Genomic DNA, 288,358 nt, shown 5'->3' with positions numbered 1-288,358 from the left:
CTTCCTCAGCTGCAGACGCCTGATCCTTTATGTGCGTCAAACTTTGCATCAGCAGACGCATTAGGGGGATGCTCATGCTTATTATGGCGTTGTCTGCACTAACCAGCTGTGTACATTCCTCAAAACACTGAAGGACTTGACACATGTCTTGAATCTTCGACCACTGCACACCTGACAACTCCATGTCTGCCATCCTACTGCCTGCCCGTGTATGTGTATCCTCCCACAAAAACATAACAGCCCGCCTCTGTTCGCACAGTCTCTGAAGCATGTGCAGTGTTGAGTTCCACCTTGTTGCAACGTCTATGATTAGGCGATGCTGGGGAAGGTTCAAAGAACGCTGATAGGTCTGCATACGGCTGGAGTGTACGGGCGAACGGCGGATATGTGAGCAAAGTCCACGCACTTTGAGGAGCAGGTCGGATAACCCCAGATAACTTTTCAGGAAGCACTGCACCACCAGGTTTAAGGTGTGAGCCAGGCAAGGAATGTGTTTCAGTTGGGAAAGGGAGATGGCAGCCATGAAATTCCTTCCGTTATCACTCACTACCTTGCCTGCCTCAAGATCTATAGTGCCCAGCCACGACTGCGTTTCTTTCTGCAAGAACTCGGACAGAACTTCCGCGGTGTGTCTGTTGTCGCCCAAACACTTCATAGCCAATACAGCCTGCTGACGTTTGCCAGTAGCTGCCCCATAATGGGAGACCTGGTGTGCAACAGTGGCAGCTGCGGATGGAGTGGTTGTGCGACTGCGGTCTGTGGACGAGCTCTGGCTTCTGCAGGAGGACGAAGAGGAGGAGGAGGGGGTGCGAACGGCTACAGCCAACTGTTTCCTAGACCGTGGGCTAGGCAGAACTGTCCCAAACTTGCTGTCCCCTGTGGACCCTGCATCCACAACATTCACCCAGTGTGCCGTGATGGACACGTAACGTCCCTGGCCATGCCTACTGGTCCATGCATCTGTTGTCAGGTGCACCTTTGTGCTCACAGATTGCCTGAGTGCATGGACGATGCGCTCTTTAACATGCTGGTGGAGGGCTGGGATGGCTTTTCTGGAAAAAAAGTGTCGACTGGGTAGCTCGTAGCGTGGTACAGCGTAGTCCATCAGGGCTTTGAAAGCTTCGCTGTCAACTAACCGGTAGGGCATAATCTCTAACGAGATTAGTCTAGCTATGTGGGTGTTCAAACCCTGTGTACGCGGATGCGAGGCTAAGTACTTCCTTTTTCTAACCATAGTCTCATGTAGGGTGAGCTGGACTGGAGAGCTGGAGATCGTGGAACTAGCGGGGGTGCCGGTGGACATGGCAGACTGAGAGACGGTGGGAGATGGTATTGTTGCCGCCGGTGCCCTAGATGCAGTGTTTCCTACTACGAAACTGGCGATTCCCTGACCCTGACTGCTTTGACCTGGCAAAGAAACCTGCACAGATACTGCAGGTGGTGCGGAAAATGGTGGCCCTACACTGCCGGAAGGGATGTTGCGTTGCTGACTAGCTTCATTGGCCGAGGGTGCTACAACCTTAAGGGACGTTTGGTAGTTAGTCCAGGCTTGCAAATGCATGGTGGTTAAATGTCTATGCATGCAACTTGTATTGAGACTTTTCAGATTCTGCCCTCTGCTTAAGGTAGTTGAACATTTTTGACAGATGACTTTGCGCTGATCAATTGGATGTTGTTTAAAAAAATGCCAGACTGCACTCTTTCTAGCATTGGATACCTTTTCAGGCATTGCAGACTGAGCTTTAACCGGATGGCCACGCTGTCCTCCAACAGGTTTTGGCTTTGCCACGCGTTTTGGGCAAGATACGGGCCCGGCAGATGGAACCTGTTGCGATGTTGATGCCTGCTGCGGCCCCTCCTCCTCCGCTTCAGAACTGCTGCCGCCTGCACCCTGTTCCCCCAATGGCTGCCAATCGGGGTCAAGAACTGGGTCATCTATTACCTCTTCTTGTAGCTCATGTGCAACTTCGTCTGTGTCACCGTGTCGGTCGGTGGTATAGCGTTCGTGATGGGGCAACATAGTCTCATCAGGGTCTGATTCTTGATCATTACCCTGCGAGGGCAATGTTGTGGTCTGAGTCAAAGGACCAGCATAGTAGTCTGGCTGTGGCTGTGCATCAGTGCACTCCATGTCAGATTCAACTTGTAATGGGCATGGACTGTTAACTGCTTCACTTTCTAAGCCAGGGACGGTATGTGTAAAGAGCTCCATGGAGTAACCCGTTGTGTCGCCTGCTGCATTCTTCTCTGTTGTTGTTTTTGCTGAAGAGGACAAGGAAGCGACTTGTCCCTGACCGTGAACATCCACTAACGACGCGCTGCTTTGACATTTACCAGTTTCACGAGAGGAGGCAAAAGAGCTAGAGGCTGAGTCAGCAAGATAAGCCAAAACTTGCTCTTGCTGCTCCGGCTTTAAAAGCGGTTTTCCTACTCCCAGAAAAGGGAGCATTCGAGGCCTTGTGTAGCCAGACGACGAACCTGGCTCCACAGCTCCAGACTTAGGTGCAATATTTTTTTTCCCACGACCAGCTGATGCTCCACCACTACCACTACCCTCATTACCAGCTGACAATGAACGCCCCCGGCCACGACCTCTTCCACCAGACTTCCTCATTGTTTTAAAAACGTAAACAAACTAACGGTATTTGTTGCTGTCACACAACTTACACGGTGAGCTATAACTTCAGTATGATTTAGCTACCCCTTTACAGATGAGTGAGACCACAACGAAAATCAGGCACAATGTTACACACTCTGTTGTTGGTGGCAACAAATGAGAGAGATGCCACACACGCAGGACTGTCACTGAAGCACAAATGTAAATATTAATCTCCCACTGATTTGATTTTTTTTTTTTTCAGGGAGACTTTAGGAGAAAAAAAATAATAGAATAAAATGATTTTTTCAGGAAGAATTTAGAAACCAAATAAAATAAAATGATTTTTTCAGGGAGAATTTAGAAAACAAATAAAACAAAAAAAGGCTTTCTATGGCCCACTGAGTGAGAGATGACGCACACAGGAGTCAGGAGTGGCACACAAGCCCAGAGGCCAATATTTATCTCCCACTGATTGATGTAGTGATTTTTTCAGGTAGATTTTGGAACCCAAATCAAGCTAAAAAAATAATAGGCTTTCTATGGCCCACAATTGGAGAGAGAGAGACAGATGGCACACCCAGGAGTCAAGACTGGCACACAAGCAGAAAGGGCAATATTAATCTCCCACTGATTTGTTTTTTTTTGTTTTTTCAGGGAGACTTTAGGAAAAAAAAATAATAGAATAAAATGATTTTTTCAGGAAGAATTTAGAAACCAAATAAAATAAAATGATTTTTTCAGAGAGAATTTAGAAAACAAATAAAACAAAAAAAGGCTTTCTATGGCCCACTGAGTGAGAGATGACGCACACAGGAGTCAGGAGTGGCACACAAGCCCAGAGGCCAATATTTATCTCCCACTGATTGATGTAGTGATTTTTTCAGGTAGATTTTGGAACCCAAATCAAGCTAAAAAAATAATAGGCTTTCTATGGCCCACAATTGGAGAGAGAGAGAGAGATGGCACACCCAGGAGTCAAGACTGGCACACAAGCAGAAAGGGCAATATTAATCTCCCACTGATTTGTTTTTTTTGTTTTTTTCAGGGAGACTTTAGGAAAAAAAAAATAATAGAATAAAATGATTTTTTCAGGAAGAATTTAGAAACCAAATAAAATAAAATGATTTTTTCAGGGAGAATTTAGAAAACAAATAAAACAAAAAAAGGCTTTCTATGGCCCACTGAGTGAGAGATGACGCACACAGGAGTCAGGAGTGGCACACAAGCCCAGAGGCCAATATTTATCTCCCACTGATTGATTTATTGATTTTTTCAGGTAGAATTTAGAACCCAAATCAACCAAAAACATAAATAGGCTTTCTATGGCCCACTATTTGTGAGAGAGATGGCACGCTCAGGACTGGCACACAAGCCCAGAGGCCAATATTAATCTCCCACTGATTGATTTATTGATTTTTTCAGGTTGAATTTAGAACCCAAATAAAGCAAAAAAAAAAAAAATGGGCTTTCTATGGCCCACTGAGTGAGTGATGATGCACACAGGAGTCAGGAGTGGCACACAAGCCCTGAGGCCAATATTTTTCTCCCACTGATTGATGTAGTGATTTTTTCAGGTAGATTTTAGAACCCAAATCAAGCAAAAAAATAAATAGGCTTTCTATGGCCCACTGACTGAGAGATGGCACACACAGGAGTCAAGAGTGGCACACAAGCCCTGAGGCCAATATTTTTCTCCCACTGATTGATGTAGCGATTTTTTCAGGTAGATTTTATAACCCAAATCAAGCAAAAAAATAAATAGGCTTTCTATGGCCCACTGAGTGAGAGATGGCACACACAGGGATGGCACTCTAGCAGAAATGTCAATCTTAATCTCCCACAAAAAAAAAAAAAAAACAAAACAGGGAGTGTCCTACAATTACTATCTCCCTGCAGTAATCTCAGCCAGGTATGGCAGGCAGCAATAAGGAGTGGACTGATGCACAAATTAAATAAAAAGTGTGGACAAACAAAAAAGATAGCTGTGCAGAAAGGAAGGAACAAGAGGATTTGTGCTTTGAAAAAAGCAGTTGGTTTGCACAGCGGCGTACACACAGCAATGCAGCTATCAGGGAGCCTTCTAGGGCAGCCCAATGAGCTACAGCGCTGAGGGGAAAAAAAAAAAAATGTAGCTTCCACTGTCCCTGCACACCGAAGGTGGTGTTGGGCAGTGGAAATCGCTACAGCACAAGCGGTTTTGTGGTTAATGGACCCTGCCTAACGCTATCCCTGCTTCTGACGAAGCGGCAGCAACCTCTCCCTAAGCTCAGATCAGCAGCAGTAACATGGCGGTCGGCGGGAACGCCCCTTTATAGCCCCTGTGACGCCGCAGACAGCAAGCCAATCACTGCAATGCCCTTCTCTAAGATGGTGGGGACCAGGACCTATGTCATCACGCTGCCCACACTCTGCGTTTACCTTCATTGGCTGAGAAATGGCGCTTTTAGCGTCATTGAAACGCGACTTTGGCGCGAAAGTCGCGTACCGCATGGCCGACCCCGCACAGGGGTCGGATCGGGTTTCATGAAACCCGACTTTGCCAAAAGTCGGCGACTTTTGAAAATGAACGACCCGTTTCGCTCAACCCTACTGACTAGTGATCAGGAAGCTCCCCAACTCCATATACTGAGATAAACCATAACTTTCCTTTATTTTTATAGTTTATTAATTCACATCATTTCACATGCATTAATATCAAATGTGTAATTTTTCATTTTTTAGATTTAATTATTTACATTTGGGGTAAAAGATACGTTTTTAATTTTTATGTTTTTTTATATTTTTAAAATAATATTTTAAAACTTGTGATGAGTGAACGCTAAAGTGCTTGAGTGCTCATATCTCGAATCAAGCAGGTCGGATGCTCAGGTGGGTTCAAGTATAATGGAAATCTATAAGAAACTGTAGTGTTTATCCGGCAGACAATTCAAGGAGGTCTGCAGGAGCAGGAAAATTGACTAAATGGAAGGAAACAGTGCTCAAATGGCATGGGAACAGCATGGGGGAGACCCCCTGGCACATCTCTGACTTCCAGGGAACAATATTGTCAGAGTATTACTCCACTTTTACAGACTGACAAAAAAATATCCAAAGCTGAAGATAAAAAGGATTTTACAGGAAAAGAATGCCAGGAAACATTCTTTCCTGTATGATGACTTATATGTAGGGCTTGCTCTCAATTTCTGTTCTGTTTCTCCAACATAAAGGCCCCCAATAGGACATATAGTACTCATACACTCAGTCCAGATTATTAAGATGTTATTGAAATAACGGAAATAGGGCAAAGGTTTGATGGAGCAGGTGGCTAAAAAGTCATTTTCCAGTTTAGCCATGAAAAGGTTGGCATACAGGCGTGCCATTTTGCTGCCCGTAGCAGTTCCGCTGCCTTGTAGCTATAGCTCCTCACCGAATAAGAAAAAAAGTTGTGTGAGGATAAATCTGGTGAGTCTTAATACAGACTCAGGTTGGTTTCACATTTGTGTTTTTTGCCGCTGCGTTTTTGCGCAAAAAAACGCATGCGTTTTTTTAATCAATATTTAACATTAAAAACGCATGTGTTTTTTGCATGCGTTTTGCCGCGTTTTGACAACGCATGCGTCATTTCTATGCTTGCGTTTTGTTGCGGAAATGTAACCTGTAGTAATTTCTAGCGGCGTTGCGTTTGCATGCGTTTTTAAACGCATGCGTTTCAATAGAAAAACACAAGAATACACACTGATAAGGCACCCCCCAACCCTAACCCTAGGGATCCTAACCCTAACCCTAACCCTAGGTATCCTAACCCTAACCCTAGGGATCCTAACCCTAACCCTAACTCTAGGGATCCTAACCGTAACCCTAACCCTAAGGGTTAGGATCCTAATCCTAACCCTAAGGGTTAGGGATAGGGTTAGGATCCCTAGAGTTAGGGTTAGGGTTAGGATCCCTAGGGTTAGGGTTAGGATACCTAGGGTTAGGGTTAGGGTTAGGATCCCTAGTAACCCTAGGGATCCTAACCCTAACCCTAACCCTAGGGATCCTAACCCTAACCTAAGGGTTTATAGTGGGTTTTCTAGTTGATTTTGATGATTGGCAGCTGTCACACACTTCTCATCATGCGTTTCAAAAACGCAAACGCAGGAAAAAACGCATGTAAATGCTTCAAAATGCCGCGTTTTTTTACCACATGCAAAAACGCATGCGTCTAAAAAACGCAGCATTTACACGCGTTTACATGCGTTTTTTGCACCACCTGCGTTTGCGTTAAAAACGCTGCGTTTTTTAACGGAAATGTGAAACTAGCCTCAGAACGGATCCCATTAGCTTCAGGAAACATTTGTCAGGCGGATAGTCGATAGTCCATATTCATGTGGGATGTTTGAATATAGAGATTCCACATACATGGTGGCTAAGGCCTCTTTCACACTTCCGTCGCAATGCGTCGGCCGACATACCGACAGACGTTGTGAAAGTTTTGCACGACGTGGGCAGCGGATGCAGTTTTTCGACGCATCCGCTGCCCATTTTGCAGTCCGGGGAGGAGGGGGCATGAACTTTTTTTGTGACGACGGCCCGCCAAAACACGACGGACGCGACGTGTGGCCATCTGTCACGATCCGTCGCTAATACAAGTCTATGGGCAAGATCCATTTTTTTGCCCAAAAAAAATGGATTGCGACGGATGCCAAACGACGGAAGTGTGAAAGAGGCCTTGGATGACACTCTTAGGGAGAAGACGTAATGTAGATACCTAAGGAAGGGACCTAAGAAGTGTTGAAAGCTTGAGTTGTAACATTATTTATTTTATTTTTGTTAGTCATTAAAAGGTATCATAGCTATCAGATTATCTGATTATCTTGTTTTTGCCACTGAGAGCGTTTTTTTTTTCAACTAGCTTACCATGCCCCCTTTTTAAAAAAAAGATTGTGATGAGGCATGGTAAGGGTCCTAACTAGGGTTGAGCGAAACAGATCGTTCATTTTCAAAAGTCGCCGACTTTTGGCAAAGTCGGGTTTCATGAAACCCGACCCGATCCCTGTGTGGGGTCGGCCATGCGGTACGCGACTTTCGCGCCAAAGTCGCGTTTTGTATGACGCGCTTGGCGCCATTTTTTTCAGCCAATGAAGGGGCAAGGGCACTGTGTAACACCAGCTTTTCAGTTCAGGGACGGACGGAGGGGAGAGAGAGAGAGAGAGAGAGAGAGAGAGGGAGAGGGAGAGGGAGAGGGAGAGGGAGAGGGAGAGGGAGAGGGAGAGAGAGAGAGAGAGAGAGATTTGCATTGGGTTTCGACTTTTCGCCATAATCGGCTGATTTCACTCGACTCGACTTTTGAGATAGTCGGGTTTCGCGAAACCCGGCTCGACCCTAAAAAAGTCAAGGTCGCTCAACCCTAGTCCTAACTACTTGGAGCATGTTTCATTTTGCCATTTTTTGTGAATTGCTGCCTACAGATTACCTCAGCCTGAATTTGTCCAGAAGGGAAGCAGCTGTGATGTTGTGGACTGTGGACGAGATTTGTGTGACCAGAAGGTGCACTCATTTCCATCAGATCATACTGATCTGAGACAATGAAAGAGAGAACAAGATGATGAAAAAGCAAGAACTTGACTTGAATGAAACTAAAGCTGTTGATGAGCTGAGTGAAGACTATGTGGAAAGTAAATATCTTATCACCATTGCTGTATTAAAAAAAAGAAAAAGAAACAACACAAAACAATCATGGAATGAAGAAGGCCATATTCACTGTATCCGTTGAGGAGCAGCGGGTCAGAGCAGTTCAGTTGAAGAGAGTGACTGGCAACGCTTCAGTGGACCGGCCCCCAAAAGAGGAAGGAAGGAAGTGTGTGGTCAGTCACTTTTTCAGAGACTCATGTCCAGAAAAAGAATTTTAAAAACAGTCGGACTTCTACACTGCTAAAGCCTATGCATTTAGTGTAACGCCTAGCAAAAATTTAAAGGGATCCTGTCAACAGGTTCATCCAATATGAGAAACGGCCACCACCTTTCAGGGCTGATATACAGCATTCTATAATGCTGTCTATACACACCCAACCCGTAAGAGAATAAGGCCTGCGTCACACTAGCGAGTTTTACGGACGTATGAGCGCATAAAATGCGTCCGTAAAACACGCATTACACATGGCCCAATTATTCTCTATGCCCCAGCTCCTATCTGCCGTATTTTACTGATCCGTATTATACGGCTTTCTACGGCTGTAGAAAATCGCAACATGCTGCGTTTGTCACCGTATTGTGCAAAAAAATCGCCAATGAAAGTCTATGGAAGCCAGAAAAATACGGATTACACACGGACCAGCAGTGTGACTTGCGAGAAATACGTAGCACTGTTAGAGAGAAAAGCTGGCAATTCAGTGCGGTGTACAGTAAAATCACACTGACAGCTTACAATAGAATAGGTAGAATAAATGTGTACACATTGAATAGGTATATATTTATATATATATCTATAATATAACGCTGGGAGCGTCACTCTGTCCGGAGCCTTTATAGACTGCGCAAGCGCCGGCGCAGTCTGGGCCTCACAGAGTGACGCTCCCAGGAGATCGCGGTATGCGTTAACACTGAACGCACACCGCGATCTCCACCGGAGAGTCAGGGACCGCCAGGAGGGTAAGTATATTCACCTGTCCCCCGTTCCAGCGCTGCGTGCGGCTCCGTCTCCCGGGTCCTCTGCTGTGACGTTCCCAGTTCAGAGGGCGCGATGACGCGCTTAATGCGCGCCGGCGCCGCCCTCTGACTGACAGCGCTGGAACGGGACAGACAGGTGAGTATAGAAAATGCTGGGGGCCTGAGCTAGCGGTGACTCCGGCACCTGACCCCCACAGCGCGCCGGTGTCCCCGCCTGCTCAGGCCCCCAGCACTCGGCGCCCAGCGACGATAGGTGAGTATGGTATTTTTTTTTTTTTATATATATGGCAGCAGCATACGGGGCATATATAATGGATCATCTTATGGGGGGCATATAATACAATGGTGGCGCAGGATGGGAGCAGCACATGACAGAACGGGAGCGCAGGATGGCAGCAGCACATGACAGAACAGGGGCGCAGGATGGGAGCAGCACATGACAGAATGGGGGCGCAAGATGGGAGCAGCACATGACAGAACGGGGGCAAAGGATGGCAGCAGCACATGACAGAACGGGCGCAGGATGGGAGCAGCACATGACAGAATGGGGGCGCAGGATGGCAGCAGCACATGACAGAACGGGGGCGCAGGATGGGAGCAGCACATGACAGAACGGGGGTGCAGGATGGCAGCAGCACATGACAGAATGGGGGCGCAAGATGGGAGCAGCACATGACAGAACAGGGGCGCAGGATGGGAGCAGCACATGACAGAACGGGGGCGCAGGATGGCAGCAGCACATGACAGAACGGGGGCGCAGGATGGGAGCAGCACATGACAGAACGGGGGCGCAGGATGGCAGCAGCACATGACAGAATGGGGGCGCAAGATGGGAGCAGCACATGACAGAACAGGGGCGCAGGATGGGAGCAGCACATGACAGAATGGGGGCGCAAGATGGGAGCAGCACATGACAGAACGGGGGCACAGGATGGCAGCAGCACATGACAGAACGGGCGCAGGATGGGAGCAGCACATGACAGAATGGGGGCGCAAGATGGGAGCAGCACATGACAGAACGGGGGCAAAGGATGGCAGCAGCACATGACAGAACGGGCGCAGGATGGGAGCAGCACATGACAGAATGGGGGCGCAGGATGGGAGCAGCACATGACAGAACGGGGGCGCAGGATGGGAGCAGCACATGACAGAACAGGGGCGCAGGATGGGAGCAGCACATGACAGAATGGGGGCGCAAGATGGGAGCAGCACATGACAGAACGGGGGCAAAGGATGGCAGCAGCACATGACAGAACGGGCGCAGGATGGGAGCAGCACATGACAGAATGGGGGCGCAGGATGGCAGCAGCACATGACAGAACGGGGGCGCAGGATGGGAGCAGCACATGACAGAACGGGGGCGCAGGATGGCAGCAGCACATGACAGAATGGGGGCGCAAGATGGGAGCAGCACATGACAGAACAGGGGCGCAGGATGGGAGCAGCACATGACAGAACGGGGGCGCAGGATGGCAGCAGCACATGACAGAACGGGGGCGCAGGATGGGAGCAGCACATGACAGAACGGGGGCGCAGGATGGCAGCAGCACATGACAGAATGGGGGCGCAAGATGGGAGCAGCACATGACAGAACAGGGGCGCAGGATGGGAGCAGCACATGACAGAATGGGGGCGCAAGATGGGAGCAGCACATGACAGAACGGGGGCACAGGATGGCAGCAGCACATGACAGAACGGGCGCAGGATGGGAGCAGCACATGACAGAACGGGGGCGCAGGATGGCAGCAGCACATGACAGAACGGGGGCGCAGGATGGGAGCAGCACATGACAGAACGGGGGCGCAGGATGGCAGCAGCACATGACAGAACGGGCGCAGGATGGGAGCAGCACATGACAGAACAGGGGCGCAGGATGGGAGCAGCACATGACAGAATGGGGGCGCAAGATGGGAGCATCACATGACAGAACGGGGGCACAGGATGGCAGCAGCACATGACAGAATGGGGGCGCAAGATGGGAGCATCACATGACAGGATGGGAGCAGCAAATGACAGAATGGAGGCGCAGGATGGGTGCAGAACATGTCAGAATGGAGGCGCAGGATGTGTGCAGCACATGTCACAATGGGGGCGCAAGATGGGAGCAGCACATGAAAGACACCGCGTCCTGACCCGTCTCGCTTCCAGCCTGCAGCAGCGTCTGCAGCCGCGTCTCTGACCAGGGACTTATATTTTCTAAGGGATCTCCCTGGAGTCTATTACGCTCATTGAAGCATTCCTACATTTGTCCAGATACCACCTAGTACGTAACTGACGAAGGCCAGACCAGGCCGAAACTTTTTTCGTACTACGAAATAAAAATCACCAGTTTGACTTAAGTTGAGTGCCGGGTTCTTCTTATCTGCAGGATGGAGTAGCACATGTCAGAATGGGGGTGCAGGATGGGAGCAGCACATGTCAGAATGGGGGTGCAGGATGGGTGCAGCACATGTCAGGATGGGGACGCAGGATGGAGCAGCACATGACAGAATGGGGGTGCAGGATGGGAGCAGCACATGTCAGAATGGGGGTGCAGGATGGGTGCAGCACATGACAGGATGGGGACGCAGGATGGAGCAGCACATACCAGGATGGAGACCATATATCAATATAGATGCTAGCCACCCGGGCGTAGAACGGGTTCAATAGCTAGTGTATATATATATATATATATATATATATATATATATATATATATATATATATATCAGTGAGACACATATATGTATATATATTAATATTTCATCCAGCGCGAGATAGCAAAAGCCGGTAATTCAATTGCCGGCTTTTGCTATCTCCTTCCTAAACCCGACATGATATGAGACATGGTTTACATACAGCAAACCATCTCATATCACCATTTTTGTGCATATTCCACACTACTAATGTTAGTAGTGTGTATGTGCAAAATTTGGCCGTTCTAGCTATTAAATTAAAGGGTTAAATGGCGGAAAAAATTGGCGTGGGCTCCCGCCAATAAGATTCACATCACTTTTACATTCAAAACCACAAGACAGTACTCATATGGTGCGTATGTTCTCTTCAGAGGCTGGACTAGGGTAACACAGTCCACATCCCTACATTCGCACTCTTATGGTTAAAACAGTGATTTCCCATGCTTCCTGCAAAGTGGGACAGGATGTTAGATCTAGATGATGAGTGTGTTTGTTGTGTTCTTGCACGTCCACTTCCCCATTCCTTACTGCATGCCTTGCATATTTTAAATGAGGTATGCAGCTAAGAGCAGCATTAATAGGGGCTAGAATAGAATAGATGTAGGCCTGACAAGTACTTATAATAATCAATGCTTAGATGCCTCTAATACACTATCCCTTCTCCAGCAACTCTCCCTACACTAAATGCAGCTAAGAGCTATATTAATAGAGAATAGGTTTGACTTAGCTCTGAAAAGGTTTCTTGGTTTTATATTGCAGCAGCAAGGACTTTAAGGCAATTATCCCTGCCTCGATGCCTCTAATACAGTATCCCTTCTCCAACAGCTCTCCATATACTAAATGCAGCTTATAGCAGTATTACTCTAATATATAAAGAGGTGTGTGTGTGTGTGTGTGTGTGTGTGTGTGTGTGTGTCCGAGATTGGCATCTGCACCGTCGCAGCTACAGCCACAAAATTTTGTACAGTCACACGTTTGGACCCCGAGAGCATCATAGGCTATGTTGTGAGGCAAAATTTTAACCCTGCACGTTCCAATTCACCAAACAATTTTGCCCCTATCTACATAATGGGGAAAAAGTGAAAGGAAAAGTGTTGGAGGCAAATTGACAGCTACCAGATATGAACAAGGGGGACTTAAAGAATGAGAGCGATGGCGCCAAAGAGTATATACCGTACAGTTGCTAAGGTGGAGCCCCGACATGGGATACTCACCACACACGGGGATATGAACACACACACAAAATGTGCCACACACTACCATGTGCTTGAACACATATACCACCCTCAGCACACATTTCACCACACATACACCAACCTCGCCACATAAAAGTCGAAACACAAAAGTCGTCACTCAAAACTCGCCAAGCGCAAAATTCGCCACATGCAAAACTAGGCTCACGCAAAACTCGCCACACATGCAAAACTCACCTCATGGAAAACTCGCCATGCGCAAAACTTGCTGCACACAACTTGCTACACTAACCTGTCACATGCAACTCGACACACAAAAAGTTGCTACACGCATGTTGCCACACAAAACTCATCTGACAAAAGTCTCTACATGCATGTCGCCACACACAACTCAACACACACAACTTGACACATGAAACTCGCCCTAAAACACACACAAGTCTGGTATTATCCTTCAAAAATAAAAATCTGATTAATAAGCAGACAAACTACAAGAGCAACAAATGTACCATATAGGAAATACGGCAGCTCTCAGTCACATGACCTGTCTATTATGTGCATGTGTGAGCTAATATATACTGCCAGGGGGGAGGGCTTCCCATTGGCTGGGGATTTATCAGGATGCCAATTTAGCTTACAAATACTTAGGTAAAAATACTGAGAAAATAACGTGTGAACGAGGTCTAATACAGGAGGAGATGACACACACATATATACTATATACAGGAGGAGATGACATACAGGTACATACTACATACAGGGGAGATGACATACAGGTATATACTATATACAGGAGCAGATGACACACAGGTATATACTATTTCCAGGAGGAGATGACTTACAGGTATATACTATATATAAGAAGAGATGACATGCAGGTATATACTATATACAGGAGGAGATGACACACAGGTATATACTATATACAGAAGTAGATGACATACAGTTATATACTATATATAAGAGGAGATGACACACAGGTATATACTATATACAGGAGGAGATGACTTACAGGTATATACTATATACAGTGTTATGATCCGGTGACCTTGGAGCAGCATGAATAACTTTCACTGTAGTAGGTGGTAACTATACTGACCGTAGCCCTGATCTTAACACCGCAACTAGAAGTAGCCGTGGGGTGTGCCTAACCAACCCTAGACACCTCGTCACAGCCGGAGGACTAAATACCCCTATAGATGGAAATAGGAATACTATCTTGCCTCAGAGCAGAACCCCAAAGGATAGGCAGCCCCCCACAAATATTGACTGTGAGTAGTAGAGGAAAAGACACACGCAGGCAGGAAACAGAATTCAGCAAGTGAGGCACACACTAGCTAAATAGGAAAGGATAGGACAGGATACTAAGCGGTCAATATTAAAAATCCTTCCAAAAATATCCACAGCAGAAAATACAAAAACTCCACCATCTAACTAAAGATGTGGAGCGTATATCTGCAACTCCAGAGAATCCAACAAGACTGAGAAAACACTGACACAGTCTAAGGCTGGACAAGAGAAAAACAAATGAATAGCACAGAATATAAGCACACTGCAAGTGTGCCACAGAAACAAAAACCAGACACTTATCTTTGCTGAATTGGCAGCTAAGCAGGAGAAGCCAGAAAGTGATCCAACACTTCACAAGAAACATTGACAACTGGCCAGGACCAATGAATCCTGCACACCTAAATATCCCAGTCAGAACTGCAATCAGCAGATACACCTGGCCAGGACTGCGACTCAGAGACAACTGCATTCCCACCTACAACCACTGGAGGGAACCCAAGAGCAGAATTCACAACAATACAGGTGGAGATGACATACAGGTATATACTATATAAAAGAGGAGATGACACACAGGTATACACAGGAGGAGTTGACATACAGCAGGTACATACTATATACAGGGGAGATGACATACAGGCATATACTATATACAGGAGATGACATACAGGTGTATACTATATATAAGGGAGATGACAAACATGTATATACCGAGGGGAAAATGAGAGGTGTGAGGTGAAAATGAGAGGTGTGAGGTGAAAATGAGAGGTGTGAGTTGAAAATGAAAATGTGTGAGTGCAAAATGAGAGGAATGAGGGAAAATAGTGGAGTGATCGGAAAATGACAGATGTGAGGGCGAAATGATAAGTGTTAGAGGAGAATGAGAGGAGTGAGGGGGGAATGAGAGGAAGGGGAAAATAAGAGGAGTGGGGGGGAAAATGAGAGGTGTGAGGGAGAAAATGAGAGATATGTGGGGGAAAATGAGAGGCGTGATGGGAAAAGGAGAGAAGTGAGGTGCTAAATGAGAGGTGTGATGGGAAAATAAGAGAAGTGAGGTGCTATAACTAACTACAGATATTTACTATGCCCAGGCAACGCTGGGCTCTTCAGCTAGTATAGAATAAACTCAAAACAAACCATGCCAAAAGGAGAGCAGTTCAGAGCAATGATTTATAAAACAAACTTTAATTGCCATAAATAATACAAAAGCATATATCAAAATATTACATTATCTAATGACTAGAGCACAGGATGAATGTCCCAGGAATGCTGGAAAAGCGCCCATCCCCCCACTCCCCCAGATGTAAATACCCTTGTAATGGCATGCATAAGAAAAAGCACCTGCACTATCCAACCAAGATCACCCCAAAGCAGTGGGATTCTATAGTAATGCCATTAAGTATGGTGGTGGAAAAAGGGTGCTAGCACTTACCACTACACAGAGGTAGCGGGGGGCGGTCGGGCGATGGTCCCCAACGCACGTTTCGTGGATACCCCTGAGGAAGTGGCACTGGTGGCCACGAAACGTGCATTGGGGACCATCGCCCGACCGCCCCCCCCTACCTCTGTGTAGTGGTAAGTGCTAGCACCCTTTTTCCACCACCATACTTAATGGCATTACTATAGAATCCCACTGCTTTGGGGTGATCTTGGTTGGATAGTGCAGGTGCTTTTTCTTATGCATGCCATTACAAGGGTATTTACATCTGGGGGAGTGGGGGGATGGGCGCTTTTCCAGCATTCTTGGGACATTCATCCTGTGCTCTAGTCATTAGATAATGTAATATTTTGATATATGTTTTTGTATTATTTATGGCAATTAAAGTTTGTTTTATAAATCATTGCTCTGAATTGCTCTCCTTTTGGCATGGTTTGTTTTGAGCTGATTTGGTGAGGTCGGGGTCTTTTGGCGTATTTACTGCCAGACCTCGTGCGCTCACAATATGTATCTGGGAGTTTTGTATTTAGTATAGAATAAAATAGATTTGACTTAACTTTGAAAAAGACTCTTGATTTTATGTTGCAGCATCAAAGACTGAAAGGAAATTATCACTCTAATACATTATCCTTTGTGCAGCAGCTCTCCCTACACTATTTCCAGGTACAGTGTGCTGAACATGTCATCATAGACCTGATGACGCAAACCAGCCTGCCAACCACAGTAATGCCAGTAGGATCATGGTTATGGCATTACTGTGATTGGCAGGTGTGGAGAAACGGGGGTCAGTGGGTGCTTTCATCTGCTGGCCCAGCTGCCTTTAGCAAGACTGCATGGACTAGGGCTTATACCACTAAACACCCGCTCTATCTCCCCGAGGGCAATACACTACAGAGACAACACAGGGTTAGGGTAAAACAGTGTGGCAATACTTTATTGAACCACAACACCCAATAGCAAACAGAACAATCCCAAGCAATTACCCCCAAGATGGTGTACATTCCAGGGTTTCACCCTTCCACTGACTCGCCGGGATAATGGTAGCTGTTAAATCAGAGCTTCCAGGGTCGCTATTCCACCTGTGATACACACACAGAGAAGAGGTAACGACAAGCGTAGGGAGATGACAAAGAACAGTCCATAGAGTCCTTACAAGATCCAAAGCCAGTTGACACGAGAGTCACCACCTGGCTTATCCAACCATCTCCATGGAACATGTGATCAGTGGGTCCCAAAACCTGGCTTTCTCCAAACATATCCATGGTTCAGAGATGGTAACTGGATCAGATCTGTGTCCTTCCAACCGGAGCTGAAAACCTGTAGGTTGTTTCCTACAGAATCATACATCTGTGTCCCTCGTGATGGTGCCATGATGAATAGGCTGCAGTCCTGTCTCTCATTTGTTGGGTGTTTCGCAGAATGTCCAGCTGGTAGCTCTTTGTTACTTCAGTTCTAATGATGAGATCTCTGAGTCTTTTTAAACCCGAGGCATTTAAGCTATTGTTAGAATTACCCAGTGTCCTTCAGTCCAACATCAAGATAAGGTAAACAATTGTGATGAGATCAAGTAGCATTACTTAACCATTCAGTCTATTTGCACATTGTTTCCCTTTCTGCTTTCAAAGTCAACAAGCTGATTCCAGAATACAGTGCAGAATTAGGATATCAGCACACATCAATAAACAGAGATAAACACACACTATGTACAAGTCACTATTACAGACTTACACAGGATGTTAAATGGTATATCGGTTTGCAAGTCTGTCTTCTTGACCCACCAGACATAAACACTTCAATCCACAAGCCAATATACAGATAAAAAGTCAATTCTTCTTGGTTTGCAAAAACATGGTTGCCTTGGGAATTAAGATACAATCTGGTTTCTTCACAGCAGGCAATCCCCACATGTTTAGTGGTTTAAAAACAGCACCAAAATATGCAGGGTGAGGACTTGAGCATGGTCTCAAGCACTAAGAGATTCGGCTGAGTAATGAACGTGCTCAAGTGCACCAATGCTTGATTGACTATCAAGCAGTGCTGAGCACTCTCATTCTTCACTATTTAATTTTTTTTTAGATCCGTCACTTTAAAGGACTTGAACCCATGATCACTTGATCACTTATACAATACACTGCAATACAGGTCCTTCTCAAAAAATTAGCATATAGTGTTAAATTTCATTATTTACCATAATGTAATGATTACAATTAAACTTTCATATATTATAGATTCATTATCCACCAACTGAAATTTGTCAGGTCTTTTATTGTTTTAATACTGATGATTTTGGCATACAACTCCTGATAACCCAAAAAACCTGTCTCAATAAATTAGCATATTTCACCCATCCAATCAAATAAAAGTGTTTTTTAATAACAAACAAAAAAACCATCAAATAATAATGTTCAGTTATGCACTCAATACTTGGTCGGGAATCCTTTGGCAGAAATGACTGCTTCAATGCGGCGTGGCATGGAGGCAATCAGCCTGTGACACTGCTGAGATGTTATGGAGGCCCAGGATGCTTCAATAGCGGCCTTAAGCTCATCCAGAGTGTTGGGTCTTGCGTCTCTCAACTTTCTCTTCACAATATCCCACAGATTCTCTATGGGGTTCAGGTCAGGAGAGTTGGCAGGCCAATTGAGCACAGTAATACCATGGTCAGTAAACCATTTACCAGTGGTTTTGGCACTGTGAGCAGGTGCCAGGTCGTGCTGAAAAATGAAATCTTCATCTCCATAAAGCATTTCAGCCGATGGAAGCATGAAGTGCTCCAAAATCTCCTGATAGCTAGCTGCATTGACCCTGCCCTTGATGAAACACAGTGGACCAACACCAGCAGCTGACATGGCACCCCACACCATCACTGACTGTGGGTACTTGACACTGGACTTCAGGCATTTTGGCATTTCCTTCTCCCCAGTCTTCCTCCAGACTCTGGCACCTTGATTTCCGAATGACATGCAAAATTTGCTTTCATCAGAAAAAAGTACTTGGGACCACTTAGCAACAGTCCAGTGCTGCTTCTCTGTAGCCCAGGTCAGGCGCCTCTGCCGCTGTTTATGGTTCAAAAGTGGCTTTACCTGGGGAATGCGGCACCTGTAGCCCATTTCCTGCACACGCCTGTGCACGGTGGCTCTGGATGTTTCCACTTCTCCACAATCTTCCTCAGGGTGCGGTCTCCTCTTCTCGTTGTACAGCGTTTTCTGCCACATTGTTTCCTTCCAACAGACTTACCATTGAGGTGCCTTGATACAGCACTCTGGGAACAGCCTATTTGTTGAGAAACTTCTTTCTGGGTCTTACCCTCTTGCTTGAGGGTGTCAATGATGGCCTTCTTGACATCTGTCAGGTCGCTAGTCTTACCATGATGGGGGTTTTGAGTAATGAACCAGGCAGGGAGTTTATAAAAGCCTCAGGTATCTTTTGCATGTGTTTAGAGTTAATTAGTTGATTCAGAAGATTAGGGTAATAGGTCGTTTAGAGAACCTTTTCTTGATATGCTAATTTATTGAGACAGGTTTTTTGGGTTATCAGGAGTTGTATGCCAAAATCATCAGTATTAAAACAATAAAAGACCTGACAAATTTCAGTTGGTGGATAATGAATCTATAATATATGAAAGTTTAATTGTAATCATTACATTATGGTAAATAATGAAATTTAACACTATATGCTAATTTTTTGAGAAGGACCTGTACCTTTGAAGCCCAGCCACATTGCAGACTATGGGTCTTCAGTAGCCGCCCTGCTGCCAGGACAGTGCATTGGCAAAATGCAATCAGGGCACAGGAGGAAACAGAAATTTGAAATAACTACACCCCCAACACTTTCACATTTGTAAACTCTTTAATACTGTTGTTACGATTGACAGCAGCATCTAAAAGGTTAAAGGCACTGTGTCAGTCCTGCTGCTCGGTGCTTCATGGAGGGGCCAATCATTTAAGTGCATCTTTCCACCTGCTTTTTTTCCCTCAATTTCCACCCCTCCTCATCTTTGATTGACAGCTCTGGCTTCATAAAGCCAGGAAAGGATGGAGATAGATGGAAAAAAAGGGGGTGAGAAGGTGTATTTAAATCCATAAGCCAATATACAGATAAAAAGTAAATTCTTCTTGGTTTGCAAAAACATGGTTGTCTTGGGAATTAAGATACAATCTGGTTTCTTAACAGCAGGCAATCCCCACATGTTTAGTGGTTGAAAAGCACTACGGTCTCAAGCACTACGAGATTCGGCCGCGTAATGAACGTGCTCAAGTGCACCAATGCTCGATTGACTATCGAGCAGTGCTGAGCACGCTCGTTCTTCACTACTTAATTTTTTTTTTTTACATCTGTCACTTTAAAGGACTTGAACCCATGATCACTTGATCACCTATACTGCAATATTGTGCTCTCATTTCAAGCCCAGCCACATTGCAGACTATGGGTCTTCAGTAGCCACCCTGCTGCCAGGACAATGCATCGGCACAACGCAATCAGGTCAATGCATCGGCACAACGCAATCAGGTCACAGGAGGAAATGAAAATTTAAAATAACTACTCCCCCAACACTTTCACATTTGTAAACTTTTTAATACTGTTGTTACGATTGACAGCAGCATCAAAAAATGTTAACGGCACTGTGTCAGCACAGGATGACTGTTCAAACTAAGTCCCACTGCTCGGTGCTTCATGGAGGGGCCAATCATTTAAGTGCATCTTTCCACCTGCTTGTTTTCCCTCAATTTCCACCCCTCCTCATCATTGAATGACAGCTCTGGCTTCATAGAGCCAGAAAAGGATGGAGATAGATGGGAAAAAAAGGAGGCGAGAAGGTGTATTTAAATGATTGGCCCCGCTGTGAAGCATTGAGCATCTGTACTTGGTTTGAAAAGCCATTCTGTGCTGACAGAGTCCCTTTAACATTTTTGTGATCAGTGCAGTAACTCTTAGCTGCCGGCTGTGTAACACTGCATAGCGCTGACTTTGGCCAAGTATGTTTGGCGCGTTTTGCCAAAGGGTTAAATAATTTTAATAATAATAATAATTGTTTTATTTATATAGCGCCAACATATTCCGCAGCGCTTCACAGTTTGTACACATTATCATCGCTGTCCCTGATGGCATCACAATCTTAAATTCCCCATCAGTATGTCTTTGGAATGTGGGAGGAAACTGTAGAACCTGGAGGAAACCCACGCAAACACAGGGAGAACATACAAACTCCTTGCAGGATGTAGAGGCCCTTGGTGGTAGTTTGATTGCTTACTCAGATAATGATGAAATATAGGCCCATAAGGCAACACACTTTATGGTTACAGAGACTTACACACTTGATGGTTACAAGTTCTCATGTGCCGCATACTCCAGACTCCAGCGTTGCTTTGGTTGTAAGTTAACTTGTTGTTTCTGCCTTGTATTAATCATAGAGATAAGTGCAGTGATTAGAATAGATCATGCATCTGTAAGTATACAACCATAGAATTCTCTTTATGGTTGGGCAGAGCAATTCAGGAGAGCTCTGTCTATTCATTGACTCCCTTGAGGACGCAACCATGATAGCTGTAACCCCTTTTCCCATGTCACTGATTACTGCGGTTTCGCTTAGGCATCTTCTTGCTGCAAGATGATCGTATATCACAGGGAGGGAAAGGGTTAGGGATATACATTCATATTTTAGACGCACACGGTTCTTTGGAGTGAATAATTTGTATTTTTATGCTTTGGGTCAGCACCAAGTGGTATAAGGGTGCCAGAAATGTTCAATAATTAGATGTCTCTTTTAAACAACTGCAGTGTTTCACCCAGGATAATGTTGAGAAAAGTAAATCTTAATTTGGGATGCTGAACCAAACAAGATTTTCTGCTTCTGTCGATTCAGCATGCTGAGCTATCCAATATTAACAAGTCACTCAAGCAGTAAAGAAGCCAACAAACACCGTGCACATCAACACTACAATAAAAGCAAAACTGCTTATTCTACTCACCTGGGAGAAGGAATGACAGCATTTTAGCCCAATTCAAGAATCTAAAAATAAAAAAACTTTGGTTTTTAGAATCAACTATTAGATTCCAAATTGGCTTTAAAATTGCCTCATTAAATGGTTATTCCCATTTCGGCTTTTCATGGCTGAATCAGTAATAACTCCCTCCTGGCTCCGACCACTCGATGTAAACCTACAAATACAGTCAGGAGAAGCTGACTTATGCTGATTTTGTAACAAAGGGGTTATACTAAATGGCAGTAAAAGGGGATTAAAATGTCCCATGAACTCCCAGCCTTAGGGGAAATTTTACACACGGCATAACAGAACTATATAATTTATGTTTAATGGTAGGAAAGAAACTACGTGGAGCAGGGGAGGCAATATGGCTGCAGCAACCATAGCGGCTCTAGATCGGATGGATAATAATAATTCTATTTTTATAGCGCCAACATTTTCTGCAGCACTTTACTATTAAGTGTGGAGATGTACAAAGCATAAAGACATCAAAGTAACACACAGTCCACCAGTTACAGGAGGAGTGAGGTAACGGCTCGCAAGCTTACAAGGGGACAGAATAGGTAGAAAATGCTCTGTTCTGATATCTCCACTCATCACCTCAGGGACTAGCTTCAGTGCCTCCCACTCTAACATTTGTATTCATCACCTCTGGGCCTACCTGTAGTGCATCCCGCTCTGACATCTCTGCTCATCACTTCTGGGCCTACCTGTAGCGCCTCATGCTCTGCATGAACAGGTGTCGTCAGTGATGGTGTCATGGCCTGTGATGAGTGGAAAGAAGGATGTCAATGTGGGCAGCTCTGCAGATGGCCTGCGGCGGTGATAAGCAATGGGGCCCATTCAAAACTTTGTTATGAGGCCTTGGTGTTATGACCTGGTGGTTAAGAGGCCACACTGATATGACCTGGTGGCTAAAACGCAACATGGGACGAGCTCTGAGAAGGTGGTATCTCTACTGACCGCAGTCCCTAATCCTAACAACACAACTAGAAATAGCCGTGGGATGTTCCTGACACTCCCTAGACACCTCGTCACAGCCTAAGATATAATTACCCCTAAAGAAGGAAATAGAAAGCTATCTTGCCTCAGAGAAACCCCCAAAAGGAAAGATAGCCCCCCACAAATATTGACTGTGAAAGGAGAGGGAAATGACGAACACAGAAATGAAATTAGAATTCAGCAAAGGGGAGGCCAATACTAAACTAGATAGACAGAGAGCAAAGGATACTGTGCGGTCAGTATTAAAAACTACAAAATCCACTCAGAGTTTTTATGGAGGGGCAAATCTGCTTTCCCAGAGCTTCCAGCTAGCCTATAAAAGACATAGTGACAAGCTGGACAAAAGAGACAAAATGCAAAGCAATAGTGTCCAAACAAATGGACAAACAAACTAGCAAAACTTATCTTTTGCAGACAAGGACTGGCCATATGAGAAATCCAAGGGAAGAATCAAATCCAACCAAGAACATTGACAGCAGGCATGGACTAAAGCCCAGAGCAGGTTTAAATAACAAACCCAGGCAAGGCGATTAGTGAAGGCAGCTGCTACAGCTACCTAACGGAGCAGCAGTTCCACTCGAAACCACCAGGGGGAGCCCAAGGGCAGAACTCACAAACACACCATTAGCAACCACAGGAGGGAGCTCCAGAACGGAACTCACAACACCTTGAATCATGTAGCTACACCCCTGACATGGTGCCCAATGCTCTGGGGCTCAGTGGAGATCACAATGGTTGTCTTTCCACTAATCAATAAATTATTTGACCGTATTATGTCTTTTTGACCAATGTCATAGATATTGTAGTTAATTTATCAAAATTGCCTACTAGCAAAAGTGTCTATATTGATAATGGCAGCCAAATCACAATACAGCTTTCATTTTACCAAAACAGTTTTAGAAGTGAAGGCTGAGCTCTGATTGGTTGTTATATTCAATGAAGATTGAGATTCTTTTAAAAAGTCTTGATAAATAATACCCAAGGTTGAATCAGACCTTTGCTTAATCTTAAAAGTAGGCCCCAAAAAAGTCAAATAACTAACAGGTCAGCAAGTTTCCTTATGTTGCACCTTGAATAACAATCCCAATTGTATATATTGTCTAAATTGATTACAGCGGTCTTACCACAGCTGAGTGAAGAACAAAATCTCTGTAGTCATTACCATTTGACCCTTCTATTTTCCATTGCAGTTCATGGCAGTCTTGCTGGTAGAAGACCTCATAGGGTCAGAACTTACAGTGCTCTAGTCATGTCTTTATTCGTAACGTGAAGTAATAGAAAATTAAAGGAAAGCCTTACCAAGGCCAGCAACACACATCTGAGTTACATGGTCCATGTATGAACAGTGATTTCTGGAGTGGACATGGATTTTCTGACCCACGCTCGACAGGCAAATATGAGGTACCGTATTTTCTGGCGTATAAGACAACTGGGCGTATAGGACGACCCCCAACTTTTCCAGTTAAAATATAAAATCTTCTCAAAAGTCGGGGGTTGTCTTATATGCCGGGTGTCGTCTTATGGCAGGGGTCCCCAACCTGTAGCTCGGGAGCCACATGTGGCTCGCGGTCCCATGAATTGTGGCTCGCGACTGTCTGCCAGCTTGGTGCATTAGCTCCATGTCTAGCAAACTGGTATGAAGAGAACATCTCAAAATGGTGAATTTTGTGAGTTGCCCTGCACAGAAGTACAGATCTGGATGCACATTTACTGATCTTAGGGGTTTAGAGATGTTTTAGGTATGGTACACTAGAAGGTGGTACTACCTGTTAGAGGAGATGCTCAAAGCTGGATGTGACAGTGTGTTGGGAGTCCTTGATGTGAGAATACAGAATGGGGGTATTGTGGGAACCCATGGATCTCAGTTTACTGCTTTGGAGTGATGTATGTGCAAAGCTTTGGTTATTATAACTGCAATGGGGGCTTCGGTTGACACTATTTTGAAGAGGGTGGGAGCTGGATGTGGCTCGCGACTCTCTCTCAGTGCTGAATGTGGCTTGCGACCCTCTCTCTGAGCTGAATGTGGCTCTCAAGGTCAGAAAGGTTGGGGACCACTGTCTTATGGGGTGGGTGCGAAGCAATCTGCGGTCGACGTATATAGTGGGGGGAGTGGTCCCGATGACGAGGTGAGGGAGTGCCTCACCAGGAAGGTGTAAGTGAAGCAAACTTTCAGCGTCTGGGATGCCAGGGGTATGCAAAAAAGAAAGAGAGTGATGCTGTGCCTAGAAAAACACTCCTCTTTCACTCATCTGGCTCACACTTGTATCCTATTATCTTCTTCTCTGCCTCTGCTTCACTTACACCTTCCCGGTGAGGTGCCCCCTCACCTCGTCATTGGGACCGCTCCCCCCACAATATGTGGCGACCACAGATTACTCCGCATCTGCCCTATAAGACGACACCTGGCGTATAAGACAACACCCGACTTTTGAGAAGATTTTCAGGGGTTAAAAAGTAGTCTTATACGCCAGAAAATACAGTAATTAAATGTTCATTTTAATTAAAAGATCTGGCAACAAAAATAAGCTCCACAATTGAATGTGTTTAAAAAAGATGTAACCTGTGCTGAGATAATGTTATAAATGTGCACCTGATGTGTCTGTGTAGTGGTAGTGTCCGACCATGTAGAGCTGCTCCAGTTCATGGTCAGCACATACCACAGCTCTTGGCCAGGGAGGAAAGCATAGGTCTCTAATGATAAGTGAGTGTACGAATGAAACAGAAGTGGCTCGCAGCTGCTGTTTTCTGAGATAAAACATATCCCTTCACTTGTTTACCGCTTCCTTACAGAGGCTGACCACAATTGGGATAGAAAGATGACTAATTGACCATTCTGTCCCCATACAAATCATGTTATCGGCAGCACAACTCTTGTTTCCATTACTGACCTGTGGGCTTAATGTCTCCTGACAATACAAAGGTGACATCAACCCCACAAATATGAACCCCACTTGCCACTGCCACATGGGAAATAGGAATAGCAAAACAAAGCACCAGAATTCGCACCTCTAATAGATGTACCTTTTCTGGGGTGGCTGCAGGCTGCTGTTTTTAGACTGGGGGGGGGGGGCAATATCCATGGCCCCTTAGCAGGCTGAGAATGCCTTTTTTTTTTAAATTATTTATTTAAATAACTTTTTTTTTAATGGCTTGAGGACCCTTCTATTCTTGATAACCAGCCATGATAAAACTGACAGCTGAGGGTAGCAGCCCGCAGATGTCAGTTTTGCCATGCGGGTTATCAAAAATAGAGGGGAACCAACAGCATATTTTTGTAAATGTATCTATTTATGGAGTAGGCGTCAGCTGATGAATACGCCCATCAGCTGCCGCCTGCTCTCGTTGTCATCAGCATCAGCAGCTGTTCACTGATGGGAGTAGTAATCCCATCAGCTGACGCCTGAGACCGATGGTAAACTTTTTACCTCTGGTCACAGCTGCTGACTCCTCTGACAGCGTGGTAACCGCAACTCTCTAAACGACGGTTATAATCTTACTGCCGATCAGAGCCAGTGTTTGCCGAGCTGTCAAGCAGATGACAGCATGGCATACAATGGTTGTTTGGGCCCCTTATTCATCTGAATAGGTTCCTGGTTCAGGTTTGGGTACTGTTCTGGTACCCAAACCGAACTTTCTTACACTGTTCGGCCAACCTCGCCGGACCCAAACTTCCAGGTTTTCGCCCATCACTAGTAAATTCCAGTTCTGAAGATCATGTTAATAGATTACCGTGCAGGCATAGATAGTGACTTACAGATGACACACTCTCTCATACAGTCATTCACTTTTCTTGTCTTTTCTCGTGTAGAGTTCATAACAAAGACAATTGACTTCTTACACTTCTAAAACCATGTCCACCTATTCCCAGTCTGCACAAACTCCCCAACCCCCTGATTCTCCAATTCTCACCTGCTGCTGTATATGTTCCTGTTATTGCACTTGCTGCTCCACATAATAATACTCTCCACTGTGTCCTCTGCAAAGTTAAATCCCCCTTTGCCTTTGTGTCCTCATGATGGTAAAATTTATCCCTAGAAAATATTGAAACCCTCTGGGAGTGCCTTAGAAAGTAATATGTTCACATTTTTTCCTAGATAGTAATAATGCCTCCTGTGTGACCCTCTGACAGTTATAATATCCTGAGTGTCCCTATAATGTAATGATATCTCTTAAGTGCCCATTTAAAATGTAATATTCTCTGCTGAGTGGCCCTAAAAGTAATAAGGTCCACTAATTCCGCAACAGTTCCCCTATACATAGTATGATGGCCCCAGAGCTCCTTTATATACAGTGTGATCTCACCCACTGATCTCTGTTTACAGGATAATGGCCCCCAGCTCCCAATACATAATATGGGGGCACCACAGCTCCATATATACAGTATCATGATCCCACAGCTCTTTATATACAGTATGGGGCCTCCATACCTCTCTATATACACTGGCAAGCAAAAGGGTATCATCGTTTTGAACTTTTGATTTTTAGGCTCCATATCTCACCGTCCACTACTGAATCAAGCGTTAGACTAATATCATTTTATAGACAATCATCTTGAATGACTCATACATAAATCTGACTTGCAGCTATTTTGCATATGATTAGTGTGGAGAAATGGGGTCAGTGGGTGCTCTCGTCCGCTCCCACTGCTGCCACCAATTGTGGAGAAACAGGGTCAGTGGGTGCTCTTGTCTGCTGGTCCGACTGTCTTTTGCAAGAGTGCATGGACCAGGGCTCATACCACTGAACGCCCGCTCTATCTCCCTTGGGCAATACACTACACAGACAACACAGGGTTAAGGTAAAACAGTGTGGCAGTAATTTATTGAACCACAACACACAATAGCAAACAGAACAATTCCAGCAATTACCCCAAGATGGTGCACATTACAGGGCCTCACCCTTCCGCTGACTCGCCGAGATAATGGTAGATGTTATGTCAGAGCTCCCAGGGTCACTACTCCATCTGTGGTATGCACGCAGAGAGGAGGTAATGACAAGCATAGGGAGATATCCGAGAGCAGTCCTGTGTTCTTCAGCCGGGTCCGACAGACCCTCGGCTAAGATCCTGAAGAGTCCGCACAAGGTCAAAAACTAGTTGACATGACGTCAGAGCTCCCAGGGTCGCTATTCCACCTGTGATACACACACAGAGAAGAGGTAACGACAAGCGTAGGGAGATGACCAAGAACTGTCCATAGAGTCCATACAAGGTCCGAAGCCAGTTGACATGAGAGTCACCACCTGGCTTATCTGACCATCTCCATGGAACCAGGCGACCAGCAGGTCCCAAACCTGGCTTTCTCCAAACATATCCATGGTTCAGAGATGGTGACTGGATCAGATCTGTGTCCTTTCAACCAGAGCAGAAAACCTCTAGGTTGTTTCCTATAGAATCATAGATCAGTGTCCCTCGTAATGGTGTCATGATGAATTGGCTGCAGTCCTTTCTCTTGTCTGTTGGGTGGTATGCAGAATGTCCGGCTGGTGGCTCTGTGTTACTTCCGTCTGCCAGGATGTGATCTCTGAGTCTATTTATACCCAAAGCATGTAAGCTATTTTTAGAATTACCCAGGGTCCTTCAGTCCAACATCAAGATAAGGTAAACAATGGTGATGGGATCAAGGTAGCACTATTAGCATATCAGCCAACATCAATAAACAAAGCTTAACACACCCTATGTACAGTCACTATTAGGGTACCGTCACACTATACCATTTCGATCGCTATGATGGTACGATTCGTGACGTTCCAGCGATATCGTTACGATATCACTGTGTCTGACACGCAGCAGCGATCAGGGATCCTGCTGAGAATCGTACGTCGTAGCAGATCGTTTGGAACTTTCTTTCATCGCTGGATCTCCCGCTGTCATCGCTAGATTGGTGTGTGTGACACCGATCTAGCGATCTAGCGATGCGATCCAGCGATGCGTTCGCTTGTAACCAGGGTAAACATCGGGTAACTAAGCGCAGGGCCGCGCTTAGTAACCCGATGTTTACCCTGGTTACAAGCGTAAAACTGAAAAAAAACAGCAGATACTTACATTCTGGTGTCCGTCAGGTCCCTTGCCGTCTGCTTCCCACACTGTGACTGCCGGCTGTAAAGCGAAAGCAGAGCACAGCGGCTGTGCTTTCACTTTCACTTTACGGCCGGCAGTCAGTGAGTGCGGGAAGCAGATGGCAAGGGACCTGACGGACACCAGAATGTAAATGTGGCACCCCTAGGGGTATTTGCCACAAAAACAGTTACTGACACTGGATACAAATACTAAAATAGCAAGACTGCACTACCACCTCCGGCCAGAAGGGGGAGCTCCAGAGACTCCCCTTGATCTATTCTGGTCTGAGAGAAGAACTGGCAGTTGGGCTAAGGAGCTGAAAGTGAGAGGTCATACAGCTGAATTTCTAACAGCCCTATGACGGTTTCCAGGCCCAAATCACCGGCCTGAGGAGAAAAGGGACAGAGAAAAAGGACATTGTGAGAACCGGGTAGCATTAATCACTACCCAGAACAGGCGCAAAGACGGATACCGGATCCGTGGCTGTATTCATTATATATAATACAGCAACCGGAAAAACGTGAGGTGATATCAGCTTCACTAGGGCCGGACGCAGCAACAGACACAGAGTTCAGCGGTACTCCTGGAGGGGGTAAGCCGATAAAAGGACTCGGGTTGCCCGTCGAACCAGGACCCGGAGGGGACAGATTGGGCCGGCAGCCAGTTCACATACAGCAGCAGGGCCATACAGAAACTGCGTACAATAAGAGGCAAAGACCCCAGCAAGGTCAAAGTAACTCAGAGTTCCCATACAGACTCCGGTGACAGGACTGGTTGTAAATCCCTTTATGTTGAAGTAAATTGGTTAAATGTTTCAGTGCCTCAGTCTTTCATTTGGACAATAGCCATCTATCTAGGATCGGGATCATCACCGCTGGGAGAACCTGCTGCTGATCAAGTAAAGGCCCCTTCACATTAAGCGACGCTGCAGCGATACCGACAATGATCCGGATCGCTGCAGCGTCGCTGTTGGGTCGCTGGAGAGCTGTCACACAGACAGCTCTCCAGCGACCAACGATGCCGGTAACCAGGGTAAACATCGGGTAACTAAGCGCAGGACCGCGCTTAGTAACCCGATGTTTACCCTGGATACCATGCTAAAAGTAAAAAAAAACAAACACTAGATACTTACCTACCGCTGTCTGTCCTCCAGCGCTGCGCTCTGCTTCTCTGCTCTCCTCCTGTACTGGCTGTGAGCCGGAAAGCAGAGCGGTGACGTCACCGCTCTGCTTTCCGGCTCACAGACAGTACAGGAGGAGTGCAGAGCACAGCGCTGGAGGACAGACAGCGGTAGGTAAGTATCTAGTGTTTGTTTTTTTTTACTTTTAGCATGGTAACCAGGGTAAACATCGGGTTACTAAGCGCGGCCCTGCGCTTAGTTACCAGATGTTTACCCTGGTTACCAGTGAAGACATCGCTGGATCGGTGTCACACACGCCGATCCAGCGATGTCTCCAGGGAGTCCAGCGACGAAATAAAGTTCTGGACTTTGTTCAGCGACCAACGATCTCCCAGCAGGGGCCTGATCGTTGGTCGCTGTCACACAGAACGATTTCATTAACGATATCGTTGCTACGTCACAAATAGCAACGATATCGTTAACAATATCGTTATGTGTGAAGGTACCTTTAGTGTCTGTTCCCTCACGATACCCTTACACTGTGCATTGCCTGAGGCCACAGCACCGGGTCAAGCCACCCGTGACATACCCCTCAAGAGACAGACCCCATTGGTCCGGTGCTGGGTACCCCGGTCTCTTGGGCGTCACATAAGTATGTGCTGTTTGTTTTTTTTTTGTTTTACGCTTGTAACCAGGGTAAACATCGGGTTACTAAGCGCGGTCCTGCGCTTAGTTACCCGATGTTTACCCTGGTTACCCAGGGACCTCGGCATCGTTGGTCGCTGGAGAGCTGTCTGTGTGACAGCTCCCCAGCGACCACACTACGATTTACCTACGATCACGGCCAGGTCATATCGCTGGTCATGATCGTAGGTAAATCGTATAGTGTGACAGTACCCTTACAGACTTACACAGTATGTTAGATAGTATATCAGTTGGCAAGTCTGTCTTCTTGACCCACCAGACATAAACACTTAAACTACCATCGAAATCTTCAAAAAGAACCTGAAGACCTACAGTTAGGTCCATATATATTTGGACAGAGACAACATTTTTCTAATTTTGGTTATAGACATCACCACAATGAATTTTAAACAAAACAATTCAGATGCAGTTGAAGTTCAGACTTTCAGCTTTCATTTGAGGGTATCCACATTAAAATTGAATGAAGGGTTTAGGAGTTTCAGCTCCTTAACATGTGCCACCCTGTTTTTAAAGGGACCAAAAGTAATTGGACAGATTCAATAATTTTAAATAAAATGTTCATTTCTAGTACTTGGTTGAAAACCCTTTGTTGGCAATGACTTCCTGAAATCTTGAACACAAGGACATCACCAGACGCTGTGTTTCCTCATTTTTGACGCTCTGCCAGGCCTTCACTGCGGTGGTTTTCAGTTGCTGTTTGTTTGTGGGCCTTTCTGTCTGAAGTTTAGTCTTTAACAAGTGAAATGCTGCTCAATTGGGTTGAGATCAGGTGACTGACTTGGCCATTCAAGAATATTCCACTTCTTTGCTTTAATAAACTCCTGGGTTGCTTTGGCTTTATGTTTTGGGTCATTGTCCATCTGTAGTATGAAACGACGACCAATCAGTTTGGCTGCATTTGGCTGGATCTGAGCACACAGTATGGCTCTGAATACCTCAGAATTCATTCGGCTGCTTCTGTCCTGTGTCCCGTCATCAATAAACACTAGTGACCCAGTGCCACTGGCAGCCATGCATGCCCAAGCCATCACACTGCCTCCGCCGTGTTTTACAGATGATGTGGTATGCTTTGGATCATGAGCTGGACCACGCCTTCACCATACTTTTCTTGCACCGTGCAGTGAATCCTCTGTATTTACTTTCATGCAGTCTTCTCTTTATGGTAGATTTGGATATTGATAAGCCGACCCCCTGGAGAGTGTTGGTCACTTGGTTGGCTGTTGTGAAGGGATTTCTCTTCACCATGGAGATTATTCTGTGATCATCCACCACTGTTGTCTTCCGTGGGCGCCCAGGTCTTTTTGCATTGATGAGTTCCCCAGTGCTTTCTTTCTTTCTCAGTATGTATCAATCTGTAGATTTTGCCATTCCTAATATTGTAGCAAATTCTCGGATGGGTTTTTTCTGTTTTCGCAGCTTAAGGATGGCTTGTTTCACCTGCATGGAGAGCTCCTTTTACCTCATGTTTACTTCACAGCAAAACCTTCCAAATGCAAGCACCACATCTCAAATCAACTCCAAACCTTTTATCTGCTTAATTGAGAATGAAATAACGAAGGGATTGCCCACACGTGTCCATGAAATACCCTTGGAGTCAATTGTCCAATTACTTTTGGTCCCTTTAAAAACAGGATGGCACGTGTTAAGGAGCTGATACTCCTAAACCTTTCATCCAATTTTAATGTGGATACCCTCAAATGAAAGCTGAAAGTCTGAACTTCAACTGCATCTGAATTGTTTTGTTTAAAATTCATTGTGGTAATGTCTATAACCAAAATTAGAAAAATGTTGTCTCTGTCCAAATATATATGGACCTAACTGTACCTCTTCCGACAAGCCTACAACCTGCAGTAATCACCGATCGACCAAACCGCTGCACGACCAGCTCTACCCTCGCCTACTGTATTCTCACCCATCCCTTGAAGATTGTGAGCCCTCGCGGGCAGGGTCCTCTCTCCTCCTGTACCAGTTATGACTTGTATTGTTTAAGATTATTGTACTTGTTTTTATTATGTATACCCCTCCTCACATGTAAAGCGCCATGGAATAAATGGCGCTATAACAATAAATAATAATAATAATAATAAATTCACAAGCCAATATACAGATAAAAAGCCAGTTCTTTTGGTTTTGCAAAAATATGATTGTCTGGGAAATTAAGATACAATCTGGTTTCTTCACAATTAGTTATGCAGATTCTTATCATGTCGCTGCATTGCTACTGTCACTGCAAAATAATTAAATTCAGATTTTTAGAAGCAAAACCTGAATATAAGAACAGGTTGTAATTTGTAGTGTACAGGAACAAAAAAAATGTGTCCACCACCAAGAGCAAAACAGTAACAATGCAGTGACATGACAAGAGTCTGCATAACTATTCATATGCTAAATAGCTTCAAGTCAAATTTATGTATGAGATGGCCAAGATGAATTTCTATAAAATGATGGTAGTCTCATGTGAGATATGGAGCCTGAAAGTCAAAACTTCAAAACATTGTTACCCTTTTGCTCGTCAGTGTATATTGTGATGGCCACAGTGTTACCTAAATACAGAATGATGGCCCCCACAGCACCTATACACAGTATAATCATCCCCAAAGTTCCCTAAATAAAGTGTGGTGGCCGTACAACTACCCATATAGCGGCTGAAATAAGTATTGAACACGTGACATCACCAATTTTCTAAGTAAATATATTTCTCAAGGTGCTATTGACATGGAATTCTCAATAGATGTCAGTAACAACCCATCCAATCCACACAGGCAAAGACATCAAATTATAAATGTCCATAAATTAAGTTGTATGTAATAATGAGAAATAACACAGGGAAAAAGTAGGGGAAACACTTACTGAAATTTAATAAATACCTTGTACAAAAGCCTTTGTTAGTGATGACAGCTTCAATACACCTCCTGTATGGAGAAACTAGTCACTTGCATTGCTCAGTTGTGATATTGGCCTATTTCTTCCACACACTCTTCAAATCTTGACGATTCCGTGGGCTTCTTCTAAGAAACTCTGACCTCTGGTTCCTCCCATAAATTTTCTATTGAATTAAGGTCAGGTTATTGGCTGGGCCATTCTAGCAGCTTTATTTTCTTTTTCTGAAACCAAATGAGTTTATTTGGCTGTGTGTTTGTGATCATTGCCTTGATGAAATTGCCACCTTTTTATCTTTATCATCCTTGTAGATGGCAGCAGATTTGTATCAAGAATTTCTCAGTAAATTTGTCCATTCACCCTTCCTTCAATTATATGTTTTCCAGTGCCATATGCTGAAAAACAGCCCCACACCATGATGTTCCAAACTCCAAATTTACTGTTGGTATGGTGTTTTTGTGGTCATTTGAGGTGCATTTTGATGTTCAAATATGGTATGTATTATGGCATCCAAAGAGTTTAATTTTGGTCTCTTTTGACCAGACTTCATTCTCCCAGTATTTCACAGGCTTGTCTAAATGTTCTTGAACAAACTTTATATGTGCTTGAATATGCTTTTGTTCAGCAATGGAGTTATGCGTGGTTAGCGTGCATACTGACCATTGAGACTATGTGGTGAGCGTGCATACAAGCCAGGGAGTTTTCTTTGAAACAATTGTACCTGCTGATTTCTGGTCTTTTTGTACCTCTCCACAGGTGGTCCTTGGCTCTTTTTTACAACTCTACTACTAATTCTTTTCTCTCTTCTATCTCAAATCTTGCAGGGAGCACCTGGTTGTGGCTGGTGTAGGGTAAAATTATGTTCTTCCCTTTTCTGGATTATGGCCCCAACAGTGGAACCGTCAGTAGTTTAGAAATTTTTCTGTAACCAACGTCAACAATAAGGTTGCAAAGGTCTTAAGACAGCTCACTGGTTTTACCCATCATTAAATGTTTCTTGTGTGTCACTTTGATAATGAGACTCCTTTTAAAATGCCAACAGTTGAAGCAGTTAATATTATTTTTCATTATGGTCAGGATTGCCTTCTAATTACTGATAGATTTTAGCTGGTGTCATGACTTTCCGTGGCTTTTTGCAGCTCTCTGTCTTTATGTGTTCAATACTTTTTCATTGTGTCATTTCTCATTATTTCACATAACTTAATTTATGGACATCTATGGTTTGATTTATTTTCCTGTGTAGATTGTGACTGACATAGTGAGAATTTCATGTCAATATCACTGTAAAGGGGTTTTCACAGAAACAAAAGTTCATTTCAATCAATATATTTTGTAATAATAATAAGTTCCACAATTGGATGTGTTTAAACAAAATGTTCCTGTGCTGAGATAATCTTATAAATGTGCCCCTGCTATGTACTGTGTAATGGCCGTGTCTGACCGTACAGGAACATGGTCTGATCATACAACAGCTCCTGGGCAGGGGAGGAAGCAAAAGAGTATACAGACATTACAGCACAGGATCACAACTGATTCTTTTTGTGAGGTAAAACATTTCCCTGCCTGTTTGTAAACAATGTTTTACATCAAAGAAAGAATCATTTGGGATCCTGTGCTGTAATGTCTGTAGACTTTTTCTCTCCCTCCCCCCCCTCCCTGGCCAGGAGATGTGGTATCATCAGACCATGTTCCTGCACGGTTAGAATTAGTGCTCTGTACACATATTCACATGATCAGAAAAATATGAAACATATATTTACACATATACAGAAAATCAAAATATAAATCCCACAAAATGAAAAATTATGTATAGTACAAGATAGAAGCAATAGAATTCTAATCTCAGTCCCAAATAGGCTGGGCATAGTAAAAAAGCATTGATATGTATTGTTCAGGTTGGAGAACATAGTAAAACTTATGACAAATAACGGTGGTGGATAGTGCGAGCCTCAGGAGTACTGTATGTATAAATCAACAACTGACCTTGAATGTTTGTAGAAAAAAGTAGGTATGGTCCCTTTAAGGGCTGCAAATGGAAAGGTCCCTGTTAGGCTTCTTTCACATTTGCATCGGTACGACTCCGTCCCTAAGCGTCGGCACGACGTACCGATGCACGTTGTGAAAATGTGGCGCAATGTGGGCAGCGGATGCAGTTTTTCAACGCATCCGCTGCCCTTTCTAAAGTCCGCGGAGGAGGGAGCGGAGTTCCGGCCGCGCATGCGCGGTAGGAAATGGCTGACGCGACGTACAAAAAAAGGTCCCTTGAACCTTTTTTCGTGCCGACTGTCCGCCAAAACACGACGCATCCAGTGCACGACGGACACGACGTATGGCTATACGTCAGCATCCTTTGGCAATACAAGTCTATGGGAAAAAAACACATCCTGCGGGCACATTTGCAGGATCCGTTTTTTCCCAAAACAACGGATTGTGACGGATGTCACACGACGCAAGTGTGAAAGAGGCTTCAGAACATGAGAAAGTCATAGGATAGCGGTATGGTGCGTCATGTGTATCAATCCTGCGGTACTGACCTCCTCGTAGCACAGTGGTGTGATATCCTGCTTCTGGATGTATGTTTGCATTGGTGGCAGTGATTCTATTTATAGCGCTCAGCAGCACAGCGAGGCTGGTTTGTCAGAGCAGCGTTCGCGTTGTGATGGCAGCGCATGCGCCGTGTACCTACTCAGGATGAAGCTTGGATTCCTGCTGCGTCCCGGCTTCTGAACTGTATGACTGCACATGCGCGGTGCGCGCTAGGGAAGATATTGATGTGTCTCTGCAGTGATGTGTGTGTGTCCCCATGTTATCGGGTATTTATGCTAATGTAGAATGGAGGCAGGGCTGTGTTGGAATGAGCCAAGGAAGACGTAGTAGCTGCCAGACCAAAGGTTATATGTAATCAGGAAAAGGAAAAAGTGAAAATAATGAAAACGATATAGGTAAAGTAAAAATGTGTTAATGGGTGAATAAGCCACTAGGGTTTCATAGTGATAGATAGAGATAAAACCGTACTTAAAGCGTTCCAGGTCTATTGTTGGAAATGAAAGGAAATTAAAAGAAATAATGATAATGAAATGAAAAAAAAAATGAACAAAAATTGAAAAAAGTGAAAAAAAAAAATGAAAAATAGAAAAATAAAAAAAAAATAAAAAAGATTATTTAAAAAACTGAAAAGAAGAAATGGAAGAAAAAGTAAACAAAAAAATGAAAAAAAATAAAAATAATCAAAATACGAAATAATTATAGAATGAAGAAAATGAATACTGAAAATGAATAATTTTTAAATATATATTTCATATTTTTCTGATCATGTGAATATGTGTACAGAGCACTAATTTTAGTTTGTATTTATTTTCAGTGAAGTTTGAGAAAGACCCCAAGCAGGGTCAAAACATTACTTCATTAACATTATCCTGATATGTGTATATATTTCGACACGTGTGATTGAATAAATACATCACCATTTTTGCAAAGTATACCTTGACAGAGTGCGGCTGTTTTCTATTAATTTGATTACTTTGGGTTTTCCCAAGTACGGCCCGCACCACCTAGTTAGCTGAGTGCGCTCCCTTTTTTCTATTTGTACCTGCATAGTTAGACAGGGCCATTACACAGTACACAGCAGCGGTACATTTATAAGATTATCTCAGCACAGGAACATTATATGTTAAACACATCCAATTGTGGAAGTTATAATTATTCCAAGATCTATTGATTAAAATGAACTTATTGGAAAACCCCTTTAAGAAATATATTGACTTGGAAAATTGGTGATGTGTTCAATACTTATGTCACCCGCTGTATATAATGCCCTCACATTCCTCTACTTGTATAGACTTACATAATACAAGCATAAACACTATATACTCACCTCCAGATTCTACTGGAACAGCCAGTGTCTGAGCAATGGCAGAGTGACACAACGTGTGCCAGGATGCTGAAGTCCTATTATTATTATTATTATTATATTATTATAGCACCATTTATTCCATGGCGCTTTACATGTGAGGAGGGGTATACATAATAAAAACAAGTACAATAATGTTAAATAATATAAGTCACAACTGGTACAGGAAGAGAGAGGACCCTGCCCACGAAGGCTCACAATCTACAAGGGATGGGTGAGGATACAGTAGGTGAGGGCAGAGCTGGTCGTGCAGCTGTTTGTTCGATCGGTGATTACTGCAGGTTGTAGGCTTGTCGGAAGAGATGGGTCTTCAGGTCCTTTTTGAAGGTTTCAATGGTAGGCGAGAGTCTGATATGTTGGGGTAGAGAGTTCCAGAGTAGGGGTGATGCGCGAGAGAAATCTTGTATGCGATTGTGGGAAGAGGAGATAAGAGGGGAGGAGAGAAGAAGATCTTTTTAGGATCGGAGGTTGCGTGCAGGTTAGTACCGGGAGACGAGGTCACAGATGTATGGAGGAGACAGGTTGTGGATGGCTTTGTATGGATAGGGTTTTGTACTGGAGTCTCTGGGCAATGGGGAGCCAGTGAAGGGATTGACAGAGGGTAGAGGCTGGGGAATAGCGGGGGGACAGGTGGATTAGTCGGGCAGCAGAGTTTAGAATAGATTGGAGTGTTTGAGGTGAGGCCACAGAGCAGGAGGTTGCAGTAGTCGAGGTGGGAGATGATGAGGGCATGGACTAGGGTTTTTGCAGATTCTTGGTTTAGGAATGTACGGATCCGTGAAATATTTTTGAGTTGAAGGTGGCAGGAACTGTAAAGGGCTTGGATATGTGATTTGAAGGAGAGATCAGTGTCAAGGATTACCCCGAGGCAGCGAGCTTGTGGGACTGGGGAAAGTGAGCAGCCATTTACTGTAATGAATAGGTTCCTTGGGGGGGGTCACGTGAGATGGGGAAAGATGATGAATTCTGTTTTGTCCATGTTAAGTTTTAGAAATCTAGCAGAGAATAAGGATGAAATAGTGGATAGACATTGAGGGATTCTGGTTAGTAGGTTGGTGATATGTGGTCCAGACATGTAGATCTGTGTGTTGTCAGCATAAAGGTGATTCTATGAGCTGTCCCAGGCCAAAGGTGTAAATGGAGAAGAGCAGTGGCTCTAGGACTGAACCTTGTGGGACTCTGACAGATAGGGGGCGAGGTGAGGAGGTGGTGTGTGAGTGAGAGATGCTGAATGTCTGGTCTGTTAAGTATGACGAGATCCAGGATAATGCCAAGGGATGAGAGGGTCTGTAATAATAGGGAATGGTCCACTGTGTCAAAGGCAGAAGACAGGTCCACGAGGAGGAGGACAGAGTAGGGTCTCTTGTTCTTGGCGGTTAATAGGTAGTTGGTGACCTTAGTTAGGGCAGTTTCAGTGGAGTGGTGTGACCGGAAGTCAGATTGTAAGTGGTCGATGAAGGAGCAGGAAGAGAGATGGGAGGACAGTTCAAGATGGACATGTTATTCCAGTAGTTTTGAGGCATAGGAGAGAAGTGATATAGGGTGATAGCTAGTAACAGAGGATGGGTCTCCTGACGCTTTGTGGGCCGCCTTATGTCTGTGGTTTACAGAATGTAGAGCGGTAGGGAAGGGAGACCTTGTTTCTCTTCTCTAGCGCAGATAAACTGTGGCGGCATCCAGAGCACGTCAATGTTGTTATAAATGGCAGTCGCTTCGTGGGCCCAGGGCGGTCTGCTGGAGGCCCTCTTAGGAATGGTCACTAGCGACCAATGTTATTATGAGGACAGGTTATTACACTTAGGGTTATTTATTTTGGAAAAGTGATGTTTTAGGGACAAAATAATTACAATGTACAAATATAAGAGGGGACAGTACAGAAATCTTTCTAATGATATTTTCTACACCTAGACCTGCGATGATGACAAGGCGGCATCCTCTGCGTCTAGAGGAAAGAAGGTTTAATCATAATCACAAAAGCTGATTCTTAAGAGCAGTGAGATTATGGAACTCTCTGCCTCATGTTGATCATTCAGTATAAAATTTCAAGAAGGGACTGGATGCTTTTTCTGAAAAATAAAATAATACAGGTTATGGGCACTAGATTTTAAGATGGCCCAGGGAACTTGTCTGATTGCCGTAAAAACTAATGTGACACTTTTATTACCCTAGTCTTATCCCTAATCCAGGCCTAATACTAGCCCTTGGCTTAAACCTAAGCACAACTCAAAACAAACTAACTCAAAACTAAACCCCACCCCTTACCCTAGCCATTGATATGGATAGAAAGGTCTAAAATCATATAACCGACTGTTAATAAAGAATAAAGGCATTATTGAATCCATGTGCAATGCACATGACATGAACTGTCTTTATTCATTAACTGCTCAACTTCTGTCATCTCGTCAGTCGGGATGAGCGTGTCATCAGCCTCTGCGCTCCACACTGGCAGCGATCGAGATGACAAAGCTCCCATCATCATCTGCCCATGTAGAGTGCAGCAGCCAATGATAAACTCCTCTCTGCATAGGCAGCTCAGGACGGGCACTCACGGCGCTTCTTCAAGAAAAAGCGATGCCCGCAAGCAGAAATTGTGCTCCAATACAGTTTGGCACTTGGGGCAACTGTTCCCGTGACCACCATTGGTAGGACCCCTTCTCCTTATTTCCCTTGCGATATTGTTAGTCCACCCTAAAAAATATGACCGGACATTGACCATAAAATGATCTGTCACTTTACCTCATGTTTCTACCTCATGTTTCATCTGTCTCCCTTGTTTCATGGTTTCAGAAGCGAGACGGTTAATCCCGGGCAAGCTGTTCTTCTGCTTTGACAGCCCAGCAGCTAATTAGTCTTCAGATGTTACCTAATATCAACCAGACAGTCAAAAATAATTGCTAATAAGCCCTTGCAAAGAGAAAAGGAGGGAGATAAAAACACAGCATTCTCCTCTAGAACTTTATAAATCACTAAATGCCTCAGCATCCAGGGGATAATTTGTGTGAAATATGACAAAATGGGAGAAAAATACTTAACAGTCGAGCGCCTGAGTAGATTACGGAACATTTTTATTCTTTTACCAGAGCATATTTTGTTACATGAAAAAGAGTGAAAAATTGTAAAATAATAAAAAAAAAAAAAGACAGTGGATCGTGTACTTTAGCTTTGATTCAGAGAAGAGCTTTACTTCCAGCATGGATTGCTTTTTTCTTCTTCAGACACACCAGGCTCCAGTTTTTAGCCTTGCCTTTCTCACTTGTCTGCATTTGGAGCTGCAGGTTCTGAGCTCTGTGGGTTTTCCCTGTGCAGCTTCTCTCTCTCGTCTCCACTATCTCCATGCAACCAATGCGTAGGGTGCTGAAGGTGCAACTGCTGAAACTACGTGTTAAAATGCCCCCCCCTTGCATTGTAAATTGTATGCTGCATCATAATCACGGGAATTTTTCACCCAAACACATCCTTTTACATAATATATTTTTAAAGAGGCACTCGCATCAATTTTTTTTATCCTCCTAATACATTGCAATCATCATATTATATAGCACAATGTACTTACAATTGCTCATTTTGCCTTTCTACCCAGCTAATTCACCTCTTTTCTCTGCTCTGTGTAGAAACAGAAAGTCTCCTGTCACTGAATTTATCATTCCCCTCTTCAACTCCCGACCCAGCTGCTCCCTCCTGCGAGGGACTTTTGCAGTGACTCATGACTTATGCAGGGAAAATTGACCTCCTATCTACTATATAAAGCTGAATGTGTGTGTGTGTGTGTGTGTGTGTGTGTATGTGTGTGTGTGTGTATGTCCGGGATTGGCATCTGCACCGTCGCAGCTACAGCCACAAAATTTTGCACAGTCACACGTCTGGACCCCGAGAGCGTCATAGGCTATATTGTGAGGCGAAATTTTAACCCCGCGCGTTCCAATTCACCAAACAATTTTGCCCCTATCTACATAATGGGGAAAAAAGTGAAAGTGTGTATGTGTGAGCTAATATATACTGCCAGGGGGAGGGCTTCCTGTTGGCTGGGGATTTATCAGGCTGCCAATTTAGCTTACAAATACTGAGGTAAAAATACTGAGCAAATAACGTGTGAACGAGGTCTAATACAGGAGGAGATGACACACAGGTATATACTATATACAGGGGAGATGTCACACAGATATATACTATATACAGGAGAGATGACACACAGGTATATACTATATAGAGGAGGAGATGACATACAGGTATATACTATATACAGGAGGAGATGACATACAGGTATATGCTATATATAGAAGATGACATGCAGGTATATACTATATGCAGGAGGAGATGACACTCAGATATATACTATATACAGGGGAGATGACACACAGGTATATACTATATACAGGAGGAGATGACATACAGGTATATGCTATATATAGAAGATGACATGCAGGTATATACTATATGCAGGAGGAGATGACACTCAGATATATACTATATACAGGGGAGATGACACACAGGTATATACTATATACAGGAGGAGATGACATACAGGTATATACTATATATAGAAGGAGATGACATTCAGGTATATACTATATATAGGGGAGATGACACACAGCAGGTATATACTATATACAGGGGAGATGACATACAGGTATATACTATATACAGGAGATGACATACAGATGTATACTATATATAAGGGAGATGACAAACATGTATATACTGAGGTGATGAGGTGAAAATGAGAGGTGTGAGGTGTAAATGAAAAGGTGTGAGTGCAAAATGAGAGGAGTGAGGAAAAATAGTGGAGTGATCAGAAAATGACAGATGTGAGGTTGAAATGACAAGTGTTAGGGGGGAATGAGAGGAGTGAGGGAGAAAATGAGAGAAGTGAGGGGGAAAATGAAAGATGTGATTGGGAAAATGAGAGGCGTGATGGGAAAATAAGAGAAGTGAGGTGCTATAACTAACCACAGATATTTACTATGCCCAGGCAATGCCGGGCTCTTCAGCTAGTTTCTACATAAAGCTTAGAAAGATTCAGCTAGTCAGTTTTCAATCCCGTGATGTCATAAACCTAATAGAAAAGAGAAGAATTACCATAACTGGGTAGAAAGGCAAAATGCCATATAATGTGATGATTGCAATGTATTAATAGATAATAATTTTGCTGTCAGTGTTTCTTTAAGTAGAAAACGATGCATATTAATTACACACGGAGGTCCCGTGGATCTTATCACATCTCTCACCCAATAAAGTCTCAGTAATTAAAATATAGGTCAGAATTTTAACTACCTCCCTGAGCTTGAGGTTTGGATGCTGACCATGCCACAGTGCATGTGTAAGGCCATATTCACATATGCAGCAGTTATTTCCGTTTTTGGAATAATTTTGGGACTAAAATAAAATGGAAATAAAAGTACAGGACCAAAATGTCCTTTGATGTCTTCCATTTGACTGCAGTCCAGGGAGTTGATTTTTTTAGTTGTGTCAGGGATTTGTTTGTAATGTTATTTAAAGGGAACCTGTCACCTGAATTTGGCGGGACTGGTTTTGGGTCATATGGGCGGAGTTTACGGGTGTTTGATTCACCCTTTCCTTACCCGCTGGCTGCATGCTGGCTGCAATATTGGATTGAAGTTCATTCTCTGTCCTCCATAGTACACACCTGCGCAAAGTAATCTTGCCTTGCGCAGGCGTGTACTACGGAGGACAGAGAATGAACTTCAATCCAATATTGCAGCCAGCATGCAGCCAGCAGGTAAGGAAAGGGTGAATCAAACACCCGAAAGCTCCGCCCATATGACCCAAAACCAGTCCCGCCAAATTCAGGTGACAGAGTCCCTTTAATGTCATGTGTTTGTGACAAGAATGGGGAATACGTCTGAGACTGAAAGAACCCTGGCTGGTAGTATTCCCCTAGGACTTCATCAGAAGCCAAGTGCTCCACCTGCGTCCACCTGGAGATACAGTTCCGCCATCAGCAATTATTTGATCACAAAGGCTTTCCTTCCATCGCAGCTGTCAGCAGAGGAACCACAGTTCTGGTTCATGCAGTCCCTAGATAAGGGGTGTAGTATGGTATTAAAGGGGTTTGCAAAATTGTGTGATCCTCATGATGCCTAATGGCCTGAAGTAATTAAATCTAATTCTGGAAAATAACAAAACAAATAAAGTGTTCATGTGTGAACGCAAGGTGTGTCCACAACATGTGGCTCTCGGTGCCATCCTGTGTAGAGAAGCACTGTATAAATGGCAGGTGGCCATATCTGGGAACCCTATGTATTGGCAAAATGGAGGTCAATATGGAGGAATGCCAGTATGGAGGTGGACCGTTGGTCATGAATGTGTGAACCTGTAATTGTAGTTTTCCGAGAGTTAATAAATACTCAGCCATCACATGGGCCACAATGGAAATAGGTGCATGAATGGTGCCTTCTTTTCTAGAACAGGACAGGATGCGAGTCTCATCCTCACAACAGAAGAAAGTCCTGCAAGAGGTGCTGACTCCTGACGTACCTTTAGAGCTTCCATTATACCATATACGTTTCAGATAATAATACTCATTAAAGTTTTCCTGCTGGCGGCCTTTGGAATTTATATAATGTGACAGTGTGGCCCTCGGACCAGACAAGTTTGTGCTCTCCTGAAATCAAGAGTTTCCTGTTATTTTTGTAATCTGCTCCAGAAATGACATCAGACATTTTAAGGTCAAGTACAGCAGAATGGACCTTTCCTCTAGGACATCTAGATCATTGACTTTTAGTCTGGAGATACATGGTGACCTGTAAGTTATATTGACAGGTGAGTTGAAATAAATTAAAAGTCAATTTTTTTTTTGCAACTTGCTAAGGGTTGTCGTACCAACCCACCATCAACACAGAACAATCCTTGACCACGCGATGTGCATGGTGCAAAAAGTCCTTGTGCAGTCCCAGCCTTAATTTCATTATCCTTGTTGTCATTATTGATCATAGAGGGGATATATTTAATAAGATCTAATAGGTTATTTATAAATCCATAAAAAGTTGTCGTGAATGAATGGCTCCGAAGTCACAACCATTACGTGAGGTTGAACTCAGCTGGATTTGTTTGGGCTCATTGTTTCCAAGTTTGTATGCTCCATTTTTGCTCAGTTCCGACAAAGTGTGCGGAGCAGTGAAGGAATAGGACCTGGTGATCTCATTGCTTGTTGTGCCTCAAAACTTACTGCAGCCGGGCCAGGGACAAATGTAGGACTTGTGGCAAGGTGCCACACGCCAGGAACGCCCCTTCATGAATGAAGAGTGTCTAACTCCAGCACATCTCCATTAGCCATGAGCCTATCTTTTCAGACCATCAAAGAGACAAAGATGAAGAGATGTAGAGTTAATTTTTCTTAACTTCAACTCAAGCTACTTTATGAATATCTAATAACAAATTTACTGTAGTAAAATGATGACATCTCTAGATCAATTTTCTTTTATGAGTTCAGGCCTTAGATTAATAGAACTTGTCTAAATCCCTATGAATCTTTCATAGTTTTTTTAAGGTTGAAAGTAGACACAAGTCCATCAAGTTCCACCTATAGCCCAACATGTTGATAGAGAGGAAGGCAAAAACACCGTGACGGAGATGCTAATTGCCCCATATTAGGGGAAAGAGACCTTCCCAACTCCAAATACGGCAATCAGCCTAGTTCCCTGTATCAACGCCTCATCACTGAATCTAATGCCTATAATATATAATTATATATAACTTATATCCAAGCCCTCCTTCTACTTTTTTTTGTAAGTCAACGATTAGAGAGTTATAAAACTTAATAAAATGAACTACTTAACTAAAATTAACTAATCCAAATTAATAGCAGATATTTTTTTTTTTAAGTTGGAGTCAACAATAGAAATTGGTTTATTGGTTTCCATTAATAATAATAATAATAATTTTATTTATATAGCGCCAACATATTCCGCAGCGCTTTACAAATTATAGAGGGGACTTGTACAGACAATAGACATTACAGCATAACAGAAATACAGTTCAAAACAGATACCAGGAGGAGTGAGGGCCCTGCTCGCAAGCTTACAAACTATGGGGAAAAGGGGAGACACGAGAGGTGGATGGTGACAATTGCTTTAGTTATTCGGACCAGCTATAGTGTAAGGCTCAGGTGTTCATGTAAAGCTGCATGAACCAGTTACCTGCCTAAGTATGTAGCAGTACAGACACAGAGGGCTAATACTGCATAAAGTGTATGAGAACATGATGCGAGGAACCTTTTTTTTTTTTTTTCTTTTTTATTATAAATAGGCCACACAGGGATCGTTAGGTTAATGCATTGAGGCAGTAGGCCAGTCTGAACAAATGAGTTTTTAGGGCACGCTTAAAACTGTGGGGATTGGGGATTAATCGTATTAACCTAGGTAGTGCATTCCAAAGAATCGGCGCAGCACGTGTAAAGTCTTGGAGACGGGAGTGGGAGGTTCTGATTATTGAGGATGCTAACCTGAGGTCATTAGCGGAGCGGAGGGCACGGGTAGGGTGGTAGACTGATACCAGGGAGATGTAGGGTGGTGCTGAGCCATGGAGTGCTTTGTGGATGAGGGTAGTAGTTTTGTACTGGATTCTGGAGTGGATGGGTAGCCAGTGTAATGACTGGCACAGGGTAGAGGCATCGGTGTAACGGTTGGTGAGGAATATGATCCTGGCTGCAGCATTCAGGACAGATTGGAGCGGGGAGAGTTTTGCAAGAGGGAGACCGATTAGTAGAGAGTTACAATAGTCCAGACGAGAATGAATAAGTGAAACAGTCAGAGTTTTTGCAGAGTCGAAAGTAAGAAAAGGGCGAATTCTAGAAATGTTTTTGAGATGCAGGTAAGAAGAGCGAGCCAGTGATCGGATGTAGGGGGTGAATGAAAGGTCAGAATCAAGGATGACCCCAAGGCAGCGGGCATGTTGCTTTGGAGTAATGGTGGAACCGCACACGGAGATGGCAATGTCAGGCAAAGGTAGGTTAGTAGAGGGAGAGAACACGAGGAGTTCAGTTTTTGACAGGTTTAGTTTCAGATAGAGGGAGGACATGATGTTAGAGACAGCGGTAAGACAATCACTGGTGTTTTCTAAAAAGGTCAGTGTGATATCATTCTGCAACTCTAGGGATAAAGCATCCCCATGAAAATCACCAAGTGAAAAATATACATATATGCTAGCCACCTTAGGGAGAGACCCAAGTTGGGCTAAATGTAGCGGGACGAAAGAGACCGAAAAGCCCTCTACTTAAAGGAAATACATAGTGGATGCTTTCCTGAAACGGAAAGTACTTGCAAGCAGCATAATACAAAGAATAGCAGGTTTACCCAGAATCCTTTGCAGTAGGCGGAGCTATGCAAATCATCTCTTTCCACCCCTGTCTAATCCACAGCGCTTGGAACCGCCAAGCGTGCAATGCTGCGGATTAGTTTCTAAATTTACACAGCCAACCAATTCCTACCTGTGGACACGTGTTTCGGGCTTTAGGCCCTCATCAGCACAGGGCTGGAATTGGTTGGCTGTATGGAGTGGGGCTCGGTGAGCAAGGGATACATATATGCTAGCCACCTTAGGGAGAGACCCAAGTTGGGCTAAATGTAGCGGGACGAAAGAGACCGAAAAGCCCTCTACTTAAAGGAAATAGAGAGCCCTCTACTTAAAGGAAAAGCCCTTTAAGTAGAGGGCTTTTCGGTCTCTTTCGTCCCGCTACATTTAGCCCAACTTGGGTCTCTCCCTAAGGTGGCTAGCATATATGTATCCCTTGCTCACCCAGCCCCACTCCATACAGCCAACCAATTCCAGCCCTGTGCTGATGAGGGCCTAAAGCCCGAAACACGTGTCCACAGGTAGGAATTGGTTGGCTGTGTAAATTTAGAAACTAATCCGCAGCATTGCACGCTTGGCGGTTCCAAGCGCTGTGGATTAGACAGGGGTGGAAAGAGATGATTTGCATAGCTCCGCCTACTGCAAAGGATTCTGGGTAAACCTGCTATTCTTTGTATTATGCTGCTTGCAAGTACTTTCCGGTTCAAGTGAAAAATATGACATTTTCAGCAAAATATCAATCGTGGATATGTCACGCAACTGATTTATTTCTCCTTGCCTACAGCTACCCGCATTACATTGAGTGTCGTTAGTGTTTTTCACCATCACATTATGCTACAGTCACTGGTATACAGACAATATTTTCCAAAAATGCAAATTACTGGAACAATCACTGTGCGGACAAGGAAGAAGAAATACTTGGAGAGTTCAGCTCTGAATCCTGCAGGATTGTAAGGTCAATATCTAATCTAGATTTATTGTGCATTGCTCAGTGAAGGGCATAGGATTTAACATTTTGTACAAAAATAAAACTGATCAAAATTGAATGTCCCTAGATTTTTCAAAGGGGTATATGTATTTGAAATGTGGAGGTGGGTCTATCACCCTTAGGGTAGATCACACGATCGTATGCAAAAATCAGTTTCATCCAGAAAATTGAGACAATTTCTTTCTCACTTGTCGTCCGCGTACACCAGTTTTTTACAGTAGCAGCTATTCCTGCTTCTTGTTCACAACGTCGCTTAATGCAATGTTAAGAGGAGGCGCTCCCACGCCTAAGTCTAGCTCATCTTCGGGAGCGCCTCCTCTCCACATTACACCTGGCAACGTTGCAAATAAGACTCGGTAAGGGTTGAAACATTTATTACCGTGGTCACATTTCTCCATGCACCTTGATGTCTATTTTCACATCTACTTCAAGTATAAAAAAAAGTGTTTGCAAAGAGTGTGCCGTGTGAATTACTCCATATATGCTCCTGTATCCTACATACCGTCCACCAGCACTACAAACTGTGTGCACGTCAATCTTCCCTTTCTCCGTGTAGAATCCGATTTTTTTTTGTTTCACCCATAGACTTAAACGGATGAGTCTCATCCGATTTACATAAGAAACTCTTAAAACTTTTTTTCACACACAAATTCTATCAGTGACAAAAACGGTCATCAACTCTGCCCCACTGAATAACATTGGCCTGAGTGCTGTCTGTTTTTCTCATGGATATCACTAAGACCGAAAATACAGTCATGTGAACGAGCCGTCTTTGACGTTAAAGGGTTGACCCAAAAATTGCTCGGCTTTCCTACTAAGGGATATTGAGGTGTGCTGGTATGAAACAGTAATCAAACTTCTACTCCGATTTTTATATACATTTTAAAGGTAACCTGTCAGCAAAAAATAACTGAATCTACCTGCAGTCAGAGTGGTAATCTGCAGGTATATACTATTTTAAGCATATGTGTCAGTATAATTAGTAATGCCGCTGCAAAGGAAAATTAACAAGGTTCACTAGAAAACTGATACCATAAAACATTAAAGTTTATTTCCAACTACAATTAAAAACCAAACACAAAATAATGTAACACCAGGTCACTAAATACTTTTGACTCATTATTAGCAGAAAGGACCATAAGGCAGGCTAGGGTATGGGTATGCCTATTTAACCCTATTCACCCCTATCTTAACCCTACCTGCCTGTAGAGGTTGGCACCCTCTTGGACGCAATATGGCGCCCCCGCTCCTCGGCGGCTTGCTCTTCTCTCCCTAGAAATCCCTGGTTATAGAGTGGAGTTACCGGAAAATACCCCTACCAAAATACAACTGTACATAAAAACATTCAATTCTTAAACAGTGTAGCAAAAAACAAGGATTTCTAACCGCCATCACAAAAAATATTTCTGGTGCAAATAATCTTACTAATCTTGCACTTTAAGGGAAAATTTGGGGCAACAAAAATTCACCCTAATGAGTCCCTAGAATGCTCCCTACCTACCAGCGAAGGTTGGCACCCTCTTGGATGCAATATGTCGCCCCCGCTCCTCGGCGGCTGACCCTGGTAGTCCTACCTACTATTTCCCTAGTACAAACATATCTAGGATACCAGGGGGCTATACAATGCTATCATTCAGTAATGAATAGCTAATAGTGATGAGCAAATATACTCGTTACTTGAGACTTCCCGAGCATGCTCGTGGGTCCTCCGAGTATTTTTTAGTGCTCGGAGTTTTAGTTTTTCTTGCCGCAGCTGAATGATTTTGAAGTACATGTGGGGATTCCTTACCAACCAGGCAACCCCCACATGTACTTGTGCTGGCTATCAGATGAAAATCTCAGAATATTTTCCCAAGCTCGAGTTCATATGAGTTCATCCAGCAGAGGGCGCATCACCGCGACTCAAGGTAACTACAGTACATTCCCCTACATTCCATTCATTCACCAAGTTTTACAGTCAGGAGCACAGCTGCATTAGCAGAGCTCCTGGGTGTAAAATAATTTAACCCCTTCAGATGGATTTACAGCGTGGGACAATACTGTACTGACGGAAGGTATGGAATATTGTTGTTTGCTTTTTTAACTTTGCTTCAGGTGACAAGGGTCTTCATGTGGATAAAGAGTATAATAAAATATTAAAACCCCCTGTGTCTTTATTTCATTAAAATACTTTTTAATAATGTGTGTGTTTTATTAACCATTTCGTACTATTGGATTAATAATGGATAGGTGTCATAATTGACGCCTCTCCATTATTAACCTGGCTTAATGTCACCTTACAATAGCAAGGTGATGTTAACCCTTCATTACCCCATATCCCACCACTACAGGAGTGGGAAGAGAGGGGCCAAGTGCCAGAACAGGCGCATCTTCCAGATGTGCCTTTTCTGGGGTGGCTGGGGCAGATGTTTTTAGTCAGGGGGGGGTCCTATAACCATGGGCCCTCTCTAGGCTATTAATATCTGCCCTCAGTCACTGGCTCTCCCACAATGGCAGAGAAAATTGCGCGGGAGCCCACGCCAATTTATTCCGGGATTTAACCATTTAATTTCATAGCTAGAGACCCCAAATTTGACACAAAGACACTTCTTACATTACTAAAGAGGAATATGTAATAAAAGAAGGGATATGAGATGGTTTACTGTATGTAAACCATGTCTCATATCCTGTCGGGTTTGTGAAGGAGATAGGAAAAGCCGGCAATTGAATTACCGGCTTTTCTGCCATCTAGCGCTGAATTATATATGTGTCTCACTGATATATATATATACCTATACTATGTGTACACATTTATTCTACCTATTCTATTGTAAACTGTCAGTGTGATTTTACTGTACACCGCACTGAATTACCGGCTTTTCTATAGAACACCGCTGCGTATTTCTCGCAAGTCACACGCATGGTCCGTGTGTAATCCGTAATTTTCTCGCCCCCATAGACTTTCATTGGCGTATTTTTTGCACAATACAGTGACAAACGCAGCATGCTGCGATTTTCTACGCCCATAACATACCGTATATTACGGATGCGTAACATATGGCAGATAGGAGCTGCCCCATAGAGAATCATTGAGCCGTGTGCAATGCATATTTTCTGAATGTATTTTCTGCTAGTGTGACGTCGGCCTATGGGTTCAAGTGAGGCCTGGATCCCAGAGGTCCGGTCCTGCTCCAGACCAAATCGAGTATTGCCTATAATTATTAAATTTTTATATTTCAGGACATGATAAGTAAAGCATTGACTTTGCAAAGCTATTGAAAATGATCCATACTATGGACCGCATCAGGATGTCTAGCGCTGGAGGTCTCTAAATAATTCTAGTGCTTCACCTGGTCTTTAACTTTTTAAGTAGACACTTGTATTAATTCACACCACTTGTGATCCATCTGTCGAGTAGGTATTAATATTGAGTTGAGTAGCAGTAATCTAACACACATTTAACATCCATTCATTTTACCAGCCGCTAAGGACATTAATCCTTCAATTACTAGTCAATTACTGTGCAAATTATCGTACGCACTTTATCTACACCGATGACTGATGATTTAATGAGCAAAGTAGAAAAGGAGTTAAGAAAATCAAGGAATTTCTGAACTTTATAGATTGGTGATGAATGTTCCACATTTGCTTGAATGGACATAGAGGGCAGAAAGACGTTAAAGTTGGTCATTATTTGTTACTATAAAACCTTCAATCTCTTACACATATTTTCTGCCTTTTTCTCCATGGCAGGCATACATTTTGAATTAATTTTTTTTTATCAGGGTGCCAAGCATAAAGAAGAGGCTATGCATCCCTTTGAAGCATGGTTGACTGTGGCTACACAACAGGTTTACACCCTGGGAAAATGGGGCGCTTCCATGATTAAATTGGCTACGATAAGGCTACGTGGTTTCTCCTTCACTGTTTTGCATTGAGACATGAGGATCACAAGTCATACCGTAATTATGTATCTAATTCGGTTTAATTAAAGACAAATATTCAACAAATTCAACCGAAGTATAAGGCCGGCGTCATACTGGCGTTATAAACGGCCAAGTGCAATGCGAAAAAAAAAAAAAAAAAAAAAAAAATCGCATTGCACTCGGACCAATGTTACCATATGGGGCAGCTCCCAGCAGCCGACTTTTTGTCGGCCGTTTTCCTCGGTCCGAGACAATCGCAGCATGCTGCGATTGTCTCGGACAGAGGAAAACTCTCGGCTCACTCGCACCCGTATAAGCCTATGGGTGCGAGTGAGACAGCGCACAGCACTCGGATATCATCTGAGTGATGTGCATTATAAGCGGACCCCAGCAATGGAGGAGATGGAGAAATTAATTTCTCCGCCTCCTCCGCAGCTGTGCTCCGATCCTCCCTGTGCGAGAGAATCAGAGCACAGACGCATGACACTCGGCTCCTGCTCTGCTGCGAGCAGGAGCCGAGGGTCATTAGCATATCGCATCCGATGTTCTCGCATCGGATGCGATACGCCAGTGTGACGCTGGCCTTAGAAAAGAAAAAGGTACGTGTTCAACCATAATTCATGATCCTGGTCAACTCAAAACTCAATCTTTCCCTCCCGATCCCAATTGTCAATTTATTGCACTAAACATTCAGAAAAGAACTTTACACATTTACATAATTACCTACGTTATTTTCTTCTGAAAAAAAGCATCTATTTCTCTGTTCTAAGAGTTCAAACCTCTTTTAATACTTGACAATATCCTGCCACTGATTGACATTGCAAGATGTTATAGACAGTGTTCTACAAGTACACCCAGATCCTTCTCTACAAGTGACTCTCCTTGATCTTATGATGCCCACTTATCAGCACTCGTGTGCATCACTTTACATTTCTCCACATATGGTCATTCTCCATAGACTGCACGATAATACATAGCTAGCTGTTCTCTGCAAAAGCAAAATATTATTAATCCTGTCATTTATATAATTAATTAACAAACTGGATAATAATGAACTTAGCATTGAATGGTTGGATACTCCACTTATAACTGGAGGCCATTCAGACTAACAGTCATTCAGCAGAAGGGTAGGTGCACACGACCATTTTCTCTCCATCAAAAAAAAATGGTCCTGTATATAATACCTTACAAATTCCTCAAATATTTTTCCCAAAGTGGATGTTAAGCTTGCTGGTCTATAAATACACAGAAAAGACCTGCGGCTTTTTATTTTCTTTTTTTTTTCTTTTTATAAAATGGCCACAACATTAGCGGCAGTCGCTTGATACAGTGACAGTCACTAGAGAGTGTTTAAAAAAAATGATAATTTCTGAAATTTTGTGGGCACATTAAAAAAAATCTGACCCCTTTCTAACCTACCTCTTTTTTTTCTGTCATGTCCTCTCCCCTTGTCTAGACCTCCTTCCAAATGAAGTCATCCCAGTGCTCTAGAAACTGAAATTCTTCTCCACATGGCACAGGCAAAATTCCCGAGAAGACCACCGTGGAATTTATTACATTCAGCTTGCAGCCTATATGTTTAAAACTGTTCTTAAGCATCCTCCACATACCAATTATTCTGACTTGGTTCCCATGTAAGCTGGTCCATCACGAGTTCCCAGCAATTATTTATCAACCCATTCCATAACTTCTCGAACCTTGGCACCAAGGAGACCGCAAATGATTTGGTTGACGAGGTAATGCCAACAAATGATTTTATTATTTTTATACAAGCCTTTTTAACCACCATCTGTATAATCCTCCCTACATTATCACCACCCCAGCTACCAACTGAACGGTTTTCGCAGTTGTTAGGGAGAATAGTGTCCACCAAGGTTGCCATATCTGGGACAAACCCCATTGCATCATCACCCAACTTGGAAATCTTGCTTTGATGTACAGAAAGAGGAGCGTCTTTCCTTTTCTTTGGGCCCTTTCTATTTCCCCTTACTTCATTGACCCAACTACTTGTCTGCTTGTCTTGGCTCACTTCTCCACCCTCCATGTCTTTTCCACTAATTGCTTCTTCAGTAAGAAGCACTCTCCTCTCAAAATTGTCAACCGCCCTCAGTGTTACATTTTGCTCCACCAGATCTCTAATATGAGCTTTCAGGTGGGTAAGATGCTCACATCGGCCACATTATTCACCATGGAACTGCTGCTCCAGTTTTGCATACTGTGTGCTGAAGAGAAACTCCAAACCTTGTATCCATTATCTAAACAAACAGCAAAGAATAATAAAAAGGTTGAGAAAAATAACGTACTTACAGACGTTTAAGTCCATTTTTTCAACTCCTGCTTTTTTAACTCAACTTCAAGCCACTTATTTGACCAAACCTCAGAATGAGCAAATGCGAAGTTCACAATTTTGCTGAACTCTGGTTATAATCTTTCGTTCTTCTAATTACGGTAGCTTCCTTTCCTTTTGTATTTTATGTGTCTTACAGTATACTTTCCTCATAGTGCTAAACAGACATAAATTCCCAGACAGACTGTAAAAATACTAGATTTTTTCTAGTGTTGGTAAAATTACATTTCATCAGGGTGGATTTTTTTTTTTTTGAAGATGGAGCATTTTGTACAGATCACTGTAATTTAACTTATCGTTTTATAGATATGAACATAGCAGTTCATGATGCTTGCAGAAACATTGAGTTAACCCGTATCAAATGGAAGTAATGTGTTCAGACTCTAATAACAGTTCGTGATGTTTATCGCAAATGATGGGATGACTAGAAGCAGATGCAAATGATGGAAATCCCATGAAGCTGATAAGATTATGGAAACAGGATTGTGGTAATCTCCAAACAGCAATTGAACGTATTACAGAGTCAAAACAAGAATATGTCAAATTAAGTCCAGCTCAGCTGAAACAAGCGGTTTACACTGATTTCCTATGATAGAAGATTGCTTTCCTTCAATTTTAGTTGCATAGAGTGGGTTACTGGTGTGTTTCAGGTCTCAGTATAAGGGAAGAGTCAGACGGTCGTATAACTCAGAAGATGTTCACAACACAATGCTTGGGACTGGCCGTTGGCTCTCCTCACCCGAGCATGACAGCACATATTATGCAGCTGGGTCAGGAGACCCAACGGGCAGTCTGAGCATTGCGTTGTGATCCTGTCCCGAGTTTTACAGCTGTTTGACGGTTTCCTAATGTATACTAAGTAATCCCCAGTTGACAGCATCTCTATGACATACACGTAATTCATATTAACATTCATATTTGTTCACTAAGCAACCCTTCCAAACAAGTCATAATTGTGCAGTCCCTTTCTAATTGTACTTTCATCAACATGAACGTTTAACCTGATATGCCTTTAGAGTCTAAGTGGTAGCTCTTGGGATTTTTACAATTTCTCTGAGCATTGAACAATCTGACCTTGGGGTGAATATGCCGGTATGTCCACTCCTGTGAAAACTGTCAACTGTCTTGAATGTTTCAGAATAAAGAAATGGAGCGCACTCACTGGTCATCCGGTGCAGGTAACTTTATTCAAACACTGAAAAACATCTTCAACCGGACTAAACTGAAAACTAAAAGTGAAACGTTTTCCTGTTGGTGTTTTCGTTTTCCCCTCTCTAGTATTAGACCAACAGGAAAACGTTTCACTTTTAGTTTTCAGTTTAGTCCGGTTGATGGTTTCATACGGAGTGCTATAAGGAAAAACCGGCATATTCTCGAAAAGGATAGAGATCTTACAGGAATAGTCAAAAGAGGTCCTTTAATATCTAACAAACGCAGCACAAATTTAAGGGACGTTCTAGTGCGCAATAGATTACCCAGCGAAAGAAATAGTTGGTTGAATTCCTGTGCACCAAAGGGGAATCATCGTTGTGGACATTGTGCACATTGTAAATACCACTTAACGGGACGGTTTTTGAATATTGGTCCTATTAGACATGAAGTCAGTACATTTATATCTTGCAAAACAAAATACGTGGTATACGTGATATATTGTCCATGTGGACGTTTTTACATCGGAAAAACAATACGATGTTTATATATGCGTTTCCGTGAACACTGCAACACAATCACTACGGGCAAAGGAGTACCACGATTAATAGATCATGTTCGTGAGGTACATGGTGGAGATTCAAGTGTTTTGACATTTGCAGGCATAGAAAAAGTTACCCTACCCAAAAGATGGGGTGACTTACATAATATGCTATTAAGGAAAGAGGCAAGATGGATCATGCAAACGAATGCGATGGGCCCGCTAGGCTTTAACGACAGGGTCGACATGTCTATCTTCTTATAGTTGCTTTATATGAGGCATAACGCACTCGGATATTTGATAATAATTGTTAGTTTATAACATGTTGCCAGTGAGATGGGTAAGACGGTGTTATCTTTCTCTTAATATTTGTTATCTTCTGCTGTTAATTTGGTGTATTTTACTATGTTTTTAAGTATGTTTTAAGTGACTCGTCATGCAGTGAGGTGTGCTCAGCTCACAATGGGAGGAAGTTGGGGGGGAGGAGCAGGCGCTTCACCTTTCCCTATTTCTCCTGGCGTTTCTGACAACATTCTCACTGACCCGTTGAAGCGCCAGCCAGGTGCGAAACGGCCGTCGTCTAGCTTTGCCGCACTCTTTGTACAGCACCCCCGGTCGTGAAGATGTTTTTCACAGTGTTTGAATACAGTTACCTGCACCGGATGACCAGCGAGTGTGCTCCATTTCTTTATTCTGAGACTTTCACGTGGTTTTATCCAGAGGAGCACTGCACCCAGGATCTGACATCTTGGCCGATGAGACACAGGTGAGCGGTTCCCACTATATTCTTTTAGGCTGTAGTGTCGTCCGGCTGTATCCTTTACGTTTGCGTGTCTTGAATGTTTGTTTGCAAAAAAAAACTTTTCATTGTAACTTGAGGAAGATTGAACTCTAAATTGTTTGGAATTATGTCCCTTCGTTGAGTGATTGATGGGTAGCACCTAGTGATGAGTGAGTGTGCTTGGATATAGCATTATCTAAGTATGCTCAGGTCTTTTCCAGGTATTGCAGGGGCTCGAGTAATATGCTAGAGTCCCCACGGCTGCATGATTCACATCTGTTAGAAAGACACTGTTAGTCACATGCTGGGATTGCCTGCTTTTTTAGGCAATACCCTCATGTGTTGCAGCTGTTTAACAGCCTCGAATCATACAACCGTGGGGACTCAAGCTCACACATTATTCGGATAACATCAGAGCATGCTCGGATAATGCTATATATGCATGATTGATCATCACTAGTAGCAACAATTTCTTCTGTAAAACCAAGATGTCTTCCTCTTTGACAATGTGTTAACACATGCTGGAATGCTCTAGACCACAAGCTTATATAGAAGTGATCATACTTGCTGTTGAACAATTAAGGACATTCGATTAGCAGTTCCAGTCTGTTGCTTACTCTTTTAGATTCTATGGAAACAGTAAGGGTGTACTTAATTTTTTATACACAAATTTTTTACATCTCAAGAACAGGACCCGTGCTACTGACAACAGTCATGAGCCCTGTTCTTAAGGTATCATTTGTGGGTCTCGCATATTCTACACAATTTCTTTTGCACTTGTATTTTTTTGGTGGTCTACAAGGATAAAAATCAGGATTCATCATATGCCTGGTGCATCAAGGCATGGAATCTACAAAACCTATGGAGGTGTTGTGAAGCTATGGGGTGCAGCCTCTATGAATTGGACTTTTCCAACATGTCCCACAGGTGAGGAATTTGGAAGCAAAAACTACACCTTGTTGGGTTGCTCAAACTTTTGGAAACAATTTTTGCAGTGTGGCATGAACATTACCTGTTGGAAGAGGTGACTGCTATTATGGAATACCTGTGCCACAAAGGGATGTGATTGGTCTACAATAATGTTTAGAAACCCAAGATTTCACAACAGAATATTGTTCCATCACACTGCTTCCACTGCTTTGGCTTCTTCCCATAGTGATCCTGTTGCCACTTCTTCCCCAATAAGTGATGAACATGCACCCGGTCGTCCACATGCCGTAAAAGAAAATGTGAATCATAAAATCAGGCTACCTTCTTTGTTTGCTCCATAGTCCAGTGTTGATGCTCTTGTTAGAACTATTGGTACTTGTGTCGGTAGCAAGTGAATAACCTAGACACTATGACAAACCATTGTTTAGACAAGCTGCAATGCTCTGTATTTATGATTTTTCAACAATTTGTGCTGCACGATATCTTCTGTGAAATCAGACCAGATAGGCTAACCTTTGCTTGCCGATTTCCAGAGTGTTCTTCCATTGTTGTCATTTGTCAAGAATAAACCACCTTGTATTGAGCGCAACCTTCTAGACCTGACATTTTGGAGATGTTCTGACCCAGACCTGTCGTCTATTTGTCACAATTTAGGGTTGTCAATGTCGCTTAAACCATTACACTAGCTACATTTTCTAGATTCCAAAAAATCAACTTGAAGAAAGGCTGCTTAAATGTTCCATCCTTTAACAGGTGCCTTTGTAATGCGATGATACAGTATAATCAATGTTTTTCATTTCACCTGTCGGTGGTTTTTCGGCTATGGCTGCTTAGTTTATATAATCAAAGTTCCACACAGAAATGCCGAGCTCCCAGACATTTGTTTTCCTTTAGACAGCACATAATAAAATTCTCTTGACTTGTAAATCACTACTATGGATACGCACTACATACAGATCCATACATACAAAGGAGCAGGCTTTCGGTTCATTTGACAATGGCAGGAGCAATGATAGGGAGTGAGTGAAAGGAAATTACACCTTATATTATTCTGGCAGTATGCTGCTAAAGAACTACCCATCTGATTTAAAAAAAAAAAAAAAAAAAAAAAGATAAAAAATTACAAAACATGAAAACTAAACAACTTTGAGGACTTGTATATGACTCGCGTATTCATGCAATTAATTTTTGACCAAGGTATGAAAAAGTGTTACTCACCTGTCCTGGCACAAGAGCTGGCCCTTGATTCTTTTCCCTAGGGCTAGATCTCTAGGAAAAATTCCACACTGGGTTACTGCTGTGACTCGACAGCTGCCTTTGATATCATCACTCAAGGTCTTTTAATGACGACTCAGACAGCCCTGGGCCGAGTATTCAGTAAGCTTTGCATGAAGTTCCTCATGTATTTTTGGAGTTTGCCTCACCATCCATTTCTTCAGCAATGTCCTGCTTGTTTATCAGCTATCTACAATAACTTCCTCATACCTGTCATTAACCATTTGTCTGCTGTAAGCATAATAAACTGGTATCTGCGATACTGGTGCATTTCATACTAAAAACATTGCTTCAACTTTGCGTAATCACCTCTGTAAGCAAGTATTCATTTGCTGCTCATCACTTCTGCTTGTGGTTAACATTTTGTTTGCTTTTTGTTTATGTCTCTGCCATTGACTTTTTGTCTACTGATAGCTTACACCTCTACCCTTTACCATTTGTTTGCTGCAAATCCTGGACTGACTGTACATCTACAGTTCTTGTATACATTTACAGTTCTTGTGTATATCAATAGCTCTTGGTCCACTCCGCTTGTCTCCCGTTTGACCTTTATACCTCACTGTCCTGATCCTCGCTAATCCACATTTGTTTCGGCAAATTCTGTCCATTGTGCCACTGCATTCGCTCCATGTTGCTCACTCCGACCTTTGGGTTAGAGAATCCACGTCGCCAAATTAGCCAAAGACAGAGAGGAAGGCAGCAAAACCATGTCTTTCTACAGGTTTTCCTTGAAAGAACTTTAAGGCTATGTGCACACGATGCGGATTTGCTGCGGATCCACAGTGGATTTTTCCGCACAGAAACGCTGCAGATCCGCACTGTGATGTACAGTACAATGTTATTCAATGGGATAAAAAAAAAGCTGTGCAGACGGTGCAGAAAAAGGAGTTCCGAGTTGCTGCGGAATTCAAAGAAGTGCATGTCACTTCTTTTGTGCGGATCTGCAGCGTTTCTGCACCCCTCCATGATAAAAATCCGCAGTGGCAAAAACCGCAGAAAATCCGCATCAATTCCGCATAAAAACTGCGGTAAATCCGTGGCTGCGGATTCTGCCAGGAGATGCGGATTTTGTGCAGAAAATTCTGCACCTCTTTTCCTACGTGTGCACATAGCCTTAGGGTAAGGTATAGGAAGATACCTTGAATTGAGCTCCTTGGTTAATTCAGGAGAAACTCTACAAATAGGCTCTGTATTTTGGTAACAAGTGATTCATTTATCATCCGTTTAATCGGATCCATGGATAAATGTACAATAAATGTGCATAAATCAGGAAAACAAACAGCGACAAACATCTCTGTGCTTCTCATAAGGCTGAATTATATTGTAAAATATACAGTAGAGATTCATCTACAGAAAATCTAGTGCTGCTGACTCATTGTAACAACCCAGATACATCATGATTGCTACACATTGTACAGAAAAGCATCAGAGAATTTACATCAGTTTACAGGGAGCATCTTTTTAAAGCACAGTCTGTTGTGGAGTTCATTTCTATACTGACATACCATCGTAAGGTCAGATGGACACGTTCCAGTTTCCATTGAAAAGAACATTCCATTACTTTGTTCTTGGAATCAATAGAAACAGGAAAATGTGTGAAAACATGGCCTACCTTTATACATCAGTGTGAGTGGGACATCAGGTGATGTCCTGCATCGCATCTACAGTACAATATGTATGGAACAATTTGGAACACATATTTGGTTGATATTATTTATAAATGGCACCTAAAGGTGTTGATCACACAAAAAAATGGCATTGAAACTTGAATATAACCTTGGTGACTACGCTTACTTTCTCTGTCAAACAATATAATTTGAATGGGATGATACACCACATGTGTGCCCGCACTCCTTTAAAATGGGGGGCTACAAGACCCCATGGTGAGACCCCAAGTCAAACAGAAATATATGTTTTGGTTCTGGAAATACCTATTTTAGAGTTAAATGGAACCTGTCAACCCCAAAAACAAAGGTGAGCTAAGCCCACCAGCATCAGGGGCTTATCTACAGAATTCTGTAATGCTGTAAATAAGCCCCTGATGTATCCTGAAAGATGAGAAAAAGAGGTTAGATTATACTCACCTGGGCGAGCGGTCCAATTCGATGGGCGTCACGGTCCGGGGCCTCCCATCTTCTTACAATGACGTTCTCTTCTTGTCTTCACGCTGCGGCTCCGGCGCAGACATACTTTGTCTGCACTGTTGAGGGCAGAGCAAAGTACTGCAGTGCGCAAGCGCCGGGCCTCTCTGACCTTTCCCAGTGCCTGCGCACTGCAGTATATTGCTCTGCCCTCAACAGGGCAGACAAAGTACTCCTGCACCGGAGCCGCAGCGTGAAGACAAGAAGAGGACGTCATCGTTAGAAGATGGAAGACCCAGGACCGGACCGCGATAGACATCGGACCGGATCGCAGCGGGAACACCCCTGGGTGAGTATAATCTAACCTCTTTTTCTCATCTTTCAGGACACATCGGGGGCTTATCTACAGCGTTACAGAATGCTGTAGATAAGCCCCTGATGCCGGTGGGCTTAGCTCAACTTTGATTTTGGGGATGACAGGTTGGCTTTAAAGGGGTTGTCTAATTTTCAATTGCACCCCTTCTTTGCATCAATGCTTCCTGCTCAGAGGGGGCGGTGAACTCCTGAAGATTGACTATTCAGACCAGGAGTGCATTCATACTCCTTGTCAATGGTTTCCTGTTCAAACTGGAGGCAGCTTTGAGGAAAAAGTGTGGGGGCTACAAATCTGGCCAGCTTTAAAGCTGTGTTTACAATATCTATAACAAAGGACATTTGGGCACTGCACTCCTTGGCTTGGAGACCATAGACTGTAGAGGCGACCATTACCCTAGGCAATGAGCAGTAAACTATAGAATTAAAAATTGTACCGTCCTTTTGTACAAGCATTTTGCAATTGTATCCATTTAGCTAATTTCTTACCATATTTCTAAAAGAAATAAAAAACTACGGTAAATGGTTGTGATCTGGTATAACCAAATACTCCTTGTTTACGCGTGCACTTCATTTCAACGCTCTATGCTGCCCAACAGTGAACACGTGTCTGTAGCACTCAAGATGCCATCCGTCCCGAGTTTCACCCATGTTACCACCACCTCAGGGGCAGAACAATGTCAAAACCAAATTAGCAGTTACACACAGGCGGGAGAAGTGAACACAGTTGGGGTAAACCAGGAATGCAGTTGGGTGGGTAAGTCACGTGCCAATTACTCTAAAGGTACCGTCACACTAGACGATATCGCTAGCGATCCGTGACGTTGCAGCGTCCTGGCTAGCGATATCGTCCAGTGTGACAGGCAGCAGCGATCAGGCCCCTGCTGTGCTGTCGCTGGTCGGGGAAGAAAGTCCAGAACTTTATTTGGTCGCTGGACTCCCCGCAGACATCGCTGAATCGGCGTGTGTGACACCGATTCAGCGATGTCTTCACTGGTAACCAGGGTAAACATCGGGTTACTAAGCGCAGGGCCGCGCTTAGTAACCCGATGTTTACCCTGGTTACCATCCTAAAAGTAAAAAAAAACAAACACTACATACTTACCTACAGCTGTCTGTCCTCCAGCGCTGTGCTCTGCTCTCCTCCTGTACTGGCTGTGAGCGTCGGTCAGCCGGAAAGCAGAGCGGTGACGTCACCGCTCTGCTTTCCGGCCGCTGTGCTCACACAGACAGTACAGGAGGAGTGCAGAGCACAGCGCTGGAGGACAGACGGCTGTAGGTAAATATGTACTGTTTGGTTTTTTTTACTTTTAGGATGGTAACCAGGGTAAACATCGGGTTACTAAGCGCGGCCCTGCGCTTAGTAACCCGATGTTTACCCTGGTTACCGGCATCGTTGGTCGCTGGAGAGCTGTCTGTGTGACAGCTCTCCAGCGACCAAACAGCGACGCTGCAGCGATCCGGATCGTTGTCGGTATCGCTGCAGCGTCGCTAAGTGTGACGGTACCTTAAAGTCTCTCCTGGAAAGACCTCACTTCAGAAGTTCTATGCAAATACTGGGAATACAAGGAGGAGATCTTATCTGAAGGTTTCAGAAGTCAAAATGCAGTTCTGCAGCACAATACAGTCTGTAACTCAATATAAGATACTTGATGTAATGCATTTCCAAAATAGTTTTTTTTCTTTTTTTCTGTAGATTAGGCTCTACTCACACTGAGTTCATAAAGGAAAGTGTTTGAAATATATGTTGGGATATCTTTTTGCCTTTTTACAACAGACGTCAATCACAGATGTAAGCAACTGCAAAAGTTTATAGGCAAAACTGCAGTGTACACCAAATGTTATGTTTAAAGCAGTGTAAATAGGGCCTTACTTATATATATATATATATATATATATACACGTATATATGCAGTATATAAACCATAAAGTTGTGTTCTGCGGTGGACATGCGCTTTGATGTAAATAAATGATGAATTATGCCTTTACAGTACGCATCTTGTAAATTAGTATTCCACTTGCTCATTCAGTGGGATGCAAATAATATAAACTAATTCAAAATAGACCAATTAATATTAGTTGAAAGGTCAGTGTCAGGCAGATGCTGCAAGGGCCTATAACATTTTGGGATCCATACAGTAACAGCACAAACGCACACAATGCAAATAATTTATGTCTAACACATCATTTACGTGGTCACTTATGGGCGAAAGCATTGATTTATCGGATTTTAAATGATTTAAGATTTGGCATTAATCAATTCTTCCATTCTCATGGCTTAGTGCTTTTTAAATAATGTAATGGGATTTTATTTATACTTTGTACTTCTGCTCCCGATTGCAATATACAGTAACAATTTGTGGTTTTTGATAAAATCAAAAGTGATAAATTATTACATAAAATGTCTAGAATAGACCCTGTAACTTTGCAGGTAGGTAAGTAAAGTCTACTGCACACACTCACAAAAACACATCCATATAGGGGCCACATATACCATGATACTGGCACCCTAACACCTAACAGTACATTCCGTCATCCATCAATTTGCCTTCCAAAACACACATGTCTGATTGTCTCCAAATTTTGGCTTTCAATTTATATTTTTTTTTCTGTTGTGACGGGCTTTAAAAAAATAAATACTTTAACTTTTTGCCTTGCTAAGCAAAAAAAAAATTTGCAAAGAACTGCACTAAACATTTACACAATACATTTGCCCAAATTAAATCTCTTAGAGATACACTGTCTAGAGATGAAATGTTTTTTTGACAGCATTCCGTGTGGTCAGACAGAGTATTGCAAGTAGAATCTCCATTGAGAAATTGAGATTTTTTTTTATAAATTCAGGTCATCTACATTGATTTAACCAAATGATGTGTTAACCTACCTTTCTTATTTATGAAGGAGCTTCTCAATTTCGATATAAGCTAAAATGGTGAAGAATTAGGCGATTTTTCCTATAGTTTAATTATGCAATGGCAGATAATCTTACCAAATTACTAATGGTTCAACTACAATCTTGTAATAAAACCTCTAAAGTATCTAAAAGTGTCTGAACAAACTATTGTGAACTCGAAAAACATTTTGCTGCAAGCAATTACCAGTTCATAGACAAATGGTTTCATGATTCCAAAGTTCTAACCAAAGGCCATGACGTCACCTTCATTGGCACATTCTTGACACCGGTCCTTTGCAAATTAGGACTTTGTCATCTCTACATCCTTCCTCTTGGAGTAAATAAATAATTAATGAGATACATTGGTCTTGAGGTCAAAGCTGTAGAAGGGGTGACAATGCTTCAGGAGATCCTTCAGGGTGTGGAACCAATGTCATCAGTAAGAACGTCTAAGTGGTCAACTAGTAAAAATATAAAGTCATTTGTAAAAGGGCTCATTGGGGAAGACATCTATGTATAGGGCTAATAAAACTGGCGTGTTAGCTCAGCTACAAGGTGGCATCTTCCAGTAGCCAAAAATCCATCTTTCTTCTTCCGGTGACTCATGCAGTCAGCAGTTGTCGGGGACCTGTTAGTCAAGTCTGTAGACCAGAGCAGAGTTTCTGCTGGCTTAGATCGATGGCTTCAGGTGGATGGCAGAACTGTTTGGTCGTGCAGCAAGAATAAAAAGAACATTCTCCCTCAAGAAGGCATCCCAGTTCACCTGTCTGCAAGAGACATGTCAATTAATTCAAAGAACAATTCACTGCACTATTAAAATAAAATTGTATACAGTACAGACCAAAAGTTTGGACACACCTTCTCATTTAAAGATTTTTCTGTATTTTCATGACTATGAAAATTGTACATTCACACGGAAGGCATCAAAACTATTAATTAACACATGTGGAATTATATACCGTATATACTAGAGTATAAGCCGACCCGACTATAAGCCGACCCTCTTAATTTTGCCACAAAAAACTGGGAAACTTAATGACTCGAGTATAAGCCTCGGGTAGAAAATGCAGCAGCTACCGGTAAAAGTAAAAATAGATACCAATAAAAGTAAAATTAATTGAGACATCAGTAGGTTAAGTGTTATTGAATATCCATATTGAATCAGGAGCCCCAAATAATGCTCCATACAGTTTATGATGGGTCCCATAAGATGCTCCATATTAAAATATGCCCAATATAATCCTGCATAAAGGTTAATAATGGCCCCATAAGATGCTCCATAAACACATTTGCCCAATATAATGCTGCACAAATGTTGATTTTGGCCCCATAAGATGCTCCATAGAGATATTTGCCCCATATAATATAGTAACATAGTATCATAGTTAGTAAGGCCAAAAAAAGACATTTGTCCATCCAGTTCAGCCTATATTCCATCATAATAAATCCCCAGATCTACGTACTTCTACAGAACCTAATAATTGTATGTTACAATATTGTTCTGCTCCAGGAAGACATCCAGGCCTCTCTTGAACCCCTCGACTGAGTTCGCCATCACCACCTCGTCAGGCAAGCAATTCCAGATTCCCACTGCCCTAACAGTAAAGAATCCTCTTCTATGTTGGTGGAAAAACCTTCTCTCCTCCAGACGCAAAGAATGCCCCCTTGTGCCCGTCACCTTCCTTGGTATAAACAGATCCTCAGCGAGATATTTGTATTGTTCCCTTATATACTTATACATGGTTATTAGATCGCCCCTCAGTCGTCTTTTTTCTATCTGGGTATTGTAGTTCTCCCATCCCCTTTATTAATTTTGTTGCCCTCCTTTGTACTCTCTCTAGTTCCATTATATCCTTCCTGAGCACCGGTGCCCAAAACTGGACACAGTACTCCATGTGCGGTCTAACTAGGGATTTGTACAGAGGCAGTATAATGCTCTCATCATGTGTATCCAGACCTCTTTTAATGCACCCCATGATCCTGTTTGCCTTGGCAGCTGCTGCCTGGCACTGGCTGTTCCAGGTAAGTTTATCATTAACTAGGATCCCCAAGTCCTTCTCCCTGTCAGATTTACCCAGTGGTTTCCCATTCAGTGTGTAATGGTGATATTGATTCCTTCTTCCCATGTGTATAACCTTACATTTATCATTGTTAAACCTCATCTTCCACCTTTCAGCCCAAGTTTCCAACTTATCCAGATCCATCTGTAGCAGAATACTATCTTCTCTTGTATTAACTGCTTTACATAGTTTTGTATCATCTGCAAATATCGATATTTTACTGTGTAAACCTTCTACCAGATCATTAATGAATATGTTGAAGAGAACAGGTCCCAATACCGACCCCTGCGGTACCCCACTGGTCACAGCGACCCAGTTAGAGACTATACCATTTATAACCACCCTCTGCTTTCTATCACTAAGCCAGTTACTAACCCATTTACACACATTTTCCCCCAGACCAAGCATTCTCATTTTGTGTACCAACCTCTTGTGCGGCACGGTATCAAACGCTTTGGAAAAATCGAGATATACCACGTCCAATGACTCACCGTGGTCCAGCCTATAGCTTACCTCTTCATAAAAACTGATTAGATTGGTTTGACAGGAGCGATTTCTCATAAACCCATGCTGATATGGAGTTAAACAGTTATTCTCATTGAGATAATCCAGAATAACATCCCTCAGAAACCCTTCAAATATTTTACCAACAATAGAGGTTAGACTTACTGGCCTATAAATTCCAGGTTAACTTTTAGAGCCCTTTTTGAATATTGGCACCACATTTGCTATGCGCCAGTCCTGCGGAACAGACCCCGTCGCTATAGAGTCCCTAAAAATAAGAAATAATGGTTTATCTATTACATTACTTTGTTCTCTTAGTACTCATGGGTGTATGCCATCCGGACCCGGAGATTTATCTATTTTAATCTTATTTAGCCGGTTTCGCACCTCTTCTTGGGTTAGATTGGTGACCCTTAATATAGAGTTTTCATTGTTTCTTGGGATTTCACCTAGCATTTCATTTTCCACTGTGAATACCGTGGAGAAGAAGGTGTTTAATATGTTAGCTTTTTCCTCGTCATCTACAACCATTCTTTCCTCACTATTTTTTAAGGGGCCTACATTTTCAGTTTTTATTAACAGTTTGGGAATAGTTTTACTCTCCTTAGCAATGTGCTTCTGTTTCCTTTTTGGCAGCTTTAATTAGTTTTTTAGATAAAGTATTTTTCTCCCTATAGCTTTTTAGAGCTTCAATGGTGCCATCCTGCTTTAGTAGTGCAAATGCTTTCTTTTTACTGTTAATTGCCTGTCTTACTTCTTTGTTTAGCCACATTGGGTTTTTCCTATTTCTAGTCCTTTTATTCCCACAAGGTATAAACCGCTTACACTGCCTATTTAGGATGTTCTTAAAAACATTTCCCATTTATTATCTGTATTCTTATTTCTGAGGATATTGTCCCAGTCTACCAGATTAAGGGCATCTCTAAGCTGGTCAAACTTTGCCTTCCTAAAGTTCAGTGTTTTTGTGACTCCCTGACAAGTCCCCCTAGTGAAAGCCAGGTGAAACTGTACAATATTGTGGTCGCTATTTCCTAGATGCCCGACCACCTGCAGATTTGTTATTCTGTCAGGTCTATTAGATAGTATTAGGTCTAAAAGTGCTGCTCCTCTGGTTGGATTCTGCACCAAATGTGAAAGATAATTTTTCTTGGTTATTAGCAGAAACCTGTTGCCTTTATGGGTTTCACAGATTTCTGTTTCCCAGTTAATATTCGGGTAGTTAAAGTCCCCCATAACCAGGACCTCATTATGGGTTGCAGCTTCATCTATCTGCTTTAGAAGTAGACTTTCCATGGTTTCTGTTATATTTGGGGGTTTGTAACAGACCCCAATAAGAATTTTGTTACCATTTTTCCCTCCATGAATTTCGACCCATATGGACTCGACATCCTCATTCCCTTCGCTAATATCCTCCCTTAAAGTGGACTTTAGACAAGACTTTACATAGAGACAAACCCCTCCTCCTCTCCTATTTTTACGATCCTTTCTAAACAGACTGTAACCCTGTAAGTTAACTGCCCAGTCATAGCTTTCATCTAACCATGTCTCGGTTATTCCCACTATGTCAAAGTTACCTGTAGATATTTCTGCTTCTAGTTCTTCCATCTTGTTTGTCAGGCTTCTGGCGTTTGCGAGCATGCAGTTTAGAGGATTTTGTTTTGTTCCAATCTCCTCGCTGTGGATTGTTTTAGAAATGTTCTTACCTCCCTTCTGAGTATGTTTTCCTGGTTCTTCTTTGTTCGAGTCTAATGTTTTTCTTCCCGTCCCCTCTTCTTCTAGTTTAACGCTCTCCTGATGAGTGTAGCGAGTCTTCGGGCGAATGTGTGTTTCCCAGGTTTGTTGAGGTGTAGTCCGTCTCTGGCGAGGAGTCCATCGTACAAGTAATTCACACCGTGGTCCAGGAATCCGAATCCTTGTTGTCTGCACCATCGTCTTAGCCAGTTGTTCGCATCAAGGATCCTGTCTCCTGGTGCCATGCCCGTCTACTGGAAGGATAGAAGAAAAAACTACCTGTGCATCCAGTTCCTTTACTTTCTTCCCCAACTCTTCAAAGTCCTTGCAGATTGTCGGTAGGTCCTTTGTTATGAAAGGTAATTCAGTACCACAATGGACATAGAGGTCAGCGCACATACAGTGACCTGGCAATAACCCAAAAAACAAGAACGAGCTCTGAGACGTGGGAACTCTGTTGACCGCAATCCCTAATCCTCTCCAACCACACTAAAGGCAGCTGTGGATTGCGCCTAACGCTCCCTATGCAACTCGGCACGGCCTGAGAAACTAGCTAGCCTGAAGATAGAAAATAAGCCTACCTTGCCTCAGAGAAATACCCCAAAGGAAAAGGCAGCCCCCACATATAATGACTGTGAGTTAAGATGAAAAGACAAACGTAGAGATGAAATAGATTAAGAGATTAATAGATTAAGCAAAGTGAGGCCCAACTTTCTGAACAGAGCGAGGATAGGAAAGGTAACTTTGCGGTCAACACAAAACCCTACAAAAAGCACGCAAAGGGGGCAAAAAGACCCTCCGTACCGAACTAACGGCACGGAGGTACACCCTCTGCGTCCCAGAGCTTCCAGCAAGCAGTAAAAAACAAATTGACAAGCTGGACAGAAAAAAACAGCAAACAAATAGCAAAGAGGAACTTAGCTATGCAGAGCAGCAGGCCACAGGAACGATCCAGGAGGAAACAGGTCCAATACTAGAACATTGACTGGAGGCCAGGATCAAAGCACTAAGTGGAGTTAAATAGAGCAGCACCTAACGACTTCACCACATCACCTGAGGAAGGAAACTCAGAAGCCGCAGTACCACTTTCCTCCACCAACGGAAGCTCACAGAGAGAACCAGCCGAAGTACCACTTGTGACCACAGGAGGGAGCTCTGCCACAGAATTCACAACAGTCCTTCCTTGCCGTGTCATTGGTGCCAACATGTATCAGAAGAAATGGGTGGACGTCCTTGGAGCTGAAGAGCTTTGGTATCCCATCGGTCACATCCTTGATCATCGCACCTGGAAGGCAGCATACTTCTCTTGCGGTTATGTCCAGTCTGCCAATGGCTGCTTCTGTGCCTCTCAGTAGTGAGTCTCCCACCACCACCACTCTTCGTTGCTTCTTGGCTGTACTTTTTGCTGTCACTTGTTGCTGTGTGCCCTTTTCTTTTTTGCTTGCTGGTATTGCTTCATCCTTAGGTGTGCCATTTTCATCCTCTACAAAGATTTGATATCGGTTCTTCAGTTGTGGGGTTGGTGATTTCTCCATGGTCTTCTTGCTTCTTTTGGTCACATGCTTCCAGTCATCTGCTTTTGGAGGTTCTCTGACACTTTTTTCACCTTCTGTGACCAGTAGAGATGCTTCTGTTCTGTCTAGGAAGTCTTCATTCTCTTTGATGCTGCACAAACCTTGATTATGGCCCCATAAGAAACTCCATACAGACACTTGCCCCATATAATGCTCCACAAATGTTAATTATGGCCAAATAGGATGCTCCATAAAGATATTTGCCCCATATAATCCTGCACAAACGTTGATTATGACCCATACAGACACTTGCCCCATATAGTGCTGCACAAACGTTGATTATGGCCCCATACAGACACTTGCCCCATATAGTGCTGCACAAACATTGATTATGGCCCCATACAGACACTTGCCCCATGTAGTGCTGCACAAACGTTATGGCCCCATAAGATGCCCCATACAGACACTTGCCCCATTTGCTGTTGCTGCAATAAAAAAAAAAAAAATCACACTCACCTCTCGTCGCTCAGGCCCTCGGCACTTTCAATATTCACCTGACTTCGTTCCGGCGCCGCTCCATTTTCAGCATCTTTTGCACTGACGTTCAGGCAGGGGGTGCGCACTAACCACGTCACCGCGCCCTCTGACCTGAGCGTCACTGCAGAAGACGCTGAAGACGGAGCGGCGCCGGAACGAGGAGAAGGTGAATATCGCGCAGCGCTCCCCTCCCCGTTATACTCACCTGCATAGTCATGAAAATACAGACAAATCTTTAAATGAGAAGGTGTGTCCAAACTTTTGGTCTGTAACGTATATCTCGTTAAAGAGGTTGTTTACACATCTACTTATCATACGTCTTACGTTATCTTAAAGCTAGAGCGACATGGCAACTTTGGCCGTAACAGGTGGCACAGCCAATGATCACGGTACACTGCTGTAACATCACAGCCTGATGCAAGTGAATGGGACACAATGTAAAGCTGCAAGCAAGTTGCCAAAATTTGGAAATAGTTCGATTTTAGGTAACTTGCTTGCTGAGGTCTCGGTACAATGCGGATAGCAATGCGATCCCATTCACTTGCATTATGCTGCAATGTAGCAACAGTGTGCAGCGATCTTTAGCAGCACAGTCTGTTTAGGGGCCAAATTTAAAGGTGTAGCTCATGCTAAAGTGGTAAAGGAAAGTTGTTTTTTTCTAGAAACTGCGCCACTTTTATCTATAAACTCTTCAAGGTGGCACAATTCAGAGAATCTGTGCAGCTCAACAAAAGTCTTGGAGATAGGAGTAAAAAAAGCATAGCTTTCCTATACAGAAAGTCAGCTTGGGATGTCAAATGGACACTTCTTGGGCATAATTTAGGTCCACAGGGGTCTCAGGACACATTTGTCATATGAAAAAAGGTGTATAAGGACATACTTAAATCTGTGGATGTTGGGAATTCATCTGACTGTTTTTGGTAGCGCATTCGAGAAAAATGGTGCAGCTAAAAAAAAGTCTTGGAGATAGGAGGAAAAATGGCAATGCTTTCCCATACAGTAAATCAACCTGTCAGATATTTTATGAATAGTCCATGGGCATCAGTTACGCCCGTTGGGTTACGAGGACATATCTGTCATAAATCTATAGTCAATCTATATTTCTTCCTCTTTCTCAGCTTTGATAAAGACGTTCCTCTTTTATGTTGACAATTATCATTTTATTTTATGGTTTTATCTTGGCTGCCAAATCTAGCAATGTTCTCAGCTCAAGTTGTAATTTCCGTCAGGCAGATTTTTATTAGATGTATAATTTAGGCGTAGTAAGGTCTTTAAACATTTTAACACACGGTAATAAATTAAGGCTGAGTCTGCAACCAGACATAGTAATTACAGTGAAAAGTAACAAAACTGGTGAAAATTAGATGTTAAATGCTATTTAATGATACTGGATCATTGGAAATAATTTATGCGAATGCAGCGGGAATTTGTCCTGTGATTTATGGGCTCCGTTGAAAGTTCTCTGCAAAATCTTACTATACAAATCACTCTAATTCACTAATTTATTGCCGATTTTGGTGCAATTATTAATGGCACTCTGTCAGTTGGTTTTTGCTATGCAACCTGACAGCAGCACAATGTAGGGCCAGTAAACCGGATTCCAGTGATGTGTAACTTAGTTTACTGGGTTGTTATAGAATCATAGTTTTCTCTGCTGCAGATCTAGCAGAGATCTGGATGCTGATCCCTGTATAACCCCGCCCACACCACCGATTGGCAGCTTTCTATTTAGTGCATAGGGATAGAAAGCTGGTGGGTGGGGGCATGGTTGGACTAGGAGGCACGGGACACCGAGTCCTGTAATGATAATCTTCTATTGATAAAACATTTCTTGTATTGAAACTACAAAACACAGTCCAGCAAGTGACACATCCCTGCAATCAGGTTCTCACCCTGTACATCATGCTGTTGTCAGATTACATAGCAGAAACTCGCAGACAGATTCCCTTTAAAGTAAATAAGGAATAGCATGAATGATACCATTAATTAATAGATGTAAAGCAAAATGGGAGCATCACTTTTTGATAATTTGTTATCCTATGCTTTTACAATTAAATGCACAACTGAAGAAGATACAAGCAGTTTAGCCATACTGGTCTGGAGATCGTGCTGGGACTTCTTGCTGAGATAGAGGATGAAAGAGCCGACTTGTTTAGGAGCCGGACACAGAGTTGTTCTCAGCAATTATTTGGCATAAAATCCATAGGAATAACTCAAAATATGTCAAGATTATGTCTAAAGAATCATAACTAACATCTGGACATGCTGCTCTACATTGTGATCTGAAAAAGGTTGTTCAAAACTTTTTTTATCCTATAACCCGCATAGAGTTAGGTGCACGCGATACGGGTTTGCTGTAGACATTTCAGCACCAAAGTCATGTCTCTTGGCAGGAAAAACTCAGCATAAAGCATGTTTTTTTGTGTGTTTTTGTTCATGTGTTTTTTTCCCATTCATTTGAATAAGTGAAAATCATTTAAAGAACTGACATGTTGCAGATCTGAAACCACTGAAAAAATAAGCCGCATGTGCATGAGACTTCAGAAATTGCTTCCACTTTTCTGGTACTGTAAAACACTGCATCAAAAATGGGCAGAATATAAAGCTTCAAAAACACAACGTGTGAACAAGCCCTAACACTACTTGTAGATCCAACTAAAATATTCATGTATTTTTCACATAACTCAACACTTGATGGGGGGTCGCACGTTAATAAAAGCTTCTCCACCTGCCAAAAGATAAAAGGCCACACTCACTTGTTCTCATCCAGGACGGTGGCCAGTGGAACCTTTTCTTGGCTTTTTCCACTTGTGCTGCTGGCCGGGCTACTCTCCGACATGGGTCCAACATGGCTTATACTGGAGTAACGAGTAAGAACACAACATATTACAGCAGATTTGTATATAGGAATTTGGACTTTCCCATCTAAACCTCAGTCATACACTGGACGATAAAGGAAGACAAGCAATGACCCACAGAGAGGACACAGTCATCTAAACTAATATTTAGGAAAATCGACCAACTCATGGCCACCACAAGTAGCATGGAATTCACTAGAGCCATGTGAGGGTTCATTTAATGAGGTTTTCAATGACATACAGTCACCACACAAGCACACCGAGGTGCCCTACTAAATGCCTCCATGACGTTGTCACTCATATTCAGTGCCCCCATTATTTGCCTCCATAACTAGAGTAGTGAGAGGGCTTCCCAAACGAGACCAACATCCTAAATGGACAATTAAACAACTTTCTTGTTTTCAGTCCAAATGCGATCTGACAAAACATCGGATCGAACTCAGACCAATATTATTCAGGCTGGACAGACATCTGTTTGGGATGATTTAGTGAATCCTGCACTGAGCAGGGGGTTGGACACGATGACCCAGGAGGTCCCTTCCAACTCTAACATTCTATGATTCTATTCTATGGGGCCGCACACACGTCAGATTTTTTCCTGAGACCGAGCCAGTCCGAGGAACAAAATCACAGCATGTCCAATTTGCATACGATATTCAGATCACGCTCGGCCATGTAAGTCAAAGAGTGCGTGGAAACCATCGGTCTGATGTCATCTGGGTGTGGTCCGATTAACACGGGCTGACACAATGGAGAAGATGGAGATTTTTTATTTTCCATCTTCTCTTCATTGGAAATTGGCAAACTCAGATCAGAGTGTGATTTACATAATCGGCCCGATTCGTTCAGATGAAAGAATCTACAGTCCTGTGACCCTCGCCCTAGAGTTAGCAGCAGGATGGGAAAGGTGTTTGATGCTGGTCTCTAGAGCACGGACATGGGAAAACATCTCAAGGAGGGCAAAGAAAACAGACAAATGAAAAGAAGGAAAGCTAATGAAGTGGAAATTGATTGCAAGATAGTTCTACTCTCTGTTAAAAACCTCAGCACCTGAGATACAAACAGACCTCATATCCAGCCTATATTACTGGCAGGGATTCTCCAACAAGATAGTTCAAACTAGGATCAGGCTGCAAACTGCATATCAGGAGGACCGAAAATAAAAAAAAGGAATGAAGACAGAAACATAATGTAATTTTATTAACTAAGAGTAACTAACAACATGCAAAAAAAACATTTTTTTTCATATCAAAGAAGTCTATACAGGTAAATGGAAATCTTTCAGCAGATTTTTGCTATGATATCTGAGACCAGAATAACATAGCGCATGAGAGTCTGATTCCAGGGAAGAATCACTTTTTTTCCGCTTCTCAGATGTGAAGAAATTAGCAATCAAAGTACTTAGCACCTAATGAGCTAACATTTTTAAGTCCAGATGAGTGTTATCAGAGTTTTTGCTAGAGACATGTACTTCTTCTCCCTTTATGATGCTAAATCCCCACCATAGCTTAGTGCTAATTTCTCAGTATATGAGATGTATAATGGCGGCCAGCCTGATCTTCTGGTCTAACCTCCTGCATGATTGGACAGCACAGGTGACTAACTCAATTCAGATAAGGTCTCTGTGGGGGAAGGGGATGCACAACTACATTTAGCAATGTCACATTACAAACATGCAAATTGCCTCTTCTGAGAAAAAGAGGACTTAACTCTATAGCGCCACCTGTTGGAAGTAGCGATCCTACAAGTCACAATCAACTCTTTAACAAGTCGTGCAATATGACTTAGGATAAAAGCCAAATTAGTATCTCAATTCGCAGACACGGTGTTTCGGGCTGTTGGCCCTCATCAGTGCGAAGCATGAGAACTAATTTGGCTAGGGGAGAGGCTCTGGACTGGGGTCTAAGGGTATCGTTTCTCCTTATGGAGAGTGACATACCATCTCTCGCTTGTCAAGGTAAGGAGGCTTATTCGCCATGCAATGCTCCTCTGGGAAATATAATATGCAAATTGCCTCTTCTGAGAAACTCATTAAAGAGTTGATTGTGACTTGTAGGATCGCTACTTCCAACAGGTGGCGCTATAGAGTTAAGTCCTCTTTTTCTCAGAAGAGGCAATTTGCATATTATATTTCCTAGAGGAGCATTGCATGGCGAATAAGCCTCCTTACCTTGACAAGCCAGAGATGGTATGTCACTCTCCATAAGGAGAAACGATACCCCTTAGACCACATTACAAACACTTATTTATTTTTATTTTACAAATTTATATAGCGCCATTACTTCCATAGCGCTTTACAAACATTATTGGCACTGTCCCCATTGTGACTCACAATCTAAATTCCCTATCAGTATGTCTTTGGAATGTGGGAGGGAACTGGAGAACCTGGAGGAAACCCACGCAAACACCGGGAGAACATACAAATTCCTTGCAGATGTTGTCATTGGTAAGATTTGAACCCAGGACTCCAGCACTGCAATGCTGCAGTGCTAACCACTGAGCCACCGTGCTTATCAGCGCTCCTACTTTCCTCTCCACTCTCAGTTCTGCTGTACTGCCCCTCCCCACACTGAGACGAGAGCCCAAAGTGTCAGTATCGCACATATGTCTGTTGTGCTCAACTTGTACTTGCTCTGCAGTAAGATCATAGAAGGGTGTCATTCCATCTCACACAGTAGCCCCGAACAGGCAGGTCATTCCTTTGTGATACAATGACAGCTATGAACTCACTCCAGACTGATTGCAAATTGCTTGAGCACAACAGACAATATTGTAATTACTGACACACTTCATAATCAGGAGAGCTGATAAAAGGGTTTGTAAAGTGACACAGCTAAACTCAGCTGTACTGCCCCTTCCCCAATACTGACACATGCAGGAGGTTACACCAGGAGATCACAGCTGCCTGTCATTATACCTCTCATACACAGAAATCTTCGCTAACCTATGGTGACTGTGATCTTTCCATTGCATGTTGCTGCCTGCTTATAATTGGTTAGAATCCTACATGGAGAAAAGTATACAACCCTATAACTGTCTGATAACACCCTCTTGGACTTAAGCAAGTTAACCCATTGGATGCCAATATTTGTCGACTGTTCCCACAGACATCACCGAGTTCGAACAACTTTAGTCTACTACTAGGGAGGGCATTTAATTTTCCTAAAGGGCTATAAGTCATGGTGGGCAGATAATCGACAAAACTTTTCAATTTAGTCATGACGCCACCGCTTCAGCTAGAGATGCAAAGCTGGAGCAGGGTAACTCAAGAAACTGCTTTACTTGTTATTTTCATACAGCAAAACCCATTGGAGATAAAAAAAAAAATGTATTAGTGGAAAACCATTTTAGAGTGCAGCATAGGTATGTTCACGTTATAGGTTTTTGGCTTTTAATGGTCTTTGCTGGGTTAAAACAATAAAATGGATATTACTGACTTTCCACGAGTCCAACACTGCCACTGCTATGCTTGGTTTACCGGCTGCATGATGACGGCCTGACTACAGAAAATATGATCTACTCAAACATTCATTCAGCAGCTCATGCGGTCTTCATTGGCACATATACTGAGCTCAGTGATTGGCAGCAGCATTGAAGTGAGTTGTAGTCATGACGTCACCACTGCAACCAATAGAGAGCATAGCTGTTTCAGCAAAGCAGTGCTAGAGGGGTTGAGCAAAATCCCATTTTTTTATTTTTTCACGATGCTGGCCATTACGTACCAGAAACCTGTAATCAGAAAATTTCCTTACGTAAAAAATGAACTATACATTTCTTGGGCTCATTCAGGAATTCGGAGCCTTGTGTTCCTCATGGTTCCTATGACATAAACAGTGTCACATGATAGCTGTAGTAGACAACGCCCATAGTAGCCAAATAATGCCGGTCAGGAACAGCCAAAGGGCCTGATGTGGACCACAGGCCGCACTTTGCCCACATCTGGTCTACTAAGTATAGGAGCCTTAACCATTCTGTATCTGAATTTCAGGTATAACTTCCTTTCCTCGCTTTTAATTCTCATATAAATGGTGAGGGCAGGATAATGAAATAATAAAAACACAATGAATACTGGAGGCCAGTAATGGAGTCTCCATATCTTCTTAATCCGATTATCAGCATATTGCTTGGGAAAATATCATATTTTACTGTTGGATAAAATAGAAGACACGAGAGAGTAATTATCTTTTATTAATAAGACCATTAGGGACGTAACGTTCTGCATATTTATTAGCAGCATTAAAACCTAATATCCGGTAACGTCGGATGTTTTATCTTCCAACAATAAGAGCCAAGTTCATTTTTATCTTCCTGCAAATTGGTCTTCAAACAACAATGAACATTTCCATCACTACGAATCTAAAGTTTCTTCTCAGCCAAGCAGGTCCATCTAATTGTACAAAAGCTATCTGTACGTCCTAAAGGAGCCTAAGGAATTTAATAGAAGGAATTTACCGGACTGAAGCCCTCACTGCGGGCTAGTGATTAGCATGACAAGAAGAAACTTCACCTTTGGTGATCACAACCATTTATTACATGATTTATTACTTGATCCATTCATTTGTGAGAATTTTATACCAAGGCGCAGGAATGTGGCTTATTCCCATGCATGCCATATTATAATAGCTCTCTAGGGCTTCAGAATTCGAACCCATGGGAATGTAGCTGGAGGGGCTGCAGGGGAAACATTTGTGAAGACCTCAATGTCACATAAGAAGACAGGACTACTACAAATTACATACGTTGGGTAAGGGGCTCTGGAATAGTTTTTGTACCGGAGCTTCAGGCTATGCCTCTAAGGGCGAGACACAACTTTGACATGCTCCTGAGCTTGAAGGTACGTTCATACAGGGAAGTGGATGGCCTACAGATTTTCGTTTGCATTTTTCGAGTGTAATACGGTGGAAGCAAAGTGATGAGATTTTACCAAATTCCCCTAATGAAGCCAATTCTACCCAGTATAAACATACCCTTAAAGGGAAGCTGTCAGGATATTCTAGCAACCTCAACCAGACAAAATGAGTCGTTAATGTGAAGAAGAGTCATCAAGGTGGTTCCTTGTCAACTTGTAATTGCTTCACTGTCAGGTCTCTTATTATATAAGGGAAAGACCGGACAATCAATCCAAAGTGGGTGGAAGACACCAGCAGGGAGTTACCCCCACAACTCTTCTCCGATGTTCCTGACACTGGATGCCACGGAGTTTCCAAAAAAGGCCTCGTTCACACGTTGAGTATTTGGTCAGCATTTTACATCAGTATTTGTAAACCAAAACCAGGAGTGGGTGATAAATCCAGAAGTGGTGACGTGTTCCTATTATACTTTTCCTCTCATTGTCCCACTCCTGATTCTGGATTACAAATACTGATGTAAAATACTGACCAAATACTCAACGCGTGAACGTGGCCTAAGGGCTTGTGCACATGACCACATTATTGGTCCAAGTGAAATCCGACAAAACATTGGATCATCCATGGACCAATGTTAGTCTATGGGGTCGTGCCCATGCTGACCGATAATCTCAGCATGGGTTTGATCCGATATTCAGATCGCGTTTCACCATGGAAGATAATGATTCCATGGAAAACATCAGACTGTACTCGGATGACATTGACTGAAACAATGGAGAAGATAGAAAATATATTTTCTCCATCTTCTCATCTGAGAGAATGGGATCACACTCTGAATCTGATCAGAACGTAATTTGCCTAATAAATCCAATTTTCTCGAATGGCAAAAAATACGCTCGTCTGTAACGAGCCCAAAACATAGCTGAGGAAGCCTCACCCTAGCTCATGCTACCTGAACCTCAAGATAGGTTCCCTAGAAAGCTGATATACTTCTTACATGAACGCCGCCATGAGGTCCTCCTTGTGTAGCTTTGTTAAAGAACGCAATGGATGTTCGTAACACGTAGCTGCGTCTACACTCATGATGGAATCTATTTTTTAATTCAATAAATTTTACAAGCTTGGAAGCTCCATCTTTTTTTCTCTATCCACAAGTGGTCCCTTGAAGATCCATGCCTCCTAGCTGGGGTGAGCTGGTTTATCGTTACCTCCTTGTGTAGCACAAAGCTGACATCAGCCACATCAGCTTTCATATTTGCAATCATAACCCAGAGGTCCAATTATCCAGAACACATGCTTCACACTCACACATCGAGTATCAGAGATGAACACTCACCTGACGTTACATGACGCGGCCTCTTTAGATTGCTTGCGGAACCAGCCATGCTGGGCCTTTCTGCACTCGCTGCCAGTAATCAAGCCATCATTATCCTGGTCCAGAGTCAGAAAGGTGGCACGAGCTCGCTCCCGCTCCTTCTCCGATAAAAGCCTCAGCAACGAATTCTTTTCAAGAGAAGTTACAGAAAACAAGAAATACATCACATATAGCATAAAAGAGACGGTTATCGTGATGAATGGTGGCAGGAGGGTTGCGATGGTCGCATTGCACCACTGGCTTTAGGGCTTTGACCTTGGGCGCAATGACTTATCTGGGCTATTTGGTTACTCCAGCATTGGCATACAGTTATCAGCATATTGTCTAGCCATTAGTTTTTAAGATCTTTTTCCTAATAAAATCACATCGGCAAGGTGAGGGAGCCAACCTCTCATTATGATCAGATTATGCTTTGCAAATGGACCTTCTTTGATATTTTTTTATCCGGCTTGATGAAGGTTGTGGTTCACAGCAGAAACACATTTTGAATAAACTACATCATTTCTACCAAAAGTCTTCTTTGACAAGTAAGCTAGCAAGAAGCAGAGAACGCCATGTTTAAACCTCTCAATAACAAGCCATAAAACTTAACTTTTAATGCTTAAACCTAAACGCATATGAGGCATTACTAAAATAATGTTTTTCATCTGACTACAATTTATTGACTTTAAGGATAGCTACCTATATTTATTGAACTGATGGCATTACTAGGTAGCAGAATAGGACATACAATTAAAGCACACATCCCCCAACATGTTTCACCGCATGTGCGGCTTCATCAGGGGATCGGACACGAGTATGAATCATTATTATATCAATACCTCGTATGCATTTTAGATTTTGCATTAAAAGTTAACTTTTATGGCTTGTTAGAGAGGGAATTAAACATGAGGTTCTCCCCTTCTTACTAATTCAAAATTATATCGCCTCAAGTCATTCCATTTTTTCATTTTCTTCCCCTTGTTCCGTTTTGTTATATTGGCAAGTAAGTGTTACATTTGGCAGCTTTCTATCCAGTCCTAATAAAAGATTTGCTTCTTCACCTAGTCAAATCTCTTTGGAAACCTGGGAGTTTTGACAGGAGGATCTAGCAGCTTGCAGATGAATGGTTCCATAGATACCTACAGGCCCTAGATAGAGACGTGCCCAATGTCACAAGAACACAAGGTGAGAAGATCGTTATTTAATCTGCACCTTTCCTGTTTTTTTTTCTTCCAAACACTACACTTAGAAAGCGCCCCTTCTGTCTTTCCCTCTTCTCTCCAGTTTTGTGGGTCCTGTTTATTAAAGGGAACCTGTCACCTGAATTTGGCAGGACTGGTTTTGGGTCATATGGGCGGAGTTTTCGGGTGTTTGATTCACCCTTTCCTTACTCGCTGGCTGCATGCTGGCCGCAATATTGGATTGAAGTTCATTCTCTGTCCTCCGTATTACACGCCTGCGCAAAGCAAGATTGCCTTGCGCAGGCATGTACTACAGAGGACAGAGAATGAACTTCAATCCAATATTGCGGCCAGCACGCAGCCAGCGAGTAAGGAAAGGGTGAATCATACACCCGAAAACTCCGCCCATATGACCCAAAACCAGTCCCACCAAATTCAGGTGACCGGTTCCCTTTAAAAGGAATCTATCACCAGGTTTTTGCTCATCTGAGAGCAGCATGATGCAGGGGCAGAGACCCCGATTACAGCAATGTGTGTAAGTTTACTGGTTGCAGGAGTTGTGATAAAATCACAGTTTTCTCTGCTGCAGATCTAGCAGTTCTCTGACTGCTGAGCTCTGTATAACGCCGCCCACAACAATGATTGGCAGCTTTTTGTGTACACTGTGTACAGGGAGAAAGCTGTTAATCAGTGGTAATACAGAGCAGCAGGACCAGGATGCACAAGACACAGTCATGTAGTGATAATCTCCGGCAGATAAAACACTGATTTATTTTATTGAAACAGCAACACACAGCCTAGTAAGTGACATCACTGGAATCAGGATCTGTGTCCCTACATCATGCTGCTCTCAGATTGCAAAGCAGAAACTTACTGGCATATTACCTTTAATAGAACTACATGAAACCCATTTTAATTGGCAGCAAGGGCAGACCTACAGATAAGTGGTCATCCATATAATCCACCAGGTATGTTGTGGGGGACATCATACTGAATGGGGGGGGTACAGCCATCATGGTGCTGTGGGGCTTCATACTGAGTGGGAGGCAGCCATCGGGTGCCATGACGATGAATGGGGGGCTGGCATTGGGGGCCATTATACTGACTGCGGGTAGCCATTCTGTGCCCTAACACTGAATGAAGGTGCAGCGCCCCAGAGTCCTGGTCATTGCAGTAATGTCGCTCTGCCACCAAGGGGAGTGATGTTATGTCTGATTGCACTAAAGGAGTTCACCTGACCAGGTATCACAGTCACACATTACACTTCACACTCCGGCCACCAGGGGGAGCAAAAGGCACTATGTATTAGGCCACTCCTCACACTCTGGTAAAACTGGGGGTTGGATAGGAAGTTAGGTGAGAACGCAGCCTGGGAGAGCTCCAGGGAGGACCTGTCAGGGGTGGGTTCCTGGCAGGTACCTAGCAGAAAGGACAGATCGTTACGGAGCCGCGCCTGCACTACCTTGCGGCGGCATCCTAAGGAAGGACACGAAGCGAAGGATATTGTGGAGAAGTGAGAAACGAAATCGCAGCACAAGGAGATAACCAGTAGGAGTCGTGCCCCGAGATCGGCAACATCCTACTGAGGCACATAGCCAGTGGCCGAAACGCAGAGGAAGTAACAGACTTCAAGCATTACTTCAAACAGCGGCAGGACAGTTGATTATAGGCGGTCTACCTTACATCACCTAAGCAGACATAGTGGGCAAAGTTGGAGAGGGGCGTCTCTAGGGTCCCAGAATAGCTCCGAGCCTACCCGTCATACGGGTGCTTCCTAGCTAGATAAACTTGGGGGACGGAGAAGAGAAAGAACGAATACGAAAGTTGTGAGGACTATCCCGAATGCTCAGCAGGGAAGCACTACAACACACAGGCGCTAGTTGGTAGGCACTGATTTCTACCTGCAAAGGGAACTCTGGATGTGCCTTCGGACTGGCCGGACTCAGCCAGCCCTGTTAGCAGTGCTCTGGATTGCGGATCCCGAAGTCTTCAGTAAAAAGGTAAAGAGACTGCAACCTTGTGTCCTCGTTATTAACTGCGCCTCACATCATCGCCACCTACACTACTGGGAAGCCCTGGGGATATACTTCACCTGTGGGAAGGTATACCATCTAGCTGCCATCACATCACCCCAGCGGACCCCTAAGCAGCGTCGGTCACACTGACCGAATACCACAGATGGCGCCACGAACCCTTGACAAATACTCATCACCCCTTTTATTGGACGCCCCTTAGCAGGGTCACGGACCGGGTCCAGCCACCGTGACAACCCCAGCACCGAGACAGAGAGGACCGGTACCGAGTAACCCGTGGCCCTGCGTCTGGGGGCGTTCCAAAGGCCATTGAGGGAGCAAAATTGAAGATATAACCCAATGGCATCAAAATGTCTTTTGAAAAAATGCTTAAACAGCTTATGCCTACAGATTATTTTTCCAAATTACTACCAGTTAATGTCTGCTCTCCTCAACTTCTTCTGCTGCGTAATCCCTGTGTGGGGCGCGGACCGAGCTCACTAGATGACGAGCACCAGTGCTATAAACCTATAGTCCAATATTTTTAGAGATTGCTTTCATAAGACAAATATTATGGCAGATCAATACTTAGAATAAAGAACCAGAAACTCACTGCACATTAATTCATGATCCTCAGCACCAAAAGCAAAACAGTCTAACAAAAAAATCACAGAATTTGATATATCTAAAAAGATTGAAAGTCGGTGGGCAGGTCCTTGGTTTCTGTAGCTTAGAGCATGAAAATAAGACTCTGCCTACAGTCCTGGCCCCACAGCATGGGTGTCACGACTCCCAGGTATACTGCTGCGAGGAGAGCTGTGTGCCACAGCAAGGGAGCTGAGAGCAGAGAGGCCGGGAACTCACCAGGTAGCAAACAGGCCCTGAGCCACGTGACAGGGAAGGAGGTGGTCGAGGGAGGCACCAGACGCCAGGGTGCAGAGGAGACGATGTATACTGGAGAGTAGTTAAAATGTGCCAAGATCAAACCAGGAGATAACGAGGTAACCAAGGGTGAGGCGCAGGGATAGTCAGAAAGGGAGCTAAAGGTCAGAAAACCAGCAGAACAATCAAGCAGAGTAACACACGGAGTGCAAGGCAAACAAATGCAAACCGAGCAAACACTCAAGGGGTCAGACACACAGACTAATCGAAAGTATAGCTGACAGGGAATCCTAGTCCAGCTGACAGGGAATCCTAGTCCGGAGTGTGAATAAATACCCCTCCCAGAGCCAAAGAGAGGCCAGCAATACTAACCCTGAGAGAGCAGGACATGGACCATGTCCTATACCATGACAATCGGCATCTCATTAACTGATAACTTCTAACCCGGATTACACAAGAACCACAAGACGGATTTCTTCACCCCAGATATAATTTTAATCAGTATAACAGCGCCAACCTGACAGGGTCTGTAGTTTACTTAGCAAAATTCTGCTGACAGGCTCACTTTAAGTAATTTTGGAATATCCTGTGGAACAAAATGATGAGGATTTTGATAATTTGTAGGCAAAAGTGCCAAAAACAAACCGACCTGTGAGCGCAGCTTCTGCAGTAGACAGATAGACTCATGAGAAAGGAAATCAATCCACTCAATCTGCCCCTTCTTCTCGGGATCCATGGAGGAGAACTGTAGACTGGCTTGCTCCTCCAGCTCATCACTCAACTGCTTCTCCTGCATTCGTCGATTCACCAGGTGCTTGTAATGGAGGAAGTCATCCAGGTTCAGGGTACATTCTGCGAAGAGAAGTGGTCATCAGTAGAGAGCTCCATTAGTCTACATCTCCTAAAGAGACACTTATTATGTACAGATGAAATGCTCTCTAACACTCTAATGACCAAGTCATTTTTCTTGTCAGTCCTTCTTCCATTACATCAGAATAACTAATCTTTAAGGCTCTGTAGCCATGATGTAGAAAATGAATTAAATATAGGATATATATATATATATATATATATATATATATATATATATATATATATATATATATATATATATATATATATATATATATATATATATAGCATCTCGGCAAAAATGTGCATTCACAACTCGCTCCCACTGTTCAATCAATCTTCTGTGCCAGCAGCGCTTTCTTGTTTTTATTTTGGCCCGCGTGTCCCCTTCCCCCTCTGTTCCTATTATTTGTCTATGTGCACGGAGCGGCAGATGTTACACAGGACTGATTGCTAATGAAATGATTGCCTCTTGTAACGAACCCAACTCGAACATGCAGCACCAGCTTTAATTAGGCAATTACAAACTGAAAAAATTGTATGTGTAGGAATAAACAAATAGGAAATGTAATTATGGCTGAGAGTACTTGTGACATGTGGGTAATCAGGAGACACGGAGTTAATGCTGCAGAAGGGCTGATGTAAAACCAACTCATAGACTTACCATTGGAGCATAGTTTTATTTTTGGAGCAATTTTAGAAAACAAATATATTTTCCCTAAAAAATGCCCCTCTCTCCGCCATCATTTTATTTCAGTATCGTTAAAGCAAATGACAAGAGATAATCCGATCTGTTGTTTTTACAGTTATGACGACAGATTAAAAAGGACCCACTAATTTTGTGCATTCAAAATTCATTGATGTCAATAGTCGATATTCCAATACATTGATTTATCTGCTTTATGCCAGGACTCACGATATGGAAAAATAATCTTATTCAAGGGGTCATACGGCATTAAAAATATGAGGCATCATTCTTTTAAGAACAGCGCCACACTTGTCAACAGGTTGCATGTGGTATTGCAGCTCAGCCACGTTCACTGTCACTTGCCACAAATATGTATTATTTTATCTGGTGTAAATGCCGCTGTTCTCCTGAATCTGGTGCTGTTATTCTTTTCTTCGTACTCCTCTTCATTCCTGAGATATGGCCTATTCTTCGCTGTAAATAAATCTGGTCTTTTGAAAAAAAAGGGGCGTGATCTCACACACTTACTCGTGGGCGTCATCTTGAGCATCACGCCCATTTGGCTAAAAAGACGAGATTTATATGTCAGGGAAGATGAGGCCATATCTCTGCAACGGAGAGGTACAGGAACAAAAGAAAAACATCGGCGGATTCAGAAGAACAGTGGCATTTACACGGGGTAAAAAAATGACATTTTAGTGGAGTTGTGATGCAAACTATGAACACATGAAGCGCTGTTTTTAGGGAGAAAGTAACTTTTCTAATCCTTTTTAAGATGTACAGGATTAGAAAAGAAGAGACTTGTTTGGGCTAAAGAACACAAGGAATGGACATTAGACCAGTGGAAATCTGTGCTTTGCTCTGATGAGTCCAAAGTTGAGATCTTTGGTTCCAACCACCGTGTCTTTGTGCGACGCAGAAAAGGTGAACGGATAGACTCTACATGCCTGGTTCCCACCGTGAAGCATGGAGGAGGAGGTGTGATGATGTGGGGGTGCTTTGCTGGTGACACTGTTGGGGATTTATTCAAAATTGAAGGCATACTGAACCAGCATGGCTACCACAGCATCTTGCAGGAGCATGCTATTCCATCCGGTTTGCGTTTAGTTGGACCATCATTTATTTTTGATCAGGACAATAACACCAAACACCTCCAGGCTGTGTAAGGGCTATTTGACCAAGGAGGAGAGTGATGGGGTGCTACGCCAGATGACCTGGCCTCCACAGTCACCAGACCTGAACCCAATCGAAATAGTTTAGGATGAGCTTGACCGCAGAGTGAAGGCAAAAGGGCCAACAAGTGCCAAGCATCTCTGGGAACTCCTTCAAGATTGTTGGAAGACCATTCCCGGTGACTAGCTCTTGAAGCTCATCAAGAGAATGCCAAGAGTGTGCAAAGCAGTCATCAAAGCAAAAGGTGGCTACTTTGAAGAACCTAGAATATAAGACATAATTTCCGTTGTTTCACACTTTTTTGTTAAGTATATAATTCCACACGTGTTAATTCATAGTTTTGATGCCTTCAGTGTGATTGTACAATTTTGATAGTCATGAAAATACAGAAAAAACTTTAAATGAGAAGGTGTGTCCAAACTTTTGGTCTGTACTGTTTATATATATTTATTTCATTACATAACACAAAGAAAATATCTGGTATAAATAAACCCCGAGACTGAGTTCAGCTGGTGAGTGGTAAAAGCCCCGGGGTATACACAGATGTTATTATCTCGTCTGCCGGATAACAAGGGTCTCGGCAGAATGTGCAGGGGCGTAATCGTCTCTACGCCGCAGTTATTAACACTGGATCAGCTTGTCCGCTCACCTGGGATAACTTTACATTGACTGAACGTCTCCATCAGGCTGTACATCTCTTCCTCTGTCAGCAACAGGTTCAGATTGTCCTGCAGGAAAACACACATCAGATTTGTAGGTAGAGAAATGTGAGCTCCACTTATTCATGGTCTGAGAATGGAAACACGTTGAACTCATGCCTATTAAAGTAGGAAGGAGTAGTAATGGCAAAAATACAAAATTTTCAGGATTTGATTAAAAAAAAAATTGAGGGCTAGTAAAAGGTAAAAAAAAAAAAAAAAAAGACCCAACTATCCTAGGTCCACCCATGCTGCTATACTGCCACTGTAGCTCCACGCCAGGTCCACCACTCGCTTCAGATCAGTCTCCTCTTCAGTCCGGATCATCTGCCCGCGACTAAGCCTCATGTGCAGCGTGAAACACTTAAATATTGTCCATCAACACATGGTGGGTTGCACATCATTGACATCTATGGTGCCCAATGTGACCATGAGAGGCATTTGTCAGCGTGAGAAGACACAGACAATTTCAATGACTGATCTGAAGTGAGCGGAGGACAGGTGAGGAGTCAGACCTAAGACAGGGGAGTATAAATGTTATTGTTTTTACCTTTTCCCAGAGCTTCGTTGATTTGAGATCTTCCGAGACCATAGAGAATGACAAATGTCTTTTAGGGGCAAATTCGATCCAAACCAAATTTTATTTTGTCCGAATTTAATCTGGTCAAAAATAATTTTGAGAGATTCAATCTAACTTTTACATTAAATGTTTTTTTTTTTTTTTTAATATTGGATATATTTTTTTAAATTTAAGATATCACTCTATTAAAAATATAAAACATATTGCAATTTTTTTTCAACGCATACCACTAGGATTAGTTTAAGACTCCTACGGCTTGTTGCGCACATGTTCACATTGGCAGCAATAGACTGGCTCAGATCCTATTGGTTTATATAGAAGCGTTATCTGAGTATGTTCTAATCTGGATAAAGGTGTTCGTGAAGGCACAGTAGGAGGAGGCGCGTTGTGACATCCCCTATTGTGAATGGTGGATCCTGTGTTATCTGCAGGATCTGTTGTTGTTGACTATGGGACATGTTGTTCGGCTTGACATGAGCCAACTGGGTGAGGACAACCAAAGAGCCAGCTTCTTGGACTAGGCCAAGTGAGACCTTATATCTTAGGACCTGGAGAAGCCCTGCGTTGGAGAGATCGGCATTCTCTAAAAGCTTCAAATCAGCATTTCTGATTATTCGAGAATCAGCCCAGCAAGGACCCTTCTACTTCAGTCTCAGGACGTACCGGTACCATCTGTACCCCTCGTCCTGTGGCTGTCCCTCGTCCACGTTACATCGGTGATACTTGCACTAATCCTGGATCCTTGCAGCTTCACTTCCAGATTTGTTTTTCATAAAGGTTAGTGCACCCTCATCCCTCCCTGTATGGAGGGGGCTGTCTGTCTGGCTCATTTCAATAGGTAGCCCAACCCTCTTCTCGGCCTATGCAGAAAAGTAGGCTGGCCGAACCAATAAAATTAGGCAGAGAGTCAGCCCTCCTCCATACACGACAGAGAAGAAAGAAGACGTTTTCTCCTGTGTTAGAAGGAATCTATAAGTTTCACAGCTTGGGTTCCTATTTTCGAGGTCAAATTTTGTAGGTATAAAACCCTTATTTTCTACATTTGTTTGACCACAGTTGTCACATTTCCTATCTGATACATTCATTAGCCGCGTCCAGTGGAGTGTTCCTTCCCAGAAAATTGTGTTATGGATTTAATATGATAATAAATCAATGCTTTGGTCTTTCCAATAAATTCAAGTACAATATTAATACACGGAAAGTATAAAGTAATTGCAGCCATTAATCACAGCTCCCGTTCTATAGCATCTACATTAAACCTTAGCGATGCAGAAGCCTGACAAGTTATACGCTCACAATTACGATATTCACACTTCATCACCGGAGTTACGGCGTTGGGGCAGGCCGGGTCAGGCGGAGTTTACGGCTCGGCAGGGCCATTTGTCACACGCCGCTCATTTCGAGATAATCAATATGTAATAAACAGGCACAGCATGTATGAGCTTATCAGTTGTCGTAAAGACGAGTCTGTCTCTGAGGAGCCCGGACATAATAGTGGTAGACTATGCTAAAATAGATGGACATCATCACCACAAAGGATGACAAGGTTTCATCTTTTGGACTCCATTCGTCTCATTGCAGTAAATGAAAATGTTGAGGGTCAAGTCAAAATTCCTTTTTAGAGTCTACATATGTAATCCCCCCTACAGAAAGTGAGAATTTTCTAGCATTAATCCAGCCAGGAATTCAAATATGAACATTTCTACAATCTGCTTATCCATCATTTTGATATCATTTGGCCACAGAAACGTTCTCCGTCACCAGACCAGGCTTTTGTGTGATGATGGTAGCAGCACACGGCATCTGACACATCTCCACGGGCGTCATAGGAGATTAAAGCTGATGCAGGATCACACCGCAGGAGAGGAATAATTATACACAGGGAGCAGGCAGCGGAAAACTGCAAGCAAAGCAAACAGCCGCCCTCGCCCTCCGCAGAGAAGCTTCAAAGGGAAAAATCCAGTGTAGAGAGAATGCATTAAATGATCCCACCATGGACAGCACCACTGATATCAGATACTGGGTCTCAACTAAAATACCAATTTTCATGCTCTTACGGGGCTGCGTCATCAAACCTAGATATATAGCATAGATTATTCTAGGATAAAGGTGAAGCAGAACTGGCATAGTCGTGGATTGTGACGCTGAACTAATCGAATAGTGAGGGCGAAGCAGTGCTCCTTCCACAAGACAATGGCCTCCCCATAGATCGTAGCACTCATTTGACAATTAGTTTCACAACCTACAATCCGATAAGCCTGTGACATTGATTGAGTACCTGAGAGGCAACGAATTTCTAAAAACAGAACGACCCAGAAAAAAAGGTACAAAATGGTCTCTAAATCACGTAATATTGATTAATTATTATCAATAAAAACATAGACTCATGACTAGGGCGAAAGTAAAATATAGTGTGTAAATAGGATCCAAAATAGTCTCAGCATATTCAGAGAAAGGATAACATGTGAGTAACATGCTAAAGTGCCATCCTGGAAAATATCAACAGATTTCACAGAGACTAGCAAGATAATTCTCATGGTGGGAAGACAAATGACTTACAAAGTGCGAATAGATGCCCTCCTAAAATGTGTTCCAGCGCCCCAACACATTTCGCCTTGCTTCATCAGGAGGCATTTCGCAAAGTAGCTCTCGCGCTCTCAGTGATCTCCTATAGGGTTTATTTAGATATGGAGCCTGGACTGTGAATCATATCCTGCAGCTGAGATCCGTGGAGCAAAATATGCCACCAGTTTTACTATGGATATCTACAATTTTACGGTTTGAAGAAGCTTCCGAGTCCCATCAGAAACTACATCTGAAAAATTAGGACCAACCAATATTTTTATAACTAAAATTATCCGACTGAATAAGGCTACGTTCACATTTGCATTGCGCGCCACTGCATCGGCGACGCAACGCACAACGCAAATGAAAACGCACCAAAATGCATGCAAAAACGCTGCGTTTTGCGACGCATACGTCGTTTTTTGCCGAAATTTGGACGCAAGAAAAATGCAACTTGTTGCGTTTTCTTGGCCCGACGCTTGCGGCAAAAAAAACGCATGCGTCGCACAACGCATCACACAAAAACGCATGCGTCCCCCATGTTAAATATAGGGGCGCATGACGCATGCGTCGCCGCTGCGTTGCCCGACGCAAACCCGACGCAAACACGCAAAACGCTAATGTGAACGTAGCCTAAGAGATGAACCTAAGTATCAGAAGATAAACCAAAAGAAAAATGGTGCTACAAAATCTCACAAATATATCAACTTTATTAAATAAAAAATAAAACAGAGTAGCTCATTGTAGGGCTAACAAGAAACCTCCGAAGGTATATACGGTAATTGTTATGCCCACATATCTAACATATACATCATACAGAAGAGTATAGGAGGCAAACATACATTCAGTAATAGTAATGTGAAGACCTGTTAGGTGTGCACAGGTCCCTGACGAAGATGGGTGAAACGTGCGTTGCGGCGCAGGGCTACATGCCTAACAGGGTTCCACATTATTACTATGCAAGTTTGACTTCTATACTATTCTACCTGATGTATATGTTAACCATTAGTGAGTGTACTGCAATAAATATGGGGACATATTAATTATATACTGTTTATAGCTTTGGGAGGTTTGTCATTAGTCCTCCAATGAGCTACTCTGTTCTTTTAACAAAATCCATTACCGTATATACTTGAGTATAAGCCGAGATTTTCAGCCCACTTTTTTGGGCTGAAAGTAACCCTCTCTGCTTATACTCGACTCCTACCCAGGGGTGGGCAGGAGAGGGGGAGCGGAGCTGTGTAATAATACTCACCTGCTCCTGGCACGGTCCCTGCACTTCTTTTCCCTGGCGCCGACAGCTTCTTCCTGTAGTGAGCAGTCACATGGTACCGCTCATTACAGTAATGAATATGGACCCGACTCCACTCCCATAGTGGTGGAGCAGCATATTCATTACTGTAATGAGCGGTACCATGTGACCGCTCACTACAGGAAGAAGCTGCCGGCGCCGGGGAACAGACGTGCAGCAACGGTGCCAGGAGCAGGTGAGTATAATGCAGTGCTCGATATTCACCTGCTCCCCGTTCCACCATCGGCGCCTCTCCGTCTTCCGTGTCCTCTGCAGTGACGCTCAGGTCAGAGGGCGCGATGACGCGATTAGTGGCCGCTGCCCTCTGCCTGAACGTCAGTGCAGAGGCCAGGAAGACACAGCGGCGGTCGACAGTGTAACGCGGAGCAGGTGACTATAGCAAGTGCCGGGGGCCTGAGGGGTGAGTATGTGATTTTTTTATTTTTTTTTTATCGCAGCAACAAAATATGGGGCAAATGTCTGTATGGAGCATTTTCTGGGGCCATGTGCAGCATTATATGTGGCAATTATCTGTATGGAGCATCTTATGCGGTCATGTGCAGCATTATATAGGATAAATATCTCTATGGGGCCATGTGCAGCATTATATGGGGCAATTATTTGTATGGAGCATCTTATGGGGTTATGTGCAGCATTATATGGGACAAATATCTATGTGGGGCCATGTGCAGCATTATATGGGGAAATTATTTGTATGGAGCATCTTATGGGGTCATGTGCAGCATTATATGGGGCAAATGTGTCTATGGAGCATCTTATGGGGCCATAATCAGCATTTGTGCAGCATTATATTGGGGCATATATTAATATGGAGCATCTTATGGGGCCCATCACTTTATGGAGCATTATATGGGGCTCCTGATTCAATATGGATATTCAAAAACACTCAAACTACTGATGTCTCAATCAATTTTACTTTTATTGGTATCTATTTTTATTTTTGAAATTTACCAGTAGCTGCTGCATTTTCCACCCTAGGCTTATACTCGAGTCATTAAGTTTTCCCAGTTTTTTGTAGCAAAAATTATGGGGGTCAGCTTATACTCGAGTATATACGGTATATTTTATATTTAATAAAGGTTATATACTTGTGAGATATTTTGTAGCACCACTTTTCTTTTGGTTTATCATCGAAAAATTGTACAGTTTTGCCAGGATCAAAGGTTTGCTCGAATCTAGGGTTGAGCGAAACGGATCGTTCATTTTCAAAAGTCGCCGACTTTTGGCACAGTCGGATTTCACGAAACCCGACCCGACCCCTGTGTGGGGTCGGCCATGCGGTATGCGACTTTCGCGCCAAAGTCGCGTTTCAATGATGCTAAAAGCGCCATTTCTCAGCCAATGAAGGTAAACGCAGAGTGTGGGCAGCGTGATGACATAGGTCCTGGTCCCCACCATCTTAGAGAAGGGCATTGCAGTGATTGGCTTGCTGTCTGTGGCGTCACAGGCGCTATAAAGAGGCGTGCACGCCGACCGCCATCTTACTGCTGCTGATCTGAGCTTAGGGAGAGGTTGCTGCCGCTTCGTCAGAAGCAGGGATAGTGTTAGGCAGGGTCCATTAACCCCCAAACCGCTTGTGCTGTAGCGATTTCCACTGTCCAACACCACCTTTTGTTTGCAGTGGAAGCTACATTTTTTTTCCTCAGCGCTGTGGCTCATTGGGCTGCCCTAGAAGGCTCCCTGATAGCTGCATTGCTGTGTGTACACCGCTGTGCAAACCAACTGCTTTTTTCAAAGCACAAATCCTGTTGTTCCTTCCTTTCTGCACAGCTATCTTTTTTGTTTGTCCACACTTTTTATTTAATTTGTGCAGCAGTCCACTCCTTCTTATTGCTGCCTGCCATACCTGGCTGAGATTACTGCAGGGAGATAGTAATTGTAGGACAGTCCCTTTTTTTTTTTTTTTTAATTCTCCCTAAAAAAATAAGTTGTGGGAGATTAAGATTGGCATTTCTGCTTGTGTGCCAGTCCTGAGTGTGCCATCTCTCTTAAATAGTGGGCCATAGAAAGCCTAGTGTTTTTTTTTTTTAAATTTGGTATCTAAATTCTCCCTAAAAAAAAAAAAAAAACAGTGGGAGATTAATATTGGCCTTTGTGCTTGAGTGACAGTCCTGCGTGTGTGGCATCTCTCTCATTTGGTGCCACAGAAAACAGAGTGTGTAACATCGTGCCTGATATTCCTTGCGGTCTCACCCACCTATAAAGGGATACCTAATCATACAGAAGTTAAAGTTCACCTTGTAAGTTGTTTGACAGTAACAAATACCGATAGTTTGGTGACGTTTTTAAAACAATGAGGAAGTCTGGTGGAAGAGGTCGTGGCCGTGGGCGTTCATTGTCAGCTGGTAATGATGGTAGTGGTAGTGGAGCATCGGGTGGTCGTGGGAAAAACAATATAGCACCTAAGTCTCGAGCTGTGGAGCCAGGTTCGTCATCTGGCTACACAAGGCCTCGAACGCTCCCTTTTCTGGGAGTAGGAAAACCGCTTTTAAAGCCGGAGCAGCAAGAGCAAGTTTTGGCTTTCCTTGCTGACTCAGCCTCTAGCTCTTTTGCCTCCTCTTCTGAAACTGTTAAATGTAAAAACAGCGCGTCGTTAGTGGATGTTCACGGTCAGGGACAAGTCGCTTCCTTGTCCTCTTCAGCAAAAACAACAACAAGAGAGAAGGATGCAGCAGGCGACAACGGGTTACTCCATGGAGCTCTTTACACATACCGTCCCTGGCTTAGAAAGTGAAACACTTAACAGGCCATGCCCATTACAAGTTGAATCTGACATGGAGTGCACTGATGCACAGCCACAGCCAGACTACTATGCTGGTCCTTTGACTCAGACCACAACATTGCCCTCGCAGGGTACTGATCCAGAATCAGACCCTGATGAGACTATGTTGCCCCGTCACGAACGCTATACCACCGACTTACACGGTGACACAGACGAAGTTGCACACGAGCTAGAAGAGGAGGTTATAGATGACCCAATTGTTGACCCCGATTGGCAGCCATTGGGGAAACAGGGTGCAGGCGGCAGTAGTTCTGAAGCGGAGGAGGAGGGGCCGCAGCAGGCATCAACATCGCAACAGGTTCCATCTGCCGGGTCTGTAGATGGCCCAAAACGCGTGGCAAAGCCAAAACCTGTTGGAGGACAGTGTGGCCATCCGGTTAAAGCTCAGTCTGCAATGCCTGAAAAGGGATCCGATGTTAGAAAGAGTGCAGTCTGGCATTTTTTTTAAACAACATCCAATTGATCAGCGCAAAGTCATCTGTCAAAAATGTTCAACTACCTTAAGCAGAGGTCAGAATCTGAAAAGTCTAAATACAAGTTGCATCCATAGACATTTAACCACCATGCATTTGCAAGCCTGGACTAACTACCAAATGTCCCTTAAGGTTGTAGCACCCTCGGCCAATGAAGCTAGTCAGCAACGCTACATCCCTTCCGTCAGTGTAAGGCCACCATTTTCCACACCACCTGCAGTATCTGTGCAGGTTTCTTTGCTAGGCCAAAGCAGTCAGGGTCAGGGAATCACCAGTTTCGTAGTAGGAAACACTGCATCTAGGGCACCGGCGGCAACAATACCGTCTCCAACCATCTCTCAGTCTGCCATGTCCACCGGCACCCCCGCTTGTTCCACGATCTCCAGCTCTCCAGTCCGGCTAACCCTACATGAGACTCTGGTTAGAAAAAGGAAGTACTTAGCCTCGCATCCGCGTACACAGGGTTTGAACGCCCACATAGCTAGACTAATCTCGTTAGAGATGATGCCCTACCGGTTAGTTGAAAGCGAAGCTTTCAAAGCCCTGATGGACTACGCTGTACCCCGCTACGAGCTACCCAGTCGACAATTCTTTTCGAGAAAAGCCATCCCAGCCCTCCACCAGCATGTTAAAGAGCGCATCGTCCATGCACTCAGGCAATCTGTGAGTACAAAGGTGCACCTGACAACAGATGCATGGACCAGTAGGCATGGCCAGGGACGTTACGTGTCCATCACGGCACACTGGGTGAATGTGGTGGATGCAGGGTCCACAGGGGACAGCAATTTTGGGACAGTTCTGCCTAGCCCACGGTCTAGGAAACAGTTGGCTGTAGCCGTTCGCACCCCCTCCTCCTCGTCCTCCTGCAGAAGCGAGAGCTCGTCCACAGACCGCAGTCGCCCAACCACTCCATCCGCAGCTGCCACTGTTGCACACCAGTTGTCCCATTATGGGGCAGCTACTGGCAAGCGTCAGCAGGCTGTATTGGCTATGAAGTGTTTGGGCGACAACAGACACACCGCGGAAGTTCTGTCCGAGTTCTTGCAGAAAGAAACGCAGTCGTGGCTGGGCACTGTAGATCTTGAGGCAGGCAAGGTAGTGAGTGATAACGGAAGGAATTTCATGGCTGCCATCTCCCTTTCCCAACTGAAACACATTCCTTGCCTGGCTCACACCTTAAACCTGGTGGTGCAGTGCTTCCTGAAAAGTTATCCGGGGTTATCCGACCTGCTCCTCAAAGTGCGCGGACTTTGCTCACATATCCGCCGTTCGCCCGTACACTCCAGCCGTATGCAGAACTATCAGCGGTCTTTGAACCTTCCCCAGCATCTCCTAATCATAGACGTTGCAACAAGGTGGAACTCAACACTGCACATGCTTCAGAGACTGTACGAACAGAGGCGTGCTGTTATGTATTTGTGGGAGGATACACATACACGGGCAGGCAGTAGGATGGCAGACATGGAGTTGTCAGGTGTGCAGTGGTCGAAGATACAAGACATGTGTCAAGTCCTTCAGTGTTTTGAGGAATGCACATGGCTGGTAAGTGCAGACAATGCCATAATAAGCATGAGCATCCCCCTAATGCGTCTGCTGATGCAAAGTTTGACGCACATAAAGGAGCAGGCATCTGCAGCAGAGGAAGAGGAAAGCCTTGATGACAGTCAGCCATTGTCTGGTCAGGGCAGTGTACAGGACGAGGTAGCGGGCGAACAGGAGGAGGAGGACGAGGAGGATGATGGGGATGGAGTATTTTTTTAATGAGGAAGCTTTTCCGGGGCCACTGGAAATTGGTGGCATGGCAAGGCCGGGTTCTGGTTTTTGGAGGGACACAACTGACGTAGATTTGCCTGAAACAGCCCCTCAACCCGGCACAACCGCAGATTTGACAACTGGAACTTTGGCCCACATGGCGGATTATGCCTTACGTATCCTCAAAAGGGACACACGCATTACTAAAATTATGAACGATGACGATTACTGGTTGGCCTGCCTCCTTGATCCTCGCTATAAAGGCAAATTGCAAAATATTATGCCACATGAGAACTTGGAACTAATATTAGCAACCAAACAATCAACTCTTGTTGACCATTTGCTTCAGGCATTCCCAGCACACAGCGCCCGTGATCGTTCTCACACGAGCTGCAGGGGGCAGCAGACCAGAGGTGTTACAGGTGCAGAAATCAGAAGTGGCGTTGGACAGAGGGGTTTTCTGACCAGGTTGTGGAGTGATTTTGCTATCACCGCAGACAGGACAGGTACTGCAGCATCAATTCAAAGTGACAGGAGACAACATTTGTCTAGTATGGTTACTAACTATTTTTCATCCCTTATCGATGTTCTCCCTCAACCGTCATTCCCATTTGATTACTGGGCATCCAAATTAGACACCTGGCCAGAATTGGCAGAATATGCATTGCAGGAGCTTGCTTGCCCAGCAGCTAGTGTGCTATCAGAAAGAGTATTCAGTGCTGCTGGTTCAATATTAACCGAAAAAAGGACTCGTCTGGCTACCCAAAATGTTGATGATCTAACCTTCATTAAAATGAACCACAACTGGATTTCGAATTCTTTTGCCCCACCTTGCCCGGCTGACACCTAGCTTTCCTATGAAAAGGTCTTGCTTGTGGACTACTCTGACTGACTTTTCCAATCGCGTAATTTGCAGCAGCTGATTGTCCAGCATACGACATGTTTACACCTCCATAAATGGCCAAACTCCCCCCACGGGGCCGTGGTCTCGCCACTTGGCGCAAGCACCCGTGAGAGTGCCGTTTGTCTGAAGAGGTGGGTGTGCCCGCTTTTGGTCGACGGCATTGCCACTGGGTCCCTCATAGTACAATAAAGTGTCTCTGGCAGTGGTGGTGCGCACCCAACGTCAGACACACTGTTGTAACATGAGGGGCCCTGGGCCTGTACCGCCGGCCACAAGAGAGTTCCCCCCCCCCCAGCTCAAACATTGCTCTACCACTTGCACAATTATCTCTCACAGTTCCACCAATGTTTAGTCTATGCGCTGACATCATTCAATGCCTGGCACTGACAATACCATTGTGTTGACATGTATGATGGTACTTAACATAGTCAGGGGCAGTGTCCTATATTTACACCAGTAAATAATTAGCGCCAAATTACTAGGTCTAAAACGCAGTAGAGGAGCCCACCCCTGTACCTAAGTATTCCACCCTTTTGTGTTTTGGTTTTGTTGAAATGCGAGACATTAACATCTATTTATTTTTTTGGTGCCTGCGTACCCCTGCAAGAGAATTGCAAGTGCCTACAGCCAAATTTTGTTTTGTTAGGCCTACTACGCCTGTCTGCGGTCCCTCCTTCCACTAGTCCTCCACTGACCAGACCACTACTGCCCGTGTACCCCTGGAGCCAATTTAAAAGTGCCTACAGCCAAATTTTGTTATGTTAGTTCTACTACGCCTGTCTGCGGTCCCTCCTTCCACTAGTCCTCCAGCGTCCTGTCTACTGCTGCCCGTGTACCCCTGGAACCAATTTAAAAGTGCCTACAGCCAAATTTTGTTATGTTAGGCCTACTACGCCTGTCTGCGGTCCCTCCTTCCACTAGTCCTCCAGTGACCTGTCCACTGCTGCCCGTGTACCCCTGGAACCTATTTTAAATTGCATAGAGCATCCTTTTTTTAATAGTAGGCATACAAATTCTGTCTGTGGTCCATAATTGAAATTGTCCTCCACTGAACAGACCAATGCTGCCTGTGTACCCCTGTAACCTTTTTTAAACTGCATTGAGCCAAATGTTGTGTTTAAGGCCTACTACCTGTGTCTGTCTGCGCCACTCAATACAGCTGTCCTCCTTTTAAAAAAGCTGAGCGTCAATAGTCTGGTTTTCAGCCTATAGGAATTTGAAAACTGCATTGGGGCTACTACTACTACTTCGGTAGGGCCTACTAACGGTGTCTGCCGCTCCAAGGTGTTCCCCAGGTTTCCTCTCCATAGCTTAGAGCTTCTAGCTCTCGTTTAGTAGTTGTTGAAAACAACACTGCATTCGGCCTACAAGTTGGGTCTGGGTTGTAGAGACGGTGTCTTCCGCTCCAAGGTGTTCCCCAGGTTGCCTCTCCATTGCTTCAATCTTAAAGCTCTTGTTTAGTAGTTGTTGAAAACAACACTGCATTCGGCCTACAAGTTGGGTCTGGGGTGTAGAGACGGTGTCTTCCACTCCAAGGTGTTCCCCAGGTTTCCTCTCCATTGCTTCGATCTTCTGGCTCTCGTTTAGTAGTTGTTGAAAACAACACTGCATTAGGCCTACTAGTTGGGTTGGGTCCTTCTATCTGTGTCTGCCGCTCCTTGCTATTCTCCTACAGTGAACAAAGCTGTGCCGCCGGTTTACTACTGTTGCCAATTTTGAACTGCATTTAGAATACTTACTGATTTGGGCCTACTCTCTGTGTCAGCCTCTCATTCCAGTTGTCCTCCACTGAACAAAACAATGCCCCCTGGTTAGTCCTGTTACCAATTTTGAACTGCATTTAGCCCACTTTATTCTTTGGGCCCATATCTGTTTCCCCCTCATCCTGCCCATTGCCCAGCCAGTGATAGATGAGTCTGCTGGTACATTGACCCATAATGCAACATTCCCCGTGCACGCTACACTGCATGTGACCCTGCTGAAAGTCAGGTCCCCCTTCCCGCATACCATACCACCTTACACGGGGACAAAGAGGAAGGTGCAGATGAAGGTGCAGGTTCCTTCATCAGGTGGGGGGAGGAATACTCGTTGGCGACGTCACTGGCACAGGGCCCCTCATAGTACGCAAAAAAGTGTTGCTGCCGGTGGGAGGCGCCCCCGCCGTGCAAACACACCGCTGTACTTTGAGGGGCCCTGTGCCAGTGCCAGTGCCAACGAGTGGGCCCCCCCTGCTTGCTCAGGATCACAGCACTTGCAAAGTTGAAATACTTACCTCTCCCTGCTCCACTGCCGTGACGTGGTCCAGATTTTCTGGGCCCACTAATTACTTGAACCAGCCCTACCCCCCCACAACTTTAGCCAAATGACCCCCAATTTCAAATGCCTTACAATTATTATAAGCTAAATTAAGATTGACAAGCTTCAGTAACAAGAATGGATGTTTTTGCCATTAAAATGGGCTCTGTACATGTTTTCCTGGCCTCTACTCACTGCCGACTATGCTCCCCCATTGACTTGCATTGGGTTTTGTGTTTCGGTCGATCCCCAACTTTTCGCGATAATCGGCCGATTCCACTCGACTCGACTTTTGAGATAGTCGGGTTTCGCGAAACCTGACTCGACTCTAAAAAGGTCAAGGTCGCTCAACCCTACTCGTATCACTTAATATGACCTGGATACTGTCTTTCAAGACAGTAGACAATGAGCAGACAATGAGTTTAGATAATCTGTGGATGAGCAGTTTGTGGAAATCTAAGTAAGCTGTGGCCAATGTAGGCTCATTATGTAATTAGCCAGGGAGGAAAGTTCTGGAATGTCTGCTGGGGCTGTGAGGAACATCAGTCTAGGAGAAGCTTGGGTGGCGCTTGGGGCTTTGTAAGTGCATTGGCCTCAGAAGGTCTAGGGGACAGTGTGTAGAAGAGTACTGGCTGCCCAGAATTGGACGTATTTGGTTCATTCCTGTGAGCCGGTATACTGAATTGAGGTGTGATAAGATTGGTTGAGATAAGGCTCCTAGACATAGGGCCAGGAATAATGGAGACCCTTCTATAGTTTGCATACTTTGGTGTCGCAATATTAAATTGTGAGATGACAAACTGGTGTGAAGCAAACACTGTACGGAGGAAACAGGAGGTCTGAGTTGTGTGTGGAGCCATCAGCGACCTGAGAAAGAGAAAGTTCTACTGCACCATGTGTTCTGGAACAGTCAACCAGTAGCGCCCCCTAGAGGAGCAGAAGTGCTGTACATGACAGGCAGCATCCTGTGAAAGGACTGATGACAAATGGTAATGACAGACTACAGGGTACGGTATTCTACTGACGACATTCATAGCTTCAGCCTTACAGAGTAATTATCAACCTTGTCCCTTCGCACAAATTGCAATTCTTTTGTGAGTCTCAATTGAATTAAGAGATTGTTCTTCTCCAAGTTCAGCATTCATATTGCAAGTAAAATCAATCATTGCAAAATATGATGGATATACAAGTCATATTTCTATTAATATGTAAACTATGGTCGAGCTTTGGCCTAATCACGGAAAAGCAGCCGCAGCAGCTGAGCCCGGGCTAAATTCCACTAATGTGGCGGATAGAGAGCGCAGCGCGATTAGGATCCTCGCACCGAGCGCCAACGTCCTAAGCCGTCCATAACATTACTAAACCCTGAGCGATCAACACCCCAGCTGCCAACCCAAAACACCACAAACACATGTATCTACTAACGCTGTAAATCCCCTCTAAGCCAATGGACGTATCGGGGGTGGGATGCACGCGTCCCCTCGGTGTGTGACAGTACCACCCACCTGCGCATCCTACAGAGAGTCTGTGAGCGTGGGATGCGCGGATTACCTTTGGACCGCTGCCTGATTGCACGTCTACCCGCCAACTCACAGCATTGATTATTCCATCGCTTGTCAGCTACAGCCTTTAAGGCAGAGATCTACAACCTAGACACAATAATGGGCCATTAATAATGAATCCAGTACATTGTCTTGGAGTGCATCCAGGGCGATTAAGAATTCCCATTACTTACATTGTAGACTGCTATGGGGGGAACACAGTGAATGCAGCTGCAATGCCATTAAAGTCTATGTATGCAGTGAGCAGGACTCTATTGGAAACATTTAAAGGAAAAGAATCAAATATAAGAGCTTGGTCTGTCAAACATAGCCATGTGGACAGATTCCCTTTAAAGAGTGAGTAAAATGTTATTTAAACTTTAAACTGTACTTTACTTTTTTTAAATAATTTTGCCCAGCACAAAAAATTTTTTTCCAAATCAATTTACGGTAATTAGTGGATTTCTTTTCATTCCCATAAAAAAATGCATGTTAATGATTTCCAAATCCCAGCTTTTCCCTAGTCTTTTTGCCTGCCTTCTAACATACTCATTTAGAGTACAGATGATGGCTGTGATGGGTCGGCTCTCGTATCCTCATCTCAGCGCTCTTCTCATCAAATCAATCTCCTGCAGCAGCGTATCCCCAGAGTCAGCGAGACCCAGGGACTGAGCTGGCCCTTTCACTGCCATCATCGGTACTCCAAGTGAGTACACTTTATGTCAATGCAGCTAAAGACAGGCAAACTGGGGAAAAGCAGGGCTTTTGAAACCATTTACATGCATATTTTTTACAGGAATAAAGTCAACTAATAACGTGATTTGCAAAATCTCATAACTTTTCATTCCTGACAAAGTTATTAAGAAAAAATAAGTTTGTTACTTTTAATGTATATAGGTGGCCGCAGAGAGCCAGAATTTTAACTCTGTGTCATACTTGATAAATTTTAGGAAGAGTAGTAACCATGATGCTCTTTGCAAGCCTCTTTTTCAAGCCATGCCTCCTCCACACCCCCGCAATGTTTGCTTGTATGCCAGAATATTCTGATAACGAACAGGGGTCCAAGAGGTTAGGGGGCCACTTCTACCACCAAAGCAGTAAGCAATTTGTGGCACTGACACAAAGAGGTTCCTATATATTGTTTTTGCACAGGGGCCCTTCTCTGCATGTGTCCAGGTCCATCTCCGCCCCCAGCAGTGATTAGCAGCTCACTGCACCAAGTAAACTAAGTGATACATCGCTGGATTCAGGGTCTCTTTTCTTATACTATGTTGCCCTCAGCTGAGGTAGCAAAAAAACCCTTGAGATCACAACCCTACCCTGTTTCCCATCACTTCTAGACTCTGGGACTGGTGGGAGCGCTGAGGTTCGGGGAGACTTCTGGTAAACTCATTGACTCAATATACTGTAAATATAGGAGGAAATATGGGAATAAATGAAAGTACAAGTACAGAAAAGGTAACATCTGCTACTGCTTACTCATGTCTCCACACAGCGGGGCACATAATTTGCAGGTTGGCAGTGTAGGAACCCGAGCCTCTAATGTGAAGAACCAGCAGTCAACAACCAGTTTATACCACAAACTAATTTCATATTAACATTTATCTGAAGACCTGGCTGCTGCGTCACAGCTTGTGACATTGCAGTAGTCAGGTGGTTGCTAGAGAAAAAATGTCACGGATCAACGCCTCCGATGCAGACACAGATGTGCTGCCTCAAAGCATGAAGATTTCAGTCAAAAATAACAAAGTCTACAAGCTTAATTCTCTAAGAGACTACATTGGGCTCCCAGAAATATATATAAAAAAAAAAAATACTGCCCCTGTCTGATGCTAGATCAAAATCTCATGCACGACCCATGTTCATCCCTTCACTTCATCATTTCAAACCTTCTTTCTGGTTGTCTGCTCCAATGCCAAGTTCTTCCTATGTTGTCCTGTACAGGCTCTGGGGTTGTACAATATTGCATACAAACAAGCTCTGGGGTTGTGCAATATTGCATACAAACAAGCACCGGGGTTGTACAATATTGCATACAAATGAGCTCCGGGGTAGTACAATATTGCATACAAATGAGCTCCGCGGGGTTGTACAATTTTGCATACAAATGAGCTCCGCGGGGTTGTACAATTTTGCATACAAACAGGCTCCGGGGTTGTACAATATTGCATACAAACAAGCTCTGGGGTTGTACAATATTGCATACAAACAAGCACCGGGGTTGTACAATATTGCATACAAATGAGCTCTGGGGTTGTACAATATTGCATACAAACAAGCTCTGGGGTTGTGCAATATTGCATACAAACAAGCACCGGGGTTGTACAATATTGCATACAAATGAGCTCCGGGGTAGTACAATATTGCATACAAATGAGCTCCGCGGGGTTGTACAATTTTGCATACAAACAGGCTCCGGGGTTGTACAATATTGCATACAAACAGGCTCCGGGGTTGTACAATATTGCATACAAACAGGCTCCGGGGTTGTACAATATTGCATACAAACAGGCTCCGGGGTTGTACAATATTGCATACAAACAGGCTCCGGGGTTGTACAATATTGCATACAAACAGGCTCCGGGGTTGTACAATATTGCATACAAATAGGCTCCGGGGTTGTACAATATTGCATACAAATGGGCTCCGGGGTTGTACAATATTGCATACAAACAGGCTCTGGGGTTGTACAATATTGCATACAAACAGGCTCCGGGGTTGTACAATATTGCATACAAACAGGCTCCGGGGTTGTACAATATTGCATACAAACAGGCTCCGGGATTGTACAATATTGCATACAAACAGGCTCTGGGGTTGTACAATATTGCATACAAATAGGCTCTGGGGTTGTACAATATTGCATACAAATGGGCTCTGGGGTTGTACAATATTGCATACAAATGGGCTCTGGGGTTGTACAATATTGCATACATTCGTTTTAAAGGGAACCTGTTACACCCCCGCCCCCCAGGCATTTTTAACTAAAAGAGCCTTCTTGTGCAGCACTAATGCTGCATTCTGTGAAGGTGGCTCTTTTAGTTGGGGTCCCTGCCAACGCTTAACTATTCGTTTTTAGAATTTGCCTTATCTACCTGTAGTTTGTCAGGGGGGCATGTCTTTTCCCCCCTGACACAAACGCCTCCTAGCCATCACTCAGGGCCTCCGTGCACCGCCTTCACTTCCTTCATTAACGTTCCCGACACCTGCGCTGTAAGTTTTTTTTTTCGGGCATGCGCAGTTTGCGCTGCCCTTCGACTCCCATCATATGATGGGAACCAACAGCTCAAGTGCCAGGGACGTTCAGGAAGGAAATGGAGGCGGCGCCCAGTGCGTGGAGGCCCTGAGTGATGGCTGGGAGGCGTTTGTGTCCAGGGGGGAAAGACATGCCCCCCTGACAAACTACAGGTAGGAAAGGCCAATTCTAAAAACGAATAGTTCAGCGTTGGCGGGGACCCCAACTTAAAGAGCCAACCGGACAGAATGCAGCATTAGTGCTGCACAAGGTGGCTCTTTTAGTTAAAAACGCCTGGGGGGGGTGACAGGTTCCCTTTAACACAGACTGACTTGTCCCTAATGATCACTACAGCTTCAACTCTTACTTTTTTCTATCTTGATGTACAACACTAGAACATGCTGATTAGGTTGTATATTAATAAAGGATAATGATAATTATCATCATCGTCATCAATCATGTCTACTTAGGAAAATGCAGACTTGAATTCAGTTCGTTTTTTTGAAGAGTGCAATCAATGTAAGACGAAGGTAGGGAACGAAAACATTGTCAAGTCTCGCAGAGCAGGTAAATAATCATCCACATTATGCCTCCCCCATGTATACACCGCCTACTGAAAAGACTCCTTTAGATTCCTTCACGTCTTAGTGGCCTATCATCACTTAAATAGTTCTCGCACTGAATGGCGAACCATGGGGTGGTTGTCTGTAATAATATGGGCTTGTGGTGGAAACTCAACAAGAAGTCAATATCTCTCATTTGGAGAAGAGGTAGATTGGACCTGGCTGGGCGGCAGCCTGGGGATTGTTCAACTTTGTTCAGGAAGCCCTCAGGAAATACATAAGGACCATTCCAAGGATTAGAATAGATGTGCTATGTTATACACAGCACACTGTGTGCAGAATTATTAGGCAAGTTGTATTTTGATCACATGATACTTTTTATACATGTTGTCCTACTCCAAGCTGTTCAGAGCCAACTACCAATTAAGTAAATCAGGTGATGTGCATCTCTGTAATGAGGAGGGGTGTTGTCTAATGACATCAAAACTGTTATGAACAGGTGATTCAGAACCACAATGGACCTTGAAGTTCAGAGCACACAAAGTGACCTGACAATTACCAAAAGCATAGGACGAGCTCTGAGACGTGGGAACTCTGCTGACCGCAATCCCTAATCTTATCCAACCACACTAAAGGTAGCCGTGGAGCGCTCCTGACCAGTCCTATGCGCCTCGAGCACAGCCTGAGAAACTAGCTAGCCCTGAAGATAGAAAAATAAGCCTACCTTGCCTCAGAGAAATACCCCAAAGGAAAAGGCAGCCCCCCACATATAATGACTGTGAGTTGAGATGAAAATACAAACGCAGAGATGAAATAGATTTAGCAAAGTGAGGCCCAACTTACTGAACAGACCGAAGATAGGAAAGATTGCTTTGCGGTCAACACAAAACCCTACAAACAACCACGCAGAGGGGGCAAAAAGACCCTCCGCACCGACTAACGGTACGGAGGTGCTCCCTCTGCGTCCCAGAGCTTCCAGCAAGCAAGAAAAACCAATATAGCAAGCTGGACAGAAAAAACAGCAAACCAAAATAACACAAGCAAAACTTAGCTTATGCAGGATAGACAGGCCACAGGAACGATCCAGGAGAAAGCAAGACCAATACTAGAAAATTGACTGGAGGCCAGGATCAAAGCACTAGGTGGAGTTAAATAGAGCAGCACCTAACGACTTAACCTCATCACCTTAGGAAGGAAACTCAGAAGCCGCAGTACCACTCTCATCCACCAAAGGAAGCTCATAGACAGAACCAGCCGAAGTACCACTCATGACCAAAGGAGGGAGCTTGGCCACAGAATTCACAACAGTACCCCCCCCTTGAGGAGGAGTCACCGAACCCTCACCAGAGCCCCCAGGCTGACCAGGATGAGCCACATGAAAGGCACGAACAAGATCGGCAGCATGGACATCAGAGGCAAAGACCCAGGAATTATCTTCCTGACCATAACCCTTCCACTTGACCAGGTACTGGAGTTTCCGTCTCGAAACACGAGAATCCAAAATCTTCTCCACTATATACTCCAACTCCCCTTCAACCAAAACGGAGCAGGAGGATCAATAGATGGAACCACAGGTGCCACGTATCTCCGCAACAATGACCTATGGAACACGTTATGGATGGAAAAAGAAGCTGGAAGAGTCAAACGAAAAGACACAGGATTAAGAACCTCAGAAATCCTATATGGACCAATGAAACGAGGCTTAAACTTAGGAGAGGAAACCTTCATAGGAATATAACGAGATGACAACCAAACCAAATTCCCAACACGAAGTCGGGGACCCACACAGCGCCTGCGGTTAGCGAAACGTTGAGCCTTCTCCTGGGACAAAGTCAAATTGTCCACTACATGAGTCCAAATCTGCTGCAACCTATCCACCACAGTATCCACACCAGGACAGTCCGAAGACTCAACCTGCCCTGAAGAGAAACGAGGGTGGAACCCAGAATTGCATAAAAACGGCGAAACCAAAGTAGCCGAGCTGGCCCGATTATTAAGGGCGAACTCAGCCAAAGGCAAAAAGGACACCCAATCATCTTGATCAGCAGAAACAAAGCATCTCAGATATGTTTCGAAGGTCTGATTGGTTCGTTCAGTCTGGCCATTTGTCTGAGGATGGAAAGCCGAGGAAAAAGACAAATCAATGCCCATCCTAGCACAAAAGGCTCGCCAAAACCTCGAAACAAACTGGGAACCTCTGTCAGAAACGATGTTCTCTGGAATGCCATGTAAACGAACCACATGCTGGAAAAACAATGGCACCAAGTCAGAGGAGGAAGGCAATTTAGACAAGGACACAAAATGGACCATCTTAGAGAAGCGATCACAAACCACCCAAATGACCGACATTCTTTGAGAGACGGGGAGATCCGAAATAAAATCCATAGATATTTGTGTCCAAGGCCTCTTCGGGACCGGCAAGGGCAAAAGCAACCCACTGGCACGAGAACAGCAGGGCTTAGCCCGAGCACAAATCCCACAGGACTGCACAAAAGAACGCACATCCCGCGACAGAGACGGCCACCAAAAGGATCTAGCCACCAAATCTCTGGTACCAAAGATTCCAGGATGACCAGCCAACACCGAACAATGAACCTCAGAGATAACTTTATTCGTCCACCTATCAGGGACAAACAGTTTCTCCGCTGGGCAACGGTCAGGTTTATTAGCCTGAAATTTTTGCAGCACCCGCCGCAAATCAGGGGAGATGGCAGACAAAATTACCCCCTCTTTGAGAATACCCGCCGGCTCAGGCAAACCCGGAGAATCGGGCACAAAACTCCTAGACAGGGCATCCGCCTTCACATTTTTAGAGCCCGGAAGGTACGAAACCACAAAGTCAAAACAGGAGAAAAACAGCGACCAACGAGCCCGTCTAGGATTCAACCGTTTGGCAGACTCGAGATAAGTCAAGTTCTTGTGATCAGTCAAGACCACCACGCGATGCTTAGCTCCTTCAAGCCAATGATGCCACTCCTCGAATGCCCACTTCATGGCTAGCAACTCTCGATTGCCAACATCATAATTTCGCTCAGCAGGCGAAAATTTCCTGGAAAAGAAGGCGCATGGTTTCATCACCGAGCAATCAGAACTTCTCTGCGACAAAACAGCCCCTGCTCCAATTTCAGAAGCATCAACCTCGACCTGGAACGGAAGCGAAACATATGGTTGGCACAACACAGGGGCAGAAGAAAAACGACGCTTCAACTCCTGAAAAGCTTCCACAGCAGCAGAAGACCAATTGACCACATCAGCACCCTTCTTGGTTAAATCAGTCAACGGTTTAGCAATACTAGAAAAATTATTGATGAAGAGACGATAAAAATTAGCAAAGCCCAGGAACTTCTGCAGACTCTTCAGAGATGTTGGCTGAGTCCAATCATAAATGGCCTGAACTTTAACAGGGTCCATCTCGATAGTAGAAGGAGAAAAAATGAACCCCAAAAATGAAACCTTCTGAACACCAAAGAGACACTTTGACCCCTTCACAAACAAAGAATTAGCACGCAGGACCTGGAACACCATTCTGACCTGCTTCACATGAGACTCCCAATCATCCGAGAAGACCAAAATATCATCCAAGTATACAATCAGGAATTTATCCAGGTACTCTCGGAAGATGTCATGCATAAAAGACTGAAACACTGATGGAGCATTAGAAAGCCCGAATGGCATAACCAGGTACTCAAAATGGCCCTCGGGCGTATTAAATGCTGTTTTCCATTCATCTCCCCGCTTAATACGCACAAGATTATATGCACCACGAAGATCTATCTTGGTGAACCAACTAGCCCCCTTAATCCGAGCAAACAAATCAGACAGCAGCGGCAAGGGGTACTGAAATTTGACTGTGATTTTTATTTAGAAGGCGGTAATCAATACAAGGTCTCAGCGAACCATCCTTCTTGGCCACAAAAAAGAACCCCGCTCCCAATGGCGACGATGACGGGCGAATATGACCCTTCTCCAAAGACTCCTTCACGTAACTCCGCATAGCGGCGTGCTCAGGTACAGATAAATTAAACAGTCGACCCTTAGGAAACTTACTACCAGGAATCAAATCGATAGCACAATCACAATCCCTATGCGGAGGTAGGGCATTGGACTTGGGCTCATCGAATACATCCCGGTAATCAGACAAGAACTCTGGGACCTCAGAAGGGGTGGATGATGAGATAGACAGAAATGGAACATCACCATGTACCCCTTGACAACCCCAGCTAGAAACAGACATTGATTTCCAATCTAATACTGGGTTATGGACTTGTAGCCATGGCAACCCCAACACGACCACATCAAGCAGATTATGTAACACCAGAAAGCGAATATCCTCCTGGTGCGCAGGAGCCATGCACATGGTCAGCTGGATCCAATACTGAGGCTTATTCTTGGCCAAAGGCGTAGCATCAATTCCTCTCAATGGAATAGGACACTGCAAGGGCTCCAAGACAAACCCACAGCGCCTAGCAAACTCCAAGTCCATCAAATTCAGGGCAGCGCCTGAATCCACAAATGCCATGACAGAATAGTTAGACAAAGAGCAGATCAAAGTAACGGACAAAAGAAATTTCGACTGTACCGTACCAATGGTGGCAGACCTAGCGAACCGCTTAGTGCGCTTAGGACAATCAGAGATAGCATGAGTGGAATCACCACAGTAGAAACACAGCCCATTCTGACGTCTGTGTTCTTGCCTTTCAGCTCTGGTCAAAGTCCTATCGCACTGCATAGGCTCAGGTTTATGCTCAGATAATACCGCCAAATGATGCACAGATTTACGCTCACGCAAGCGTCGACCGATCTGAATGGCCAAAGACAGACTCATTCAGACCAGCAGGCATAGGAAATCCCACCATTACATCCTTAAGGGCTTCAGAGAGACCCTTTCTGAAAATAGCTGCCAGCGCACATTCATTCCATTGAGTGAGCACGGACCACTTTCTAAACTTCTGACAATAAATCTCTCTCTCATCCTGACCCTGACAGAGCCAGCAAATTTTTCTCTGCCTGATCCACTGAATTAGGTTCATCGTACAGCAATCCGAGCGCCAGAAAAAACGCATCAATATTACATAATGCAAGATCTCCTGGCGCAAGGGAAAATGCCCAGTCTTGAGGGTCGCCACGTAATAAAGAAATAATGATCTTAACTTGTTGAATTGGGTCACCAGAGGAGCGGGGTTTCAAAGCCAGAAATAGTTTACAATTATTTTTAAAATTCAAAAACTTAGCTCTATCTCCAGAAAATAACTCAGGAATAGGAATTTTAGGTTCTAACATAGGATTCTGAACCACTAAATCTTGAATATTCTGTACATTTATAGCGAGATTATCCATCAAAGAACAGACCCTGAATGTCCATATCCACACCTGTGTTCTGAACCACCCTGATGTAAAGGGGAAAAGAAAGACAGAACACAGTGCAAAGAAAAATGGTCTCAGAACTCCTCTTTTCCCTCTATTGAGAAGCATTAGTACTTTGGGCCTCCAGTACTGTTATGAACAGGTGATTCAGAACCACAATGGACCTTGAAGTTCAGAGCACACAAAGTGACCTGACAATTACCAAAAACATAGGACGAGCTCTGAGACGTGGGAACTCTGCTGACCGCAATCTCTAATCCTATCCAACCACACTAAAGGTAGCCGTGGAGCGCTCCTGACCAGTCCTATGCGCCTCGAGCACAGCCTGAGAAACTAGCTAGCCCTAAGAAAGAAAAATTAGCCTACCTTGCCTCAGAGAAATACCCCAAAGGATAAGGCAGCCCCCCACATATAATGACTGAGTTGAGATGAAAATACAAACGCAGAGATGAAATAGATTTAGCAAAGTGAGGCTCAACTTACTGAACAGACCGAAGATAGGAAAGATTGCTTTGCGGTCAACACAAAACCCTACAAACAACAACGCAGAGGGGGCAAAAAGACCCTCCGCACCGACTAACGGTACGGAGGTGCTCCCTCTGCGTCCCAGAGCTTCCAGCAAGCAAGAAAAACCAATATAGCCAGCTGGACAGAAAAAACAGCAAACCAAAATAACACAAGCAAAACTTAGCTTATGCAGGATAGACAGGCCACAGGAACGATCCAGGAGAAAGCAAGACCAATACTAGAAAATTGACTGGAGGCCAGGATCAAAGCACTAGGTGGAGTTAAATAGAGCAGCACCTAACGACTTAACCTCATCACCTTAGGAAGGAAACTCAGAAGCCGCAGTACCACTCTCATCCACCAAAGGAAGCTCATAGACAGAACCAGCCGAAGTACCACTCATGACCACAGGAGGGAGCTTGGCCACAGAATTCACAACACAAAACCCTATATAAGGTGTGCTTAATTATTAGGCAACTTCCTTTCCTTTGGCAAAATGGGTCAGAAGAGAGATTTGACGGGCTCTGAAAAGTCCAAAATTGTGAGATGTCTTGCAGAGGGATGCAGCAGTCTTGAAATTGCCAAACGTTTGAAGCCTGATCACTGAACTATCAAGCGTTTCATGGCAAATAGCCAACAAGGTCGCAAGAAGCGTGTTGGGCAAAAAAGGCGCAAAATAACTGCCCATGAATTGAGGAAAATCAAGCATGAAGCTGCCAAGATGCCATTTGCCACCAGTTTTGCCATATTTCGAGCTGCAACGTTACAGGAATAACAAAAAGCACAAGGTGTGCGATACTCAGGGACATGGCCAAGGTAAGGAAGGCTGAAAAACGACCACCTTTGAACAAGAAGCATAAGAAAAAACGTCAAGACTGGGCCAAGAAATATTTTAAGACTGACTTTTCAAAAGGTTTTATGGACTGATGAAATGAGAGTGATTCTTGATGGGCCAGATGGATGGATCAGTAAAGGGCAGAGAGCTCCACTCCGACTCAGACGCCAGCAAGGTGGAGGTGGGGTACTGGTTTGGGCTGGTATCATCAAAGATGAACTTGTGGGCCCTGTTCGGGTTGAGGATGGAGTGAAGCTCAACTCCCAGACCTACTGCCAGTTTCTGCAAGACAACTTCTTCAAGCAGTGGTACAGGAAGAAGTCGGTATCATTCAAGAAAAACATGATTTTCATGCACGACAATACTCCATCACATGCCTCCAACTACTCCACAGCGTGACTGGCCAGTAAAGGTCTTAAAGAAGAAAAAATAATGACATGGCCCCCTTGTTCTCCTGATCTGAACCCCATAGAGCAGAGGTCCCCAACTCCAGTCCTCAAGGCCCACCAACAGGTCATGTTTTCAGGATTTCCTTTGCATTGCACAGGTGATGCAATTATTACCTGGGCAAAACTAAGGAAATCCTGAAAACATGACATGTTGGTGGGCCTTGAGGACTGGAGTTGGGGACCTCTGCCATAGAGAACCTGTGGTCCCTCATAAAATGTGAGATCTACAGGGAGATAAAACAGTCCTCCTCTCGGAACAGTGTCTGGAGGCTGTGGTGGCTGCTGCACGCAATGTTGATCGTAAACAGATCAAGCAACTGACAGAATCTATGGATGGAGGCTGCTGAGTGTCATCATAAAGAAAGGTGACTATATTGGTCACTAATTTTGGGGGGTTTTGTTTTTGCATGTCAGAAATGTTTATTTTTAAATTTTGTGCAGTTATATTGGTTTACCTGGTGAAAATAAACAAGTGAGATGGGAATATATTTGGTTTTTATAATGTTGCCTAATAATTCTGCACGGTAATAGTTACCTGCACAAACAGATATCCTCCTAAGATAGCCAAATCTAAAAAAAAACCACTCCAACTTCCAAAAATATTAAGCTTTGATATTTATGAGTCTGTTGGGTTGATTGAGAACATAGTTGTTGATCAATAATAAAAATAATCCTATAAAATACAACTTGCCTAATAATTCTGCACACAGTGTATAGGACCTGAGGGAGGGGGACATAACATCAGGATTTAACTAACAGGTTCATTAGGAGCAATACGGAGTAATCCCTGGTAGCATTCCCTTAAAGTGGTTATGCAGGACTATTTAATCTTCTTACCACAGTTGCTAACTACCTATTTGTTGTGGCCAGTACCAATCTCTGCCAGCACAGAGGGGTCACAGAGCAGAGTCACATGCCTGACTGCCGAAATAATGCTGATTAACAGCCAGCTCCCCACTGCCTAACTGCAGGAAGCCGGCTGTCAACTAGGATGATGTCAGCAGTTACGCTCCATCAACAGAGCAGCCCGGAAGAAGAAGAGCAGCTTTGTTGTGGTGGAGAAGCCGAATTGTTGGCAGTAGTGGGCAGTGAGCACTTTGAGTGATGGATATAGAAAGATAACTGCAAAAGTATCTGGAGGACTATGTCCTTCATCAGTCCTGACATTGCAGAAGAATTCAAAATTGCTAGTGTCTATTGGAGATACAACTTGGCAAAATTCAGCAACTTTCTCTTGACCCTACAGTAATATACCAGGCTTTGTAAAAGTGTCGAGTTGTGTGGCATCAAAATCACCATCCACATCACTACCTACATCCTATCTAGCTAGAATAGTGATTGCGAGCATCTATGGAGAAAGACAACGTGGATCTGATGGCCTTGTAATCAGGCTCAACAAGGGATCGGCTCAACCAGAAGGGTAGACGTGCGGATGTAGGGCTCAGCAGCTTCAGGTCCTTTTATATATATTTAAGCATGGAGCCTTTTATATAAAATATATCCATTAGTCTACCATTATCATGCTGCAGCCAGTGTAATTCCACACTGTCTCATTTCATTTGGTGTAATTTGACGGTCTCCGGTGTCACCCATGTAACATTAACGGTCTCCAGTGTCACCCATGTAACACTGACGGGCTCCGGTGTCACCCATGTTACACTGACGGTCTCCGGTGTCACCCAAGTTTTATTGATGACCTCCGGTGTCACCCGTGTAACATTGACGGTCTCCGCTGTCACCCATGTTTTAATTATGGCCTCCGGTGTCACCCGTGTAACATTGACGGTCTCCGGTGTCACCCATGTTTTATTGACAGTCTCCGATGTCAATAGATGGGCACAAGGGGGCATTCTTTGCGTCTGGAGGAGAGAAGGTTTTTCCACCAACATAGAAGAGGATTCTTTACTGTTAGGGCAGTGAGAATCTGGAATTGCTTGCCTGAGGAGGTGGTGATGGCGAACTCAGTCGAGGGGTTCAAGAGAGGCCTGGATGTCTTCCTGGAGCAGAACAATATTGTATCATACAATTATTAGGTTCTGTAGAAGGACGTAGATCTGGGGATTTATTATGATGGAATATAGGCTGAACTGGATGGACAAATGTCTTTTTCGGCCTTACTAACTATGTTACTATGTTACTCATGTTTTATTGACGGTCTCCGGTGTCACCCATGTAACATTGTCTCCGATGTCACCCATGTTTTATTGATGGCCTCCGGTGTCACCCGTGTAACATTGACGGTCTCCGGTGTCACCCATGTAACATTGTCTCCGATGTCACCCATGTTTTATTGATGGCCTACGGTGTCACCTGTGTAACATTGATGGTCCCCGGTGTCAACCATGTAACATTGACGGTCTCCAGTGTCACCCATGTTTTATTGATGGGCTCCGGTGTCACCCGTGTAACATTGACGGTCTCCGGTGTCACCCATGTAACATTGATGGTCTCCAGTGTCACCCATGTTTTCTTGACGGTCTCCAATATCACCCATGTTTTATTGATGGCCTCCGGTGTCACCCGTGTAATATTGACAGTCTCCGGAGTCACCCATGTAACATTGACGGGCTCCGGCGTCACCCGTGTAACAGAATGGTCTCCTGCCGGTAAACATTAATGAATGTTTTTGCAGAGACCTCGGCTCTTCCATTCAGTGACCTGCAGAGACACTTTTATTCCACTGTCTCTGTGCACATTACCCTCCATTGCCCTAAATGAGCGGCGCTTCCCTCGGAGGAATCCCAGCTGATCTCGCCCTCGGTCTATTCTCTCTCATCTTGTCAGATGCTTTGGATGAATATAAAAATAGGCAGAGAACATGCGGAGTCTTATTCTAAGACTTGAAAGGAGAGGTCTGGATCTTGACATTTCAAGCACGTGATCAATGGGCAGCTTTGTAGTTAATCCTTTTTTATTGGCTATTTGTTAAGGGAATAGTTGTTGCTTTTATGTATTACACTTTATTGATCAATTTGTATTTTTTACTGAATTTACTTAGACTGTAAAATGCTCATCAACCATTAGAATAATTAATATTTCATTATAAATAGTTCATAAATATTTTCAGCTTTAAAGGGGTGTTCTTATTTTTCACTGGATTTGCCATAAATTGGACCAGCACACCTCTCGAAAACCTGAGTCTCGTGACCCACACATTTGCCTTCACCTGTCAGCGGAGAATACAGAAGTGGACTCAACTTTATTTTTGGAACTCACAGAGGAATCAACACATGGGCAGCCACTTTTCCACTGACCATGGCCACCACAGCTCCAGGCAGGACTGGGGAGTAAGGTGACATGTCATAGATATCTAAATGGGGACAAAGATTAATTTTCAGGTTATGCAAAATGCCTACGCAATAGTCGCCTCCAGAGCTGCATTCACAATTCTTTGGCTCTCCTTAGCTCTACCCTCACATCTCTCAGCAATCTCTGCATCCCAGAAATAATTAGGATTAGGGTGGATAAAGGGTTCAGCTTCTAAGAAAAAATCACAGACAATATTTGCTAAAGCAGAATAACTCCCCTTTTCATGTTTTTCCAATCTCAGTGAGTGGTTACAAAGAAGGCATAGCGCTTGGTGGTTGCAGTTCACACCAGGCGCAGGAATTGCCGCTCTCTTGGGCCATTGTTAACTCCACAGTGACCTTACAACACACTTGGAGCATGGGAACAAGACATTGGTCACCACTATTCGTGGTCCTGTTCTTATGATCACAACTAACCCCTCCTTACACACTTTCGTTCACACTGATATCTCCCAGAATACCAGCAGATTCCCCAAAATTGAGCCCTCCCGGGCTGACAACATATTCAGTCCCCACAATTTAAATAAGACTAGTCACCAGATCAAAAGTTTCAGCTTATATTGTATTCTCGCCGTTTCCTTGAGTATTCTGCTCTTTTCTTTTTCTAAATCTGCCATACGGTTCCAGAAATATGGGTCTTTTTAGTTAGCGCCATTTATAAAGTCTAAACCAAAGAGGGCGTGTCTCACGGGATTCTACGAGGGCGTGTCTTTAGGATGCTCTGCATTGTGAACCTGAAAGCCACGCCCCTTGGTAAAGTCCATAAAAATTTGCACTAAATAAAATTACCCATATCTCTAGAACCACATGGCAGATGTTAAAAAATTAAGAAGCAGAATAGCTCAGGGAGCAGCAGGAGTAAAATAAGAGCAAAAACTGGCCACTCTTGTTGTGGTGATAGGTCCCCCTTTAAGTGACATAATTGTCAAACTGCACTCTCTAAAGCCTGTAGAATATATTTCTGCTTCTCAATTAGAAAAATTTGGCTGCTTTCTTTCAAAACCACCTTTATTCGTTTAATGGAGGTAAACTACAATTCCAAAACACAACCCATGGGAAAGAGTGGTATTGTTTCTGAAAGAAAGCAGTCACATTTTTAGGCACAGTTTGCCTGAACGATGTCTGGACATTCGGGATAGAGGAGATTATACACATCAATTACTGCGTTCGTCATGAAAACCACTACCAGAAATAAGTTGGCACACTTACACAGTAATAACAGCTCCAGCCAGTTTCCGTATGGGCCATTTCTGTCACTTCCAGGGCATTGTCATTGCGCAGGTATCCCATGCGGTGAAGGCAGCCATCATGAAAAACCCGGGAGCAGATTCTACATGGGTAGAGGCTCTCTGCAGTCCAGACCTCGCAGATCTCACACATCTCATCACTGGTGATCTATAGAGATTAAAAAAATGGAATATAACTGCTCAATAATATGGATCAATGCAATCATGGGCGTAAATGCCACGAAGCAACACGAGTCTTCTAAGGTCCTCTCTGGCTAGTGATAAGCTCAAATTCTACTTAAAGGGAATATGTGAGCAGTGTTTTGCTATCCCATTAAGAACAGCATGAGGTATGGGCAGAGACCCTGACTCCAGCAATGTATCACTTACTGGGCTGCTTGGTGTAGTTTTGATCGAATCCCTGTTTTCTCTGCTGCAGATTTGCTGAGCCCTGTATGACCCACACCACTGTCAGCTTTCTGTGTACACTGTGCATTGTCAGCAGGCTGCCAATTAATGGTGGGGTCGGGGTTACATGGACCAACCTGACTGGCCTGCACATGAGACCTAGTCTTCTAGTGATAATCTCCTGCTACAAAACATAGTCTAATAAGTGACATACACATCGCTGGAATCAGGGTCTATGCTCCTACATTATGCTGCTCTCACATTAAGTAGCAAAAACCTGCTGACAGATTCCCTTTAATGCCGTTGTTGACAATTGTAAGTCAGGACTGACCGGGGAGGAATATGGTGGCTTACCAACCTGATAGCAACCCTACCGGGAAGCACTGGCATTAAGAGAGTGGATAGAGCCCCATTTCTGACTTCAGTAAGGTTACTGCAGTTCATAGCCGATTAACTCAGGTCACCTTATTGACGTCAATGCTAGTCACTGCAGGCTCGTTCTCACGCTACTGTCATTGTGTTCTACTTGGTGTGCATTACGCTCAACACTATCTGGGTGTAGCAGACTCGGGTCTCATCTTGGGATGGATTTACAGCAGACCCCTTTGGAATATTTGATTTGTTCTAGTAATGCGGGTGTCTTATAGATGCCTCTCCACTCCTAACCCCTGGGCTTGATGTCAGCTGACATTACAAAGCTGACATCAACCCCAAAACCATTACTTCGCTTGCCAACGCACCAGGGAACGTGGGAAGAGCAGAGGCTAAGAGCCAGAATTGTCGCATCTAATCCATGCGCCATTTCTGGGGTGGCTGAGGGCTGGTTTTATTAGTCTGGGAGGGGGCCCATATCCATAGCTCCTTCCCATGCTATTAATATAAACCCACAGCTGTCTGCTTAGTCTGTGCTGGTTATTAAAAATAGGTGGGACCCCACATTATTATTTTTTTCTGGGTCCCCAATTATTAATTCTCAGTTAAGGTTAAGTAGACAGCTGTGAGCTGATAGTAAGAGCCTGAGAAGCTCCGTGATTATTGCCCCATTCCCAGACTATTATGACGAGATCTCAGCTGTCTGCTTTCCCACAGCTGGTTAATAAAAATGAGGGGAACTCCACACCATTTTTTATTTAAATTTTTTTTTATTACAAAGAAAACTACACATGCAAGGCACTGATTATATATCTTACTGACATATTTCTATCTCTGTAAATAAATAAGATTGTTTTATTAGTTAGAAAACTAGCTTGAAATGACAGATAATTACTGTATCTAAAAGATAATGTTAAAACGCATTGCATACGCATGTGATATGGATGTCAAATGGATGCTAGGTGAGGAAAAACGCAAACTCGCATGGCATCGGAATGCTAGGTGAGAAGAAAAAACTCATGACACTCTCCAACTTTTCTGGCTGAGAATCTCAGCTACTTTATATACGCAGATGTGAGCGAACCCTAATTGTCATTATGGGGCTTTCTTTTTTTCATTTATTTATATTGGATTTTCAGTGAAGAAAGGGTTACAGGTCGTAAACCATGGCCTTTTAAATAATCAAATGAAATTCCTAGCGCTGCCAGCTCTGTTGAGTTGAGGTGAAGTATTGATCCTTAAAATACTGATACAAATTGTTATGGTATTGATCCCAGCCGTCTCCGGCAGCTAAGTGCTGGGCTATGGATAATGTATTTGGAAAGACGGCGTGCTGCGGTATTCATGTGCTGAATTATTGGCTCTAAGTTATCACCCAAACTAGGGATTCTAACAACTGAATTACTTTCCAGGCCAAGAGCCTCTCAGCTGCAGGCAGCATGGTGGTTCGGTGGTTGGCACTGTTGCTTTGCAGCGCTGGGGTCCTGGGTTCAAATCCCACTAAGGACAACATCTGCGAGGAGTTTAGACATTTAGATTGTGAGCCCCAACGTGGACAGACTTTTGTAAAGCGCTGCAGAAATGACTGGCGCCATGTAAGTGAAAGGAAAATCAAAGGATATAAAGCAAGTGGCAGAGCAGAGAAACAAGACCTCTGGAGACCACTTGCACTGCTTCCGATATCTGGGAAAGTCCATGTTTGCAACAAGTAGTTTGGGCATCATGGCTAGTCATCATGTTTCTAGAATTTCAATACTGTTTATACTCAGCACTCCTAAATAGGTGCATAAAGGTGCTTCTCACTAAATTCGAATATCATCAAAAAGTTAATTTCAGTTCTTCAATACAAAAAGTGAAACTCATTATGTAGAGTCATTACACACAGAGTGATCTATTTCATGTGTTTATTTCTGTTAATGTTGATGATTATGGCTTACAGCCAATGAAAACCCAAAAAGTCATCTCAGTAAATTAGAATACTTTATAACGCCAGCTTGACAAATGATTTTAAAATCCAAAATGTTGGCCTACTGAAATGTATGTTCAGTAAATGCACTCAATACTTGATCGGGGCTCCTTTGGCATCAATTACTGCATCAATGCGGCGTGTCATGGAGGCGATCAACCTGTTGCACTGCTGAGGGGTTATGGAAGCCCAGGTTGCTTTGATAGCAGCGTGCAGCTCGTCTGCATTGTTGGGTCTGGTGTCTCTCATCTTCCTCTTGACAACACTCCATAGATTCTCTATGGGGTTAATGTCAGGTGAGTTTGCTGCCAATCCAGCACAGTGATACTGTTGTTTGTAAACCAGGTATTGGTACTTTTGGCAGAGTGGACAGGGGCCAAGTCCTGCTGGAGAATGAAAATTCCATCTCCAAAAAGCTTACATCCCTTACATCAATTCCATACAGTATTCAGAAAAATGTCACCCAAAAGGCCTCAGTTTGGATGCTGGGAACGGAATAATCCAGAGAAAGACACAGAGGTGACTAAATGAGCGGCCATCTCTCCAACAAGATCGGGGCAGGGCCGCGTTGTGTGTTTATTGATGTCAAAGTGGTTGTCAATTAGATTTGTTATAATAGTTTAACCAATTATTTCATTCTATAAAAGTAAAATCAGCTGTAAACCATGTTAATCCTACACGATTCCTAGTTACAGTCCCAGCAAAAAATAACTCTGGCCACATACACACATTCAGTATTTGGTCAGTATTTTACATCAGTATTTATAAGCCAAAACCAGGAGTGGAACAATCAGAGGAGAAGTATAATAGAAACATGTCATCACTTCTGTATTTATCACCCACTCCTGGTTTTGGCTTACAAATACTGATGAAAAATTGTTAAAGGACGAGTTTCCCCCTAAAAATACTAAACTTCTAGTTATCAATGGAGGAACTCTCCTTACACAATTCTATTGAGGTCCGATATTAACTATTATTGCCGAACTTGACTATTAATAATTAAATATCCCTCAACGTTATCTTTTCCTTATACTATATACTGAGACAAAACCGTGTATCAATAAAGGATATTTATTACACACACACACACAAGTCTGCAGTCCATAACATACATATATATTTATACCCAAGCTGGCGACTACAATATATATATTGTAGCATGGCTAAAGCTTGTATAGTCGATGGGAGGTATGTATCACAGAGAAGGCTTGCCGCTGTGATGTAACCCGGAGTGTTTTGTTTAATACACAAAAGGCAATAAGGAATTGTTTAGGATGTTTGGGTCCGGGTTACGGGTAGCTATGAGAGATGGGAGGGTCTGTACACCTCAACAAACCTGGGAAACACACATTCGCCAGAAGACTCGCTACACTCATCAGGAGGGCGTTAAACTAGAAGAAGAGGGGACGGGAAGAAAAACATTAGACTTGAACAAAGAAGATCCAGGAAAACATACTCAGAAGGGAGGTAAGAACATTTCTAAAACAATCCACAGCGAGGAGATTGGAACAAAACAAAATCCTCTAAACTGCATGCTCGCAAACGCCAGAAGCCTGACAAACAAGATGGAAGAACTAGAAGCAGAAATATCTACAGGTAACTTTGACATAGTGGGAATAACCGAGACATGGTTAGATGAAAGCTATGACTGGGCAGTTAACTTACAGGGTTACAGTCTGTTTAGAAAGGATCGTAAGAATCGGAGAGGAGGAGGGGTTTGTCTCTATGTAAAGTCTTGTCTAAAGGCCACTTTAAGGGAGGATATTAGCGAAGGAAATGAGGATGTCGAGTCCATATGGGTCGAAATTCATGGAGGGAAAAATGGTAACAAAATTCTCATTGGGGTCTGTTACAAACCCCCAAATATAACAGAAACCATGGAAAGTCTACTTCTAAAGCAGATAGATGAAGCTGCAACCCATAATGAGGTCCTGGTTATGGGGGACTTTAACTACCCGGATATTAACTGGGAAACAGAAACCTGTGAAACCCATAAAGGCAACAGGTTTCTGCTAATAACCAAGAAAAATTATCTTTCACAATTGGTGCAGAATCCAACCAGAGGAGCAGCACTTTTAGACCTAATACTATCTAATAGACCTGACAGAATAACAAATCTGCAGGTGGTCGGGCATCTAGGAAATAGCGACCACAATATTGTACAGTTTCACCTGGCTTTCACTAGGGGGACTTGTCAGGGAGTCACAAAAACACTGAACTTTAGGAAGGCAAAGTTTGACCAGCTTAGAGATGCCCTTAATCTGGTAGACTGGGACAATATCCTCAGAAATAAGAATACAGATAATAAATGGGAAATGTTTAAGAACATCCTAAATAGGCAGTGTAAGCGGTTTATACCTTGTGGGAATAAAAGGACTAGAAATAGGAAAAACCCAATGTGGCTAAACAAAGAAGTAAGACAGGCAATTAACAGTAAAAAGAAAGCATTTGCACTACTAAAGCAGGATGGCACCATTGAAGCTCTAAAAAACTATAGGGAGAAAAATACTTTATCTAAAAAACTAATTAAAGCTGCCAAAAAGGAAACAGAGAAGCACATTGCTAAGGAGAGTAAAACTAATCCCAAACTGTTCTTCAACTATATCAATAGTAAAAGAATAAAAACTGAAAATGTAGGCCCCTTAAAAAATAGTGAGGAAAGAATGGTTGTAGATGACGAGGAAAAAGCTAACATATTAAACACCTTCTTCTCCACGGTATTCACGGTGGAAAATGAAATGCTAGGTGAAATCCCAAGAAACAATGAAAACCCTATATTATGGGTCACCAATCTAACCCAAGAAGAGGTGCGAAACCGGCTAAATAAGATTAAAATAGATAAATCTCCGGGTCCGGATGGCATACACCCACGAGTACTAAGAGAACTAAGTAATGTAATAGATAAACCATTATTTCTTATTTTTAGGGACTCTATAGCGACAGGGTCTGTTCCGCAGGATTGGCGCATAGCAAATGTGGTGCCAATATTCAAAAAGGGCTCTAAAAGTGAACCTGGAAATTATAGGCCAGTAAGTCTAACCTCTATTGTTGGTAAAATATTTGAAGGGTTTCTGAGGGATGTTATTCTGGATTATCTCAATGAGAATAACTGTTTAACTCCATATCAGCATGGGTTTATGAGAAATCGCTCCTGTCAAACCAATCTAATCAGTTTTTATGAAGAGGTAAGCTATAGGCTGGACCACGGTGAGTCATTGGACGTGGTATATCTCGATTTTTCCAAAGCGTTTGATACCGTGCCGCACAAGAGGTTGGTACACAAAATGAGAATGCTTGGTCTGGGGGAAAATGTGTGTAAATGGGTTAGTAACTGGCTTAGTGATAGAAAGCAGAGGGTGGTTATAAATGGTATAGTCTCTAACTGGGTCGCTGTGACCAGTGGGGTACCGCAGGGGTCAGTATTGGGACCTGTTCTCTTCAACATATTCATTAATGATCTGGTAGAAGGTTTACACAGTAAAATATCGATATTTGCAGATGATACAAAACTATGTAAAGCAGTTAATACAAGAGAAGATAGTATTCTGCTACAGATGGATCTGGATAAGTTGGAAACTTGGGCTGAAAGGTGGCAGATGAGGTTTAACAATGATAAATGTAAGGTTATACACATGGGAAGAAGGAATCAATGTCACCATTACACACTGAATGGGAAACCACTGGGTATATCTGACAGGGAGAAGGACTTGGGGATCCTAGTTAATGATAAACTTACCTGGAGCAGCCAGTGCCAGGCAGCAGCTGCCAAGGCAAACAGGATCATGGGGTGCATTAAAAGAGGTCTGGATACACATGATGAGAGCATTATACTGCCTCTGTACAAATCCCTAGTTAGACCGCACATGGAGTACTGTGTCCAGTTTTGGGCACCGGTGCTCAGGAAGGATATAATGGAACTAGAGAGAGTACAAAGGAGGGCAACAAAATTAATAAAGGGGATGGGAGAACTACAATACCCAGATAGATTAGCGAAATTAGGATTATTTAGTCTAGAAAAAAGACGACTGAGGGGCGATCTAATAACCATGTACAAGTATATAAGGGGACAATACAAATATCTCGCTGAGGATCTGTTTATACCAAGGAAGGTGACGGGCACAAGGGGGCATTCTTTGCGTCTGGAGGAGAGAAGGTTTTTCCACCAACATAGAAGAGGATTCTTTACTGTTAGGGCAGTGAGAATCTGGAATTGCTTGCCTGAGGAGGTGGTGATGGCGAACTCAGTCGAGGGGTTCAAGAGAGGCCTGGATGTCTTCCTGGAGCAGAACAATATTGTATCATACAATTATTAGGTTCTGTAGAAGGACGTAGATCTGGGGATTTATTATGATGGAATATAGGCTGAACTGGATGGACAAATGTCTTTTTTTGGCCTTACTAACTATGTTACTATGTTACTATGTTACCCATATACCTCACCCCTGGGTAAGGGGCATAACCATGCCTATTTGTGTTTGTTTAAGAACCTGTGGTGATGTCATAGCCACATGTCTAATCATGTGACGTTACTTCACCAATGGGTGTGGTTTCAGGCTACTTAATGGAGATGTGTAGCACATGGTAAGAGAGTGTTTGGGAATCTGTCAGGGTGGACAGAGGTCCCTGTGTCCAGATGGGACACTACAGACAGGAGTCTGTGTGTGTGGAGGAGAAAGCCTCCAAAGTGTGTTAAGGCTGCAGGACTGAGCCTGAAGGACTGGACTTTTGTATTTTCCTTTCCTGAGCTAAAAGCTGTTTGTTTACCTGTTGTTCACACTGTTATGTGGTTTATGGAGCAATAAACCCACTTGAACCAAGAAGAGAATGTGGCTCCTGTTTCCTCCTACGCACCTGAGTGGGTACAACGTTACAAAATATATATATATATATATATATATATATATATATATATATATATATACACATATATATATACATATATATACATATATACACACACACACACACACACAATACTGTTACTACAGCGCTACTACAGTAATTTCACTACAGTATACAGTAATATAACAATATAAAAACCCACCCTGAATTACCCAAATCACACACTCAATATCAGCCCACCCATCTATAGCTTACTATCCCTAAGGCCTAGCAAGTAAAGGGGTTACAGAGTAGGCTCAACCACCATGTACGTCCATGATCGTCCCAGCAAGCAAAGCAAAAGAGAGAGCCACATGATCTTGTCCCTTTTATGTGACCAGCTAAAAGAGGTGTGTCCAACCCCAAGTGTGTGGCGATGATGTTACAGTATATTGTCCACTAAGATACACCCCCCTCAGTCCTAAATTAAACTTGTTTTTCCAGCACATGGCAGCATTGTTTTGTTTGTGGGAAATGTTACTTATTAATTATTTTGTATGACATATCTCTGTGATTTAAGGGTATAAAAATTCTAAGTTGGAAAATTGCAAAATTTTCTAAATTTTGGCCAAATTTTAGTTTTTTTCACAAACAAACACACGTTATATCTAAGAAATTTTACCACTATCATGAAGTACAATATGTCACGAGAAAACAATGTCAGAATCGCCAAGATCCCTTGAAGCGTTTCAGAGTCATAACCTCATAAAGGGACAGTGGTCAGAATTGTAAAAACTGGCCCGTCATTAACGTGCAAACCACCCTTGGGGCTTAAGCAAAAAATCCAAAGTTGTAAAAAAATTAGCACACAGTTTTTCAGCATCAGTCACACATTTCTGCATTGTAAAAAGACCAGAGAGGTTCTCTTGCTTGGAGCAATTTATGCCATATGGCCCTAGCTCTGTTGTTCACTATCCAATAGGTGAGAGAACTTTGTCACAGCCTTCGGGTAAAAGCTTTGCTATACCTCTGTCATGACCCAAGCACTGGTATCAAGCATGGTTTCTTGCTGCGGAAGACCAAAGAAATCCACTAATTAAAATATACTCAATGTAATGGAAAGAATATGACAATCCACACAGATTATCTAAGGTAAATGTAATCCCTACTGTAGAAATGTAGTTTTCTCCAAATGCAAAGATTTGATTTCACTCCAGTTATATTAATGTTCCTCACCTCTTCTCTCTGGTCCAGGGTTATCTCTGGGAGCTCATCATCATTCAGAGCACGAGTTGGTCTGATAAAAGCTGGAGGAGTGAAACGTTTGGAGTTATCAAACTCATCAGGTTCAACTCCTTTCCCGTCTCTTAGTCTTTCCCAGGCTGCCCGGTTTGCTGGATTCTCCTGCCGGGGTTGAGACCGACAAGGAGAATCTGGGTTAGATTCAGTCTCATCCTTCTCCTCTTCCAACACTTGGTCCAGAACATCTGCTTTACTCCCTTTCCTGATACAACCCTCAGATTTCCTCTTACTGGGCGGTCTCTCCTTCAGTCCATCCTTGAATGCGGAGACGGCAATGCTGACCTTCTGCACCTGCTCCACTGTCTGTCTCTTGGACATTAGCACACCCATTTTCCTGTTAAGAAAAAAAGAGACAACGTGTTAGCTCCATCGACAGAATCTAAAGACTGAAGATCTGGATTCTATAGTTTGACAAATTAGATTGCTCTAGAGCAGGGGTCCCCAACCTGTGGCATGCGGGCCCATGATGTGTGGCTTATGTTGGTCTGCGAGCTTGGAGTATTAGCTCCAGGTCCAGCAAACAGGTATGAAGAGCAAATCTCATAATGGTGAATTTTAGAGTAGCCCTGCAGATCTAGATGAACAAGCCTTAGGGGTTTAGAGACAATTTAAGTATGGTACGCTGGAGACAGGATGATACTACCTGTTAGAGGAGGTGCTTGAAGCTGGACACGACAGTATGTTGGGAGTGCTTGAAGGGAGAATACCGAATGGGGATATGGTTGGAACCCTTGGATCTTGGTGTACTGCTTCAGGGTGATCTCCGTGGAAAATGTTTGGTTATCGTTACACCTGTAATGAGGGCCTTGGTTGCCACTAGTGTGAGGGGGCAGAAGCTGGATGTGGCTTGCAACCCTCTCTTGGAGCTGAATGTGGCTCTCAAGGTCAGAAAGGTTGAGGACCACTGCTCTAGAATAAGACAAGCTCTAGGTCACGGACACTGGAGATCTAGAGTGTGACACCTTAAAACACAATGATGACCACAATATTAAAAAAATGGAGCTTCACTACATCCTCAAAGAAACCATAAATCTAATCAATAATTTTGTTATATTGTCTATGAAAACTCAAGTTCCTAACATTTTAAGGGAACCACTGATCATGTAATTGATGGGATCATAGTTCAACAGATCTAACACAGCTGCGCACTGGTCATGAGAGTCATTCACTGGAATGCAATACTGAATGAGCTTACTTTTTTATTCAAGGGCAATTACTGTAAACCCCAAACGTTTACAATTGGTTCTCCAATACATTTTAAAATTAATCAATGAAATGCTACCATGCAGGTTGGAAGGGAAGAGAAGGTAAAGAAACGGGAAGGGAAAGGAAAATGGTAAGGAGTATAGTATAGTTGAGAGATAGGAAGGGTGAGAAAAGGAGGGGGAGTAAATAAGGGAGAAAGGTAGGGAGGAAAGAAGGAGGGTGGAGAGGTAGAGGAGAAGGAAGGGACTGAGGTAAGGAGAGAAGTAGGAAGGGAGAGGGAAGAAAGAAGGAGGGTGGAGAGGTAGAGAAGAAGGAAGGGACTGAGGTAAGGAGAGAAGTAGGAAGGGAGAGGGAAGAAAGAAGGAATTAAGAGAGGTAGGGATGGAATAAGGAAATGAGGGAAGTAGGGAAGCAAGAAGGCAGGGAGGTGAGGTAGTAAAGACAGAAGGAATGGAGAAAGGAAATGACATTAGTAAGGAGGGTAGTAGGGAGATAGGAGCGATGAGGAAGGGAGGGGGCAAGGAAATAAGAAAGGGAGATATGTTGAGTGGGAAGAAGGAAGGAAGGGAGAGTGGTGAGGGAGAAGGAAGGAAGGGAGAAAAGTAGGGAGGAAAGATGGAAGGAATAGAGTTAGGGAGGGAAGAAAGAAGGAAAGGAGTGTAGTATGGAGAGAGGAAAAAGGAAGGAAGGAAGGAAGGGAGGGAAGTAAAGAGGGAGGAAAGTAGGAAAATGAGGATAAGGGGGTTAGTAGGGAGGAAGAGATGGGTGAGAAAAAATAAGGAAGAAATGGAGAGAGGTTGGGAGGATGGAAATAAGGAAGGAAGGAAGGAAGGAAAAGAGGCAAGGAACAAGGAAGGAAGGAAGGAAGGAAGGCAGTCATAATGTGTCCTCTGCTCCAGCACTGCGCCACTCTTCCAATTTTCAATTGTCCCAACCAGACCGCAAATAACAAAGTAACAGCCCCCAGTGACTTTACGGCTGTGGTCACTGATTAGCTGCAGAGCTAGGTGACCCTCAGACTGAAAGTGATCACATCCAAACCAGTGACCAGTGGTAACATTCAGACTGGCAGGGCTGGCGCACATTACGTAAGCATGCTTTCTATGTTTTCATTCAGTAGGGAACCTTCAAACAAACCTCCGTAAAGAAAACAGTAAAAAAAGAATGTTATGGTTGGTTTTCTCTCACCGCGACTGACTACGAGGAGGCATGTGAGGGTGACGGCAATAGCGTTGACTTAACCGAGATGACAGCAAATATGATTGACAGTAGTAGCTTGCAATCAGTAATTATGCCAGAAGCATTAACATTTGTGCCCATGCTTTACATAGCCACTGTACTGGAGCCACACAGCTGCCATATATATGGATGAGAAGCAGGGGCATAGTGAGCACCAGTCTGCTGGCAAGCAAGCTCATCGAGTGGAGTGGCCAGTGTCTGCAGGTTCCTATGCGGAGCACAGCAGTCAAGAGGAGATTGTTATCTGCTGCATGCTCTTCATAGGCAGCAACCGATATCAGAAAGTTCCCAGTATGTTGAAGTGGACTTTGTTATCTTAGTTGCTGCCTATGCAGAGTGAATACATATTAATCGTGACTGCTGCATAGGAGATGACAAAGACTGCTCTGGGCTTCCCCACAGCTCCCCGCTTCTTCTCTCACTTGTATATTTTTTTAAAATGTATACAATCTTTACACTTTGTTAAGGATTTTTCTAACCCTGACCCTAGACCAGTATGGTTTGGGTATGGTTAGTGTTATGGCTGGCAATCAGGCAACACAGCGTGCAGTAATCAGCGCACATACAGAGATCTGGCAAAAACCCAAAACAATAGGACGAGCTCTGAGACGTGGAATCTCTGTAGACTGCAGTACCTGAACTGTCCTCACACAACTGGAAGCAGCAGTGGATTGCGCCTATCACTACCTATGCAACTCGGCACTGCCTGAGGAGCTGACTAGCCTGAAGATAGAAATACAAGCCTGACTTACCTCAGAGAAATACCCCAAAGGAATAGGCAGCCCCCACATATAATGACTGTTAGCAAGATGAAAAGACAAACGTAGGAATGAAATAGATTCAGCAAAGTGAGGCCCGATATTCTAGACAGAGCGAGGATAGCAAAGAGAACTATGCAGTCTACAAAAAACCCTAAAACGAAAACCACGCAAAGGGGCAAAAAGACCCACCGTGCCGAACTAACAGCACGGCGGTGCACCCCTTTGCTTCTCAGAGCTTCCAGCAAAAGATAATAACAAGCTGGACAGAAAAAACAGAAAACAAACTAGAAGCACTTATCTAGCAGAGCAGCAGGCCCAAGGAAAGATGCAGTAGCTCAGATCCAACACTGGAACATTGACAAGGAGCAAGGAAGACAGACTCAGGTGGAGCTAAATAGCAAGGCAGCCAACGAGCACACCAAAACACCTGAGGGAGGACGCCCAGAGACTGCAATACCACTTGTGACCACAGAATTCACAACAGGTTAGCATCTGTACAACAGGTACCTCTGATTAATGTTACATTAACTACATGTGGGTATACATGATATGTTATACATGCAAATGGCATATATCTTTTATTAGCCCACCCATACTTGTTGTTAATCATGTATTGTTCCATATTTCATCCATGTTTATTGTATTACTAGATGTTGGCCCGATTCTAACGCATCGGGTATTCTAGAATATGCATGTCCCTGTAGTACATGGACAATGATGATTCCAGAATTCGCGGCAGACTGTGCCCGTCGCTGATTGGTCGAGGCAACCTTTATGACAATCGTCGCCATGCTGTGCCCGTCTCTGATTGGTCGAGGCAACCTTTATGACATCATTGTCGCCATGCTGTGCCTGTCTCTGATTGGTCGAGGCCGCCAGGCCACTTCACCACTGTTTATTGTTCACTTTATTACGCTTACATTGCCGTTCAGGGCTACAATCATAATAATAATATAATATATAATTATATACAATATAATAATAATTAAATGTAACACATTTCATTTGTATTTTAGGCAAAAAAATAAAATAAAATGCCATTATCATTACAGACGGGACGTTAAAGGAGTATTCCTATCTCCAATATCCTATGCCAATATCTAGTAGGTTTAAAAAATAAAAATAAATAATATTAGTGAATACCCCCCCCATTAGAAATGTAGTATAGTTATTCTGATTAGCTATGTCTTGTTCCCCATGTGTAGGGCATTGCAGTAATTTAGGTATCCATGGTTATGCCCACTCATATAGTTAGTTGTTAGTGGTCGTAACCATGGATACCGAAGTTACTACAATGCCCTGCACATGGGGCAAGCGAAATAGCTAATCAGAAAAGCTATGCTACATTTCTAATTGGAGGTATTTGCTAATATTATATTATAATTATTATTATTGTTACACCTACTACATATTGGGATAGGAACTTGGAGATGGGAATAACCCTTTAATGGAACATTCAAGACAGATTCTGATTCGGGCAGTGAGCTTATCTACTGACAAATGGCATCCGGGTTATATATTATTTACCACTGAATGATGTATTAAGATTGGACTGGATGGACATGCATCGCTCCTCTCATACCGCATATACAGTCATTAGATCAATTATTCTTGATATATTAGTGCTCGACTAAGCAACTAAGCCATTATTATAAGGGTGAATGAGAGGAGCAGTGACGGCACCATTGCCGATTACAGACACTCGTTAGTCGTGGAATTAGGAGTTCACGCATTGGTTTCACTCCCATAAAGTATCCCAAATGGGAAAAAATGAGAGAGGGGGGATCCAATGGTTCCCCGGCAGCATCGCTTCTACTGACAGCGCTAGGCCCCTCCAAATAATTTCCCACAAATGATACTGGACTCGTAGGTGATAAATCAGACGTTCATTCGGTCGTGTTATGGCGAGATGATCCGGAGTCGCTGTGAATCACCGCGCCGAGAGCTACGGCAATATGTCCGCAATATAGAACTGGTAAGAGTTGTGAATTATTACATGTCAGCCGTCAGGATAAATAGGTGCCATAGAGAACAGCTGGGTATAGAACAGCACACACTTTACATAGGACTGCAGGAAATATCTGCCACATCTTCTGTATTCAGAGTCATCACTGTGTTATAGTGGTGTTACATAGGACTGCAGGAAATATATACTACATTATCTGTATACAGGGTGTTATCACTGTAATTGGTGATGTTACATAGGACTGCAGGGAACGTCTACAACATTATCTCTGTTCAGGGAGTGATTGTTATTTGTGCAGTTACATAGGACTGCAGGGAACATCTACATATCTGTATTCAGAGAGTCATCACTATTATCTGTGCCATTACATAGGACTGCAGGGAACATGTACATAGCTGTATTCAGAGAGTCATCACTGTTATCTGTGCTGTTACATAGGACTGCAGGGAACATTTACATATCTGTGTTCAGGGGCCATCACTGTTATTTGTGCTGTTACTTAGGACTGCAGGGAACATCTACATATCTGTATTCAGAGAGTCATCACTGTTATTTGTGCTGTTACATAGGACTGCAGGGAACATCTACTACATTATCTCTGTTCGGAGAGTTATCACTGTTATCTGGCTGTTACATGGGACTGCAGGGAATATCTACTACATTTCTGTGTTCAGAGAGTCATCACTGTCATTGAAGGCTTTATATTCAGAGAGTTATCACTGTTATTATGGCGTACATAGGACTAGTAATATTTACTACATTGAGTTACCGTTGTGTTATTTGTGGTGCTACACAGGACTGCAGGCAACATCTATTACATCATCCATACTTGGAGAGGCATCAATCACTGTGTTATCTGCTGTTATTTGTGGTGTTACATAGGACTGCATGTGGCATCTACTGCATTCATACTCATACAGGTTCGCATTTTACTGATCTGTAATACATGGCCGCGTGGAATATTCCTTCAACAACCAAACGTTAACGCTTCCCAAGGTCACCTTGTGGTTTCTCCTTTTAGGTCGTATGCCCCCATAACAGGCTTTGCACAGTATACCTGTCCTCTACCTCCATTTGCCTCTGGCTTCTTTCTGTTCTTTTCTGCATAAATCCAAAAAAAGAGAAAAGAACCACCGTGTGCTCCATCAGATGCCTCACGTGGGGATGAATTGTACCCTGAGGGCCCATAACTTCATACATGGGACACCTGGCAGAGCCGGGGTGGAAGCACAGATCCTTATTTGTTGGTGGCATGGGATGTGTAAGCCGGAGATCGTATGGCTGGTGATTTCTAGGTTTGTCTACTGCGGCAATATAGGGCTGTGCAACCCTCGGGACATGAAGCTGCACAATTTAGAAGAAGCTCATCAAAAAAGACTAATTCCTTAAAAGATTCTTTATTTAGTATACTTAAAAATCAAAAACCACAAAGATTGTGAAAAACAAACCACTTGGAAAGCATAGACAGACTCCTCTGCGACCAAAAACTAGAAGTGAGGATCCAAATATGGTGAGGACCATTGGTACATATGATAATCAGACAGATCAGATTTTCAGAATCCTCAATAAACATTGGAGTATCTTACAGGCGGATGAGTCTCTATCTGAGGTGGTCCCGAAAAAAACAGCAGTTACCTTCCGCAAGGGTCGGTCTGTTAAAGACCGATTAGTACATAGCCACTATAAAAGGCCAAAACAGGAAGGTGCATGGCTGGATAGGAGAGTTTTTGGCACGTTTAGATGCAGTAACTGATCATTTTGTAAATGGGTGTCCCCGGGGAAGAGCTTTGAGAATGCCTCTAATGGCAGAAAATTCTTTCCAAGAGATTTTGCAATTTGCAAAACCACGGGAGTGGTATATATGGCCACATGTTCATGCCCTGAGAACTGCATTGGCAAGACAAGGAGAGAATTGAGGAAAAGAATAAGTGAACACCTTGGTGATGTTGGAAATGAGAGGGATACACCTGTGGCCCATAAACATAACGATGAATGACCTCGGGGAGATCAAAACATCCAACACCGCGGAGACACCATCACGTGTTTCTCAACGCAAGCAATGAATAGCCAGGTCTTTCACCGGGAAGGAACACCTGTGGCCCGTCATATATGGAGGGAACATCAAGGCAATGGTGAGGTCTTCTCTTTCTGTGTATCGGAGGTAATTAAGGAGAGTGAGAGACAAGGTGATTGGGACAGACCCATTTTGCAGAAAGAGACCCGGTGGATCTTTAAAATGGAACCAGTCACACCCAGGGGACTTCATGATCGGCTGACATATGGTTGTTTCGTATGAATTTACCCGTGCTTTCAAGTATTTGGTTGATTTCTCCTAAAGGAGTTTCTGTGCTTCTACCTATATATTATAACAAAAGTTTTACAGGCCCTGCATAGACCTAGGAGAGGGTTTATGCTACTAATGGCATCTGCTTGTAGGTCCACCATCTTATGGACTCATGTATACAGCATTTATTTTTTTCAATCGCAAATGTTTGATCTAAGAGGGGTGTGTGGTGTATTAAGGATATGCTCCTATTGAATGTTGTGTATGAGCCTTTGCATATCTTTGTTCCCACCAGTAATAAACCATAGGAGACATAGGTTTAATGAATAAGTCATAAAGATTCTACAAAATTCAGGAATACCCATTAAATAATGTATTCAAGTATATGAAAGCATAGGGTTAAGTTAGGTCAGGAAGCAGCCTTGTACCTGGAAGGGGCCATCACTCTGTATGAAATATATATTGATTAAAGATCTAGCTATGTATATAACTCCATCATTAGGGGAGCGCAAAGGCCGGTTTCAGATTAGCGTTTTGAGGAGCTGCGGAGGGCTGCGGACTTCGTCCGTGAAGCCCCGCCCTCGGCTGCACCTCTGCCGCTAGCTCCACCTACTTCTGCATGCGGCCTGCGTACCTATATTTAACATTGGGTATGCAGGTCGTGTGGCTGTATGCGGATGCTTCTGCATGCGTCGTTTTGACGATGCGGCGACCAGCGTAGGACACAGCTAGTTGCAATTTATTTTTTTCTCCGCATCGTCAAAACGACGCATGCAGAAGCATCCGCATACAGCGGCACCACCTGCATACCTAATGTTAAAGATAGGTACGCAGGCCGCATGCACACCGCATGCAGAAGTAGCTCTTAAAATGTAACTAATTGTTGGTTGCTGTGAGATTTCTATGGAATTTTGTATTCATTCTACCATCTAGAATGTCTATTTTTACATCAAGAAAATGCAAAGTGTTTTTTTCCGAAACATGATGTAAAACGTATGTTTTCATCATTAGTGTCGCTCAAATAAGTTACAAAATTATTGAAATCTTCCTGCAATCCATCCCAAACAAAAATGTCATCTGCAAAACGTAGATACATCCGTATATGCTTTAAATAGGGATTTGTAATATTAGTGACATATTTTCCCTCAAAAAGTTGGTCACACAGGGTTAATAGCAGCGTAAACGGAATGCGTTACACCGCGGCCCGTTAGCGCTGCCATTAACCCTGTGTGAGCGCTGACTGGAGGGGAGTATGGAGTGGGCACTGACTGCGGGGAGTAAGGAGCAGCCATTTTGCCGCCGGACTGTGCCCGTCGCTGATTGGTCGTGGGCGTTTTGCCATGACCAATCAGCGACTTGGATTTCCATGACAGACAGAGGCCGCGACCAATGAATATCCGTGACAGACAGAAGGACAGAAAGACGGAAGTGACCCTTAGACAATTATATAGTGGATAATATGTATGTTTCTGGGTCATTGAGTTGTGACATTGCTTCATCAATATAATACTTTCTATCTAAAATTACCAAATTTCCGCCTTTGTCGGCTTTTCTAAAGATTACTTCATCCCACCTTTGCATTTCTCCAAGTGCTTTCTGTTCATTCACCGAGAGATTTTTATTAGATTCCCTGTACAAAATAGCTTCTATATCTTTTATTACCAAGTCATGAAATAAATCCACCATATTACCTGGTGATATTGGTGGCATAAAGTTTGAACGAACACCCCCTTCAGAATTCTGAATACAGACAAAGATCTTGACTTTATTTGTTTTGTATTGGACAGTTTGGAATTGGTCTTATCCCACAATGCCTTTAAATTTATGAACAGATGGTACATTCAAAGAACCGGTACCGCAATGGGTACACCAGTGGCATGCGTTTTCGCAATCCTGTTTTTAGCAGCGTTTGAGGAAAAATAAGTCACTAATATTACAAATCCCTATTTAAAGCATATACGGATGTATCTACGTTTTGCAGGTGACATTTTTATTGTTTGGGATGGATTGCAGGAAGATTTCAATAATTTTGTAACTTATTTGAACGACACTACTGGTTAAATTATCAGTTTGCTGATCTGTTTGGGCATAGTGCAACAGAAGGTGGATTTGCCTATGATATGTTTTGTGAATAGGCAAATATGGCTGATTTGTTTGGGCACAATGGAATAGAAATCTGATATCATTTTCAGCCACTGGTTATCTGTGATTTACAAATGGTAATGCAGGAGCAATAATTATTGCACTAGAGCTGTCTATATCTAACTTAACAGCACCTGACCCTATTACATTTAAAAGATGAATTTTTTGTCTGAATAAGAATAAATCGGTTCCTGCTTAAATATTCTATCAAGAGCATTATTCCCTATAACCCTTTCTCTTATCCCCACATTTCATCATTATGACAGGCACACGAAGGGAGAGATTGGTAGGGAGAGGGGGGGCTAGCCTTCTTTGAGCGGGGGCGCCATATTGCGCATTAGGCCGGTTTCACACGTCCGTGTCTCCGGTACGTGAGGTGACAGTGTTCGTGGGAGCGCACGTATTACACGGACCCATTAAAGTCAATGGGTCCGTGTAAAACACGTACCGCACACGGACGTTGTCCGTGTGCAGTCTGTGTGCCGTGCAGGGGACAGCGCTACATTAAGCGTTGTCCCCCCCACTGGTGCTGAATCCGCGATTCACATCTTCCCTGCAGCAGCGTTTGTTGCACAGAAAATATGAATAATAGTGTTTAAAATAAAGATCTATGTGTCCCCCGCCCCCCCACCCCCTGTGCGCCTCCCCGCTGTTCTGAAAATACTCACCGCTTCCCTCGTTGGCTGTCGCTGCTTCCTCGTCTGGCCTCATCTTCTCCTGTATGCGGTCATGTGGGGCCGCCGATTACAGTAATGAATATGCGGCTCCACCCCTATGGGAGGTGGAGCCGCGTATTCATTACTGTAAATGAGCGCTGTCTCCTGCACGGTGCGTGTGGTACCCAGTGGGCACACGGACACGGATAACTCCAGTACCGATTTTATACGGTACTGGAATTATCTGGACGTGTGAAACCGGCCTTACATAGAGTGCCAACCTCCGCAATCAGGCAGGGGCGCTGCTAAGTAGGGACTGTGGTGGGCCAGCTAATTCTATCACATCCCCCCTCTCCCCCTCCTAGTCCCACTTAAAAATTCATCAGGCATGAGAAAATTGGTTGGACTTCTAGTTAATGTATTGTTATGGTGGCTAATTGTTGTTTAGGCCCATATTTAGATTCCTTGCATTATACGGTCTATATTACTAGGGCATCTATATTTTTAGTGACATTGTGATATCGTGTTTGTAGATTTTGTCCTATTATAGGGATTTATAGGGAAATCAGGGCTAGCCGCCGCTGAGTGGGGGCGCTATTTGCGTTTCAAGAGGGTGCCAACCTCCACTGACAGGCAGGGGATCAGTCAGGGCGAATTTAGGGCCAAATAGATCTAATAGTAGCCTTGCTGGTATACCAACTTGAGGATACAGATCAGCAACTGATTTTTGGTTATTTTTGATTTTTTATGTCTGGTTTTTCACAATCTTTGTGGTTTTTGATTTTTAAGTATACTAAATAAAGAATCTTTTAAGGAATTAGTCTTTTTTGATGAGCTAAATTTTGTAACTAATCCCAATAATCCTGTTTTTAAAAAAAACAATTTAGAAGATCATCGCTCATCACTTTCATGTTCATATCCAATGACTGACAGTGAACTCACTTTTTCATCATTCTTTCTCCTCACTTTCGTTATTGACAGCAGCACATCCCATGATGGAAACAAGGATGTGCTCCTGACTCATCAGCAATAAGATGGCCTCTCCCACTTGTTTGTTCAGGATTATTCCCGGGCAATAATCTGGACTGAGCATTGGAACAAACATTTGTGCCGGCAATCATCGACCAACAGACAGGAACTTTACCCATTTCTTTTTTTTTTTTTTTATTCATTTTGTCATTGATTTGCACTTTTGTGAAGGCTGGATGGTGGTTCACCTTCAGATTTGGGCCTTCTGTAGAATATGGGAAAGTGGTGGCTTTGATCCATCACCAATACTATTGGTTTTGTTGTGAGTGGTTTCATGCGATTTTGGCATTAGGACTGATGGTTTTAGGAGGGGGAGCTTGTTTTGTCATCCTGTGATATCAATATTTTGTCTCATTAGAGTTAGAAGCTGAGGTAGACGAGTTACACCAGAGGTTTCTTTGAGGTGCAGAGGCCCTGGAGAGCTAAGCAGCTGGTCTCATGGAGTTGGCTGATTCTCTAGAGGAGTGAGCCTCAAAGGTCTGTGGTAAATTGCAGATCTATGACAGTAACAAAGTATACTGTGAGGCCCAGTGAGGGACCATGTCAGGACTAATGCATATGTGGAGAAAAGAGTTTGACCAAGTTGCATAGACAATGACTAGCTGCAGAGATCTAGTCAGAGTTGTTGCCACTGCTTTTAGGACTGAGAGACATTTATACTCACTACCCAAACATATCAGACTCTCACTTAATGAGGAACCTTCAAAAGGAACCTGAAGACCAACCTGCAGTAACCAGCAAACCGCTACATAACCAGCTCTACCCTCACCTACTGTATCCTCACCCATGCCTTGTCGACTGAGTCCTTGGGGGCAGGGTCCTCTCTCCTCCTGTACCAGTCGTGACTTGTATTGTTTATGATTATTGCACTTGTTTTTTATTATGTATACCCCTTTTCACATGTAAAGCACCATGGAATAAATAGTGCTATAATAATGAATCAGACTAAGACTCAGAAACCGTGCAGCACCAGGTTAGTAAATCTTCACAGGTTATTTAAAAAAGCAAAGGCTGACAGACTTGAAACACTTTCCAGATTTAAACAATCAGGGGTGGTGCAAAAAAAATATCAATAGTGGACCGGAGACTTCACTAGTAGTAACAAAATAAAGAGATATGGCACTCACCCCAATGATGCTGTAGTTAAAATCCTTTATTCGCTGCGATCAGCATTTAGGCTTACATGGAGAGGCGGCAGGGAATGGACGGGAGAGGGTGCGGGGAAACAGGTGAGGACAACGGCCGTTTTGCGCAAATGCGCATTTGCGCGAAACGGCCGTTGTCCTCACCTGTTTCCCCGCACCCTCTCCTGTCCATTCCCTGCCGCCTCTCCATGTAAGCCTAAATGCTGATTGCAGCGAATAAAGGATTTTAACTACCGCATCATTGGGGTGAGTGCCAGTGCTATAATAATAACTAATAATATTAATAACATGTGGTTCAATTGGCGATAGAGATAACACCTCAAGGGGAATGCACCACCAAAGTCCAACCACACAAGTTGATGCATGTTCTTGACTGTGACATCACTTTTTTGCAGCATCAATGCTGTGCTTCTTGTACAATTAACCATACTGTGTTTGTGACCCATCCTGCTGTCTAATCCCTGGTTACACCCTTAGGATAACCACACACAATAGAGAGAGGTGGGCCAATTGTTTAGCTGGAAGTTATCTCTTCTAACATTTGCTCTGCCAAGTACTCATATCTTCTCAAAAGGGCTAAAGCCAGTCTCATCTGATGTAAGTTTAAATTGCAGAGAACAAATTGGATATGCCAGATCCTTATCTCCCCTGGGTGAGTCAAGAGGCATTAGACCAGGGGTGCACAGCATATTGTGGCCCAAAGGCCACAATCCCATACTGAACCAATCTCATGGGCTGCACAAAATGTACTGGGCTAATTACATAAATACATCACCAGAACCACCATCAGTACAATAAGATATAACCAGTTTTGAATATTTGAGGAGAACTTGGAGAGATTATGCTCAGTGTTTGTTCAAAAAAATGTGAAAATGTGAACATATGCTAACTGAGACTGAGTTTTTGGAACAGAAATTGAGCAAAATCTCACCAAATCGTTTTTATAATCTCAAAACTCTAAAGTCTTGAGAAGTTTTTAAGTTTTAACATTAACATCAATAAATGAATGTAGCACCAGATCCACAGTCAGTACATGAATACAGTGCCAGAACCACCACCCATACATGAATGCAGCACCAGAACAACTGTCAGTACATGAATATATCACCAAGTTTACTTTAGCGATCAATTGCAATGTCAGGTCAGCCCCATGTACAATTGTATTGCATGGACCTACAACTCCCAGTATATCTTCAACAATGCTATGGAGTTAACAATCATAAGAATTTGGACAATAAAGCAACCACAGCACTGATAAGAGGCAAGAAGAATCACAAATAAACATTTACCTCCAGGTACCTTATATTTGACATCTTCTCTGATTAGTGATTCCCATCCCTTTTGTCCCCATGCTTTACAGACACTGATGACAGACAATGATGTCTTGAGCAGCGCTTCCCGACACTGTGCCATTAAAAATAAAAGTAACAGTACACTTCCGCATAAATAAAAATATCTCCCATGCTGTGTCCATGAGTAATAATTTCTCTACACTGCTTCCTGCACAAAATAACTCCAGCGCACACTGCCCTTCTCCAAAATATCTGCTCCCCACTGCCCCTCTGCAAAATGTCCCCTGCACACTGCCCCTTTGAATAAAGTACCCCCCACCACCATTGCCTCATGTAAAACCGTACCCCCTTTCCTAATTGTCCCCCCATTATGTGCCCTCACAGTAACATTAACCCCCTCATCCACAATGATATGGCATTTAATCTTCAGCTCCTCCATGGAGCCAGCGATTACTCGGTTCCTCTGCTGCCCTTCAGTGCTGAGGTGCCGACAGCAGTGTTATGAGGTCAGCAGCATGTTCTCAACACGCCGCTATAAGTCTTGGTGGGGGCTGACACGTGCTTCTCAGCCTCAGTCCAGGTGTCAATTGTTCAAATGTATTTACTGTTGTGAAAGGCAATTCAGTACTACAATGGTCATAGCGGTCAGAGCACATACAGTGATCTGACAATAACCCAAAATCATAGAACGAGCTCTGAGACGTGGGAACTCTGCAGACCGCAATCCCTAATCCTCTCCAAACAACACTAAAGGCAGCCGTGGATAGCGCCTAACTCTGCCTATGCAACTCGGCACAGCCTGAGAAACTAACTAGCCTGAAGATAGAAAATAAGCCTACCTTGCCTCAGAGAAATACCCCAAAGGAAAAGGCAGCCCCCCACATATAATGACTGTGAGTTAAGATGAAAAGACAAACGTAGAGATGAAATAGATTCAGCAAAGTGAGGCCCGACTTTCTTAACAGATCGAGGATAGAAAAGGTAACTTTGCGGTCTACACAAAACCCTAAAGAAAACCACGCGAAGGGGGCAAAAAGACCCTCCGTACCGAACTAACGTCACGGAGGTACACCCTTTGCGTCCCAGAGCTTCCAGCAACAAAATAGACAAGCTGGACAGAAAAAATAGCAAACAAATAGCAAAGAAGAACTTAGCTATGCAGAGCAGCAGGCCACAGGAATGATCCAGGGAAAAGCAAGTCCAACTCTGGAACATTGACAGGAAGCCAGGATCAAAGCATTAGGTGGAGTTAAGTAGAGAAGCACCTAACGACCTCACCAGATCACCTGAGGGAGAAAACTCAGAAGCCGCAGTACCACTTCCCTCCACCAACAGAAGCTCACAGAGAGAATCAGCCGAAGTACCACTTGTGACCACAGGAGGGAGCTCTGCCACAGAATTCACAACAATTTACGTCTGAAAGACATAGATCCATTTAAATATAGGAAGGTGGGAGCGTCAATCTGCGGAAAGCTCTGCGGGTCACAAAACATCCTTTGGCTGGCCGCATGCGACCTGCGTGCCGTATGTTGTGCAGGCCTGCATTAGACTGTCGGGTTAAGCCTGCTGATATTGCCCATCACTAGTCTGAGGGCCTCTAGTGTGAAAAGCAGGAAACCCTCAGTTAACATTATGGAAATGAATATTAAGGTATTTTGGTGTAGAAGCCTCCATCGTCAGGGTTTTATTTATATCCTGTTACTTATATAGTGCCAATATATTCCTCAGCAATGTACAGAGATTGAAAGAATTTACATTAGCCCCCATGAAAACCTCTTCCGACAAGCCTACAACCCGCAGTAACCACTGATCAATGAAACTGCTGCACGACCAGCTCTATCCTCACCTACTGTATCCTCTCCCATCCCTTGTAGATTGTGAGCCCTCGCGGGCAGGGTCCTCTCTCCTCCTGTACCAGTCGTGACTTGTATTGTTTAAAATTATTGTACTTTTATTATGTATACCCCTTGTTCTGTTCATGTCAGGAAAAGACAGTGTGGCTCATATTATGCATTGAATTTTAGTATTACAGTGTTGGTTTGTTGCGTTATAGCACAATCTAGTGGTGTTAAATTTATAATCTGTGTCTTGGTACAATCCCACAGTGCAACACTCTGATTATTACTAAGGTATGCTGGGACAGGGAAACTCCATTGCTTTTTGTGTACCTCCTGGGACACACGTGCTCATGTGCTGTGCTGGAACCATCTACTTACTTGCCATCCTGGTTAAGTTTATCCGGTAAGATTGTTACCTCTGTCCTTGTAATATAGTGTTGTACAGAATGTGAATTACTGTATAGCAGCCAGTACATAGGAAATCTATTATCAGTGACTTACTGTATGTAGTTATATACAAGTTGCATCATACTGTATGCTTTCTCTGTTAGTTGTAAAGTGTCAGCTGTGCTATTATTTTACCCAATACTTATTCATGTCATTTGTATTCTTATAGTTTTACCACGCATTCGTAATACCCTTTTACCAATAAACAAGTTAGACTACAGAGAACAGTCTGCTTATCTGGAAGACACAAGTGGTTTATGCTGTATGTTGGATCACACACCATGTCAACGTGTATGAAGACAGAACACCCCTCCTCACATGTGAAGCGCCATGGAATAAGTGGCGCTATTTTAAATGATAATAATCCTCATCAAAGCTCACGATCTAATTTCCCTCAGAAGCTCATCAATATTTTTTCTTGGGTTCTTGCATAACCATAACTTTTTTTTTTTTTTACAGACCATGATATAGATATATATACACACATATATATTTATTATATATATATATATATATATATATATATATATATATATATATATATATATATATATATATATATATATATATATCCAGAAATAAAGGCCTAGTCTAATGAAGAAAATATCCCAATGCCATGCACTTAAAAGCTTCAGAAATTGTTACACTTCCCAAGACAGATTGGAATTTTCTGAGAATCCAGTTTCCTGTTTGAGCATCCTCTATGACGTTCTGGGAAAGTTGGCCAACACACCTCTCAGCATGATTTTGGAATGTGGGAGAAGATAAACACCCAATGCACATGCTATCCTCGGTCTTATTTGCACCCGCGACCAAAATACTGTATTATCCATTAAGCCACCATTTCTTCTTGCCCAGTAACTTCTTGTATCTTATTCTTGATTAACCTTGAAAAGACAAAAGCTTTTCTTTTCTCAATATCTTAAAAGATTTTCGAATATCGGAAACTAAAGTCATTGGTGCCAGAACTGCCGACTGTCTCCTTCTCGTTGAGCTGACATATACTGCTTGTGCTCTGAAAAAGTGATGCACAGTAGAACAAAAGCTGCCATGCTGTTTTTTCCCTTCAAGACGATATCAGAAGAAGACAACTGAAGAACAGGGACCTTTGTGTAAATAAGAAATGGAGACCTGTCAGGGAGACTTTGTTCGATTCCTTACAACTGACATAACCCGTGTGAGAAGGACAGATCTGAAAAATATACACGATGACGGACAAGATGGTGACACAAACACAGACACTTTGAAGAATTATTGTCTCAAAAATATCTGTCACCAGAGACAGCCCGTGGGCTCTGAGATTCTTCATGGAGATGGAATGAATCTTGTATGAGCGTGTGCGGGAGTCACTTCAAGTGTCTGTATTGCAATGTGGCGCAGCAGACGTCCTGTCAACAAGCAAAGATATTGTATCCGTAAAGAGCCTGGAGAGGTCTATTAAACATCACAGATGACTGAGGAGGAACTGAGAGTGTTCCTGAAGTACCAGCGCTCAGTGGAGTCTCACTATAGTGAAGGGTGTAGAAGATGGAGATGGATTTACATGTAATCTTGCCTGAAGAAGGAGCCTCTGTGCTCTAAAAGCTGCAAACATATTATTTTCTGGTTAGCCAATAAAGGTATCACTCCTAGAATACTTCTGTCATCATTGGGCAGAAAAGTGTTCACATCAATAGAAATGACTAAATGTAATCGACTTTCCCATTATGTAATGAATTTAACCAACAGCTAGTGACTTCATTAGAGCATTGTAGTCCATGGTGGACATTCTGGATATTATTTAGGCCAAAATAGAAGGTATTTTAGCTTAGTAAGGTCATAAAATATTGAATTACATAGAGTAAGAAGCTATTGGGACAACTTTGGATGACTTTAGTTTGGTTTAGGCAGTGCACATGATTCACAATGGATAAAGGTTCACTAGCATCTTTAAGTCTTCTGCACATGGCAATGTAAGGTGTACAGAATTTGTCCAAAGGAGGGTCTCTACTTGCTGGTTATATAGCGGCTAGCTCTGGATTGTCCAGAAAAAGACCCCTTGAGAAAGTGGCAAAGCTCCCAGGTGCTATAAAGCTATCTCAGTCTACCTGGTTTGTTGACCATTGTGCTAGGATGATCTCTCAACAGACTGAGTCCTGGCACCCAGATTCACATTTAGAGGACAAGAAATGGGACATTAAAGAAACACTAGCTATTGAACCCGTTCTACGCCCGGGTGGCGAGCATTTATATTGGTATATGGTCTCCATCCTGGTATGTGCTGCTCCATCCTGCGCCCCCATCCTGTCATGTGCTGCTCCCATCCTGCGCCCCCGTTCTGTCATGTGCTGCTCCCATCCTGCGCCCCCGTTCTGTCATGTGCTGCTCCCATCCTGCGCCTCCATTCTGTCATGTGCTGCTCCCATCCTGCGCCTCCATTCTGTCATTTGCTGCTCCCATCCTGTCATTTGCTGCTCCCATCCTGCACCCGTTCTGTCATTTGCTGCTCCCATCCTGTCATTCCCGTTCTGTCATGTGCTGCTGCCATCCTGCGCCCGTTCTGTCATGTGCTGCTGCCATCCTGCGCCCGTTCTGTCATGTGCTGCTGCCATCCTTCGCTCGTTCTGTCATGTGCTGCTGCCATCCTTCGCCCGTTCTGTCATGTGCTGCTGCCATCCTGCGCCCGTTCTGTCATGTGCTGCTGCCATCCTGCGCCCGTTCTGTCATGTGCTGCGGCCATCCTGCGCCCGTTCTGTCATGTGCTGCTGCCATCCTGCGCCCGTTCTGTCATGTGCTGCGGCCATCCTGCGCCCGTTCTGTCATGTGTTGCGGCCATCCTGCGCCCGTTCTGTCATGTGCTGCTGCCATCCTGCGCCCGTTCTGTCATGTGCTGCGGCCATCCTGCGCCCGTTCTGTCTTGTGCTGCGGCCATCCTGCGCCCGTTCTGTCATGTGCTGCGGCCATCCTGCGGCCGTTCTGTCATGTGCTGCGGCCATCCTGAGCCCGTTCTGTCATGTGCTGCTGCCATCCTGCGCCCGTTCTGTCATGTGCTGCCGCCATCCTGCGCCCGTTCTGTCATGTGCTGCGGCCATCCTGCGGCCGTTCTGTCATGTGCTGCGGCCATCCTGCGGCCGTTCTGTCATGTGCTGCGGCCATCCTGAGCCCGTTCTGTCATGTGCTGCTGCCATCCTGCGCCCGTTCTGTCATGTGCTGCGGCCATCCTGCGCCCGTTCTGTCATGTGCTGCGGCCATCCTGAGCTCGTTCTGTCATGTGCTGCGGCCATCCTGCGCCCGTTCTGTCATGTGCTGCGGCCATCCTGCGGCCGTTCTGACATGTGCTGCTGCCATCCTGCACCCGTTCTGTCATGTGCTGCGGCCATCCTGCGCCCGTTCTGTCATGTGCTGCGGCCATCCTGCGCCCGTTCTGTCATGTGCTGCTGCCATCCTGCGCCCGTTCTGTCATGTGCTGCTCCCATCCTGCGCCACCATTGTATTATATGCCCCCCGCTCCAGTGTGTATGCCCCCGAATGCTGCTGCCATATAAAAAAAAAAAAAATACCATACTCACCTATCGTCCGGCTCCACTGCAGGTATGTCTTCAAGAAAATGGCGCCGGAAAGCGGGGACTGCGCAGGCGCCGATTCCGGCAGCAGGAATCGGCGCCTGCGCAGTCCGCGCTTTCCGGTGCCATTTTCTTGAAGACACACCTGCAGTGGAGCCGGAGTGTGTCTTCAAGAAAATGGCGCCGGAAAGCGCGGACTGCGCAGGCGCCGATTCCGGCAGCAGGAATCGGCGCCTGCGCAGTCCGCGCCCTCCGGAGCCGGGAGCAGAGGAGCCGGGAGACGGAGCCGCAAGCAGCGCTGGAACCGGGAAAGGTGAGTATACTTACCCTCCCTCCTGGCGGTCCCTGACTCTCCGGTGGAGATCGCGGTATGCGTTCAGTGCTTACGCATACCGCGATCTCCCGGGAGCGTCGCTCTGTGAGGCCCAGACTGCGCCGGCGCTTGCGCAGTCTATAGAGGCTTCGGACAGAGTGACGCTCCCAGCGTTATATTATAGATGGCCTTCAAAGAGAGCGCAGATATTAGAAACATTTTCATGTACCATATTCTTTTAAGACAGTTTCAAACATTTAGCAAGCAAATTTTAGCGATCGTGGTGGTAGCCATAAACTTGGGTTCTGGTGCCTGAGGTGTAAACAGGCTTGTTTGTCTAATATAAAAACACCATTATTACATATGGGAAATGATAAGTGGAGACCCCATTACAGATTTTGCCAAAGCATCTTCTGCAATATGACATACCTCATAATTTTTCTTCTAGGTTGTGCATAAATTTATGAAGAAACATCTCTATATACCTCAACATTTACCTCTATGAATTTGAAGTCAAATGAACCCACAGATCTCTAAACCTGGCCCTACGTATAAGGTCAGCTTACAGTAGTATATCATGTATATGACCATATGTCATATCCCATCCCTTGTAGATTGTGAGCCCTTGCGGGCAGGGTCCTCTCTCCTCCTGTACCAGTTGCGACTTGTTCAAAATTATTGTACTTGTTTTTATTATGTATACCCCTCCTCACATGTAAAGCGCCATGGAATAAATGGCGCTACAATAATAAATAATAATATATGTGTAACTTCTCATGGTGAAAAATATATGGTCTAACATGAAATAATCAAACCAGCCAAATCCTAACTTGTCAAACAATATATATTACGCTACGTTTCAATTGTCTTTCGCTAGGGGGACTTGTCAAGGAGTCACAAAAAGTCACAAAAACACTGAACTTTAGGAAGGCAAAGTTTGACCAGCTTAGAGATGCCCTTAATCTGGTAGACTGGGACAATGTCCTCAGAAATAAGAATACAGATAATAAATGGGAAATGTTTAAGAACATCCGAAATAGGCAGTGTAAGCGGTTTATACCTTGGGGGAATAAAAGGACGAGAAATAGAAAAAACCCAATGTAGCTAAACAAAGAAGTAACAGGGGCAATTAACAGTAAAAAGAAAGCATTTAAACTATGGTATTAAAGCAGGATGGCACAATTAAAGCTCTAAAAACTATAGGGAGAAAAATACTTTATTAAAAAACTAATTAAAGCTGCAAAAAAGGAAACAGCTAACATAGAGAAACTCAAAAAAACACATCATAAAAAGCAAACTCACCAAAACCTTGTCAAATGACAAATGTACTAGCAGGGTGCAGCAGGCCCCCACTGATAAAGGCTGGAGCAGCACAGGTGCAAGCTACTGAGGAGAACAACCACCCACTCACCTAAATAATGGAGGGATGGCTGCCTAGTAGCAAAAATGCACACAGATAAGGCTTGCATAAGACCCTGTTCACTTAGTGATAGAAAGCAGAGGGTGGTTATAAATGGTATAGTCTCTAACTGGGTCGCTGTGACCAGTGGGGTAGCACACGGGTCGGTGTTGGGACCTGTTCTCTTCAACATATTCATTAATGATCTGGTAGAAGGTTTACACAGTAAAATATCGATATTTGCAAATGATACAAAACTATGTAAAGCAGTTATTACAAGAGAACATAGTATTCTGCTAGAGATGGATCTGGATAAGTTGGAAACTTGGGCTGAAAGGTGGCAGATGAGGTTTAACAATGATAAATGTAAGGTTATACACATGGGAAGAAGGAATCAATATCACCATTACACACTGAATGGGAAACCACTGGGTAAATCTGACAGGGAGAAGGACTTGGGGATCCTAGTTAATGATAAACTTACCTGGAGCAGCCAGTGCCAGGCAGTGGCTGCCAAGGCAAACAGGATTATGGGGTCCATTAAAAGAGGTCTGGATACACATGATGAGAGCATTATACTGCCTCTGTACAAATCCCTGGTTAGACCACACATGGAGTACTGTGTACAGTTTTGAGTATCGGTGCTCAGGAAGGATATAATGGAACTAGAGGGAGTACAAATATTAATAAAGGGGATGGAGAAACTACAATACCCAGAGAGATTAGCAAAATTAGTATTTAGTCTAGAAAGAAGATGACTGAGGGGGGTGATCTAATAACCATGTATAAGTATATAAGGGGACAATACAAATATCTCTCCGAGGATCTGTTTATACCAAGGAATGTGATGGTCACAAGGAGGCATTCTCTGCGTCTGAAGGAGAGAAGGTTTTTCCACCAACATAGAAGAGGATTCTTTACTGTTAGGGCAGTGAGAATCTGGAATTGCTTGCCTGAGGAGGTGGTGATGGCGAACTCAGTCGAGGGGTTCAAGAGAGGCCTGGATGTCTTCCTGGAGCGTAACAATATTGTATCATACAGTTATTAGGTTCTGTAGAAGGACGTAGATCTGGGGATTTATTCTGATGGAATGTAGGCTGAACTGGATGGACAAATGTCTTTTTTCGGCCTTGCTAAATATGTTACTACTAGATGGTGGCCCGATTCTAACGCATCGGTATTCTAGTATATGCATGTCCACGTAGTATATTGCCCAGCCACGTAGTATATTGCCCAACCACGTAGTACATTGCCCAGCCACGTAGGATATTGCCCAGCCACGTAGGATATTGCCCAGCCACGTAGGATATTGCCCAGCCACGCAGGATATTGCCCAGCCACGCAGGATATTGCCCAGCCATGTAGGATATTGCACAGCCACGTAGTATATTGCCCAGCCACGTAGGATATTGCCCAGCCACGTAGGATATTGCCCAGCCACGTAGGATATTGCCCAGCCACGTAGGATATTGCCCAGCCACGTAGGATATTGCCCAGCCACGTAGGATATTGCCCAGCCACGTAGGATATTGCCCAGCCACGTAGGATATTGCCCAGCCACGTAGGATATTGCCCAGCCACGTAGGATATTGCCCAGTTACGTAGTATATTGCACAGAGCCACTCACCATTTTGGTCGCTGCTCCTCAGCCTCCCGTCTCTCCACCTCCTGGGATCCAACGGTGCTGTGCCGATGGGTGCGTGGCTGCCGCCATCTTGCGTTCTCAGGATGCATTACGTAATTACCCAGATGACTTAGCGGTCTCACGAGACCGCTAGGTCTTCTGGGTAATTTTGCAATGCATCACTGGGAAAGGAAGATGGCGGCAGGCGCGAGCGGCTCACCGGACAACGGAGGGCGAGTATAGCAGGTTTGTTTGTTTTTTAACATTCCTTTTTTTTACTATTGATGCCACATAGGCAGCATCAATAGTAAAAGGTTGGGGACACACAGGGTTAATAGCGGCGGTAGCTGAGTGAGTTACTGTTACTCGTGGCATAACGCGGTCCATTACCACCGGCATTAACCCTGTGTTAGCGGTGACCGGAGGGCAGTATGGAGAGGGCGCCAGGGACACTGTGGGGAGTATATAGCGGGCGCCGGGGACACTGTGGAGTATATAGCGTGCGTCGGGGACAATTCGGGGAGTATATAGCAGGCGCCGGGGACACTGCGGGGAGCATGGAGCGGGCGCTGACCACTGACTGTGGGGAGTAAGGAGCGGCCATTTTCTTCCGCACTGTGCCTGTCGCTGATTGGTCGCCGCAAAACAGCCACGACCAATCAGCGACTTGGATTTCCATGATAGACAGAGACCACGACCAATGAATATCCGTGACAGACAGAAGGACAGACGGAAGTACCCCTTAGACAATTATATAGTAGATGTTACTATGTTACATGTGCAATGACATGATAGAACATTAGAACAAAGTAACACACGTATAAGGATGTGACATTTTCCCCACAACCTTGAATAAGATCTTTTCTTTTCATTCTTTTTAGATAAACTAAAAAAAAAAAAAAAGTCCAACCCCCCCCCCAAAAAAAAAATTTTGTGCAATTTCCACAACTATTCTCCTCCATGTTCAGGAACTGATGCCGCTTTATACCTTACAGCTGCAGCCAATTAGCTGCATTAAGAATGGGATAATATCACTTTTGTTTAAATGTCTTATACATAATCTAAAGTATAAGCAGTGTGTTCAGAAAATCGTAAACTTCTAGACATAATCTGATACAAATCAAATTGCATATAAGTGCAAGTACATATAGCACATCATCCAAATTTCCACACAGACTTTCCTCTGCTCCTAGCATTCTCATGGTATGCCTTTCAGCTAACCCCAGCTTACCCTGTGCTATTTATGACCTTGTTTACTTTGGCTTGAGTGTATGCATCTGGTCCACTCTTAATTCTCTGATCAAGATGAACAGAGACCACTCCTCTCTGCTTCACACCTGAATGCACTTAGTTGTACATATATTGCAAAGCACAAGTCTGCAATGACTTTAGTCTGCAGTGTGATTCCTATAAGTGTGTCCTAGAAGTGTGAAGATTAATATAGAATTAAACCAGAAGGGAACTGAAGGTAACTGGCAAGTCACTGTACAATATTTCTGTTTGTTTTCACTTTCACCCCTATAATCCTTCACTTTCTGCTACCTCCCCTAATCCCTACACCTAGTAAGGAACTGTTCATCTCTTCTTCAATCCTCCCCATCCATCTCACCTCCTCCTCTGAACTGTTCCTCAACATACAATCCTCTTTTTCAAAGCACAGACAGCCACCTCATGCCTTCTCCTGCTCCCACCTGCTAACACTTTCTCTGCTTCTCACTGCTGGTGGTATCTCTCCAAATCCTGGTCCTCCTCACTACATCCCCACAGTCAGTTCTACCTCCCATCCACGCTCTATCACAAATTTCCGTAACCTTACTAACCTTATACCCATTCGCCCAGCCCCCACTTCCCCAGTCCCACTAACAGGAGCTCTATGGAATGCTCACTGTCTGCAACAAGCTTTCCTACATCCATGATCTTTTATTACTCGCAAACTTTCCTTCCTCGCCATCACAGAAACCTGGCTCACCCCTTCTGACACAGCCTCTCCTGCTGCACTTTTGTATGGTGGCTTCCATTTTTCTCACAAACCCCGCCTCAGCAGCAAGCATGGTGGAGGAGTTAGTTTTCTCCTGTCAGATAACTGCTTCTTCACCCCAATCCCACTGCCACCCTCTGTTACCCTCCCCTCCTTTGAGGTGCACTCTGTGCGCATCTACTCCCCCTCTAACCTCCTACTGGCTGTCATTTGCTGCCCCCCAGGGCCAGCCACCACCTTCCTTGACCACTTTACCACCTGGCTACTTCATTTCCTTTCTGCGGACATCCCCACTATCATCATAGCCCACTTCAACATCCCCATTGACACTTCCCTCTCAGCTGCCACTAAACTTCTATCTCTCTCACTTCCTCCTTCGGCCTCACTCAATGGTCTTCTGCAGCCACTCACAAAGATGTTCACACACTGGACCTCATCTTCACCCGCCTCTGCTCCCTATCTAACCTCTCTAACTCACCTCTTCCTCTTTCTGACCACAATCTACTCACACTCTCTTCCCTCTCCACTCCTTGTCTACATTCCCCACCCCACAAACTTGCACACCCTCGGAGAAATCTTAAGCACCTCGATCTACACTCACTCTCTGAATCCCTCCACCCTCTCACAGACATAAGTTCCATACACAATGTGGATGACGCTGCCGCTCTATATAACATCATAATAGCTGTAGCTTTGGAATCTCTTGACCCTCTCACACATATCAAAGCTCGCAAAATCGACAGCCCTGGCACACCAGCCTGACCAAAGAACTGAGGCGAGCTTCCAGGGCTGCTGAGCGGAGATGGAAAAGATCCCACTCCAACGAGCACTTTATCACATTCAAACAGTCCCTCACTACTTTCAAGACCACACTCACCACAGCAAAACATACCTACTTCTCATCTCTCATATCCTCCCTGTCTCACATCCCTAAACAGTTATTCTGGGTAGCACGGTGGCGCAGTGGTTAGCACTACAGCCTTGCAGCGCTGGAGTCTTGGGTTTAAACCCCACCAAGGACAACATCTGCAAAGAGTTTGTATGTTCCCTCCGTGTTTGCGTGGGTTTCCTCCGGGTATTTCGGTTTCCTCCCACATTCCAAAGACATACAGATAGGGAACTTAGATTGTGAGCCCCATCGGGGACAGCGATGATAATGTGTGCAAACTGTAAAGCACTGCAGAATTGGTTAGCGCTATATAAAAAAAAATAAATAAGAAGATTCAACACCTTCAACTCCCTCCACTGTCCCCCAGCACCTCCTCCCTCCCCACTCATCTCAGCTGAAGACTTTGCCTCATTTTTCAAGCAGAAGATTGAGAACATCAGAGACAGTTTTAGTCGACAACCCCCAGAGCCCTTCCTCCCAGCTACCCAGCTCTCCACCACCAAAACCAACTTCTCCACCATTACAGAAGATCCACTCTCCACTCTACTCTCAAGATCACATCTCACCACCTGTGCACTAGACCCGATCCCTTCCCACTTCATCCCAAACCTCACCACAGTCTTCATCCCAACCCTAACCCATCCCTTCAACCTATCACTAACAACTGGTGTTTTCCCCTCAAGCTTTAGACATGCCTCAATCACACCTATCCTCAAAAAGCCCTCTCTTGACCCATCCTCTGTATCGAGCTATCACCCTATATCACTTCTACCCTATGCCTCAAAACTACTGGAACACGTCCATCTTGAACTGTCCTCCATCTATCTTCCTGCTCACTCTTCGACCGCTTACAATCAGGCTTCCAGTCACACCACTCCACTGAAACTGCCGTAACTAAGGTCACCAATGACCTATTAACCGCCAAGAGCAAGCGACACTACTCTATCCTCCTCCTCCTGGACCTGTCCTCTGCCTTTGACACAGTGGACAATTCCCTGTTGCTGCAGACCCCCTCATCCCTTGGCATCACAGACTTGGCCCTATCCTGGATTTCGTCATACCTAAATGACTGGACATTCAGCATCTCCAACTCACACACCACCTCCTCACCTTGCCACCTATCTGTCTGAGTCCCGCAAGGCTCAGTTCTACGGCCCCTATTCTTCTTCATTTACACATTTGGCCTGGGACAGCTTATAGAATCTCACGGTTTTCAGTATCATCTCTATGCTGATGACACACAGATCTACATCTCTGGACTAGATATCACCACCCTACTCAGGGCCGGCTCCAGGTTTTTGAGGGCTCCGGGCGAAAGTCTCAGTGGGCCCCCCCCTTTAACACATACCACGATTCATGATGCCCAGATACAGCAGAGAAATATAGGTATAGTCCAATGCCATAATTCACTTCTTACATGAGTGATAGCTATTGTAAATGCTGCAGTGTATATATACAGGACAGGAGGAGTGGTACTGTGCGGTGTATATATACAGGGGAGAGGTACTGTGCGGAGTATATATAGAGGGGAGTGGTACTGTGCAGTGTATATATACAGGGGAGAGGTACTGTGCGGTGTATATATACAGGACAGGAGGAGTGGTACTGTGCGGAGTATATATAGAGGGGAGAGGTACTGTGCGGTGTATATATACAGGACAGGAGGAGTGGTACTGTGCGGAGTATATATAGAGGGGAGTGGTACTGTGCAGTGTATATATACAAGGGAGAGGTACTGTGCGGTGTATATATACAGGGGAGAGGTACTGTGCGGTGTATATATACAGGACAGGAGGAGTGGTACTGTGCGGAGTATATATAGAGGGGAGTGGTACTGTGCAGTGTATATATACAGGGGAGAGGTACTGTGCGGTGTATATATACAGGGGAGAGGTACTGTGCGGTGTATATATAGAGGGGAGTGGTACTGTGCAGTGTATATATACAGGGGAGAGGTACTGTGCGGTGTATATATACAGGGGAGAGGTACTGTGCAGTGTATATATACAGGGGAAAGGTACTGTGCGGTGTATATATACAGGGGAGAGGTACTGTGCAGTGTATATATACAAGGGAGAGGTACTGTTCAGTGTATATATACAGGGGAGAGTGTTATGACCTGGTGGTTAGGAGCACCTGGAATGACCTGATAGTTAAACCTCATACAGGATGAGCTCTGGGATGTGGGAACTCTGCTGACCGCAAGCCCTAATCCTATCACTCACACTAGAAATAGCCGTGGAGCGCTCATGACCAGACCTAGGCGCCTCCTCACAGCCTAAGAACTATCTAGCCCTAGAGATAGAAAATTAAGCCTACCTTGCCTCAGAGAAATTCCCCAAAGGTAAAGGAAGCCCCCCACATATATTGACTGTGAGAAAAGATGAAAGTCACAAACGCAGAAATAAAAACAAGTTTCAGCAAAGGGAGGCCAGACTTACTAAATAGACAGAGGATAGGAAAGGTAACTTTGCGATCAGCACAAAAACCTACAAAAGACCACGCAGAGTGTGCAAAAAAGACCTCCGCACCGACTCACAGTGCGGAGGGACCACTCTGCATCCCAGAGCTTCCAGCTAGCAAGACAAAATCATGATAACCAACTGGACAAGAAAACAGTGAACAAATAATGACTATCAGGAACTTAGCTTCTGCAGGAGAAGGCAGGTCACCAGAGAGATCCAGGAGCGAACTGAACAAATGCAAAAACATTGACAGCTGGCATGGAGTAACGATCTGAGAGTAGTTAAATAGAGCAGCCAACCAAAGGATAAACCACGTCACCTGTGTAAGGAAACTCAGAAGCCGCAGCTTCACTCATAGCCACCAGAGGGAGCCCATAGACAGAACTCGCCGAAGTACCATTCACGACCACAGGAGGGAGCTCGACAACAGAATTCACAACAGTACCCCCCCCTTGAGGAGGGGTCACCGAACACTCACCAGAGCCCCCAGGCCGATCAGGATGAGCCAAATGAAAGGCACGAACTAGATCGGCAGCATGAACATCAGAGGCAAAAACCCAGGAATTATCTTCCTGACCATAACCCTTCCACTTGACCAGGTACTGAAGTTTCCGTCTCGAAACACGAGAATCCAAAATCTTCTCCACCACATATTCCAACTCCCCCCAACCAACCCCGGGGCAGGGGGAATCAACGGAGGGAACCACAGGAGCCACGTATCTCCGCAACAACGACCTATGGAACACATTATGGATGGCAAAAGAAGCTGGAAGGTCCAAACAAAATGACACAGGATTAAGAACTTCAGAAATCTTATAAGGCCCAATGAAACGAGGCTTAAACTTAGGAGAGGAAACCTTCATAGGAACGTGACGAGATGACAACCAAACCAAACCCCCAACACGAAGTCGGGGACCAACACAACGCCGGCGGTTAGCGAAACGTTGAGCCTTCTCCTGGGACAATGTCAAATTGTCCATCACATGAGTCCAAATCCGCTGCAACCTGTCCACCACCGCATCCACACCAGGACAGTCCGAAGGCTCAACCTGCCCTGAAGGGAAACGAGGATGGAAACCAGAATTACAGAAAAAAGGAGAAACTAAAGTAGCCGAGCTGGCCCGATTATTGAGGGCGAACTCAGCCAAAGGCAAGAAGGACACCCAATCATCCTGATCAGCAGAAACAAAGCATCTCAGATATGTCTCCAAAGTCTGATTAGTTCGTTCGGTTTGGCCATTAGTCTGAGGATGGAAAGCCGAAGAAAAAGACAAATCAATGCCCATCTTAGCGCAAAAGGACCGCCAAAACCTCGAAACAAACTGGGAACCTCTGTCCGAGACGATGTTCTCTGGAATGCCATGCAAACGAACCACATGCTGGAAAAACAATGGCACCAAATCAGAGGAGGAAGGCAATTTAGATAAGGGTACCAAATGGACCATCTTAGAGAAGCGATCACAAACCACCCAAATGACCGACATCCTTTGAGAAACAGGGAGATCTGAAATAAAATCCATGGAAATATGCGTCCAGGGCCTCTTCGGAATCGGCAGGGGCAAAAGCAACCCACTGGCACGAGAACAGCAGGGCTTAGCCCGAGCACAAGTCCCACAGGACTGCACAAAAGAACGCACATCCCGTGACAAAGAAGGCCACCAAAAGGATCTAGCCACCAAATCTCTGGTACCAAAGATTCCAGGATGACCAGCCAACACTGAACAATGAATCTCAGAGATAACTCTACTAGTCCATCTATCAGGGACAAACAGTTTCTCCGTAGGACAACGTTATCAGCCTAAAACTTTTGCAGCACACGCCGCAAATCAGGGGAAATGGCAGACAAAATTACCCCTTCTTTAAGAATACCCGCCGGATGGTGCACAGCTTTGCGCTCACGCATGCGCCGATCGATCTGAATGGCCAAAGACAGACTCAATCAGACCAGCAGGTGTGGGAAATCCCACCATGACATCCTTAAGGGCTTCAGAAAGACCCTTTCTGAAAATTGCTGCCAGGGCACATTCATTCCACTGAGTAAGCACAGACCACTTTCTAAACTTCTGACAGTACACCTCCGCTTCATCCTGACCCTGACACAAAGCCAGCAAAATTTTCTCTGCCTGATCCACTGAATTTGGTTCATCATAAAGCAATCCAAGCGCCAGAAAAAAATGCATCAACATCACGCAATGCAGGATCTCCTGGCGCAAGGGAAAATGCCCAGTCTTGAGGGTCACCACGCAACAAAGAAATAATGATTTTTACTTGTTGAGCGGGGTCACCAGAGGAGCGGGGTTTCAAAGCTAGAAACAGTTTACAATTTTTGAAATTCAAGAACCTAGATCTATCCCCAGAAAATAAGTCAAACAGAATAACCGTATGCACTACTGGTGAAATGGTGCTAAGGTGTAGGTTCCCACACCTTAAGACAGTATAATGAAAAGAACCTAGCACTCAACTTGATGCTTTTAGTGCATAATTTATTGTAGTAGTACCCAAACGTTTCGGTCCTTCATAACGGACCTTCATCAGTAAACTACATGTGAGAAAATAAAAAATATAAACAACCAAACATAAACCAAAAGAAAAAATAAACTATACAAAACAAAGTATATACATGAAGTGTTTGATACAGAAACAGCATCGGTATAAAATACAGGTCAAACGTATAAATGGAATATACGCTGAGGAGAGGTACACCGAATATCGAGGCTTGACAGGTTCCACTTATAGAAATGGGAGAAGACAGCCAGAAATTGTGAAAACAAAGGGTGAAGTACATACCGTACTAGTAAGTGGAAAATGAGACCATTGGGTCATGGGGCACTAAAAGAGCAGCGTCTGGGGATATAGGAAAAACCTATTAAAGACTCACATGAGCCCATAGGACATTAGTGGGGGGATATAATGCAAAACATACCTTTAGAGTAAGGCCGGATAGGTATGGTAATACTGCGAAACACAATGAGGCTAATTACATACCGGGGTATAATAGATAGGGCACAGGCAGCGCAAGTGCTATAATTACCTAAATTAGCAGAGGAGAGTGAAGCCGCTGACAGACGCGGTGTCCACCGCTGGTCTGGTCAGGGAACGAAGGAACCGCCGCTACATGGGCGGAGGGCGGGACCGATCACAGCCCAATGGCCTATCAGCGGCCACGGCGATGGCTGGAAGTGACGTCGCGCAAGTTGTAAGAGAGTGTGCGGTTATGGAAGGGGTATGTGCGCCGTAATACCCAGAAATGACGCCATGTTGTCATGGTGATAGAACGGTACAGAGGGGCGGCTACATAGGAGCACAGAGAATAGCGCCGGCCTAGTATCTATATCTAGCAGTACTTTAGTAGGGGGAAACGAAGAGAAAGACCTAGGAGGGAGGGTTCCAGAAGGTCACAGTAAAAAGAAGTCAGGTACACAAGTAGCATAGAAATGAAGTGCCTAGCGGAGATTCCGTGACTGGTGAGAGGTCTCCGTGGTGATGGTGCTCCTATAGCGTAGCAAATAGCCATGTGACAAACTAGGCAAGGTGCGTGTAGCAGACTTGATCCAGTGTGTATACGGGTGGTATGACAAGATCTCAGCACAGGCGACTCTAGGTAAAAGAGAAAGAGTCAGTTATCGAGATACAGTATATACATACGGTACATTGTATTGAAATCAGTAGCAATAAAGTTATTGAAGTCCATAACAACCTGTAGGAAAAACAACAACGTAACGGCAACGGCCTACGGAACGGCAGGCATTACGGGGTCTACAAAATGATAGTAACCTTATTTTTAAACCCGCTGATAAAGGGGGCGCCCTCGTCATCATGAATAGGTCAGATTACCTCGACGAAATTAAACGTCAATTAGACAACTCTACGGTCTATGTTAAATTACAACGTGACCCCTTAGCCACCATCCGGGAGGTCATCTCAGACACGCTCTTGAAACATACTGAACGGGGAGTGTTAGACCCAAAAACACGGGAATTTCTCACCAATACACACCCGATTACTCCAGTATTCTATACCATCCCTAAAATCCATAAGAATTTGGAAAAACCCCCATGGAGACCCATAGTCGCCTCAACCGACTCCATCCTCTCCCCTTTGGCCATCTATTTGGAAAAGATTCTTACCCCATTGATAAGGTCATCCCGGTCCTTCATCCTGGACACAGGATCCTTCCTCAACACTCTTAAGGATATAGGACCCATTCCCTCACACTCCATACTGGTAACTATGGATGTAAAAGACTTATATACTTCTATTCCTCACATAGAAGGTATTAATGCGGTCCATAAACTTCTGACCCACTCTGGCTTTCTACCGGATCAGATTAACTTATGTATTGATTTGTTGACTATCATTCTCACCCGTAATTATTTTCTATTTCAGGATGACTTCTATCTACAAATCCGTGGTACCGCGATGGGCTCCAACGTAGCACCCCCATATGCTAATTGCTACATGGCCGACTTTGAGGAGAGCCTGATATACTCCCATCCTCTATTTCGTGACAACGTTATAGTCTGGAGACGTTACATCGACGATGTGTTCTGCATATGGGGGGCTCGTTGGAAGCCCTCGCGTCCTTTTTTGATTGGCTCAACACAGCTTGGCCGGGTATTTCTTTCACCATGTCGCATAACACCTCACAAATCAATTTTCTGGACACAATGGTCATTCTCCAACCTGATGGCTCCATCACCACGGACCTATATACTAAAAGCACCGACCGTAACAGTTTGTTACACTACACGAGCTTCCACCCTCCTGCCACGAAGAATTCGGTGCCCAAATCTCAATTTCATCGGGTCAAAAAAATTGTATCTGATACTGAGCTTAGACCAGTCCGCCTTCAGGAAATGGCCACCAAATTTGCCCAACGGGGTTACCCGCCATCGGTATTAGAAAAAGCCGCTGCTCCCTCACCCCCACGACCTAATAGAGCCTCTAATCGTATCCCATTTGTCCATTCATATCACCCCTTTGCATACATATTACATAGGTCCATACGTCAGAACTGGCACCTTTTGTCAAAGGCATACCCTCACGTAATCGAGTTTCAAAACCCCTTCCTCCCTTGTTTCAAACGCCCACCCAACCTGAGGGACTCTTTGGTACGGGCGGACTTGGGACCAAGTACTCCCTCCCTCCGCCAACGATTTCTACAGGGTCCACGTACAGGTACTTTCCCGTGCCTCAATTGCTCACAATGCCACAACGTCTTGAAAGGCTCCTCCTTCCACCACCCCCGCTCAGGTAAAACATACAGTATTCCAGGCTATTTCACCTGCGCCTCTTCCTGGGTTATATACCTGATCAAATGTCCCTGTGGACTTTTATATGTAGGTGAGACTACGCAAACTATACGAGATCGTGTCTCTAAACACAAATCCACGATTCGCTGTAAGAATTTGTTGTTACCCATCCCCCTTCATTTCAATAATCATGGCCACAATGTCTCACAGTTACAGTTTCAAGTTATAGAACACGTCCCCCCTATTCGTCGTGGTGGCGACCGGGTTGCCCGTCTTAAACGGAGGGAGGCCTTTTGGATTCACACGTTAGAAACCCTCCATCCCATGGGACTCAATAGGGACTATGACTTGGCCTCCTTTCTCTGAGTGAGATCCAGACAGGTACATACACATCTGGCTTTTTACTCCAACCAGGGTAGCTAGTCCATCCCATGCCTATGGCATGTTCATATAATGTTTTATTACGTTGTTGTTTTTCCTACAGGTTGTTATGGACTTCAATAACATTATTGCTACTGATTTCAATACAATGTACCGTATGTATATACTGTATCTCGATAACTGACTCTTTCTCTCTTTTACCTAGAGTCGCCTGTACTGAGATCTTGTCATACCACCCGTATACACACTGGATCAAGTCTGCTACACGCACCTTGCCTAGTTTGTCACATGGCTATTTGCTACGCTATAGGAGCACCATCACCACGGAGACCTCTCACCAGTCACGGAATCTCCGCTAGGCACTTCCTTTCTATGCTACTTGTGTACCTGACTTCTTTTTACTGTGACCTTCTGGAACCCTCCCTCCTAGGTCTTTCTCTTCGTTTCCCCCTACTAAAGTACTGCTAGATATAGATACTAGGCCGGCGCTATTCTCTGTGCTCCTATGTAGCCGCCCCTCTGTACTGTTCTATCACCATGACAACATGGCGTCATTTCCGGGTATTACGGCGCACATACCCCTTCCATAACCGCACACTCTCTTACAACTTGCGCGACGTCACTTCCGGCCATCGCCGCGGCCGCTGATAGGCCATTGGGCTGTGATCGGTCCCTCCCTCCGCCCATGTAGCGGCGGTTCCTTCGTTTCCTGACCAGACCAGCGGTGGACACCGCGTCTGTCAGCGGCTTCACTCTCCTCTGCTAATTTAGGTAATTATAGCACTTGCGCTGCCTGTGCCCTATCTATTATACCCCGGTATGTAATTAGCCTCATTGTGTTTCGCAGTATTACCATACCTATCCGGCCTTACTCTAAAGGTATGTTTTGCATTATATCCCCCCACTAATGTCCTATGGGCTCATGTGAGTCTTTAATAGGTTTTTCCTATATCCCCAGACGCTGCTCTTTTAGTGCCCCATGACCCTATGGTCTCATTTTCCACTTACTAGTACGGTATGTACTTCACCCTTTGTTTTCACAATTTCTGGCTGTCTTCTCCCATTTCTATAAGTGGAACCTGTCATGCCTCGATATTCGGTGTACCTCTCCTCAGCGTATATTCCATTTATACATTTGACCTGTATTTTATACCGATGCTGTTTCTGTATCAAACACTTCATGTATATACTTTGCTTTGTATAGTTTATTTTTTCTTTTGGTTTATGTTTGGTTGTTTATATTTTTTATTTTCTCACATGTAGTTTACTGATGAAGGTCCGTTATGAAGGACCGAAACGTTTGGGTACTACTACAATAAATTATGCACTAAAAGCATCAAGTTGAGTGCTAGGTTCTTTTCATTATACAGAAAATAAGTCAGGGATAGGAATTCTAGGCTCTAACATAGGATTCTGAACCACAAAATCTTGAATGTTTTGTACCCTTGCAGTGAGATGATCCACACAAGAGGTCAGACCTTGAATGTCCATAGCTACACCTGTGTCCTGAACCACCCAAAGGTCTAGGGGAAAAGAAAAAAAACACAGTGCAAAGAAGAAAAAATGGTCTCAGAAGTCCTCTTATCCCTCTATTGAGATGCATTAATACTTTGGGCCAGCTGTACTGTTATGACCTGGTGGTTAGGAGCACCTGGAATGACCTGTTAAACCTCATACAGGACGAGCTCTGGGATGTGGGAACTCTGCTGACCGCAAGCCCTAATCGTATCACACACACTAGAAATAGCCGTGGAGCGCTCCTGACCAGACCTAGGCGCCTCGTCACAGCCTAAGAACTATCTAGCCCTGGAGATAGAAAATTAAGCCTACCTTGCCTCAGAGAAATTCCCCAAAGGTAAAGGAAGCCCCCCACATATATTGACTGTGAGAAAAGATGAAAGTCACAAACGCAGAAATGAAAACAAGTTTCAGCAAAGGGAGGCCAGACTTACTAAATAGACAGAGGATAGGAAAGATAACTTTGCGATCAGCACAAAAACCTACAAAAGACCACGCAGAGTGTGCAAAAAAGACCTCCGCACCGACTCACGGTGCGGAGGGACCACTCTGCATCCCAGAGCTTCCAGCTAGCAAGACAAAATCATGATAACCAACTGGACAAGAAAACAGTGAACAAATAATGACTATCAGGAACTTAGCTTCTGCAGGAGAAGGCAGGTCACCAGAGAGATCCAGGAGCGAACTGAACAAATGCAAAAACATTGACAGCTGGCATGGAGTAACGATCTGAGAGGAGTTAAATAGAGCAGCCAACCAAAGGATAAACCACGTCACCTGTGTAAGGAACCTCAGAAGCCGCAGCTTCACTCATAGCCACCAGAGGGAGCCCATAGACAGAACTCGCCGAAGTACCATTCACGACCACAGGAGGGAGCTCGACAACAGAATTCACAACAGGAGAGGTACTGTGCAGTGTATATATACAGGGGAGAGGTACTGTGCAGTGTATATATACAGGGGAGAGGTACTGTGCAGTGTATATATACAGGGGAGAGGTACTGTGCAGTGTATATATACAGGGGAGAGGTACTGTGCAATATATATATATATATATATATATACATATACATATACATATACATATACATATACATATACATATATATATATATATTATATATACACACACACACACACACACAGGGGAGAGGTACTGTGCAGTGTATATATATACAGGGGAGAGGTACTGTGCAGTGTATATATATATACAAGGGAGAGGTACTGTGCGGTGTATATACTTCAACAGCCGCCCAGCCCAGGCCCCCAGCACCTGTTCTGTATATATATTATATACACTGTATCTATACAGGCTGTGCTGGGGGCCTGGACTGGGCGGCTGCTGTAGTGTGTGTATGTGTATATATATATATATATATATATATACACATACACACACTACAGCAGCCGCCCAGTCCAGGCCCCCAGCACAGCCTGTATAGATACAGTGTATATAATATATATACAGAACAGGTGCTGGGGGCCTGGGCTGGGCGGCTGTTGAAGTATATACACCGCACAGTACCTCTCCCTTGTGTATATGTATATATGTATGTATGTATATATATATATATATATATATATATATATATATATATATATATATATATATATATATATATATATATGTCAGCTGCAGCCGCCCAGCCCATGGCCGCCCCCCCAGGTCACCCAGACTGTCAGAATATACAGCGATATAGCATGGCACTCACTCAGGTGCCGGTAGCAGCTCCTCCAGTCCAGAATCTGCCTGTGCCTGATTAGTTCAGCACTGCACACAGCCAGGAGAGCAGAGCAGGAGAACTCTCCGCCCACAATGTCACGCTGGCTGTGTCCTTAACCCCTATGTGCCTGGCCCTGCACTGACTGAGAAGATGCTTGTGCCAGGCAGGGCAAATTGAAAGGGTAGAAAGGGTTAAAGCGGCCAGATGGATGTATGACTGCGTGAGTGGGCCCCCCTGTCTTGTCAGGGCCCCGGCACTTGCCCGGGTGCGCCGGGTGCTGACGCCGGCCCTGACCCTACTAACCAGAATCCATCAAGGTCTATCCGATATTTCATTCTTCTTCTCTGCTAGATTTCTAAAACTTAACATGGACAAAACAGAATTCATCATCTTTCCCACATCTCACACAACCCCCCAATGAATCTATCCATTACAGTAAACGACTACCCACTCTCCCCAGTCCCACAAGCTCGCTGTCTCAGAGTAATCAATGACACTGACCTCTCCTTCAAACAGCATATCCAAGCCCTTTCCACTTCCTGCCGCCTTCAACTCAAAAATATTTCATGGATCCGTACATTCCTCAACCAAGAATCTGCAAAAGCCCTAGCCCATGCCCTCATCATCTCCCGCCTCGACTACTGTAACCTCCTGCTCTGTGGCCTCCCCTCTAACACTCTTGTACCCCTCCAATCTATTCTAAACTCTGCTGCCCGACTAATCCACCTGTCCCCCCACTATTCCCCGGCCTCTCCCCTCTGTCAATCCCTTCACTGGCTCCCCATTACCCAGAGACTCCAGGACAAAAGCCTAACCATGACATACAAAGCCATCCACAACCTGTCCCCTCCATACATCTGTGACTTCGTCTCCCAGTACTTACCTGCATGCAACCTCCGATCTTCACAAGATCTCCTTCTCTATTCCCCTCTTATCTCCTCTTCGCACAATCGCATACAAGATTTCTTTACCACAACACAGACTCTCGCCTACCATCGAAACCTTCAAAAAGAACCTGAAGACCTACCTCTTCCGGCAAGCCTACAACTTGCAGTAATCACCGATCAACCAAACCACTGCACGACCAGCTCTATCCTCACCTACTGTATCCTCACCCATCCCTTGTAGACTGAGCCCTCGCAGGCAGGGTCCTCTCTCCTCCTGTACCAGTTGTGACTTGTATTGTTCAAGATTATTGTACTTGTTTTTATTATGTATACCCCTCACATGTAAAGCGCTATGGAATAAATGGCGCTATAATAATAATAATAATAATAATAATAATAGTCATATATTAACAAAATTTGCTGGACCTGGCAAATGCAAACAGTTTGTGATTCGATTCATGCAAATTGTCCCCAAAACATGTCTACTGCCATTTTACAAAAAGCAGAAGACTACATGAACCAGAGACTGCTAAATAATCTCAGCCATGGTCTTGCAGGCTTCCCCTTAATGCTCCTCCAAATTAGGAGGTATTGTCAAAGCCAAGATAAAAGCAGAGGCAGAGAACGCAGCAGCCACTTTGTAGTGAATCTGGAAATTAAGAAGACGTCACATATCACAGCTTTGCAGTAGCAATAAGGAGAGAGAACTTTGAAAAACTGAATAAACATAACAAATAGTGCATGACAGCATAGCAGTGAAAACAGCTACCTTCCATTTACCTACTGCCATATATGTTGAGGTCAGTTGGTCATTACTATGGCTGTGTTAAAGAACATGAAAAGTGTTCAATGTAGTCCTAGTAGACCTAGAATGGTACACAAGAGTGTAGAGGGCAATTGGAGGATTTGCAGTACTTGCAATTTATGGTGAATCAATATAGTGGGAATCAGATTTAAAGGGTATATTCAGGACTTTATAAAAAAACAAAAAATGTTCCTAAGCACTAACAGGCAGGTAATTGCAACTTACCTGCCTGTTGTGCCAGGCGCTGTTCTTCCCCGGCACAGACCGCTCCTGCAGGGGATTCTGCTGTCTTTGTTGATGCGACGGGGCGTGACTTCTGACATCATTCTGACCCACAACCGGCTCCCCCAGTTAGGCAGCAGGGATCCCAGTCAATCAGAATTATGTCAGAAGTCCCACAACGGTGACAGAGCAGATCGGAAAAGAAGCCTCCGTTCTGTACGATGTGACGCTTCGAGGCTTCTAAATTCCAGGCAGGAGCGGTCTGTGAAGAACGGTGCCATAAGTTGCAATTATCTGCCTGTTAGTGCTTAGGTACATTTTTTTGTTTTTTATAAAGTCCAAAATATACCCTTTAAAAAAAAAAAAAAAAAAAAAAAAATCTACAAAGCTGGCGAATGTGAAACTGAAAAGATTCACTCATCTCTATTAACACGCTTAATACAAAGCTTTTCTCTAAAAATGCGGCCATAACAGATGAGGACTTTATGCAGTGTTTCATAAAAATTGCCAATTATACTAATGAGGATTTGTTAAAGTAGAAGATATGCAATCCAGGCAGACAAACCCAATTTTGCATTCTGCTTTTTCTTCCCCCTCCATGTTAAAATAGACAACTGGCCGAGCAGAAGGCTAAACAGCAGGCTGTTCATGGTTTGACAGGCAACTGCCTGCCGCTCTGCCATTCTCCACGGCTACAAGCCATTGATTTGTATTAGAGAATAAAGTCCAGCCAACACATCCAAACAATTAGCGACCTTTCTTCAACGTAAAATAATCGCGTTTCCCCCTTAGGAGAGAGGTCACCAAACAGCAGTCAGCTAATGTGGCTTCTGGTAAATTAACAAGTTCTGTGATCCCGATAGTTGAAGAAACATTTATGTGAAACCTGGCAGATTAGCGGCAAACCCCGGGAGTCCTGTTTGGCAGGAAATTAATAGCAGGGCTCCCTATAACACGATACATAAAAAAAAAAAAAGAACACAAAATTTCATGGATTATACAATGCCAAACCACCAAGCTTTCGCATTATAGGAGAAATCACCCATGCAGGCAATCCCCAGTTCTTGAATTTTAAGGTCGGGTTCCCATGTCCCATAGTGTGCGATGAGGCCAATAACCATGTAGCTAAAGTACAAGAACTTGACTTAGATTGGATTTGACATTTGAAACATGTTTCTTTCACAAAACTGTGATATTTCGCTGTAAATTAATGCAGTTTACAACCACATGTCTCACTACCCCTTTCCTGTGAACACAGCCTAAAGGTGGGGTTGGGGGTAGTCCATTAACTATCATACAGTCTGAAGGGTATGTCCATCGGCCATTGACTTCTGTTATTACTCCAATGCACATGAAATAGAACTTTTAAATAAAGATTCATTCACATTTGCACATGATTTTCTGTCCTCAATATTGTGCAAATTGTGGGTTACTATAGTTTTGGTGCATTATGCACCATTTTTCCTATGTGCATCTATGGAGAATACTCGTATATTTTCCCAATAAGAAAATACAATGTATATGCAAAGTACCAAATGTGTATAACAGTGCTCTGTTTTCATAGGAACAGATTCCAAAAGACTTTATTTAAAATTTCCTGTCATCTTATATATGCAGCTGATACAAAAATCAGGCTCTTGCCTCCATGATTCGAGGATGCATACATCGCCTGCATCTTGCCGATTGCCTCCTCAGCACCATATACACAGCAGGTCATATCTGACTAAAGAGACTTCCGACATGCCAGAAATCCTAGCTGGCACAGTCTTGTCAGCTTCAAATTAGGAGATGGCATGGGACGAAGCTGCTCATTGAAGAGCACTGAGAGAAAGGAGGGAGCGAGAAAGAGCATTTATCTGGGGAACACCCACTAAGGTCAAATCCTGCAGCTTCACAAGCAGTCATGGCAAAGCAAAAGAGGAGACGCTATGCAGTTACCTGGGCTAGAGAGTTGAGACAAGGGAGAAAGTAGGAAAAAAATATCTTCACAGAAAACACCCACTACGTTCAGAACATGCAGCTCCAAATGTCTACACACATATCAAAGAGAAGAACTTGAAAATAAAGGAAGGAAGTCAGCTAATCAAAATAGAGCTATTAGATCCTTAGAAGTAAATTGCTAGATCATTTAAATAATTAACAAATTCAGACATGTCAAGTTATTTTGAACAATATCGTCAAAGCCTCTTTGCAGGGGACACCCACTAAATTAAGAATCAGCAGCTTTAGGCCTCATTAAGATGTCCATTTTTTGCATATGAGTGCTATCTGTGCTTTTCATGTATAGCACTAGTACTTATGATATTCTACGGGGCCATTCACATGTCTGATTTTTTTCCCCTCGGACTGTTCAGAGACATGTTTGATTTTGATCCAAGGGTCGGATCAAAATCGGCAATGCAAGTCAATGGGTCCATGAAAAAAAATCCAAGCGCATTTGGATTGTATCAGAGTGCAGTCCAATTTTCACAGACTGTCAGAATGGATAAAATGAAGACTTCGGGTTTTTTTGTTTTTTGTAATTTCTTCACGTTCGAGAAAATCGCATAATACCCGGACTACACTGTGATCAGAATAAGCGATTCGATTGTCTCATTCATACGCAAAGAACCCCCAGACATCTGAGGTCTTACAGGCATTCAGGTCTGAGAAAAAAAAAAAAGGGATAAGACCCAGTTACCCAGTTAGGGTGTATAGGGCAAGAAGTGCAAAAAATAATCTTTATAGGGAACATCCACCAAGTTCAAGACCTGCAACTACAGAGGTCAAACATCAAAAAGTAGAATTAAACCATAATCCCAATATTGCAGATGGATACTATGACATGCATAGTATATAAAGAAAAGTTAGTGCATAGGGGTATTATGAAATATAGCTCCATGAATAAAGAGCATACATATGCACAGGGTCTTGAGGGCGACTCCCTAGACAATGAAAAACACACCTGACGCGCGTTTTGCACCTAGCTTCGTCAAACTCGTCTTTTATAGGTTTTCTTACATAGAAAGACATGTCAAAAGAAAAAATGATATCTTGAAAAATAGCCGTTTCACCCAATGTACCGAAATTATGGGTCAAGTGAAAAATCACACTGATAAAACAAAGTCAGTCATTTGTGCTGTTTAGCTGCCCCTCTGTACCTAGGATGAGCCATCATCTCATATCTGCTTTCATACAACTCTTCAGATTTTACATTTTAAACAGGAAACGTAAATAAATTCATGCAATTTTACTGCTTGTTTCTCATCAATATCGCTGAGAGGTTTAGTGCTTATATCTAATGACTCATTCATCATCCAGCAAGATGTTCCTAAGTGTTCTGCATGACAGAGGGAACTCTACGCACTTCTGTTATAACACTCTTCTGATCTACACCCTTTTTCTTGTCCAATTTCCCTTCAAACAATAGATGAATAAGGAAAATTACAGCTAGATCTTTGATCTTCGAGAAGATTTAATATAATTTACGACATTTTACTTGTAGCATTATTACTCCATTTCTACTAGTATGAGATCCAGCAACAAGGATATGTTTTGCCTACAGACGTCAGACACCAAAGTTATTCCATGATGGTTCAGGTCTCTATATACAAGATTAACTATATTATATGGCCAAAGTTATTTAGACTCTCCTTCCAAATATTGAGATTAGGCGATTCAGCGATATCTATTGCAACTGGGTGTCAAGAATCAAGTAACCTAAGCAATCGTCATAGACAACAGTAATAATGCAGCTCAGAGAGTATTGGGGCTCGGTGACTTGTATGGCACAGTCATAAGATGCCAACCTTGCCAAAAGTCACTTTATGAAACTTCTGCTTTGCTACATCTGCCCCCGTCAATGGTAAGTGCTATTAATATGAACCTGAAGGAGCTAACAACAATGACCTTGATACATCAGAACATGCAAATTACAGGGGGCCACCGTGTCCGGCAGCTCTAAGGCTAGAGGATGCTTTCTACTGGAATGCATAGAGGCTACTGTATAATTTGTCGCAGGAAAGATAATGCTACAGCATTGAGAGAAAGGAAAATGATAAAACGCATCTACAGAGGAAACACCCACCGGGATCAGAGCCTGCAGCTCAACAAGCAGATACATAAGAAAAAAAGATCTTGGAAATCTAACAATCAATATAGTAGTCGGACACATATATATTCTTAATCTATTTATCTGTTGTAACCACTTCAAGTATAAAACAATGACCAAATCCAGCTCTACGCATTGTAAAGGGATAATGTTTTCCCTTGCAGAGATTGATGCCTATCATAGGAAGTCTTACCAATCGGACAATGCTCAGACATCGATTTATAAAACAGTTACCGCCAATAAGTGGCACTAGGGAGAACATGTTCCGTTCTTATGGCACAATGTTAAAAGGGTTTTAACTATCAACAAGGTTAGTGATAAATGTAGAGTTTCTGAGAGACACAATGTTCCCTGTGTGAATGGAAGAGAAGTGTGACCACTGATACATTCACTATCTATGGGGGTGGTGATTGCGCATGCGCACTGCTGTTCCCATAAAAGTAAGTATACTACAGTAGTGGTCCAGCCTGCGCACTATCGCAACTGTAACTGCAGCTACACAACCAGCAATCAAACTTTTATCACCTGAGAAATAGAGATGACCAGACAGTTTTTTTTGCGTTCCTGGACTATAGTCCAGGTCATGGCTCTCTGGCCATGCACAGGAGTTGCATGAATTCCGTTACTCTTCAGGATCTAAGACTCAGATTATCATTAGGCAAGTTGATGAGACTTGCACTGCGCAGACGACATTATGCCAGGCCGGCGGATCAAATGCTATACCAGGGAAACCGAAAGCCCAGTCCACAACTAAAGAGCAATGACCTGGACTGTAGACTGGGAAAGAGCAAAATAATCTGCTCAACTCTAGTGAGAAATATATTAAGTTGCTGTGGTGGAAACCCTCTTTAAGAAGAGCTTTTTTAGGAGAGACAAGGGATCTTGAACATGATACTGGTGTTGATGAAACTAGGGCAGTGATCAATTGAAGACAAGAACACACACACACACACACACACACACACACACACACACACACACACACACCACAACTTCAATTGATGTGAAAAGCTGTCTGACCCATACACCAAAGCAGGGGCCATTACTTTACTTAAGGGGTATTTAAGGGATATACCGGGACTATGTGATACTCTACTTCCTCCTTCTATGTGAATGTTACCCCTTTATGTTAGAACTGTGTGTATAAAATATATATATATTTATATATATATATATATATATCTAATATATAAAGCTGAATGTGTGTGTGTGTGTGTGTGTGTGTGTGTGTGTGTGTGTGTGTGTGTGTGTGTGTGTGTGTGTGTATATATATATATATATATATATATATATATATATATATATATATATATATATATATATATGTATGTCCGGGATTGGCATCTGCACCGTCGCAGCTACAGCCACAAAATTTTGCACAGTCACACGTCTGGACCCTGAGAGCGTCATAGGCTATGTTGTGAGGTGAAATTTTAACCCCGTGCTTTCCAATTCACCAAAAAATTTTGCCCCTATCTACATAATGGGAAAAAATGAAAGGAAAAGTGTAGGAGGCAAATTGACAGCTGCCAGATGTGAACAAGGGGGACTTAAAGAATGAGAGAGATGGCGCCAAAGAGTATATACCGTACAGTTGCTAAGGTGAGGCCCCGACATGGGATACTCACCACACACGGGGATATGAACACACACACAAAATGCGCCACACACTACCACGTGCTTGAACACATATTACCCTCAGCACACATTTCACCACAAATACACCAACCTCGCCACATAAAAGTCGAAACACAAAAGTCGCTGCTCAAAACTCGCCACGCGCAGAACTCGCCACATGCAAAAACTAGGCTCTTGCAAAACTCGCCACAAGTGCAAAACTCACCTCATGGAAAACTCGCTACACGCAAAACTTGCACATGCGGAAAAATTGCCACATGCACAAAAGTTGCAACACATGCAAAAGTTGCCTCACACAAAACTTGCACTAACTCAAAAGGCACCACACATAAAACTCGCCACGCGCAAAACTCACCATGCGCAAAACTTGCTGCACACAACTTGCTACACTAACCTGTCACATGCAACTCAACACACAAAAAGTCGCTACATGCATGTCGCCACACGCAACTCAACACACACAACTTGACAAACGAAACTCGCCCTAAAACACACACAAGTCTGGTATTATCCTTCAAAAATAAAAATCTGATTAATAAGCAGACAAACTACAACAAATGTACCATATAGGAAATATGGCAGCTGTCAGTCACATGACCTGTCTATTATGTGTATGTGTGAGCTAAACTATACTGCCAGTGGGAGGGCTTCCTGTTGGCTGGGGATTTATCAGGCTGCCAATTTAGCTTACAAATACTGAGGTAAAAATACTGAGCAAATAACGTGTGAACGAGGTCTAATACAGGAGGAGATGACACACAGGTATATACTATATACAGGAGAGATGACACACAGGTATATACTATATAGAGGAGGAGATGACATACAGGTACATATATATATACACAGGAGGAGATGACACAGGTATATACTATATACAGGAGCAGATGACCTACAGGTATATACTATATACAGGAGGAGATGACATACAGGTATATGCTATATATAGAAGATGACATGCAGGTATATACTATATACAGGGGAGATGACACAGGTATATACTATATACAGGAGGAGATGACATACAGGTATATACTATATATAGAAGGAGATGACATACAGTATATACTATATACAGGAGATGACATACAGTATATACTATATACAGGAGATGACATACAGTATATACTATATATAAGGGAGATGACAAACATGTATATACTGAGGTGATGAGGTGAAAATGAAAAGGTGTGAGTGCAAAATGAGAGGAGTGAGGAAAAATAGTGGAGTGATCAGAAAATGACAGATGTGAGGTTGAAATGACAAGTGTTAGGGGGGAATGAGAGGAGTGAGGGAGAAAATGAGAGGTGTGAGGGGGAAAATGAAAGATGTGATTGGGAAAATGAGAGGCGTGATGGGAAAATAAGAGAAGTGAGGTGCTATAACTAACCACATATTTACTATGCCCAGGCAATGCCGGGCTCTTCAGCTAGTATAAATATATATATATATATATATATATATATATATATATATATATATATATATATATATATATATATATATATATCTGCTGACATGTCATGTTAATCATAGGGAAAGCATAGTTTACTAATAGGTCCACTAGACGGAGCACCCTGTATTAGTAGTCAGCACACTGTACATAGTTAATGTAGGAGGGGCCACTGTGGGTTAACAGAGCACTTCTTGTTTTTAGTTCAGTGTAGCCTGGGAGCAGAACAGCACAGGAGGGCCTGTTAGTCCAGAGGGACTTAATGCCCAGGACAACACAGTGGACTCTGTAAAGTTCAAGGAAGATAGCCCAGCCATCCAGGGCCTTTAGTAAGCAACAAAGACAGCAGCACAGAAAACAGCAGTGGCATCAGTAGTGGGAACTGGAGCTGAAAGGAAAAACACGGTAGTACAGATGGGCAGGTCGCTCGCCATGTGGCAGCTTATAGCATGGGCATATGCCCTCAGATCCGGGGCAAAACGGCTGAGGGAACTACCAAGCGAAGTAAGTCTAGACAAGGAGGACGCTGAGGAACCGTATGATATGGTCTGTCTGGGGAACGTGCTGTATGACAGGGAAAAGAGTGAAGGGAAAGTGGAAGACGTGCACTGCATGAAACATGGTATTAATGCTGTAACGGAAATGGATGTGCTGTGTCCTGAAGTCAGTAAAGTTGTTCAGTTAAAAGTTGCAATGGACTGTGTCTCAATTCTTGCGAAACTGATTACAGAAAGTTTCCAGCAATGCAGAGAACACCCTGACAGCGCAGTGAGAGAAGACACAGGTATGCTGAGTAATGAGAACTGTATTCATGTGATGGGAGACCAGGGCACGACTAAGCATATGCTCTTGGCCATGACTACGTCCCTAGCTCTGCCTCTCGCACTCACAGATGTTATCAGCACAAAGGCTGAGAATCATTGATTTTGCCAACTAGCCCTAGGCCTTGTGTAAACCTGGTGTCTATGTCTTCAGCAATTCTCAATATCAGCAGTTTTCAGTAAACCAAGATCCTATGTAAATGAGTAAGAAATGTAAATCTATATCGAAACACAAAGTTATTAAAGGGGCTGTCTGGTCTAAAATCAAAGTCTACAGTGTGCAATATTCCTGGCCAAAACTTGACTTGCAGTGAGTGTGCCAAAAACAGTCTACTCAGATTCTGTCCGAAAGTATGACCACCATTCCAAACTCTGACACCAGAGAAATCTCACAGCATGCACGTTGTGAGGATTCACAAGTCTGCAGTCTGGGGACTCATCATTTTAGATCTGACAACTTTAAAGATATATACTGTATATACAGTGGGGAGAAAAAGTATTTAGTCAACCACCAATTGTGCAAGTTCTCCCACTTAAAAAGATAAGAGGAGTGCAATTGACATCATAGATAGACCACAATTATGAGAGTCAAAATGAGAAAACAAATCCAGAAAATCAACCTGTCTTATTTGGCGACATTTATTTAGCAAATTATGGTGGAAAATAAGTATTTGGTTACCTAAAAACATGCAAAATTTTTGGCTCTGTTTACAACCTCAAACAGTCACACTCCAAACTCCACTATGGTGAAGACCAAAGAGCTGTCAAAGAACATCAGAAACAAAATTGTAGCCCTGCACCAGGCTGGGAAGACTGAATCTGCAATAGTCAAGCAGCTTGGTGTTATGAAATCAACTGTGGGAGCAACAATAAGAAAATGTAAGACATACAAGACCACTGATATCTCTCTCGATCTGGCGCTCCACGCAAAATCTTACCCCGTGGGGTCAAAATGATCACAAGAACGGTGAGCACAAATCCCAGAACCACACGGGGGGGACCTAGTGAATGACCTGCATAGAGGTGGGACCACTGTAACAAAGGCTACCATCAGTAACACACTACGCCGCCATTGACTCAGATCATGCAGTGCCAGACATGTCCGCCTGGTTAAGCCAGTACATGTCCGGGCCTGTTTGAAGTTTGCTAGAGAGCATTTGGATTATCTAGAAGAGTATTGGGAGAATGTCATATGGTCTAATGAAACCAAAGTAGAACTGTTTGGTAGCAACAAAACGAGTCGTTCTTGGAAGAGACAGAATGCTGCGTTGCATCCAAAGAACACCATACCTACTGTGAAGCATGGGGCCATGTATCATGATTTTGAGTGCAAACCGCCTTCCATCAGCAAGGGCACTGAAGATGAAACGTGAATGGGTCTTTCAGCATGATAATGATCCCAAGCACACTGCCAGCCAGGGCAATGAAGGAGTGGCATCGTAAGAAGCATATGAAGGTCCTGGGGTAGCCTAACCAGTCTCCAGATCTCAACCCCACAGAAAACCTTTGGAGGTAGTTGAAATTTCGTGTTGCTCATCGACAGGCCCAAAACATCACTGCTCTAGAGGAGATCTGCATGGAGGAATGGGCCAACATACCACCAACAGTGTGTGCCAACCTTGTGAAGACTTATAGAAAATGTTTGACCTCTGTCATTGCCAAAAAAGGATATATAACAAAATATTGCGATGAACTTTCGTTAATGACCAATTAATTATTTTCCACCATAATTTGCTAAATAAATCTTGCCAAATCAGACAAGGTTACAAAGTGGATTAAGGATAACAAAGTCAAGGTTTTGGAGCGGCCATCACAAAGCCCTAATCTTAATCCTATTGTAAATTTATGGGTAAAGCTGAAAATGCCGGTGTGAGCAAGGCATCCTACAGACCTGGATCAGTTACACCAGTTTTGTCAGGAGGAATGGGCTCAAATTCCAAACAACTACTGTGAGAAGCTTGTGAAGGATATCCCAAACGTGTGACCCAAGTCATTCAGATTAAGGAGAATGGTACCAAATACTAATGAAATGTACAGTATGTAAACTTTTCACTTTTGCAATAAGTAATAAAAATGCCTTAAAACATTCTCTCTGTCTAATTATTCTGGCATTTGGCAAATACTAATAATTATGGTAATCCTAAGTGAAAGTAAAGTAAATAAAGGGGGGAAAGGTTTATTCTGATTTCATTTTAGATATTGAGAAAAACATGGGTATGTGTCTTTTTATATACTGTATTTATACAATGAAGGCATCTGCATGGGAAGAAACAATTAGGAACAAAACACCTGGGGAGATCCCTGCCTCCTTCCCGTGAACCGATAAGACATCCCTGATCCATAGTCAGGAGATGGCAGATGCATCTACGGGAGAATGGGGGCTTCATTATCAGTCTTTTAATAATTCCATATCCATCTCGAATTGTTCTACACATTCTTTACAGAGAGTTTTTCCCAATGCTTTGAGCCTCCAACACTTTAACTCTTGAGAGATGAGATAATTTCAATTTATCCGGGTGAAGTGTCACTTGATGCGCTGCTGATGAATCTGACAAACAAATGATATCCTTGAAAACTTTATTTTTAAGGGTTAAAAGTCAATGCGTTTCAGGACCTCTTCATCAGGACAAAAACCTAGTGCATCCTTCTGGTAAATGATCCTATATATACAAGGTATTACTTTGAGAGAAAAAAAAAAAGGCAAAAAAAAAAAAAGCGCCAAACAAGCACATGATAATGTCAGAGTTCATCAAATTATAAAACACACACATTGAATATTAAACAATCCCACTTATTTTAAAAAATAAAAGAACATCAAGAAATGTAATACAATTAACTGAAAATATCAAGAAATGAAAAAATAAAAAAACTGTTAGACGTAGATATGTCAAGGAAAAGGGATTCTAACTAGTAGGCGTATGGTCTCTAAAGTGATCAGGTGCAAGATCTAGGTTTATGAGCCAGGGATGCCATAAATGAGCCATACAAAACAAGATGCACAAGAAGCCAGAACAGCGCTAGGCTTTTCCTGTCAACCTATTATCGCAAATTATTTTTAATTTTAAATATTTCTATAAAAATATCCAATAAAAAGGATTAAAGTAGAACTGATTGTTTTAAATAAATAATTAAAATATATGTGCTGAATAAGAAAGAATGCGCAATACCACGCAGAAAAAAATCCTTTTTTGTGATCCTTAAACTGGAATCCCTTTTCCTTGACGTACGTAAATCTAACACATTGTTTATTTAGGACGGCAAGGCACATTTTTTTATTTTTTCCATTTCTTAATATTTTCAGTTAATTGTATTACAATTTTTGATGCTCTTTTATTTTTAAAATAAGTGGGATGATTTTATATTCCACGTGTGTGTTTTATAATTTGATGAACTCTGACATTATGTGCATGTTTGGCGGCTTTTTTTTTTTTACTCTCAAAGTGATACCTCGTATAAACAGGAACATTTACCACAAGGTTGTCCTGATGAAGAGGTCCTGCGTTGACCTCGAAACGCGTTGACTTTTAAACCTTAAAAATAAAGTTTTCAAGGATATCATTCGTTTGTTCAGCCGGATATGTTTGTTTTCTATGTTCTGTGGACTCGTGTCCTTCAGCAGCTGATAGGTGCAACACGATCAGGTGAACAGATCCATTTCTGTTTTCTGAGCCTGTTTTACAGTTAAAACACCATTTTGCGCTCCTTTATTTCCAAGTTTTCCACTATTATCATTTCAATTTAGGAGAAGAAGAAAGATAGAAAAAGTGAGCAAGGAACAGAGAGATTAGACGAGAGGATTTTTAATGCTTTTCCTAGCTAAAGGGGTTTGAATGGAGATTCTTGTATAGATGTAAGTGGCAGAAAAGCTCGTAGCAATGAATCAAGGAGGCAGAAAATAGTTCACATGAAGTCAGGAGGTGAGGAGTTGATTTTTTGGTGCCTGAAGTCTGAGCTGAGAAAAAGGAAGGAATATAAGTGTATAAAACAAGGTTATATTTCCATGGGGGAGGTTTTTATACAGAAGGTCTTATTATCTACAGTCAAGTTCATTCCAATGCATTGGACAGAACCAGAATAAGGTTGGTGAGAGCACCTACCAAACGTCTTGGATTGAAGCCCAGTTGATTTTTATCTAAATGTAGGCGAGGTGGCTGGGAATGTATGACCATCTTCAAGTCTATAAACATTTGGAAGACTGACTCTTGTAAACTTAAAAAATTAGGGTATAACCACAAATTAAGACGGATGCAGTCAGGGGGCTTACCTAGCTGGATAAATCTATCTGAGGAAGGGTGCTGGACCACCAACATTACACTAAGAACTATGGAATTCTTTGATTCAACCTTCCCAATATGGTTTGTGCGCACAATAAACTCTGGCGTTTCCTGAAGCAGTTTCCTCTTGAAAAACCGAACTGATTCTATAAAAGATGTTGTGTGGACATATCCTTAGAGTCTTTTATATCCAACTGAAAAATGGTTCTCCCAATTCAGGAAGGATTTTATCTTCTGCATAGGAAGAATTACCCTGAACAGAGATTGTGTGATGTGAGCGCAAACTTTATGGGGTCAAGGAGCCAAGAGGGCTCAACTCTTAAGAGAAAAGAACCTGAGGGGTGTGGATTATTATTATTATTTTTTTTATTTATTTTTTTTTTATTGTTATAGCGCCATTTATTCCATGGCGCTTTACATGTGAGGAGGGGTATACATAAAAACAAGTACAATAATCTTAAACAATACAAGTCATAACTGGTACAGGAGGAATGAGGACCCTGCCCGCGAAGGCTCACAATCTACAAGGGATGGGTGAGAATACAGTAGGTGAGGGTAGAGCTGGTCATGCAGCGGTTTGGTCGATCGGTGGTTACTGCAGGTTGTAGGCTTGTCTGAAGAGGTGGGTCTTCAGGCTCTTTTTGAAGGTTTCGATGGTAGGCGAGAGTCTGATGTGTTGTGGTAGAGGGTTCCAGAGTAGGGGTGATACGCGAGAGAAATCTTGTATACGATTGTGAGAAGAGGAGATAAGAGGGGAGTAGAGAAGGAGATCTTGTGAGGATCGGAGGTTGCGGGTAGGTAAGTACCGGGAGACGAGGTCACAGATGTATGGAGAACACAGGTTGTGGATGGCTTTGTACGTCATGGTAAGGGTTTTGTAGTGGAGTCTCTGGGCAATGGGGAGCCAGTGAAGGGATTGACAGAGGGGAGAGGCCGGGGAATAGCGGGGGGACAGGTGGATTAGTCGGGCAGCAGAGTTTAGAATAGATTGGAGGGGTGCGAGAGTGTTAGAGGGGAGGCCACAGAGCAGGAGGTTGCAGTAGTCAAGGCGAGAGATGATGAGGGCATGGACTAGGGTTTTTGCAGATTCATGGTTGAGGAATGAACGGATTCGTGAAATATTTTGAGTTGAAAGCGGCAGGAAGTGGAAAGGGCTTGGATGATGATGAAGGGAGAGTGTTAAAGCCAAACCATCATAACTTTTCATATTGTAAACTTGTTGCCAATGATGGGCCATAGGTAGAGGTTAGGATCTTTGTACATTGAATAAACTAAATATCTTATATATGTCATGTAGTCAGAGAAGTGGATCAAGTTCAAACAGTAAATAAAGCGTAATGGCCAACTTTTTGAAGAAGTCCTGTGAGTAGCTCCAAAGTGGATTGCAGAAGAGTTGAAATTTTTAGCATAACCACATCCTTTCTTAGGGGCCACACCTTGTTTCCCGGTCCCTGAACATGCACCTGAACATGCACCTGAACACCAGGGTTCTGTCTGATAATAGAATCTTCCATTGCTATGGACAAACCTGGAAATGCTTCTTTGTTAGTCATCGGTGGCATCAGGAGAAGGCACAACCCAATTAGTAATGTCTGATTTGGCCTTCAATAAAAATAAGTAGGGCAGGCCATGGTCCCATGCTTTTTACGATTTTAGACAAGCCCTTATGTCCTCCTGATGTATGGCATATTTTGGGAGGATTGATCAAAAGCACCACCAATTGAAACAAATATATCTCCAGCTAAACAGCCTTTTTATAGCTTTTGCTAAATGGGGTGCCAGAAGGAGACCATCCATCGCTATTAATTGTATATGTGGTAATAATTCATATGGAAAGTGCTCCTCCAAGAAAGCATGACTTCCTAAACACCAGTCAAATGTAGACCATTTTATCCACCCTTATCCCCTAATCGCAGGTGTTTCCTCTAAGAATTGTATAGTACATTGTGAAGGAAAATGTCAGTATTATTGATGAGCTAATATACTCGTTACTCAAGATTTCCCGAGCACGCTCGGGGGTCCTCCGAGTATTTTTTAGCGCTCGGAAATTTAGTTTTTATTGCCGCAGCTTAATGATTTACATCTGTTAGCCAGCATAAGTACATGTGGGGGTTGCCTGGTTGCTAGGGAATCTCGAGTAACAAGTTTATTTGCTCATCACTAGTCAGTATCATTCCTGCAGCAATCTCCGACTTGTAAACTGATCAACTAGCGTTATTTCCCTCTAGCAACATTTTCTTTAAATGCCATCAGGTGCCTTATTAGCACATCTTTTTTGTAGGGCCTTAATAACAATGGCTACAAACCTATCGTAGATGAGCGATATCAAGGGAAATATCTCAGTAATGCAGTTTTAAGTGGAAAACTAGGCTCCACTATATTAGAAGGTTATTTTATTGCTTCTTTTGTACCTTTTAGTTCTCCTTTAAGAACTGTAATATTTATTTCATACCTTATTGCCATATTTTTTCCATTATCTCAAAGTGACAAATTGAAAATAAGGATTATTCTCATCCCGTAGAGCATGCTACGCGCTCCAAGGCGGCTGGGGAGGCTTATTAATGTGTTTTATTAATGTGTTTTATTGTACCAATTTCCAGTGGTTGCACAAGGCGAGCACCTTGCTTTATGCAGATTTGCAATGACTGCAGCACATTATAAACAGTCGGCGTGTCGAGCCAATGCTTATTGGGCCTATTTGTAAAAGCCTGGTTTATTATTTATGCAGACGCCCTGGTTCTTGGCTCATCGAGCTCTGTAACAAATTGTGGCTTTGTAAATCAGATATTTATAATGCATTTAGCACGGTAGTTGTGGCGGCGTCACATGGGGAGCTGATATATTTTATTTATCAACTCTATAAAACAAATATGGATGAAACTGAGGGACAAAGCAGCTACCGACCAACGATTCAGCATATGGATGGAGGAGGCTGAATTTTTTGGCCACTAATGATAATGTAACTTGCATGGTTAACATGGCTAACAATCTTGTGGCAAGAAAGAGAAAGCATCAGAGATATCTCTCTTTCCTCTGTCTTTCTAGCCTTGTTCAGGGCAAATGCCTGCGCTTCTGTGCACAATCCGTGGAGAGCTGAGAAGTAACTGACTTGTCTGGGTATATCAATAAGGAACTAGAACCCTTAATATTTCCCATGGTGAAGAAAAAGCTAGTTTTGGCTAATTAATGCACTGCTTTCCTAAGCTCGTAATGGCAAATCTGGCTAATATACTTTTTTTAAATGAGAGATTATATATATATATATATATATATATATATATATATATATATATATATATATATATATATATATATATATATATATATATATATATATATATATATATATATACACATACACACACTGTAGAATGAAGACTCATGGATTAAAGTGATTGATAAACTGTTACGGTTGGCGGATTTCACCAAATAAAATAAAGTGCAATCGCAGCTCAGGGTACACCGTGCAGAGATGAACCCTGCTGCTAGTGTGAACAATAATGGAACAGAACAGCGAGCATTACCTAGAACACCCTGAGTTAACGCCACTGAGTACCAAGCTCAGTTATTTCACCGAGAGGTGCGGCATGAGTATGCGAAGTTCTATGCCCTGTTTGCGTCACAGAGATAATAGCATGTGGATTGGGCTAGCTCTGCAACTAAACAGTGCTAACCACACACATGAATGAAGCAGATGCTGAGCCAAGAGAAAGGGCTCTTCGACGCTAGGTACAATACCCTGTTGCTTTTACCGAGAAGTATAGTGTGATACCCCAGGTTCCTGGTTGTCACAGTGCCATTGCTTTCCTCACAGGGAGAGAGATGTCAAGCTTGGAAGCGAGGAAGGATCTTCTTTATCAGGTACCCACAAGCATGCAACATGTTCACACTCCAGGCCAGAAGGGGGAGCTCTGATCCAGCTTGTGGGTGGCTCCCTTATATATATTCTGGTCTGGAGGGAAAGTCAGGTAGTTCCTGTCAGAGAGACAGGGGAGAAGGGAGCAGAGGGGCCGTGCAGCCACGAGAAGTGCTGCAGCTCCTGGAAAGAAAGAGGAAGAGAAAGCTGAATGATTTGTAGAGAGCGTGTAGGAGAAGTGAAGCACAGGAGAGTGGGAACTGGGGAGTACAGCTGCGACTGGGCTACCTCCCTACAGAGCACAGACACCGGTATCCGGAAGACCGAGGTTGTGAGGAACTCCACGGCTCACAGCAGAAACCAGCAGGACAGCTGGATTATATGTCACCAGTCCGCCCTGACACCTGGAGACACAGTGGCACACGCACAGAGCCCGGGTCGTGATAGAGACCCTGTAAAAAGGCTCGAGCCACCTGTCATACGGGTTAGTGTCCTACCTACAAGGAGGACAGAGAGCATTTGAGGACCTTGTGAGGGGCCTAGGGCAGCAAGGAACTACACTACAGTGCTAGAGGGAAGGCTTCTAACTCCACCTGGTAAAGGGGACTCCCAACTCGCCTCCAAGCTGGCCGGACCCTACCTGGACCTGTCATCCGGTACCCTGGACTGTGGCTACCTTAATTCAGTAGTAAACCAGGTAAAAAGATTGCTAACCTGTGTCCTCCGTTTCTTGCTACACTACCCACCATCTTCATCTATACACCGGGAGCCCTGGGGACCCAGCTTCACCTGTGGGAAGCTATACCATCTGAGCTGCCATAACATCACACCAGCGGACCTCTTTAAGCAGCATCGGTCATCACTGATCGAAAACCAAAAGTGGCATCACGAACATCAACTTTATTCAAAACCCCTTTAAGGAAATTCCCTTTCACTTGGGCGCCCAGGGCCACTGACTGGGTCACCGCCACCGTGACATCCCCTTTTTTGGGGTACCGAGGTTCCCACAGCCCTGGCGGGTGTTCCATATAGTATAAGGGTTGAACTTGCTCTGTAACTGGACTGTGCTAACCGCACACAAGAACAAAGCATATGCTAAGCCAAGCGGCTAATTAGCCAAGTTCTGAAGCTACTGAACCTGTGCCTGACCGACACACTAAGCATGTAGCAGACTAAAGACTCAGGCGCTGAGACATGGGTCCAAAACCGCATAAGTATGCAACCTGCCTGCCAACGTGTACAGTTTCTGGGCAAAGACACACACACGTGCAGACAGAGTGGTAGGGTAGCCACGCACACACACCAAACATAAATAACACTAGCGCGCCGCTGAGAGCCTTTTATATGCTAAGCTTCACCCCAAACACTCATGCCCAGTCGGCCAAGACATTGCCAGTGGGCCAATCCGGGGCAGCTACATCAGAGTAGTTAACATGCTAACACTATGCTCCGCTCCATCGGCCTCAAGGACACCGTTCTCTCCTGGTTCTCCTCCTATCTCTCTGACCGATCCTTCACTGTATGTTTTGCTGGTTCCTCCTCCTCTCACCTTCCCCTTACTGTTGGGGTTCCTCAAGAATCAGTCCTAGGCCCCCTACTCTTCTCGTTGTATACTGCCCCTATTGGACAAACAATCAGTAGATTTGGTTTCCAGTACCATCTCTATGCTGACGACACCCAATTATACACTTCTGCTCCTGATATCACACCGACCTTTTTAGAAAACACCAGTGATTGTCTTACCGCTGTCTCTAACATAATGTCCTCCCTCTATCTGAAACTAAACCTGTCAAAAACTGAACTCCTCGTGTTCTCTCCCTCTACTAACCTACCTTTGCCTGACATTGCCATCTCTGTGTGCGGTTCCACCATTACTCCAAAGCAACATGCCCGTTGCCTTGGGGTCATCCTTGATTCTGACCTTTCATTCACCCCCTACATCCGATCACTGGCTCGCTCTTCTTACCTGCATCTCAAAAACATTTCTAGAATTCGCCCTTTTCTTACTTTCGACTCTGCAAAAACTCTGACTGTTTCACTTATTCATTCTCGTCTGGACTATTGTAACTCTCTACTAATCGGCCTCCCTCTTGCAAAACTCTCCCCGCTCCAATCTGTCCTGAATGCTGCAGCCAGGATCATATTCCTCACCAACCGTTACACCGATGCCTCTACCCTGTGCCAGTCATTACACTGGCTACCCATCCACTCCAGAATCCAGTACAAAACTACTACCCTCATCCACAAAGCACTCCATGGCTCAGCACCACCCTACATCTCCTCCCTGGTATCAGTCTACCACCCTACCCGTGCCCTCCGCTCCGCTAATGACCTCAGGTTAGCATCCTCAATAATCAGAACCTCCCACTCCCGTCTCCAAGACTTTACACGTGCTGCGCCGATTCTTTGGAATGCACTACCTAGGTTAATACGATTAATCCCCAATCCCCACAGTTTTAAGCGTGCCCTAAAAACTCATTTGTTCAGACTGGCCTACCGCCTCAATGCATTAACCCAACGATCCCTGTGTGGCCTATTTATAATAAAAAAAAAAAAAAAAGGTTCCTCGCATCATGTTCTCATACACTTTATGCAGTATTAGCCCTCTGTGTCTGTACTGCTACATACTGGTTCATGCAGCTTTACATGAACACCCGAGCCTTACACTATAGCTGGTCCGAATAACTAAAGCAATTGTTACCATCCACCTCTCGTGTCTCCCCTTTTCCTCATAGTTTGTAAGCTTGCGAGCAGGGCCCTCACTCCTCCTGGTATCTGTTTTGAACTGTATTTCTGTTATGCTGTAATGTCTATTGTCTGTACAAGTCCCCTCTAATTTGTAAAGCGCTGCGGAATATGTTGGCGCTATATAAATAAAAATTATTATTATTATTATTATTATTAACATCCGACCACCAATGAGAAGCCGCCACATCACGGACATGCTCAGTAAGGTGATCTCTGGATTTAGACTCCAGAGTGCAAGGCTGCATCCACATATCACTGGATAGCATAGACTTGACTGGAGAGCCAGCAGTAACCAAACGCATACCACGAGCCTGAGCAAGACGCTGGGACCGACGTCTGTGCTGAGCAGCAATTGCAGCGGCTGGACCTGAATGGGAGACCGCAGTAGCAAATAATGCTTGAGATCTATCCCGTGCAGCAGGAGAATCCCAACGCCTAACATACATGTTAGGAAAATTCAATTCTCTCTTCAGATATGACATGCCAATACAGGGACAGAATAATTACTTGTTGTGTAGATCTGGTACTTGTGTGTACTACAATAAAGATCTGTTTGCATTGTGGTGGTGGAGGAGCGGCTCTATTTAGATAGTGACTAATGATAGTCCTCTCTGAAAGTAGTAAGACCTCCCCGCCATAAAACCTTTTCCCAACCCTCCAGGACAGAAGGCCACAGCATGGGTCAGGAATCAGTGGCATTCACTGGCAAATGCTCGTTTAGCTTCGACCTTCCACCACCAAGTGCCTTCTTGAGGTCTATTTTGCCCAATAACTGGAGAACAAAGAACCAAAAAAAAAAAACACATTTTGCAAAAAACGGATGAAACGTGAGGCCATCCATCGCTAATACAAGTCTAATCAGAAAAAAACAGATCCGGCGGCAACTGTTGCTGGATCCATTTTTTTCAAAAATTCGCCGGATTGAGCCTGACGGCAAAAAAACTGATGTGTGAAAGCAGCCTAAGACCTCACAACTCACAGTGCATGTCAGACCAAATGAGAATCATGAGGTCAAAGGAACTGGCCAAGGAGCTCAGAGACAGAATTGTGGCAAGGCACAGTTCTGGCAAAGGTTAGAAAAAAAAAATTCTGCAGTACTCAAGGTTTCTAAGAGCACAGTGGCCTCCATAATCCTTAACTGGAAAAAGTTTGGGACCACCAGAAGTCTTCCTAGAGCTGGCCGTCCAGCCAAACTGTGCAATCGTGGGAGAGGAAATCCAAGATCACTGTGGCTGAGCTCCAGAGATGCAGTAGGGAGATGGGAGAAAGTTCCACAGTCAACAATCGGTGCAGCCCTCCTCCAGTTGGGCCTTTATAGCAGAGTGGCCCAACGGAAACCTCTCCGCAGTGCAAGACATATGACAGTCGGCATAGAGTTTGCTAAATCTTCCTGGAGCAGAACAATATTGTATCATACAATTATTAGGTTCTGTAGAAGGACGTAGATCTGGGGATTTATTATGATGGAATATAGGCTGAACTGGATGGACAAATGTCTTTTTTCGTCCTTACTAACTATGTTACTATGTTAAATAAACACATGAAGGACTCCCAGACTATGAGAAATAAGATTCTCTGGTCTGATGAGATGAAGATAGCCTTTTTTGGTGATAATTCTAAGCAGTATGTGTGGAGAAAACCAGGCACTGCTCATCACCTGCCCAACAGAATCCCAACAGTGAAACATGGTGGTGGCAGCATCATGCTATGGGGGTGTTTTTCAGTTGCAGAGACAGGACAACTGGTTGCCATTGAAGGAAACATGAATATGGCCAAGTACAGAGATATCCTGGATGAAAACCTCTTCCAGAGTGCTCTGGACCTCAGACTTGGCCAAAGGTTCACCTTCCAACAACACAATGACCCTAGGCACACAAAGGAGTGGCTTCAGAACAACTCTGTGACCATTCTTGACTGGCCCAGCCAGAGCCCTGCCCTAAACCCAATTAAGCATCTCTGGAAAGACCTGAAAATGGCTGTCCACCAACGTTCATCATCCAACCTGATGAAACTGGAGAGGATCTGCAAGGAAGAATGGCAGAGGATCCCCAATGAAGGATCCCATGAAGACTCATGGCTGTACTAGCTCAAAAGGTGTCTTCTACTCAATACTGAGCAAAGGGTCTGAATACTTATGATCATGGGATATTTCAGTTTTTCTTTTTTAATACATTTGCAAAAATTACTACACTTCTGTTTTTTCCAGTCAAGATGGGGTGCAGAGTGTACATTAACCCCTTTACCCCCAAGGGTGGTTTGCACGTTAATGACCGGGCCAATTTTTACAATTCTGACCACTGTCCCTTTATGAGGTTATAACTCTGGAACACTTCAACGGATTCCGGTGATTCTGACATTGTTTTCTCATGACATATTGTACTTCTTTATAGTGGTAAAATTTCTTTGCTATTACCTGCGTTTATTTGTGAAAAAAACAGAAATTTGGCGAAAATTTAGAAAATTTTGCAATTTTCCAACTTTGTAGTTTTATGCAATTAAACAGAGATATGTCACATAAAATACTTAATAAGTAACATTTCCCACATGTCTACTTTACATCAGCACAATTTTGGAACCAATTTTTTTTTTGTCAGGGAGTTATAAGAGTTAAAAGTTGACCAGCAATTTCTCATTTTTACAACACTTTTTTTTTTTTAGGGACCACATCTCAATTGAAGTCATTTTGAGGGCTCTATATGATAGAAAATAAAGTACGACACCATTCTAAAAACTGCACCCCTCAAGGTACTCAAAACCACATTCAAGAAGTTTATTAACCCTTCTTGTGTTTCACGGGAATTTTTGGAATGTTTAAATAAAAATGAACATTTAACTTTTTTTCACAAAAAATTTACTTCAGCTCCAATTTGTTTTATTTTACCAAGGGTAACAGGAGAAAATGGACCCAAAAGTTGTTGTACAATTTGTCCTGAGTACGCTGATACCATATATGTGGGGGTGAACAACTGTTTGGGTGCATGGCAGAGCTCGGAAGCGAAGGAACGCCATTTGACTTTTCAATGCAAAATTGACTGGAATGGAGTTGGGACGCCATGTTGCGTTTGGGGAGCCCCTTATGTGCCGAAACATTGAAACCCCCCACAAGTGACACCATTTTGGAAAGTAGACCCCTTAAGGAACTCATCTAGATGTGTGGTGAGCACTTTGACCGATTAAGTGATTCACAGAAGTTTATAATGTAGAGCCGTAAAAATAAAAAAATCATTTTTTTCACAAAAATGATCTTTTCGCCCCCAATTTTTTATTTTCCCAAGGATAAGAGAAGAAATTGGACCCCAAAAGTTGTTGTACAATTTGTCCTGAGTACGCCAATATGCCATATGTGGGGGTAAACCACTGTTTGGGCGCAAGGGAGAGCTCAGAAGGGAAGGAGCGCAGTTTTACTTTCCAATGCAAAATTGACTGGAATTGAGATGGGACGCCATGTTGCATTTGGAGAGCCACTGATGTGCCTAAACATTGAAACCCCCCACAAGTGACACCATTTTGGAAAGTAGACCCCCTAAGGAACTCATCTAGATGTGTTGTGAGAGCTTTGAACCCCAAGTGTTTCAATACATTTTAGAACGCAGAGCCGTGAAAATAAAAATTATTTTTTTCCCACAAAAAAAAATTTTTTGGCCCCCAGTTTTGTATTTTCCCAAGGGTAACAGGAGAAATTGGACCCAAAAAGTTGTTGTCCAATTTGTCCCGAGTACGCTGATACCCCATATGTGGGGGGGAGCCACCGCTTGGGCACATGGGAGAGCTCGGAAGGGAAGGAGCACCATTTGGAATGCAGACTTAGAAGGAATGGTCTGCAGGCATCACATTGCGTTTGCAGAGCCCCTAATGTACCTAAACAGTAGTAACCCCTCACAAGTGACCCCATATTGGAAACTAGACCCCCAAGGAACTTATCTAGATGTGTTGTGAGAATTTTGAACCCCCAAGTGTTTCACTACAGTTTATAACGCAGAGCCAAGAAAATAAAAAATCCTTTTTTTTCCCCACAAAAATTATTTTTTAGCCCCCAGTTTTGTATTTTTCCAAGGGTAACAGGACAAATTGGACAACAAATTTGTGGTTCAATTTCAACTGAGTATGCCGATACCCAATATGTGGGGGGGAACCACCGTTTGGGCGCATAGCTCAGAAGGGAAGGAGCGCCATTTGGAATGCAGACTTAGATGGATTGGTCTGCAGGCGTCAAGTTGCAGAGCCCCTGATGTAACTAAACAGTAGAAAAACCCCACAAGTAACCCCATATTGGAAACTAGACCCCCCCAAGGAACTTATCTAGATATGTTGTGAGAACTTTGAACCCCCAAATGCTTCACTACAGTTTATAATGCAGAGCTGTGAAAATAAAAAATCCTCTTTTTTCCACAAAAATTATTTGAAATTGAACCCCAAAAGTTGTTGTCCAATTTGTCCTGAATACGCTGATACCCAACATGTGGGGGGAACTACCGTTTGGGCGCATGGCAGAGCTCGGAAGGGAAGGAGCACCATTTGGAATGCAGACTTAGATGGATTGGTCTGCAGGCATCACGTTGCATTTGCAGAGCCCCTGATGTAACTAAACAGTAGAAACCCCCACAAGTGACCTCATATTAGAAACTAGACCCCCCAAGGAACTTACTGTATCTAGATGTGTTGCGAGAACTTTGAACCTCCAAGTTTTTCACTACAGTTTATAACACAGAGCCGTGAAAATTAAAAAAAATCCTTTTTTTTCCACAAAAATTATTTTTTAGCCCCCAGTTTTGTATTTTTTCAAGTCCAACAGGAGAAATTGGACCCCAAAAGTTGTTGTCCAATTTGTCCCGATACCCCATATGTTTGGATAAACCCCTGTTTGGGCGCACGGGAGAGCTCGGAATGGAAGGAGCACTGTTTTGCTTTTTCAACGCAGAATTGGCTGGAATTGAGATCGGACGCCATGTCGCATTTGGAGAGCCCCTGATGTGCCTAAACAGTGGAAACCCCCCAGTTATAACTGAAACCCTAATTCAAACACACCCCTAACCCTAATATGAATGGTAACCCTAACCACAACCCTAACCCTGACACACCCCTAACCCTAATCCCAACCCTATTCCCAACCGTAAATGTAATCCAAACCCTAACCCTAACTTTAGCCCCGACCCTAACCCTAACTTTAGCCCCAACCCTAACCGTAGCCCCAAACCTAGCCCCAACCCTAGCCCTAACGGGAAAATGGAAATAAATGGATTTTTTTATTTTTCCCTAACTAAGGGGGTGATAAAGGGGGGTTTGATTTACTATTTATAGCGGGTTTTCTAGCGGATTTTTATGATTGGCAGCCGTCACACACTAAAAGACGCTTTTTATTGCAAAAAATATTTTTTGCGTTACCACATTTTTGAGAGCTATAATTTTTCCATATTTTGGTTCAGAGTCATGTGAGGTCTTGTTTTTTGCGGGACGAGTTGACGTTTTTATTGGTAAGATTTTCGGGCATGTGACATTTTTTGATCGCTTTTTATTCTGATTTTTGTGAGGCAGAATGACCAAAAACCAGCTATTCATGAATTTCTTTTGGGGGGGTGGGGGCGTTTATACCGTTCTGCTTTTGGTAAAATGGATAAAGCAGTTTCATTCTTCGGGTCAGTACGATTACAGCGATACCTCATTTATATCATTTTTTTATGTTTTGGCGCTTTTATACGATAAAAACTATTTTATAGAAAAAATAATTATTTTTGCATCGCTTTATTCTGTGGACTATAACTTTTTTAGTTTTTTGCTGATGATGCTGTGTGGAGGCTCGTTTTTTGTGGGACAAGATGACGTTTTCAGTGGTACCATGGTTATTTATATCTGTCTTTTTGATCGCGTGTTATTCTACTTTTTGCTCGGCGGTATGATAATAAAGCGTTTTTTGCCTTTTTTTTTTACGGTGTTCACTGAAGGGATTAACTAGTGGGTCAGTTTTATAGGTTGGGTCGTTACGGACGCGGCGATACTAAATGTGTACTTTTATTGTTTGTTTGTTTTTTTAGATAAAAGAATGTATTTATGGGAAGAATATTTATTTATTATTATTTATTTAGGATTTTTTTTTTTTACTTTTTTACTTTCCCCCAGGGGGGACATCACAGTAAAGTGAAAGATCGCTGATCTGATACTTTGCTGTGCACTGTGTCAGATCAGCGATCTGATGTGCACTCATGGAGGCTCTGAGCAGGCGCTGTGAAGCCACCTCCCTGCAGGTCCTGGATGCAGCCCCGTGGCCATTTTGGATCCGGGCCTGCTGCAGAGAGAAGGAGGTCGCGTTGCTCCGGGGGTCTCAGGGAAGCCTGCAGGGAACCCTTCCCTGCGCAATGCTTCCCTATACCGCCGGAACACTACGATCGTGTTTGATTGCAGTGTGCCGAGGGTTAATGTGCTGGGGGCGGTCCGTGACCGCTCCTGGCACATAGCGCCGGATGTCAGCTGCAATAGTCAGCTGACACCCAGCAGCGATTGGCCGCGCTCCCCTCGTGAGCGCGACTGATCGCTCTGGACGTACTATTCGGTCCTTGGGAAGTAGGGCCCACCCCACATGGACGGAATAGTACGTCCAATGGCAGAAAGGGGTTAATGAGAAAAAAAAATGAACTTTTTTTTTAATTTACCAAATGGCTGCAATGAAACAAAAAGTGAAAATTTTAAAGGGGTCTGAATACTTTCCGCACCCACTGTACCTCTCTGTTTTAAGGGCATAAGAATAAAAAATGTGAAAATTGTGAAATTTCTGTTTTTTTTCCCCACAAATAAACTGAATTCATATTGAAGAAATGTTACCACTATCATGAAGTACAAAATTTAACGAAAGAACAGTCTTAGAATCACCAGGATCTGTTGAAGCTTTCCAGACTTATGACCTCATAAATTGACAGTGGTCAGAATTGTAAAATTTGGCTTGGTCATGAAGGTCAAAATTCGCTTGGTCATTAAGGGGTTAAAATATAAGTAGTACCTAGAAAGTTGTTGCAAAAAGTTCTGTGTTCTATACCAGGGGTCCCCAACTCCAGTCCTCAAAGCCCCCCAACAGGTCATGTTTTCAGGATTTCCTTAGTATTGCCCAGGTGATAATTGCATTACCTGTGCAAAACAAAGGAAAACCTGAAAACTTGATCTGTTGGTGGGCCTTGAGGACTAGAGTTGGGGAACACTGTTCTATACAATATGCTGCTTCTCTATTCTGCACAGACCTGTTTTAGAGCCTCCATTTCAGGAAATAGAAAGAGTAAAATATTAAACTGGAAGACAGGCAGCTTCAAAGTAATAAAAAGGAAAAAAAAGCAAGTTTTATATGTGCAGAGGGAAATCATGGGTCGGCGGTACAGGAGGAAGATGAAATGATGTATTTCCATCTAGGTCGCCATGCTAAATTGGCATTTCATTATGTAAATGTGATTTTTTTTATTTTTTTTATAAGACCCTCTTGTTGTACAGGGTGGAGCGCGGTAATTTGCTGATTTGGGAATGAAATAAAAAAATTATGATCATTAGAAAAATTTATTTTATATTTTAATTATACTGAACAGTAATGGATTTTTTAAATTACATGGTTTTAACCCCTCTGTGACCTTAGACGTACTATCCCGTCGAGGTGCCCTGGGCTTATCTGACCCTGGACGGGATAGTACGTCATAGCCGATCGGCCGCGCTCACGGGGGGAGCGCGGCCGATCGCGGCCGGGTGTCAGCTGTTTATCGCAGCTGACATCCGGCACTATGTGCCAGGAGCGGTCACGGACCGCCCCCGGCACATTAACCCCTGGCACACCGCGATCAAAGATGATCGCGATGTGCCGGCGGTGCAGGGAAGCACCGCGCAGGGAGGGGGCTCCCTGCGGGCTTCCCTGAGCCCCCCGCAGCAACGCGATGTGATCGCGTTGCTGCGAGGGTCTCCTCACCTCCCTCCCTGCTCGAGCCCCGGATCCAAGATGGCCGCGGATCCGGGTCCTGCAGGGAGGGAGGTGGCTTCACAGAGCCTGCTCAGAGCAGGCACTGTGAAGGCTGCAGCGCTGCATGTCAGATCAGTGATCTGACAGAGTGCTGTGCAAACTGTCAGATCACTGATCTGTGATGTCCCCCCCTGGGACAAAGTAAAAAAGTAAAAAAAAAATTTTCCAAATGTGTAAAAAAAATAAAAAAAAATATTCCAAAATAATGAAAAAAAAAAAAAAATATTATTCCCATAAATACATTTCTTCATCTAAATAAAAAAAAAAAAAACAATAAAAGTACACATATTTAGTATCGCCGCGTCCGTAACGACCCGACCTATAAAACTGTCCCACTAGTTAACCCCTTCAGTAAACACCGTAAGAAAAAAAAAAAAAAAACGAGGCAAAAAACAACGCTTTATTATCATACCGCCGAACAAAAAGTGGAATAACACGCGATCAAAAGGACAGATATAAATAACCATGGTACCGCTGAAAGCGTCATGTTGTCCCGCAAAAAAAGAGCCGCCATACAGCATCATCAGCAAAAAAATAAAAAAGTTATAGTCCTGAGAATGAAGCGATGCAAAAATAATTATTTTTTCTGTAAAATAGTTTTTATCGTATAAAAGCGCCAAACCATAAAAAAATGATATAAATGAGGTATCGCCGTAATCGTACTGACCCGAAGAATAAAACTGATTTATCAATTTTACCAAACGCGGAACGGTATAAACGCCTCCCCCAATAGAAATTCATGAATAGCTGGCTTTTGGTCATTCTTCCTCACAAAAATCGGAATAAAAAGCGATAAAAAAATGTCACGTGCCCAAAAATGTTTTCAATAAAAACGTCAACTTGTCCCGCAAAAAACAAGACCTCACATGACTCTGTGGACCAAAATATGGAAAAATTATAGCTCTCAAAATGTGGTATTGCAAAAAATATTTTTGCAATAAAAAGGGTCTTTCAGTGTGTGACGGCTGCCAATCATAAAAATCCGCTAAAAAACTCGCTATAAAAGTAAATCAAACCCCCCTTCATCACCCCCTTAGTTAGGGAAAAATAAAAAAAAATGTATTTATTTCCATTTTCCCATTAGGGCTAGGGTTAGGGCTAGGATTAGGGTTAGGGTTAGGGCTAGGGTTAGGGCTAGGGTTAGGGCTAGGGTTAGGGCTAGGGTTAGGGCTAGGGTTAGGGCTAGGGTTAGGGCTAGGGCTAGGGTTAGGGTTAGGGTTGGGGCTACAGTTAGGGTTGGGGCTAAAGTTAGGGTTAGGGTTTAGATTACATTTACAGTTGGGAATAGGGTTGGGATTAGGGTTAGGGGTGTGTCAGGGTTAGAGGTGTGGTTAGGGTTACCGTTGGAATTAGGGTTAGGGGTGTGTTTAGATTAGGGTTTCAGTTATAATTGGGGGGGTTTCCACTGTTTCGGCACATCAGGGGCTCTCCAAACACGACATGGCGTCCGATCTCAATTCCAGCCAATTCTGCGTTGAAAAAGTAAAACAGTGCTCCTTCCCTTCTGAGCTCTCCTGTGTGCCCAAACAGGGGTTTACCCCAACATATGGGGTATCAGCGTACTCAGGACAAATTGGACAACAACTTTTGTGGACCAATTTCTCCTGTTACCCTTGGGAAAATACAAAACTGGGGGCTAAAATATAATTTTTGTGGAAAAAAAAATATTTTTTATTTGCATGGCTCTGCGTTATAAACTGTAGTGAAATACTTCGGGGTTCAAAGTTCTCACAACACATCTAGATAAGTTCATTGAGGGGTCTAGTTTCCAATATGGGGTCACTTGTGGGGGGTTTCTACTGTTTAGGTACATTAGGGGCTCTGCAAACGCAATGTGACGCCTGCAGACCATTCCATCTAAGTCTGCATTCCAAATGGCGCTCCTTCCCTTCCGAACCCTCCCATGCGCCCAAACGGTGGTTCCCCCCCACATATGGGGTATCAGCGTACTCAGGACAAATTGGACAACAACTTTTGGGGTCCAATTTCTCCTGTTATCCTAGGGAAAATACAAAACTGGAGGCTAAAAAATAATTTTTGTGGGAAAAAAATTTTGTTTTATTTTTATGGCTCTGCATTATAAACTTCTGTGAAGCCCTTGGTGGGTCAAAGTGCTCACCACACATCCAGATAAGTTCCTTAGGGGGTCTACTTTCCAAAATGGTGTCACTTGTGGGGGGTTTCAATGTTTAGGCACATCAGTGGCTCTCCAAACGCAACATGGCGTCCCATCTCAATTCCTGTCAATTTTGCATTGAAAAGTCAAACGGCGCTCCTTCCCTTCCGAGCTCTCCCATGCGCCCAAACAGTGGTTTACTGCCACATATGGGGTATCAGCGTACTCAGGACAAATTGGACAACAACTTTTGAGGTCCAATTTCTTCTCTTACCCTTGGAAAAATAAAACAAATTGGAGCTGAAGTAAATTTTTTGTGTAAAAAAGTTAAATGTTCATTTTTATTTAAACATTCCAAAAATTCCTATTAAACACCTGAAGGGTTAATAAACTTCTTGAATGTGGTTTTGAGCACCTTGAGGGGTGCAGTTTTTAGAATGGTGTCACACTTGGGCATTTTCTATCATATAGACCCCTCAAAATGACTTCAAATGAGACGTGGTCCCTAAAAAAAAAATGGTGTTGTAAAAATGAGAAATTGCTGGTCAACTTTTAACCCTTATAACTCCCTAACAAAAAAAAAATTGGTTCCAAAATTATGCTGATGTAAAGGAGACATGTGGGAAAGGTTACTTATTAAGTATTTTGTGTGACATATCTCTGTGATTTAATTGCATAAAAATTCAAAGTTTGAAAATTGCGAAATTTTCTAAATTTTCGCCAAATTTCCGTTTTTTTCACAAATAAACGCAGGTACTATCAAAGAAATTTTACCACTATCATGAAGTACAATATGTCACGAGAAAACAATGTCAGAATCACCAGGATCCGTTGAAGCGTTTCGGAGTTATAACCTCATAAAGGGACAGTGGTCAGAATTGTAAAAATTGGCCTGGTCATTAACGTGCAAACCACCCTTGGGGGTAAAGGGGTTAAATAGTGTATCTGGCAAATGTCGACCTTCGCTATCCACACACTGCTGCATACGTTTTCTGAAGTTTTCATGAACTCTAACAAGCATGTCCACTGGTATTCTGCCAATTTCAGCTTCAATATTGTTCCTTAGGTCTTCCAAGGTGTTGGGACGGTTGATATACACCTTAGACTTCAGGTAACCCCAAAGGAAAAAATTGCATGGGGCTAAATCTGGTGAGCGTGCTGGCCAGTTCACATCTCCCCTCAAAGAGATAAGCCGTCCAGGAAACATTTGCCTCAAACAATTCATGGTAACCCTCGCTGTGTGTGCAGTGGCACCATCCTGTTGGAACCATGTATCCTCTAGTTCCATTGCCTCAAGAGCCGGCTGAAAATAATCCTGTATCATAGACAAGTACCGTTCGGAGTTCACAGTTATGGCACGACCATTATCCTGAAAAAAGTAAGGACCAATGATGCCTACTCGTGATATGGCGCACCACACAGTGACGCGGTCCGAATGCAGAGGTCTCTCGTGAACTTCTCTGGGGTTTGTTTCACTCCAGTAACGCATATTTTGTTTGTTTACACACCCACTGAGGTGAAAATTTACAATTGATTGCCGTCCAGGAACACGTCCGCGTGGAGGAACAGCGAATTGTAAACGAAAAGCACGCTGCACTGCAATGATCGAGTGGGCATTTGAAAAATACGCTTCAACACAAAATGACCTCTCCTCATGTGTCCACTGCATGATGGCAACTGAAAGGCAGAGGAATACAAATCTCCCATCAGCCACTGTAAGCCACACCCACTCTCCCCTCTCTTCGACCGACAGTGCCGCCACAGCATGCAGTGCAAAAAAGCAAATTACCGCGCTCCACCCTGTATATGCCAACCTCACTCGGAAAAAGCCTGAATATCCATAAAAGAAGTGATCAGGGTAAATAGCAGAGATGCTGATGTAATCTCCAGCACATTAGAAAATATCACTGATCCCATCTCATTTCGGAGCATTTACATAAACAGGATATTGGCTCTAGTCTTTATGTTTTGGTTCATCATCTCCTTGTAAATATTAGGTTCAGCTTTAGAGATGATGCTTTAATCAGTTAATAAGGTTCTTAGGCTAGTTTCACATTTGCGTTAAAAAATGCAGCGTTTTTAACGCAAACACATGTGCAAAAAACGCATGTAAACGCGTGCAAACGCTGCGTTTTTTAGACGTGGTAAAAAAAACGAGGCGTTTTGACGCGTTTACATGCGTTATTTCCTGCGTTTGCGTTTTTGAAACGCATGATGAGAAGTGTGTGACAGCTGCCAATCATCAAAATCAACTAGAAAACCCACTATAAAACAGAAATAGCTAGGGTTAGTGTTAGGATCCCTAGGGTTAGGGTTAGGATCCCTGGGGTTAGGGTTAGGGTTAGGATCCCTAGTAACCCTAGGGATCCTAACCCTAACCCTAGGGCTCCTAACCCCAACCCTAGGGATCCTAACCCTAACCCCAACCCTAGGGTTAGGGTTAGGATCCCTAGGGTTGGGGTTAGGATCCCTAGGGTTAGGGTTAGGGTTGGGGGGTGGCTTATCAGTGTGTATTCTTGTGTTTTTCTATTGAAACCCATGCGTTTAAAAACGCATGCAAACGCATGTGCTTAAAAACGCATGCGTTTACATAGACCGCAATACGTTTTTTTGCTGCAAAAAAATGCATGCTTTTTTTGCAGCAAAAAAACGCCGCTAGAAATTACTACAGGTTGCATTTTCACAACAAAACGCATGCGTTTTTAATGTTAAGTATAAAAAAAAGCATGCTTTTTTTGCGCTAAAACGCAGCGGCAAAAAACGCAAATGTGAAACCAGCCTTAGTATTAATAAATAAGAGAAAATATTGGTGAAAACAAAGCGATTCTTAAGAGGACTCCTGATCTTGGGTTGGAGGATCTCCATGATTCACACCCGAGGTCAATGTTATGTGATGGGTCTCATTCTAATAAGACTACCAGTGACGTAATCTGCTATTAGCTGCGTATTGTATATTGTAGTCATTATTTACAAATTCAAGAGTTAATGCCTACATTGTGCCCATATTTTGGTGTTTGCTCATGCACGAAAGAATATTATAACTATATAAACCATGAATGGTATGTAGTCATAATATGCCATGAACTTTTGTGAGAGCCTAAATTACTGTACGCCTAACTCCAACTTTGTATGGAGGTGTTGTCCTTAGAAGGGTATAATATGGCGCCCAATCACATGACATGAAAAGGAGTATGTATAACTCAGGTAACGTTCACATTAGCGTTATGCTAGTTTGCGTCGGGTGACGCATGCATCATGCGCCCCTATATTTAACATGGGGGACGCATGCGTTTTTGTTTGTTGCGTTGTGCGACGCATGCGTCTTTTTTGCCGCAAGCGTCGGACCAAGAAAACGCAACAAGTTGCATTTTTCTTGCGTCCAAATTTCGGCAAAAAACGACGCATGTGTCGCAAAACGCAGCGTTTTGGCGCGTTTTTTGTGTGCGTTGCGTCGCCGACGCCGCGGCGCACAACGCTAATGTGAACGTAGCCTGAAGTACAGGAGTACAGAGTCCCAGTGCCAAACTGCATTGATAAACTACACTGCTCATAGAGCTGAAGATGGGGGGGGGGAGGCTGGTGACAAGGGAGAGTCTGGCGCTATATACTGGCGACAGGGGAGAGTCTGGCGCTATATACTGGTGACAGGGGAGAGTCTGGCGCTATATACTGGTGACGGGGGAGAGTCTGGCGCTATATACTGGTGACAGGGGAGAGTCTGGCGCTATATACTGGTGACAGGGGAGAGTCTGGAGCTATATACTGGCGACAGGGGAGAGTCTGGAGCTATATACTGGCGACAAGGGAGGCTGGTGCTATATACTGGTGACAAGGGAGACTGGTGCTCTATACTGGGGAACAGGGGAGGCTGGAGCTGCTATATACTGTGGAATAGGGGAGGCTGGTGCTGCTATATACTGGGGAACAGAGGAGGTAGGAGCTGCTATATACTGGGGAACAGGGGAGGTAGGAGCTGCTATATACTGGGGAACAGGGGAGGCTGGTGCTGCTATATACTGGTGACAAGGGAGACTGGTGCTCTATACTGGGGAACAGGGGAGGCAGGAGCTGCTATATACTGGGGAACAGGGGAGGCTGGTGCTGCTATATACTGGGGAACAGGGGAGGCTGGTGCTGCTATATACTGGGGAGGCTGGAGCTGTTGTATACTGGATAAAAAGGGGAGGCAGGAGCTGCTATATACTGGGAAGGCTGGAGCTGTTGTATACTGGCGAACAGGGGAGGCAGACTGGTGCTATGCAGGCTGGCGATTTGGGGGTGGCTGACACTTTAGAATAGAGATTAGGGGGCATATTCCTTTAGAGGACTTTGAAAAGCTGAAGGTGTCAAAAAAAAAGCTCAAAAGACAACCTATGCACAGCAATTGCAGGCGTTCATTCTTTTAGTGTTTAATTAGCGCTTTTTAAAGCGTTTTACAGAGTGCATCTGCCTTAAATAGAGGTCATGTGCACAGACTCAGTGTGTGACATCAGTAAGGGGCGCAACCACAAAAAGTGCCTAGGGCAGCATGAAGGCCAAATACGGCCCTGGATCAGATGAATTGCAAAAAACTGTAAAAGGTGTTCCTTGCCGTGAAAATTACCATAATCAGAAACCTCTATTGTCACTGAATTTCAGATCTGTCAAAAAAATTACCTGCTTACATAATTTCAGTGACTGTCACATTAGCTCTGGAGAAAGAGTTAATGAAGACAAGGCAATAGATATCACTGTGTTATACTGACTGAATAACAGACTAACAAGAAATACATGCAGTAGCAGCGCCCCAGAGACCTGGTCGTTGCAGTATGGCACTCTGCCGCTAAGGAGAGTGGCGGTACATCTGATGACACTAAGGAGTTCTCCTGACCAGGTATCACCAGAACACATTACACTTCACACTCCGGCCACTAGGGGGAGAAAAAGGCTTTATTTATTGGGCCACTCCTCACACTGGTAAAACTACGGGCTGGGGAGGAAGTGAGTCAGAAGCTGACTTGGTTGGAACCAGGCAACATCCCGTGGCAGGGGGTGTTGCAGGGAGAAGGCACAGGGGGGTCCCTGTCAGGCGTGAGAATCTGGCAGGTGCCTAGCGAACAGAACAGAACGTAACTGAACCACGCCTGCACACCCTGCGGCGGTATCCAGGAGAGAGACACGAAGGGAAGGATATTGTGGAACAGTGTAAACGAGATCAAGCACAAAGGAGAGCCAGTAAGAGTCGTGCCGAGAGAGAGGCAACATCTTACTGAGGCACGTAGTCGGTGGCCGGAACACCGTAGGAGTAACTGACTTCAGGCCTTACTTCAAACTCCGCTGGACAGTTAATTATAGGTTGGCTGTCTACCTTTAATTTCCTAAGAAGACATAGGGGGCAACATTGGGAGAGGGGCGTCTCTAGGGTCCCGGAAGACCTCCAAGCCTTCCCGTCATACGGGTGCGTCCTAGCCAAAACATACTGGGGGACGAGAAACTAGTAACATCTGGAACTGAAGAGAGAGAGAGCTGTAGAGAACGAACGAACGAACGAACGAGAACAGCAGTTGTGAGGACTATTCCGAATGCTCAGCAGGGTAGGACTACAACACACAGGCGCTAGTGGTAGGCAACGATTTCCATCTGTGAAGGAAACTCTGGATGTGCCCATCGGACCGGCCGGTCTCTGAGAGCCCTGTTAAACATACTCTGGATTGAGGATCCTGAAGCCTTCAGTAAAGAGGTAAAGAGACTGCAACCCTGTGTCCTCGTTATTGACTGCACCTCACACCATCACCATCCACCTTACTGGGAAGCCCAGGGGACATCCTTCACCTGTGGGAAGGTATACCATCCGGCTGCCATTCCATCACCCCAGCGGACCCCATAGCAGCGTCGGTCACCCTGACCGAACACCACAGGTGGCATCACGAACCTCTGACAGACTGTATCACCACCTTCATTGGCCCCTTAGCAGGGTCGCGGACCAGGCCTAGCCACCGTGACAGCCTCAGAACCGAACCAGAGAGGCCCGGTACCAAGAACCCATGGCCCTGTGTCTGGGGGCGATCCAACTTGGCGTCACGAACAGGATCGTACTTAAGTCTGAAGAATTGGGTCACGTGTGCCTTGGAACTGTGATTGAAACGTGTTGGGCTGTGATTCATTGCAAAGACTGTGTGTTGCTATCTGCCGCAAGATTCCCGCCAAAACTGCCGCCATTATAGTGCCACGAGGAACGCAAGAGAAGAAGAAGGGTGTGGAAGTGGGTGTGAAAGAACTGAAGAGCGCGAAAGATAATGGCCGCCCAGTCTAAGTATTGTTGTATCCTGAGGGCGGGCCCGTCAGCCGCTGAGGTCCGCCTTCTCATCCTCTATGGAGGGTGGGGACAGAGCCGCCCCTGAAAAAGAGCCTGGGAAGAAGATACAGAGGAGGGGACAAAGATGGCGACTTCCAGGCCACCGCATGGAGACGACCCGGCCAGGCGCAGGCCTGCACCACCCGCAGCGACCCCGGAGTCAACGCCGCTGCAGAGATCAACCGCTGTGGAGCTGCCTGAGGGAAAACCCGGCGGACGGATGCCTGATGGCTGGGTGGCCGCAGCTGAGGCTCGGTGGCTGGCACGCTGCCTGGAGGCCTGCGCTCGGGTGAGTTCCCGATTGGGCCACCCGACGGAGATCCGTCTCTCCCCCGTGTCCCCTCCTCTACCCACTCCGGCTGCGTCAGGTCTTTGCACCCAGCCAGGGAGTCGCGCCCCGCAGGAGCCGGACTTGAGAATCCTGCCGATGATGGAACACCAGCGACGCTTTGTGTCGGCATGGAGGAAACAGCCTCGATCTGTGACCATGATAGACCTCACCGAAGAGGAGAAGGTCCCGCCGTCGCAGTGGGGAGTGGTGGTCTTCTATAACCCCAAGGAAGAGCGGGGGGTCATCCAGGAGATTTGAGAACCCTTGCAGGTCCTTGTCGATCGGAGCGAGGTGGAGCCCCGCTATGGAACGGGTGAGGAGGACCGCGACCTGTGACCTGGGGTTGCTGTGACTTATACCCGGTGGCGGAGGGAGACCGGCTGGGTGGCCAGGGGTGTCAAGCGATGCGCAGTCCTACAGGTTGCAGCTGAGGTTCCAGAGCGAGAAGCCCCTGCTGCGGACCACCAGGCGAACCAGGCCCCGCGTGTGACTGTGGATCCCACCCGTGCTCAACGGAGAGGAGTGGTCTGTGAGGCAAGACCACAACCTTCCCAGAACTAAACCTCAAAACCCCAACAGATGTAAATAGTTAACTGTTTCTTGCTGCTACTTTCAACCCGACCAGGGTTAACTCCTAGGGATCCCTTTGTTTACCCGGGAACCCTATTGTTTTTCTACTGTTGCACAAAGTTCATCATTGTTTTAAAGACTGCCGGATCATGGACGGTGAATGATTCAGAACTGCTTTGTATATAGTTTGCACCTTCTTAAAGGTGCTCCCTACTGGATTTACAAGCAAGAGAAGACTTTGCGATGACATGATGCAGAAGGTCTTGCTTGCAGTGGACTTGCAGACAGAGAGAGAATCTGCACTAGAGACTTGGGTCCCTCTTAAAGGGAATGTTTACACGATTGCCTTAATAAAAGTTGAAACGTTAATAATGTTGAAAATTTAGAAAAGTTTGATAATGTTGACAGAGACTGAGGACAGGAAAGCTTGAAAGTGAACCCGTAGGGGTTAGAGAGAGAGTCCTCCTGAGAACTGTAGAAAGATGGTCGGAACAATGACAGTAGGCCCAGCCAAGGAGCTAGGCGGTCCTGCATTGGGGAAGTTAGAACAGAAAGAAAAGCTGAGTTATTTATATAGCATTTTATAGTAGGCCTTTAGTGGGTTCAGCGTATATGCCCTTAAAGGAAAGTTAACTTATTGTTCAAAAGTTTGCACTTAGTAGAATACCCTGCTGGGTACTGAGAGTTATTTATAGTCAAAATGTTATTTAAAAATATTTAATCTTGCTTTCTTGTTTGTAACGTTCAAGTGTCCTTACCTCCCATAGAGGGAAGCACCTTTTCTATTTACTTGTTCTAAGCATTTCAAAAATGTTGTATGTCTTTTGCTGTATTATATTATTGTTCTTCTTCCCAGTCCAGGAGTACTGGATTTAACCGGGGGGGTAGAGGGGGGAGTTGTGCAGCGCCCCAGAGACCTGGTCGTTGCAGTATGGCACTCTGCCGCTAAGGAGAGTGGCGGTACATCTGATGGCACTAAGGAGTTCTTCTGACCAGGTATCACCAGCACACATTACACTTCACACTCCGGCCACTAGGGGGAGAAAAAGGCTTTATTTATTGGGCCACTCCTCACACTGGTAAAACTACGGGCTGGGTCGGAAGTTAGTCAGAAGCTGACTGGGTTGGAACCAGGCAACATTCCGTGGCAGGGGGTGTTGCAGGGAGAAGGCACAGGGGGGTCCCTGTCAGGCGTGGGAACCTGGCAGGTGCCTAGCTAACAGAACAAATCGTAACGGAACCGCGCCTGCACACCCTGCGGCGGTATCCAGGAGAGGAGACACGAAGGGAAGGATATTGTGGAACAGTGTAAACGAGATCAAGCACAAAGGAGATCCAGTAAGAGTCGTGCCGAGAGAGAGGCAACATCTTACTGAGGCGCGTAGTCGGTGGCCGGAACACCGTAGGAGTAACTGACTTCAGGCCTTACTTCAAACTCCGCTGGACAGTTAATTATAGGTTGGCTGTCTACCTTAAATTTCCTAAGAAGACATAGGGGGCAACATTGGGAGAGGGGTGTCTCTAGGGTCCCGGAAGACCTCCAAGCCTTCCCGTCATACGGGTGCGTCCTAGCCAAAACATACTGGGGGACGAGAAACTAGTAACATCTGGAACTGAAGAGAGAGAGAGAGAGAGAGAGAGAGAGAGAGCTGTAGAGAACGAACGAACGAGAACAGCAGTTGTGAGGACTATTCCGAATGCTCAGCAGGGTAGGACTACAACACAGGCGCTAGTGGTAGGCAACGATTTCCATCTGCGACGGAAACTCTGGATGTGCCCATCGGACCGGCCGGTCTCTGAGAGCCCTGTTAAACATACTCTGGATTGAGGATCCTGAAGCCTTCAGTAAAGAGGTAAAGAGACTGCAACCCTGTGTCCTCGTTATTGACTGCAACTCACACCATCACCATCCACCTTACTGGGAAGCCCTGGGTACATATTTCACCTGTGGGAAGGTATACCATCCGGCTGCCATTCCATCACCCCAGCGTACCCCATAGCAGCGTCGGTCACCCTGACCGAACACCACAGGTGGCGTCACGAACCTCTGACAGACTGTATCACCACCTTCATTGGACGCCCCTTAGCAGGGTCGCGGACCGGGCCTAGCCACCGTGACAGCCTCAGAACCGAACCAGAGAGGCCCGGTACCGAGAACCCGTGGCCCTGTGTCTGGGGGCGATCCACAGTCATCATTGCTTTGCATCCAATGGGATTTACAGGCAAGGACATTGCTGTGTGTAAGATTGCCCCTAAATCAAGAATTTATTGGATCATCAAGAATTTCAAAGAGATACAGTAGATTCAATTGCTTTCAAGAAGGCTTGAAGGCACACAAGAAAGTCTAGCTAGCATCTGGACATTTTGTTACAGAGGATTCAGCTAGGGAATAGGTTCCACAATAACGCAAATCTTGCTCAGATATGGTACCAGGCAGGTATCCGTGCATTTGCATGCAAAGTTTAGTGAAGGCTTTTGGGACGCTGACTGGTGTCAAGAAGGGCAGAAAAAGTCACTTCTCCAATAAAAACATCAAAAAACATAATGGCATTCTGTAGGAAGTGCAGAAATTGGACTGCAGTGGACTGGGATAAAGTTATTTTATCTGATGAAGTCCCTTCAGACTGTTTGGGACATCTGTAACAATGATTATCTGAAGAAAAGCTGAGTGCTGCCATGAGTTCCGTGTCATGCCAAAAGTAAAACATCCTGAGAACCTTCATGTGAGGGGGCTCACTCACAATTTTGCCCAAGATCATTGCCATGAATGAATAAAGAATAGGATCTAAACATCTTCCAAGAGCAGCTTCTCCCAACCATCTCCCAACAAAGTGGTCATTAACAGACCATGTCGCAAAGCAAAAGTAATAACCATGGCCAGTAAACGTCTCAGATCTCAAACCTTAAGGAACCTGTAGTCAATCCTCAAAAAAATAGGCAAACAAAAACATAGAAATTGTGATAAACTAAGCACTGATTAGACAAGAATGGGCTGTGATTAGAATTTGACATAAAACCGGATACCCAGCATATCAGAGCGAATGCAAAAGTCTTGAAATATAAGGTCCAAATTTCTGTATTAGTCAATAAAAGTTTAAAAATGTAGAAAATGCTGATCATGGAACTTTAGTAAGCAGAGAAACCTCTGACTAAAAGAAAGCTAAAAAACACTAAAGCAGCAAATTTCAGTGAAATCCAAATGTTGTGTTTTGAAACCTTTCACAATGACCTTAGTAATTGAAAAATAAATTAACTACAAAATAACAGAATTCCAGAACAAATTATTGGAGTCATTACTGTATCAGTAGAAGATATAAAGGTGCATCAATGGGTGTGTTCCTCACCGCTACTTACCGTATATACTCGAGTATAAGCCGACCCGAGTATAAGCCGACCCCCCTCATTTTGCCACAAAAAACTGGGAAAACTTATTGACTCGAGTATAAGTCTAGGGTGGAAATGCAGCATTTACCGGTGAATTTCAAAAATAAAAATAGATCATTATCTCCCCATAGCTGTGCCATACAGTGCTCTGCACCGTTCATATTTCCCCATAGCTGTGCCCCATATAGTGCTCTGCACCGTTCATTTTGTCCCATAGCTGTGCCCCGTATAGTGCTCTGCACCGTTCATTTTGTCCCATAGCTGTGCCCCATACTGTGCTCGGCACCGTTCATTTTGTCCCATAGCTGTGCCCCATATACAGTGCTCTGCACCGTTCATTGTGCCCCATAGCTGTGCCCCATATACAGTGCTCTGCACCGTTCATTGTGCCCCATAGCTGTGCCCCATATACAGTGCTCTGCACCGTTCATTGTGCCCCATAGCTGTGCCCCATATACAGTGCTCTGCACCGTTCACTGTGCCCCATATACAGTGCTCTGCACCGTTCATTGTGCCCCATAGCTGTGCCCCATATACAGTGCTCTGCACCGTTCATTGTGCCCCATAGCTGTGCCCCATATAGTGCTCTGCACCGTTCATATTTCCCCATAGATACTCTGCCATTGTCGCTGCTGCAATAAAAAAAAAAAAAAAAAAAAAAAAAAAAACATACTCACCTCTCTTGCTTGCAGCTCCCAGCGTCCGGTCCCGGCGCCTCCATCTTCCCGGCGTCTCTGCTCTGACTGATCAGGCAGAGGGTGCCGCGCACACTATATGTGTCATCGCGCCCTCTGACCTGCACAGTCAGAGCGCAGGCACCGGGAAGATGGAGCGACGCCCGGCGTGTGGAACGCGGACAGGTGAATATAAAATACTTACCTAGTCCCAGCGATCCTGACGCTCCCTCTGCCTGGTCTTCGGTGCCGCAGCCTCTTTCTCTATCAGCGGTCACCGGCACCGCTGATTAGAGAAATGAATACGCGGCTCCACCCCTATGGAGGTGGAGCTGCCTATTCATTTTTGTTAATGAGCGGTCCCACGTGACCGCTGAAGAGGGGAAGAAGCTGCAGCACAGAAGACCGTGGGACGGCAGGGGGAGCGCGAGGATTGCCAGGACTAGGTAAGTATGCCTCAGCGCCCTCACCCCCTCACCCGCCGACCCTGCCACCCACCTTGACTCGAGTATAAGCCGAGAGGGGCACTTTCAGCCCAAAAATTTGGGCTGAAAATCTCGGCTTATACTCGAGTATATACGGTAAGTACCAGAGAGAAGATCGTAGACAGAGGTCACAAGAACATTTTTACTACAATAATCTTATGAGTGATACCAACATAAGTTTGTCTGCTTTGTTCACATAATTTTCTATTCACTACTCTAGGAATAAAGCGTTGTGCTGCATTTTTCTTTTTCATTTTATTTTCTGTAGTCTTCCATGGCATCTTTGATTTGCGAATTGGTGGAGAAGCCCATGTCTTGGAACCAGGGCTATGCTAGTGCGGCGCACCAGTGTCCTGGTCGTCGCAGTGATGTCATTATCCTTTCAGGGGAGAAGTGACGTCATGCCTGAAGGCAATGAAAGACAACCACATTCAGGTATTACACACATGCAACATGTTCACACTCCAGACCAGAAGGGGGAGCTCTAAGCCCGTTTAGGGTGAACTCCCCTATTTAACATCCTGATCTGGAGGGAAAAGAGTTCAGTTCCTGTCAGGAGACAGAAAGACAGAAGGAGAGGAGCTCTGCTGGCATGACGTGCTGTAACTCCTGGGAAAAGGCACTAAAAGGTGAACATACTGCAGAGAGTGTGCAGGAAAGCAGGGCACAGGAGAGAAATACCAGAGGGAGATCAGCCAGGAACAAGCTGCTCCTTTCTGAAGAGCAGACGCCGGTAGCCAGGGACACCGAGGGAGCAACTGTCTCTAAGCCTTGCTCCAGAGACTGGCAGGGCAGTCAATTCCAAGTTGGCTGTCCGACCTAAATACCTAAGAAGACATGGTGGCAACTTGTGGGGGTTGGGGCATCTCTAGGGTCCCTATATACAAGCCTCAGGCCATCAGTCATATGGGTTTGTCCTATCCACACCATCTGGGGGACAGAGAGAAAGAAATAACATCCAGAACATCTACAAGAGTTGTGAGGACCTTACCGAGAAGCTCAGCAGGGAGGTACTACAACACACAGGCGCTAGAAGGAAGGCTACTGATTTCCACCTGGATAAGGGGACTCTGGAATTGCCTTCAGACCGACAGGACTCTGCCTGCCCTGTCATCTGGCGCTCCGGGCTGAGGATACCATCTGAAGTCTTCAGTAAACAAGGTAAAAGACTGCAAACCTGTCTCCTCATTCTTTACTGCACCTCGCTCATATATAAACTCTTACTGGACACCCCTGAGGGCCACGGACCGGGTCAGCCACCGTGACATCCCCCGAACCGCAGGACCCGGTGCCGAGTACCTCATTGCCCTGCTCTGGGGGCTATCCACCGACTCCTGACAAGCTCTCTAAAACATGTTCTTCTCCAGATATACGCTTAATAATTTTACTTTTCTAAGTCTTTATTTATGTAGGAGCAGTATTCTTGTTCTAGATGTTGTGAACTTGACAAAGAAAACTGAAGAATCCGAAGAATAAAAGCCACACTTGTCAGGCTCCTCTGTATGTATAGTTTTATTTTCTAAGACTGAGTTAATCTGAGAGCCAAGATCCTGTCAGATCAGCAGATGGTTCAGCTACTTCCAAGTGCAAACTTCATCCAGAGTCCTCCCACACAACATGGTCCACCAGATGGGGCCCTGTAAAAATTGCAGCTCCTGTATTAGCAGACAAGCTCTTTTACTTGGCCACCATGAAAGGTTTTTATTGTCCCCCTGTCAAATCTTCATACGTAGATATTAGTGCCTGTCAGAACAGCACGGTGATGGCTCTCTAATCCCTGGAGCTGTCAGGCATGTCATCCTTCTATGTAATGGAAGGACGTGTTCTAGCATGTAATTACCGTATATACTCGAGTATAAGCCGAGATTTTCAGCCCAAAATTTTGGGCTGAAAGTGCCCCTCTCGGCTTATACTCGAGTCAAGGTGGGTGGCAGGGTCGGCGGGTGAGGGGGAGAGGGCGCTGAGGCATACTTACCTAGTCCCAGCGATCCTCGCGCTGTCCCTGCCGTCCCACGGTCTTCTGTGCTGCAGCTTCTTCCCCTCTTCAGCAGTCACGTGGGACCGCTCATTACAGAAATGAATAAGCGGCTCCACCTCCCATAGGGGTGGAGCCGCCTATTCATTCCTCTAATCAGCGGTGCCGGTGACCGCTGATAGAGAAAGAAGCTGCGGCACCGAAGACCAGGCAGAGGGACAGCGCGAGGATCGCCAGGACTAGGTAAGTATAGCATATTCACCTGTCCTCGTTCCAGCCGCCGAGCGTCGCTCCATCTTCCCGGCCGGCGCCTCCATCTTCCCGGCGTCTGCGCTCTGACTGTTCAGGCAGAGGGCGCGATGACGCATATAGTGTGCCTGATCAGTCAGAGCAGAGACGCCGGGAAGATGGAGGCGCCGGAACGAGACGCCGGGAGCTGCAATCAAGGGAGGTGAGTATGTGTTTTTTTTTTTTTATTGCAGCAGCGGCGGAAGAGATTTATGTGGAGCATCTATGGGGCACAGTGAACGGTGCAGTGCACCGTATATGGCACATCTATGGGGCACAGTGAACGGTGCAGGGCACCGTATATGGCACATCTATGGGGCACAGTGAACGGTGCAGAGCACCGTATATGGCACATCTATGGGGCACAGTGAACGGTGCAGAGCACCGTATATGGCACATCTATGGGGCACAGTGAACGGTGCAGAGCACCGTATATGGCACATCTATGGGGCACAGTGAACGGTGCAGGGCACCGTATATGGCACATCTATGGGGCACAGTGAACGGTGCAGAGCACCGTATATGGCACATCTATGGGGCACAGTGAACGGTGCAGAGCACCGTATATGGCACATCTATGGGGCACAGTGAACGGTGCAGAGCACCGTATATGGCACATCTATGGGGCACAGTGAACGGTGCAGAGCACCGTATATGGCACATCTATGGGGCACAGTGAACGGTGCAGAGCACCGTATATGGCGCATCTATGGGGCACAGTGAACGTTGCAGAGCAACGTATATGGCACATCTATGGGGCACAGTGAACGGTGCAGAGCACCGTATATGGCACATCTATGGGGCACAGTGAACGGTGCAGAGCACCGTATATGGCACATCTATGGGGCACAGTGAACGGTGCAGGGCACCGTATATGGCACATCTATGGGGCACAGTGAACGGTGCAGAGCACCGTATATGGCACATCTATGGGGCACAGTGAACGGTGCAGAGCACCGTATATGGCACATCTATGGGGCACAGTGAACGGTGCAGGGCACCGTATATGGCACATCTATGGGGCACAGTGAACGGTGCAGAGCACCGTATATGGCACATCTATGGGGCACAGTGAACGGTGCAGAGCACCGTATATGGCACATCTATGGGGCACAGTGAACGGTGCAGAGCACTGTATGGCACAGCTATGGGGAAATAATGATCTATTTTTATTTTTGAAATTCACCGGTAAATGCTGCATTTCCACCCTAGGCTTATACTCGAGTCAATAAGTTTTCCCAGTTTTTTGTGGCAAAATTAGGGGGGTCGGCTTATACTCGGGTCGGCTTATACTCGAGTATATACGGTACATTTTTTTCAGGAGATGCGGCTGGTGAAGTTGCACCTTTCAGCGGCAGCCATGAAGAAATCTGAAAAGTGTCTAAAATAAAAATATGTTCTCCACCTTGCTGTGCGAAACACAACTTTTCTCTTTAATTTGACAATTAGAGAACTACTAATTAGTGCCGCTCCCTCCAGTAAGGCTGCTGTCTGCATGACGACAGGACAATCTGCCTGCCTAGTTTCTCCTCCAAGTCTCAATGTGTCTTCCGCCTGTTTCATTATTTTGTATTTCAGATTCTCAAATCTTTTACAAACATTTACTCTTTCAAAGAAATTTCTAGTTGGAACGTTCACCTTTTGTCAATCTTCGAAGTGATAGGCATGGTCACCCTTATAGATGTTCCTCAAGATACAGTGAACCTCAGAAAAACTCAATGACCTTCATGGACAAAAATTTCAAAGACGCTTCTATATTTAGCATTATTTCCTTTATTAGTTGGAAGAATACAGGTGGTACTTCTTACAGTTTCAATTCTCCATTGGACTTGTTTTCAAACTTGAGAACTATTCAACATATAGGGTCAACTGTTGGATTTTTAGGCATCATCATCTTTGTATTTTGGTCCATACTTACTTATCCACTGAATAGGTGATAGATGCTGGATTGGTGTGGGTCAAACACCTGAACGCCTGTTGCAACAGAGACTTGGAATGGTGTGGTGGCATGTATAAGCAGTTCCTCACTGTGGTCATGCATCTGGATGACACTAGTGTCCCCGTTCGAGCTTGAGTCATGGAATCTTGGTACAACAGTTCACCTTTTACTAGTAAATGAACAGATTTCATATGTGCAGAAATTTCTTAATGTAGTTCTATTCTTGAATTACCAAGTGATTTAGTAGTAGAGATGAAGGTTGTTACGGCCACCGCTGCTCGTCCGCGTCGCGCCGTTTCTGGCCGCCGGCGCGCTGCCCCTGCTTGCGCTGGCCGCACTTCATTCGAGTCCCGGCATGTCATTCCTCCTGCGGCGCCGGCTCCTTCCGCCGCTGCTCGTCCCCGCCGCATTACTTCCGGGGGACGGCGCGCTCGTCGTCTGCTGGCCCCGCCTCCTCCTCGTCCTGATGGGGATGTTCGGTGTCTGCGCCGGCGCGCGGGGGTCTCTGGAGGGCGCCTACGCCACTGTCTGGCTTCTCCTACTTCCGGGATCCGGCACTCCAACCAATCCCGGTAAGACCCTCACTATTTCAGGCCACCTCCCCTGCTAGGAGGTGCCCGAGTGTCAATTGCTTTTTGCTTTGTCTCTGGCCTCTTCTGCTCTTGTGCTCGTACCTTCCGGTACTTCTTGTGTTCCTTCCGCCTGTGTGTCTTTACGTTTTCCCGTCATCCCTTCCGTTTTTGTCTTTGCAGCTTCGCCTTCGTCTCCTGCTTCCCTCCAGTTCAGCTTGTCTGCCAGTCTTCGTGTCTTCCATTGTGCTCCAGCTTCCCTGCCTCCGTGTATCCCGCTCCTGTGTTCCGTTTAGTGTCTTCCTTTATTATTTCTTCCTGAGCCGTCCCTTCTGGTATCTGCTACCGTGGTAGGGTTTTCTTCGGGTCTGCCCCAGCCAGTCCCTGTATAGGGGTTGGTTAACACCTGGTCCGCTCGCCCGGAGGTAGTACCTTGCCACGGTCCAGAGGGTCCACTCTCGCTTTAGTCTCAGATAGCGTAACAGAACACTCAGGCCATGGACCCCGCAGGTGCCGCGTTTTCCGCCCAAAAGGAATTGGGACATTTGCGCGACAATCAACAGCGCATCATGTCGTTTTTGAAAAATATGGAGTCCCGTTTGACCTCATTACAGGCCGCCGACCCAGTTAGTGCTTCACATCTAGCGAGCCTTCAGCAAGAGCTCTCTCAGCAGCGTGATACGCAGGCACGCATGCTGACTTATATGGCCTCCATTGACGACCATTTATTCAACCTGCAGTCTGTCCCTACGCCCCCTATTCAGGTAGTGTCACAGGACCCAAACTCTTCCTCCTTATCTCACCCGCCGCCTCGTCTCGGCAAACCTCCCAAGTATTGCGGTGATCCCAAACTTTGTAGGGGGTTCCTAAACCAGTGCCGTCTGCACTTTGAACTTCTTCCCCAGCAATACCCGACTGATCGGGCCAAAGTGGCTTTTATTTTTTCCCATTTAGAGGGAGAGGCCTTAGCCTGGATTAATCCCCTCTGGGAGCGGGACGACCCCATAGTCTCTCAGTTAGCTTTTTTCCTGGAGACCTTTCGCAAAGTTTTCGATGAGCCCGGGCGATTAGCTTCCACTACGGAGTCTCTTTTTAGTCTCCAGCAAGGCTCTCTAACGGTAGGCCAATATGCTATTCGCTTCCGCACTTTAGCCTCGGAGCTGGGGTGGAACAACGAGGCTTTAGTCGGGGCTTTTTGGCGTGGTCTGTCCAGTCGGATAAAATATGAATTGGCTGGACGAGATACTCCCACCTCTTTGGAGGACCTCATAGCCCTCGCTACGCGCATCGATCTACGCTTCAAAGAGAGAACCCGTGAAACCGCCAAAGAGAGGAAGCCTGTTCGCTCCCTACCACCAGTCCGTAGGCCGGGGAGTCCGCGCCCTGTGACGTCCTCTGCTGCCTCTGGACCTGAGCCCATGCAAGTAGATCGTGTCAAGATGGCAGAGCAGCGTCGTCGGGAGAGACGTTCCCAAGGGCTCTGCTTTTATTGTGGTAGCGCTGCTCACTTGTTGCGATCCTGCCCTGATCGTCCGGAAAACTCCTCCGCCTAGGACAGGTAAGAGAGGCCTCCCTAGGTGTTTCTGATTCCTCTCTACCCCTGTTTTTCTCTGTCTTACTTGTTCTTAATCTTAAACGATTTTCCGAAGTTGCGTATGTGGATTCGGGTGCGGCGGGCAACTTTATCAGTCTTGAGGCAGTTCGGAGACTTCGCATACCAGTTATCTCTTTGGATACCCCTCGTCTGATTGCTTCCGTGGATGGGAGACCCTTGCAAGACGCCATCACCCTAATTACGGAGGAGGTCGAACTACAGATCGGGGCCCTACATCGGGAGAAGATCACCTTTTTCGTCTTGCCTCACCTTGCCCATGCTTTGTTACTTGGGTTGCAGTGGCTTCGAACTCATGAACCTACTCTGGACTGGCATTCGGGTGATGTGCTCCGATGGGGATCTACTTGTCAAAAGCGATGCCTATTGTCCGTTAGTCCTGTAGTTCTTCCTCAGACAGTTTCCATTCCCTCCGGATTGCCCTCTCCTTATTGGACTTTTGCTGATGTTTTTGATAAAAAAAAAGAGGCTGAGACTCTTCCGCCACATCGTTCCTATGATTGCCCGATCGAACTTCTTCCCGGTTCCATCCCACCTAGAGGAAGAATTTACCCACTTTCTTCAACTGAGACCAGAGCGATGTCTGAATACATTCAAGAGAACTTGACTAAAGGATTCATTCGTAAGTCTTCTTCCCCTGCAGGTGCGGGATTCTTCTTTGTCAAGAAAAAGGATGGTTCGCTTCGACCCTGCATTGACTACAGAGGCTTGAACAACATTACAGTCAAGAACAAGTACCCTCTACCCCTCATTCCAGAGCTCTTTGATCGACTTAGAGGGGCCCGAATTTTTACTAAGTTAGATCTCCGGGGAGCGTACAACCTTGTTCGTATTCGTGCCGGCGATGAATGGAAGACCGCTTTTAACACCCGAGACGGCCATTATGAATACCTGGTCATGCCGTTCGGCCTCTGCAACGCTCCAGCAGTCTTCCAGGAGTTCGTTAACGATATTTTCCATGACCTTCTCTACTCTTGTGTAGTGGTGTATTTGGATGACATCCTGGTTTTTTCTGTGGATCTGCCATCCCACAGAAGAAGTGTTTGTTTGGTCCTGCAACGATTGAGAGAGAATCGTCTTTATGCTAAGTATGAGAAGTGTCTCTTCGAACAGACCTCGCTGCCCTTTCTTGGTTACATAATCTCGGATTCCGGTCTCAAGATGGACCCTGAGAAAGTGAATGCCATTCTCAATTGGCCACGTCCCTATGGAATAAAGGCTATCCAACGGTTCCTGGGATTCGCTAATTACTACAGGCAGTTCATATCCCATTTCTCGTCTGTGATTCAGCCGCTTTCTGCTCTCACCCACAAGGGTTCCAACCCGAAGATTTGGACCCCGGAGGCCGAGAATGCCTTTGTTCTTCTGAAGCAGTCTTTTTCGTCCGCTCCAGTATTGCACCATCCTGAGGTTAACAAGCCATTCGTTCTTGAGGTGGATGCTTCCTCCACGGGAGCTGGAGCGGTGCTCTCTCAAAAATCCTCTACGGGTCGACTGGTTCCTTGCGGATTCTTCTCTAAAACATTTTCTGCCTCTGAACGCAATTATACCATCGGAGACCGTGAACTTTTGGCCATCAAGTTGGCTCTGGAGGAGTGGAGACATCTTCTAGAGGGAGCAGTTCATCCTTTCGTTATTCTCTCTGACCACAAGAATTTGGCCTATCTTCAAACTGCACAGAGACTAAATCCACGACAAGCTCGATTGTCTTTGTTCTTTGCTCGCTTCGACTTTGAGCTTCGCTTCTGGCCAGGTGACAAAAATATCAAGGCCGACGCACTTTCCAGACTTTCACAGCCTGAGGAGGTCGATGAAGAACCAGCTTATATTCTGGATCCTTGCAAAGTCGTCACGGTGGCTCCTGTAAGCATGATCCATCCTCCTCCGGGTAAGACCTTTGTGGCAGAGGGGGACAGAGAGAAGGTGCTTCACTGGGGACATTCCTCGAAGTTAGCAGGCCATGCTGGCATAAAGAAGACCCACCTTCTCATTACCCGATACTACTGGTGGCCAGCGTTACGTCAAGATATCGAGGAGTTTATTGCCTCTTGTTCTTCTTGCGCTAAGAATAAAGTGCCTAGGCGATCTCCTCACGGAGGACTGCTTCCTCTCCCCGTCCCGTCTAGTCCGTGGCAGCATATAGCCTTGGACTTCATCACCGATCTACCGAATTCCTCAGGTTGTACAGTCATCCTTACAGTGGTGGATCGGTTTTCCAAGATGGCTCATTTTGTTCCTCTGTCTGGTCTACCTTCGGCTCCAGAGTTGGCGAAGATCTTTGTTTCAGAAATCTTCAAACTTCACGGTTTTCCTCAAAACATCGTGTCTGACAGAGGTGTACAATTTACATCTCATTTTTGGAGGGCTTTATGCAAACTCTTAAAAGTGACTTTAGACTTTTCTTCGGCCTACCATCCTCAGACTAATGGAGAAGCAGAACGAACAAATCAAATTGTGGCTGCCTACCTTCGTCACTTTTCTAACGTCCACCAGAATGATTGGGTCAGTCTTCTGCCTTGGGCTGAGTTCGCATATAATAATCACTCCCATGAATCCTCTGCAAAGTCTCCTTTTTTCATTGTGTTTGGTCAACATCCGAATATGCCTCTCCCAGTTTCTTCAGTGTCTGCAGTACCAGCTGCTGATGCAGTAATTTCGGACTTTTCTTCTATATGGAGAGAGGTTAAAGAAGCACTTGAGATGGCATCTCTGAGGATGAAAAGACATGCGGACAAAAGACGTTTAGATTCTTCCCAGTTTTCTCTCGGTGACCAGGTCTGGCTTTCTTCACGGTACATTAGACTTAAGATTCCTTCTTGTAAACTTGGTCCTCGCTACATCGGTCCTTTTGAGATTCTGAGTCGAGTCAACGATGTAGCCTACAAGCTGAAGCTGCCCGCCTCGCTCCGTATTCCCAATACCTTTCACGTATCTTTGCTCAAACCTGTTATTTTTAACCGCTTTCATCCATCTTCCTGTATCTCTCCTCAGCCCGCTCGTGCTGATAACGTTTTTGAGGTGAGGGATATTATGGCTATGAAGAGGGTTCGAGGAAAAAAATTCTTTTTGGTGGATTGGATGGGTTTCGGTCCCGAGGAGAGATCTTGGGAGCCGCTGGAGAATATTAATGCACCTCGTCTTCTAAACAAATTTCTATCTAGTTTTGGGAGAGGGGATCTTAAAGATGGGGGTACTGTTACGGCCACCGCTGCTCGTCCGCGTCGCGCCGCTTCTGGCCGCCGGCGCGCTGCCCCTGCTTGCGCTGGCCGCACTTCATTCGGGTCCGGCACGTCATTCCTCCTGCGGCGCCGGCTCCTTCCGCCGCTGCTCGTCCCCGCCGCATTACTTCCGGGGGACGGCGCGCTCGTCGTCTGCTGGCCCCGCCTCCTCCTCGTCCTGATGGGGATGTTCGGTGTCTGCGCCGGCGCGCGGGGGTCTCTGGAGGGCGCCTACGCCACTGTCTGGCTTCTCCTACTTCCGGGATCCGGCACTCCAACCAATCCCGGTAAGACCCTCACTATTTCAGGCCACCTCCCCTGCTAGGAGGTGCCTGAGTGTCAATTGCTTTTTGCTTTGTCTCTGGCCTCTTCTGCTCTTGTGCTCGTACCTTCCGGTACTTCTTGTGTTCCTTCCGCCTGTGTGTCTTTACGTTTTCCCGTCATCCCTTCCGTTTTTGTCTTTGCAGCTTCGCCTTCGTCTCCTGCTTCCCTCCAGTTCAGCTTGTCTGCCAGTCTTCGTGTCTTCCATTGTGCTCCAGCTTCCCTGCCTCCGTGTATCCCGCTCCTGTGTTCCGTTCAGTGTCTTCCTTTATCATTTCTTCCTGAGCCGTCCCTTCTGGTATCTGCTACCGTGGTAGGGTTTTCTTCGGGTCTGCCCCAGCCAGTCCCTGTATAGGGGTTGGTTAACACCTGGTCCGCTCGCCCGGAGGTAGTACCTTGCCACGGTCCAGAGGGTCCACTCTCGCTTTCGTCTCAGATAGCGTAACAAAGGTGTTGATTCATCTATGGTACTTTTTAAAGGTGTGGGGTCTCCTTTGAGACTTACTTGTGGTGTATCTTCATCATGGGATCCTAATAAATCTGTAAGGCATCTGTTTTGACACCATATCATAGCCTTTCCATTGCATGGAAGCTGGAATCACCTAATGATGCCATCAGAGATGTTGATGTTCCTGACCCTCTTTAGATTACTAGATTGTACTGTTGTAACTTTTGTTCTACTCTTGTTGAGACTGATCTTGACTATGTCTTTTGGTGATATCTCTAAATTCCCTTTATCCCAATATCTCTGAATGGCCATTCTTTGACCGTTCTTCTGAAATTCCATCTTTGGATATCTGTGCCGTCTTAAAAGTCTATTCCCTTGCCTGACGTTGAGAGCAGCGCACTTATCACTAATTGGTAGTTATGTAGTTTCAGTTGGGAAAGGGAGATGGCAGCCATGAAATTCCTTCCGTTATCACTCACTACCTTGCCTGCCTCAAGATCTACAGTGCCCAGCCACGACTGCGTTTCTTTCTGCAAGAACTCGGACAGAACTTCCGCGGTGTGTCTGTTGTCGCCCAAACACTTCATAGCCAATACAGCCTGCTGACGCTTGCCAGTAGCTGCCCCATAATGGGAGACCTGGTGTGCAACAGTGGCAGCTGCGGATAGAGTGGTTGTGCGACTGCGGTCTGTGGACGCTTCGCTTCTGCAGGAGGACGAGGAGGAGGAGGAGGAGGAGGAGGGGGTGCGAACGGCTACAGCCAACTGTTTCCTAGACCTTGGGCTAGGCAGAACTGTCCCAAAATTGCTGTCCCCTGTGGACCCTGCATCCACCACATTCACCCAGTGTGCCGTGATGGACACGTAACGTCCCTGGCCATGCCTACTGGTCCATGCATCTGTTGTCAGGTGCACCTTTGTGCTCACAGATTGCCTGAGTGCATGAACGATGCGCTCTTTAACATGCTGGTGGAGGGCTGGGATGGCTTTTCTCGAGAAGAAGTGTCGACTGGGTAGCTCATAGCGTGGTCCAGCGTAGTCCATCAGGGCTTTGAAAGCTTCGCTTTCAACTAACCGGTAGGGCATCATCTCTAACGAGATTAGTCTAGCTATGTGGGCGTTCAAACCCTGTGTACGCGGATGCGAGGCTAAGTACTTCCTTTTTCTAACCATAGTCTCATGTAGGGTGAGCTGGACTGGAGAGCTGGAGATCGTGGAACTAGCGGGGGTGCCGGTGGACATGGCAGACTCAGAGACGGTGGGAGATGGTATTGTTGCCGCCGATGCCCTAGATGCAGTGTTTCCTACTACGAAACTGGCGATTCCCTGACCCTGACTGCTTTGGCATGGCAAAGAAACCTGCACAGATACTGCAGGTGGTGCGGAAAATGGTGGCCCTACACTGCCGGAAGGGATGTTGCGTTGCTGACTAGCTTCATTGGCCGAGGGTGCTACAACCTTAAGGGACGTTTGGTAGTTAGTCCAGGCTTGCAAATGCATGGTGGTTAAATGTCTATGCATGCAACTTGTATTGAGACTTTTCAGATTCTGACCTCTGCTTAAGGTAGTTGAACATTTTTGACAGATGACTTTGCGCTGATCAATTGGATGTTGTTTAAAAAAATGCCAGACTGCACTCTAGCATCGGATACCTTTTCAGGCATTGCAGACTGAGCTTCAACCGGATGGCCACGCTGTCCTCCAACAGGTTTTGACTTTGCCACGCGTTTTGGGCCAGATACGGGCCCGGCAGATGGAACCTGTTGCGATGTTGATGCCTGCTGCGGCCCCTCCTCCTCCGCTTCAGAACTACTGCCGCCTGCACCCTGTTCCCCCAATGGCTGCCAATCGGGGTCAACAACTGGGTCATCTATAACCTCCTCTTCTAGCTCGTGCGCAACTCCGTCTGTGTCACCGTGTAAGTCGGTGGTAGAGCATTCGTGACAGGGCAACAGTCTCATCAGGGTCTGATTCTGGATCAGTACCCTGCGAGGGCAATGTTGTGGTCTGAGTCAAAGGACCAGCATAGTAGTCTGGCTGTGGCTGTGCATCAGTGCACTCCATGTCAGAATCTACTTGTAATGGGCATGGCCTGTTAAGTGTTTCACTTTCTAAGCCAGGGACGGTATGTGTAAAGAGCTCCATGGAGTAACCCGTTGTGTCGCCTGCTGCATCCTTCTCTCTTGTTGTTGTTTTTGCTGAAGAGGACAAGGAAGCGACTTGTCTCTGACCGTGAACATCCACTAACGACGCGCTGCTTTTACATTTACCAGTTTCAAAAGAGGAGGCAAAAGAGCTAGAGGCTGAGTCAGCAAGGTAAGCCAAAACTTGCTCTTGCTGCTCCGGCTTTAAAAGCGGTTTTCCTACTCCCAGAAAAGGGAGCGTTCGAGGCCTTGTGTAGCCAGACGACGAACCTGGCTCCACAGCTCCAGATTTAGGTGCAATATTTTTTTCCCACGACCACCTGATGCTCCACCACTACCACTACCCTCATTACCAGCTGCCAATGAACGCCCCCGGCCACGACCTCTTCCACCAGACTTCCTCATTGTTTTAAAAACGTAACCAAACTAACGGTATTTGTTGCTGTCAAACAACTTACACGGTGAGCTATAACTTCAATATGATTGAGATACCCCTTTACAGGTGGGTGAGACCGCAAGGAAAAGCAGGCACAATGTTACACACTCTGTTTTTGGTGGCACCAAATTAGAGAGATGCCACACACGCAGGACTGTCACTCAAGCACAAATGTCAATATTAATCTCCCACTGTTTGTTTTTATTTTTTCAGGAAGAATTTAGAAACAAAAAAAAAACAAAAAAAAAACAAATAGGCTTTCTATGGCCCACTATGAGAGAGAGAGAGAGAGAGAGAGAGAGAGAGAGAGAGAGAGAGAGAGAGAGAGAGAGAGAGAGAGAGAGAGAGAGAGAGAGAGAGAGAGAGAGAGAGAGAGAGAGAGAGAGAGAGAGAGAGAGAGAGAGAGATGGCACACCCAGGACTGTGGCACACCCAGGACTGGCACACAAGGCCAAAGGGCAATATTAATCGAGAGAGAGAGAGATGGCACACCCAGGACTGGCACACAAGGCCAAAGGGCAATATTAATCTCCCACTGGGTTTTTTTATTTTTTCAGGGAGAATTTAGAAACCCCACAAAAGACAAAAAAAAACTAGGCTTTCTATGGCCCACTATGTGAGATGGCACACACAGGGATGGCACTCGAGCAGAAATGCCAATCTTAATCTCCCACAGCTTTTTTTTTTTTTTTAGGGAGAATTAAAAAAAAAAAAAAAAAAAAAAAACACACACAGGGACTGTCCTACAATTACTATCTCCCTGCAGTAATCTCACCCAGGTATGGCAGGCAGCAATAAGGAGTGGACTGCTGCACGAATTAAATAAAAGTGTGGACAAACAAACAAGATAGCTGTGCAGAAAGGAAGGAACAACAGGATTTGTGCTTTGAAAAAAAGCAGTTGGTTTGCACAGCGGCGTACACACAGCAATGCAGCTATCAGGGAGCCTTCTAGGGCAGCCCAATGAGCTACAGCGCTGAGGAAAAAAAAATGTAGCTTCCACTGTCCCTGCAAACAAAGGTGGTGTTGGACAGTGGAAATCGCTACAGCACAAGCGGTTTGGTGGTTAATGAACCCTGCCTAACACTATCCCTGCTTCTGACAAAGCGGCAGCAACCTCTCCCTATGCTCAGATCAGCAGCAGTAAGATGGCAGTCGGCGGGAACTCCCCTTTATAGCCCCTGTGACGCCGCAGACAGCAAGCCAATCACTGCAATGCCCTTCTCTAAGATGGTAGGGACCATGACCTGTGTCATCACGCTGCCCACACTCTGCGTCCACCTTCATTGGCTGAGAAATGGCGCTTTTCGCGTCATTGAAACGCGACTTTGGCGCGAAAGTCGCGTACCGCATGGCCGACCCCGCACAGGGGTCGGGTTTCATGAAACCCGACTTTGCCAAAAGTCGGCGACTTTTGAAAATGAACGATCCGTTTCGCTCAACCCTAATATTGACCACTAAAACTAATATTAGACTCTTCTTTCCATTGAAACACAGGATCCACCATTAACAAAAGAGGATATCAATGCTCACCTCCTGACCTTTGCCCAGATCAGAGGTTAACTAGGAAATACATCTATAGAAGCTATTGAGCTCATGCCCATGTGGCTGCTGGAAAGGACAGGAAGCAGGAGTCTAGTATGAAACTTAGTGGTCAGTGTCAAAATTGCAAAATTCACAACGTTTGTTTTTTGTTTGTTTTTTTATACATAGATGGAAAACAATACAGTTTTAACCGGTTTGTAGCAAACAAGTCATGCCAGACTAATCTAAATTCTATTTATGATGGAATCACTGACTCGGTGGATCAGGGAAATGCAGTATAGTATATCTTGACTTTAGCAAAGCATTTGTATTTCAAAAGAGAAAAAGCAAACAAAAAAAAGGGGGAATGATGCCTCACCGTGTATTATATGGTAGATAGCCTCTGATACTGCAGTCAGGATCCAGAGTCCGTTTGACCATCGGATAATATAGGAAAGAAAATTGGATCAGTAAACTGAATTTCAATAAAAAAATTATTCTTTATTTCATTCTTTTAAAAAAAAAAAATAGTCCAGACAGAAAAAATCATGTAGCATTCTTACGCGTCTGGCCATAGCCCTTAGTCATAGGGCTACGGCCAGAAATGCTTAAGAATGCTACACAATTTTATCATCTGTCTGGACTAATTTTTTTAAAAGAATGAAATAAAGAATTCAGTTTGCTGATCCAATTTTCTTTCCATTTGTATTTCATACTATCCTTATTGAAAAAAATGACCAGGTGTGGGATTGACAAGGCTACGGTTATGTGGAGTTATAACTGGCTCAGTGATCATACTCAGAGTGGTAATAAATGGTTGTACATCAAATTGGAAGAGTGTTTCAAGTGGGGTACCACAAGACTCTGTCCTGGCCCCAGTGATGTTAAACATTTTTATAAATGATCTAAATGAGGGAACTGAAGGTAAACTAATCTAATTTGCAGACGATGCAACGCTAGGAGGGATAGGATTCAGAAGGCTCTAGATAAGCTTGAACAATGGGCAGCCACTAATATAATGGTATTTAACAGGGAGAAATGCAAGATTCTACAACTGAGCAAGACAAATGAAAATTACACCTACAAAATAAGAGCAATAGAACTATGCAACAGCAGGTACTTGGGTATACTAATAGATCACAGACTGCACATGAGTCAACGGTGTGATGCGGCAGCCAAAAAGGTAAACACAGATCTAGGATATATTAAGAGAAGCATAGAGTCCAGTCTAGTCGTGAAGTAATTACCCCCCTCAACTCCTCCTTGGTCAGGCCTCATCTGGAATACTGTGTCCAGTTCTGGGCACCACATTTTAAAAAAGACATCGAAAAACTCGAGCAAGTTCAGAGAAGAGCTACCAAGATGATGAGCAGACTGCAAAGTATGTCCTATGAGGAATGGCTCAAGGATTTGGGAATGTTTAACTTGCAAAAAAGAAGGCTAAGAGGAGACTTAATCATATCTGAAGGGCTGTCACAATGTAGTGGGATCATCATTATTCTCATTTGAACATGGAAACACGATAAACAAAGGAATGAAACTGAAAGGGAGAAGATATAGATTAGATATTAGAGAAAACTTTTTGACTTGTGATGGTGATCAATGAGTGGAACAGGCTGCCACGAGAGGTGGTGAGTTCTCCTTCAATGGAAGTCTTCAAACAGAGGCTAGACAGCCATCTATCTGAGATGGTTTATTGAATCCTACGTTGAGGAGAGGACTGATTGAACACGATGATCCTGGATGTCCCTTCCAACTCTAACATTCTATGATTCTATGATATAGATTATTAAAAAATTTTTTACAATAAAAGAATTAAAAAAAAAAACACTTTTAAACATAAAAACCTGATGATATCCCAAACTTATTCACCTATATATACACACACACAGTACCATGAATATTTCATATTTATAGCTGGTGAACTGTGATCAGAGTTTATACCAAATCTAAGAGAAGTAACATTTTAGCTGCAAATTTAATGTCTGCTACAGGTTAGAGAGTCTCCACAACAGAAGTATTCTCCAGAAAAATGTAAAACCGATTCCAGCTCTTTATGGCTACTTGATTTGCTCTGCGTCAGCCACCCCCCCACCCATTCACTAAATAAAGCTCGGCCTTCACACGCCATAAAACCTTTGGGATCTTTGTAGAATAAGAGAATACGAGAATTTGTTAAGACTTTGCTCCTGACCCCACAGCGACTGCGTCATATGATACCACAACCTTTCCTTCCTTCACGTCTTTTCTCTCGTCACAATAGGCAAAAAAATAAACTCTTGTATTTTCTCATATTTTACATTTAATTGAAATTTCACCTATAACTCCCAAGCAAAGGAACAAAGAGCGGTGTAAGCAATCCTTTATATTACAGTCAGGTATCTGCGTAGTTTCCAAACCCTCAATTGTGATTCATGTACTAATTACGTCCCACGCAGACTATTGAAGCACCTAAGTGCAGGCTGTCATTCATTTCTCGGCTGCTGCCCACTAATGTACCAACTAACACCTGGACATTTTTTGACCAAATACTACTTCAATCTCACAAGAATAAAAATCATAAACACATTAATTATGTATTTTCATTATATCCTTCAGATCCTGCATAATTAGCTTTTACACACCGTTTACACATTTCATAAACTTATCATTACGTGTACACTTGTCGCTTGAGTCACAAAGAGGTCTATGACCTTTACAGTCTTCATTCTTATAGGATGAACATTCACAAAGTTTTAAATGCAATACCAATTCCCACCACATGGTGCGCTGTCCAGGAAACTCATTCTTTAAAGTGGCCATGTTGTACTGCTTTAGGTTTATTCCACACAATTTCTTATCAAACTGAGAATGCAATTCAGTTTTGCCTCCATAGGTAGTAGGACATCCATTTACTGCCCTATGCAGTCATACATATTAAAAGTTTTAAAAAAAATATGTTAGATGACCATTTGAAGTTTTTTACAGAAAAACGTGATATGAGTTTTCTTGTGATACTACGAGGAGCTGATATCTATTTTCATAATATAGCACCAATGTCCCTGCACACTGCCCCTCTCTCCCCGGCAGGGACGCTAACTCACTCACTGTCATGGCCCCTGTCCCACACCTTTTCCTCCTTCCTCGTTATTTAGCGCCTGGGGTGCATTCCCTCCTTCTTAAAGGAGCCACACGCCATCCTAAAGTGTCCCCAGTCAAAGGCTGGGAGACACTTATTATTTAAGGCACCTTCACCTGCATGGAGTTGCCTGCGCAACATTGTTAGTCTGTAACTAAACACGCTTGATAGTTCTCAGGTCTCTGTCCACTAGTGTCCATTCTCAACCACCTTGATAGTACTTGCCTTGTCAGTCTGTTTTAAGCTGGTTCCGCCTGCACCTGCTGTGCCGACCTGTACAACAGCCGGACCCACCTACACCTGTCGTGCCAATCTGTATTACAACTTAACCTGCCTGCACCAGCCTTGCCAGTCTGTACATCAGCTTGGCTCACCTGCACCTGCTGTGGTAATATGTAAATCAGCCAGACCCACCAGCACTTGCTGTGCCAGTCTGTATATCAGTTACATAGTAACATAGTAACATAGTTAGTAAGGCCGAAAAAAGACATTTGTCCATCCAGTTCAGCCTATATTCCATCATAATAAATACCCAGATCTACGTCCTTCTACAGAACCTAATAATTGTATGATACAATATTGTTCTGCTCCAGGAAGACATCCAGGCCTCTCTTGAACCCCTCGACTGAGTTCGCCATCACCACCTCCTCAGGCAAGCAATTCCAGATTCTCACTGCCCTAACAGTAAAGAATCCTCTTCTATGTTGGTGGAAAAACCTTCTCTCCTCCAGACGCAAAGAATGCCCCCTTGTGCCCGTCACCTTCCTTGGTATAAACAGATCCTCAGCGAGATATTTGTATTGTCCCCTTATATACTTATACATGGTTATTAGATCGCCCCTCAGTCGTCTTTTTTCTAGACTAAATAATCCTAATTTCGCTAATCTATCTGGGTATTGTAGTTCTCCCATCCCCTTTATTAATTTTGTTGCCCTCCTTTGTACTCTCTCTAGTTCCATTATATCCTTCCTGAGCACCGGTGCCCAAAACTGGACACAGTACTCCATGTGCGGTCTAACTAGGGATTTGTACAGAGGCAGTATAATGCTCTCATCATGTGTATCCAGACCTCTTTTAATGCACCCCATGATCCTGTTTGCCTTGGCAGCTGCTGCCTGGCACTGGCTGCTCCAGGTAAGTTTATCATTAACTAGGATCCCCAAGTCCTTCTCCCTGTCAGATTTACCCAGTGGTTTCCCGTTCAGTGTGTAATGGTGATATTGATTCCCTCTTCCCATGTGTATAACCTTACATTTATCATTGTTAAACCTCATCTGCCACCTTTCAGCCCAAGTTTCCAACTTATCCAGATCCATCTGTAGCAGAATACTATCTTCTCTTGTATTAACTGCTTTACATAGTTTTGTATCATCTGCAAATATCGATATTTTACTGTGTAAACCTTCTACCAGATCATTAATGAATATGTTGAAGAGAACAGGTCCCAATACTGACCCCTGCGGTACCCCACTGGTCACAGCGACCCAGTTAGAGACTATACCATTTATAACCACCCTCTGCTTTCTATCACTAAGCCAGTTACTAACCCATTTACACACATTTTCCCCCAGACCAAGCATTCTCATTTTGTGTACCAACCTCTTGTGCGGCACGGTATCAAACGCTTTGGAAAAATCGAGATATACCACGTCCAATGACTCACCGTGGTCCAGTCTATAGCTTACCTCTTCATAAAAACTGATTAGATTGGTTTGACAGGAGCGATTTCTCATAAACCCATGCTGATATGGAGTTAAACAGTTATTCTCATTGAGATAATCCAGAATAACATCCCTCAGAAACCCTTCAAATATTTTACCAACAATAGAGGTTAGACTTACTGGCCTATAATTTCCAGGTTCACTTTTAGAGCCCTTTTTGAATATTGGCACCACATTTGCTATGCGCCAGTCCTGCGGAACAGACCCTGTCGCTATAGAGTCCCTAAAAATAAGAAATAATGGTTTATCTATTACATTACTTAGTTCTCTTAGTACTCGTGGGTGTATGCCATCCGGACCCGGAGATTTATCTATTTTAATCTTATTTAGCCGGTTTCGCACCGTTGTACTAGTTTGCTCCTGCCAGTGCCTCCTTGCATTAGCTGTCCTTTCCCTCTGGGCCGATCCAGCTGTCAGTGCCTTGGGGGTCAGCTGCAGTGTGTCCGTGGACTGTCCTGGAGTATCATCTGGTGTTCATTGGGAGTCAAGCCTAACCCCACCATGAGCGGCTCTAGTGAAGAAAAAAACAGGTGCTCACCTAGTCACGCCCCTCCAGGCTCTCCTCAGACTACGGCACACTGGTTCCACCACACCCGTTACACACGACTTTACATCAACACTTCCACTTGCAGTTCCATTGCTGACCTCCTGAAGTGCTGTTGGATTTTACGGTAGCGCCATGCACTAGAGAAACAGCCTTCTTTTTTTTTGTGGGTAAAAGCTTTGCATATTCTTTTTTCAAAGATTATGCCAGCTGGCAGTCTCCACACGGAGAAATATCTCCCCAGATCGAAAAAAAATACTCTGTTCTATTTATGAGGGCATTTGGATCTAAATAGCACATTTCTATCATTCTCATAAGAATAAGACTATACAAATAACCTCTTCAGAAAGAAAGAGTACAGGAATTTTAATGCCACCTATTGGATTTAGCAACTCTAAATATCAATATTGATCCTTTAAACCAACCTTGCCACGTGACCTAGGATAAGACGCTAAACCAGAAACTCCAATTGCAAGCACATGTTTCAGGATTTTCGCCCCTCATCAGTGTAAAGCAGAAGCATTGGTTTGACTAGGTGAGAGGCCTCTGATAGGGTATGTATGGGCTCAAAGTCGGAGTAGGGAGACTTAAAGGCCCACATTAAAACCTTAACTTACAATACCATTCTCAAACACACGGGGTGCTAAAAGGATAACAGCTCCAAGTATGTAATGTAAACCTCATTCCAGTGCACGTAAAACACATTTTCTACTCTTCTCATGTCTCACTGACGGATAGAAAAAATAAGTTAAACCATTTTGCAAGACAATGTGATGCTCTAACAACAGATTAGAGAACATAAAAATTAAGGTAATACTTATTCATCTGCAAATGAACAGCCCATAAATGGCAACTTTTTAAAATTCTACTCCTGGAATATCGAGTGTGCTGTAAGCTTAGCTGAAGGAGATTCACTAAGTTCTTGGTGTATTTATAGGGTTATAGCCCAAAAGTAGATTGCTGCAAGTAATATTAGCTGCCTGTACAATTCTACAGGCTTCCAGCATTCCCTACTTGTTCGGTGTCAGCACAGATCTTGATTTGGGGACTGCCGTCCTTTGCATTGTTGCCTTTACACTTTAAAATGCAAAAAAACAACCCAAAGCAAAATGTGAGGTCCCAAAGCGCTAACACAAAACAAAGATCAACAAAGCATAAAGTGTGGGTCCAAAAGTAAACACAGTAAATAATAAAACAGATCTTTTATAAAGTATAGGTATAAAAGGAAAAATATATTTTTAAAATATATGTATACAACCAGCACAGTAGACACAAAGACGTATTGATGGGTGAACCAACAAGGAACAGAGTGAATGTGTGTTCATGTAGGGTACAAAAAAGAAGGTGAAAGTTAGTAGAGAAATAAGTACACATGATTAGCATTTATTATTGGAGTGCCAAATGATTAATTCCCTGTAGAAAAGAGTGAAAAACAAAAACTACTGTATATGCTGCAATAGCAGAATATATTGGCTCACCCAACAAACAGCCAACGTGCGTTTCTCAAATGCTTAGTCATTGCAGCATATACTTTTTTTTACCCTTTCCTCCTTGGAATTAATGTTTACGGCACTCCAATGGTATATACTAATCATGTATACCAGTAGAGGATCTTTCACTTGAACTGGGCACATCATAGAATAGTGGCTTTTTTATTTTGCCTCTCCTTTGCATAGTTATTAGCAATCAAATGAGTTAACATCCACTCGGACTTACCTAAAGTTATCAGAGTTTTCACTGGAGGGCGTTTACTTCTGCCTCCTGTATGACACTGGCCAATCAAAAGCAAGCAGCAGCATAGAAGTGCAGAAGGACCTGTGATGATATCATCAGGGTCACATGGCCACAGTCCACTGATCATGCAGCCTAAATAAGCATTTGCAACAGAGGTGAAATTAAAAAAAAATATATATTATATCATTTATTCTGCTCTGCAGCCACTAGTACAGATTGCATCACCACAGGTCCCTCTGCACTTCTACATTGCTGCCGCCTTATGATTGGTCAGTGGTCATACAGGAGACAGAAGTACACGCCCCCCCTAGTGAAAATTATCTAATAACTCCCAATTGGACTTAAGTACTAAAGTTAACCTATTAGGTGCCAAATATTTGATTGCTAATATCTTTGCAATGGAGTGGTGTAATTAAAAAACAAATTAAAACATTTTATTCCGCTCTGAAGCCACTATTACATGTTATAAAAAAAAGTGAAAAATTTGGTGAAAGGTCAGTTTTAATTTGGTATTTTTAGCTTCTTTTTGAACACTATGTGAATAGATGTTCATTCTCGTAATTATTGTCACCAAATCTTTATTTGGGGGTTTCCCGGGGGGCCACCCACCAATACGTCTTTGTGTCTCTTGTTTTGATTCTACTCACATATTTTGCCTTTTAAACCTATACTTAATTAAAGCTATATTTTATTCATTACCGTGTTTACTTTCAGTCCCACACAATAAGAGCTTAGTGAATTTACTAGGGATATGTCTATTGACAAAACCACTAACAGATCCCAGTAGCTAACAGCAGAATTATAAATGCAGCTCTGGGAAGTAAACAGCGTGTTTATTATACGCAATCAGTACAGGTTAACCCCTTCCCGACCCATGACGCCACGTAGGCGTCATGAAAATCGGTGCCAATCCGACCCATGACGCCTATGTGGCGTCATGGAAAGATCGCGTCCCTGCAGATCCGGTGAAAGGGTTAACTCCCATTTCACCCGATCTGCAGGGACAGGGGGAGTGGTAGTTTAGCCCAGGGGGGGTGGCTTCACCCCCTCGTGGCTACGATCGCTCTGATTGGCTGTTGAAAGTGAAACTGCCAATCAGAGCGATTTGTAATATTTCACCTATTATAACGGGCGAAATATTACAATCCAGCCATGGCCGATGCTGAAATATCATCGGCCATGGCTGGAAATACTAATGTGCCCCCACCCCACCGATGGCCCCCCAGCCCCCCGATCTGGCCGGTACACTGCTCTGGCTCCCCTCCATCCAGTGCTCCGCTCCCCCCCGTGCTCTTGTCCGCTCCCCCCGTACTCCAATCACCCCCCTGTGCTCCAATCACCCCCCCTGCATTCCGATCCACCCCCCCCCCCCCGTGCTCCGATCCACCCCCCCGTGCTCCGTTCCAGCCCCCCCGTGCTCCGTTCCACGCCCCCCGTGCTCCGTTCCACGCCCCCCGTGCTCCGATCCCCCCCCCGTGGTCCCCCCCCCACCCCATCATACTTACCGATCCTGCCGGGGTCCCGTCAATCTTCTCCCTGGGCGCCGCCATCTTCCAAAATGGCGGGCGCATGCGCAGTGCGCCCGCCGAATCTGCCGGCCGGCAGATTCGTTCCAAAGTGCATTTCGATCACTGAGATATAATCTATCTCAGTGATCAAGATAAAAAAAATAATAAATGACCCCCCCCTTTGTCACCCCCATAGGTAGGGACAATAAAAAAATAAAGAAATTTTTTTTTTCCACTAATGTTAGAATAGGGTTAGGGCTAGGGCTAGGGTTAGGGTTTCGGTATGTGCACACGTATTCTGGTCCTCTGCGGATTTTTCCGCTGCGGATTTGATAAATCCGCAGTGCTAAACCGCTGCGGATTTATGGCGGATTTACCGCGTTTTTTTCTGCGCATTTCACTGCGGTTTTACAATTGCGATTTTCTATTTGAGCAGTTGTAAAACCGCTGCGGAATCCGCACAAAGAAGTGACATGCTGCGGAATGTAAACCGCTGCGTTTCCGTGCAGTTTTTCCGCAGCATGTGTACAGCGATTTTTGTTTCCCATAGGTCTACATTGAACTGTAAACTCATGGGAAACTGCTGCGGATCTGCAGCGTTTTCCGCAGTGTGCACATACCTTTAGAATTAGGCTATGTGCACACGCTGCGGATTCGCAGCAGTATTCCATCAGGTTTACAGTACCATGTAAACATATGAAAAACCAAATCCGCTGTGCCCATGGTGCAGAAAATACCGCGCGGAAACGCTGCGTTGTATTTTCCGCAGCATGTCAATTCTTTGTGCGGATTCCGCGGCGTTTTACACCTGTTCCTCAATAGGAATCCGCAGGTGAAATCCGCACAAAAAACACTGGAAATCCGCGGAAAATCCGCAGGTAAAACGCAGTGCCTTTTACCCGTGGATTTTTCAAAAATGGTGCGGAAATATCTCACACGAATCCGCAACGTAGGCACATAGCCTTAGGGTTAGGGTTGGAATTAGGGTTGTGGTTAGGGTTGTGATTAGGGTTATGGCTACAGTTGGGATTAGGGTTAGGGGTGTGGGGGTTTAGTGTTGGAGGTAGAATTGAGGGGTTACCACTGTTTAGGCACATCAGGGGTCTCCAAACGCAACATGGCGCCACCATTGATTCCAGCCAATCTCGTATTCAAAAAGTCAAATGGTGCTCCCTCACTTCCGAGCCCTGACGTGTGCCCAAACAGTGGTTTACCCCCACATATGGGGTATCAGTGTACTCAGGATAAACTGCGCAACAATTACTGGGGTCCAATTTCTCCTGTTACCCTTGTGAATCTAAAAAAATGCTTGCTAAAACATCATTTTTGAGGAAAGAAAAATGATTTTTTATTTTCACGGCTCTGCGTTGTAAACGTCTGTGAAGCACTTGGGGGTTCAAAGTGCTCACCACATATCTAGATAAGTTCCTTTCGGGGTCTAGTTTCCAAAATGGGGTCACTTGTGGGGGGTTTCTACTGTTTAGGCACATCAGGGGCTATGCAAACGCAACGTGACGCCCGCAGAGCATTCCATCAAAGTCTGCATTTCAAAACGTCACTACTTCACTTCCGAGCCCCAACGTGTGCCCAAACCATGGGCGGACATACCGCCGGTTCAACCGGTGCAGCTGCACCGGGGCCCAGAGGCTCTGGGGGGCCCCTGCAGGGCGGCCAGAGACGCTGCTACCATTAGGCGATTTGACTATCAGGCGGCAGAAGAGAGAGCGGCAGACTCTATAGTAAGTGAATTTGCGCTGCTAGTTTTTTTTTTTTTTCTAAAACTCCGGGGTCAAGTGCCCGCCCCCCCCCCCTCCTCCCTCCCTCCCTCCCTCCCTCCCTCCTTCCCACCCCCCTCCCTGAAGACGTAATACTCACCTTCCTCCAGCGGTGGCTGCAACTGCGTCCCAGCGCCGGCAGCGCGTCCTGTCTTCAGCGCTCACATGGTACCGCTAATTTAAGGTCATGAATATGTGCATATTCATGACCTTAATTAGCGCTATCATGTGACTGCTGAAGACAGGAAGGAAGACGCTGCAGAAGAGATGCCAGGAAGGAAGTTCTGTTCTGTGCTGCGCGGTGAGAGGTAAGTATGACAGGGAAAAAGGATGTGGAGCCATGCACGCAGGGAAAAAGGATGTGGAGCCATGCACGCAGGGAAAAAGGATGTGGAGCCATGCACGCAGGGATAAAGGATGTGGAGCCATGCACGCAGGGAAAAAGGATGGGGAGCCATGCACGCAGGGAAAAAGGATGTGGAGCCATGCACGCAGGGAAAAAGGATGTGGAGCCATGCACGCAGGGAAAAAGGATGTGGAGCCATGCACGCAGGGAAAAAGGATGTGGAGCCATGCACACAGGGAAAAAGGATGTGGAGCCATGCACACAGGGAAAAAGGATGTGGAGCCATGCACACAGGGGAGAAGAATGGGGGAGCCATGCACGCAGGGTGGGAGGATAGGGGAGGCATGCACGCAGGGGAGAAGGATGGGGGAGCCGTGAACGCAGGGGAGAAGAATGGGGGAGCCGTGAACGCAGGGGAGAAGAATGGGGGAGCCGTGAACGCAGGGGAGAAGGATGGGGGAGCCGTAAACGCAGGGGAGAAGGATGGGGGAGCCGTGAACGCAGGGGAGAAGGAATTACGGGAGCCGTGAATGCAGGGGAGAAGGATGGGGGAGCCATGCACACAGGGTGGGAGGATGGAGTATAAATATGGAGTATAAATACTAGGCCCTATAGGGGGGACACAGTGTGAGTGGACAGTGTGAAGAGGGGGCCGGTATAGAAAGGAGAGGTCAGTGTGAAGAGCATGTACCATAAGAGGGACAGTGTGGGGGTCATATTTTGTGCAGACAATATAGTGAGGGGCAATTTTTTATTCCGGAGCATTATAATGACACTTGTATCTTTAAGGGCATCTTGTGGAGACTTTCTGCAAAAGAGCGGAAAAGATGGAGGTCTGCAGAGACGGCTGTGGCTGAGAAAACTCATCATGGGATCTGGACAAGATGAAGAAAAGAAGAATAGCTCCAGAGACGACGTCATCTATAAGGTACCTGGATGTAAATGTTATTTGTGATACTAACTAATTCTCATGTTTTTATTTATGTTAGGAGCCATTTTTCCATTCGCCTCAGGCAGCAGAGAGGCTAGGTTCACCCCTGAGGGCGGCTAATATAGAGGGCAATCTGGCCAGCCTATCCGGCCCCGAGGCTCCGGGGGCCCCCTGGCCAGATTGCCCTCATGTGCGGCAGGCATGGAGCAATCCCTGCAGCTCCGCTGCCTGCAAGAGAAAATGGCAACGGATCTGCAGGGAATGGATGCTTCCTGCTTCCTTTCTCACACAGACAGCAGCGGCTCAGCTGAATGACATCATCATTCCGCGCTGCGGCTGTGCGAGACAGGAAGCTGCCGCACACTGGCTCCTGCACACTCATGCCTGGAAGGAAGCTGCAGCTGTGCAGGACCTCAATCACCCCCTGAACAGGAGGTAAAGAACGGTCTGAATGTGACGGATTGTTTGCAGAGTAAAGAGGGGAGACAGGGGCAGCAGTCAGAGACTAGAAGCAGTGATTTACTGACTGTGACCCCCGGAGCTTTGTGTTCTCTGGTCAGTGCAGGATTTTCATCCACACACAGCAGGGACCAGAGAGTTCAGAGCTCAGGAACACAGTCACTAAATCACTGGGTCTATTCTCTGACGGGACTCCAGTCATCACTGCAGTATCAGATCCAGGCTGGGACTGACCCCTGAGCCCATCCCCCAGTGAAGACTTTTTCACATATACTGTATCTGTTGCATTAAACACACATATAAGGGTATGTTTCCACTGTCAGTAAACTCTGCGGATTGGACGCTGTGTACATCCGCAGCATCCAGTCCGCAGCTCCTGATGTTACAGCATAGTGCATGAGATTTCAAGGAATCCAATGTCCACTATGTATGCAGCGGCACCCGCAGCTTCCCTGCAGAGACGGACATGCGGCACATCTTTCTAGACTGTAGCATGTCTATTTATCTTGCGGAGACGCTCAGTCTCCACAAGATAAATATCACAGTCCAATGTATAGGATGCGGTGATTCCGCATGTGTTCAATGAACACATGCGGAAGCATCACTCGTACAAAAGCCGGCAGCGCTTTGGACCGAGCGGACATGTGCTGCATCCAAAGCGCTGCCGATTCCTGACCGTGGAACCATACCCTTATACATTAATGTATACTATGTCACATATGCAGTAGACACAGGTGTTTACTATACATGGGCATATTCTACAGTATAGATAGATAGATAGATAGATAGATAGATAGATATAATTAGCTTTGTCGCCTTTAAAGAAGGGGGGGCCCAAACATTTCCTGCACAGGGGCCCCAAGCTGTCTGTGTCCGCCCCTGGCCCAAACAGTGGTTTACCCCCACATATGGGGTATCAGCGTACTCAGGAGAAACTGGACAACAACTTATGGGGTCCAATTTCTCCTGTAACCCTTGGGAAAATAAAAAATTCTGGGCTAAATAATTATTTTTGAGGAAAGAAAACGTATTTATTATTTTCACGGCTCTGCATTATAAACTTCTATGAAGCACTTGGGGGTTCAAAGTGCTCACCACACATCTAGATAAGTTCCTTTGGGGGTCTAGTTTCCAAAGTGGGGTCACTTGTGGGGGGTTTCTACTGTTTAGCCACATCAGGGGCTAATGTTAGTAGTGTGTATGTGCAAAATTTGGCCGTTCTAGCTATTAAATTAAAGCGTTAAATGGCAGAAAAAATTGGTGTGGGCTCCCGCGCAATTTTCTCTGCCAGAGTAGTAAAGCCAGTGACTGAGGGCAGATATTAATAGCCTGGAGAGGGTCCATGGTTATTGGCCCCCCTGGCTAAAAACATCTGACCCCAGCCACCCCAGAAAAGGCACATCTGGAAGATGCGCCTATTCTGGCACTTGGCCTCTCTCTTCCCATTCCCGTGTAGCAGTGGGATATGGGGTAATGAAGGGTTAATGCCACCTTGCTATTGTAAGGTGACATTAAGCCAGATTAATAATCGAGAGGCGTCAATTATGACACCTATCCATTATTAATCTAATTGTATGAAAGAGTTAAAAAAAACACATTATTAAAAAGTCTTTTAATGAAATAAACACCGTTTGTTGTAATATTTTATTGTACGCTCAATCCACTCACTGAAGACCCTCGCTCTGTGACAAAGAAAAAAAATAATAAACCAACAATATACATACCTTCCGTAGATCTGTAACGTCCCACGTTGTAAATCCATCTGAAGGGGTTAATTTTTTTACAGCCAGGAGCTCTGCTAATGCAGCGCTGCTCGTGGCTGTAAAACCCCAGCGAATGAATGGAAACTAGGTCAATGACCTGTAGTTACCTTCATTCGCGGTGATGCGCCCTCTGCTGGATGTCCTTCGAGCGTGGGGGGGAAAAAAAAAAAATCAGAAAAGTTCCCAGGCTCGAGTTCAAATGAGGACAACCAGCAGAGGGCGCATGAAGGTAACTACAGGTCATTGACCTAGTTTCCATTCATTCCCTGGGGTTTTACAGCCAGGAGCATAGCTGCATTACAGCAGAGCTCCTGGCTGTAAAAAAAATTAACCCCTTCAGATGGATTTACAACGTGGGACGTTACAGATCCTCGGAAGGTACGTATGTATATTGTTGGTTTATTATTTTTTTCTTTGTCACAGAGCGAGGGTCTTCAGGTGGATTGAGTGTACAATAAAATATTACAACAAACAGTGTGTTTATTTCATTAAAAGACTTTTTAATAATGTGTGTGTGTTTTTTTAACTCTTTCATACAATTGGATTAATAATGGATAGGTGTCATAATTGACGCCTCTCCATTATTAATCTGGCTTAATGTCACCTTACAATAGCAAGGTGGCATTAACCCTTCATTACCCCATATCCCACCGCTACACGGGAATGGGAAGAGTGGCCAAGTGCCAGAATAGGCGCATCTTCCAGATGTGCCTTTTCTGGGGTGGCTGGGGGCAGATGTTTTTAGCCGGGGGGGGGGCCCAATAACCATGGACCCTCTCCAGGCTATTAATATCTGCCCTCAGTCACTGGCTTTACTACACTGGCGGAGAAAATTGCGCTGGAGCCCACGCCAATTTTTTCCGCCATTTAACCCTTTAATTTAATACCTAGAACGGCCAAATTTTGCACATACACACTACTAACATTAGTAGTGTGGAATATGCAAAAAAAAGGGGGCTATGACATGTTTACTGTATGTAAACCATGTCAGGTTTAGGAAGGAGATAGCTTAAAAGCCGGTAATTGAATTACCGGCTTTTAAGCTATCTCGCGCTGGATGAAAAAAAAAAAAAAAATATATATATATATATATATATATATATATATATATATATATATATATATATATATATATATATATATATATATATATATATATATGAGAGACCGTATATATGTTTTTATTTTTTGAGCACATGGATCCCTTGTATATCCGTATGTCGGTTTTTCAAGCCTGCGAGAAAATCTCACAGTACGGATGCCATACGGATTACATACGGAGGACGCCATGAGCAAAATACGCTGACACACCCTTCCTACGGAGGAGATACGGACCACTATTTTGGGGACTTTTCAGCGTATTACGGCCGTAAATTACGGACCGTATTTTTATACGCTGAGTGACGCCGGCCTTATACACACAAGAGACAACATAGGAGTCTGGTATTTGCCAACATTTGCTAAATGAAAAGGTTATTAAGTTTGGAGAGCTCTACTTTATGATAGCTTCACTAGCAGTCCTATGTAACACTCCAGGCTACACACCTGGCGATTTCAGTAGGGATTGTGTCTTAAGGGATTGCACCATCTGTGTGTGCAGCAATTTTTGGAGCTCCCATAAAAATGAATGCAGAATGCTGAGCATGCAGGACCACCTCTGTATGCTATGAGGGCGTGCATTTGGGTCTCGTTCTAGAGACGGTGGCGCAGTGGTTAGCACTGCAGCCTTGCAGCGCTGGAGTCCTGGGTTCAAACCCCACCAAGGACAACATCTGCAAAGAGTTTGTATGTTCTCTCCGTGTTTGCGTGGGTTTCCTCCGGGTACTCCGGTTTCCTCCCACATTCAAAAAGACATACTGATAGGGAATTTAGATTGTGAGCCCCATTGGGGACAGTGACGATAATGTGTGCAAAATGTAAAGCGCTGCGGAATATGTTAGCGCTATATAAAAATAAAGATTATTATTATTATTATAATAGAGAGATTTGGGGTCATTGTGATGAACCATTTATGGCATGCAATATTGATATGCAAAAAGTGTCCCAAATTGATATGCCAAAACGTTCTGCATTCCATTTATTTCACTGCTATGTTGGTATTTTATATATTTTGGGTAGTACAAATCCTTTGGAATTACTTATTATAAATTCTTGCCAAATTTATGTAAACAAATCATGCTTACGATTGAGTGAAGGGGTGTGCAGGAATATTACTTGGCCAGGTGGCTATGGAAGGTATTCCTGTGTGAGTGCGTGAGTGAGTGAGGGGCTCTGTAAACATCCAAAATAGCAACCACATAACCGCGTATGGCCAATAAAGGATACTTTCCGTAAGGCAACCCCCAACCCCCAACTACCCTGCTCCCTCTTAAACCCTTCCGTTTACTACCCAAGAAAACACACCATCACGTTAATTTCTTTTTGGATAATTTTGGCCACAGCGGCCATTTTTATTAACAAACAAATACATAAGTAACAACATGTAAACATTGTAAATGTAAAACCTCGAGGGGGGGGGGGGGCTCTTGGAGCTAAAGAATCTGGCTCAATAGGCAGAGAGCCTACCCAAAAATTTAACCAAAAACACGCATTTACCCTCAGCCGTAACCACCAGCTCGAGGGCACCATGTAACCCATTTCAGGCAAACCAACCACAAAGCTCCCGAGGTAAACACCCCGTCCTGAGCCCGTAACAAAAGCCAGATCAACCCTATAAGCATTATCACCAACTCCAAGAACCCCACCCCCGCCACACACGAACAGCCCTGACCACCTCAGGCTCGTGAGTGCCCCACCACTGCCAAAGCTCTTTCTACTCCTTCCTGGAGACCGAGCGCCCATAATTCCATACCGATCTCGTTAAGATGCACTCCATCATCCCTCCAGAAATTACCGACCCCGGCCTCTAGCTCGAAATGTCTCACCGCAATACCCCCATTCCAGGACACAAAACTCGCCACCATCCTGTTCAATTTTACCCTGGCTCTGTTAATCCCTTTATGGGAATGGGCCTCCCGCCACGTCTTCCGTGGTACAATGTCCGACCACACCGTCAGCATACCGGGAAAAGATACCCACAGCCTCAACAAGTTGTAACGGATATCCCGAATGAGTTCCCTCACCGGTTTTGCCCCCAAATAGTTACCCCCCAAGTGAACCACCAGAATGTCCGGGGGGCGATCCAAACGGGCGGCGCGGGAGAATTCCGGCAAGAAGCTACGCCACGACATACCACGAATCCCCATCCAACGGATGATCACTGCCTCACGACCGAAACCCAGTTGCCTACCAATCGCACGCGCATCAGCCCGGAGGGCGCCCCAATATACGAAAGAGAGTCCGACAATCCACGCCAAAAAGGGGGCCCGACCTGGAAAACATAACCACAATTAACAATCTGCAAAAAAACGCACCTCCCCCAGCATCGTTGATTTAATGCCGCACATAAGACAGGTAATGATTAGAACTCCACCTGCCTATTTTCTTGATCACATCCGGCCCGAGGCCCAAACCATCGGCCTCGGACGCGGCCTCAATCCTAAAAGAGTGCGAGCCGAAATTTTCCGGGTTAACACCCAGTAAACCCAAGCCTTTCTTCAAAATGGCTACAAACTGGAAACGTGACAAGAAATCCCCTTCTTAGTGTTGCAACAAAGGGCCTGACCTGACCGATGACAAATTCCAATATGCCTCTAAACAGCGTTGTGGACACATCCTGCTACCCGCCACCCTTCCTAACACTACTTTCTTTCCCCTACCGAGCTGATCCGTCTTTGAACGCCTTATCCAAAAAGCAATTCTCCCGTCCCAAAAAAACCCCACATCTTCCGCCAAAAGACCACCCGACCTGTCCTTGCTCGGGGAAACCAATTCTCCCAGACGCAAAGCACCAAAAAATGCTAAAGAAAAGGCCAACCGAAACAGTACAACCTCGAACTGAGATGAACAAATGACACCCAAGGCCTCACCTAACCGCTGCAACATCCCAAAAGAAATGGGCCTACGTTTATCAAACGTCGAATTACCCTTACGAAAACCCTTCAACGCCTGCCGTATAACAAAGTCCTTTGTGACGTCCCTCAATCCTTGCAGCTGAAGACCGAAAGCCAAACCTGCTATAAACTTGTTTAACCTAGACACGGACCAACCCCACTCCATGACCTTACCTACCAGTGCCAATAACGCCATTGCCCTATCGCTGTCTGACTCAGCCGAGCCGCATTGGGACAACCAACTTTCCCACATGGCCCATGACGCCGCATAATCTGACCATGTCCTGTTTGACACCGAAGCTTGGATCAATCGGCCTCCCCTTCCGTAACCACCTGCCACAGATCCAAAGGACATGCTGCTCCTGCCGCCTCCGAATCTGGAGCCAATTCCTGGAATCGGTCCCACTGCAAACGAGACAAAGCGTCAGCTATATTGTTTTGAACTCCAGGCACGTGCACCGCCGAAATCCATGCATTCAACTCCAAGCATCTCAAGACCAACTCCCTGACCAGCCTAATTACTGGGGGGGAGGAAGAAGATAGGCTGTTGATCACGGACACCACGCTCGAGTTATCGCAATGAAAACGTACTCGCCGGTCACGAAAATTGTCACCCCAAACAAACACCGACACCACAATAGGGAACAACTCTAACAATGCCAAATTCTTGGTAAGCCCCTTCCTTTGCCAATCCTCAGGCCATACCCCGACGCTCCATTTTCCTCCACAGTAGGCCCCATAACCAACTCCACCTGCTGCGTCTGTGTAGATCTCGCAATCAAAAGCATTCAGATCCTCCTGCTGAATAAGCGACCTGCTGTTATAGCCTTCCAAAAAACGTTGCCAAACCAGAAGGTCGTCCTTATGCTCTCTACCCAAACGGATAAAATGATGAGCCGACCGGACTCCAGCCGTCGCCCTGGACAATCTGCGGCAAAATATCCTGCCCATTGGCATAATACGGCAAGCAAAATTCAGGCGGCCCCGCAACGACTGCAACTCCTTCAAAGATGTCTTCCGTAATTTTCCGATTCTACTCACCTCTTGCTTAAGCAACATTAACTTATCATCCGGCAACCTACACTCCATTTTTTCAGAATCAATGAGAATCCCTAAGAAACTCAGGACCTTGCAGGGGCCCTCCGTTTTATCCTGTGCCAAAGGAACACCAAACTGTTCGGCAACCCATTCCATGGTACCAAGTAGATGACCACACACTGCCGAATCCGGTGGACCAACAAACAGAAAGTCATCCAAGTAGTGAATGACAGAAGGAACGGCCGAAACGTCTCTCACTACCCATTCCAAAAAGGTACTGTAAGTCTCAAACAATGCACAAGAAATCGAACATCCCATAGGCAAACACCTATCCAAGTAAAAACCACCTTCCCACCAACAACCCAACAAAGGAATGCTCTGCGGGTGCACCGGCAAAAGCCTAAAGGCCGATTCGATGTCCGTTTTTGCCAACAATGCCCCAGGCCCGTACTTTCGCACCCACTGAACAGCCGCAAACGATGTGTAAACAACGGAGCACAACTCCTCCGCAATCCCATCATTAACTGAGGATACTTTGGGATACGACAGGTGCTGAATTAACCGGAACTTGTTCGGCTCCTTCTTGGGCACCACCCCAAGCGGGGAAACAATTACGCCAGCCATGGGCAACGAACTAAACGGCCCCGCCATTCTTCCCAATTCAACCTCTTTTGCCAATTTAGCCGAAACAACCTCCGAATGCAAGCTAGCCGATCTCAAATTTTTTGTAGAAAAAGGAACAATGTGCGTCGGGTGAGGGATCTTAAACCCTTCAAGAAAACCATCCCTAATAACCTCCGCCTTTTTAACATCCGGGTATCTACTTAGATAGGGGGCCATCTTTTGAAGCCTCACCGGAGTCACCCCCTTGTCCGCCACCCACTGATGGCTTACCCCGTGATTTCTTGAAACATTTAGCGGCCCCGTGAGAGGCCCCGTTACAGTGGGAGCACACGTGTTTAAATTTACAGGTGGTGCCATGCTTGCACTGGCCCTCGTTAAACTGCCAGCATGTCCCCGTTTTTTCCTTTGCACCCTGAGACCCGTGTCCTCCGCCTTGTCCTGACTGCTACCCCCCCTCCCCCTTGAAAGGACTGCCCATATCGCACCGGAGCCATCACCTTCAACCACAATCCGATGTCTTTTTGATCCCATCTTATCTCAGGCCTCACCGCTTTTCGCTGCCTGAACTGTTCATCGTATCGCAGCCAGGCCTGGCCCCCGTAGGTACGATGTGCTTCTCCAATAGCATCCAAATAACAAAACAGGCCTGAGCAATTCTCGGGGAATTTCTCCCCTATAACACTCGCTAGAATGGCAAAGGCCTGCTGCCAGTTAACGAACGTCTGAGGAATAAGACGCCAACGCCTCTTTTCTTCCTCCTCCTTTTTGCTGTCATCTTTCTTTCCTTTATCCAAATTACATTTTTCTAAAGGAAGGAGAGAGAAAATCTCTACGTATTAGTCTTTCCAAATCCTTTCCTTCACCTCCTTCAAATGGGCCCCCAGCGGGCCCTCAAAACACACATAGACCTCACCTTTTGCCCTATCATCTAACTTAACGGTATCACCTTTTCCCGTTTCCGTTTGGACCGACACCGACACCCCAGCCGCAGAAGCAGGCGGCCCGCTACCCGAGCTCGCAATCTCGCTCGAACCCCCTGCTACACCCCCAGCAACAGACACCCAGGCCCCAGCGGGCGACGATCCCACGCTAGCAGCAACCGAATTACCCCCGCCCCCATCCAATCTACGCAAAATCTGCGACATACCCGCTAACAGCTCCCTAACACCCGGAACCTCACTACTGCCCCCACCCCGCTCAACTACACCCGAAACACCCGGCACTGGAAAAAGACTGGACATATACTCACGGGGCTGCGCAGGTGCTGTGTCCCCACCAGCCGTGCTTCCTGAATCCTGCCGGTCCCTTTCGTCACGATGTTCGTTCCCGGAGTCGTCGCTGCCGCTCATCTGCCCCAGGCCCGCGCCCCTGGCCTCCGCGTCACCAGGGGAAACCGAGACTGGCGAAGGCGACCGGTCCCTCGACCTCCTGCTGGATCTGGATCTATCCGGCTCAGTGAGTCCTCTGTTTCCTGCAGCTGGACTGTCTCCTCTGTCTTCCTGCTGCGCGACCGCGACCCACTCCCTGCCGTGATGCCGCCGCTGTCCTTCCCGATAACCTGCTCTGCCGTCTGGTCCCAGAGCCAGGTGCAACGGGGGGATGGGATCCAGGTGCACCCGCCGCAATCCTCCCTGGCTCCTGCCTCGTGGATGCTGCCGCCGCTGCTGGGCTCCTCCCCCGCCCCGTCGCTTGCGTTGCTGCCACCGCAGGAGATGCTCCCCGGCGGGTAGAGGTTGCAGTTCTCGGTGCTGCGGCGCCCCCGCGCCCTCTGCTAGGCCGCACCGGAAGTGCGGCCCTGACATCCTGTGCAGCGCCGGTGTCCTGCCGCGTCTGCACCGCTCGCCCAGCACCGCCTCGCGCCGGCAGGGCTGCCAGGTGGATTCCTGCCAGAGGGGAGGGCGGGCAAGGTGGATCCGCCGCATCCCCCAGCCCCCGCAGGGTCCCGGGAGGGGCTCCGCGGCCTGCGCCTGCCACACGGTGTAATGTCGGGGGACAGCCTCTCGGGCGGCCTCGTCCGCCTGGTTCTGCTGCCCCGGCTCCCGCTGTCCTGGCTCCCACTGTCGCCGAGCAGCCCAGTGAGCTGCTCCTCCAGCCATCCGACCCTCCTGGATCTAGCCTCCCGGCGAAGCTGAGCGACCAGGCTGTCCACGGTAGACATGGTAAGTAGCTGTGGCAGCAGGTCCACTCACTTCGCCCGTCTAAAGGTAACTGATCCCCCTTTTCCCGTATTTACCCAAATCCTAAATCTATGCCCCCAATCCTACTCTACCAATCCCGGGACCCCTTTCTCCTATTTCAAAAACCTACTGCACTGCTCCCTATGGCAACGCAGTCATGTGGGGGCTTCGTTTCAGCTGCGCCCCATAGAGCCCCCCCTCTGGATGGACTTGTAGTAATGCCCCTATGTTGTAAGTAAGCAACAAGATGATTGGTGCCGAGAGTGGCACATGTTCCAGATGGGTAAGAAGAACGTGCATGTAGGAAACCATCAGAACATGTCGGAGAGCATAAAAGCCTCCATTTCCCGCCTCTCAGGGTCAGTTATAGAGGGAGCTGTGCATCCAAAGTAGTCTGAGATCTGTATGTAGGGCCAGGCACATCAGAAATGAGGTGTACCACCTTACAGAAGAAAGATAGACTCTGTGACTGTCACAGGCAAGGGAGTCCGACCGCCAATGAATATAGAGTGACCGGCATGTTGTGAGTGAAGAGATAGTCGAGGGAAGACCCGCAGTAGAAGACAAGAGAGTGACAAAAAGGGTGAGAACTTATGACAGAGGAAAATATTGCAGCACAGATCACTGTGTGAGAGAAGACAACACTGAGGGTGGAAATGCCACGTCAGAGAAGTGATTGAGGCCTCTGAGATTACAAGATGTCAGTGGATCCACGACACTAACCAGAAGTAGATCCAAGGTGGTGATCATCATTTGAGTGTGACAGAGAATACTGTAAGGGCACAGCTTATCTTATGGCAGTGAAGGAGAAGAGGCCACTGCCCATAGTGTGAGGGTTTGGGATGCCAAAAGAGGAGACGTATGGGTGAGCGAGCCTGAAAGGGGTAGAGAGAATTAAAGGACTATTTCTACCAAACTGCTGTAAATATTTATCAACGTTTAAGACACTGTCCTCTCACGGAAGAAATCAGAACAGCCTGTTGTGCTGTCATCGCCTTCCTGTGGAGGCTCCCACATAATCAACCAGTCCTGAGGTTACAAAGGGTGCTACATGCTATGCGCTATCTGTTCTTTGCACTTTGGTGGGTAAGGTATGAGATTACCTACACCCCACCATAACAGGAGTCCAAGATGGAGCTTATTTCTTATTTTATTCTCTCTTACAGGGAGTTTAGATAGTGGAACTCTTTATATTCACAGTTCGTGTTCACCTTCCCATATGCAAACTGCTCTGCAAATCACAAGTCTGATATTTTCAGTGCGTAAAGTGCGAATATCCTCAGCTCTATAAATAATTCTCTTCTAGGGATTTCCAGGTACACAAGCAGCCGGATCACTACAGGTGAAGAACCATAATCAACTTATTATTTTCCTTAGTTATCACAGTTGCATCTACATTATCCTGTGGGAAAGGCTTATATGCTTGTGTCCCCATAAGAACATGGCGCATTCTTCTCTAAAGAAACTTTTACACCAAAAAAAGTCTGTATTTTTGCATTGTTTTTGACGACTCGGTGTACTACTGACAACACCAAGCTACTTGCGAAAAAGGACTGAAATTATTATGGGGGCACAATAGGAGACCCTCTGGTCACAGTAAGGTTCTAATTAGGATCGCTCTATGAAGCAATAATATATGGTAGTTCTGCTGCTCCTGCATTGCATCTTCATGTCTTCTGCTGGGACCTCATTGGATTTTCTAACAGGAGAATAATTCCAAGTATACCTCAAAAGTCCACCAAAGCTTGGCTCCAGTAGACGTCCTAGAACATTCTGGAGTGGAGGTCGCCTGATTTGAATCACATAGAAAATTATTAGGGGGGTGAATGTGAAAAATGCAAACCCAAGAATATTAGTGAACTTGAGAACCATTGCCCATGAGGAATGGGATAAGATTTCTCAGGAACGCTGCCAGAAACTGTTGTATGTTAAGGGCTCACCTGATGAAGTGGATTATTTAACCCTAGTACGCGTGAAATCAGAAATCTTCATATTAACGTATTGGGGGCCTTTTAGGCAACCACGCAAATCATATGGAAAAACACACTTCTATAACTTTTACAAGTTTATTTTAAAACTGCTAAATATGATTAGTAAACAAAATTTTAATTATAATTTTTCACCGAAAACACCCCCCAAATTTCTCTCTTCAAAATTTCACACAAACATATTAAAAAAAAACGCACAAAACCGCATAGAAATCTATACCAAACTAGCTGCAGCTACATTTCTATTATGTTTCTTTTCTATTCTATTAGTCTTCCAAACTATTTTGACAAGTTATTTTTTCGGAAGAATGTTCTTTGCAGACATTTTCCTTACAAATTGAATAAAATCTCTCAGTTTTCCTTTCTATGTTTCTTGGACACATGAAACATCGCTTTCTTTTTCTTTCTCCTAGCCCTAAAAGGCCCCCCAATACGCATGCTAGGGTTAAACCATAGATCAGGGTGACGAGCACAGACTGCAGGTAATGATGCAGCAGACCTTGACTTTGCAGACAGCACTGAGATCAGTGAAGACCAGTACAGTATTAAAAGTGGCAGGAGCAAATGTATATGTAGAAAACACTGGAACAGACATTAACCCTGCTGTTCTGTTGGTCAAAAATGACCGACCTTGAACTTCAATATTCTTTAAAATATTCAAGATGCGGCTCTGAAACCCGTGGCCGACCAACCCATCCTCATTTAAGTCAATCAACCACAAGTTTCAGAACCGCATCTTGAACACCCCAAAAAATACCAAAGTTCAAAATAGGTCTCCCCAGACCGAACAGAACAGCAGGGTTAAGGCACACTGATATCTTACTTACGGAAGTATGGTTATACACAGGGATAGCAGAAATGTATAGACAAACTGGTAAGTGGCTTTCATAGTTGCACTTACATGCAGGAATAGCAAAGATTTATAAGTAAATGGGTAACTTGCTTGCAGAGATGCAGTTACTCATAAGAATAGCAGAGTAGCAAATTTGGATAACATACGGCAAGTACAGCAGACACAAGCTTGTTAACATACTTTGACAATGCATAGTCAAGAGTGCAATAGAACCAAGAATAGTTGTACTGAGCTTGGAAATATTAGTTGGGCACCAGGCTGGAGCATAGTAAAAAGGAAGAACTCCAGGAAGAGCATGTGACAGCAGGATGCTATAACATCCTAGATACTCAGAAGGTGGGCAAGTCTGAGCAAGCCTTAAAAGTCCTGGGATGACCACATCAGTGGTGACTGGTCTACCCCAGCCTGTTGCGGTGTAGCAGGTTGTAGGAGATGGGTGCAAAACCTGGCCCTGGGACCGGGACAGGTGAGTAACACTGTCTGGCTATGCATCATATCGGCAGCAAGTCAAACCAGCCAAAGAGGCTCTGCAAAGCATTAAAGACAATTTCCCTGAGGGCTGCAGTAATCACTAAAAGATGGTGTTGAATTTGGAGCAACCACTTCTTATATTAGTTATGTTATTGAGCTATTTAAATTGTACTTGTTTGATAGGTTTATTGCAAACAACAGAACGTTTGTAAAATTTGCTAACAAACGTAATTTGCAAAGGGGGATCAATAATTTCGATCTCAACTTCAGATTTAATACAGATAGATTAAACCATGTATTGTGCACGGCCAGCTTCACATAATTATTTCCGTATCTGACACTGAGGAGCTACAGGCACAGCCGACATCCTCTGGGGCCAGTTGAGATTAATGCCATGAGGGAAAAATGAGTACACGGCAATTAGTAGAAATCCTCTCAATAAAGTCATAAGAATGTATTCATAGTCGTCATATAAAGACACAAAACCGTGTAGGTGGCAAGTGGATAAATGATGAATAACACTTGCCTTACAAGTTCTGGAGAGTTCTAACAAGACTATAATGCTCGGTGTATATTAACCAGACATTAATGATAACTATATCTGACAGTTGTGTATAGTCCAGTACACTAATAACAATGGTGCTACCCAGAGTGTGACACAATGGAGAGTCCGAACCTGGAGTCTGTCCGCAAAGCTAATGGATAAATAAAGCCCTTGGACCCAGTCAGAAATCTCCAAAACTCCATCATTCTCGTAGTTCAGGGATGTAAGATGTGGAATACCTCCCGCAGTACAGTGTGTGTCTTCATGTGGATGGTGGCGCAGTCCCTGGTGTCCAGTTTTGTTGGGTAAACATCGGGTTACTAAGCACAGGGCCGCGCTTAGTAACCCGATGTTTACCCTGGATACCATTGTAAAAGTTAAAAAAAAAAAAAAAAAAAACACTACATACTTACATTCCTGTCATGTCCCCCGGCCTCAGCTTCCCTGCTCTGTGTAAGCGTGCCTGCTGAAAAAGCAGAGCGGTGACGTCACCGCTGTGCTTTGCTTTACGGCCGGCGCTGACAGTGCAGCGAAGCTGACGCCGGGGGACAGACACCGGAATGTAAGTATGTAGTGTTTGTTTTTTTACTTTTACAATGGTAACCAGGGTAAACATCGGGTTACTAAGAGCGGCCCTGCGCTTAGTAACCCGATATTTACCCTGGTTACCAGTGAACAGATCGCTGGATCAGCGTCACACACGCCAATTCAGCGATGACAGCGGGTGATCAGCGACCAAAAAAAAAAGGTCCTGATCATTCCCAGCGACCAACGATCTCCCAGCAGGGGCCTGATCGTTGGTCGCTGTCACGCATAACGATTTAGTTAACGATATCGTTGCTACGTCACAAAAAGCAACGATATCGTTAACAAAATCGTTATGTGTGAAGGTACCTTTAGTCACATGAAAAGATGGAAGTTTCCACAATAACGACACCTTCCTTGAAGACGTAAACCTTGTCAACCATCTTACTTAATGTGAATTCAGTCCAAAATATTGTGTGCCATCAGCTGGCACAACATGCCAATGATAATTTTTCAGCAGTCATCGTTGGCATTACAGTGACACAAAGCTAACTGAAAAGATAGTTAGATTGTGCTGCTCCAAAGATAATTAGGAGGCCACATTGCTGCTGATGCCACCAGGAGAAGATGCAGAGAATCAGAGGACACAGTCAAGACAAAGTGGTTTATTATAGATGCCCTAACATCTTAGGTAGCTGTCGGCTGATGCCACTTATGACCATCAGCTCTTACGAGCCGTAAGAGATAGCTGGTGGTCATATGTGGCATCATCTAAGATGTTCGGGCATTTTTAATAGACAACTTTGTCTTGACTATTTTGAACCTGTTGCTATTGGAGGATTCAGCCAACAATAGTCTAATATGTATGAGGGCATTTACTCCACTCTTCTCATTGAATTCCCATGGGTGAGACAACCACAATATCTCAGAACAGCCCACATTATGTGGCGACAACATAGGGAATGCAGCAGGTATTTTATAGTGGATCCGGACAGTTGAAGCTCACAGCTCAGCAATAGTGATTAGGAGAAACATCTTTAAAACACTGAATAAACATTACAGATAGTGTGTGTGACAGGACAGCAGTGAAGAACAGTTACCATCCATTTAACAACAACCATAAACATAGAAGTCACTTTGGACATTATCAAGGTGGTTTATAGTGATGAGCGAGTATACTCATTGCTCGGGTGATCTCCAAGTACAGTTATATGAAAAAGTTTGGGCACCCCTATTAATCTTAAGCTTAATGTTTTATAAAAATTGTTTTTTTTGCAACAGCTATTTCAGTTTCAGATATCTAATAACTGTTGGACACAGTAATGTTTCTGCCTTGAAATGAGGTTTATTGTACTAACAGAAAATGTGCAATCTGCATTCAAACAAAATGTGACAGGAGCATAAGTATGGGCACCCTTATCATTTTCTTGTTTTAAATACTCCTACCTACTTTTTACTGACTTACTAAAGCACTTTTTTTGGTTTTCTAACCTCATTGAGCTTTGAACTTCATAGCCAGGTGTATGCAATCATGAGAAAAGCTACTGAAAGTGGCAACATGCAAGTTGTTCTCCTGTTTGAATCTCTTCTGAAGAGTGGCATCATGGGCTCCTCAAAACAACTGTCTAATGATCTGAAAACAAAGATTATTCAACATAGTTCAGGGGAAGGATGCAAAAAGCTGTCTCAGAGATTTAACCTGTCAATTTCCACTGTGAGGAACAGAGTAAGGAAATGGAAGAACACAGGTACAGTTCTTGTCAAGGCCAGAAGTGGCAGGCCAAGAAAAACATCAGAAAGGCAGAGAAGAAGAATGGTGAGATCAGTCAAGGACAATCCTCAGACCACCTCCAGAGAGCTGCAGCATCAACTTGCTGCAGATGGTGTCACTGTGCATCGGTCAACTATACAACGCACTTTGCACAACGAGAAGCTGTATGGGAGAGTGATGCGAAAGAAGCCGTTTCTGCAAGCACACTGCAAACAGAGTCGGCTAAGGTATGCAAAAGAACATTTGGAGAAGCCAGTTTCTTTGTGGAAGAATGTCCTGTGGACTGATGAAACCAAGATTGAGTTGTTTGGTCATACAAAAAGGCGTTACACATGGCGGCCAAAAAACAGCATTCCAAGAAAAACACTTGCTATCCACAGTAAAATTTGGTGGAGGTTCCATCTTGCTTTGGGGCTGCGTGGTCAATGCTGGCACCGGGAATCTTGTTAAAGTTGATGGATTCCTCTCAGTATCAGCAGATTCTTGACAATAATGTTCATGAATCAGTGACAAAGTTGAAGATACGCAGGGGATGGATCTTTCAGCAAGACAATGATCCAAAACACTGCTCCAAATCTACTCAGGCATTCATGCAGAGGAACAATTACACTGTTCTGGAATGGCCATCCCAGTCCCCAGACCTGAATATCATTGAACATCTGTGGGATCATTTGAAGAGGGCTGTCCATGCTCGGCGACCATCAAACTTAACTGGGATTTTTTTGTAGAGGGGAATGGTCAAAAATACCTTCATCCAGGATCTCATTAAAAGCTACAGGAAGCGACTAGAGGCTGTTATTTTTGCAAAAGGAGGATCTACTAAATATTAATGTCACTTTTCTGGTGGGGTGCCCATACTTATGCACCTGTCAAATTTTGTTTGAATGCAGATTGCACATTTTCTGTTAGTACAATAAACCTCATTTCAAGGCAGAAACATTACTGTGTCCAACAGTTATTAGATACTGAAATAGCTGTTGCCAAAAAAACAATTTTTATAAAACATTAAGCTTAAGATTAATAGTGGTGCCCAATCTTTTTCATATAACTGTATATAGGTAAACCCCCTTACCAACATGTGTTGGCAAGGCAGCGAGAGCTCTTATAAAAAGCCCCCACGGCGGCCATTCATGTCTGTAACCTTGTGAAGCCAGCTAAAGGCTGAGCTTCATTGAAAACCAACATTTTCTCTTTATTCTGCAAATTCAGTGGTATTTCAGTATACAGGACAAAATGTCAAGTGATTACAGGTTCAACTCCTCAAAAGACTATGAAATATAAAGAGTGCTATTAAAACATAAAAAAATAATCACTCCCCTTTTCCAGTTTAAAAAAATATATTTTGTATTAGCACATCTGTAATAGTTAAAGTTATCAAAATATAAAATTATTGAACCCAAACCGTAAATTGCATAAAGCAAAAATAACTTTAAAAAAAATGCCAGATTTTGCATTTGTTTCCACACCTTTCAGAATAAAAAGTGATTAAAACGTTTTACGTACCCCAAAATGGTACCAATAAAGCGTTGGATTTTAAAGAGGACGTAACCAAATTGAACTGGACACACGATGTAATAGTGGCTGCAGAGCAGAATAAAATTTGTTTAATTTTTGTTTTTGTTTTTTAATTTTGCCTCTTTTGCTGAGATATTAGGAAATAGTTTTTTTTTTTTAAGCCCACGTGGGCATTACCAGATAGATTTCAATGGGGGCTTGTACTTTTCTTCGTGATGCTGACCAATTATGTAGGCGGGAAGCAACACACGGGGGGGGGTTAATGAAAAGAGGAGACTGGGATGCCAGCAGGTGGGAGGAGGTTCGTAAAGCTCCCATTCAGTGGCCACAAAATAATGACCTGACCTCTGGACCAAGACCTTGCAAATCGACTTGTAGTACTAACCTGGAGAATCAGTCATATGGCCTCTTGGTCCTGGTCCTTTCCGAAGTGCCCTTTTTTCTGAACTCTCATATAGACAGGCCGTGATGCCCTCATTGCCATCACCAGAAGACAAGGTGCACCATTAGAGGTGTCTTCTGCCGGAGCTGGGTAGAACTTTGTTGTAGAAGTTGACTTTATATAATTTTACTCCTTTTTGCTTCAAGGTTTGATGCCGATGATTCGTGGTTGGCATAGTATTTGGTTTAGCCAATAAAACTAGGGCTAGAGCTTAAAATCCATCCATTTATTCATCTCTACAACATCCATGTGTCCGGTTCCAGGGTTACAGCAGCTTCCAGACTTAGGATTCGGGATCACTGACCAAAGTCAAGCCATGCATCCAAAGCAGCTGCTTGTGCTGGACGATACCGGCCTGCGGCTCTCCGGCCTTCTCTGTGCAGCTCACAGGGGAAATCCTCATGAAATGTTTACAGGAAACCAAAGCTGATGTTCACACCAGGGGTCCATCAGCGCTGTAGGATCTGGGTCAATGGCAGAGGAGCCGGCAGTCAGCAGCTCACCAGTGATCATGTCTAGAATCATATTTGTGAGATTTCAGACTCAACGCAAGATGCAATTCTGGGGAAAACCATTCTCAAGATGTCATAACTGCTTCTGGGGACATTTTGCTTAGCAGGCTGAACACATTCAAGCACATCACACAGCGTAGAGTTGATGCTAATTTTAGTACATTAATATGCTTATTACAGACAGTTCTGTCACTTACTAATTATCTCTGAAGCAACACTTTAAGAAGCCTCGGGATAACAAATACTGTGCAATAACGGGATGGATGATAGGTGAAGCACGTCTTGTTTAGGAGAATGCGAGGATCTCAGCCGTGTGATCACTCAGTATAAATTAGCTTAAAATGTTTAAAGAACGAATAGATTTGTATAGTTTAGAAATTTAAGGGCTTTCCTAGGAATTTTAATTGCGAGCAGGATGATATACGGGCAGAGTCTCTGATTCCAGGGATGTGTCATTTAGAGGGCTGTGTGTTGTAGTCTCACTACAATCAACGTTTTATCAGGAAAAGATCATCATCACTGCAGGACTAGGTCTCATGTCCAGGCCAGTCCAGGTAATCTGTGTAACTCCGCCCTTTCCACTCATTGGCAGCTTGCTCACAATGCATAATGTTTACAGTAACCTTCCAATCAGTGGTGTGGGGTGGGTTATACACAGCCTAGAAGTCTTAAGGTACCGTCACACTAAGCGACGCTGCAGAGATACCGACAACGATGTCTATCGCTGCAGCGTCGCTGTTTAGTCGCTGGAGAGCTGTCACACAGACAGCTCTCCAGCGACCAACGATCCCGAAATCCCCGGGTAAATATCGGGTTACTAAGCACAGGGCCGCGCTTAGTAACCCGATGTTTACCCTGGTTACCGTTGTAAATGTAAAAAAACAAACACTACATACTTACATTCCGGTGTCTGGTCACGTCCCTCGCCGTCAGCTTCCCGCACTGACTGAGCGCCGGCCGTAAAGTACAGCGGTGACGTCACCGCTGTCTGTACTTTACGGCTGGCCGGCGCTCACCAGTCAGTGCGAGAAGCTGAAGGCGAGGGACCTGACCAGACACCGGGAATGTAAGTATGTAGTGTTTGTTTTTTTACATTTACAACGGTAACCAGGGTAAACATCGGGTTACTAAGCGCGGCCCTGCGCTTAGTAACCTGATATTTACCCTGGTTACCAGTGAAGACATCGCTGAATCGGCGTCACACGCCGATTCAGCGATGTCAGCGGGAGATCCAGCGACGAAATAAAGTGCTGGACTTTCCCCAGCGACCAACGATCTCCCAGCAGGGGCCTGATCGTTGGTCGCTGTCACACAACGATTTTGTTAACGATATCGTTGCTATGTCACAAAAAGCAACGATATCGTTATGTGTGACGGTACCTTTAGCCCTGCTACATCAGATAAAACAGTTATTCTATCAAAACTACTCTAAACAGCCCAGTAAGTGATACATTGTTGGAATTAGGGTCTCTGTCCCTACATTATGCTGCTATTAGATTCCAAGCAAAAATCTGCTGACAGATTCCCTTTAAGGCCTTATTTACATGGGATGCCAGCAGTAGTCAGCCAGTGAATAAGCAAATTTTTAATTTCTTGGCTGATCACATCTTTTGTGTGGACTGAAATCTAATCACTGTCAGTAGCACATTTTCCGGTGTAAACATGAATACTTGTCGTCAATTCTTCTGTAACATCTAGGAGACCAGAAAAAAAAAAAAAAAAAAAAAAAAAAAAAGAGACCCCTCCCCATTTCTGGAAACAAAAGTTTCTTGAGGACCAAGTAGGAGGAACATTGGCATGGAGTGTATTGAAAACAGTGTGGGTCATGCCTATAGAAAGGCATGGACATGGCCAAAAATCTTCAGCGGTGCAGGATGCTAGACTTACCCCATCCCAGATGCCAAGTTGGAAAGTATGTAAACAGGACATGTGCCATCAACAATATGCAAACTGTACAGGGACTGAGTGATCATATTGCTCGTTCCCATACAGTTTGCACCGACCCATGAAAAGGGCCATTAAAGAAGCACCAATAGCCTTGTTACATTGTTGCTCGTTTGATCACAGACTCGACTGAGTAAATAAGCTTTTAGAATTTGCAATCAATGTATGAGAGGTGAGGTCTGACCACAGGGACTCCCAATGGTTGGAAGAACACAAGTGCCAGGATTGTCTATCCTAGCATAGTAGTATACAGTGGCCACACCATCTTTAAAATGTATGGGTTTACATATGACATAATAAAAACTTCTGGTTCCTTTAGATCTTAAAATTAGGAAACAGCAACCTCATATACAATGGTGTGAAAAAGTGTTTTTCCTTTTCCCGATTTCCTATTCCCAAATCTTTAGTAATTGCTTTATAATATAATCTATATTTTCCAGACAGATAGATCTCAATTACCGTATATACTCGAGTATAAGCCGAGATTTTCAGCCCAAAATTTTGGGCTGAAAGTGCCCCTCTCGGCTTATACTCGAGTCAAGGTGGGTGGCAGGGTCGGCGGGTGAGGGGGTGAGGGCGCTGAGGTATACTTACCTAGTCCCAGCGATCCTCGCGCTCCCCCTGCCGTCCCACGGTCTTCTGTGCTGCAGCTTCTTCCCCTCTTCAGCAGTCACGTGGGACCGCTCATTAGAGAAATGAATAAGCGGCTCCACCTCCCATAGGGGCGGAGCCGCCTATTCATTCCTCTAATCAGCGGTGCCGGTGACCTCTGATAGAGAAAGAAGCTGCAGCGCCGAAGACCAGGCAGAGGGACAGCGCGAGGATCGCCAGGACTAGGTAAGTATAGCATATTCACCTGTCCTCGTTCCAGCCGCCGGGCTTCGCTCCATCTTCCCGGCCGGCGCCTCCATCTTCCCGGCGTCTGCGCTCTGACTGTTCAGGCAGAGGGCGCGATGACGCATATAGTGTGCCTGATCAGTCAGAGCAGAGACGCCGGGAAGATGGAGGCGCCGGAACGAGACGCCGGGAGCTGCAATCAAGGGAGGTGAGTATGTGGTTTTTTTTTTTTATTGCAGCAGCAGCGGCGGCAGAGATTTATGTGGAGCATCTATGGGGCACAGTGAACGGTGCAGAGCACCGTATATGGCACATCTATGGGGCACAGTGAACGGTGCAGAGCACCGTATATGGCACATCTATGGGGCACAGTGAACGGTGCAGAGCACCGTATATGGCACATCTATGGGGCACAGTGAATGGTGCAGAGCACCGTATATGGCACATCTATGGGGCACAGTGAACGGTGCAGGGAACCGTATATGGCACAGCTATGGGGCACAGTGAACGGTGCAGAGCACCGTATATGGCACATCTATGGGGCACAGTGAACGGTGCAGGGAACCGTATATGGCACATCTATGGGGCACAGTGAATGGTGCAGAGCACCGTATATGGCACATCTATGGGGCACAGTGAACGGTGCAGGGAACCGTATATGGCACATCTATGGGGCACAATGAAAAGGTGCAGAGCACCGTATATGGCACATCTATGGGGCACAGTGAACGGTGCAGGGCACCGTATATGGGCACAGCTATCGGGCACAATAAACGGTGCAGAGCACCGTATATGGCACATCTATGGGGCACAGTGAACGGTGCAGAGCACCGTATATGGCACATCTATGGGGCACAGTGAACGGTAACATAGTAACATAGTAACATAGTTAGTAAGGCCGAAAAAAGACATTTGTCCATCCAGTTCAGCCTATATTCCATCATAATATATCCCCAGATCTACGTCCTTCTACAGAACCTAATAATTGTATGATACAATATTGTTCTGCTCCAGGAAGACATCCAGGCCTCTCTTGAACCCCTCGACTGAGTTCGCCATCACCACCTCCTCAGGCAAGCAATTCCAGATTCTCACTGCCCTAACAGTAAAGAATCCTCTTCTATGTTGGTGGAAAAACCTTCTCTCCTCCAGACGCAAAGAATGCCCCCTTGTGCCCGTCACCTTCCTTGGTATAAACAGATCCTCAGCGAGATATTTGTATTGTCCCCTTATATACTTATACATGGTTATTAGATCGCCCCTCAGTCGTCTTTTTTCTAGACTAAATAATCCTAATTTCGCTAATCTATCTGGGTATTGTAGTTCTCCCATCCCCTTTATTAATTTTGTTGCCCTCCTTTGTACTCTCTCTAGTTCCATTATATCCTTCCTGAGCACCGGTGCCCAAAACTGGACACAGTACTCCATGTGCGGTCTAACTAGGGATTTGTACAGAGGCAGTATAATGCTCTCATCATGTGTATCCAGACCTCTTTTAATGCACCCCATGATCCTGTTTGCCTTGGCAGCTGCTGCCTGGCACTGGCTGCTCCAGGTAAGTTTATCATTAACTAGGATCCCCAAGTCCTTCTCCCTGTCAGATTTACCCAGTGGTTTCCCGTTCAGTGTGTAATGGTGATATTGATTCCCTCTTCCCATGTGTATAACCTTACATTTATCATTGTTAAACCTCATCTGCCACCTTTCAGCCCAAGTTTCCAACTTATCCAGATCCATCTGTAGCAGAATACTATCTTCTCTTGTATTAACTGCTTTACATAGTTTTGTATCATCTGCAAATATCGATATTTTACTGTGTAAACCTTCTACCAGATCATTAATGAATATGTTGAAGAGAACAGGTCCCAATACTGACCCCTGCGGTACCCCACTGGTCACAGCGACCCAGTTAGAGACTATACCATTTATAACCACCCTCTGCTTTCTATCACTAAGCCAGTTACTAACCCATTTACACACATTTTCCCCCAGACCAAGCATTCTCATTTTGTGTACCAACCTCTTGTGCGGCACGGTATCAAACGCTTTGGAAAAAATCGAGATATACCACGTCCAATGACTCACCGTGGTCCAGTCTATAGCTTACCTCTTCATAAAAACTGATTAGATTGGTTTGACAGGAGCGATTTCTCATAAACCCATGCTGATATGGAGTTAAACAGTTATTCTCATTGAGATAATCCAGAATAACATCCCTCAGAAACCCTTCAAATATTTTACCAACAATAGAGGTTAGACTTACTGGCCTATAATTTCCAGGTTCACTTTTAGAGCCCTTTTTGAATATTGGCACCACATTTGCTATGCGCCAGTCCTGCGGAACAGACCCTGTCGCTATAGAGTCACTAAAAATAAGAAATAATGGTTTATCTATTACATTACTTAGTTCTCTTAGTACTCGTGGGTGTATGCCATCCGGACCCGGAGATTTATCTATTTTAATCTTATTTAGCCGGTTTCGCACCTCTTCTTGGGTTAGATTGGTGACCCTTAATATAGCGTTTTCATTGTTTCTTGGGATTTCACCTAGCATTTCATTTTCCACCGTGAATACCGTGGAGAAGAAGGTGTTTAATATGTTAGCTTTTTCCTCGTCATCTACAACCATTCTTTCCTCACTATTTTTTAAGGGGCCTACATTTTCAGTTTTTATTCTTTTACTATTGATATAGTTGAAGAACAGTTTGGGATTAGTTTTACTCTCCTTAGCAATGTGCTTCTCTGTTTCCTTTTTGGCAGCTTTAATTAGTTTTTTAGATAAAGTATTTTTCTCCCTATAGATTTTTAGAGCTTCAATGGTGCCATCCTGCTTTAGTAGTGCAAATGCTTTCTTTTTACTGTTAATTGCCTGTCTTACTTCTTTGTTTAGCCACATTGGGTTTTTCCTATTTCTAGTCCTTTTATTCCCACAAGGTATAAACCGCTTACACTGCCTATTTAGGATGTTCTTAAACATTTCCCATTTATTATCTGTATTCTTATTTCTGAGGATATTGTCCCAGTCTACCAGATTAAGGGCATCTCTAAGCTGTTCAAACTTTGCCTTCCTAAAGTTCAATGTTTTTGTGACTCCCTGACAAGTCCCCCTAGTGAAAGACAGGTGAAACTGCACAATATTGTGGTCGCTATTTCCTAAATGCCCAACCACCTGCAGATTTGTTATTCTGTCAGGTCTATTAGATAGTATTAGGTCTAAAAGTGCTGCTCCTCTGGTTGGATTCTGCACCAATTGTGAAAGATAATTTTTCTTGGTTATTAGTAGAAACCTGTTGCCTTTATGGGTTTCACAGGTTTCTGTTTCCCAGTTAATATCCGGGTAGTTAAAGTCCCCCATAACCAGGACCTCATTATGGGTTGCAGCTTCATCTATCTGCTTTAGAAGTAGACTTTCCATGCTTTCTGTTATATTTGGGGGTTTGTAACAGACCCCAATGAGAATTTTGTTACCATTTTTCCCTCCATGAATTTCAACCCATATGGACTCGACATCCTCATTCCCTTCGCTAATATCCTCCCTTAAAGTGGACTTTAGACAAGACTTTACATAGAGACAAACCCCTCCTCCTCTCCGATTTTTACGATCCTTTCTAAACAGACTGTAACCCTGTAAGTTAACTGCCCAGTCATAGCTTTCATCTAACCATGTCTCGGTTATTCCCACTATGTCAAAGTTACCTGTAGATATTTCTGCTTCTAGTTCTTCCATCTTGTTTGTCAGGCTTCTGGCGTTTGTGAGCATGCAGTTTAGAGGATTTTGTTTTGTTCCAATCTCCTCACTGTGGATTGTTTTAGAAATGTTCTTACCTCCCTTCTGAGTATGTTTTCCTGGGTCGTCTTTGTTCGAGTCTAATGTTTTTCTTCCCGTCCCCTCTTCTTCTAGTTTAACGCCCTCCTGATGAGTGTAGCGAGTCTTCTGGCGAATGTGTGTTTCCCAGGTTTGTTGAGGTGTAGTCCGTCTCTGGCGAGGAGTCCATCATACCAGTAATTCACACCGTGGTCCAGGAATCCAAATCCTTGTTGTCTGCACCATCGTCTTAGCCAGTTGTTTGCATCAAGGATCCTGTTCCATCTCCTGGTGCCATGCCCGTCTACTGGAAGGATAGAAGAAAAAACTACCTGTGCATCCAGTTCCTTTACTTTCTTCCCCAACTCTTCAAAGTCCTTGCAGATTGTCGGTAGGTCCTTCCTTGCCGTGTCATTGGTGCCAACATGTATCAGAAGAAATGGGTGGACGTCCTTTGGTGCAGGGCACCGTATATGGCACATCTACGGGGCACAATGAACGGTGCAGAGCACCGTATATGGCACATCTATGGGGCACAGTGAACGGTGCAGGGCACCGTATATGGCACATCTATGGGGCACAGTGAACGGTGCAGAGCACCGTATATGGCACATCTATGGGGCACAGTGAACGGTGCAGAGCACCGTATATGGCACATCTATGGGGCACAGTGAACGGTGCAGAGCACCGTATATGGCACATCTATGGGGCACAGTGAACGGTGCAGAGCACCGTATATGGCACATCTATGGGGCACAGTGAACGGTGCAGAGCACCGTATATGGCACATCTATGGGGCACAGTGAACGGTGCAGAGCACCGTATATGGCACATCTATGGGGCACAGTGAACGGTGCAGAGCACCGTATATGGCACATTTATGGGGCACAGTGAACGGTGCAGAGCACCGTATATGGCACATCTATGGGGCACAGTGAACGGTGCAGAGCACCGTATATGGCACATCTATGGGGCACAGTGAACGGTGCAGGGCACCGTATATGGCACATCTATGGGGCACAGTGAACGGTGCAGGGCACCGTATATGGCACATCTATGGGGCACAGTGAACGGTGCAGAGCACCGTATATGGCACATCTATGGGGCACAGTGAACGGTGCAGAGCATGGTATATGGCACATCTATGGGGCACAGTGAACGGTGCAGAGCACCGTATATGGCACATCTATTGGGCACAGTGAACGGTGCAGAGCACCGTATATGGGCACAGCTATGGGGCACAGTGAACGGTGCAGAGCACCGTATATGGCACATCTATGGGGCACAGTGAACGGTGCAGAGCACCGTATATGGCACATCTATGGGGCACAGTGAACGGTGCAGAGCACCGTATATGGCACATCTATGGGGCACAGTGAACGGTGCAGGGCACCGTATATGGCACATCTATGGGGCACAGTGAACGGTGCAGGGCACCGTATATGGCACATCTATGGGGCACAGTGAACGGTGCAGGGCACCGTATATGGCACATCTATGGGGCACAATGAACGGTGCAGAGCACCGTATATGGCACAGCTATGGGGAAATATGAACGGTGCAGAGCACTATATGGCACAGCTATGGGGAAATAATGATCTATTTTTATTTTTGAAATTCACCGGTAAATGCTGCATTTCCACCCTAGGCTTATACTCGAGTCAATAAGTTTTCCCAGTTTTTTGTGGCAAAATTAGGGGGGGTCGGCTTATACTCGGGTCGGCTTATATTCGAGTATATACGGTACTTTGTTTCTCATTTGTTCCAGAATGTCTTTGGATTGCTGCATGATTTTGAGGATCTTTTGGCCTACTTCACTTTGTCAGGCAGGTCCTATTTAAGGGATTTCTTGATTGATAACAGGTATGGCAGAAATCAGGCCTGGGTGTGTCTCACTTACCAAAAGATGCGATAAACCACAGTTATTTTATGTTATGTTTAAGGAGTGGGGGGGGGGGGGGATTTATTTTTCCCTTAATAGAGACCTGCATTTAAAAACTGCATTTTCTGGTTACTTGTGTTATTTTTGTCTAATATTTTAATTTGTTAAGTGATCTGAAACATTTAAGTGTGACAAACCTGCACATGAACAGGAAATCGGGAAGGGGGTAGACACTTTCACACCAGTGTGTATAACAAATTCCATGGTGTCATTACTTTATCAAAAACTAGGTCATAATACAGAATCAGTTTGTGAAAAATTAAGCACATCCTAACTGCTTGTATAGGAATTAAGAGGGTAAGTAACAGACAAGTACTGCTAATCAAATTATTTTGATTAATTGTTCATTAGCAAGTGTGACAATTTCTATAAAAGCAGAAGTTTTGGCAATTTGCTGGTCTGGAGCATTCATGCATGTGTTAGCACAATGTTAAGGAGTAAAGACATCAGCAGTGATCTTAAGGCCCCTTCACATTAAGCGACGCTGCAGCGATACCGACAACGATCCGGATCGCTGCAGCGTCGCTGTTTGGTCGCTGGAGAGCTGTCACACAGACCGCTCTCCAGCGACCAACGATGCCGGTAACCAGGGTAAACATCGAGTAACTAAGCGCAGGGCCGCGCTTAGTAACCCGATGTTTACCCTGGTTACCATGCTAAAAGTAAAAAAAAACAAACACTAGATACTTACCTACAGCTGTCTGTCCTCCAGCGCTGCGCTCTGCTTCTCTGCTCTCCTCCTGTATTGTCTGTGAGCCGGAAAGCAGAGCGGTGACGTCACCGCTCTGCTTTCCGGCTGACCGACGCTCACAGCCAGTACAGGAGGAGAGTAGAGCTCAGCGCTGGAGGACAGACAGCTGTAGGTAAGTATCTAGTGTTTGTTTTTTTTTACTTTTAGCATGGTAACCAGGGTAAACATCGGGTTACTAAGCGCGGCCCTGCGCTTAGTTACCCGATGTTTACCCTGGTTACCAGTGAAGACATCGCTGGATCGGTGTCACACACGCCGATCCAGCGATGTCAGCAGGAGTCCAGCGACGAAATAAAGTTCTGGACTTTATTCAGCGACCAACGATCTCCCAGCAGGGGCCTGATCGTTGGTCGCTGTCACACTGGACGATTTCATTAACGATATCGTTGCTACGTCACAAATAGCAACGATATCGTTAACAATATCGTTATGTGTGAAGGTACCTTTAGACAAGCAATTGTTGCTGCCCATCAATCTTGAAAGATTAACAAAGCAATTTCCAACAATTTGGAGTCCAGCATTCTACAGTACGAAAGATTATTCACAAGTGTAAAACATTCAGGACAGATGACAATCTTTCCAGGAGTTTACGACTCAGCAAATTCTCCCTAAAGTTCAGGCTGTGCAAAGATCAGAGCAATTGCAAGAACCCAAGAGTTACAAGAGTCTAAAGGCCTACGTTAACATGGTAAATTACAGTACAATCTAAAATGACTGTATGGCCTGTTTTGAAGGGTTGACAAGGGAAAGTACTTCAAAAAAAGAAAATGTCAGCTGGGCCAAAGTTCCATGTTCTTTGGATAGAAAAGACTAAACTGACTTGTTTGGCCATAACGCCCTGAGCCACATTTTGGGAAAACCAAATCACAGTCAATCATCACAAACACCTTATACCAACTGTCAAGCATGGTGGTGGAGGAATGATGATTTTGGCTTGTTTTGCAGCCACAGGACCTGTGCACCTTGCAGGCACAGAGTCAACCATGAACTCCAGTGTATTCCAAAGTTCAAGTGAAATGTGAGGGCATCTATCCAAAAGCTAAAACTTGGCTGAAGTTTGATACGTACCGACGGACGTTGTGAAAATTCCGCACAATGTGGGCAGCGGATGCAGTTTTTCAACGCATCTGCTGCCCATTGTAAGGTCCTGGGGAGGAGGGGGCAGAGTTCCGGCCGCGCATGCGCGGTGGGAATTGCAGGATCTGACGTACGAAAAAACGTTCCCTTGAACGTTTTTTCGATACGACGGTCCACCAAAACACGATGCATCCAGTGCATGACGGACGCGACGTATGGCACTAGCACTTTAGTGATAGGATGCTCTCCAGCTCTATGTACTTCTGTCAAGCATGGGATATGTGGCACTAGCGATATTTTCTCTTTCATCCTTTTGTAATTTTATAAATATGTTTTATGTATTGAATTTCACTATATATATATATATATATATATATATATATATATATATATATTTACAATAAAATACCTTTTTAAACCTTTACTCCCTTTTTCTCCGAATTTTACTAGTAATGATAATCACACACTGCCATGGTAATGTTAATGGTTCCAAACAATCGATGAGTCATGTTTGTCCCCTCCACACTGATATGTAGATGCTTATTATATGGAGCTACGCTGCTCTTCACCAATGACTATTCTAAAATATTCTGATACATTCTGTAATTTATATATTCTATTTTCAGATGCCATAACCTATAAAACAGGTCTAACGTTCCAGTGATGCTCTCAGGATTAAAGATGGTTAAGAGTAATTTGCAGGGTCCTGTCTAGTGGCCAGGTAGATAATGTGGGGCCATTGGATGGTGGCTGTTATGATCAGGTGACCTTGGAGCAGCATGAAAACTTTCTCTGGAGTAGGTGGTAACTATACTGACCGCAAATCCTGATCTTAACACCGCAACTAGAAGTAGCCGTGGGGTGTGCCTAACAAATCCTAGACACCTCGACACAGCCGGAGGACTAAATACCCCTATAGATGGAAATAGGAATTCTACCTTGCCTCAGATCAGAACCCCAAAGGATAGGCAGCCCCCCACAAATATTGACTGAGTAGTAGAGGAAAAGACACACGCAGGCAGGAAACAGAATTTAGCAAAAGAGGCCACTCTAGCTAGGATAGGACAGGATACTAAGCGGTCAAAATTAAAATCCTTCCAAAAATATCCACAGCAGAAAATACAAAAACTCCACCATCTAACTAAAGATGTGGAGCGTATATCTGCAACTCCAGAGAATCCAACAAGACTGAGAAAACACTGACAGTCTAAGCTGGACAAGAGAAAACAAATGAATAGCACAGAATATAAGCACACAGCTTGTGTGCCACAGAAAAAGAAACAGACACTTATCTTTGCTGAATTGGCAGCTAAGCAGGAGAAGCCAGACAAAGATCCAACACTTCCCCAAGAAACATTGACAACTGGCAAGGACTAATGAGTCCTGCAAACCTAAATACCCCAGTCAGAATTGCAATCAGCAGATACACCTGTCCAAGACTGCAGCCCAAGGACAACTGCATTACCACCTACAACCACCGGAGGAAGCCCAAAAGCAGAATTCACAACAGTACCCCCCCCCCCTTGAGGAGGGGTCACCGAACCCTCACCAGAGCCCCCAGGACGATCAGGATGAGCCAGATGAAAGGCACGAACCAAATCAGCGGCATGGATATCAGAGGCAAAAACCCAAGAATTATCCTCTTGGCCATAACCCTTCCATTTGACAAGGTACTGAAGCTTCCGCCTCGAAAAACGGGAATTCAAAGTCTTCTCAACAACATATTCCAACTCCCCATCAACCAACACAGGGGCCAGAGGATCAACAGAGGGAACAACGGGCTCCACATATTTCCGCAACAAAGATCTATGCAAGACATTATGGATAGCAAAAGAGGCCGGAAGCGCCAGTCGAAAAGACACCGGATTAATAATCTCAGAAATCCTATAAGGACCAATAAACCGAGGCTTAACCTTAGGAGAAGAAACCTTCATAGGAACATGACAGGAAGACAACCAGACCAGATCCCCAACCCGAAGCCGGGAACCAACACACCGACGACGGTTAGAAAAACGTTGAGCCTCCTCCTGAGACAACACCAAATTGTCCACCACATGAGCCCAAATCTGCTGCAACCTGTCAACCACAGAATCCACACCAGGACAATCAGAAGGCTCAACCTGCCCAGAAGAAAAATGAGGATGAAAACCAAAATTACAAAAGAAAGGCGAAACCAAAGTAGCCGAACTAGCCCGATTATTAAGGGCAAACTCGGCCAATGGCAAGAAAGCCACCCAATCATCCTGATCAGCAGACACAAAGCATCTCAAATAAGTCTCCAAAGTCTGATTAGTTCGCTCAGTCTGGCCACTTGTCTGAGGATGAAATGCAGAAGAAAAAGACAAATCAATGCCCAGCCTAGCACAAAAGGCCCACCGAAACCTACAAACAAACTGGGAACCTCTGTCGGACACAAAATTCTCCGGAATACCATGCAAACGGACCACATGCTGAAAAACCAACGGAACCAAATCCGAAGAGGAAGGCAATTTAGGCAAAGGCACCAAATGAACCATCTTAGAGATCCGGTCACAAACAACCCAGATAACAGACATTCTTTGGGAAACAGGAAGATCGGAAATAAAATCCATAGAAATATGCGTCCAGGGCCTCTCAGGGACCGGCAATGGCAAAAGCAGCCCACTAGCACGTGAGCAACAAGTCTTGGCTCGGGCGCAAGTCCCACAGGACTGCACAAAATAACGCACATCACGCGACAAATAAGGCCACCAAAAGGACCTACCAACCAAGTCTCTGGTACCAAAAATGCCAGGATGACCAGCAAACACAGAACAGTGAACCTCAGAAATCACTCTACTAGTCCATCTGTCAGGAACAAACAGTTTCCCCACAGGACAGCGGTCAGGTCTGTCAGCCTGAAATTCCTGAAGAACCCGTCGTAAATCAGGGGAAATGGCAGAAAGGACCACCCCTTCTTTCAGAATACCGACCGGTTCCAAGACCTCAGGAGAATCAGGCAAAAAACTCCTAGAGAGGGCATCAGCCTTAATATTCTTAGAATCCGGAAGGTACGAGACCACGAAATCAAAACGGGGAAAAAAAAAAAAAAGGACCATCGAGCCTTTCTAGGATTCAGCCGTTTGGCAGACTATGTAAATCAGATTCTTATGATCGGTCAAGACCACAACACGGTGCTTAGCTCCCTCAAGCCAGTGTCGCCACTCCTCAAACGCCCACTTCATAGCCAACAACTCCCGCACGGTTTCATTAAGGAACCAACAGGATCCCTCTGAGACAAAACGGCCCCTGCCCCAATCTCAGAAGCGTCAACCTCAACCTGAAACGGAAGAGAAACATCCGGTTGGCACAACACCGGAGCAGAAGTAAATCGACGTTTAAGCTCCTGAAAGGCAGAGACAGCCGCAGGGGACCAATTCACCACATCAGCGCCTTTCTTCGTCAAATCGGTCAAGGGTTTAACCACGCTGGAAAAATTAGCAATGAAACTGCGATAAAAATTTGCAAAACCCAAAAATTTCTGAAGGCTCTTCACGGATGTGGGCTGAATCCAATCATGAATGGCCTGAACCTTAACCGGATCCATCTCTATAGACGAGGGAGAAAAAATGAAGCCCAAAAAAGAAACCTTCTGCACCCCAAAGAGACACTTAGACCCTTTCACAAACAAAGCATTGGGAGTCTCATGTGGAACAGGTCAGGATGGTATTTCAGATCCTTTGTTCCACATGAGACTCCCAATCATCGGAAAAAAACAAAATATCGTCCAAATATGCAATCAAGAATTTATCAAGATAAATCCGGAAGATATCATGCATGAAGGACTGAAAAACAGATGGAGCATTAGAGAGCCCAAATGGCATCACAAGGTATTCACAATGGCCTTCGGGCGTGTTAAACGCAGTTTTCCATTCATCACCCTTAATACGAACAAGATTATAAGCCCCCCGAAGGTCAATCTTCGTAAACCAACAAGCTCCCTTAATCCTAGCAAACAAATCGGAAAGCAAAGGTAAAGGGTATTGAAACTTGACCGTGATTTTATTCAAGAGGCGATAATCAATACAGGGTCTTAAGGAACCATCTTTTTTAGCAACAAAAAAGAACCCCGCTCCCAACGGTGAAGAAGATGGTCGAATATGCCCTTTCTCCAAAGACTCCTTAATATAGCTCCGCATGGCGGTATGTCAGGCACAGACAGGTTGAAAAGTCGACCCTTAGGAAACTTACAGCCTGGAATCAAGTCAATAGCACAATCAGTCCCTGTGCGGTGGAAGGAAACTTGACTTGGGCTCATCGAAAACATCCTGAAAAATCAGACAAAAACTCTGGAATTTCAGAAGAGGAAGAAGAGGAGATTGACATCAAAGGAACATCATTATGAACCCCCTGACAACCCCAACTAGTCACAGACATGGACTTCCAATCCAACACAGGATTATGTACCTGCAACCACAGAAAACACAGCATGATAGCATCATGCAGATTATGCAACACCAGAAATCGACAATCTTCCTGATGGGCTGGCGCCATGCGCATGGTGTCCAAAACTGGGGCTTATTTTTAGCCAAGGGTGTAGCATCAATGCCCTTAAAGGAATAGGGTTCTGCAAAGGCTGCAAGGGAAAATCACAACGCCTGGCAAACTCAAAGTCCATTAAGTTCAAGGCGGCGCCTGAATCCACAAACGCCATGACAGAAAATGATGACAATGAACAGATCAAGGACACAGATAACAGAAATTTAGGTTGTACAGTACTGATGGTAAATGAACTAGCGATCCTCTTTGTCCGCTTAGGGCAGACAAATGACATGAGAAGCGTCGCCACAATAATAACACAACCTATTCTGACGTCTGAAACCTTGTCGTTCCGTTCTAGACAGAATCCTATCACACTGCATTGGCTTAGGAATTTGCTCTGAGGATAACGCCACAGAGCGCACAGTTCTGCGCTCCCGCAAGCGCCGGTCAATCTGAATGGCCAGAGACATAGAATCACTCAGACCGGAAGGCGTGGGAAACACCACCATAACATCTTTAACGGATTCAGAAAGACCCTTTCTGAAAATTGCCGCCAAAGCATCATTATTCCATTTAGTCAACACAGACCATTTTCTGAATTTCTGACAATACAATTCTGCCGCCTCTTGCCCCTGAGACAGGGCCAACAAGGTCTTCTCAGCTTGATCCACAGAATTAGGTTCATCATATAATAATCCTAAAGCCTGAAAAAAGGAGTCTACATTAAGCAAAGCCGGATTCCCAGATTCCAGGGAAAATGCCCATTCCTGTGGATCGCCACGCAGCAGGGAGATGATGATTTTAACCTGCTGAATGGAATCACCAGAGGATTGAGGTCTCAGAGCAAAAAACAGTTTACAGTTGTTTTTAAAACTCAAAAATTTGGACCGGTCACCAAAAAACAAATCAGGAGTAGGAATCTTCGGTTCTAAAACAGGAGTCTGAACAATATAATCAGAAATACCCTTTACCCTAGCAGCAAGCTGGTCTACACGAAAAGCTAATTCCTGAACATTCATGCTAGCACAAGGCTCCTCAGCCACCCAGAGATAAAGAGGGAGGAGAAGACAAAGCAGACTGAAGGAAAAAAAAATGGCTCAAGACCTTTCTTCCCTTCTTCTGAGATGCATTTAACTCATTATAGGCCAGTTGTACTGTTATGATCAGGTGACCTTGGAGCAGCATGAAAACTTTCTCTGGAGTAGGTGGTAACTATACTGACCGCAAATCCTGATCTTAACACCGCAACTAGAAGTAGCCGTGGGGTGTGCCTAACAAATCCTAGACACCTCGACACAGCCGGAGGACTAAATACCCCTATAGATGGAAATAAGAATTCTACCTTGCCTCAGAGCAGAACCCCAAAGGATAGGCAGCCCCCCACAAATATTGACTGAATAGTAGAGGAAAAGACACACGCAGGCAGGAAACAGAATTTAGCAAAAGAGGCCACTCTAGCTAGGATAGGACAGGATACTAAGCGGTCAAAATTAAAATCCTTCCAAAAATATCCACAGCAGAAAATACAAAAACTCCACCATCTAACTAAAGATGTGGAGCGTATATCTGCAACTCCAGAGAATCCAACAAGACTGAGAAAACACTGACAGTCTAAGCTGGACAAGAGAAAACAAATGAATAGCACAGAATATAAGCACACAGCTTGTGTGCCACAGAAAAAGAAACAGACACTTATCTTTGCTGAATTGGCAGCTAAGCAGGAGAAGCCAGACAAAGATCCAACACTTCCCCAAGAAACATTGACAACTGGCAAGGACTAATGAGTCCAGATACACCTGTCCAAGACTGCAGCCCAGGGACAACTGCATTACCACCTACAACCACCGGAGGAAGCCCAAAAGCAGAATTCACAACAGGTGGCTCTTGAAACATCTCTTAATTGAAGACGTCTCTTGTTTTGATTAGCTGGCCTGGCATGATGGCACATGAGCGGTGCGCCACAACGATGACTTCATGTCAGGCCGGCTAATCAAAAGAAGTGGCATGGAGATAGGAAGTGGTTCTTCTCAGGGCTCCCGCCCATCATCCACAGATTACTGACATGTCTGCTTGACCGGTTCTGTATATCAATTCATAGGATATCACATAGATAAGCCAAATGTTATCGAATTTCTGCAGTGTTATCGTGATGTTGACCATAAAGATAACATATTCAGCCTTAAACCCAGTTCAATGAACTTGGAGATATCAAAGGAAACCCTATGTTCTGATACATGTGGCACCAAAAGATGGAAGGGTCAGATACTCAAGAAAACATGGTAGGGGTAAAAAAAAAATATATATAATCAACTCATGTGGAGATTATAAGTGGCTGGATTAGTATAGTTTATATTTGGTGAAATTTGGTAATATATTTTCAACTATTAGAGTAGCAACAGAGGAGAAATTCCACGTCGCGGCTAGGATCTTCCAGGTGGACCACGTGTGGTGGTTGCACTTCCATTTCTAATATCGGGAGAACAGAAGGGAGTTCACTTAATGCAGGAGAAGGAGTCCAAGCCTAAGGAAATGTACTCTGCACTGAGACGTCTTCAAGGTCCTTACTTACTACTAAGCCTGGCTCTGCATAGTCCCCACCAAACCCTGATAAAGATCTCAACCTCCCCAAAGCTTCTAAAGAAGGAAACAGACTTCTACCCAAAATGCCACTTCTAACTTCAGCCGTAGAGCAGCTTTAATGCATCTCCTGAGGTCAGCGCTACAATCGCCGACAACAATGCTGCTTAGAAAAATCCCATTAAGACCATTTCATGATGTCTGTGGTCTCCTAAATGCACAGTGAGTCTTGGCCCTCACCGGGGCGTATAACCAGACATCAGGGATGTAATGTGGAGTCTGCTGCAGAAGTCACGGGAGATCAGACAGCACTGACCAAGATGAGCTCAGTTCATCATTGCTGAAAAACTTAAGGCCATGTTCACACGTTCCTGATTTCCCTGCTGTTTTTTCTGCACTAAAAACCGCAGCTCTTGGCAGAAAACGCAGGTGCGTTTTTTGGTGCTTTTTGGTGCGTTTTTTGATGCAGTCTGTGTTTTCTAGGAAGTTTTTTTAGGGTTAAAATGGCTGAATATACCCTAACCCTACCCCTAACCGTAGTGGGGGGAAAAAAAAAATTCTTTATTTTATTATTGTTACTACCTATGGGGGTGATAAAGGGGGGCGGGGGCATTTACCTTTTTTTATTTTGATCACTGTGAGGTTATCACAGTGATCAAAATGTGCCTGGAACGAATCTGCCGGCCGGCAGATTCGGCGGGCGCACTGCGCATGCGCCCGCCATTTTGGAAGATGGCGGCGCCCAGGGAGAAGACGGCCGGACGGACACCGGGAGGCCCGGTAAGTATAAGGGGGGGAGATTAGGGCACGGGGGGGCATCGGAGCACGGGGGGTGGCATCGGAGCATGAGGGGGTGGGATTGGAGCACGGGGGGGCAGCCACACTCTGCCCACGCACTTCCTGCTGCAGCGGTTCTGCACCACAAACCGCAGAAAACCCACAGATATTTTTTTCGTCTGCGGGTTTTACTGCGGGTTTGACCTCACAATGGAGGTCTATGGATGCAGAACCGCTGCAGTTCCGCAAAAAGAAGTGACATGGTACTTCTTTTTTACCGCAGCTATTCAGCGCGGCTTTTTTCGCGATTTTCCGCAATGTGGGCACAGCAGTTCCTGTTTTCCACAGGGTACATTGTAATGTACCCTGCATGGAAAACAGCTGCGGACCCGCAGCGGCAAAATCGCGGCGGTCCCGCATTAAAAAAAGGATTGTGTGAACATGGCCTAAAAGGGTTGGCCACCTTTGGGGACATTTTTTCCCCTAAACGCATGTACATCGAGCTAAAAAGCATTTACGATGGGTTTCCTTAAAAATGTTGTTTTGTTTTGCTTTTACAGGCTTTTTTCCCCCTTCAGCATTGATATGGTCGGTGGTCTTTAATCAAGAGGAGCTCCGAAAAAGACGGATAAAAGTTACTACCTCTCCTTTCAGGCCAGAACTAGCTCACATGAGGATTCTCAGTTAAATGGAACCTGTCGGGTCATTTGATGCATCTAAACTGTCCCCAGGGAGTCATTAGTGGTGCAATGTGCATCACTAACACGATTGTTTTCATTAAAAACTGCGCTGTATTCATGTCCAAAAAGCACTTTATATACTTGTATGGTACATGCTCGTTTAGTCATAGGGGTGTGCTTCATTTTCTGCTCAGTCACGGGCGTCACCGACCACTCATTTTGATTGATTTCCCTGGATGTGCCATCGTCACTGGAATCCCGCGCTTGCGCAGAATGGCGCCAAGAGCCGTGCTTGTGCAGTGTTTAGTGGGTAGCAGAGCTTGCGCAGTGTGTAGAGGGCAGCGCTTGTGTACTGTCAAGCGGATAGATGCGCAATGTTGATTGAGGAGCCAGGCATGCGCTGTGACACGAGACTCCACGCTACACACTGCGCAAGCGCGGCTCCAAGCGACACACTGCGCAAGCGCAGGATTCCAGTCACATCGGCGCAACCAGGGAAATCAAATTGAGTGGGCGACGACGCCTATGACTGAGCAGAAAATGAAGCACACCCCTATGACTAAACGAGCAGGTACCATATAACTATATAAAGTGCTTTTTGGACATGATTACAGCACAGTTTTTAATTAAAAACATGTTAGCAATGCACATTGCAACATTGCACCACTAATAATTCCCTGGGGACAGTTTAGATGCATCAAATGATACGACAAGTTCCCTTTAAATCATTCTGCAGCCAGCAATAGACAGTGCATCACAGAGGCTGTAGAAAATAAATGGTGCAACATTTTTAAAGAAACCCAATTGCAAAAATAATTATTAGACTCAAATACATGCATTTAGGTTAGAAAAAAAAAAATGCCCCCAAAAAGGTGGACAATCCCTAAGACACCTAATACATATTGTGACAGGGTCACTGGCACTGTATGAGAGGGGAGATGTGTGTCACAGAGATTGATGTCCTCCGTGATCTAGAAGCCCATAAGTTTCTTTTTAGAATGGTATGTGCTGAAGGAGTTAAGCAGCCATGTTATGGGCGGGTTTTTAGGCGAGTAGGTAAAGAGATGGGCGGGACGCCTACTCACCATAGTGAGCCGACCTTCCACAATATATAGAGAATTTTCACCATGTGCTTTCTACGGTGTTACATAGGACTGCACTTTAGTCTTAAACTAGTTCGAAAGGTCCCTTCAAAGCAGTCCTATCACACAGTCTTCCCCTGCTGGACCCCCTTGTAATAAATATATAGAATCTGGGAGCAAATGTTTAAATTTCCTGCAGCGCCCCCCAGGGGAAAATTAAAAAATGACAGTATCAATGCAAATGAATGAGCCACATGAGTAATGCAGGGCAGGACGGGTCCTCTGGAGCGAGACCAAAAGATTAGGATCCTGAATAAAGGACTCTCCTTTATCATCCCGATAATACATCATAAATACAGTTTTTCTGCGTGGGACAACCCCTATAGTACGTCTGATATTCCTGCCTGGGTTATTACATCCAACCTTCCGTGTGATTTATGAGCCACTCGTGACATTACCGCTCCACAGACAGAACATATTACAGGAGCGATGTCCCTACAGATAAAGGCGCCGTCGTCAATAATTCATGGAATCTCTGCTGCTTCTTCGTCACCCACAACACTCACCCCGCTGAGGTTTACCGTTCACCTGCTGACTACATTTTTTCCTGCCTCCTCCATCTGCAAAGGTTTTACGTTACCAGAATGTGGAAACTCAAAGATGACAGAGCCGAAGTCGTCATCGCAATGGTTGCGTTCACCATTATTTCAGATCCCTTATCTGCCGAGCTACGAAACACCACAATTTCCAGCTAAGTAACAAACTCCGCTCTGCTGCATCTGCTATGGCGTCAAACAACCCTGAACACGATCGATAATGGCTATATGAAGTCAGGGTCATTTACTAGAATATCTAGTGTTACCGGTTTTGTTTTGTTTTCCTAAATTCATGTATTCGTGGCTAAAAATGTTGCATCACTTGGCTTTTACAGGCTGTTTCTTTCCCTGCAAATTAAACTTTGAAACTGTCAGAACAAGTTCACTGAAGGTTTCACAGTTGACTCATTCTGCAGGCAGTATGCGACAGTTCAGCATAGAGACTATAGGAGGCAAGTGGTGCAAAATATTTTATGAAACTTAATTGCAAAATTTATATTTGGACCCATATCTTTGCATTTAAGCAAAATAAATAAATAATTAACTGTCCCTAAAAGGTGGACAACTCCCATCCCAAGAAGCCAAGTCACAAGACTGAGACCTGTGCTGAGAAATGGCTTTTTCATCCTCAATCTTAGCAGCCGGATTTTAATTTTCTGGACAAATATATCCAAAAATCATCAGGTCTTTTATTTTTTTTAAAATTGGAAATCAAATGAATCCAGTGGATTATAAGCGATAAGTCTGTTTGTGCGAGGGAAGATCGGCACGCATTCATTAACTGTGAACTGGAAGATGGCAGAAAAATTCTTATACATTATATAAAGATATTTACACAGACAAGTTGCCTATACTTGGAATGAAAGCACAGAGATTATCGTCATCATAGTCGGCCATTGGGGCTCGTTTCTCCCTGACTCTTCCCAGATCTACACAACTTCTGTGCTGAGACACTGCACAGAACACACTACACAGAACACACACACACACACACACACACACACACACTGCACAGAACACACTACACACTGCACAGAACACACTGCACAGAACACACTACACACTGCACAGAACACACACACACTGCACAGAACACACTGCACAGAACACACTACACACTGCACAGAACACACACTGCACAGAACACACTGCACAGAACACACTACACACACTGCACAGAACACACTGCACAGAACACACTACACACTGCACAGAACCACACACTGCACAGAACACACTCACACTGCACAGAACACACTGCACAGAACCACACACACACACACACTGCACAGAACACACACTGCACAGAACACACTGCACAGAACCACACACTGCACAGAACGAACACACTGCACAGAACACACACACACACACTGCACAGAACACACACTGCACAGAACACACTGCACAGAACACACTGCACAGAACACACACTGCACAGAACACACACACACTGCACAGAACACACTGCACAGAACACACACTGCACAGAACACACACACACTGCACAGAACGAACACACTGCACAGAACACACACTGCACAGAACACACTGCACAGAACACACACACACTGCACAGAACACACACACACTGCACAGAACACACTGCACAGAACACACACTGCACAGAACACACACTGCACAGAACACACACACACACACTGCACAGAACACACACACACACACTGCACAGAACACACACACACACTGCACAGAACACACACACACACACTGCACAGAACACACACACACACTGCACAGAACACACACACACACACACACTGCACAGAACACACACACACACACTGCACAGAACACACACACACACACTGCACAGAACACACACACACACACACACTGCACAGAACACACACACACACTGCACAGAACACACACACACACACACTGCACAGAACACACACACTGCACAGAACACACACACACACACACACTGCACAGAACACACACACACACTGCACAGAACACACTCACACACTGCACAGAACACACACACACACTGCACAGAACACACACACACACACACTGCACAGAACACACACACACACACACACACTGCACAGAACACACACACACACACACTGCACAGAACACACACACACACACTGCACAGAACACACACACACACTGCACAGAACACACACACACACACTGCACAGAACACACACACTGCACAGAACACACACACACACACACACTGCACAGAACACACACACACACACTGCACAGAACACACACTCACACACTGCACAGAACACACACACACACACACACTGCACAGAACACACACTGCACAGAACACACACTGCACAGAACACACACACACACTGCACAGAACACACACACACTGCACAGAACACACACACACACTGCACAGAACACACACACACACTGCACAGAACACACTCACACACTGCACAGAACACACTCACACACTGCACAGAACACACACTGCACAGAACACACACTGCACAGAACACACACACACTGCACAGAACACACACACACACTGCACAGAACACACACACACTGCACAGAACACACACTGCACAGAACACACTGCACAGAACACACACACACTGCACAGAACACACACACACACTGCACAGAACACACTGCACAGAACACACACTGCACAGAACACACACTGCACAGAACACACACACACACACTGCACAGAACACACACACACACACTGCACAGAACACACACACACACTGCACAGAACACACACACACACACACTGCACAGAACACACACACACACTGCACAGAACACACACACACACACACACTGCACAGAACACACACACACACACACTGCACAGAACACACACACACACACACACACTGCACAGAACACACACACACACACACACTGCACAGAACACACACACACACTGCACAGAACACACACACACACACTGCACAGAACACACACACTGCACAGAACACACACACACACACACACTGCACAGAACACACACACACACACACTGCACAGAACACACACTCACACACTGCACAGAACACACACACACACACACACACTGCACAGAACACACACTGCACAGAACACACACTGCACAGAACACACACACACACTGCACAGAACACACACACACTGCACAGAACACACACACACACACACACACTGCACAGAACACACACACACACTGCACAGAACACACTCACACACTGCACAGAACACACTCACACACTGCACAGAACACACACTGCACAGAACACACACTGCACAGAACACACACACACTGCACAGAACACACACACACACTGCACAGAACACACTCACACACTGCACAGAACACACACACACACTGCACAGAACACACTCACACACTGCACAGAACACACACTGCACAGAACACACACTGCACAGAACACACACTGCACAGAACACACACTGCACAGAACATAGAGGGACACTGCACAGAATATAGAGGGACACTGCACAGAACACACTGCACAGAACCACACACACACACACACTGCACAGAACACACACTGCACAGAACACACTGCACAGAACCACACACTGCACAGAACGAACACACTGCACAGAACACACACACACACACTGCACAGAACACACACTGCACAGAACACACTGCACAGAACACACTGCACAGAACACACACTGCACAGAACACACACACACTGCACAGAACACACTGCACAGAACACACACTGCACAGAACACACACACACTGCACAGAACGAACACACTGCACAGAACACACACTGCACAGAACACACTGCACAGAACACACACACACTGCACAGAACACACACACACACTGCACAGAACACACTGCACAGAACACACACTGCACAGAACACACACTGCACAGAACACACACACACACACTGCACAGAACACACACACACACACTGCACAGAACACACACACACACTGCACAGAACACACACACACACACACTGCACAGAACACACACACACACTGCACAGAACACACACACACACACACACACTGCACAGAACACACACACACACACACTGCACAGAACACACACACACACACTGCACAGAACACACACACACACACACACTGCACAGAACACACACACACACTGCACAGAACACACACACACACACACTGCACAGAACACACACACTGCACAGAACACACACACACACACACACTGCACAGAACACACACACACACTGCACAGAACACACACACACACTGCACAGAACACACTCACACACTGCACAGAACACACACACACACTGCACAGAACACACTCACACACTGCACAGAACACACACTGCACAGAACACACACTGCACAGAACACACACACACACACACTGCACAGAACACACACACTGCACAGAACACACACACACACACACACTGCACAGAACACACACACACACTGCACAGAACACACTCACACACTGCACAGAACACACACACACACTGCACAGAACACACACACACACACACTGCACAGAACACACACACACACACACACACTGCACAGAACACACACACACACACACTGCACAGAACACACACACACACACTGCACAGAACACACACACACACTGCACAGAACACACACACACACACTGCACAGAACACACACACTGCACAGAACACACACACACACACACACTGCACAGAACACACACACACACACTGCACAGAACACACACTCACACACTGCACAGAACACACACACACACACACTGCACAGAACACACACTGCACAGAACACACACTGCACAGAACACACACACACACTGCACAGAACACACACACACTGCACAGAACACACACACACACTGCACAGAACACACACACACACTGCACAGAACACACTCACACACTGCACAGAACACACTCACACACTGCACAGAACACACACTGCACAGAACACACACTGCACAGAACACACACACACTGCACAGAACACACACACACACTGCACAGAACACACACACACTGCACAGAACACACACTGCACAGAACACACTGCACAGAACACACACACACTGCACAGAACACACACACACACTGCACAGAACACACTGCACAGAACACACACTGCACAGAACACACACTGCACAGAACACACACACACACACTGCACAGAACACACACACACACACTGCACAGAACACACACACACACTGCACAGAACACACACACACACTGCACAGAACACACACACACACTGCACAGAACACACACACACACACACACTGCACAGAACACACACACACACACACTGCACAGAACACACACACACACACACACACTGCACAGAACACACACACACACACACACTGCACAGAACACACACACACACTGCACAGAACACACACACACACACTGCACAGAACACACACACTGCACAGAACACACACACACACACACACACTGCACAGAACACACACACACACTGCACAGAACACACTCACACACTGCACAGAACACACACACACACACACTGCACAGAACACACACACACACACACTGCACAGAACACACACACACACACACACTGCACAGAACACACACACACACACACACACACTGCACAGAACACACACACACACACTGCACAGAACACACACACACACTGCACAGAACACACACACACACACTGCACAGAACACACACACTGCACAGAACACACACACACACACACACTGCACAGAACACACACACACACACACTGCACAGAACACACACTCACACACTGCACAGAACACACACACACACACACACACTGCACAGAACACACACTGCACAGAACACACACTGCACAGAACACACACACACACTGCACAGAACACACACACACTGCACAGAACACACACACACACACACACACTGCACAGAACACACACACACACTGCACAGAACACACTCACACACTGCACAGAACACACTCACACACTGCACAGAACACACACTGCACAGAACACACACTGCACAGAACACACACACACTGCACAGAACACACACACACACTGCACAGAACACACTCACACACTGCACAGAACACACACACACACTGCACAGAACACACTCACACACTGCACAGAACACACACTGCACAGAACACACACTGCACAGAACACACACTGCACAGAACACACACTGCACAGAACATAGAGGGACACTGCACAGAATATAGAGGGACACTGCACAGAACACACTGCACAGAACACACACACACACTGCACAGAACACACTGCACAGAACACACACTGCACAGAGTATAGAGGGACACTGCACAGAACACACACACACTGCACAGAACACACACTGCACAGAACACACTGCACAGAATATAGAGGGACACTGCACAGAACACACTGCACAGAACACACACACACACACTGCACAGAACACACTGCACAGAACGAACACACACTGCACAGAACACACTGCACAGAACGAACACACACAGGGACACTGCACAGAACACACACAGGGACACTGCACAGAACACACACAGGGACACTGCACAGAACACACAGGGACACTGCACAGAACACACAGGGACACTGCACAGAACACACTGCACAGAACACACACACACACACTGCACAGAACACACTGCACAGAACGAACACACACAGGGACACTGCACAGAACACACAGGGACACTGCACAGAACACACAGGGACACTGCACAGAACACACAGGGACACGATACAATCAGCAGCCCCTGCATCTGCAGACCACCGCTATGGCAGCCTCAGTACACCGCACATTGGGGTCCCTCAGCTGGAGTTGGTGGGCTGAGGAGGGGTCGCAGCACTCACCTTGCTGAGTTCACAGAGGACCCTGCAGATCTCACTTCCTCCAGCTTGCCTTTCTCATTGCCATTGACTTGTCCTTCCAGATGAGCCCCGTGTCCTGCCGGCTGCTCTACTCCATCCTCCTGCCTGTGAGGTCCTGCAGCATCTGGTGGGCACGGGGAGGGGGCTGCTGCCTGTCCACCTCAGATACCACCCTGTGCTGCGCCCTCGGGGGCTGCTCCTCTGCCAGCTGCTGCCTTACTGCATTGCACGACCCTGGGCTCAAGTAACCCTTTAAAGACCAGATGGCTTGAAAAGATCAGTTCTAGAATCGAGTCAATCTGGTCAGGATATGAAGGGTTAAGCAGCAGGTTGACGTTAGATGGGAAGCACCAATAAGATCCCCCCAGTGTCGCCCTCCTCTTCCAGGCACTGAGTCTGACAGGGCTCCTCCTAGTCCTTGGCTCTCCTCTCTGTTTATCTCAGATGCTCCATTGGGGGCTCCGGCGACCCCCAGTAATTCCTCCTCTAACCAGGTCAAGTGCCTGCACACCGAAGTGTACTGCCTGCCTGTATACACAGTAATGGAGGGCACCGCCTGCCTGTATACACAGTAATGGTATACACAGTAATGGAGGGCACCGCCTGCCTGTATACACAGTAATGGAGGGCACCGCCTGCCTGTATACACAGTAATGGAGGGCACCGCCTGCCTGTATACACAGTAATGGAGGGCACCGCCTGCCTGTATACACAGTAATGGAGGGCACCGCCTGCCTGTACACACAGTAATGGAGGGCACCGCCTGCCTGTATACACAGTAATGGAGGGCACCGCCTGCCTGTACACACAGTAATGGAGGGCACCGCCTGCCTGTACACACAGTAATGGAGGGCACCGCCTGCCTGTATACACAGTAATGGAGGGCACCGCCTGCCTGTATACACAGACAGTAATGGAGGGCACCGCCTGCCTGTATACACAGCAATGGAGGGCACCGCCTGCCTGTATACACAGCAATGGAGGGCACCGCCTGCCTGTATACACAGCAATGGAGGTCACCGCCTGCCTGTATACACAGCAATGGAGGGCACCGCCTGCCTGTATACACAGTAATGGAGGGCACCGCCTGCCTGTATACACAGTAATGGAGGGCACCGCCTGCCTGTATACACAGTAATGGAGGGCACCGCCTGCCTGTATACACAGTAATGGAGGGCACCGCCTGCCTGTATACACAGACAGTAATGGAGGGCACCGCCTGCCTGTATACACAGTAATGGAGGGCACCGCCTGCCTGTATACACAACAATGGAGGGCACCGCCTGCCTGTATACACAGTAATGGAGGGCACCGCCTGCCTGTATACACAGACAGTAATGGAGGGCACCGCCTGCCTGTATACACAGTAATGGAGGGCACCGCCTGCCTGTATACACAGTAATGGAGGGCACCGCCTGCCTGTATACACAGTAATGGAGGGCACCGCCTGCATGTACACATAGTAATGGAGGGCACCGCCTGCCTGTATACACAGTAATGGAGGGCACCGCCTGCCTGTATATACAGTAATGGAGGGCACCGCCTGCCTGTACACACAGTAACGGAGGGCACCGCCTGCATGTACACACAGTAATGGAGGGCACCGCCTGCCTGTATACACAGTAATGGAGGGCACCGCCTGCATGTACACATAGTAATGGAGGGCACCGCCTGCCTGTATACACAGTAATGGAGGGCACCGCCTGCCTGTATACACAGTAATGGAGGGCACCGCCTGCCTGTATACACAGTAATGGAGGGCACCGCCTGCATGTACACATAGTAATGGAGGGCACCGCCTGCATGTACACATAGTAATGGAGGGCACCGCCTGCCTGTATACACAGTAATGGAGGGCACCGCCTGCATGTACACATAGTAATGGAGGGCACCGCCTGCCTGTATACACAGTAATGGAGGGCACCGCCTGCATGTACACATAGTAATGGAGGGCACCGCCTGCCTGTATACACAGTAATGGAGGGCACCGCCTGCCTGTATACACAGTAATGGAGGGCACCGCCTGCCTGTATACACAGTAATGGAGGGCACCGCCTGCCTGTATACACAGTAATGGAGGGCACCGCCTGCCTGTATACACAGTAATGGAGGGCACTGCCTGCATGTATACACAGTAATGGAGGGCACCGCCTGCCTGTATACACAGTAATGGAGGGCACCGCCTGCATGTGAACACAGTAATGGAGGGCACTGCCTGCATGTATACACAGTAATGGAGGGCACCGCCTGCCTGTATACACAGTAATGGTATACACAGTAATGGAGGGCACTGCCTGCATGTATACACAGTAATGGAGGGCACTGCCTGCCTGTATACACAGTAATGGTATACACAGTAATGGAGGGCACTGCCTGCATGTATACACAGTAATGGAGGGCACTGCCTGCCTGTATACACAGTAATGGTATACACAGTAATGGAGGGCACTGCCTGCATGTGAACACAGTAATGGAGGGCACCGCCTGCATGTATACACAGTAATGGAGGGCACTGCTTGCATTTGAACACAGTAATGGAGGGCACTGCCTGCCTGTATACACAGTAATGGAGGGCACCGCCTGCCTGTATACACAGTAATGGAGGGCACCGCCTGCCTGTATACACAGTAATGGAGGGCACCGCCTGCATGTATACACAGTAATGGAGGGCACCGCCTGCATGTATACACAGTAATGGAGGGCACTGCCTGCATGTATACACAGTAATGGAGGGCACTGCCTGCCTGTATACACAGTAATGGTATACACAGTAATGGAGGGCACCGCCTGCCTGTATACACAGTAATGGAGGGCACCGCCTGCCTGTATACACAGTAATGGAGGGCACCGCCTGCCTGTATACACAGTAATGGAGGGCACCGCCTGCCTGTATACACAGACAGTAATGGAGGGCACCGCCTGCCTGTATACACAGTAATGGAGGGCACCGCCTGCCTGTATACACAGCAATGGAGGGCACCGCCTGCCTGTATACACAGTAATGGAGGGCACCGCCTGCCTGTATACACAGACAGTAATGGAGGGCACCGCCTGCCTGTATACACAGTAATGGAGGGCACCGCCTGCCTGTATACACAGTAATGGAGGGCACCGCCTGCCTGTATACACAGTAATGGAGGGCTCCGCCTGCATGTACACATAGTAATGGAGGGCACCGCCTGCCTGTATACACAGTAATGGAGGGCACCGCCTGCCTGTATACACAGTAATGGAGGGCACCGCCTGCCTGTACACACAGTAATGGAGGGCACCGCCTGCATGTACACACAGTAATGGAGGGCACCGCCTGCCTGTATACACAGTAATGGAGGGCACCGCCTGCATGTACACATAGTAATGGAGGGCACCGCCTGCCTGTATACACAGTAATGGAGGGCACCGCCTGCCTGTATACACAGTAATGGAGGGCACCGCCTGCCTGTATACACAGTAATGGAGGGCACCGCCTGCATGTACACATAGTAATGGAGGGCACCGCCTGCATGTACACATAGTAATGGAGGGCACCGCCTGCCTGTATACACAGTAATGGAGGGCACCGCCTGCATGTACACATAGTAATGGAGGGCACCGCCTGCCTGTATACACAGTAATGGAGGGCACCGCCTGCATGTACACATAGTAATGGAGGGCACCGCCTGCCTGTATACACAGTAATGGAGGGCACCGCCTGCCTGTATACACAGTAATGGAGGGCACCGCCTGCCTGTATACACAGTAATGGAGGGCACCGCCTGCCTGTATACACAGTAATGGAGGGCACCGCCTGCCTGTATACACAGTAATGGAGGGCACTGCCTGCATGTATACACAGTAATGGAGGGCACCGCCTGCCTGTATACACAGTAATGGAGGGCACCGCCTGCATGTGAACACAGTAATGGAGGGCACTGCCTGCATGTATACACAGTAATGGAGGGCACCGCCTGCCTGTATACACAGTAATGGTATACACAGTAATGGAGGGCACTGCCTGCATGTATACACAGTAATGGAGGGCACTGCCTGCCTGTATACACAGTAATGGTATACACAGTAATGGAGGGCACTGCCTGCATGTATACACAGTAATGGAGGGCACTGCCTGCCTGTATACACAGTAATGGTATACACAGTAATGGAGGGCACTGCCTGCATGTGAACACAGTAATGGAGGGCACCGCCTGCATGTATACACAGTAATGGAGGGCACTGCTTGCATTTGAACACAGTAATGGAGGGCAGTGCCTGCCTGTATACACAGTAATGGAGGGCACCGCCTGCCTGTATACACAGTAATGGAGGGCACCGCCTGCCTGTATACACAGTAATGGAGGGCACCGCCTGCATGTATACACAGTAATGGAGGGCACCGCCTGCATGTATACACAGTAATGGAGGGCACTGCCTGCATGTATACACAGTAATGGAGGGCACTGCCTGCCTGTATACACAGTAATGGTATACACAGTAATGGAGGGCACCGCCTGCCTGTATACACAGTAATGGAGGGCACCGCCTGCCTGTATACACAGTAATGGAGGGCACCGCCTGCCTGTATACACAGTAATGGAGGGCACCGCCTGCCTGTATACACAGTAATGGAGGGCACCGCCTGCCTGTATACACAGTAATGGTATACACAGTAATGGAGGGCACTGCCTGCATGTGAACACAGTAATGGAGGGCACCGCCTGCATGTATACACAGTAATGGAGGGCACCGCTTGCATGTATGTATATACAGTAATGGAGGGCACTGCCTGCATGTATGTATACACAGTAATGGAGGGCACTGCCTGCCTGTATACACAGTAATGGAGGGGACCGCCTGCATGTGTACACAGTAATGGAGGGCACCGCCTGCATGTATACACAGTAATGGAGGGCACTGCTTGCATGTGTACACAGTAATGGAGGGCACTGCTTGCATGTGTACACAGTAATGGAGGGCACCGCCTGCATGTATACACAGTAATGGAGGGCACCGCCTGCATGTATACACAGTAATGGAGGGCACCGCCTGCATGTATACACAGTAATGGAGGGCACCGCCTGCATGTGTACACAGTAATGGAGGGCACTGCCTGCCTGTATACACAGTAATGGAGGGCACCGCCTGCATGTATACACAGTAATGGAGGGCACCGCTTGCATGTATGTATGTATACACAGTAATGGAGGGCACTGCCTGCCTGTATACACAGTAATGGAGGGCACCGCCTGCATGTATACACAGTAATGGAGGGCACTGTCTGCATATATACATAGTAATGGAGGGCACTGCCTGCCTGTATACACAGTAATGGAGGGCACCGCTTGCATGTATGTATGTATACACAGTAATGGAGGGCACTGCCTGCCTGTATACACAGTAATGGAGGGCACCGCCTGCATGTATATACAGTAATGGAGGGCACCGCCTGCATGTGTACACAGTAATGGAGGGCACCGCCTGCATGTGTACACAGTAATGGAGGGCACTGCTTGCATGTGTACACAGTAATGGAGGGCACTGCCTGCCTGTATACACAGTAATGGAGGGCACCGCCTGCATGTATACACAGTAATGGAGGGCACCGCTTGCATGTATACACAGTAATGGAGGGCACTGCCTGCATGTATACACAGTAATGGAGGGCACCACTTGCATGTATACACAGTAATGGAGGGCACCGCTTGCATGTATACACAGTAATGGAGGGCACCGCTTGCATGTGTACACAGTAATGGAGGGCACCGCTTGCATGTGTACACAGTAATGGAGGGCACCGCCTGCCTGTATACACAGTAATGGAGGGCACCGCCTGCCTGTATACACAGTAATGGAGGGCACTGCCTGCCTGTATACACAGTAATGGTATACACAGTAATGGAGGGCACCGCCTGCATGTATACACAATAATGGAGGGCACTGCCTGCCTGTATACACAGTAATGGTATACACACTAATGGAGGGCACTGCCTGCATGTATACACAGTAATGGAGGGCACTGCCTGCCTGTATACACAGTAATGGTATACACAGTAATGGAGGGCACTGCCTGCATGTATACACAGTAATGGAGGGCACTGCCTGCCTGTATACTCAGTAATGGTATACACAGTAATGGAGGGCACTGCCTGCATGTGAGCACAGTAATGGAGGGCACCGCCTGCATGTATATACAGTAATGGAGGGCACCGCTTGCATGTATGTATACACAGTAATGGAGGGCACTGCCTGCATGTATGTATACACAGTAATGGAGGGCACTGCCTGCCTGTATACACAGTAATGGAGGGGACCGCCTGCATGTGTACACAGTAATGGAGGGCACCGCCTGCATGTGTACACAGTAATGGAGGGCACTGCTTGCATGTGTACACAGTAATGGAGGGCACTGCTTGCATGTGTACACAGTAATGGAGGGCACTGCCTGCCTGTATACACAGTAATGGAGGGCACTGTCTGCATATATACACATAGTAATGGAGGGCACTGCCTGCATGTATACACAGTAATGGAGGGCACCGCCTGCATGTGTACACAGTAATGGAGGGCACTGCCTGCCTGTATACACAGTAATGGAGGGCACCGCCTGCATGTATACACAGTAATGGAGGGCACTGTCTGCATATATACATAGTAATGGAGGGCACTGCCTGCCTGTATACACAGTAATGGAGGGCACCGCTTGCATGTATGTATACACAGTAATGGAGGGCACTGCCTGCCTGTATACACAGTAATGGAGGGCACCGCCTGCATGTATATACAGTAATGGAGGGCACCGCCTGCATGTGTACACAGTAATGGAGGGCACTGCTTGCATGTGTACACAGTAATGGAGGGCACTGCCTGCCTGTATACACAGTAATGGAGGGCACTGCCTGCCTGTATACACAGTTATGGAGGGCACCGCCTGCATGTATACACAGTAATGGAGGGCACTGTCTGCATATATACATAGTAATGGAGGGCACTGCCTGCCTGTATACACAGTAATGGAGGGCACCGCTTGCATGTATGTATACACAGTAATGGAGGGCACTGCCTGCCTGTATACACAGTAATGGAGGGCACTGTCTGCATATATACATAGTAATGGAGGGCACTGCCTGTATTCACAGTAATGGAGGGCACCGCTTGCATGTATGTATACACAGTAATGGAGGGCACCGCCTGCCTGTATACACAGTAATGGAGGGCACCGCCTGCATGTATATACAGTAATGGAGGGCACCGCCTGCATGTGTACACAGTAATGGAGGGCACCGCCTGCATGTGTATACAGTAATGGAGGGCACTGCTTGCATGTGTACACAGTAATGGAGGGCACTGCCTGCCTGTATACACAGTAATGGAGGGCACCGCCTGCATGTATACACAGTAATGGAGGGCACCGCCTGCATGTATACACAGTAATTGAGGGCACCGCCTGCATGTATACACAGTAATGGAGGGCACTGTCTGCATATATACACACAGTAATGGAGGGCACTGCCTGCATGTATACACAGTAATGGAGGGCACCGCCTGCATGTGTACACAGTAATGGAGGGCACTGCCTGCATATATACATAGAAATGGAGGGCACTGCCTGCCTGTATACACAGTAATGGAGGGCACCGCCTGCATGTGTACACAGTAATGGAGGGCACTGCCTGCCTGTATACACAGTAATGGAGGGCACCGCCTGCATGTATACACAGTAATGGAGGGCACCGCCTGCATGTATACACAGTAATGGAGGGCACTGCCTGCCTGTATACACAGTAATGGAGGGCACCGCCTGCATGTATACACAGTAATGGAGGGCACCGCCTGCATATATACATAGTAATGGAGGGCACTGCCTGCCTGTATACACAGTAATGGAGGGCACCGCTTGCATGTATGTATACACAGTAATGGAGGGCACCGCCTGCATGTATACATAGTAATGGAGGGCACCGCCTGCATGTATACATAGTAATGGAGGGCACCGCCTGCATGTGTACACAGTAATGGAGGGCACTGCCTGCATGTATACACAGTAATGGAGGGCACCGCCTGCATGTGTACACAGTAATGGAGGGCACTGCCTGCCTGTATACACAGTAATGGAGGGCACCGCCTGCATGTATACACAGTAATGGAGGGCACCGCCTGCATGTATACACAGTAATGGAGGGCACTGTCTGCATATATACATAGTAATGGAGGGCACTGCCTGCCTGTATACACAGTAATGGAGGGCACCGCTTGCATGTATGTATACACAGTAATGGAGGGCACCGCCTGCATGTATACATAGTAATGGAGGGCACCGCCTGCATGTGTACACAGTAATGGAGGGCACTGCCTGCATGTATACACAGTAATGGAGGGCACCGCCTGCATGTGTACACAGTAATGGAGGGCACTGCCTGCCTGTATACACAGTAATGGAGGGCACCGCCTGCCTGTATACACAGTAATGGAGGGCACCGCCTGCCTGTATACACAGTAATGGAGGGCACCGCTTGCATGTATGTATACACAGTAATGGAGGGCACCGCCTGCATGTATACATAGTAATGGAGGGCACCGCCTGCATGTATACACAGTAACCACCAGGCTTTATCTAAAAATCATGTATCATAATGAAGGGTGCTGGCTGCATACAATTACTACAATTAGAAGCAAAATAACAAGGAATTAAAATTCCCCGAAAAATAACTTAGCCAAAAAGGCAACAGTTTTCACCTGCCCGGGTCAGAGAAATGAATGCACTACCAGGATGCAGCACCTTTCCCCTTGATAAAGGCGGCAGCTGCACAGGTGCAAAATACTGATGAGACAACCACTCACACCCACCAAGTCATGGAGGGGGCATTGCTTAGTATTGCACACAGATGAGGCTTGTACAGGGCTCTGGTCACACACAGGTGGTGCACATTGTCTGGGCTGCAGCCTATTAGTGATATTTTCCCATCGTTGCGGATTCATGTTCGGATTTTTCCGCCCTGCGTTTTACCTGCAGATTTACAGTGGATTTCCTGTGTTTTTTGTGCGGATTTCACCTGCGGATTCCTATTGAGGAGCAGGTGTAAAACACTGCGGAATCTGCACAAAGAATTGACATGTTGCGGAAAATACAACGCAACGTTTCCGCGCGGTATTTTCCGCACCACGGGTACAGCGGATTTGGTTTTCCATAGGTTTACATAGTGCTGTAAACCTGATGGAAAACTGCTGTGAATCCGCAGGCAAATCTACACTGTGTGCACATAGCCTATAAGTTCACCGCACCAGGGCAGACACCCTAGATTAAAGGCCAACATTGACCTCATATATATATTTTGTCTGTCTTGGTGGGGGGCACTGATAATGTACTGGGCAGCCTGCCTAATCTGATAGTATCGGTGTCACTAATAGGCTTCTGGATTGATAATTCACTTTCAGTTCAGGGGTAGAGTCTGTATTCTGTGAAGACAAAGCTTCCCATTACTGAGATAGGAGATGGCAGTTGGTGCTTTTAAAATTCTATGGCAAAGGAGAAGCTAGAGGCTGACAGACATTCTACTGCAAGTTCTCCTGAAATAATAGTTCCATAGAACAGTATGAGCACCAACTGTCATCTATCTCAGTAATGGAAAAATCTGTATTCACTGAAGTCAGATTTTAAAATGAAAAGCAAAGCCACAGAAAGGAAATAAACCCCCCCACCCACCTAAAAAAAAAAAAAAAAAATTCAAGAATTCTGGAATTTTGAGGGGGAATTTTAATTTCTTTTTGTGTGGCTTGCTTTTAATTTTAGTGTAGGAACTCACAAGTATAAGGACCGTTGACGTAGATTGCGAGATTGCGTCTTTTGGATCTGAAGTCAGATTTTTACCGGTGAATTGACAAGTTTAAGAACAAAAAACTCAGTCCTGGAGGAGAAAGAAGCAGATTTTTGTAATAAACAGTAAAAGGCTGAGGAGCAAAAAGTTAAATAGGATCTTGTCTGAGGATTAAGGACAATAAGGGAATTGCTCACCTGGCAAAGTTGTGTATCACACAACAAGGGTCAAGCTTAAATGTGTCGACTGCTGCCATCATGGGTTAAAAACCGTGGAAATGTCAGAAGTGAAAAAATAGGAGGCTCATCTGCGCTGCTGATGGAGATCCAAAAGAATGGTCCGGGATAAAAGGTAGACTTGATGCCATTTTATTATCAATGCATTTTGAAATCTTGAGACATCTGCATCTTGAGATTTCTCCATCTTGAGACTTCTCCATCTTGAGACTTCTCCATATTGAAATTTCTCCATCTTGAGACTTCTTCATCTTGAGACTTCTTCATCTTGAGACTTCTTCATCTTGAGACATCTCCATCTAGAGCCTCCTTCATATTGAGATTTCTCCATCTTGAGATGTCTTCATCTTGAGACTTTCCATCTTTAGACTTTCCATATTGAGACTTCTCCATCTTGAGAATTCTCCATCTTGAGACTTCATCTTCAGCCTTCTTCATCAGGAAAATGTATAAGTCTACGTTGTATCCTCCACCATTCTTTTGTACCTTCACCTATTGTTTCTCTTCTGAGATTTCTCTAATAAGACTTATTAGAAACTTTCTTATTTTCACCTGTTCTAATGGTTCTTGGGGAAAAAATGTAAAATGGTGATGACTTTTTAACCCATTGTGAGCATTCATGGTTGCGCACCGTTCACATGCTGCTGCTTTCTATAAATCTTGATTTGCTCTTTCTACAAAGTTTTAATAGATAGAAGGAGATGGAGGCTGGGATAGACCCGCTCCATGGAATATGGGAGAATATAATTGCCGCTGGTCACCTGTCCCCATTACAGACCTTACGATGAGATCAGACATGGATTATTCTGCCTGCATAT

General features: G+C 44.8%; 1 protein-coding gene across 2 annotated transcripts; it reads right to left on the bottom strand.

Moving 5' to 3' along the window:
• Nucleotides 1–64,096: 64,096 nt before the first annotated feature.
• On the bottom strand, nucleotides 64,097–278,052 carry PHF24 (PHD finger protein 24). Of its 2 annotated transcripts, none has more exons than XM_069748242.1 (8): nucleotides 277,499–278,052; nucleotides 125,438–125,837; nucleotides 116,618–116,803; nucleotides 86,895–86,973; nucleotides 84,182–84,384; nucleotides 79,437–79,603; nucleotides 73,152–73,253; nucleotides 64,097–64,816 (listed from the first exon to the last, which is right to left on the bottom strand). In XM_069748242.1, the coding sequence occupies exons 2-8, from the start codon at nucleotides 125,831–125,833 to the stop codon at nucleotides 64,720–64,722; spliced, it is 1,230 nt and encodes a 409-aa protein (XP_069604343.1). In that variant the 5' UTR covers nucleotides 125,834–125,837; nucleotides 277,499–278,052; the 3' UTR covers nucleotides 64,097–64,719. The 2 variants fall into 2 exon arrangements, with proteins under 2 accessions (XP_069604343.1, XP_069604351.1); XM_069748250.1 differs by lacking the exon at nucleotides 277,499–278,052 and adding an exon at nucleotides 249,518–250,202.
• Between the last annotated feature and the right edge of the window lie 10,306 nt (nucleotides 278,053–288,358).

The sequence above is a fragment of the Ranitomeya imitator genome, chromosome 1 (assembly GCF_032444005.1).
Source record: "Ranitomeya imitator isolate aRanImi1 chromosome 1, aRanImi1.pri, whole genome shotgun sequence".
NCBI lineage: Eukaryota > Metazoa > Chordata > Amphibia > Anura > Dendrobatidae > Ranitomeya > Ranitomeya imitator.
Note: the sequence above shows the minus strand (reverse complement) of the source record. Positions and strands in the feature narration are given on the sequence as shown.

Coding starts and splice junctions, on each gene's coding strand:
- PHF24 (XM_069748242.1), bottom strand. CDS start 125,833: ATGGGTGTGCTAATGTCCAAGAGACAGACAGTGGAGCAGGTGCAGAAG. Junction 79,604..84,181: donor TGCAGAAGCTGCGCTCACAG/GTCGGTTTGTTT, acceptor TCTCTTGAAAAG/AATTCGTTGCTGAGGCTTTT. Junction 64,817..73,151: donor ACCGTCCTGGATGAGAACAA/GTGAGTGTGGCC, acceptor TGTCTCTTGCAG/ACAGGTGAACTGGGATGCCT.